This window comes from Oreochromis aureus, linkage group 7 (assembly GCF_013358895.1).
Source record: "Oreochromis aureus strain Israel breed Guangdong linkage group 7, ZZ_aureus, whole genome shotgun sequence".
NCBI lineage: Eukaryota > Metazoa > Chordata > Actinopteri > Cichliformes > Cichlidae > Oreochromis > Oreochromis aureus.
Window position 1 is genome coordinate 48,672,661 of NC_052948.1, and position 271,283 is coordinate 48,943,943.

The 271,283-nt window shown below is 41.0% G+C and overlaps 13 protein-coding genes and 1 long non-coding RNA gene across 27 annotated transcripts; 9 read left to right on the plus strand and 5 right to left on the minus strand.

The window, feature by feature from the left end:
- Positions 1 to 2,430: 2,430 nt before the first annotated feature.
- ntrk2b (neurotrophic tyrosine kinase, receptor, type 2b) lies at positions 2,431 to 23,516 on the minus strand. 2 transcript variants are annotated; one of them, XM_031754671.2, is made up of 18 exons: positions 23,104 to 23,516; positions 20,118 to 20,192; positions 19,963 to 20,034; positions 19,791 to 19,859; positions 19,557 to 19,708; positions 19,253 to 19,389; positions 17,706 to 17,838; positions 16,947 to 17,255; positions 16,836 to 16,850; positions 16,697 to 16,699; positions 16,547 to 16,581; positions 16,280 to 16,379; positions 13,466 to 13,654; positions 12,828 to 12,958; positions 12,533 to 12,705; positions 9,975 to 10,215; positions 8,045 to 8,203; positions 2,431 to 5,317 (listed from the first exon to the last, which is right to left on the minus strand). In XM_031754671.2, the coding sequence occupies exons 1-18, from the start codon at positions 23,298 to 23,300 to the stop codon at positions 5,132 to 5,134; spliced, it is 2,376 nt and encodes a 791-aa protein (XP_031610531.1). In that variant the 5' UTR covers positions 23,301 to 23,516; the 3' UTR covers positions 2,431 to 5,131. The 2 variants fall into 2 exon arrangements, with proteins under 2 accessions (XP_031610531.1, XP_039470343.1); XM_039614409.1 differs by having other exon boundaries at positions 16,508 to 16,581.
- Positions 23,517 to 26,326: 2,810 nt separating this feature from the next.
- On the plus strand, positions 26,327 to 43,712 carry hnrpkl (heterogeneous nuclear ribonucleoprotein K, like). 4 transcript variants are annotated; one of them, XM_031754533.2, is made up of 16 exons: positions 26,327 to 26,456; positions 27,892 to 28,003; positions 28,690 to 28,787; positions 28,875 to 28,931; positions 30,077 to 30,120; positions 31,446 to 31,518; positions 34,338 to 34,451; positions 34,968 to 35,096; positions 35,216 to 35,520; positions 36,144 to 36,197; positions 36,377 to 36,413; positions 38,409 to 38,424; positions 40,833 to 40,865; positions 41,001 to 41,068; positions 41,153 to 41,322; positions 42,008 to 43,712. In XM_031754533.2, the coding sequence occupies exons 2-16, from the start codon at positions 27,943 to 27,945 to the stop codon at positions 42,036 to 42,038; spliced, it is 1,290 nt and encodes a 429-aa protein (XP_031610393.1). In that variant the 5' UTR covers positions 26,327 to 26,456; positions 27,892 to 27,942; the 3' UTR covers positions 42,039 to 43,712. The 4 variants fall into 4 exon arrangements, with proteins under 4 accessions (XP_031610393.1, XP_039471027.1, XP_031610394.1 ...); XM_039615093.1 differs by having other exon boundaries at positions 27,895 to 28,003; XM_031754534.2 differs by lacking the exon at positions 40,833 to 40,865.
- A 234-nt stretch (positions 43,713 to 43,946) lies between these two features.
- On the plus strand, positions 43,947 to 60,650 carry LOC116331721 (guanine nucleotide-binding protein G(q) subunit alpha-like). The gene is made up of 8 exons (XM_031754492.2): positions 43,947 to 44,238; positions 44,457 to 44,610; positions 51,056 to 51,240; positions 55,217 to 55,371; positions 55,691 to 55,819; positions 57,678 to 57,807; positions 58,329 to 58,482; positions 58,723 to 60,650. Exons 2-8 carry the CDS (start codon positions 44,475 to 44,477, stop codon positions 58,911 to 58,913), a joined length of 1,080 nt encoding a protein of 359 aa, XP_031610352.1. The 5' UTR covers positions 43,947 to 44,238; positions 44,457 to 44,474; the 3' UTR covers positions 58,914 to 60,650.
- A 3,943-nt stretch (positions 60,651 to 64,593) lies between these two features.
- On the plus strand, positions 64,594 to 71,968 carry LOC116331760 (guanine nucleotide-binding protein subunit alpha-14-like). Its single transcript, XM_031754545.2, has 7 exons — positions 64,594 to 65,038; positions 67,402 to 67,586; positions 68,955 to 69,109; positions 69,277 to 69,405; positions 69,919 to 70,048; positions 70,148 to 70,301; positions 71,095 to 71,968. Exons 1-7 carry the CDS (start codon positions 64,909 to 64,911, stop codon positions 71,283 to 71,285), a joined length of 1,074 nt encoding a protein of 357 aa, XP_031610405.1. The 5' UTR covers positions 64,594 to 64,908; the 3' UTR covers positions 71,286 to 71,968.
- Positions 71,969 to 72,104: 136 nt separating this feature from the next.
- Positions 72,105 to 89,042, plus strand: prune2 (prune homolog 2 with BCH domain). Of its 5 annotated transcripts, XM_039614258.1 has the most exons (12): positions 72,195 to 72,808; positions 73,177 to 73,275; positions 76,019 to 76,085; positions 76,168 to 76,368; positions 76,668 to 76,844; positions 79,277 to 79,379; positions 86,490 to 86,621; positions 86,779 to 86,865; positions 87,170 to 87,268; positions 87,378 to 87,416; positions 87,886 to 87,936; positions 88,060 to 89,042. In XM_039614258.1, exons 3-12 carry the CDS (start codon positions 76,031 to 76,033, stop codon positions 88,091 to 88,093), a joined length of 978 nt encoding a protein of 325 aa, XP_039470192.1. In that variant the 5' UTR covers positions 72,195 to 72,808; positions 73,177 to 73,275; positions 76,019 to 76,030; the 3' UTR covers positions 88,094 to 89,042. The 5 variants fall into 5 exon arrangements, with proteins under 5 accessions (XP_039470189.1, XP_039470193.1, XP_039470192.1 ...); XM_039614255.1 differs by lacking the exons at positions 72,195 to 72,808; positions 73,177 to 73,275 and adding an exon at positions 72,105 to 72,181; XM_039614259.1 differs by lacking the exons at positions 72,195 to 72,808; positions 73,177 to 73,275 and adding an exon at positions 72,105 to 72,181 and having other exon boundaries at positions 88,063 to 89,042.
- Positions 89,043 to 89,121: 79 nt separating this feature from the next.
- Positions 89,122 to 124,674, minus strand: pcsk5a (proprotein convertase subtilisin/kexin type 5a). Its single transcript, XM_039615854.1, has 37 exons — positions 124,296 to 124,674; positions 123,165 to 123,269; positions 121,072 to 121,242; positions 120,766 to 120,906; positions 120,412 to 120,479; positions 120,077 to 120,165; positions 119,784 to 119,956; positions 119,420 to 119,626; positions 116,354 to 116,454; positions 116,145 to 116,248; positions 115,662 to 115,782; positions 115,228 to 115,416; positions 112,910 to 113,046; positions 112,662 to 112,784; positions 112,340 to 112,442; positions 110,806 to 110,996; positions 110,518 to 110,602; positions 110,041 to 110,144; positions 109,776 to 109,914; positions 109,420 to 109,535; positions 109,069 to 109,171; positions 108,019 to 108,155; positions 107,352 to 107,552; positions 107,191 to 107,259; positions 106,988 to 107,030; positions 106,680 to 106,822; positions 105,218 to 105,418; positions 103,352 to 103,432; positions 103,046 to 103,244; positions 102,435 to 102,649; positions 99,440 to 99,682; positions 96,983 to 97,219; positions 96,667 to 96,844; positions 95,907 to 96,124; positions 93,136 to 93,236; positions 92,548 to 92,746; positions 89,122 to 90,148 (listed from the first exon to the last, which is right to left on the minus strand). Exons 1-37 carry the CDS (start codon positions 124,443 to 124,445, stop codon positions 89,676 to 89,678), a joined length of 5,658 nt encoding a protein of 1,885 aa, XP_039471788.1. The 5' UTR covers positions 124,446 to 124,674; the 3' UTR covers positions 89,122 to 89,675.
- A 3,536-nt stretch (positions 124,675 to 128,210) lies between these two features.
- On the minus strand, positions 128,211 to 129,238 carry LOC120441300. Its single transcript, XR_005613969.1, has 3 exons — positions 128,791 to 129,238; positions 128,529 to 128,718; positions 128,211 to 128,449 (listed from the first exon to the last, which is right to left on the minus strand). It is a non-coding gene; the product is annotated as an uncharacterized LOC120441300 (long non-coding RNA).
- An 11,429-nt stretch (positions 129,239 to 140,667) lies between these two features.
- On the minus strand, positions 140,668 to 181,790 carry LOC120441280 (mucin-5AC). 2 transcript variants are annotated; one of them, XM_039615692.1, is made up of 4 exons: positions 181,190 to 181,790; positions 170,664 to 174,449; positions 166,793 to 166,864; positions 140,668 to 141,704 (listed from the first exon to the last, which is right to left on the minus strand). In XM_039615692.1, the coding sequence occupies exons 2-4, from the start codon at positions 173,621 to 173,623 to the stop codon at positions 141,515 to 141,517; spliced, it is 3,222 nt and encodes a 1,073-aa protein (XP_039471626.1). In that variant the 5' UTR covers positions 173,624 to 174,449; positions 181,190 to 181,790; the 3' UTR covers positions 140,668 to 141,514. The 2 variants fall into 2 exon arrangements, with proteins under 2 accessions (XP_039471626.1, XP_039471625.1); XM_039615691.1 differs by having other exon boundaries at positions 166,793 to 166,867.
- Positions 181,791 to 189,801: 8,011 nt separating this feature from the next.
- zgc:73226 (uncharacterized protein LOC402792 homolog) lies at positions 189,802 to 196,392 on the plus strand. Its single transcript, XM_031754602.2, has 6 exons — positions 189,802 to 190,030; positions 192,991 to 193,141; positions 193,406 to 193,487; positions 193,639 to 193,712; positions 194,359 to 194,505; positions 195,627 to 196,392. The coding sequence occupies exons 1-6, from the start codon at positions 189,988 to 189,990 to the stop codon at positions 195,673 to 195,675; spliced, it is 546 nt and encodes a 181-aa protein (XP_031610462.1). The 5' UTR covers positions 189,802 to 189,987; the 3' UTR covers positions 195,676 to 196,392.
- An 11,178-nt stretch (positions 196,393 to 207,570) lies between these two features.
- On the plus strand, positions 207,571 to 224,844 carry thbs4b (thrombospondin 4b). The gene is made up of 22 exons (XM_031754576.2): positions 207,571 to 207,893; positions 211,685 to 211,882; positions 212,259 to 212,518; positions 212,636 to 212,738; positions 212,871 to 212,953; positions 213,071 to 213,122; positions 213,519 to 213,670; positions 215,021 to 215,158; positions 216,360 to 216,437; positions 216,532 to 216,684; positions 216,761 to 216,865; positions 216,955 to 217,062; positions 217,911 to 218,070; positions 218,966 to 219,084; positions 219,546 to 219,598; positions 219,691 to 219,884; positions 221,817 to 221,995; positions 222,608 to 222,656; positions 222,758 to 222,954; positions 223,065 to 223,237; positions 223,418 to 223,557; positions 223,884 to 224,844. The coding sequence occupies exons 1-22, from the start codon at positions 207,815 to 207,817 to the stop codon at positions 223,940 to 223,942; spliced, it is 2,832 nt and encodes a 943-aa protein (XP_031610436.2). The 5' UTR covers positions 207,571 to 207,814; the 3' UTR covers positions 223,943 to 224,844.
- Positions 224,845 to 239,322: 14,478 nt separating this feature from the next.
- Positions 239,323 to 243,125, plus strand: zgc:122979 (uncharacterized protein LOC641576 homolog). The gene is made up of 4 exons (XM_031754583.2): positions 239,323 to 239,580; positions 240,172 to 240,430; positions 240,776 to 241,308; positions 242,218 to 243,125. Exons 1-4 carry the CDS (start codon positions 239,473 to 239,475, stop codon positions 242,449 to 242,451), a joined length of 1,134 nt encoding a protein of 377 aa, XP_031610443.1. The 5' UTR covers positions 239,323 to 239,472; the 3' UTR covers positions 242,452 to 243,125.
- Positions 243,126 to 243,335: 210 nt separating this feature from the next.
- Positions 243,336 to 247,261, plus strand: hwa (huluwa). The gene is made up of 3 exons (XM_031754694.2): positions 243,336 to 244,230; positions 244,933 to 245,128; positions 246,669 to 247,261. Exons 1-3 carry the CDS (start codon positions 243,649 to 243,651, stop codon positions 246,833 to 246,835), a joined length of 945 nt encoding a protein of 314 aa, XP_031610554.1. The 5' UTR covers positions 243,336 to 243,648; the 3' UTR covers positions 246,836 to 247,261.
- An 810-nt stretch (positions 247,262 to 248,071) lies between these two features.
- Positions 248,072 to 253,438, minus strand: atp5fa1 (ATP synthase F1 subunit alpha). Of its 2 annotated transcripts, none has more exons than XM_031754523.2 (11): positions 253,299 to 253,438; positions 252,108 to 252,186; positions 251,304 to 251,473; positions 250,745 to 250,918; positions 250,253 to 250,419; positions 249,394 to 249,694; positions 249,075 to 249,299; positions 248,890 to 248,997; positions 248,651 to 248,795; positions 248,382 to 248,532; positions 248,072 to 248,295 (listed from the first exon to the last, which is right to left on the minus strand). In XM_031754523.2, exons 1-11 carry the CDS (start codon positions 253,356 to 253,358, stop codon positions 248,217 to 248,219), a joined length of 1,659 nt encoding a protein of 552 aa, XP_031610383.1. In that variant the 5' UTR covers positions 253,359 to 253,438; the 3' UTR covers positions 248,072 to 248,216. The 2 variants fall into 2 exon arrangements, with proteins under 2 accessions (XP_031610383.1, XP_031610384.1); XM_031754524.2 differs by having other exon boundaries at positions 251,304 to 251,477; positions 252,111 to 252,186; positions 253,299 to 253,345.
- A 251-nt stretch (positions 253,439 to 253,689) lies between these two features.
- On the plus strand, positions 253,690 to 267,058 carry c7h18orf25 (chromosome 7 C18orf25 homolog). Of its 4 annotated transcripts, none has more exons than XM_031754595.2 (5): positions 253,690 to 254,117; positions 254,938 to 255,843; positions 262,485 to 262,655; positions 263,093 to 263,204; positions 263,326 to 267,058. In XM_031754595.2, the coding sequence occupies exons 2-5, from the start codon at positions 255,003 to 255,005 to the stop codon at positions 263,513 to 263,515; spliced, it is 1,314 nt and encodes a 437-aa protein (XP_031610455.1). In that variant the 5' UTR covers positions 253,690 to 254,117; positions 254,938 to 255,002; the 3' UTR covers positions 263,516 to 267,058. The 4 variants fall into 4 exon arrangements, with proteins under 4 accessions (XP_031610455.1, XP_031610454.1, XP_031610458.1 ...); XM_031754594.2 differs by having other exon boundaries at positions 253,691 to 254,117; positions 254,935 to 255,843; XM_031754598.2 differs by lacking the exon at positions 262,485 to 262,655 and having other exon boundaries at positions 253,694 to 254,117; positions 254,935 to 255,843.
- Positions 267,059 to 271,283: the final 4,225 nt, after the last annotated feature.

A 271,283-nucleotide genomic window follows, 5' to 3' on the forward strand; every position in this document is an offset into this window, starting at 1 on the left:
CTAAAGTCCCGGGATGGGAACGTTAGCAGCTCTCCAGTCACTTTTTACTAATGAGATACCCGTCTGATTGAGCTTTAATAAATCCTAAATAACCACTTATTTAACCCTAAAATTAGTCTGGATGTATCTGCCAACTGTAAGTGCATAATGTGTATAACGCCGTTGTAATGAAATTAATAGTTTTTGATTAGGAAAAGTTCTATTTGACTAAAATTATGTGTATTGACTGTGCAAGTTTTCTAAAAAGGGGCTACCATTAATATACAATACAAAAATGTGGTATGAAAGCTAAAGCAGAGCTTGTCCATAATTCATTAAGCTATAAAAAGTTTTAATCAGCTGATTAGCACTTCGCTTAATTCTGTTAATCAGGTGATTGAGGAATTTTATATATAGTCTTCCTTGAAGAGGGTGTCATTGGATTTGATGGATGTAGGGACCTAAAGGTGTGGACCACATCCACAGTGTTCCAAGGTAGGCTTCTAACACAACCACATGACATTATAAAAAAAAACAGTGCTGTTCTTGTGCATGTGTGTGAGGCCCTTCACGGCCAGCTGTCCTCGTCACTCCTCGGCAGTTATTGTTAGAAACAAATGGTGCCCATGGGATACTTTTCACGACACATGTTGCACTGCTGCTTCTTTTTAAAGTATCACGCCACCAAAAGCGACAGGTTAAATGTCACACTTCGGGAGGCAGTGTTAGGTTTATCCTGATGGGTCAGCGATTAGGGAAGATACCTGGAATATTAAGTAGTGACTGACTGGGGAGGTGCCTTGAAGGGCATGATGAATCTCTTTGAAGTCGGCTCTTTAGTTGGATGTTCTGCCAAACGGTGCTGTGGGAGTTACATAAGTACGGCCTGAGTCCAAAGAAGCCTCCACTCACCTACAAAAATACAGACGTCTAAACCAATCTAAACAGCTTTGCACACTCTTTAGTCTCTCAGTCAGGTGGTGACAGAGTTCCTACGTCTGCTGTGCACTTATTTGCTGCTTTTCCTTCATTCTGCATCCCAAACTAACTATGGGGTTTAGGTCATATGATGCAGATCTCCATCACTCCACTTCTTGATCAAAGATCCCTGGCAGAGCTTGGAGGTTTGCAGTTTTTCTCCAATGCTCTGGCACATTACTTGCAACATTTTTTGAAGTTATTACCACCGGAGATGCATTTCCCAAAACGGCTTATGCATGCAGCAAAAGGCTGTAACTTGCTCACAGCCTTTAATTCATGTTTCAAAAGGAATGAATGAATCTTTTAGAATAAAAATATGGAGTTCCCGTTTCGTTGCGTAAACAAAGGTGGTCAAAAAAGAGAAAGATTTTCAATTTTTTTTACTTTTCAGCGCTCACTGACTGTTATTTTCTGATGATAACCTCTGTTTTGTTATTGTGCATCAGAGTGTACATCAGCATCTTCTGTGGTCATAAAGGGATGGACGTGGTCAGCAACAGGTAGGCTGTGACATTTAAACAATGCTCAGTTGGTACTAAGGGTCCCAAAGTCTCCCAAGAAAATATTACACCACTGCCACCAACTGTCAAATATTGATACAAGTCAACATAAAACCAAGCTTTCATTTTGTTTACACCGGCTTCTGGCCCTACCACCCAAATGTTACAGCAGAAATCGAGACTCATCAGACCAACGTTTTTCTCTTATTGTCCAATTTTGGTGAGTCTGTCTTAATTTAAACTTGTTTTCCTGTTGATAGGTGACAGGAGTAGCACTCGGTGTGATCTTCTGTTGCTGTAGTCCATCACCTTCAAGGGTTGACGTGTTGTGTGTTCACAGATGCTCTTCTGCAAACCTTGGTTATAACAAGTGCTCATTTGTGTTACTTCTGCCTTCCTATCAGCTCAAAGCATTCACCTCAGACCTCTGACATCAGCAAGTTATTTTTCTCCCTGCTGCTCACTACACATTTTCTGTGTAAACCATAGAAATGTTTGTGTGGAAAAACCAAGCAGATCAGCAGTTTCTGAACCATGCCAACCGCACCACCTTCAGCTGTATTTCTTACTCTTTCTGATGCTCATTTTGAACTTTCATTCATTCAACAATTCATTTCCACTATGTTTACATACCTAAATATGTTGAGTTGCTGCCTTGTGATTGGGTGATTAGATATTTGAGTTAAACAGATATACATAACAAGGTTGCCAGTAAATATGAGTATCCACTAACAACAGTATATTTCTGACAGAATACAAAGAAAAGCAGATGAGTAACTGTTCTCACTTCTAATCACTGAAAGATAAGCTAGCTGGGTGCTGACAGATGTCTCATAAGTAGCACACAGATGTGATCTTGTTTTCCCAAAATGTGTATTAATGTGTAACTGTGTACATCCATAGTGCCTTAAAAACATTTCCAGACTTTATAACCCTGAAGGGCAGAGACTGTACTGTAAGACATACCACCTTTATTAAATGCACAGTATCACAAGGAACATTTCCATTAATTGTGGATAAGCTACTCACATGATGCACAAAGCATTGGATTGATTCATAGAACTGTCTGATTAAAGCAGGATTAAATCTGCTAGGAGAATACACACGCACACACACACACACACACTCAGATCCATACAAGCTTAGATGCATACACACACGCACACCCACACAGGCATACATCCTCTAGCAATCTGATGCATGTGCAAATACGCACACACACACACACAAATACATATACACTCTCTTAAGTTCACACAGTAAGTAAAATTTTGTTATCTGCACAGGAATGAAAACTGTCATTTTTTTTCTTCTTTTACTGTATATTTACAAAAAAATCATTAACACCCCCCTCGATATAGATTACATTCAAAAAAGGTCCCCACCCTTCTAGATTACATTCAAAATAATATACTATTCATGATGCAAAGTCACAGTTATTCATCTGAAAGAGGATCAAAATAGGCTACAGTCAGTCAGAGGGAGAGTGGTGGGGTTAGCCAGGAGGTAACTCTGACCTCCTCGCCACTGGCCACACATCTGCTGGGACACCTGTCGGGCCAGGAGAGTTCCTGATGTTTAGAGTCTGTGGTCGCTCCTGCGAGACAGGCAGCGTCTCAGACAGCCTCTGTGTGAGCTCCCCATCACAGTGGAGAGGAAACAGGAGATCATCTTCCTTCTTTTTTTTTTTCTTCTTCTTCAGAGAAAAACTTTTTTTTCAATTTCTTTTTTCAATTAAAGTCCTCTGTAGATCAAAAATTGCCAAAAAAGAAAACACAAAACAAAAAAAAAAAAGGAAAAAAAAGGAGAAGATTGTATTCTCACCGGTATTATGAACAAGCACAAAGAAATTATACAATGTAGCACAAATCAAATTGTATTTACATATAGTATGTATTGCCAGTGGCCCATAACACGTTGTCTTCAATAGCTGTCACACAGTTTTGACATGATACCTGCTTAAAACGGATTATACTATTAAACATAGCCTACTATTCATATAGACAAATATCAGAACTGTACAGAATGGAGAGCTGCTTATGTACAGCGGACAGGTGACTTATTATTGAAGAACGCTGTGAGAAAAAACATAGGGACACACACACACACACACACAAACTGGGGTTTTTCTGTGCAATCATGGATTTTCTTTTCTTTCTCCTACAGCTGACAGCTGAGACTGAGGAGGGAGCTCAGTGCTAAGGTTGTGCATTGGAGTGTTTAAGTAATGCTACAAATTGCACTTAACAAAAAGAACTTATTGTCTCACTGCCTTTATACCTCTGCATGAAAGATTCCTGCTGATTTTTTGTTGATTTTTTTTTAGGTTTTTTGCAAATATTAGGATGAAACTTGCACTGGACACTTGCACCATGGTTGCTCTTTTAGCCTCTTTTTTAATATCAGGACAACAAAACAACTGAATATAATACAAGAGTGCAATCTGAAACCATTTGCTGCCTGTACAAATCACCACCGTCCTGGATGAAGAGCTGTCAGCCAGTCACCACATGGCTGGCTGGGGCCATGAGGAGAGATGAAAGCACCCCTGGGACATTTTAAGGGCAATCAGACTCCTAATTAATGCTTTTACTGCAGTCTCATAGCCGACTACATGGAATTGAAAATGACGATCTTCAAAGTGCACTCTTAATCCATACAAAGCCCCGGTACATAACCTAAATAAAAAAAAGAGCACCCCTGACATCTGAAAACCTCCCATGATGGAAACCAAACCACGTCACGCACCAGAGATTTCAGAAATGGCATTGCTGGTTGACGAAAAAAACAACCTACGCCGCCGGGTCCCCCATCCTCTGTGATTTAGGTAAATGAATGAACGAAAAGGAATATTTGGCAAACAGAGCTTCACCCTTTAAAATGTCCCACTGAACACTGATGGCCTTCTTTCAAGAGGAAAAGGTATTTACAGAAAAGACGTGAAGTCGGGAAGCGCCTCAGAGGACCAGGATTGAAATCCGTGAGCCATGGATTTCAGTCAGCTTGCAAATTCTCGACATATTAAAATAGTCTGTGGCGTACGACACATTTAGCTTCAGCTGTGAACTAACAGGTTATTTTGTGTTATAGCGGAATAGGTGAGACACTGCTGAGAGAAGAAAATGATCTATCTACAGGCATGTATCCATAAACTGTCCATCACAAAGAGACACGTTGCACGTCCCTTTGTTCATTTCCAGCTTATGGAATACAAGAGGGAAGTGATTTGATGCGGTGAGTGCAGACAGGGTGAGCTGTCTATTGGTCTCTTTTTATGCCTTTTACATACACTACGCCACATGTTTTGGAGCACTAATAATACGGGATCCTCTCTGCATTTTGGTTTCCACTTTGTGAAGCATGCCTCAACAACATCTGCAAATTTAAAAGAAAAGCAAAAAACAGCTAAAAAAAAACAAAACAAAGAAAAAAACAACAACCCAAAAATCACTCAAAAACCGTAAGGCTTTTTTCTCCGTGTGATGAAGACGCGGACAGGAGCATTTACAGTTACATTTACAGCCGGGGTTTCTGTACAAAGATGCGCTCGCGCAGCCTCCGCTTCCTCCTCCCCTTCCCCCCAGTTCCCGTCGTGTGCAAACACACAAACACTTGTCCACATTATGAAGCACACATGCACACGCAGTACATCACACGGACGCAGTGGCGCGTCAGCCCAGTATGTCCAGGTATACGGGCGAGGCTTTGGCCAGGCTCTGGAGCGTGCTGTGGATCTCCTTGATGTTCAGCCTCATGTAGGGCTCCCTCTGCCAGCAGCCCAGCATCAGGTCGTATACCTCCTTAGGACAGGTGCGGGGCCGCTGCAGCACTCGGCCCTGAGTGATGCACTCGATCACCTGGGGGAAAACATTGGTTGGTTTGTCAAAAAGAAGCTGATTTATCTACTGTCACATAATAATGTGGTTTGATAGCAAAAAATCTCTGCAGCTGGGAAGCGTGCAGGAACTAAATTGCACGTCCAGTTTATTAAAGGACGGCCTCGACATTTGGATAGCACAGAGTGCATACAGAGGTTTAAGCCCTAAGCTCACCCTTTCCAGGAACATTTTCAAAAAGATTTAGGTTTAAAAAAAGAATGCTGTTCATGAGCAAATAGTCTTTGTAATTCCAAAGACTTACATTTTAGGAGAGCTCCCACAATATGTGCCGGAAAAGGAAGATGCTTTTACATTTTCTCATTCAGTGTAGTGTATGTCATCTCAAGGGCAGGCCATTCATCAAGATTTTTCTTTGGTTTTATTTCTTAACACATGATATTAATTTCCCCCATCTGAAAGGAAACTATTCTGTTTACCGGAATAGCGCACAGTATCTTAAGCATCTTTGTTCTGCACTTCCATGAAGTTCTGAGGATTTTAAAACCAAAATGTTCAACAGTAAAGGGTTGCCAACCTTCAGTAAGATTTCATTAGTCATTTCCTATTATGCAGCTAGCTGTGCCGTGTCATATTCTGATACAAATGTTAGCTGTTATGGGGTTCTGACTTCAAAAAGGGTTCATGTCAACTGAGACATGGGACACCACAGTGCTGCACTGAAGTCTGGAGTCTGTCGTCATTTCCCCCAGTTTGGAGTTTCTCGTAATTTTTTAAAAGGTGTTGTGAGCAGTGTGTTCTTAAGAAATCTGAGGAAATTGGACAGTTGGAGGGCAGAAGATAAAGTGTCACTCCTAATAAACTATCTACAGCAGATAACAAGTATCTCAAAGTCGTGTCCTTGAAAAATAGGAAAAGAAAATCTAGTGAACACCTGGAAAGAGTTTGATTGTCAGCATCTTCATTTTTCAGCATGCTATTGATCCCCAAAACACTACCAATGCAGTAAAAGCATACTTGGATAGAAAAGCACACAATGGAGCACTATCAGTCATGGATTGGCCTCCACAGTGCTGGACCTCAACGTTATTTAAGCAGTGTGGGGTCAGCTTGACAGAGAACAGAACAAAAGGTAGCCAACATCCAAAGAAGAGCTCTGAATTTTGAATTTGGTTCTCACATGACATGCTTTGATACAACTCCTCTAGAAGCAGGACTGTTTTCAGTCATACTGTCATCAGTGTTATTCATCATGACCTGTAAACTGTGTTAAAGCAAGGTTATATCAGTTAAGGGTTATCAAAGTGTGCCCCAAGGGCCACTGTGGCCCTCAGCAATGTTTTTAGCAATGTGCAGCCCGACTGAATAAAGTAAAAGAAACTGTGCTGTATATTTCAATCAAACACAGTTCAAATCATGCTAAATTACAGCTGTGCAGAGTTGTTATTTGCGCCTCACTGATGATTCAAAATAAACCACCATCGCTTAAACGCACTTATATCAATCTGTCTCTTTGTCCCAATATTTTGACTTTTGTTCTGGACTCCATATTTATTTCTTTTAAAGTATAAGATAATTTATGTTCTAGTTCCCGAGTATGTTATTTTCTAGTGCCTCTGAGTTTTAAAATCTAGTTTTAGGATGTTAATTACCCTTTTGTGTCCAGTCTGTGTCTCTTGTCTCGTTGTTTGTTTACCTTCGCTCTCCCCAGTCACGTCCTCATGTCTTTTTGGTCTCTCTGTGTTCCGTCTTCATGGCTGTCTGTGTTCCCTGTCTTGTCTAGTTAATACATTTGTTGTCCTGGTCCCTCTGTTTTTCCCCTTTCTGTTCTCGTGTCCATCTCTCTGTGTTTTTTGTCCTTTTGTCTCGCACGTCTGTCATGTCTCCTTGTCTGTTTATCCCAGTGTCAAGTCTCAGTGTATGTGTTACTTCCTGTTTTATTTTGAATCCACTGTCTCATGTGCCTGATGTTAAATTTTGCTACCTTTGTCTTGTTTATTTTGATTATGTTAAACTGTGTTCTATCTACTCCCTCTACTCTACTTCCTTTAATCACCCTCCTGTGTATATATTGTCTACCCTCTCCCTCTGTTCTTCATCGTGTCCTCTCTCATGGTGTTTGCAGCCTCTGTCTGTGTGTTCCTGGTCAGCTTAGTTTTTGTATATGGCCTCTGTTTTTCGTTGCCTTTTTTACCAGCAATAAAGCTGTGATATTGAGTTTTATATCTGTCTGCTGAGTCCTGCATTCTGGTTCCACACCCTGCCTGCCAGCAGCAAAACCAAGCAAACTCCAGACAGACCATTTAGTCCACCAGAGGGATGATGGGAATTAAGGTGCACGACTACAGTCTACATTCATTAAATTACTAGACCATAATGTCAGTCTGGGCTTCTAAGACGTGTGGGTCAGGAATTTAATGCTTTGCTTGTGGTGCTAAAGACGCTTTCAGTCAGCTTACTGTTTAATAAATAAATTACTAGTTTTGGAATGATTTTGTTTATTGGTCTTCACCACTATACAGGCTCCGCACTGGCACTCTGCCATCAAAACTTATGAGAAGCATGCTATGAATGAATTCTTACATTACAAGTATTGAAATAATAGATTAAGTAGGCATTGTGCTAGAATAGGAATAAAAAATATGCTGACACTAAGATTTATTCACAGTCTCTGACTTTTTCTGCCGCAGTGCTTATATGGAGGCCAATGTATGTGAAGTGTAGGGTTAGGTTGAAACGCTGTCTGACCTCATTGTTAGAGAGCTGGTACCATGGCTGCTTGCCGTAGGTGAAGATCTCCCACAGCACCACGCCGAGGCTCCACACGTCACTCTCTGTGGTGAACCGCCGGTACATGATGCTCTCCGGGGGCATCCAGCGGATGGGCAGCATCGTATGACCGCCCACCTGCAGAAAGAACGACACAACAGCATTCATGAGAAACCAACACTGCAAGATCTGCTAAAGAGTTCAAAGCTGCTGAATATACTGACTTTATTGTTGTTTACTGTTGTTATTATAATGGGGGACTGTCAATAGATGTCAGTGATCGTGAAAAAAATACATCGTTGTAGACTTTGTAGTCTTGCTATGGTACAATAGTTTGTTGTAATCCATTTATAATACATTATCATGTTTAATAGAAACACCAAGCTGCAACCAATCAGTCTGCAAGAACAGCCCTGCAATAAATGCTAAATTCAGGAAGGTTAAAATGTTCACAATATATATGCAAATCATAAAAAGTGCTTAATAACACTGATGTCTGATAGCTTAAAAAGACAACACTGGTCTTAAACCCCTTTAAAGCCTGAACCATGAAACCAGAACATGTTTAATGTTTATTGAACCTTCTAACAACTTTATTAGAAAATGAATTAAATACTAATCTACATATATGAGTTTAATTTTTAATCATCACACTGATGATATACAAGTCTGAAAAGCTCCCCAAAACTCATGCATCACATATGATGCACTAGACATCACGGGGTTAAGGTTAATGTGTATGATTTTTTTCTTGTATGCTATTTATGATGATGAAAACAATTCTTTGTGTCAAATTAACAAAGATTATCCAGCAAATCCTAACTGCAATATTAATTTATACAAACCTTAAATAACCCAAAATAAATGTTTGAACCCTAAATTAAATAGCACCACTTTCAAGACATGCCGTTCATTCACCCATTTTCTGGTGCACATCCAGGTCTAGCTTGCTCAAGTGAAAACAAATGGAGAACCACTATATTCATAATTTAGTGTTGCATATAATAAGCTTACTGATTAGCACTAAACACAATAAGTAATAATAATGGTAGTAGTACTAGAAATAATACTAAATTCATAGAAGAAGGAAGGCAGTTCTAAAGGTAAAAGGACGTACTACCCAGTACTAGAAATATGTATTGCTGGGTTAAGTGTCTGGTTACATGTGACAATTTGATGACCTGTTTCTGTTAGCTTATTTGGCTCATTTATAAGGCATTGGGAGATGAATTTGGTCAACCACGCAGACATCCTTTTCCATTGTTTTTAATCTGTTTTAATGCAGTCTGTCAACCACCAATCCAACTATGGGGCACAAATATAAAATTCTAGTAAACTATCAAAGGTTTTACTCATGTCTGTGTCTTCACTCGTGAAAATAATTCGTGTGATTGAAGGTAATACTTGCTCTAAGTGCATGTGTGGACTGACTTCTGACTTCCAAAGTAAGCAAGTGAAACAGGATCCTGGTGCCGTTCGCTTTGCTAATGTGTTTGATAACGGGATTTGGTGGGAACCACTCTTAAAGGTGATCTTATTAGATGCAGGAAAATGCATCTTGGAATTGATTTACAGTAAGAGTCTTCACATTTCTGACTTCACTTTGGGCAGCAGAGGGCACTGTGGGATTCACGCTGGCATGTGAGACACAATGAAGGAATAAAATATATGTATCAACTCAGTGTTACTATTAACATGATCGTTTTGTTTCTTTGACCTGCATTGTTTTTTATACAGATTAGAGAATTTGCATTTAAACTGCAATAAAAAAAAAGAAACAATGATCATCATTCTTGCAGCTGCACAGTTGTTTAAGCCTGGAATTAAATTTGATCAGTTCCATATTTTTTGTGTATAATGAGATGAAGTGAAGTAAGGGAAGAAAGGGGAAAATATCTAAAATACTTACTCTGTAGTAGTCTGAGCTGTAAACATCTCTGGACATGCCAAAGTCTCCTATCTTGACCAGCAGGTTTTCTCCTACCAGGCAGTTCCTTGTTGCCAAGTCTCTGTGGACAAAGTGCTGGGAGGCCAGGTAGACCATGCCAGCAGCAATCTGTTGGGCAATGTGCAGCATCTGGGACTGGGTGAGCTCCACCAGGATGCTGTGTTGACCGTCTGCCATGAGCACTGCATCGGGACCGTGGGACCTGCACCCAGAAACCGTTGCATAGTTTAGAAAATAATGCAGCAGCATGAACCATTCTGTCACTACTGTAATACATGAATGTGATATTAGCAATCAACTAACTAATTAACGAAACATTAACCTGAAATTATTTAACATTTTTCTCACCTAGTAAAAGAATACAAAAAAATTTGTTCTAGCCTCCCAGTCTTGATCATAATGTGATGTTTCTATTAGCTGTATTTTTCTTTGGGTTCTAGACTGTAGACTGCAAATAGCACAAGTAGTGCATTAATCTGATCTTTGAAAATATACTGTAATAGAGAGTCTCAGTATTTTCTTGCATTTTGGGAAAAAAATAATCAAGAAAGTGATTTTTTTTATTGATTACTGATATGGTGATTAGTCTCACACTCGTACTCAGTAAATTCAGTACAATCACACAGAGTGTGTTATAATATTGACCAGACTAGATAATGAAGATGTAAAATTGACTTTAACATGTTGAGCTTTTTTTGTTACATTTGATTTAAAAAAAAAAACATATTTATCAAAGTTAGAAGCTACAAAATAAACATACAGGTAAGAGAGAATTATTTGAAACTGTTACAATAAGCCTAGGCTGCTGATGGCATCCCATGATGCACTATACGCCAATTTGGATTTGACCATTAGTTTTTATCAATCTCTGACTCTCTGTCTGACTTGATGTCATTTTTTATCCTGTCTTCATCCCCTCACCCCCAACCGGTCACAGCAGATGGCTGCCTTTCCCTGAGCCTGGTTCTGGCGGAACCTGTTAAAAGGGAGTTTTTCCTTCCCACTGTCGCCAAGTGCTTCCTCAAAGGGGGTCAATTAATTGTTGGGGATTTTTTCTGTATTATTTTATGGTCTCAGAATTACAATATAAAGTGCCTTGAAGCGACTCCTGTTGTGATTTGGTGCTATATAAATACATTTTAATTGGATTGTTTCTTGTTACAAACTCTTCCCTTCGTTTTCATGTTACTTTATTCCTTTTGATTTCTAGTCACCAATCACTTTATTATTTCCATACAGCATATACAGCCGCTTGTTAATGTAAATACTTAATCAGCCAATCACATGGCAATAACTTTACTTTACATTTAGGCATAGAGATGTAGATGTTATAACCAAAGTACACAGAAGAGCATCTCAATAAGTGTAATTCTGAAGTAGATGGACTGCAGCAGCAGAAGACCACACTGGGTGCCACTCCTGTCAGATAAGAACAGGAAACTAATGCTTCATGTGGGCTCACCCAAAATTGGATAATAGAAAATTGGAAAAGCGTTGCCTGGTCTGATGAATCCAATTCCAAATGGTAGGGTCTGAATTTGGTGTAAACAACATGTAAAGCATGGATTCATCCTGCTTTTATACCAGCAGTTCCAGCCACCGATGGCGATGGAGTGCTGTCGTGAATGTTTTCTAGACACACATGGACTCTTCGGTATCAATTTATTTATAATTTAAATGCCACAGCCTACCTCCATCCCTTTATGACCACAGTGTACCCATCTTCTGTTGGCTGCATTTAGCAGGTTAATGTGCCATATCATAAAGCTCAAATCATCTCAAACTGACTTCTTGTACAGAACAAAGAGTTCATGTAAGCCTACTCAAATGGCCTTCACAGTCACAGTCACTGATTCCATCATGCATCACACAGCAACTGTGTGATGCTATCATGTCAATATGGACAGAAATTCCTGAGAAATGTTTCCAGCACCTTGTTGAACCTGTGCCATGAAGGATTAAGGCAGTTGTGAAGGTAAATGACCTGTTCTTACACAGCACTTTCTACTCTAACTCAGCACTCAAAGCAATTGTTGCTTCAAGCTTCATTCACCCAATCACACACATTCAAACAAGCACCTTGTCTGACATTTTCATACACAAATGCATAGAGGAAAACTCGGGGACCACTATCTTGCCCAAGGAAATTTTCAGATACAGATTGGAGTAGCTGGGGATTAAACCTGTGACTTTCACATTGGTATATACCCGGCTCTACCTCCTCCATAACCAAGGCTGACACTCAACGGTGAGAAACAACAGAAAGGGGATCTAACCCAGTCCTAGCAATGTGCACTTTATTGATTTGCTTTTATTCTTTTTGTTTTATACAACATTTTGGATTTTTTTTTTTTTAGCACACTTGTTATTTTTAGTTATTTCTTTTCACAAAATTTATTTTATGTTGTTATCGCCTGTCAGTCCTTACACAAACCATTTGACATTCACTGATCTGCATCAGAGGTACAACAAGTAACTGATTAGTAACAGATACCAGTAGAAGATCTAAAGAAGCTTACCTGAGGAACTTGTTGAGGTCCCCGTGTTTCATATATTCAAACACCATGATTAGTGGGTCGCTCTCTACGCACACTCCATAGAAGGTGACGATGTGCTCGTGCTGCAGGTTGGTGAGGAGCTCAGCCTCTCTGTAGAAGTCTGCTCTGCCGCTCTCGCTGGCCTCTTTCAGTGTCTGAAACAAGACAGGGACAAAGATGAGAGGCAAACGGTGAGAAGCATTATCTGCAGGAACGTACATCTAATGACTAGGATTTACTGAGTGACTGTCAAGCTCATTGATCATTTGATCTGTACCTTGACTGCCACGTGGATCTTCTCCTGGTCTGGTGTCAGGTTGTAGCATTCAGCGAGAAAGACCTTCCCAAAGGCTCCTTCTCCCAGCTCCCGCTTCAGCACAATGTTGTGTCGCTTGATGTGCTGGACAACTTTAATGCAGAAGAAGTCAAATCACCCTCAAGGTTATGTGCACATTGGGATTTTAAGTGGGCATTTTTGGTGCATACAGAACATTTGTCTTCACTAATCTCACAACAGACAAGCACGTGTCTTCAGATTGCATAATTTATGTGATGACAATTCAAAAACTGAAAGATATTTAAATTAATATGACAGAAAATATATATATTTAGCAAATTGCATAATTTACAAAAGGACTTAAATACTTATCTAAACTATCTGTTTTTACAATTCAATACTTTGTGTAGATTCATAAAGTATAAAATAAAAAACTGCTGAGTTAAGCCCTTTGTCCGAGCTTGTGTTCCTGCACATCTCCTGTGGTCCAACTATCCAGCCGGTCTAAGGAACTGGAGTCACTATCACAGTGCAGCAGGATGCCAAAAATAAATATGGCGCCTAGCAGCGATCCCTGCATGGATTTATCAGAAAAGGCCCAGGTTACCCGGCGTTTGTCGAACGAGGCAGTAACTCACACGTGTTGGATTTCAGCATGCTGCCGGAGTTACGGAAGTACTGGGGGTTCTCGATGACAGGAATCTTTGTCATTCCAATGATCACTGCGTCTGGACCCATCTCTGAGGATGACGGGGTGTTGTTGCCATTGGAGACGTGATGGAGAGGGCTGGCAGAATCATCGTCATTACTGATAACTGAGGAGGAGCCTAGAGAGCCACAGAGGAGGTGGAGAAGGAGGAGAAGAGAAAGACAGCGCAGAGAAGAAGACGAAGAAGTGTGAAGCTGTTAGTCATAAAGGAAGGGGAGTAAAAGCAGAGTGAAAAGAGATTGACAGAGGGACTACAGGTTACATGAAGTATGTCAGATTACAGATTATAGGCAGGTTTACTGAACAATGTAAAAGGATGAGCTCAGGCCAAAGCAGAGCTCACTAATTCCTGTAGTAATTTCCATATTCACACAGTAGGAACAGCACAGGGCCAACACTACTGCTTGCTTTCAAACCCCTGAGATGCCATTTATAAAAGGTACATAATAACTAGAGATATTAGGACATTCTAATGTTTCATTAACATTAAGTGAGAACAAATGCTTAATAACACACTGAATGGTTTCTGTGTATGTGTTATACACTGTTATTGAAGGTTCACGAGCTGTTTATGCATCAGTTATGAATATTAACAAGATGTTGAAATTGCTGAAAAAAGTCATACTAAATAGTTAGAATTTTTTTTAAGTGTTTTAGCTGAGGACAAAGACTGGAAACTGTGGCTGCATGACACCAGATTTTACTGGATAGTTAGCTGCCAGCTGTAACATCATTTTAGTGGTGATAAGCACAAAAAATAATAAACAAGGAAAAGGAAATTCAACAAATGTAAAAGCAAAAAAAACAAAAAAACAAAGTGTACTAGAACAAACACATGAAATCTGATAAATTATTCAAATCTGAAATCTGGTATAGCAAATCTGTTTGATTATGATGAGAGAAAACTGAATACATGAAAGAATATTATCATGAGATGATCAGAGCCAATGGTAGTAAGAAAATGATATAAATAAATACATACATGAAAAAAGAGCTTGCAGTCAGTATATGGAGGGAGCCTGGGAGGGTTAGGATGATTACAGTTAAGACATGCAAGCTTTTTATTGCATGTCTTAACTGGCATTAGGTGACAGAATTGAATTAAAATGTTTTTCTTGCCTGCATAATCGTTTATTTGGTTATGTCATTTGGTCCACAAGTAGTCGGATGATGACACTTTTTAAAATAATCTTGCCTCTGTACAGCACCAAAGTGGAAATCAAATAATTGCTAAGTGATTAAAGTGCAGACTTTCAGCTTTAATTCGATGGGTTTTTAAAAAAAAGCATCGCTTTAACTGTTTAGCTAAAGTCTATTTCAGGAATTACAGAATTACAGATAGTCCTCCCAGTTTCAGTGGCTCAAAAGAAATTGGACAATTGAGTTATAAGCAGTTTCATAGGCATTTGATGTCTGTTCCCTTATTATTATTTTGTGATAAATGAAGGAGATAACACATCTGGAGTGGATGCATTTAGTAGCTGTTCACTAGAACTCTGAATATGAAGTCCCAAGAGATGTCTATTCAAGCGCAAGAGGCTATCATTAGCCATCTCAGCAATCTGGTGCTTCTTAAAAGGAAGGAATTGACTGGCCAGCAACACCAAAAAGCCATGAAGACCACAGAAGATGACTAAAGTGGATTGTTTCAAAGTTATTTCCTTTGTTAAAAAACTCCTTCGCAATATCTAACAAGTCAAAAACACTCTTGGGGAGGTTTGGAAAAAAATTACCATCAAGAGAAGGCTTCATGAATGGAAATGCGATGGTTTCACAACACGGTGCAAACCACTGGTTACATTCAAGAACAGGAAGGGCAAATTAAACTTTGCCAGAAAACATCTAAAATAAAAACTTCTGGAAAAAAAGTTTTGGATACAGAATTATACCAGAATTATGAGTCAAAGCGTACTGCTTTTTCTATCAAACGTAGTACAGATAATGCTATAGCATGGCAAGTATGACCACCAGTACAACTAACTCACTGGTGTTTAGTCATGATGAGACTGCTGATAGAGGCAGCAGGATGAATTGTGATGTTTACAGGGCTGCACTCTCTGCTCAGATTCAGACAAATGCTGCAAAACTGATAAAGTGCAAAGTGCAAATGGATAATGACCTAAAGGATAGCGCGAAAGAAACCTAAGAGTTTCTCAAGGCAAAGAAATCAGATATCCTATAATGGCTGAGTGAGTCATCTGATCTCAACCCAATAGAGCACGCTTTCTAGTTACTGAAGACAAATCTGAACGCAGAGAGACCCTCAAACAAGCAGCAACTGAAAAAAACTACCATTGTCCAAGTAGTTATGGACCTAACTGCATTTCAGAGGAAAGCACGTGATGTTAAAACTTGTGTTCTAGTATCTATTATATGTTTTAAAGGGACCTTTAAGGCATCTTTCTATACACATATATTCGGATAAAAGATGTATTGTGCCACTGACATATTGAAAAGTTGTTTCTGTGTTTTAGCAAATGTCAGGGTGACCAATATGGGGTTTCTTGTATTTCAGGGATAGTTCAACTCCAAGCAGCCTGGAGTGGACTGTCTGCGACCTGGAGCTGAGGATAACGTTTGCGTGATATTTATTTGCAGTGATGGCCAGAGTTTCCAGGATAAACTGCCGGTTGTAGCCTCACTTCTAGCAAACACATGTGATATTGTTTAACTCAGGGTAAGGAAGCACAAATGTATATCTTGAATTATCAGCTTAGTTGTTTTTTTTAGAAAATGTTTGCACCTTTAATGCCAAACTTGGAGTTTCTTCCGTATTTCAGTATGATCACCATCAGAACACAACCGATCAGGGCAACGCCAGCAATTCCCACAACTACATACACCTAGGAAGGAAAAAACTAAGATGGAGTCATGAGGCGATAACAGGAGCTGCTTTTTTAAAAAAAAGAATTGAAATAAACAAGAAAATATATATTGTGTATTTTAAGGGTTTACAACAAGAGGTAGGTACCACTGCTTTAGATGGAGCGGGCTGATTAGGGTCACTTACAGCAACACTGTCATCCGGTGGAGTGTCTGTAGGATCTGAAAAAAAAATGGGTCTGAACATTTTAAACCAATAACACCTAGTGAGGTGAGTGAAAGCATGCCAAAATGCTGACTGTTAGGTTCATGCAAACTTGAGAGTTGAAACACCCACCGTCTGGGCAGAAGACGAAGGCACAGGCAACGGCAGGAAAGAGACGGGGACATTATCAGAGTTCATTTTAAATTTGCACTCAATCATCATCATGCTAACAAGTACAACATTTGTCCGGATAAGCCAAATCAGTACTTACAATACTCGATGTCATCTGTAGAAAGGAAAAGAAATGAAAAAAAAAAAAGCATGTCAGCAGCCAGCAGCTGACTTCAATAAACGGACTCGTGTGAAAAGACAGAATACTGACCCGTATGGTTGATGTTAGGCGGGTGGAGAAACTGGGCAGAGATGTTCTTCTCATCCCTGCCATACTTATTCTCTGCGACCAGCTTGTACTCTCCGTTGTGAATGTGGGTGGGGTTGACCAGCTGCAGGCAGCCGTGTTGCTGGTTCTCTGTGGTCACGTGGATCATGGTGCGGATGTAGTCCTGCTCCTGGAGAGGCTTGTTATTGTGGTACCACCTTAGCTCCGGCTTGGGGTTCCCCGTTACTGTGAAGGGGATGCACCAGTGGTGGTCCCGCTCTGGAGACAGGAGTGTCAGGATGGTGGGGGCAACTGACACAGAGGCAACAGTAGAGGAAGAGTAATCACAAGATGATAGGAAATAAACACAAGGAGGGAAGCCAATAGGTAAAACAACATCTGAGGGATTTTGAGTAAGTGACAAAAAGTATGGGAAGGGAAGGGGGACTGATCACACAACATCTGACCACTGACAAGATGAAAACACGGAGAAAGAGGAGGAGGGTGGAACTAAACAAGCAGAAGTGTATGGCAAGGCATGAGGAGCTTCACAGGAGGAAGAGTTATGGACAGGAAACATGGAGAGTCAATAAGGTTTGCCAAGAGACACTAATGATAACAAAATGAGGAGCCTTCTGCTTCCAGTGGAAAAACAACGTCTCGAAGAAGGCATTTAAAAGTTCATCACATTAAATTACACAAATTAAACTTAGCAACGCAAATATAATTTCTAGAGATGTGCGCCATGGTTAAAGTCCTTACAAAGAATATTGAGCTGAAGGCTGGCCTCGGTCTGACCGACCATGTTCTCGGCACTGCATACGATCGCCCTGCCGTTATCATCAGGAGACAGGCCTGACAGGGTGAGGATGCTCTCTGTATCCACAGATTTAACCTGTAAACACATTATTATTTTTTTCATTATGTTTCCTGTATACAGAAAATTGTCTTGATCTTATGAAACCGACTACTATTAGCTGACTGTACAATACAGGCTCAAACGGCTATGACACACAGACACCAGAGTAGTTAGCAAAGTAGCCAGGGAGTTTTAAAGAGTTACTTAAAAGTTCAAGTACCTAAAAGGAATGAAGACACTTATACTGGCTAAAGATAAACATTTGAAATTCTATAAACAAATGCTGAAAAATATTATGGACCAGTACTTAGCAAACTAAAATCAATGTGAGATGATAATTGAACTAGTAGCTAGAAGTGGCTAACAGCTAGCTAAAAGAAGCACAGAGAACATATGAACGGCAAAGAAAGTAAAAGCAGCTGATACACATTTTAAATAGCACAAGGTAGAAAAGCAGTGTAAAGGAGCTAAAAGTGGCTAATAAATTCAAATAAAAAAGACAACTTTTCTAATTGTTATTAGAAAAAGCTGACATAAGAATAGCAAAACAATTAGCTAAAAGCATCAGCTAAAATAGTTACAAGTACTCAGTACAGACTTAACCAGAAACAAGCCAGTTCAACAGTATTAATGTCCAATTTTATATATTTAAAATTATTAATTCAAAGCTTGAAATCTTATGTTGACAACTTCACAACTCAGAATTTATCTAAAGATGCCCTTTAAAGGTCTACAAACACAGTCACAAACTTTTAAGCACTTAAAAGTAAATTTCAGAGTTTGAAACCCCTGAATGCTTGTAAATCACCCAGAATATGTATTTTTTTTCCAACATTAGTGATATGTTTCGCATTGCTTTCAGTAAGCTGTTTCAAATTAGAAACTAGTCTCAGACCAGTCTAGTCCATGTCCTCATAGTCGTTTAAAAATACTAGTTGTTAAAATCGTCCCGTTTGTTGGAAATACTATTCACGAGGATAAAGATAAATTAAATATATACATTTAAAAACAGCAGGTCACTTAAAATTTTCAGTGCCCATGTTTGTAATAATCAAGGAATACGATGTGTTTTGAAACACTGAAGCACTAAAGAACATAAGCTAATTAAGTTTGGCAACAGAGGCTTTTTAGTTAGTTAGAAAGTGGCATTTAATTAACTTGTTTTAATAAATAAATAAATAAAAGAATTTCCCAAATTAGGGACAATTAAATTATTTCTTCTTCTTATCTATATATTTGATTTTCCCATGAAAACAACTAAATTAAATGTGATTATTTTATATTAATAATAATAATAATAATAATAATAATAACAATAACAATTTACATGTTATTTTAAATAACTTTTTAAATGTATAAAATATCAACAACTTAAAGCGCTTCGAGACTTCATAAAGGTGGAGCCATGCCAAAGGTTTAAAAATGAAAACAGAAAGGTAGATCACCTTACCTCTTTGTGGGTCGAGAGCTCTTCAGTGTTCCACACAATCTCGGGAGCAGGGGAGCCTGAGGCAGTGCAAATAGCTTTGACATTACTCCCCTCCATCTGAGTCACATTTCTGGGGGTGACCTCTACCGTGGGAACCACTGTGAGAAAACATGCAAACCATAAAAGTAAAAGGAAACTCGATCAGATTGTTTCCCTTTAAACTTTCTTTCTTTGTTTCAGTCCCTTACTGTGCATCCACTCATTCAAACATTCGATATCAGTCAGTCTACTCAGATTTGCTTATTGTGGGATGGTTTCACTTTACCACAGTCTGGCGGCTGGAAGGTAGCAAAGTCCTGCGCCACTCCTCTGTCATCTGTGCATGTCAGCTCTGGACTGTCTGTTTCTTCCTGGAGTCTTAGCTTGATCCACAAGTTCTCACAAACACAATCCAGAGGATTCCCAAACAGAAGAAGCCTAGAAAGACAATAGAGTACATGAGACACTACATAGAAAAGACGTAGATACACTGATAGGTTTGTGCGTATGCGTCACTTACGGAAATGTAATGTTAAAGTTCTGAAATGTTCTCCATGACAGTGTTGACAAGTTATTGTCTCTGAGATTTCTGAAAGGAGAGGAAAAAAAAACCAAACAGAAAATATTCAACTACGCATTCTTACATGTTTAATAATGAAATAACTGGAGAGGCTGTGTAAAATTCTTCTTACACATATTGAAGTCTTGTATTGTTAAAAAACGCGTCCGGTGATATAGATGTCAGTCTTGTCTTTGTGACCGTTCTGTTGGAAGTTAAATTGTAGTTACTTGAACTTTAACTCCACTTTCAACCATAAAAAAACACAACACTGAATGTTCTACTTACAGGTTTCTTAGGTTTATGTAGTGCCTCAGACTGCTGTCACTCAAGTCAAACAGCCTGTTTTGATTAGCAATGTATCTGTGGAAAAACAAGGTAAAAGGGAAAGCTTGGTATGGTGCAGGTTTTTAGTCAAACTATTCACACAAAAAATGTCAAATATTGAGTCGAAAGTGTGATTTAAACTGGAATTGAGATACAGGTCCTAATAAACTCTCAAAAAACTCAAGTGTTGAATGGGAAATATGTGTATTTTATAAAACTAATAACTTTTTTTGAATAAAACTCATTTTGTTGTTTTGCAAGTCAGCAATGTAAAATTGTACGGCTCCCAAGTTAGGCTAGCTATTTTACTCAAGGAGTCTTGTCTCTAGTGCATTTGTGAGTATAACATTACTACAACAGCATGTACTGACGATGTGAAGTGACATGTTTACCTTGTTTACCAAAAACAATGTTTTTCTTTTGTTTTTTTAAACAACTTTGTGGACTAATAACTGTAATAAACTGTTTTTGTTTTCATAAAACTTAACGTGGGGGATATGGCTGGGTATGCCACCAATAATAATTATAATAATAATAATAATAATAATAATAATAATAATAATAATAATAATTTGTAGGGAAATTAGCTCGATCAGAATGAATGAATTGGAGTTATTAACTCTAACCAGGTAAAACACTGTCCAGGGACAGTCTAACAGCTTAATCTGGGTCCTGAGCCACGATCAGACTGGGTGTGTCAGTATTTGGCTGGAGGTTGATAAGCAGGAGACCTTACAGCTGCTGATATATAAGGAAACTCAAAGTTGCAGACAGAACGATGGTGCCTTTATATGTGAAGTTTTGGAATCAAATTCAAAGTTGCAACTGAGCAATCGCAGATGTGTCTACGTGCACAATGAAAAGTTATTTTTATTTATGCTGAAGCATGTAATTGTATTTTGGAGTAAGGAGGTTTCTGTTTGGAAAGGAGGCATGTCTGTGAGATAGTTAGTGCCGAGAAAGAGAAACACTATTATGTTTCTTTGCTCTGCAGCGAGATTTAACTAAGTTTTGTGATTTGAGGAAAGTTTTTTTTAAAGGTTTGTGTTTTTTCCTTTGTCTAGTCCTTTGCGAATGTAAAGCTTCATCACATGCCCATGCTGTTAAATTAATTATCATGCCAGAAGATGGCTTTTTCCCAGCGTTTGGGAGGTTTAGTTATCCGGACAGTGCCTATGCTGAGAGGTTTCAGTTTAGGTGAGAAGGTGCTTTCAGACATTGATATCCTTAGGAGTGGGATTTTTTTCCATATCTAAATTTTTGGTAATTTTTCTTTTTTTTTTTTTAACTAAGGTCCATGTTGGGAACTGTAGGTCCCCGTGGTGAAACCGTGAACTTGGCACAGATGAAGCTTTACCCATCTCACTGTTCCTAAATCTGCTTCTGGTAAGAGGCACTACTACGGTCCACCTCTTGTCTCTCTATGGTGATAAAATGCCTACTTTCATGTCTTCTGCGTTTTGTGCTCTGCTTCAACAGCGTAATTTGGGGAGACTGAGAAAGTGGTGGTATTTTTGTTTTATAGATTTTCTTCAGGACGCTGCTTGTGAATTCCTACACAGCACTAACGCGAGATTTAAAATATCTAACAAATGAGACTTTTGGAGAACACAGTCAAAACTTGAAATAGCTTTTCTGAATTTGTAGCAAGTAACTACATATTTTATAGAGTTTTTAAGGGCTTGATTGTAGAATGAAAAACATTTATGAATTATTTTGAGGTGGAATGATTGTCCTGTTTTAACTGGTATTTCATTAAAGCTTCAAATGATCTGAAAAAACAAATAAACAACATCAACAACTTGTGAGTGTTGCTAACTACTGATGGGTTTGAGACTGACTGCTCCTCATGTAGATGTTTACGTCCTGAAGATTGGAGGATGCCCTAAAACTACAAAATGAATCTAAAGAGCCAGTGCTGCCTTTGAAGTGACGCCTTATAGTATCACTAACAGGAATTTTTAAATTCATGGTTGATTTTCAGAAGGTGCCCGGCCTGATGTCCTTCACTGATGTTGTACACACTGCCTTTAAAAAATCTGGAACAACTGCATTATTTACAAAGTGAAGAACATTAAAAAAAAAAAAAAAAAATTTAGGCACCTGAAAGACTTTTATTTTTATTTGCAAAGTAAAAATAAACACGTTGACCCCAAGTAAACTACAATCACGGTGAGCTAATGTGACGCCTATTCAGCCTGCCTGCCTCCGAAAACTCACTCAGTCTCCCCTTTGCTCCGCTGGGTGCCATGCAGTGGTGCACTTGTGCGGGGTTGTAGCAGGTAAGCTTCAACACAGACCTACACACTGACGCAGATGAGGCTCTACACAACTGTGGGTAGCCTATTGGCAGCTGTATACAACTGATGCGATCTCATGTGTAATGTGCCAACAACATGAAGTATTCAGGCTGCTTCACACCGCCGCCCAAAAACCGAGTGAGCACCTCGGAGGCTCCGTTAGGCCTGAAAATTTACTCCATCACTACCATTGGAGCTGTTTTGTAAAGGAAAACACCGACTAATCCAAATAAGCCTGACGCACAACCTCGCCACCATAACGCGCTCGCGCACGCGAGCAACTGCCTCTGTCTCACACACACACATGCGCGCGCGTAAAAGCACACGCACGCACACATATACGAGGCTACATGATCTGACATTGGTTATAAGAATAAAATAAATTCTGTGTCGGGAAAAGCGCTAAACATGGATCTCTACTGATGTTTAATCCACAAGGAGATTCCAGACCTCCATTAATAAGGCTGCTGATCTTATTCTCACCCTTATTGTTATTATAATTATTGTTATTATTATTAATATTATTATTAAAATACCAGCCCCAACTATTTGATATTCCAGCGACCTACAGATTCCAGGGGAGCTCTTTACGCATTGCTTCCTAATGAGTTAATAAGCTGTCGGTGCGATCGTTTTCATACACTTACATCTCAGTGATGTTTTCCATGTCATCTAACGTGAGGACAGGGAAATCCTCGATCCCTGGTGCAGAATCAATACAAACAATTCTTGAGATGCTGCAAGTGCAGGATGCGGGGCAAGCATCGCTAAATCTCCACAGCCCCATCAAAACCAAAAACAATCCGACACGAGCCATGCCATATTCCCCCGCGCTGGAGTCCATCGCAGGTCCAATGGTATCCCACGAATCCCCCAAACAGAATCAGCTCAAATTGAATTATTAAGATTTCCTCCCTCGCCGCCTTTTTTTCGGCCAAGTTAATCCTTTCGACTCCGCAGGGAGAGAAAAAAAAGACTACGCTGTCGGCGAGGAATGCGCAGAGCTCACGGTTTAATATCAAGATGCCATGGACTGGCCTTCTCGTCTCCGCAGAGCTGGTATCACACTACTGCATATCGATGCCGTGAAGCAAGGTGTCAAGTGGTCCGTCCTGGTGCTGCTGCCGCTGCTGCCTCACTCCCCTATCGGGGGCCACAGGACTGCTCGCCACTGCCTTGTAAAACAAATATGAAGTGTTCCAGATGTTTAGAGATCAATAGGCAGGGCCCCCACGAGCGGTTTGTCGTGTGTGTATGTATGTGTGTGTGTGTATGTGTGTGTGGTGATGTGGGGGGGTGGGGGGTGGGGGAGACTGCACAGTGGAGTAAGGATGCGTGGTGATGCTGCGTGTGTAGGGAGGAAGGCTACCTGCATCCGTCTATCGATTATCGCCGAGGACGAGCGCATCTCACCCTGCCATCACTGGGACGGGACATATAGGAGTGGGGGGTGGGAAACGTGATTGCGATTGTGCCCTGAAAATGTTATTTTTGTCATTTTTTAAAAAATAGGATCGTGAGGAATTCGTATTTAAATGGTGCAACAAACACCTGAAACGTCAGCTTCTGCTCATTTCGAGTCAAGTGCCCAACTGTGGGGCAAATCACCCCGTCTGCGATGGCCACAACAACAATATGGATGTAAACTCTTGTGTTGTGGTTACTCTGAAGCCATGCATTGGATGAAAGCTTTTTTTTTTTCACACCAACACTGTTGTAGGCTACGGTTGGCCATTAGGCCTGGTGTGACGTAAGGTTGACGCACAAGACGGGGTGCATCTATGAAAAATAATTACCTATACTATGTCCGCAAGCTTCAAATAGGTCTCACTCCAATCACTGATCAGTGCACGATATAGGCGTCTAGAACTCCATCTATTTATTTCTTGCCCAGTAAACTTTGTTTGGCAATAAATAAACTAAATAACAATAATAGTAGTAATAATAATAATAATAATGATACAACAAACTTTCAGCAGACTGTTGCATGTTTTAGTAGGAGTTTAAGACATTTTGTGGGTGGGTGTTAAAGTATTTGTCAATAGGCATTTCAGGGCTGCAAATATGTTGCTCTGACGCTGATGCACGAATGTGTGATCATTTTTCTTTATAGATTAATTATAACATATTGCTTTTCCCCCGTTGTCCCAAAGTGCGCCAGTTCCTTGCCAGATGTGGTCTCTGTTCAATAGTTATTTATTTATTGTTTGGTTTTTCGGTCATTGCTGTGCAGTGCCAAAACATCAAGCTGGTCATATGTTTTCAAAATGAACAAATAGATCCTGTTTACCACCGGATTCCTGTATTTCCACTCACGACGAGGAGGCAGCCAGGACACATGATCTGTGACACAGCCTGGATGGTTAGTGTCGCTATGGTGACTTGCTCTTTACAAATAGCGCGGACAATGTCAAGTGTCGCTATGGTTGCAGATGAAAATATGTACGCAGGCTTTTTTTTTTAAGAGAAACATCAAGAACTGAATTATATCTGTCTCCATGGCAACCTCAGAGTATAGGAGAGAGAAGAGAGAGCTCTTTATTTTGCAATAGATCCTTGCATATATATCTGAAGAAGCATAACAACACTTTGAGAAAAGGTGTGGGGGGTGATTGATGGAGGAAATATGGGCATGATTCAGGGCTTCTGATTTGCAATACATGGGAAGCCAGCTGGTGGCTCTGGATTAATAATATCTGATCGTGATCTTGTCGGGGGGGTGGATCACTTTAACATGCAACAGAATACAGATTGTGGAATGTGCCATTTCTTTTATTATTATATCAGTTTCCCCAACTCTGCTTGTTGGTGTTCTTAGCTGGAAGTATCCCTTCTGGAATATGAGCGTGAACAAGCAGAGAAGGAGAAGCTCATCCGCAAACGAGTCCTTGTTCATATGGTGTCAGTTCTGAAATATCCAAGTCCACGATAAGAGCAAGTCACTTTGAACCAATAATTAGAATCAATCTCCAACCCATCTTTCATTCACGTCATGTACATAATCACTAGTCAAAACCACTTAAAAAGTTTGCCCTAAAATATGATACCAAAAAACCCCCAATCCAAAACCAAAAACTTGTTCCTCTTGGAGTTTTTACTGCTACCCCCAGCTTTGCCGTTGAAAAATGTTCCCATAGGTTTAAATTCAGGAACCTCTGAGTGACATGTGTCACTCTCTCTCTCTAATAGTGCCTCTGTTCGAAGCCTGTTGCACTAATGCAGCTGTGGCACTGCTGATATAAATCCTGGAATATCCACTTGCTCTCAGTATATAGGCCTCACTCGCACAATCGTTTGATTTCAAACACAACAAATGGGATTTCTTTCAGGTGGCTTCTTACATCTTCCACCAGAAAATGCTAACAAATATTTTTACAGTCCATAATACTCCCTCTCACTTATGTTTCTTTGCCAGCATTCTAACGTGTAATTACATCTTCTAAATTCAAGGTGTAGTTTAACATGCAGCATAAATGTAGATACAGCAGAGCAAAGGAAATGCAAAACAAATGTTTTTTAAGGAGTGGTTACTAACATGATGTTTTCAAATTTCTTTCTTTTTTTTTTTTTTTTTTGAATTAACCACACAACATATGCTGTTTGTCCGACCTTTTTAAAGAATGGTTAAGCTACTCACACTGTTTAAAATAAATATGTAAATGTTTAATCGCACTAAATTTCCACCTTTCCAATCTTGTTTCTTATTAAAGTTCATATGAAGCAAGTTTAATTAGCCAGGCAGTCTGAATTCAGGACCAGAAATTCCCAAAATATTTAGAGGAGGGTGTCTGATACATTGTCCCATTACGGGTACAAAGTTTCCTTTCGGCGAATCTAACGTGCCTTAGCCCCGCCCGCCGGTGGTGTTGACTTGGAGCCACCGGGAGAGGGTCGACGAATCGAGCTCATCCACAGCGTGTGTTTCCGTGCTGAAAACGTTTCAAGGCGAGGCGACCGCTGAACGCCGAGGACCGCAGTGAACGTAGTTTTTTAGCCCCAGGTTTGTTTTTCTGTTTGTTGTACATTTCATAGATCGGCTTGTAACGTGGCGTCATTCGACCTGTTCGCAAGCTGTCGGCGATTAAACAAGACTTGACGGCTGACATTAGCAGGATATCCGCGTAGCTCTGCTTTTATTTGCGGTTTTGTACAGTCGCAACGTGGACAGTGGAGCTGATAGGCACGCCTCGTAAAACACACCAACTGGCTAGCTTTGCAGCGCTGTTAGCTTGGGAGCGCAATGTCAGTACCGTTAACAGATAGCTAACTTATTCGCAGGCATCAGGTGATAAACACATTTTCCTTCGGGAGCAGTTTCCCTGATGTCCAGTCCCCTCGGGTAGCTGTTTTGAATTTTATTTTTTATGAAAACAAAGGGGAGAAAAAAAGACTCGATATTAGCCATTTGTTGGACCTTTCTCAAACGGCTAATGTGCTCTGGATGACATTAGCGCACATACGTGTTTGTGTTTTCTGGACTCCCCTCTTTAACCGTTAGGTGTCTGTGGCGGCTCTTGGTGGTTAAAACGGGTGCTGTTAATTCCTGAGCTATGTGGGCGTTGACTGGCACTCCTTTTAAGTTTAGCAAGGCCTCCGTTGATGCCTGCGGAGGTCCAGACAGCATGTACAGTACTTGGCTAGCAACAGTAGGCAGCGCATGTAGGTGGGCTGCGTTTGTACAGTACAGTGCATGCAGGCCAGCAACACTCAGGAGCTACGACACTTTAACATGTCCCATCCTAGATTATTATCTCTGTGATGAAGTAGTGCGGGATGCTGCCTGAGCAAATACATTTCGTGTGCTGCACGTAGCTTAGTCATGTCTTGTTGCAGACAACTATTAAGAATAAATTCCCCCAATTCTTTGGTGGCAGCATCTATTTTGCGAGGATTTTTTGCGTCATCTCATCTTTTGATTGTGGTGGTATAATTCCACAGCTCAGTTTGTAGGCACACTGGGCTGTGGGTACATTCAGTGGTCACTTTATATTGCAGGCTACACAGTTAATTAATCGTATCTGTAATTGGCTAATTCACGTACTTAGAAAAATGCATGCTATAGTTGTAGTGGCTGACTGATACTTTTTAAGCAATAACTAGTTATGTTTACATATAGATCAGCTGTGATGCTCCTTTGCTGCATGTGAATAGAATAGAATAGAATGCCTTTTATTGTCACTATACAGTTGTACAATGAGATACAGATGCCATAGACAGCAGTGATTATAGTAAAAAAAAAATCAGTCAGGATCATCAGTATAGTCTTTAAAACAACAACAAAAAAATTGATGCAGACAACAAATTCAGATTTAGCTGTGATAGGTCAATGTCTGCTGATAATATTGGCCAACTCCTTCAGATTATTTGATCAGGTGTGTCCCTGCATGTACTGTATGCCGTTTGACCGATTGTATCATTTGATCCCCTCCGTTTAGCAGATCCAGGGAGAGGAACCTGTTTGTTTTTCCCGCTGCAGGTGAAAGACAATGGAGGTGAAAGGCAAACAGCAGGACGAAGACATCTCATTCAGCAACACTGACACTAATGGTAAGGTCCCACACAGGTTTTTATTGATGAGTTAAGCAATTCATTAGAGTAATGTAAAGATGTAAATGAGGTCCTGATTTTAAAAATAAGCTAAGCCTGTCTGTCATGTCATCCGGCATGAAGTACAGTCTGCAGATACAAATGGTAATTAGTTTGTTTAAGGAAAGGAAAGGGAAAAAAAACTGGCTTATGCTTCATAGCATGTGCACATGTCAGATGGTTGAGGGATTCTCCTGTCCAGCATACTGCTGTTCTGTGGGCCCTGAGCAGATCTGTCCCATGTTTTAATCCAGGAAGGGTACACGGTGGTGCTGGACTTCTTCCAGGATACAGTTGGCCGCTAAATGAAACCTGTTCTTTTGGTGGAACATGGCGTAGACCTAGCTCCTGACGTGCAGTTATATTTTTATCACTTTTTCTAAGCTTTCAGTGGCTTTAGTCGGTAATGTTAATTTGGTTCTTTCCCCCCAATTTTTTTCCCTAACGGTAAGGCAACTCAGTCCTAAATTGTTTGTGTTGTTTGGTGTTATAGAATACTCTGGTAACAACGTCTTTGAAGAACGACAACAGTGTGTTTTTTATGTTTATATATATATATATATTATTACAATTACCCAGAACTTGTTTGAGTACTGCGTTCAGAGTTACTGCCAGTCTCCGTTTGACCAAATCACCTGTCTCTTTAGGTAAGCGCCCAGCTGAGGACATGGATGAGGAGCAGGCCTTCAAACGTTCACGCAACACAGATGAGATGGTGGAGCTGCGAGTGCTGCTTCAGAGCAAAGTAAAAAGACTCAGTTCACACATCAGCTGTTGGGACTGCATTGCTGTTTTCTTCACCTTTTCATCAAACCTTTTTTTTTCTTCACAGAATGCCGGTGCTGTTATTGGAAAGGGTGGCAAGAACATAAAAGCCCTGCGCACAGATGTGAGTACACAGATAAAAATCTGCAAATATGTCTGCGATTGAGGCAACAGTTTTGTCAGCTAATGCCTGCCCCCTCTTTTGCAGAACCTGCATAGCTCTTTTCTTTTAAATTTATCTGCCTTGTTGACTGCCACTGGCCTGCTCACCAACGCCTTGCGCCAATGTTTAGCTATTGTGTCCCATCACTTGTGTTGTCCTTATATCTGGGATTCAGTCTAATGAAGTTCTATGATTACATTTGTGCTCTTTAAACATGAAGATGATGAAGGATTGAAGGTTTTCCTGACACAAGAGGAGGAATAATTTGTTAAAAAAAAAAAAACCCTAAAAAACCCAAAGTGTCAAAACAAATTACCAAATGATTTCTGCATTCCTGCAGAATTGGATTTCCACAGAATTAATCCCAGATTTTTTGGCGGCATGCTTTTAGTATTGTATCCAGAATTGACATGCACTGTTACTATGATGAAACCACCTTGGCTCGTGTGGACAGACCAGGAAGGTCCTGTTAGACAGCTGTGTTTTGGGGGGGGTTTTTGTTAGGTTTTTTTTTGTCCCCCCACCCCCTTTTTTTTCCCCAGCCCTGTTTTTGTGAGTTTCAACCTAATTACATTTCCCCAAACAGTGTTGAAGCTATGTTTGACCTTGAAGTGACAACAGGTGCCTGAAAGCCTTGACTGGAAAGTCTTTTCAGGGACATAAATCTGTCTAGTGCTCCAAACTGCTTATTAAACATATCTTTGTCCAGGTCACACTTCCTGTTCTTCTTCACTCACCACAGTTTCACTTTTGGGACAACGTGTAGCGTGTATTCAATTAAAAATGTATTCCTTCTCCCCCTCTTCCCTTCTCCTTTTATTTATTTTTTTGTCTTTACTTTTGGCCACCTTCCTCCGTTGCCCATGTACTGGATCGACATGCCCCTCCTGCGTTGCCCACCTTGACGTTGGCCCAACCTCCGCCCGCCCCCGAACGCCCGCCCGCCCACCTGACACTCCCGGTTGGCCCTGCCCATAAACTGTGCCCCTCCTTAATCGGGCACCTAACTTGACATCTTGTGATTGAATGCCCCCGCCCAATGCCAACCTCCTCCACCACAACCACCACCACAACCACCACCACCACCACCTCCTCGGCCCATGCAGTACAATGCCAGTGTATCAGTCCCAGACAGCAGTGGCCCAGAGCGGTATGTCCCACCAGTTATTGCCTCACTGCCTGATTAGAACAGTGAAACACATGTCTTTGATAATCTGCCTTCTGTTTGACTTTTAACATTTTGATATACATGACAGTATACTCCCCTCCCCCTCCCCCAAACACCCCACCCCCCCTCCACTTGTAAGAGACGTGTTTGTTCCTTTTTTTCCTCCTTTTTTTCCTGTCCATTTTCAGCCTCTCCATTGAGTTGGACTTTTTGTCATTACAGTTTATTGTCCATGCAGAGAATCACTGACAGCCCACTACCAAGTAGTTGGTGTTTTACATAGTTAGCAACACAGTGGTCAGATGCTGTTTATTTATGTTTTTTTTTTTTTTTTAATTTCCTTGTTGTGATGTTTAATTTTACCATAAATCTTGTGGAAACCAGACATCTTTATCTCACTCTGTCCTCCTCCTCTGTGGCTCACCTGGCCCTCTCGCTTCCCACCCCCACTCTCAGCATCACTGTCCATGAGAGAGCGCACTGGCTCTTGTCCGGAGGCTCCGTCTTCGTGTCTGTCACTCATTAATGTTGTTTCTTTTTATTTCATGGTGCTGCATCCCCTTGTGTTAAATTCCTCTCAGGCCACATCAGATCAGCGCTGCCTGCCCAAACCTTTCATAACCCTCCCACCCCCGTTCCTGTTCCTGTTCTGTGCCACAGAGTAGTTGGCAACCACTCACATTTCTTTTCCCAGTCTAAACCCCTCTGCTCTGTTGCTGTTCTCTACTACCCACCTCGTCTCCTCCTCACCTCAGCCCCAAGCCCCTCTCCTCCCCACCTGTTCCCCACCCTCTTTCCTAACCCCTGGTCACAAAGAGAAGGTGTGCTGGTGGCGCAGTTGTCATGACAAGATAATGTGTTAAGTTATTACCTTCCTTTTCCCCAACTTGGTGGTGGGATGGTTATAGAAGATCTCTCTCTCTTTTTACACCCCTCTCTCCCAACTCTGTGTGGCCGCAATCACATTAATTTGAGCCGCTCTGAAACCGCCCATCCTCCCCAAGCTTGTCTTTAAAAATAATATTATAATCAGTGCATGTCAGCTGCTTATTTAGTCAGTGTAGTGTTGGGGAAAAGTTATGAAGAATTATTATTATTATTATTTATTTTTTTTGTGTAGCATTTAGCAGTCTTAATTTTTCCTTTTTTAGTTTTTAAACCTTTCGTGTGTTCATAAATGTTTGCTGGACTGCTTCTTCTTTATTTGTTTATTTATTTATTTTTTTTATCAGGTTTTGCTTTCTGTCCTTCTCTTTTGTCCTTCTTGTAACGCCTTGCTTCCTTTTGGCTAAAATGGTTCCTGACAGGATCCTGAGTGTGAATGCCAGTATCGACACTATTGGAGAGATTCTGTTGAAAATCATACCGACTCTTGAAGAGGTGAGCTGTCATAATAATTGTGCGTATAAACAAAGAGCAGACCAGAAAAGTCGATGGTATCTGTTTATGAAATATGTTTATATGTTGCAAAAAAGAAAAATCACAACTGAATCTGACTGGAAGATCTCTATTTCTTTTATTACTGACCTTTCGTGCTTTAAGTTAATATAACACAGAGCTGGTACATTGTATCCAGCTGCACTCAGCATGCATTGATAAAATGATAATAATAATAGTAAGCTACTTTTAGCTGCTTCCATATTCACAAGGGGTCGCCACAGCAGGTAGCTCCTGATATTTAATTTTTGCAGCCCTAAAGGGATTTGTGTCCTACACGCAGCCATATGTCCCACCGGTGATGCTGTGCAATAGTAGCAGTTATGTGCTTACACAACAAAATTTTCATTAGCTTTACTGAGACTCACTGGGTCTTTGTCATAACCACTTCCTGCTTGTCATTCCAGTCATTTGACCATGCTTAATTAGTTTATTGCTAGACTACTCACAGATATAATGGTTCTAGTTTCTTTTTTGTTGAATTATGCTTATTAATGATCTTAGTCTGTGTCACTGTAGTTTTTTGTCTTTGGTAAATGTTATCATGATTTATTGAGAGTTCCTCTTGCCCTGTCTTTAAGTCTTTATGTGAGCTGTGAGCTGCTTTAAATCTTCTCTAAATATCTTCTCTAAAAGCAGTTGGTAACAGTTATTATCATACTTGTTAATACTGACGGGGAGAGAATTTACAAAACCAAACTGGATTGATTCAAATGACTGTTTATGCATAAGTAACAGATAGTCGGTTTAAAATGAAACAATCACGATGCAGTTGAAGTGCACGCTTATATTTCTTTATAAATTAAGCAGGTTAAAAAGTCTTGAGGTGATCTCATTTGAAAGCTTTGTGAGCCTAAAGCAGACGGTCAAAGGAGAAGTTAATACAAATACAGGCCACGGGTTTGCTTTGCCCAAACAAAGCAAATACATCAGAAAAACAGGAAGATTAGGGGTAGACTGATTGTTTGTGTCCATTCTAATGAATGTACCAAAACTGATGAAAGGCATATTCAGTTTCAGAACAATACTATATTTCTCTGAAAGTCTACAGAGCAATACTAAGATTCAGCGAAATGCAACAAAGTTGACAAGACAGTACGTTGCAGTACAAGTGGACAATGACCCAAAGCTTAATGTATGAGCACTCTGAACAGTTTGAAGATCAGGAAGAAGAATCTGCTGCAGTGTCTAAAACGCTCACCTGATTTCACCGACTGAGCTGCTGTAAAGGCAAACATCACAAACGAGGCATCGTTCTAGCCAGTCGTTGCTTTCAAATCATTTTTGACAATAAAAAAAATTATCATTATATTTGGGATTATAAAATGCTGTGCGTAGAAGTGGTTGCTATTGCTTAACAGATAATTAACCCCTTAAAATAATTTTCTTTGACTCCTTAAGTTATTTTTGTTAAAAAAGCTGAAAGTCTCCACTAGAGCAGGGCGATGTGACCAAAAATATTTATCACGATATACATTTGAAAATTTGCGATAACGATATAACTGACGATATAATTGACACTAGACAAAATACTTTACAACTCCACAACTTTATTAGTGCAAAAAATCAATCATCAATGTATTTTCACTTAAACAAGCAGCTGTTTTTTATGTACATTAAAGTTATATAAAAATTTAACAGTGCAAATGCAAATTCCTTGCTGACAGTTTAACCAAAAGGCATTTCCAGTGGAAATTGACCGACATATCCTCAGCATAACCATGTATAATATCCACAAAACTTAAATAGGTTATACGCACACAATACGGTAATATTATGTTGAAGCACAGTACGTATCACTCCGCGAGGCTCCTGCCTTAACCGTAATGCTCCGACAATCCATCAAGCGGTGCGAGTTCGTAGCTTAGCAAAGTCGTACTGAAACATCTGACAGATTTTCGAGCGCCGTGTACCACATTAAATCATTTCGAGGTCAGTAAACACAACCAGAATTCATACATAAGGCACACGGGATTATAAGGGGCACTGTCGATTTTCAGAAAAATCAAAGGATTGATTTTAAGTGTGCCGTATTTTTCAAACAACACGGTAATAACGACGGCCCGCTAGCATGCGCTACCAAAAATAGTGCTTTGTTGTGTATCTGACGGACGAAAGCTAAACCAGTTCCACACCACTGAAGTTGCAGCATTTTTACAAACCAGTTCTGGTTCATCCGTTTCATTTAACGATCCACTTTAGCTCTTCTCATTCTGCGTCGCCGCCATGTGCGTATGTAAACATAGGCGCTGCGCATGCGCGTTTTACCCATATTCTATCGCGATATTTCATTTTTCTATCATTGCCCAAAATTACACCGGTATTACCGTGAACGGTATGATATAGCCCAGCCCTAGTCTCCACTGCAACTGTATGTGCCATTTCAGACTGATGTGGTAGCATAGAGGGACAAAAACGATGAAAAAGATATGAATGTACACTGCACTGATGTGAATTTTGAAATTCATTAAACATATTAATCATTGGTTTGTTCAGTAATGTTCCACAATGAAATGGAAATTTAACATCACATTTTCTAATCTTGAAATGACTTGCCAAATGCCAGATTGTGACCCATGCAGATGTGTGCATGGATCATTTAAAGCTGCTAGTAACTGTATGTTTAGCAGTTATTAGCAGGTTTAGCAGTTTTTTTGCCACATTGGCAGCATATAAGTTACTGCTCAAAGAGTTTAATAATAAACTATAGGCAGATATTCTGACCCTGCTGACATTGTTGATCTTGTGCTGTGTTTCTTTAGTACCAACATTACAGTGGGATTGATTTTGACTGTGAGCTTCGGCTGCTGATCCATCAGAGCTTGGCAGGGGGCATCATCGGAGTGAAAGGTGCCAAGATAAAGGAGCTAAGAGAGGTAAGAGAGTCCAGATTAGCAGGATCCTCACCATGATGCTCTGCCTCAAAAGTTGGACTGTAGAATAATTATTAAGGTTGTAATTGTTAATGCATATTGTATCTGAAATATATTAGGATTTATTAGGACTTATTTGTGCCACCTTATTGTGTTATCTGTATTTCCCAAATGTTCTATAACTTGTTTATACTTTGAGTATTACAGATATAATCTATTTGCAGCTGTAATCAGATAATGTGGAATATGTGATCAAAATTTGGCTCTTAAAAATAATCATACCTCAATTAAATTCACCTGATCTGCCCATCGAGATCATCATCTTGCATATGTCCGAACAGCTGTCAGTGTACACGTTTTGATTGAGATGGGCAATTATCTGAGCCCAGATACGCAGCTCATATGTGTATTTAAGGACCAGTTTTGCTAGTGTCATAGACCAGCTTTAATGGCAAATTGGTCACAGATGAAATTGATAGACTGGAAAAAAGACTAACACTTTTTGCTCTTGTGCATCAGAACACCCAGACCACCATCAAGTTGTTCCAGGAGTGCTGTCCACACTCGACAGACAGAGTCGTCTTAGTTGGAGGAAAGCCAGAGCGCGTCGTTGAATGTATAAAAGTTATATTGGAGCTGGTGTCAGAGGTGCGATTACATCATTGAGATCTGTTAAAGGGGTTAACATGCTTTATAATTATGCGGTTCATGTCTCACAGTAAGAATAATAAATTATCCATCTAATTTTCTTTTCCTTCCCCTTGCAGGCACCAATCAAAGGTCGCGCCCAGCCTTATGACCCTAACTTCTATGATGAGACGTACGACTACGGTGGCTTTACTATGTTATTTGAAGAGAGGGGCAGACGACCCATTGGTGGCTTCCCCATTCGTGTTCGTGGCGGTTTTGAGCGCATGCCTCCCGTTCGTGGCAGCAGGCCCATGCCTCCCTCCAGAAGGGATTATGATGACATGAGTCCCAGACGAGGGCCTCCGCCACCACTGAGCAGAGGACGAGGGGGAAGTCGTGCTCGTAATCTGCCTCTGCCCCCGCCACCACCACCAAGAGGAGGGTAATTGCAGTGCTTTCACATCTGAACTGTTTTTATACTTTATATAAAAGATGGGGATAGATAATGCCCATTACCCATTGGTGTTTTAACTCCCATTTTAAAGCCTCTGGTTGGCCGTTGCCATATGGTTAGCATAACCAAGCCAAAAATGAATGTATTTGGACTAGAGGTAGGTGTGCTAAATTGTCAGGTAGGGCTATTGTTGATAGGTTGCATCCATCCATCTGGGAGCACATACATAAAACTTAAAAACTATAAAAACTGGAGCACTCACTTCTTGCACTACTTGCACAGCAGCCCATATTATGTCAGTGCTGCAAATGGCTCCAACACCACAAATGCAGCCAAAGTTCAGTCCAAATTCAAATTAGCAGAGGTGATGAGCCTAGTCAGCATTCACCCACCCTAAGTGTTATTAAAATGAATCCACAGTCATGAAGGTGAAAATTAGCTATAGGCATTTTTTTGTACTCTTTGTAAAACGATCTTATTTCTTCATTAAAGTTTGGATCAAAAAAGCATTATTAGATTTCTGTTAATTTATGCGTATTATGTGTATGTTTGTGTATAGGCATATATATTGTTTCCCCAACCTCTTTTTCCTTGTCTGTTATTATCCACAGAGGTGACAGGTTTTCGCATGGCAGCTATCATGGTAGCATGGATGACAGACCAAGGTGAGTAGGATTGTCAATACAAAATAATTTGTCTTAAAAGCAGAAGACACTGAAAGTTCATCAGGAGGTGAAGCCATAGTTCAGACCTGATCAGAGGTCATCAGTGGAGTCTGCTTGCCCTGTCACACGTGTCCCCTATGTTGGAGGAACTATGTTAACATTTACCTTTTTGTCTGTAGTGACAGAAGAGGCAGAGGAGACCGTTATGACAGCATGGTGAGTGTGTTTACTAATGCTTCTGTAATGCTAATTCGTATGTGTCGCTTCCTGCTTCTGTGTAGTTTGTGTTTGTGAATCCTGCTTTAGATCATATGATTGGAATTTCTTTTTCTCACTTTCGTACAAGCGCAGTGGCTTCAACACCAAGCTGCTTTTTTTTTCTCCCCCCACTATGTATGCACACTGATGTAGGCCTGTTGTTGCCAGGCAACTGTTGTCTCCGTGGTTACCACAGAGCAGCTGAGTACGTAGTCCGGAGATCCGCCAGGCTAGCAAATGAGCAGAAGCCAAAGCGAGTCCTGAACCGTTTCCCTATAGGTTTAAAGCTGCAAAAAAATGTTTTAATAGTAATACAGAAGCATTAATTTCATCACATAGGCATCAAGAGATGTCAGTTAATCATTTAAAGTGATTTTAAAGTGTCTAAGAAAAGAGCAAAAACTGACGTTTATCATGTAAAGTATAATATAATTTATTTTTCTTTGCGAAACACAAGAATTTCAGGAGTGAAAGCATCAACTGATTATTTTTTTTCATCAAAGCTTATCACTGCTCTACTCATCTGAATTAACAAGTAAACATCGTCACATATAAATTAAATGCAATCGGTGTAATAGATGTGGGACTTGCAGCCAATTTGCTACTTGACAGATCTTACCCATGGCTAAGCTTTTAAGGTGCACTTTAATACAAAGAAAGAGGTTTACAGTAAAAGAACTACAGACAAATGCTGGAAAAAGTAATCAAAACTACAGTGACAGCTTCCAGTTGACATTGAAGTGTTCAGATGTTCAAAAGGCTTTCCCCCCCCCTTTTTTCCCCCTTTTTTTAGGGCTGTATGCAAGCAGATAGTTTGTGTACTTAAATAGGCTTTACTGGAACTTACTGGAGAGGCAGCTGATTATCCCTCACAGTGCATCACTGTATATGAACTATATTTACATTTTCCTTTAAAAGGATCGGTACAACTAATTTTGAATGTTAATGGTAATGCTCATTTCTTTGGAAGAAGTAAATGGAGGATGAAATAATTATTGCCCCAACTATATATTCACAGATGTGCTCCCACCTTAAATTGAATTGGTTTCCTTGTTTCTGAGCCATTTAAATGGTTTATTTAAAATAAATAAATTAATACAGAAAAGGACTAAATTGTCTACAGGGAAGTTGTAGCGTGATCAGCAATGCAACGTTTGTGTTTAGCAGCACAAGTCACTGACAACTTCCAGTCGAGTCACTGCACAAACCAGCAGAACAGAATCCTGGAAAGTGTAAATGTGTTTTGGGGCACGTATAGAGTCTACGAGGACTCATACAGGCTGATTAAAATAGAAGCATATCTGTTCTATCAGACGTGTGTGAGCTGAGCAGCTGAAACGCCTCCTGTGTAAGAGGCAGCATAGTCAAAATTGAGTTTTTCTTGAACTTCCCCATAAAAGCTGTAGCTGTTCTTGGCAGTATTGTGAACTCAAACTGATGATGCTTTATGTGCTTCAAATATATGAACAAATGAAACTCTCTGTGGTGATCTAGGAAGGTAAAGCTGAGTGGGTTTTTTTGTTTGTTTGTTTTTTTATTGACGACTTTAAAGGTCTTCAACATGTGCCTTTCTGTTGGTCAACTTTATTCAAATGAATAATTTCAGAAAGACAAATCATCACATGAAGGGTCCCAGAGTTATTTCACACTCAGATCAAATTTCTAGCCAACAACATGGTGTTCTTATAAAGTTCAGTGTGATTTTTTTTTTTTTTTTTTTTTTTTTAAAGCTTTGAAATGGATGTGCTTAATACTGTGGGATGAGTACTCCCCTCCACCTTGGTGAACATCAGATTGTTCTTAGTCTGCATGAGTGTACACGAGTTGTTTGTAGTTTAATGTAGAATGGATAGTGAGCACTTAGTTTACTCCAGGTTCTGAAAGCTTCGTCTGTACTGTGACATTCAAACTTGTATCATATTTTTTTTCCCATCAATTGATCCTGAAATGCAGAGTGGAGGTGGATATGGTGAGTGTTTTTCTTTATTAATCTCCTGGAAAAATTCAAGTTCAGCAAAGGAAAATCAGGGCTTCTTGGACTTTATTCTCATAATTTCATCTTTTATTTTTGAGAGGTTTTATAGGAACACCACAATGCTCCTAGGCATGGGGCAACTACACCGATCAGGCATAACATTATGACCACCCGCCACCTTTTGCTGTCAAAACATCTCTGACCCGTCAAGGCATGGACTCCACTAAACCCATGTGCTGTGGTATCTGGCACCAAGATGTCAGCAAAAGATCCTTTAGGTCCTGTAAGTTGTGGGGTGTGGCCTTCATGGATCGGGCCTGTTTGTCCAACACATCCCACAGATGCTCAAGTGGGTTGAGATGTGGGTAATTGGGAGGAAACAATGCTGAGGTAGGTGATACGTGTCAAAGTGACATTGGTTAGACCAGGTCACCTTCTTCCATTGCTCCGTTCACCCTGACTGGTCTGTGGCTATGCAGCCCCATATGCAACAAACTGCATGCACTGTGTATTCTGACACCTTTCTATCAGAACCAGCATTGACCTTGTTGTCAATTTGAGCTACAGTAGCTCGTCTGTTAAATCAGACTACACGTGTCAGCCTTCGCTCCTCACGTGCATCAGTGAGCCTTGGCCTCCCATGACCCTGTCACTGGTTCACTGCTGTTCCTTCCTTGGACCACTTTTGGCAGATACTGACTAGTGCTGGGCGATATGGAAAAAATATTTATCACGATATGAATTATTTTATATCACGATAACGATATATATCATGATATACCACCTGACCTGTGGTCATCTGGAAAGTATGCAGTCTTTAAACAGCGAGTGGAGAGGGTGCAGTCTTTGCTTTGAGTTACTGTAAAGCATGTCGCAAATCCGGGTGCACGTAAAGCAGCACCATGTTGCAAAACAACAAGACGGAGTTTCTTTGTGAAAAATGTCATTTTTTTATACTTTATTTTCTCTTGCATAAAGTTAAGAGTATGTATAGTGAGAAGACAACACTAATATATTTGCACAGGCTATTTAACCCTTTAAGACCTACCATAGAACCAAGTCTGCCAGAGCTTATCTTTTTTTATTTTTAGTTTCTTTTAGTTTTATTTTTGAGATACACAAATTTTTATATACTACAGGAAAAATGAAAATAAATAAATGCAAATTTGCAAAAAAACAGCATGTGCATCAAAATAAACTATTTCCAACAGTGTAATTTGACTTCTAAGCATCCCAGAAACGATACAGAAAAGCATAAAGTCAAACGTGACTTTTACAAACACCAATATAAGCTTTGAAGCTTAAAAAACTACATTTTCCGCAAAAATGACGTCACTTCCGGTTTCGGACATGTAATGGCGGACATGCGGTAGTTCGCTGGCTTATATTCCAAGTAGGAAGTGTTATGAACAGCTGATCGGATTGGCAAAGCCTGTTTCTGGAATATTGTTTTTGTTGCTGGAAGTGCTTTTTATGCAATTTTTGCAAAGCTATATGTGGAAGAAAACCGTGACCTAGGGCAAGCTAATGGAATAAGATGTAAGTACAACTCCTACGGTTTCATATGCAAAAAAAAACATTATTGCGCTACCTTACGTGGTTACAGTTCTACAGGGATTTAAAAATAGTTAGGGAAAACGGAGTTTGCCTGCTCCGACCGGTTTTAAAGGGTTAATGATATATTTTATGTAATAATTTGTAAAATTCGGGTTAGAAACGATAGAGACGATAGAAGACAAATGGCACGATAGACACTTTTCTATCGTCCACACGATATATATCGTCATATCGCCCAGCACTAATACTGACCGCTGCAGACCGGGAACACCCCACAAGAGCTGCAGTTTTGGAGATGCTCTGACCCAGTTGTCTTGCATTCACAGTTTAGCATTTGTAAAACTTGCTCAAATCCTCGTACTTGTCCATGACTTTTATCTCATCAACTTTGAGGATAAAATCTTCACTTACTCCCTAAGAGATCCCATCCACTAACAGGTGCCATGGTGAAAAGATGATCAGTGTTATGTACGCCACCCCAGTGGCCATAATGTTATGCCTGATCAGTGAGTATAGACTAGGTCACAGGTTTTCTAACACACTGCTATTATCAGTTCAGCTTTGACTTAATGTGTTTAACAGTTAAGTTCATTATTTATTGAATGTACTACTATGTAAGGAAAAGATGAAACCATGCAATGCTTACCAGTTTAAAAACAGTGAGTTTCATTTAAATGATTCATTTATTTTTACTGAAAAATGAATCCGTTGATTAAATAATTGAACTGCAGCTCAAGTCTCGAACACTCTGGCTACATTCTTTACTATCACTTTTCTCTTTTCTTTGTTCTGGGGTGCGTTTTCATTTTTTTCCTTTCTTTGTTTTCTTTCTGATGTTTTCAAAGACAACAGTTCTTCCTGGGATCACTTTCAGTCTGGTGAGTTGGGATCGATCGTTACTGTCCCAGCGTTTTGTTTCCTAACCTATAGGGATTGCTGCATCTTCTGGCATGCTTTAGTTAAAGATGGATTTTTCCCTCTTCCACCTTATATGTGGTTTTAACTCCTCCTAGGTGGCAGAGGCTCGTACAGTGATATCGGAGGTCCAGTCATCACAACACAAGTCACCATCCCAAAAGATGTAAGCTAAAGTGAGCAATGACAAGAAAAGAGATGCCACTCCTTCATGTGTGTTTTTTAACTCTCCTTTACGGTTGTTGTGCAGCTAGCAGGCTCCATCATCGGTAAAGGCGGTCAGAGGATCAAGCAGATCCGCCACGAGTCTGGGGCATCCATCAAGATTGATGAACCACTAGAGGGCTCTGAGGACCGCATCATCACCATCACAGGGACACAGGACCAGATCCAGAATGCCCAGTACTTGCTGCAGAACAGGCACGCACTCCTCTGATTTTCCCCAAGACAGTATCCACACCACAGAGCAGTGAGGCCTTTCTGTGCTGGCCTGTGTGCTCATGCTCACCCACATCCAAATGGAAATAATTTTATTTATTTATTTTTTTACTTTTAATCTGTTAACTTTGACTCACAGTTTGTCCAGGAAAATCTGAAATGAAAGCTAGTAAGATCACTAGATTAAGCAGTTTATTAACGGAAATTGTGCAACTGTTTTGGGTAATTGATGATGAAATAATTTTGCAGTGTAATTTCGATGGAAACTGGCTTTGGGTGGGGGGAAGCTTTAAAGACGACCTTGGATCTGGACTATTTTACACTATTTTGTAACTTTTTACAGTCAGCGTTAAGATCGTCTGGCAGATTAATCAACGATGAAAATAGTGTTTGATCTTGTGGAGCTTTTCATTTTACTGTGCTCCCTCTCACCACTAAATGGCTAAGCTGGTCTCAGCAGTTGGTCGGGTCGCTTCTTGCAGACAGAATTTATTTCCAGCCTTGACCTTGTGTTACTTTTTTTTTAACTTACAAATGTGCTTCATGTGGAAAATGCTTAACAATTTTTCCACATCTGGATTTACAACTTCTTAACCCGTGCCATGTTTCTGTTAACATAAATATTCCTAATGTTTCGTCCTTACCTTTTATCTGTCTCTTATTTCAGCGTGAGGCAGTACTCAGGTCGGTTCTTCTAGGAAGAAAAGAGAAGAAGCAGAAGAGTGAAGCCATGCTGCCATACTGTTTGTTCCTGCTATTCAGAGCCTACATTCCTCTGCTTTGGGTAGACATGCCCCTTCCACACACACACACACACACACACACACACACACACACACACACACACACACACACACACCGCCTAGCTGTGTTGCAGTTTTTATTTTGACAAATCTTAAGCTGTCAAACAGCAGTCAACAAGTTTTTCTGTGCTAGTGTGATTACTTTTAAGAGATTCTTGTGCCGTCACTGGAGTAAACCCATCTGTGTGATGACTTTCGGTGTTGTGAGAGCCAACCTCTGGCCCTTATTTCTTTGATTTCAGTACAGCATGCAGAATGTAATGGTTTTGTTTGAATCATTATGTTTGTTTGATTGATTTTTTTTTTTAATCTTTCCCTTAAAGTTTTAAGCACACTTTCCAAATGAAGATGCATGGTGTTGGAATGGTTCAAAGCCTTTTGAATAAACTTGTTTTTACACGACCTCCAACACCTTTTTTCTCACTGTTAAATGACGTAATGAAGTGCTTTCTTTCTTTTTCTTTTTTGAATGATGGGGTTCAGTGAGATTGTTTGGGAAATGAATTTATTTATGTCTATTACGCTAAACTAGAAAGCAGAGAAGAATTGAGATGCCAGCCTCATGTCTGGAGGGTCAGTATGAAGCTAGCACCACAGCCTGTTGGCTTACTCTAGCACAAAAGTGAATGCATGCAGCAGAAATTCCACCCATCAGTCCACAGATGAACATGCTGTATGTTGTTGTTTATTTTGTACAGAAAGAAGCTAAAATGTACTTTTGGCCTTCCTCTCAGCACAAATAATATCTGCTTGTAACCCATCGGTGCCTATTTCAGAAACCTTTCAGTTTATAATTCTCTCATAAAACAGTTTTTGTTTGTTTGTTTGTTTTAAATGGATCAAACAGAAGATTTGTGAAAATTATGAACTTTTGAGGTGTTTGTACTGTGGGTGTACTTTCTTAACCGTGATGGTGCTAGCTTCATATTTTAACAGGCATCACAGGCAGGAAATGAATAAACCCATTTCTCCAAATATCTTTTTTTTTTTTTTTTTTTTTTTTTTTTTTTTTGTTTGTTGCTTTAAGTCGGGATACTTGTGCCAGTGCGGTATGCATAAAGAAAGTTTTAAGATTTTTTTTTTTTGTGTGTGTGTGTGTAATTGTCTTTCTTTGAAAGGCAAAAAGCTGTATAAAGTGTGTATATATTTACATAAAAAAGCAGTAATTTTATGAGTGTTTAGAACGGCCCAGATTACTTAATACTTTCTTGCAAGAAGATGGGGCCAAAAAACAACAAGAACAACAAAAAAAGACAGATTTGGTAATCTTTAGTTGTCTTTCCATTATTTCTTTTCTACCACTCACAGGGATGGACTCGCTGAAATCTTCCAACCTTAAGAGCTGATCAGTTGGATCCATTTTATTCTTGCATTTTTTTTCTTTTTAAATTATTTTAATTTTTGGAGAAGGATTTTTAGAGTTCTGTGAATTGATCTCTTAAGATACTTTTTTTTTTTTCTCTTTTCTTTGCAGTTTGATGTCAAGAGATTTGTGAGTCCACGAGTGGTGATTTTTCTGTGTAGTACTTGCAGGTGTTTAGTAAATAAAGTCTGTGTCACAGCCCACAAGTGTGTGTCTATTTGTTTTTATTTCAGCGGAGCTATACTGCGCTGCTGTCTTTGTAGTACATGTAATTGGTTTACGGACATGGTGAAGTGTGTCAGCCAGTTGCTCTATCACATGCATCCGTAGTTTGCTGGTTAACACCGGAAATCTGCTCCTATAATGTAATAGTGAAAGCCCACACGGCTTCCCATCACAGCACAGCCCTCTGTCACATGGCGCACTGTTGGTTTTCACTGTGGATAGAGTTGGTGGGGGGGTGGGAGACGGGATAAAGGAGTCTGCAGGCAGAGGAGGATAACGCGATAGAAGGTTGCAGGATCTTATTTACCGAGTAGATCTTTTTAACCACTTTAAAAAAAAAAAAAAAAAAAATTGATATCATCTTTGTGTCATTTTGTTGCGCTTTGAAGTCAAAACTCCGCCATATTCAGTCCACCACGCCCGGAGCGTCAGCTATCACAGTCGCCGTTACAGTCTGCTCAACTTATTGCACAAAGTTAATTTCCCCTTTTACTGGAGAGGAAGAAGGTAACAGCCTCGAGAACAGCTGCTTTACTTCCTTAAATTTGCTAAAGCTTCTGTTTCCAGCTCCGGGAGGGGGGGAGGAGTAGTTGCTGGAGCTTGTAGTAAAGAGTTACCGTGGGCTATAATCACTGTGTGTTGTGACCCGAGGATACACTGAGGAAGGGAAGGGGGGAGTGCTCGCTATATGAACAAACAGTATGTATGTGTGTTTACCTTGGAAGGTGAAGTTGTAACCAGGAATGATTTTGAGCTCCGTGGGGGCATGCTGCCTCAGCCCGGAGGCCAAAGAGGCTCGGAGGATCAACGATGAGATTGAGAGGCAGCTCCGCCGGGACAAGAGGGAATCCCGACGGGAATATAAGCTCCTTTTGCTGGGTAAGAGACGGATCAAACGGTCTCTGTGACACCTCTATGAGAGGTCAGAGGTGGAACAAGTTTTCAGGTCTTCCACTTAAGAAGCAGCATCCCAAAAAACGTTAGGTGGCCTCCTCAAGAGGGTCTTTGCATCTCGTCTGTTATATCAAATTGATTATTAAATTTGATGCATCAAATGTTTTAACGATTTAAAAAAAAATCTTGCATAAATATAGCAGCCTTATATGTTGATTATTTGTATTTACGGTTTTGACATATGAGGCAGCAAGTGCAGCTCTTATATTCATGCAGTGCAGTGGAGAAAAAAGAAAGCTGTGTCTCAGAAGACTACTTGAATAAACGCAGCCTACTTAGCATCTGTCTGCTCTTTGAATCGGGCCCCTCAAAACATAGATGTAAACATGATTCAGTGCACTTGAGTGTGTTATGATGCCTTTGTGGCTGAGCGGAAGCAGATTATAAACAGTGGAGTAAGAGGTGTACAGTGCAAGCATGTAAAAAATATATATATTCAAAAAGTAATCTTGAGTTAAGGTAAAGAATTGACTGCACTGCGTGTTACAATGTTAGACTTATATGTATATATATATATATATATATATATATATATATATATATATATATATATATATATATATATATTTAGACTTTCTCACTATTATTTATTTATTTAAAATAATTTACAGGTGCTTTATTGATCCTGAAGGAATGTAGACATTCAAGCCTGTAAAATATAAGATATATATAAAAATACATTGTAAACAGAAAAAACCCCAAAGTAAAATAAAAAAGCACGGAGGTGACATGAATAGTTCTATATACCACACAATTTACATGTTCAAAAGTTTACATGCACGTCATTTACTAGTGAACACTGTTCCTGTCATAGGGCGTGTGCATAGTTTGCTGTGTGAGGTGAGTTACAGTGTAAAGACAATGCAAAATGTGGTTACAGTACGGGCAACCATGCAAAACGTACTCACAGTGAGAGAGTTTTAACTACTTTTAGCTACTACTGTGTCTTAAATGAGAAAAAAAAGGGATTAACTACACAGATTTGTAGGATTGAAATATGTGTACCAAATGAAGTGTATATACTTCATTTGGCCATATGTTGATAAGACATCAACATATGGCCTGACTGTAGTAGTTTTTCATGGACCAAAGTCTATGTACATTAGTGGTTTGTGGTGACATTGATCAGTGGTTGCTGTACGTGTCTCATGAGACGATAACATTCTTGTATTTAAAAAAAAGAACTGGTATTACAACAAAACTCATCACAGTTTAATCTTTATTTGGCATCTTACGTAGAACTTCAAGGAGAGCAGCGAGACACGAGAAAACAGTTGACTGTTAACAGAGCCAACTGCCTCCAGTTCTTCAGAACTGCCCGTCAACAGATCTGTGCAGTGTATCTGATAACAGCATTTTTCTTCTACACAACAGTAAGCAGTCCTCTGGTATGCATTGCTGGTTCAGACAGGCATAGATGACACAAAGAAGCTCGAATACTCACTCATTAGGTTTTTTTCCTTTTAAGAAATAATATGCGACTAGCCTTGGGTCAGCTACTTTTGTAGCATTTTTGTGGTAAGCCACGAGCATGTTAGACTGTAGCTTCCTGACCCTAGTTTGCATTTATAATCTCTGCATGATTTGGAGAGTTTATGAGGTATAAAGATATGACAAATCTACATGTGTTAGTAACATTATTACTAACAGTTATACCTGGAAGTGTGATGAGTCCTCCCTCATCAACCTCACTTTAGTTGATGGTATACATTTTTTTTCAACTTCCTTTAGAATTGGCCCCATAAAATCCAGTATGGCCTGGGCTCCACTGTGACTTGTGATGACTTCTGGTTTTGGCCTAGCAAACCAACCCAGTGTGTCTCTTTGTGTTTTGGTAATTTTATGCACAAAACATGATATGAGAAAACACTGCCATCATTTAATCTGTACAGAAAAGAAATACTAGTTGCAGTCCTCATCTGTATACTACAAGGCACTGGGTACTTCATTAGTTACTCCTTGCTACTACTGGGTTGGACTCCTTTCTACTTTCAGAGCTGCTTTAATTCGTTGTGTCACAGATTCATTGAGGTGCTGGAAAAATTCAACATTTAACAGCAGAGATTTGTTCCGTATTGACGTGTCAGCATCACACAGCTGCTGAAGATTTGTTGGCTGCGCGTCCCAAATGCAAATCCTCCTGTTTCACCATATCCCAAAGGGCCGTGTTGGATTGACATCTGGTGACTGTGAGGTGTCATGTTCAGGAAACCAGAGCTTTGTGACACAGTGTGTTACTGTGCTGGAAGCAGGCATCAGAAGATGGTTACACTGTGGTCATGAAAGGATGGACATGGTCAGCAACAATATGGCTTCATGTTGTGTCCACCTACTAGGGGTGCAACGGATCACGGTTTATCCGAAATCCGAACCGATCCCACTCCACGGTTCGGTACGCACGTGATCCGAAGATTCGAAAAAGAAAAAAAAGTATGTGTATGGTGCGCGTCGTCAGTCTGTCAAGCGGTAGCGCTAGCGGTCCAAGTAGCGGAGCAGAGGAGTTTGCGGCATTTAAGCAGCCCTTTGCTGCCCAGTCCGACCGGGCTAAAGCTAAAAGCTAATGGGGTGTTTAGCTGCAGACGGGAGGCCGTCGTCTGTTGTGCAAAACAAGGTTTAAACTGTGATGAACGTGCTTGAGCCACGCTATGATATCTCGTTGCGCGTCCACTTCAGTGACAAGATCCTTCCAAGCATGTATAAGCAGGAGAAGTTTAAAGTTATGGCTGAACTGTCCCAGGCATCTTCTGTTGCTCCAACTACAAATGGGTGGAGCTCCAGGGCAACGGAAAGCCACGTGACCGTGACCGCCCGTTATATCACAGCGGAGAGGTAGATACAAAGCCCTGCACTGCCCTATAGATTACATTAGATTAGAAGAAACTTTATTTATTTCTCGGGTGGGTTCCTCCGGGAAATTCAGTTTCCAGTAGCACAGCACCCACAGAAGTTGCAGAATGTGAGCAGAAATATACAATGTTTACACATTTATAAATACAGAGTATACAAAAGGGATAAATAGAATAAATAGGAATAAGGATACAAGGGAACGGCACATTTCAAGTATTGTGAGTCTATTGCACCGTTGGATATTAACAAAAACTATTGCACAGTGAAAAGGCACTACAGCTTACTTGTTCCCCCCTCCTCTGTCCCCGTTTCCCCTCCAGCGAGGAGTTAAACAGTTTGATGGCGTGTGGGACAAAGGACTTGACTTTGGGAGAAGCAACCTGTCACTGAACAGACTGCTCTGGTTGTTTATGGCCATGTGCAGATGATGCAGAGGCTGCCCAGCATGGTCCATAATGTCCATATTGCACCTTAATTTGTTTTTATATAAGTGCGTGGAATGAGTCTTCAGTTGAATGTTTTTTAATAGGCAAAAAATACTTAAATAAGTAAACGGCGAGTAGAATTTTTGTCTTTTTTTTTCTATTTTTGCTGATCCGAAAATTGATCCGATCCGTGACTTTAAAACCGTGATCCGATCCGAACCGTGAGATTTTTGATCCGTTGCACCCCTACCACCTACCATCCGAATGTTGCGGCAGGAATTGAGACTCGTAAATGTGGGAAACATTTTTCTGATTTTCTGTCTAATTTTGGTAAGTTCGTGGAAATGATATCCTCGGTTGCCTGTTCTTAGCTGACCGGAGCGGTTCTGGGTGTGGTCTTTGTGCGCTCTTCTGCGTGCCAAGTGGTTCTTCGACTTGCCTTTGTAACAGCTCGAAGCGGTGTGGCCATTTTTCTCTGGCGTCTGACGTCATCAAAATATTTTCTTCCAGACGACTGCCGCACACTGGATATTTTCTCTTGTTTGGGCCATCCTCTGTAAACCTTTGAGATGGCAGTGTGGGAAAATCCCAGCAGATCAACAGTTTCTGAAATACTTAGCCCGTTTGTCACCAACAACCACGCTACATTCAAAGTCACTTCAATAACCCTTCTTCCCCAGTCGGCTGCTCAGTTTAAACTTAACTATTTTCTCTTGACTATGTTCTAAATGCTGTTCCTGCAACATGATTGGCTCATCAGATGTTTGCATAAATAAGTAGTTGAACAGGTGTACCTAATAAGGTGCCACATTTAATTTGACTATTTGGCAAAGGATGCGTCATCAGTGATTAAGTTGAAGGTCTAAAGCAGTCAAGCATGTGTAATCTGTTTTTAAAAAGCAGCTGAGTCATGTTGAACGTGTCACCCACCTTTTAGCTTCAGTAGACAGCACTCTGTATTTCTGCCCACGACCAGTTTCAGCCTGAGATTAGAACAGTGCACATCGCTTTAAGTACTCTCTAATAACATTTTAAAAGAAATACTGTTGCTTTCATTTGTGCACGGGGTTGTCTCACTGGGGCCAAAGAGCGCTGTCATTTCTGCATTGTCAGCTACACGGGGAAATGTCGCAACTTCTAATAAATCTACCAGCCACCCATGAGATGACAAAACGTAACATTTGACGCAAGTTATGTCCAAGTTTACATAAGAGGACATCGGGTTAATATATTACATGATCATAACTAAATAAATAAATGAAGCAATAAAATCAATCCTCTGTATACCATCTGTTTAGTGATAACCTGACCATAGTTTATTTCTCTGAGCTATAAAACCCCATCCAATGTTGCTAAACAGGACAGTCTGCATTCGTGCTGCTGGTGAGACCTCAGGCATAGTTGCTCCTTAAGCTAAATGCTAACATCAGCATGCTTTGATGCTCACAGCTATAAAGTTTGCAGTCCATTAGGTGATGTAATGATTATTATGCTGACTGCGTTAGCATGCTAACACTAAACTCAGAATACTGGGGAATGAACACCTGATGTTAGGACCTTAAAGAAAAGACTGAAAGTGTTGATATTTTGATCTGGTGTCAAAAAGTCAAGAGCTTATCAGTGTGACGCAAAGTGAGCCAGGAAGGAATTTCAATGTCAACAGACAGATAGAGTGGGGGTTTTACAGTAAAAACCAGCTGATCGCTTACACACCGCACGAATATATATAAAATATGTGATCCTCGACTGTTTCAGTTGAACGTTTTACAGAAACAATATAATTGTGAAATGGATGGATGTGTCAACAGGATCAGCAGGAAAATGTAAAACAAGTTCTGACGTACCTGTATTAGTTAAATATTTCTGTCATTATTTTTTTATGACAAATGTTATTTTATCTATATATATATTTGTTTTATAGCCTTAAATCGATCAATAAATTATACATTATTATTTTACATTAAGCCAAAGGTCAGTGCATGAATTATAATTACAAGTAATGTACTCATTAATAACTGAACATTTTTTTTAATTATTTCCTTTCAGAGTTTTTGTGATTTCTAATTTGTTTTTCATTTTAATTCATTTTGACTTTTTGTTTTCAATCCAGTTTAGTTTCACTTACTTTCTACTGTTTCAAACGGTTTAGTTTCAGTTTAGTTTTTGTTAGTTTCAGTGTTAGATTTAGGCTTTTTAATTATTATTGTATGGAGGGCATATGTCAGAGGCATGATTTAGGAAAACTAAATAAAAACACAGAATATTTTGAAAGCAGTTGACTCACAATCTTGTGGACATCCAGAGTCTCAATAAGCACGTACATCGATGCCTCATCAGCCAAGCTGAAATAGCACAGACACTATACTTTTTACTAAATCTTATTTTATATAGTTTACATTTTTGCACAAGTCTAGTTTTAATTTAACTAAAATGTTTTCTTCAAATCTGCTTTAGTTTTTAGTTTTAGTTAACTATAATCACCTGGATCCTATAATATACTTAAAAAGGGAATTCTGTATAATGAATAGTTATAGTTGAGGCACTTTTAGTTTAGTAGGACTTTAATTAAAAGCATTTTCCTTATATATGTTTAAAGATGTTTTTATTTAAGTAAATAATCTAGATGCTTCTTCTACCACTATAAAAACAAGTTAGACCAGAAATCTCAAACTTTAAGTTTTTTCTACCTGCTGTTGTGGTAAATAACATAATTGTGTCTCTTTGTGCTTAAATTGTAAGAAATAAAAAAAGTAAAACTACAGGAAATGCTCAGGTAGCTTATTGATCGTCCTGTAATTATAAAAAATCTTTTTGTAAAAACAGAAACAACAACAAAAAAAACAAAACAAAAAATGTCTGCAATAGATTTTTTCTGTAATAAATATTTCATATATATATATATATATATATATTTTTAAAAATCTGATTTTCCATGTGTTCTTATTGGATCAAGAATCACTTGAGGGGATGAAAATGACCCTTGGATTTACACAGTATCTGGATGTGATAAGGTATAGAGGGGAGGACAGGTGCATTGTATTGATGGTATTTTGATGGGAATAAAGAATAAAACTACATTTATGTCTCCTGTTGGCTAGGAACTGGTGAAAGTGGCAAGAGCACGTTCATTAAACAGATGAGGATCATCCATGGCCGTGGATACTCTGATGAAGACAAGAGAGGCTTCAAACAGCTGGTGTACCAGAACATCTTCACAGCCATGCAGGCCATGATCCAGGCCATGAACACACTGCAGATCCCCTACAAGAATGAGCACAACAAGGTAGGCCTGTGTCCTTTCTTCGCTGCTTTGCTCAGACAAATTGAGAAAGCGGTTTTTATCAGACACAGTCCCACAGAAGCATGCGGAAGGTTTACTGACAGAGCCTGCAGTGTGTATTACTGTGTATTTAGGGTGAAGCACTTCTGGTAATTTGCAACAGTGTTTAGTTTTGCAATCCTGCTGCCAGAGAGTTTTGTCTACTTACGGAGTGAGCTGTCGTTTTGAAGTATACAGAGTGTCACACTGCAAGCATGTAAAAACTGGTAGTCCTGAGCCAAAAACAAGTAAGAGATCAGGAATTCCCCATTATTCATACAGGAATCTGTTCCTGTCTTACAAACACCAGGTGCGTATTAATCACAAAAACTTGCTAGCTCACACACAGAGACTACATTAGGTAAAGCTCCAGGTTAGGATGCAATCCAGGAGAGCCTATGTCAGTGATCATCTGAGTCAGCATGTGCGTTATATTTTTTCTTTCCTGTAGTGTTGGTGGTGTTCTGTAAAAGCTCACAGGATGGCACTGTTTGTATGCAGTGAGTTTGCATAAATCAGCAGTGAAACACAGAGAGACTGCAGGTCAGTGAGGTCAAGACATCAGTCGCTGTGTCTGCAATAAGTGCGTGCATTTATCAAATCAACTACACTGTTCACAAACTATGCCGAACACAAAAAAGTGCATTGGACTCCTGTCTGGAAACCAAATTTATCGCTCATTATTGAATAAACTATTGACTGTCTGTTTGAATAATTTAGCGAGCGGTGATATCAGGCACTCAGTATATCAGTTCACTAAACCTCTTCCCTGAATGGTGAAATGGTAGCTTAGAATCTATAGTAATGCACAGAAGGCCCATCCAAAGATTTGAGTCCTTGTATAACCTCTCTGAAACAAAAAGAAAACAAACCAAAAACAAAACCAAAAGAACAATGGAACGAGTTGGATTAAATTTATATGCTCACATAAAAGCCTGCCTCGGTAACTAGCTTTTTGCTTGCTTTCACCTGAAGGAGAACATCTTAACTTAGTGAAGCTTGCTCCCACTGTTTGGTTCACTAAACGCACAGGTTAGACTTTTATTGTGAAAGCATTTTCTCATATAAAGTCCAAAGTGATAGTGTCAGCTTACTTTTTATGTAAGAGGTTTACACAAAAAGTCACACCTCCTTGTGTTTACTGTGGTCACTAGCACGGTGTAATGGTTGCTTGTGGCTGTTATGGATGACACTGACTTGTCTGCAAACACTTGCTAACACAAACCGCAAAGCCGTTTTCCTTTAAACTAAAGGTTTTGCAATACAGTAGAAAGTAGCTTGTTTCAAAAGACACAGCTTTATTTTGTGGGTGCCAATCTGCCAGTGAGCAAAGCAACCGCAGGAATGATTTCTCTGTGACCTGTTTCAGCCAATGAAAAACAAGCAACCAGTGCCAACCAATGGCGTAATGCACTTTCTTACTGATCGGCGGTCAGCATGGCGTCACTGACTGTTCTTTAGGTTTATGTGGAGCTTAAGCAGTTTCACAGTAAATGCCAGTGACCTCCATCGACTACTTGTAACCAGTCTAGGAATACTCATTTTTTGCTGGCAATCAGTAAGGTGGACACAAGGCAGTTGCCAACTTCTCTCTAGAGTCATATGACTGCCTTAATGATACTTTCATAACTGCAGTTAGCTAGCTCTATACTGGAATATACTGTAAGAAGAATACTCAGTGGTATTTCTATGGTGTTTTTGAGTCTTAAATAAGAAACTGAGTAACTCTATAAAAAATGAAGTAGACACTGGAAGTGATTATTTGAGGCATAAAACAGTGGCAGCTGTTGAGTGATGGAGGCGAGTAAGTTACATTGTATTAGTGGTGTGGAATTAAAAGCAGGAACAATCTTTTAGTAAAATGCTAAGATTTTTTGATAGCTGTCAGTTGGTCAGTGACTCCAGGGGGAAGAAAATGTAAAAAAAAAGAAAAACAGGACCATCAAAGAGAAGAATGAGAGTGTATTTTGAAGCAGGAGCATTTTAATTAGCATGAAAAAACAAAAAGTCAAACAAACTGGAAAATCCCTTCCAAAAACTTCTGCGTTATGAAAAATATATGACTCAACAAACAGATATCTGTTCTTGAGTGTTACCTTGAAGTGTAATCAGCCGGTTCGATTCATATATTTCATAACACTGGAATTTCATTAATGATGGGTTTTGATTCTCATGTTTACCAGTGTAGGAAAAAAACGACAGATCATCAAACACAGCTGCCCGTAAGCAAAAATGTCTGAAAGAGCACCTTGTATAGTAAGGCTTCGAGGCAGATTTCAAGAGATGCAGTCACTGAGGGTAAACTAAACAGGATATACAAGTTCACCCATCAGTAATCATTAGGACTCCAGGTTGAGGATAAGTGTCTTATAGTTAAATGGGAGGATGGAGTGTATGCATTGTGGGAAATGTTTATGTGTAATCTGAAACAAATTAGGACGGTAAGAGCAATTAGAGATTAAGAATTCTGAGAAGACATGAGTCATTCAGTTTCAAACCCAGGAATCAGCATGATATAAAAGCATTCGACAAAAGTGCTAAGTTTGAATGATGACATGACTTTAGTTTTAGTAACATAGCTGGTAGTCCCACACTATCTTTTGCACCATTTAGTTTGTTGTATAATTAACTTAACTGTGTATTTAGCCAGTTATAAATGAAATGGAAGCTACAACTAATTTAGCTTTAGCATCATTGTAGCCGGGCCATGTGATCTTGAAGCCAGCTCTCATTAGCCGATTGCTGAACTGCTGCCCTTCTGTGCTTCCTGTTGGAAAAATCTGATATGGGGGCATGCAAATTCAGCCGCTTTAGCCTTCCCGTGGCTAGTACTGCCTCTGCAAGCTGCTTTGCAACCCAGCTCCTTTCACGTTGTGTCTGATTTCTTCAGTGTCGTTTTCACTTATGGCTGCCGTATAACATACTCGTACCGCTGCTCTCCCACAACAATGCCATGCAAACCAATGCACGAAATTCCCGCAGATGGGGTTAACACGCTCGACTGCTAGGTTGAGAATCACGATTTATAAACAACAGCTGTTGATAACATACTCAGGAAAAACCACTACACAGATACCTTTAAATCAGATTTATTGTTTTATGTTTGGAAGCTCAGAGATAGGACTTATTGGTTTTTAAAGACCCCCTGTGACAGTAGTTTAAACAGGGCCTAATTTCATCATGTCTGTTGCAGACTATCAAAAAGTTCTCTTTTACAGTGGGGGAAATAATTATTTGACTGCCTGCTGAATTTGAAAGTTTGCTCACATCACCAGGCATGTACACACCTCAGGGGGGAGTTTGGCCCACTCCTCTTTGCCGAAACTCTCTAAACCCTTTAGGTTTCTTATTTTTATTCTTGGCTCTTTGATTTTGCCCAAAGTCGTAAAATGGAGGGAACTGATTCTCTGGAAAGTTGTGCTTTATACACATAACGAGTTCAAAAAGGACGATCCGCAATCGATTGATTGACCGTACGTGGCACACATTCCTGCTGCGTTGTAGGGGATCAAATACTTATTTCACTCAATGACAAGAAAATCAACGTATAGCTTTTATGTAATATGGTTTGGTTGATATTCTGCCTCTATTAAAATTAAATTACCATAAAAATATAAACCGTTCGTTTCTTTCGAACAATGATTTCCCCTACTGTATCGAAATGATGTGCTTATATGTTGAACAGTTAGTTTCAGTAAATGATTGGTAGCATGAATCAGAATCTTAATTCCATCTTGTTTGGTATTTGAAAAAAACACATAGCTGTTATCTTGGTAAACCGGATGACATCACTCCTTCCTTCCAGCACTCGGACTGATTCGTCACCTATAATGCTGCGGTGACAGTTGCGCAAGAGATGCTTCCTATAAATAACACGATATTAAAATAATTATTCTTTCTGAAGTTGTTGTTAATTTCAATGTGTTATTGTGATGCTCAGGCCAACGCCACAACTGTCAATAAGGTTGATGTGGAAAAGGTGGTAACATTAACCAACCCATACATTGATGCCTTGAAGAGCTTGTGGAGCGACCCGGGAATTCAGGAATGTTACAATCGGAAGCGGGAATACCAGCTCTCAGACTCAGCCAAATAGTGAGTGTACACAGAAGAATAACTCCTCAGACACTGTCTAATAATTTCCTGTGTTTCATCTGCCAGCCGTCTTTTTAATGCACCAAGGACACAAAGGCTTAGTAGTTTTTCCATTTAAGGTTGTTAAAAAAGAAACACATTTAAATTCTAAATAATTCATTACAGCTACGTGGCTGAAACAGATACAGCCATGACTTAAATAATTCAAAATAAATGTCTTCCTTCTCTCCCTCTCTGTTCTGCTTCTTCATCAGTCTTTCTGTCAGCAGCTTTCATTTTCATTTCTTAACGCTGCATTATCCTCCTCCTGTGCTATTAGCTATCTGGATGACTTGGATCGAATCTCCGATACTGGGTATCTGCCAACTCAGCAAGATGTGCTGAGGGTGAGGGTGCCCACAACCGGTATCATAGAGTACCCTTTTGACCTGGAGGGCGTGGTGTTCAGGTGAGTGTTTTTTTTCCTTTCTTTTGTTGGTGTCACCCACAAATACTATTAAAATAATGCAACATTCCTTACAAGCAGGTAACATAATTCGAGGTATTATGTTACCTTATGTTACACTATATTCCAGTGTTTTCTAATTTCTGCTACATAACTTTGCACTTTTGCTGTAACAAAACAAATTTCCCACCTGTGGGACTAATAAAGGCCATCTTATCTTATAGGGATTGATACATATATATCTTATATATATATAAAGATCCAGTAACCTGTTTTAAAATCTTCTACCCTTCTACCTCCCTAGTACAATGTCTATTGTGTGTATACATCATTATGGTGCATTCACTGCTAGCGAATGGCCATCCTGCTTTTTTTTTTCTTTTTAATTGTAACCTCATTGGTAACCAGATACCTGCAAAAACAATGACACTGTCCCTGATGATACCTAGTGTTATCAGGTAACATGTTAAAGCAGGATGTTTCTCCTCACATTAGTAACACTTTCACCCCTTGGACTCCAGTTATCATTGCGTCCCTAAATATAATTTGTTCATCAAGTCTGCCATCCTGGGCGGCTACGCAAGAGCAGACAGATCACACAGAGCAGTTCTGCATGAAGAGTGCCCCCAGTGTCCTTATTTCATAGTAAAAGTCTGTTAAATTGATTTCATAGTTATATAGCAAACAAGTAAGTGAATTTCCCTAAAAGAAAATGTTTGTTAATTAGAAAAATAAATATAATTTTAATGCTGAAAATAGTGACGTTTAACTGTGTCGATAATTAGTCAAACTTTGTGAGAAGCCCAGTCCAACTTCAAAATGATCTCTCAAAGCCACCTACTGTGTGTTAGGTAACTGGACACTGAGATGTTAATTTTCAGGAAGCCCATTAAAATGTAACGCACATTAGGCTACGTTCACACTGCAGGCGAAAGCGCATCAAATCCGATTTTTTCGCCCCTATGCGACCCGTATCCGATCTTGGTATGACAGTGTGAACGGCACAAATCCGATATTTTCAAATCCGATCTGGGTCACTTTCGTATGTGGTACTGAATCCGATACATATCCGATGTTTTAGAAAGCGACTGCTGTGTGAACGGTCAAGTCGCATTAAATCCGTCTTTTACGTCACTGACACAAGACAGACGCCAATTATCGGCGCCGGAGAAGCGCCCGAGAAGACATCGCGAACGGTTTCTTGCCATCCGGTGAAACTGTTAGGAAGACCACGTTGGAGAAATGTGAACATTTTATTTTTACTGTATTTTCTGCAGATTCTGACAGAAATCTGCAACTATCCTTTGAAGCACCGCTCCTCTAAAACAGCAAAAAGGATCATTATTAGGTTATTTGCATTATTATGTAAATAGCAAAATAACTTAAAGCAAAAATTTGGAAACATAAAGTCCGAAGTCTTTATATTAAGGGCAATCAGTCAAACAATATTGTTTGCTCTGGGTCTAAACAGAGCGCGTTCTGTGTGACATCTTCTTTTGCGCATGCGGGCCGCTTTGAGCGTTCACACTAGAGCGTGTTTGCTGTCGCATTTTATTTGTAGTGTGAACAAGCAGACAAAAAAATCGGATTTGATAAAAAAATCGGAATTGAGCATTAAGACCTGCAGTGTGAACGTAGAGTTCACACTAGAATTAGAAAGAAACGTCCTGTTTGAACTGACCAGTCTGGCCACTGATTATATTAGCTGTTGTTTGATTGGTTCCCTCCAAACTCTGCTTTTACCACATTAATATAACAGTTTATGTACTTTACATTGCTGTCTGCGGTCCTGTTGTCATTTTTAAGAAACATCATTCATGTTACGTTAATATTTTTCACCGGTTCAAACCTGCGACTGTAGGATGGTGGATGTGGGTGGCCAGCGTTCAGAGAGGAGGAAATGGATCCACTGTTTTGAAAATGTCACTTCCATCATGTTCCTGGTGGCACTTAGCGAGTATGATCAGGTCCTCGCTGAGTCTTCCAATGAGGTAAAAATCAGACTTAAAAATAATAATCTGATGTGTATATATATATATATATATATATATGTGTTTCTTACATGGGAAAAGAAAGGAGCTTACTTTGGGATGAAAAAAATCAACTCACTGGGTAGGACACAAAGGGACTTTGTTTCCTTTGTTTAAGGCCAAACCTGTTAGGTGGAAATGATGACCTAGATTTCTGCAGAGTCCAGCTCCTCTCTCTCTCTCTCTCTCACTCTCTCTCTTTGTCTGTCTGTTTCTCTCTCTCTCACTTTCTGGCCACATTGATAAACCTCATCTCAGCCCTTTTTTGTGGCAGTGCTCATAGTTCAACTGCAGGGGGAGCTCTAAAGTCACTTTAGTCCAACAAAGGGCACCTTTTAGTGAGGCCTGTTCACTTGATGAGATTACAGCCAATTGAATTTGCTCACACAGACAATCACTGGTGAAGTACTGCTGTTCTTCAGCAGTGATTCACGTCTGTTGTGCTTGCTCCCGTTCATTCTTTCTTTATTTATATTTCACAGAACCGAATGGAAGAAAGCATGGCCTTGTTCAAGACAATCATAAGCTACAAGTGGTTCGAAGAATCCTCGATCATCTTGTTCCTCAACAAGATAGATTTACTCGAGGAAAAAATCATGTATTCACATTTGGTTGACTACTTCCCGGAGTATGACGGTAAGGGGAACTAGCGCACTCACTGCAAAGAACATTTGAATAGAACATGATAATATGAGCATCTTGGTCCATTCATTTATGCTGATTCACCGTGTCTGTCAAATAGCACAGTCTTTCTCTTACAATCACCAACAACACACTCACTCCTTTTTACAGTGCATGCAAATGCATGAATCTAACTTACAATTTTTCACTTTTACACAACTACTAAAATATTCCTGTGCTGTTTCCTTCTTCTAGGTCCTCCACAGGACGTCAACGCAGGAAAAGCATTCATATTAGACATGTTTGTCAGTCTTAACCCAGATGAGAAAAAAATCATCTACTCCCATTTCACGTGCGCCACAGACACAGACAACGTCCGGTTTGTCTTCTGCGCGGTGAAGGACCACATCTTGCAGGGCCACCTGGATGCCTACAACTTGGTCTAAAAGTGTGACGGTCTTTTTCTTCTTCTTCTTCTTTTTGCTGTAATTCAATCGGCTCTGTACAGCTGGCAGCCAGGAGAGCTCCTCTGTGGTTCTGTTTGCTTCACGCTGCTGTTGAACTCTTAAATCCCAAAACAGGAAACGGAGAAGTAACGCGGCTTGTCGTCAAATGGCTCCACTACTTATGTATTTCAAATTTTCTAGTTACACTCTTATTATGAAGTGTGACGTGACAATTAAAGCGCTGCCTTAGCAAGGAGTCTATTATAGTATGCACTGAATTTTATGGAGTGCTTTGTGTAGCAGTGTAAAATATTTCAGCGGCCTCAAGAGCCTCAGAGGACTTGTAATGTACTGGGTCTCTGCTTCAGGGAATCTGTGGAAGTGAATGCAGACTAACTGCAATGCAGCACCTCACATCACTAATCCAAGGTTGTCATGGTTTGTTTTTCAAGCTAAAAAGTGTTCGAAGCATCTGAATGCAGAGGTTGTGTCTTGACTTAAAGGGAAGGAGTCGTAATCAACACTAATGACACACTGACCTTATTATGACTGTTACTTGCACATTGTATATTTTGTAGCAGTGGTTGTGTCTTACTTGCTCCAGTTTTCAAATTTCAATTCACTCAATGCGCCTCACATTTGTACGGTGTCCCAGAGAGGTCAAACGCAACTTCAGAAGTGCGCTGCGACTTAAAAACACCAACAAACAGATACTTTCTCCAAATGCATACAAAACACATTGGAAATGAAAAAAGCAAAGCAAAACACAGAAGCCGAATAAAACACAGTGGAAGTTAAATCAAAGCAAAAAAACAAGTGTTTTTGGGGGAGACATTAATTCGACGGACCAGCTGCGAAACACTGCACTGAGACACGCTTAAAAGGAGCATACGACTCATCCATGTTGTGAGGGAGAAAAACATGCAATGTTTTCATATGATTCGTGTAATACTGCAGATAGATGTTTGCTATTAGCCATTTAGAACTAGATCGTTGCCACTTCTTCAGGTGTTTGGTCACATACCTCACCAATAACACTCTGTTTTGGGGGTTTTTTTAGTGTTTGTGAGTGTTTTTCTACTACCATTGTGTTTTATTTCAGTTCTGTTGTGCTTTGTGTGCTTCTTCAACATTGGTTTGCTGGTATTGCTGGTATTTCTTTTGGTTGCAGTTCCTTTGACCTCTCAGGGCCACCGTACAATTGTCTCCATTGCCCCTATTAAGCCACTTTTTTTGACCACGGCATACTTTTTGTTTTATAATTCTAAACATTTCAAAGGGATATTCACATTTATTTCTTGTGTCAGTTGTACGCTTGAATAGCGCGTTTCTTCAGTTCAAAGACTGTTTCATTGGATTTTTAAGTATATTTTTTGCTTTTGCTCAAAAGGCTTTACAACTTCCCCTTTTATTTATCTAAAGGCATAGTGTACATATTGCATGGTTGGGTAATCTCCCACTGTGGTTATTTTTCTGTCTTTTTACTCACATCACGGTCAGTGTTGAAACTGCTAAAGGGTGAACTTTTAAATGTTAAATCATCTCTGACACTTTAGAGATGGTCTATTCGCAGGCATGAAGAAAAAGCTCATGAGAGTGTATCCATAGCACTATTGTTCACAGAACCCTCTTCACAGGCTAATGTGTACCATTTTATTTATTGGTATATTTCACTATGACTGTAATATGTGAATGCAATCTTTTTAAATGCGATTGGATAAATAATCAATCTGTTCATTTCAGGTTTTCAGTGTTTGTCTGTGTTTGCAAATCAGCTCCGGCACACTGATGGTTTGCCATTCAAGTGTTTGTCTTCTTGGCTGCTTGAAGAGCTCATCTGGAGCAGTCTAAGTCCTAAAATCCTCCTCTGTGATACATCCATCTGGCTGGAAGCTACAGTATTAGGTCCATATTTTTAGTCTTGTATGCAGGGATATAGAGTGTGGCAAAGAACCATTATTTTTGGAGGACACTGAAAGTAATGTGGCAGTTGTACGTGACACAAGGATAGATTAAAAGTGGAGGTGGCTGCTGGGCACCGAATCCTTAGTGGTCTGTTCTACATGCAGTCAATTCAACCCCACATCGACCCTGAATTAAAAACCGTTATCCTACATTTCACCTAAAAACATCATCCAGTCAAAATAATGAGCCCAAGGGCTGTAGCTAAGTAAAGATTTGAAAGATTTCCAAGTAAAAATCTCCACATTTAAAAATGTGAATGATTCACAGCTGATTTCCACTAATTTAACTTTTTTGTTTACCTGTTTTAACATTAATAATAAATAAGTCACAGCATCATTAAGCCAATCATGGCTGTGTGACCTTAATAAAAGACATACATGTAGAGTTAGGTGTCCATTGTATATTATGCTGAGGTAGAAATTGACAGTTGTATTTATTTATTTATTATCGCCAGGCAATATTTCAACCACCACTTTAGATTTGAAACCAAACAGTGAAGATGTGACTGGGGCGCAGACTTCCAGCTATAATTTAAGGGGCTTATCTGTTTAGGAATTAAAGCCATTTTTACACTGTTTCCCCATTTTCAGAGGGTCAAAAGGATTTAGCCAATTGGCTGATAATATATTTAATAATATAGAGCTTTTCTACTCTAGTTGAGCATTCAAAGCACTTGTCATTCACCCATTCATGCAAGCAAGTGCTTTCTATCTAACATTCATATACCGAAGGATACTTTGGCGTGCAGAAAGGAGCAGCCAGGCCTCATATCAGCAACTGATTACTCCCTGAGCCACAGTCACCCCAAATATAATATATTTTTTCAAATATTATATTATTCTATAACGAGATAACATCTACAGCTTCATAATCGTGGAGGCCTGTGTCCTTGCTATTTCATGACAAATTAAGCAGATGAAATATCAAGAGCTGATTTCCTTTGTTGGGCTTGCAATATGGGATTCAGAGAGATGTCAAAAGATTTGTTAGGGTGGAAGTAAAAAAAAAAAAACAACGACAAAATGGCAAAATCTATGGCCAAATCCACAATCAACTACATAAAATGAAGGAATGCACTGGCTCAGCAACACCAAAAAGTTGGAAGATGATGGAAGACCACTGAAGCGCATAATAACAGCATTATTTCCATAGTTATGGAAAAAACAACTTCATAATATCTAGCCAAGGTAAGAGAAGGAGGTAGGTGTATCGTTGGTAAATAGACTGGTACTTACATAGCACCCTTCCACTCAAGTTGAGCACTGAGTGCACTTTTTACTGTAAATGTCATTCACCTAGTTATTTATACAGTGCTTTTATCTATGCCTGAGCACTTTGTCTAACATTTGAAAACTCACTAACACTCTGTATGCAACTCGGGGTTCAGTATCTTGCCAAGCATGCTTCACCATACAGACTAGAGAAGCCAGGGATTCAGCCACTGAACTTCCAGTTCATAGGTCACCCCTGTTGTCAGCAACCGAAAGATGCCTTCATGAATGTAAATGAACAGGGTTTACGAGACGGTGCAGATTACCCTTTTACACTGAGTAAAAGGAAAAGCCAGATTAGACTTCAGCAGAAAACGTTTAAAAGAGCCTTCACAGTGCAAATGGATAATGAGCGAAAAGGAACCCATGAGTTTCTCAAGGTAAAGAAATGGGATAATTTTATGAATCATTACAGCACCAAGAGAGAAGTTCGTTCATTTATTTATTTATTTAAGGCCAAATAGAGAAATAAAGAGAAGGCCATTGTAGAAAGGCACTACTTTAGTGTATCCTCCACCAATGCTGAGCTCAGATTAATGTGAACATTTTGACCTGTTCTTCTTGGCTCATGCTCCGCAGCAAGTTTCATGAAATTCTGCCTTTTGTAAATGAATCAAATTGCATTAAGCCTCAACATGAAGCACTAGTTCTCAGAAGTAAACTATTCATTAATAATAGTTTCATTATTTATCATGTTGAATAAAGTAATGCCAATCCCCAAACTTTAAATATTTTATTATGAAATAAAATCACTCACTCCAAATATCCTACAACCATGTGTTGTGGATAGTCCCTGCAGAAGCTAAGCCTACACTTTAACCCACTGAGGTGTTGGTTGACGGGGGTGATGCGATGCCACGGTTATGAATGAAATCTGTTACAGTCCAATAACTCCAGCCGTACTTATCTTGTCCATTTAACATATTTATTCTTCCAACTTCAGTTGTATTTGTTATTCCACAGTTCTCTTTATCCAGCCGGTCACAAATTGTTTGCGCCTCCCGAACAACAACACCTGGTGCTGATTACGTGTGTCTACCTTAAATACATTCACATAAACACACCATACCGTAAAGCACAAAAGGTGACCCCTAGCGGCACACATAAGGTAACAACTCAAAAAAATGGCTCCTACAGGCCCTTTTTCATATCGCAGTCATGTTTTAGGAGGAAAGCCAAAAAAAAAAAGAAGAAAAAAAAAGATAAAAGGTCTGATTGTCTGATTCCACTTTGGGAAAGTCCTGCTATTGTATGTGCAGGTTCACTGCCTTGTGTTTACTCATTGTCTTACGCAGACCTGTGCTTTTTTCAGTCTCATCCATGGAAAAAAAAAGTCTTTTTCACATTTTTATCTCATTGTGGTCACTGTATGCTGCGAGGTCCAAGTGAAGCCCACGCCAGCCATAAGGCACTGAGCTTACACATGTATTTGTTTTGTGACCTGGCCCTTAAAGGTCGAGGGCCTCGCTCCTGTCACCCAGTGGCCCCTGGCTGGTGAACCCTTTGACTTGGTCAGTAAGCAAGTTTGGTGATCTCATTGAAAGCACAGCATGAATCAGCCTCAACACCGTTAAACCTACAGTATCATATTTGATACATACAGTATTTTGGGAGTTTTTGAGACTTATCATCATTTCATCAAAATGCACAATATATTTATAAGCAATTAAAAAATATAGAACTAATCTTTTATAGTTATGAACTGTTTTTTAAACAAATTTGTCAGATGGCTCAATGTGGCTCAAAAAACTAGAATCATTTCATTTCATCGGGTTAAAAATGATAAACACAATACATTTATAACATGCAATTCAGAATAAAAATATAGTAACTGTACTAAGTTCTTTTATAGTTATGAATACAGTTACTTTTTTTAAACAACTTTTGTTTGGTCAGGATTGTTTGGGTTTGTTTGACAGCTACGTTCTGTTGTTCCAATGTGGCTCAAAAACTACAGGAATTTGTAGCCTCATGGGCAAGTCCGTGTGCAGCGAGAATTTCATATTTCGAGGGAGGGAGAGAAAGGAAAAGGCTTTAACTGGAAGCATGTTATAATAACCACAGCAACCAAGAAGAGTGCCTGAGGAGCCCAGCTTGTTATAAGACTCAAACACAGTTCTGTTTTAACGCCTCTCTGTCTGTGTTGACCCAGACAACAAAGTAAAGCATCGAACCCGAAAGTCCCTTTTTACGTTTCCTGCGGACCTTCAGTAACAGTAATAAATCACAGCAATAGGACATTCATGTAGTTGTAAACAGCATGATGATCTTGTTGGATTGAGTAATGCGTACAGAATACATTTTCATGTATTCAGTATTTTAGTGGAATACATTTTAAAAGTAACCTTCCCAACACTGGAGACTGGCATCACAAAGTTGACCCCGTTATTTTTTCCTTTCTCACTCTGGCACAAAGTTGCCGTATTTTCCTCTCTTGCCTCCCAGTTGGACTTTCCAACTTTTCAGCGGGCTCCTGAGAGTATGGACGTGTACTGTAAGTAGGTGCACAGGGGCAGAGTGGATAAACTTGCCTTTCAGTCAGTGCCCGCCTCTCCTGCACGGCAGGAATGTGAAATGCACCTGAACTGGATCCCCCAGCAGGAAGAATGACAGCAGAAAGTCGTCAGTTCACCTGTTCCGAGACGTAACTTTCCTTGGCAAGCCTGACAAGAACAAGAAAGAAAGAAAGAAAGAAAGAAAAATCAGTATAATTTCACAAAGTCGCTGTCTGTAGCTGAACCGGGAGCAGCAGGTAAACTATGATAACAATGGGTGAGTGCTGCCTGTCTCCAGAGGAAGAGGAGAAACTGAGGATACACAAAGAAATAGAGAGACAGCTTCGACGGGACAAGTTAGCGTCTAAACGGGAGCTGAAGCTGCTGCTTTTAGGTGAGAGCTCAGTGTTTAACTAACACACGTCCACGCAGTGGAACCTCTTGGAACATAATGAACAGATACGCCTTCAATAACAAAGAAACTTTAAATAAGTTTAGTTAGTTTGATTGTGTTTTTTTTTTACGGTGTACACTTGTTAGATTTGTGGCTAACTGGAATTGGGGCTGCTGATCATAGCAGTGAACGTTTAAGTTATATTTCTGAGGCTTATGCGATTTAACAGCTCAACAGAAACAACCTTTAGCGTCAAAGGAATTCCCTGTGATGATTCATTCATCCACCCAGAAACTCTCATACAACCTGCTGAGATTACGCAAGGACATTGTGTGCTATATAAAACAATAATAACGTTCACATTCCAGTTTAACTGTTTATATCTGTATAGAAGGGAGTGAAATGCTGAATTAGACTAACCAGAACCGGTTTTTCTTAATGTGGAGTGTAACTATATGTATCTCGTTTTTCCTTCTTTTTAAAAAAACACTTTTAAGGTCTCTCTTGAAACTAGAGATCTCGAGCTCAATGAGACCTGTTTAAATAAAGAATTTCATAATAATAATAATGTACAGGAAAATAGCCTTCCATTTACAGCTCCACAGTGAGTAGAGTTTGGTTTCTGCTCATGTTCTGGCGTGGATATCCTCAGATGTAGTTTGAAACTGTGAATTTTGTGTGTAGGATCGTTTCAAAGCCTTATTTGATTCGCATCATGTGATGGGCAAGTATTTGAACTGTAAACTATCTTAGTTTATCGTAGTAGGCTACTATGTTAGCATGTGATAGCATTAAAACAAAGTCCTTAGGCTGAGAATAATACAGCCTATAATAGAGAATAAAATGTTATCTGATGACGATCCTCTATATTTACAGTATCTGTATTTATAAAGCACTTTTCAAAATAAAGTTTCAAAGTGCTGAATAAAACCAACAAATAAAAAATAGAAGTTAAAAATAAATACAGTGGAAATGAAAACGATTTAAAATGATCTGAATATGATTATAAAATAATTATATAAATTATATTACATGTCTGTCAAAGCACTTCCCTGAAAACATCAGAAACAAAATGACCAAAGTCACAGAATTCCTCCACTATGGAGCAGGAATGTTTGGATCATATTCCATGTCATTCCATCTGATTATTGTGAAAATCACCACAAAAACCAAAAGCTTGGCTTGTAGTGTAGTTTTGCCCTCGTAAATCGACGGGAAACTGACAGCTGAGGTATGGAATTAGCTGAATCATCTGCAAATACCAAAATGATCTGGATCAATAGATAACAAGGCTTTGGTATGTGTTTTACGCTGTGCTGTCACCTCAGCCCAGTTACAGCTTACTCCTTGCATTCTTCACATAGTAATGTTCTGATGAATCTCTCAGATAGCCTCAATCATTTGCGGTCTCCTCTTAAAAATGAAACCATACTGTTGCTTCATTAGTACAAAGTATTCAGGTTTCATATTTTCACAGCCACGGTGATCTCATTAAATGACATGTGGTCTGTTTTCTCCAGAACCAAAATGGCCAAGCAGGCCACTTTTTAAAGCTTGACTGTTGATTATGTTGGAAACAATACATTAGACATTAGGGACTTGTTTAAAGGTCAGCGCTACTTTAAACTTCAACTTGAGTTGTTTGGAGAACAATATCCCCCTGTAAAGGTCAGACTAATGGTTAACATTTCTAGGCGTTTTGGGCCCTAAGCTGACACCCTTATCAAGAGTAATTTACAACTAGAATGCAGGAAGCAGATCACTGTTTCAGTCAAGGACACATCCACTGTTCATAGGCACGTTGAGTTGCAGGAATCTGGCACAAACTTTCTCAGTCCCAAAATAGTATTCAGCACATTGTTATGTGCAGAATAAAAAGTAAGTGCATATTTAATTCATAATGTTTATAGCCTTTTTGTTTTCTTTTCAATTTAGTTTTTTAAAATTCTCCATCTGGTGCCATGCTTTTTTGTAGTGCAAAAGCACTGAGATGAAAATAAAACCGAGCATATGGCCATAATGTTCAACTCCTATATGCTGTGCTAAATCAGAGTTATCATATTGGTGATGGGGGGATACAAATGAATGAAGAAACGCACAATACACCCAAACACAGACACCCTGGTTTGATTTTTTTTTTTTAAGGTATTCTAACCTGGAAACCTCACCTTCTGGAAATATTATAACGCTTCAGAGATTGCAATTTTTTGTTGTTGTTTTGTTGCCAAAATCCTGTTGAGCTGCAGCTGATTGATGTTGAGATGATTTTTTTTTGAGCGCATGCCACAGATGTCCTATTTCTGGCATTGCTTTGATCTTATTCCATTTTTCATCCTTCGGTTTCATTCATCTCGTTTGCCTAGGGACTGGTGAAAGTGGGAAGAGTACTTTCATCAAACAGATGAGGATCATCCATGGCAAAGGATACAATGACACTGACAGGAAAGGCTTCACTCGTGTGGTGTATCAGAACATCATAGCGGGCATCCAGACGATGATCAAGGCCATGGAGACTCTTCACATTGACTACGTTGATGATCAGAACATTGTGAGAAACCATGCATTTAAAATTTTATGTGGCGTTTGAGAAAGCTCACCGTACCAGTAACATTGAGTGAAACAAATTAGAAATAATACTAGCATTGTAACATGCAGGCTATATAAATAGGCAGTTTTCCACTGCAGGAACTTGTGAGTTGCTTTTGGGGCCTGCGCCTTTGTGTGTGCATTCTGACCACAGGACGAACCTCCTGTAAGGCCTCATTCGGGGTTGTAAGCGGCCACTCTAGGATAGGTCCTTCAAAGTGGTCCAAAAGAATTTCTGATTGTGTTATTTTTGAAAAACTAAATGTCACTATAAGTGATTTAAAATCCACACAGCAAACAGCAGTGCACCAGCTATGTCACTGTTGACTTTGTTTTAGTCTCATAAATCCACAGTTATATTACGTTATTAGTTTGAGTGCTTCCCCCACCTCAAGAACTGTGCTAATTATTTTAGGGATTGTAACATCTAGCCCTATTGAGCAATCTGTTACATTGGCTTTTGGAGCCCTAGTTTCAGACATTGAAATCAAACCTTATATGACTTCATGTGTTCATTGGATCCTACACTGCAGTGGAAACATAATGACTAAATGGACTGATCTGGGGGGTTGTTTCTGTAAATGTGCCCGATTTGCCGCAGTGGACAGACAACAAATTCTGACCAGCTGAGCTATTTTCGATATTAAATTGTGTTTGTTCAGTGGCACATCACAACACGTGGGAGTTTTTTGGGGAGGGCGAGGGGAGGGTCTTCTGTTAAACCTCAAGAATCAGACTCAGGGTGGGTGGCCATCTGGTGTGAAAAAAAACAAAACAAGATATGAGCAATGAAGAACAAAAACACTCAGTGACTGTGTGGCCCATAATAGAAACATCTGGAGGACCAGATACCAGTAAATATATGGATCCAAAAAGGGGGGAAAAGGAGAGAATAAGACAGGAGAGGTGCTCAGTATACCATATACATTTGAAACCTGGAGCTATAAAGGCATAACTAAGGGATATTAAGATGGTGCAATCTTTTATCCTGCAAAATAATTGGAAAAATGTTAAGGGGTCACAGAAGTTATTACAGTTTAAACTTTAGGGGACATGAAAGTGTGCACCAAATTTAATTTAACAAAAGCTAATTCAAGCTTGTTACTTTTTAGTATTCAAAAACTTCTACAGACAATTAATCTTTCTACATCATGTCATTGCAGTAGATCTGGTTCTTCTTGAGAACTATGGTAAAAAAAGGAAACATTGCGCAAAAAACGATCTCTTGCAAATCACAAAACCCATCTAGTGGGATTTCTTTTACAGTGGTCATTGTATTGAACGTGTACTGAAGAAGTAAAATGACCTGTGGAATGTATCTGTCTGTCAGGGGTATGCAGAGAAGCTGAGCCAAGTGGACTTGACCTATTTGTCAAGTTTGGAGTCCTGGCAAGTGGACGCCATTAAGAGAGTGTGGAATGATCACGGTGTTCAAAGATGCTATGAGCGCAGAAGGGAATTCCAGATATCAGACTCTGCGAAATAGTAAGACTTTTATATTTCACATCTTTATCTTGCATTAATTTTCTCAGTTTATTATATTCCTGTAATAGCGTGGATTCATTCTGCTAAAATAAATGCATGTAAAAAGCATAGATTTCTGTTTAATATTTCAGAATATTAACCTTAATGTGTTGTTGTAAACATTTCAGTTACCTCACTGACTTGGACAGAATCACAGCCCCGTCGTACATCCCCACCCTGCAGGACATCTTGAGGGTCAGGGTGCCCACCACAGGCATCATAGAGTATCCCTTTGAATTTTCCAAAAACATCTTCAGGTTTGATATCATACTTTATTAACACATCATCTAGACAGATATAAAGCCCTGTGAAAAAGAAAGTTCTTGCATGAATCACAGTCCAGTGAAAAACTGAGCCTTCTTAATGTGTATGGAAACAGTTACGGTGTACTCACAGTCCACACACACACATTATTACTGCGGTGACAAAACAGACTAATTACTGAAGTGACTAAAGATAGTTAATTTGAACTAAGTGGGCGGTAATAAGTTTGCCTTCAAGTCGTGTTTAGAATAAGCTGCAGACAACAAAAGAGCTGCATTCACAGCTTCTGCAGGTCCCAGTGCACATGTGAAATTCAATCATCTGTGTCGCTATGTGGAACTGCTGACTGTTGAAACCTGTATTGGCTAAAGACCATTTATATAGAGAGTGAACTTAGCAGTGTCAGTCCCCTTAGAAAACTCTCTGCGAGAAAGTAGAGAAATGTAGTTCCTTCTTCAGTCTTCAGTAATGAATGAACCTTTAGTGCTTTCATTGTCTTTCTGTAGGATGGTTGATGTTGGTGGGCAGCGTTGTGAGAGGAAGAAATGGATCCACTGTTTTGAGAATGTCACCTCTATCATATTCCTTGCAGCCCTCAACGAGTACGATCAGGTCCTCTACGAGAGTGAAAACGATGTACGGTCATTATAGACACCTTGTTTGATCCTTTCTTTAATTCTTGTCCAACCTTGTCCAAATACAGTTCATCGTCTAAGCCTGTCACCCCTCTTTCAGAATCGACTCTGCGAGAGCCTCGCCTTGTTTAGGACCATCACCTCGTGGCAGTGGTTTCAAGAGTCCTCCATCATCCTCTTTCTGAACAAAACAGACCTGCTAGAGGAGAAAATCCAGCATTCGCATTTAGCTACCTACTTTCCAGAATACACAGGTAAAGCATGCCCCCAGTTTGCTCTGCATTTCTTCAGAACAACCATAACTGTGTTCAAAACTATATTTGAGTTTAACTGGCATGAAGTGAATCAGCCATGAATCATATCATTTACAAGTGTTTTAAGGCCAACTTTCACTTGCTCGTGCCATTAGATGCTTTACTGCATCTGTAAGGTGTACACGATTGTAAACTGAATATCCTGTCGTGTCTCCCACCCCTCAGCCACAATCGGTAACACAACCAGGCTCAGGGACAAGAAGATAGCTGACCCTTCCTGAGCCTGGTTCTGCCAGAGGTTTCTTCCTGTTAAAAGGGAGTTTTTCCTTCCCACTTTCACCAAGTGCTTACTCATAGGGGGTTTTCTGATTGCTGAGGTTTTCTCTATATTATTGTAGGGTCTTTACCTTACAATATCAAGTGATTGAGGCGACTTTTATTCTGATTTATTTGTATAAAGTAAAATTGCATTCAATATTTATGTATTTAAACTGTTAGACTACAGAAACAATGACAAGCTGTGTTAAACACCCTGTCAAATATTTGATAATTAAATACATTAAAGATTTGTGAAGATGACAAGTGATCGATTTCTGAAAGTCCACAATAGAGCACTATGGGTATTGTGACTGATGTTAAAGATAAGCACAATTACTAAGAATGAGTTAGTTCTTAAGTCTCAACTAAGACAAACTAAGTATAAAACTGTATTAAACAGTAACTGTGAAAGAGTGAGCAAGTCCGTGTTTTTCTCAGGAGACTTTTCTTATTTTGACCACTTTCTCCCACGCAGGGCCTCGACAGGATGCTGAAACAGCTAAGAAGTTCATCTTAAATATGTATGTGGAGCAGCATGTTGGTCGTCATAAAGCCCTTTACACGCACTACACCTGCGCTACAGACACGGAGAACATCAGGATTGTCTTCAAATCAGTCAAAGACACACTCCTCCAAGAAAACCTGGAACAGTTCAACCTCGAATGACAGAGGCTATTGGACCAAGTGATGGCTTCACTGTGGAGAGCAAGAACACTGGTCGTAATCATGTTGTAACACTTTTAAAAAGACAAAAAAAAAAAAAAAAATCTTTAATGTGCTGTCAGCTGCTTGTTCAAAAACATCAAAGAGAGGCATTTAGGCAGCAGTGTCAGGTAAGGTGCATTTATTTCATGACTATAACAGGGAGCAATTGTCGTTCTTTGCGACACCACTTTATTATAACTGGTAAAGTAAGCCCATTTCCTTCTGCTATAGGAGAGAAATGTTATCTTGAATTGTTACACAGGGTTCCTTTTATTCTGTTACTCTTTGATGGAGAATCAGCACATGGCATCAGATTAGTTTTACAAAGTCTGGCAGGAATGTGGCCCATCCTGCCTTACAGCTCCTCAGAGCTGTAAGGCAGGATGAGCCACATTGTAGCTCCTCACTGTGGGGGGAAACTAAATGGCTTTAATTTGTTTTTTCATCATTGTATTTGGATACTTTTAACAAACGCTTTGCCTCTAAAATGATTTTTCCCCCAGCTAATTTCCACAAAATATAGATGTTAAAACCACAATCATGTAATATGTATTTCTATAAACTGATTCATGCTGCTCCCCCATTTTTGTCACTTTACAGAGAACTTTATTTTGACAAAAGTAATTAAAAATATATATAAAGAACAAAGTGTCTGTTCAGAAATCTATGACTGATCTCGCCGTATAGGACAGCAGCTGCTGGCAGTGATTAACTAAAGGCAGTTTTCCCAGACACCTTCACGTCAGGCGTGGTTACACTGAGTGTGATCATAACCTTTGTACCAAACAATGGTCAACAATGAGGTCTGACAGGCTGATCTCCGTCTTCCTGTCCTAATTACTTGGGATTAAACTTTGGTAAGTGAAACAGGCTTTCAACGGGGTTTAGAGAAATGCGTGTTTGGGCATGGATATGTAGGAACCGGTTGATTTTACCTGTGTTGTGTTTTAAGGGTTGAACGGTTCATAGCTAACGTAGAAGGAAACATTAGAAGTAGCCTAAAAATCAGTGGATTGTCAAGCATCAGCTGTTTGCTTCTGGTTAGACAATATTTTCAAGCATGTGGTGAAGCTTCTGAATATTATCTGCACACAGAGATGGCAACGACAGCTCCTTTTGTCACCCTGAGGGCAAACGGCTCTCTGGGGCTCACAAATCAACTGTCAGACATTAAAAGCAGTCCCGCACATGTCGTGGTTAGTAGTAGTTCAGCAACCTCAGAGCGCACCCCCTTCATAATGACAGGCAAATACACTCCTCCTATATGTCTGTATAAGCTGGTGTGCAAAGAGCTGTTGCAGCAGGTGATCGCCCTTATTTGGTAGTGGCCCAGATCATGTGACCACAAAATGGTGGAAGCTGTGAGCTGTTTGTAAGCTGAGCATCTCCATCGAGAGGCTGGAAGCAGGAAGCAGGCAGGGAACTTGGAAGTACATTCATGCTCTGAGACGCAGGAGGACAGAGATTCCCGAGCCCCAGAAGCGGTGAGTAGATGGCTTTTATTTGGGGGAGGGGGGTGATAAAAAGAAGAGAAAGAAGGGATATGCTCTATTTTTTTTTTCACAGCCAGCAGACAGGAAGCGAGGGAGAGGGAGGGGCTGCTGGCATCAGCACTGTGGTCCTACGATGTGCTGGGGAAGTGGATCTTAAGCAAATCAGCATCCTCAGCGGAAGATATATGATGCTGGGTTTTGTTATTCTGCATTATAGGGCTGTGTATCAATGTGTATTTATTTCCTTGTGGGCACAGATACAGTGAATCATCAGCATGGCACTCATCTCCACTGTACAGGAACAAACCATTCATTTTTCTGTTGCAGCTGCTAATGCAATCGTATTTTTCTTGCTCCAGATAAAATCCTGCCGAGGAAGAACAAGGACTTTCCCTTTTCATGCGAAAGAGCGCACGTGACTCTCGGTGAATTTGCATCCGTGCCCAATCTGTGCTCAGGCAAGCGTGCCGTCGTTTGATTTGAATGAGCACTAGGAGGAGGAAAAAAAGGAGAGGAATGAAGTTGTGATGTAACGAGCGTCGCCGTTTCCTCGACTCCACCTTCCACTTGTCACCCTGCCTCCCTCCACTTTAATCACAGAGGGAGAAGACCTTTAACCTCAGGATGCCCCCACCCCATCCCTTGCCCCACTTTCTCCCTCTCCCGTCTTACCACTCCTCTTAAACCCCCCTCTCCATTCCCTTATAGCTTTGGAGAACTATTGATCAGAAAAGTGTAATCAATACACTTTTTTAGATATGAGGGTGTTAGTACACTTATGGATGTGCTTGGATTGTTTTTTTTTTCTTACGCTCGCACTGATATTGATAAAGCCAAACTGTAATTTTTCACTCTATAAAACAGAGATAAGATTTTTTGTTGTGTCCTCTGGCTGACAAACATAGATAAAGACATGATATTGATCAAGAATGTTGTTGGTTAAATTTTATCACTCAAATCAAATTGGATTTTCTGCTCTGCAGCCCTATATTGAAAAGTGCTTGGGGATTTCTGAGATGTAACTGGAATGCTTCCATTAAAATGGATCATATTTTAGTTTTTGTCAATCCACAGAGAGCGGTTAGCTCAGTAGAGAATTATAAGATTATGTCTATTAAACACAAGATTTCTTATGGAGTGCAACAATCAGATTCATATGTAAAAACATATATATATTCATATTTACTATTTAATGAGTAATACTGGACTATACGTAATCTCTATTATAATGAAAACATTTTATTAAGATGCCTCTTGAGGAGACGTGGGGGAGTATTATCAGCAAAAACTAACTTTGCTGGCTCAGAATGAGCCCTTCTGGGGTTCAGTCCAAGTACAGTAAAGGCACTGAGTCTGCATTATAATATTTGGCAGAAATGAGTGTATTTTCCTGTTATATCTGACTATCCCACCCCCTCAGCACCCCCAAAATACTTTTATTCTTTAGTAAATTTACCGCAATTAACTTGAAAAAATGCTTAATTTGGATCTGGATAAAATCCGCATGAGAGGCTGCCAGAAATCCTCTTTTTAGGAAAAACGCTTGCAAAATAGTTTGATCTGATTAAACATCAAAAGTAAGTGCGCTATTGCAATTTATATTGAATTATAGAAGAATTATAATATTAGAATTGTATTATTGATGCGTTAATGTGTGCAGCATCTTTGGCTGAATGCTGGACTTCTGATGCTTCAAAGAAACTTTATTAAAGATGTAGTTCACTCAAATTTTCAGCGAAGACATGGTAAGAGCTAGGAAGACAAAACAAAATATTGACACCCTAAACTTGATAAACTGCACAACATCGAATTTGAGCTTTATCTCACATATCTGGTGGATGTCTCATTTTGCATCTAAACTTCTATATAACACATCAAAACGAGGCTACAGATCTTTTCACTGATTCACTACATTAGATTGATAGCTTATAGCTACACTTATCAAACGACATTATGGTTAGACATAACTTATTACATGAAAAGAAATAGGGTCAAACCTTGTGTCACTGTCAGCCAGGTGCTTATTAACACAGGTAACGCTCATTGTCTCTCTGCTTAAACCACACTTCAACTCTGTCGTTAATCATGCCTTCTTAGTGAACCGCTTTCCTGTTTTATCGTTCTTTCAAAATAAAAGCATAGGCTTAAAAACAAAACTACCAGGTTAACCAACAGATTGAACTTAAAAAATATTTATGAAACAAATATATGTAAAAATACTGCTCAAATATGTCCGATCATCTAAAGGTGATTTGTAATATGTAAGTAGCACTTTGCTGTTGTTACTGCTGGTACTAATTGTTGATCCAATGTGAACAATTTTATCAGTTTAAATAATCCATTGCATTTTACCATATCCACTCTCTGGTAACATTAGTGGTTAAACATTGCTAGCACCAGGTTGGATTCTTTTTGCCTTCAGAACTGCCGAAATCCTTCGCTGATTCGAAAAAGTGATTTTACTACATGTTGAAATGACAGCATCACAAAGTTGTTGCAGATTTGTTAGCTGCGCGTCCATGCTGTGAATCCCCTGTTCCACCAAATCTCAAAGGTGCTCTATTGGATAGAGATCTGCTGACTGTGGAGGCCATTTGAGTACAGCGAATTCACAGTTATGTTCAGGAAATGAGTTTGAGATTATTATAATTTTGTGAGATTGTATGTCATCCTGCTGGTACCATCATCAGAAGACGAGCACACCATGTCACTTAAATAATTTTTCTTGCCTATTCTGATGCTTGGTTTGAACTAAAGCAGGTCATCTTGACCATGTCTACATGCCTAAATGGACTGAGTTGCTGCTATGTGATTGGCTGATTAGATATTTATGTAAATAGGCATTTGACCACTCACAAAGTGGTCACTGAGTGTATTTTGCATATGTTATGCAACCAAAGCTGTCAATGTGGTGTAAAATTAAGTTTAAAGAAAAAGTAAAAAATTTCACCCTGAACTTTAGTGGATTAGACGTATAACAGAGCATGAAATGAAAAAACTCAACTTTCCACTCACTGGTAGCTTTTAAATTTGCCATTTATCTCAGCATTACCAAGACTCTAACAACCAGTCTATCTAACTCAGTCATTACATAAAGAGGTATCACAGGCAGGAGATAGCACACACAATAGTCTGGGTGCTCTCCAGGTGTGTTTTTCTATCATAAGAGTCCATTTAATAACTGTAATTACCTTCTCGCAGGTCCTCCTGGGGATGGACCTGGCATCAGAGAGTAAAATGAACTCTGAGGGGGGTGATGGCAGACCAGGTGAGCGCGAATCAACAAATACCCTTAATAGCTAAAAGAACACTGTGGCATTGCATAACTGTTTCTGTTTTTCTTTTCTTAGTCCCTCCTACCTCTCTACCTCTGCAAGGAGGAGGCTCACAGAGAAAAAAACTATCTGCGCCTCGTATCAGCCTGTCACTGGACCAGAGCGAGGATGACTTCGGGGAGACGCCAGATGATCTAGACATTAATGTCGACGACCTCGACACTCCAGATGAGGGGGATTACCTCGACTACACAGACCATGAAATGGACTGGGAAGGTGGGTGACTCTGAATGCTAGAACGCTAACACTGTGAGTTTGATGACCTGAAAGATCGCAATGAAGGCGCGACACGCAGAATTACAAAGTGATACAAGCATTTTATTCTCCTCCTTCTGGACAATCAGAGCAAGACTTTTATTTTGTAACACTAACAGCTAATGTTAATGTGCTTAATTACTTTACCGAGAATTTAATTGACGTGTTAAAGTGGAAAACCACAGTTACTGATCTATTGATCCTTTTAAAATTAGTCTACAAATTACCCACAATGCATCATTTGGTCTTTTTCTTATCAGATCCCAATGCTGCCAACAGGAGTGCTACCAGTGAAGTCTACAATACAATCCCAACATACAGTGCTGAGGAGGAACGCCAAGATGGAAAACTGTGGAGGACTGTCATCATTGGGGAGCAGGAACACCGTATCAACATGAAACTCATTGAGCCCTACATGAAAGTCATCTCTCATGGAGGTGACTCAAGTTTTGTCTCACAGTCTGAGCAGATCCTCCTCCTTAGCTCAGGCTGCTGGGGTCATTTGAGCCCTGCAGACACTACTCTCAACTCATTTCACTTTTTAAAATCAATTTACAAGTGTAGTTTTTCTTTTTTGGTGCAAAGTAGTTACCACATTTAGAGTAAAGTATAGTAAAGGTGTTACCATTAGGGTTCATCAAATGGTGCACACTCCCCCAACCCCCAACCACTAGAACTGAATACCAGTCCAAGCCAATCAGGTAAAAGCCATTGCTTTTTATAGCGAAGATTGAAATACAAGCTGAATCTGCATACAAAGCAGGTACAAAGTGTCCCCAGTCACTTTGTACCTGAAAGGTTTGTTGTCACTTGACGCTCTTGGCACCTTTTTGCGTAAGCAGACCTCTTGTGTCTTGTATCATCCCATCATATGTTAGTCAACAGTTATCTTTGCTCCCATTGGTTGTCACTTCAGACACTCGCCTCATTGTCGAGATTAGTTAAATTCTGTACTATCTGCCTTTCCCTCTGGGTGTTTTGCTTGCAGATTTCATTTACATGCCATGGTTTCTTCTCATCCATTATGGCGCTTTAGTTAATGTAACATAAGAAGAGGAAGACAAAATCCACATTCAGTGGTCAGTGTTCAAAATTCATCTCATCGGCATCTTGCTAACATGTGACACTTGAACAGAATTCAGTTTGATTCAATTCAGTGTATTTATTTATTCATATAGCATACAGTCAGAACAGTCACCTTAAGGCACTTAAGGCACAGAGAAAACCCCAACAATCAAACGATCCCCTGTGCACAAACTCTTGGTGATATTGGGAAGGAAAATCTCCCTTTTAACAGGAAGAAACTTCTGGCAGAACAAGATTTAGGTAAGGGCAGCCATCTAATGTGATCGGTTAGGAGTGAGGGGAGGGAGACAGAGCAGAGGACAGTAGAAGAGACCCAAAGGTTGATAATAACTAATGATTAAATGCAAAGTTGGATCTAAAAAAAAAAACCTATAGACTTAAAAGAGTCCCTGTGAGTACTCTTGCTGCAGCATTTTTGATCAACTAATTGAACTAGTTTTTCAGTATCAGTCTGAGACAGGATTTAAGGAACTTGGAAAGATGTTGCACAAATGCACAACAGTCCTACATATTTATATAATATGCAAATTGAAGAACATTCTAATAAAAAATGACTCCAGGACTCCTCATGGTGTTAGAAGAAAGAAAAGAAAGAATTAGATTGAGGAACCTTAGTTTCATGAATCCTAGAGGTAACTATGTGAAGAGTATGGCTTTTTAAGATGAATAGCCCTCTTGAGGGCCATTGTGAATAGATGAGATGAACAAAAATAATGGGAAAGTGTGACCACAAGCCTCCCGCCACACAGAAAAACAGAAATAAATCAACAAATTTATAATCATCTAACACACAGTATTTTTCAATTTTAAGTATGCTTTGCTTTTGGATTACAGAAAAAAGTCAGGTTAAAAAAGTATTTATATTAGGTTTACTGCATTACAACCTTGTCATGTTAATGAGCTGCCAGTTCTCATCTAACTAGACCATGGAAGGACGTAGCATTTTGGAAATACCTCATCCCATCTTGGCAGTAGACCAAGTACAAATGAGGAAATGCAGGCTGTAGATGAAGACAACTGATGACCTTTCTAGCACGAATTTTTAAGTCATGTTTCCCTGTGTCACCTGCATGTTACAGTAACGTGATTCATGTGGGCAAAGTGGCCATTTGACTGCTGTGCTCCAGATCGACTCACTATGAGCATACAGGCATGATAAATCAAAGTAACAACTGCTCTTTCAGTGGGCATAAGGGGTCAGTGAATGGTTCAAAAATAAAAATGATGTGAACTGTGCTGTGCTGTGCAATCGTATACTTGTACACAAACCGTGTGTGAGTGTAATGTATGAAAACTGCAGGGGGACCTGGATCTTAAATTGAGACCAGTCACTAAGTCACACATTATTGGTTTCACAGGCAGGGGCCCCATGTCTATCGCTTCCCCCTCTGTGGTGCCTTTCATAGCCACGAGCTCTGGTTAGTCTGTGGGTGGATTGACCATGAGGGTGGAAATATGCAGGCCATGCATATCCCACTGTGCTCTACGTTGCAGGTTTAGTGAAACGCAGCTGTCTCATGGAAACAGAGATGTCTGTCACTGAAAATTCAATCTCACCAGCTCTGTCATTTTGATAAAAGACCTGCTGTCTGAGTGACACCAAATCTGGTAATGAATGGCTTTGTGAATAGACGGAAATTACATTAATCAGAAAAGTAGTGAGAGGAAACAGGGCAGAGAGACAGATGGACAAAAGATAAATAGAACAAAAAATAAAAGAGCAATCAAGTTCTCGCCAAAGGAACTCTTACTACTTTTATTTTTGTGTGTGCTTTTTATCAAGGCTACTATGGCAACGGAGTGAACGCCATCATCGTGTTTGCTGCTTGTTTTCTGCCAGACAGCGACCGAGAGGACTACCATGAAATAATGGAGAACCTCTTCCTGTGAGTATCAAAAAGCGGTGACTAACACGCACTTTAAACGACTCTTTGTTTTTTCCAGTGTTTTGCTTTGGCCCGTATATTTCAGCCACATCATTCGGTGCATATCTTGTTTATGTAGTAGTGTTATTCATTTGCCTTTTCATTTTTGCAAGCAATGATCTGCCATCGGATCATGACTGAGCTATACATATATATGTATAAAAACATAAAAATATAAACATATTAGTTTATGGGTAAAACTTAAAAAATGTGGGAATAAACTACCATCCTTGATGTCACCAAGATGTATAAGGCTGTACCACAGAGGCTGTATATTAACATTGGGCATAGCCACTATGATATCACTCATTGGTTTGTTATTCATTTAAACATTTAGGTCTTTGCTATCGCATTACCATATTTGGGTGTAAGTTTGCTATTATGCTTGATTAGCAAACTGGATCTATTGATTTTATTTGCGCATCCCAAATATACTGATTTCTTTTAATTAGTACAAAGTAACGGTTTACCAATTCCCTGACACTGGAGTTCAGGACTTCTTGTTTACTTTTTACCTACAAAACAAGCCATATTTTTTCAGTTACTTTTATTAAAAATGTTTCCAAAGGCACTAATCAATCATTAGTTGATAAATGAAGCCAGGATTGTGTTAATTTGTGGTGTAAATTAGTTTTACTTTGGGAGAGCAAGGATATTAACTTGCTTTTGGAGTCAGCCAGCTGGCATTGGCAACAACATGAGCAAAAAAACTGCAATTAAAAAAATTTGTTTAATGTACAGGGTGGGCCATTTATATGAATACACCGTAATAACATGGGAATGGTTGGTGATATTAAAGTCCTGTTTGTGGCACATTAGTATATGTGAGGGGGCAAACTCCTCAAGATGGGTGGTGACCATGGCGGCCATTTATAAGTCGGCCATCTTGGATACAACTTTTGTTTTTTCAATAGGAAGAGGGCCATGTGACACATCAAACTTATTGGTAATGTCACAAGAAAAACAATGGTGTGCTTGGTTTCAACGTAACTTTATTCTTTCATGAGTTATTTACAAGTTTCTGACCACTTATAAAATGCGTTCAATGTGCTGCCCATTGTGTTGGATTGTCAATGCAACCCTCTTCTCCCACTCTTCACACACTGATAGCAACACCGCAGGAGAAATGCCAGCACAGGCATCCAGTATCCGTAGTTTCAGGTGCTGCACATCTCGTATCTTCACACTATAGACAATTGCCTTCAGATGACCCCAAAGATAAAAGTCTAAGGGGTCAGATCGGAGACCCTTGGGGCCATTCAACTGGCCCACGACGACTAATCCACTTTCCAGGAAACTGTTCATCTAGGAATGCTCGGACCTGGCACCCATAATGTGGTGGTGCACCATCTTGCTGGAAAAACTCAGGAACGTGCCAGCTTCAGTGCATAAAGAGGGAAACACATCATCATGTAGCAATTTCAAATATCCAGTGGCCTTGAGGTTTCCATTGATGAAGAATGGACCCACTATCGTTGTACCCCATATACCACACCAAACCATCACTTTTGTTGTTCCAACAGTCTTGGAGGGATCCATCCAATGTGGGTTAGTGTCAGACCAATAGTGGTGGTTTTGTTTGTTAACTTCACCATTCACATAAAAGTTTGCCTCATCACTGAACAAAATCTTCTGCGTGAACTGAGGGTCCTGTTCCAATTTTTGTTTTGCCCATTCTGCAAATTCTGTGCGCCGATCTGGGTCATCCTCATTGAGATGCTGCAGTAGCTGGAGTTTGTAAGGGTGCCATTTGTGAGTAGCTAATATCCGCCGAACGGATGTTCGACTAATGCCACTCTCCAGTGACATGTGGCGAGTGCTACGCTGTGGGCTCTTGCTGAATGAAGCTAGGACAGCCACTGATGTTTCTAGTGACAGTTTTCTTGCGTCCACATTTTGGCAAATCCAACACTGAACCAGTTTCACGAAACTTAGCAAGCAGTTTGCTAACTGTAGCATGGGAGATGGGTGGTCTCATAGCATGTCTTGCATTGAAATCTGCTGCAATGACCCGGTTACTGCGTTCACCAGATATCAACACAATTTTGATCCGCTCCTCACGTGTTAACCTCTTCGACATGTCAATGGCTGTGAGCAAAGAGAAACTTGTAAATAACTCATGAAAGAATAAAGTTACGTTGAAACCAAGCACACCATTGTTTTTCTTGTGACATTACCAATGAGTTTGATGTGTCACATGGCCCTCTTCCTATTGAAAAAACAAAAGTTGTATCCAAAATGGCCGACTTCTAAATGGCCACCATGGTCACCACCCATCTTGAGGAGTTTGCCCCTTCACATATACTAATGTGCCACAAACAGGACTTTAATATCACCAACCATTCCCATTTTATTACGGTGTATCCATATAAATGGCCCACCCTGTATTTTTCACCTTAAGTGGGGTTTTAGATTGTCACTAATATCAACATACTTGCAGTGATAATTTTAACATCCTGAAGGTCAGATAACGCTACAGTCACACTCAGGAAAAAGTGGTTTGACACTTAAAATTAAAGCGAATGTTTGCAGTGATCTTATGATGTAATTGCATTTGAACTCTCCAGCCACTTGTCGTCACTTGCCATCTTCAAAGTGATGTATCAAGATGGCAATAAAACAGCAATAAGAGGGAATCAGTTTGCTATCAAGTAAACAGGGTCAAGTTGGGAATTACATGAACCTTAAAACTTCATTAGAACTGAAGAAGCCTCTTGGATGAGACGTAAAACGTCTTCCTGCCGAAACCTCCTTGATTTGATGCAGAAGTTCCTAAATTCCTTCACAAATTGCTGCAGGAAGATGATTTAACTGCAAAATGAGAGGTGCTTGGCAAACCTTCCTTTTATACAAGAATATAATCAGCATAAAACTAGTTGGCAACCAGATAAAAAACAATTTGCAAACCTTGGTCTATCTCCCTAAGAGTGATTGCAGTCATTCTAAGTCAGAGCTTTTTTTTGAAGACAGATTGCCTCCTACCAGGTGACCTGTGCAATTGCCTTGCAATTTAATCTCGCCCTGAGATTAAAGGCATTGGTCGTCTCTATTTGCAGAAAAAAACTGAATGTAATCACTGCGCAACCACTGAATTTTCTGAGTTGCAATGAGGTTGCTATCCTTTTTTTATTCTATTGTGACTGAACTATTGCTCACATTAGATTCTTTTTGCACAATGAATCTCAATGGAAAATTATCCAGTATTTCTCAAACAACTATAAAATGTGTAAAAACCACAAGTATTGTGGCTATACAAAAAGTCAAACGATCACACAGCCTTGTCCATATTAAAGTACTAATATGTACTAATTTGTGCAGTTGGCATTCAGATACAGGAGTGGCACTGGACTAAGAGTCGAAATCACGGATTGTTCCTTACAGTCTAATACTGCATGTGTAAATACGTTTGGATAGACTGACTCAGCACTCAGTACAGGCATCAGTGGCAACATTTACAGTACACATTTTGTAAACAAGTTCTTGTAGATTTTAGTGTTATGTTACAAGCATAGACCTGCGCCTTTTCTAACAGTCAGCAGAGGGGGGCACTCTGATTGCAACAAGAAGTCCAACTGAACAGAATGCTATTAGAAAATGAACCTTCTTCTCATGTGATCATTCATTTATGACCTCAGTTCTAATGTAATATGGTTGAATTAATAGTTTGGAGTCTTCTTTATTATAGAAGGATGTTAACTGTACTATTAATTTTATAGTAAAATGTGCAATAAAGCACTTAGGGATGGTCTACTGTCTTATCGAGAAATCAATAAAAACGCATGAGTGTGCAGAGCTTTCAGCTTCTCTGTCACAAGCCGGTTTCCAAAAAACAGTAGGATAACAACCTATTACTGACCTCGAGGCTTCAAGACGGGGTCCACAAAAATGGATGATGTATTTAAAGTCCAAAAAATTGCAAAACATTAAATGCATCACAGTGGAACAGGATCATTAAACTCTTGTCTTGCTTGGATGATGAACTGAGAGTTAATTTGAAGGATTCTTGTGATTGACAGGCAATGGAACAGCTGTAACATGTAACGTCCAACCCACAGTAGTCATAGTGTCACGCCAGCCTGTGGGAAACACACAGCTGCGTTTGTGCTCTTCCAGTCAAGAGTGGTTCATGGCAATGGAGCATCGAAATGCACATGGCAAAAGCAAACTGAAACAAAAGCAATGTGTGTGTGCATGTAATTATCAAATTAAGGACGCTGTTGCTGTTTCAATCAGCCATGACACTCCTGCACAAACACAACTTTCTAAATGAAGTGATTAAAATTCAGTGTGAGTCTAGCTTGTTTGCTAGGACCTCCCGTGTCGATATCTCCACTGTTGTGTCTCGTGCTTGGACAGTGTGCTTGGGATCCCACAGGCTGTTCTGTGGAAGATATTGAGTGAGCTGGCATATCCGAGAGTTTTGGAAAGAACTGAAAGGAGGTAAACCGTACTGTCTGCAGTTTCTGATGCCAGATGGCTTGAGGTCTGAATCTGCGCGAGGAGGAGTAACTGTAGCTGGGTGCTGAACGGTATTCAGTTTGATGTCAGTGGGAGATGATCAGAATATTCAGGAAACAGAGTGGATCAGCAGTGCTGGTCTGTAAGCAAGCTGGGGAATGACATTTGATCAGGAGGAGAGGAGAGCCAGTGAAGTTAGAGGAGTTATTGAGGAAACTAGCTGAGGAGATTGTCAAGTTATTTTCAAAGGAGGCGACAAAGTTCCCTGCTGACTGCGAAGACAGAGAGGAGGTGGTGGAGGGACTGCGGAAAAAAACGAGAAAGCGATAACAGTTTCTTATGGTTTGAATTAGAGAATTGGATTTTGGGAAAAGTAGAAGTCTGATCGAGCTTGTGAGATTGATGCAAAGAAGGAAAGAGGAAGCAACATTTTTGCCAATTTCTCGTCGCTGACTTCAGAGGGGAGAAATGTTTAAAACGCTGTTAGTTAGGTTTTTCAAATTGAGGGTAAGACTTGTGTCCTATTTCCTCATATCTTTTGCATTGAGCTTTCAAATAAAAGTTGCTCCTGTATTTCACCATTTTAACACACATAATGCTAGACTTTCAAACTCAGCTTGCTTTTGATATTTTGAAGTTTTTGATTGAATTACAGTTTAGCCCAGGTGAGTTTCTGCAAGGCATGATGCTGTTTCACATTAATGTCATTACAGTTCTGTTTGTCTAAGTCAGCCATTCCCAAAGTCAAGAGTGCTGAGATCCCCTGAAAAACCAAAATCTCATGAGGACAAGAGAAAGAGAAACTTCAATATAGAGTCAGAGTAATGAGTAATATCACAAGCTAACCTAAAATAAATACATTTATAGCTAAATATGCAGCTTAACATACTTTTGAGTAATCTCAATTTGAATTTCTGTTATTATTGTGTCTCATCTGCAAGACCTTCGCAGCAGCGCACCAGGGGGCCCCAGCTTACACTTTGGGACTCACTGATCTGCATTTTGTTGAGAGTGTTAAAATTCTTAAACTGTCAGGGGCACCAACCACGAAGTAACCTGTGGGGGGCAACAATGACACCAGTGTCAAGGTGTAAAAATGGTAGTTTCTGCATTGGCAGGCTGAAAAAGCAAGTCCATGCTAACTTCAGGGATGTAACCAACATGTTTAATGCCAGGTACAAAACACAGTTTTGCTTCTCATAGCAAATTCCCCCTTGGTCGATGATTTTCAGAACTCATTTGTTTGGTCTTTGTGTAGACTTAAATTTTGAGGCGTGTATCCCAACATGCACTTTATTTCCAGTAATTGAAATTAACCTCTTGATAAAGTGTTGATGCCTGATGGCTAATATTGCTTGGGGTACAGTCCCTCAAAAAAACTGTGCTGCTCTTTTAGTCTGTAAAGGCTTGCAACTAATGAAGTTTGTTAGCATTAGCTGAAAGCTTAGCGCTTCTCGCTCTCATCCAACTTAAAGCTTCAAAAACCAACATGGCTCAAAACACACTCAGTATACCCTTCCTTGTTATGCAGTCTACACAGCCTGCATTTAGTATTTCTAGCTAAATGGCAAGTAGGCTAAACTACAACATGGCGAACATGTTAAATATTACTAGTACATGCTCCGGTATTGTTTGGTCTGTGATTTTAGCCTGTTGTTAGGTGGTTGGTAGGCGACAACATGACTTATATCCTCCTGAGAACCTAGGAAAAAAGAATCTTCCAATTGAACTTTTTTTGTGATTTCCTGCCTCCTGCCTTTACGGTTCTACAGGAGTCCACCCAAACACATGAGATATCAGTGGAAAGCCCAGGATGTCCTCTATTTAGTACATCGGGACTTAGTAAGGTAGCTCAAATAGGTCAAAAGATATAGACCAAAAACAAATGTTCGTTACAGAGGACATGAATGAATTGGTTGATTTTCAGGAGGATATCCTTCTATATTCAATTCCACTTGATACATTAGATGTTATTGTCATTAAGATAATACTGATAATACTATAGATGCATAAATGCTACAAATGGGTCATTGTTTGGTGGGTTCTCAGCAATATTGATAATGATATTATAATATGCCATATATATATATAAGAGCCTTTAGGGGTCTTAGATGTACCTGTATGCCAAGCTTGGTTGCTCTACTCCTCATGGTGTGGGCGGGGTTTGAGGATTGACAAAAATAGAGTTTTCGTCTTACAGTAAGATTTGTAAGTACATAAAATGTATCTATATACTGTAGCACCTTTCTAAATAAGGATCGCAAAGTGCTTCATAATAGCAGTCAATTCAAATATTAACACAGTAATAATATCTACTAGTCAAAACCAAGCCTATACAAATACGTCTTGAGCTGCTGTTTAAAAGTGTGCGCAGGTTGGCATGCTGGTGCTTAGCTGAAAGCACTGTTCGTTAGGGAGTGTAGAAATCAGCAATGGGTCCAAATACAACGTTTTACTCTTTTCTATAACCCTATATGGTATTCCAGAAACAAAAATGGTATGAACCCTTGGCTTAAAGTCAGAATACAGGTCATGGTTATGTAAGCAGAACTTACAGGAAGGGTGAGGCTTCAGAAAATTAATTTGTGTGTGTTCATGTGTGCGTGTTTCCAGTTATGTGATCAGCACACTGGAGCTGATGGTGGCAGAGGACTACATGATTGTATACCTGAATGGAGCCACACCCCACAGAAGAATGCCTGGACTTGGTTGGCTAAAGAAGTGCTATCAGATGATTGACAGAAGGTCTGTCCTGTTCAGTGGGATCACTGCTATGCGATACGACATTGGTTTTGTGAGAGAAGCACTGAATGACTAAGAACATTTGCAGGTTTGCAGAATGAAAGTGAAAACTGACGCACCAACATTTGCATAATACTTTGGCATGTGATGTTGTCCTCAGGCTCAGGAAGAACTTGAAATCCTTCATTATTCTCCATCCATCGTGGTTTATCAGGACCATTCTAGCTATTACCAAACCATTCATCAGGTAAAGAATACTTCACTTTTAACTGGCACGCTATCAGTATTTGTTGTGGTCTGGTGGTTGGTCCACTGTCTTGTTCTAAAGATTGCTGCTGGATCTTGACATGTATGAAGAAGGAAAACAATTAAGGCTGCTTAAAATTAACACATTGAGAATTAGCTGCTAACGTGACTCCAGACCTTTTAATGTAGTGTAACGGAGTAATGCACGTTTATTGCTTTTATCGTGTTTCTGTGATGTAGATCTTTAATTGTGTGTGCGCCTATGCAAAAATGCTCATTTTGTGCACATGCTTGTGATGCCTCAGCACCAAGTTCAGCAGTAAGATAAAGTATGTAAACAGTCTGGACGAGCTGCAGGAACTCATCCCGATGGACTGCATCCAGATCCCAGAGTGCATCATTAGGTGAGTCCCTTTAAACCTTTAAACACAACACTGCCTCCACCTCCTCTGAGCCCGGATGGTCTTTTAAATAAGTCTATTTTCATCTTGTCATTTAAACTCTAACCTCTAGACTCGACAAGCAGCTGAAGGAAGCGGCAGAGAACTCGAGGTAAGCATCGACCCTCCTGCCTGTCATTACTTACTCTGTTTTTTTCCTTCTCTCTCGATCTCTCTCTTTTTTTCCCATCCGCAGTTGAAGCGCTCTCTTATCAGGCAACTCACTTTTTAGATCACAGGGATTCTTCTGCTGGATCAGGGCCCAATTGGATTTGGCTATAGTTGCAATTACAGGAGAGAGACGAGAAAGAATTTGCTAAAGAGGCTAAATGCATTGCTTTCATCTCATTTATCATTACAGCAAAAATAAATGAGCCAGTCCTTATAGCACAGTGATCTATTGCACTGATAATAAATGTAGAAAAGAAGCAGTAGAATTCCCACACTAATCACCGGCTGACTAACTGTGCTCTGAAGCGTAAGTTGCATGCACCTGCAAATTCAGCGCATGCTCGTGTATTACAACAGTAAATTCTGCTTTAACAACCTTTCAATCCCCGCCCTCCCCCGGCCCGATCAAGAGTGAACAGTTTTCTGCAGGGATCCGAGCCAACTGCAGCAAGCAGAACAGAGTAAGTCCTCGAAGATGTTTAAGTTCACACATAGAAGACAAACGGCCTTGTGTCAGCAGTCTGTCACCACTACATAAACACACCCATCTCTAATGTCTCTGCTTTGTACTTTCATCTTCCCAGCAGACCAGACGCAGCTGGTGCCAGCGGCTCTTAAATCCAAACATCCTGAATAGATGGGTCACCTCGATGCTCAGAAGTCACTGTTGTATTGAATGGGCGAATCTGGAAATTGTGTAGCTACTGTGTGTGCGTGTGTCAGTGTTTTGTCAATTACACACTGGAGTTTAATACGAGAATACAACTTACAATAGCACCTGATCACGATAAGATCTTTAACGACTGCTGTAGCACCTGCTGTACCTTACACCTGCAGTCCTGACATACATGTAGTCTTAAGTGTGATTTTTTGTTTTGGGAGCATCAGCAGACTAGTGCCATCGCTCACTTTAGGGTAGGGACACTAGACAGCGCACTGCGCAAATCCATTTGTAGAGTCTATGATGTTGTAGTTGTGTGCATGAGAAGCAGTGAAGCAATAATATCACCCTTTACTGGTTACTCAGTCTCAGTATTTCTGATAAAGAGACGACTTGTGTGTACGCAGTAAAAGCGCAGGGTGCCTTGTGCCATGGAAGATGACCAACTGGCTTTTGACCAATCCAAACCTCTTTCTGGAAAATTAAGCATAAAACTAGATATTTTACATTTATAGAGTTAATCTAAACCTAAGAAGGAATAACTTAATTATTATATGAAGCTGTCAGTGCTATGTGACAGCATGTCTTTTTAGTCGTGTGTGCGTGCGTGTGTGTGCGCGCGCATGCGTCTTTCTGTCTATACACCTCGAAACTCATCCTCAGTTTCTGCTTGACGACCAGGAAGAATCTCGGGTGAGAGTAGCGATGGGATCTTTGATAAGCACATCTTTATCTGTGTGTGTCCACACGCATGCGTGTGTGTGTGCGTATCTGTGCATCAGTGCATGTCCCCCTCATTAGATAACCGATGGTCCTCTTGCACGTAAGTCTTTAATGGTGTACTGAGGGGGTGCAAAGAAATTGTTGATCACTGGCTAGTAATTCAATAAAAATAAATCGATTCAAGTCTGAATGTATTTAATCATTTCTTTGTTGGCTGGAATTTGCTGCCAAATTACAAATCAGCCACTTTCAACCTGGTGAAGTCACGAGTTGCTCTTTTTTCCTAATGGATTTGTTTGCAAAACTTTATTTGAACAGAATAACCAGGATAACACATACTCAAATTAAATATCAACAACAATAAGCACATGGGAAAAAGAGAAAAACAAAAATAAACAGGGTGATTAATCACATTTTAAACCCCAATCCAACACAATTACACATGGTAATATGATTAATGAAACCATCACAACAAGTAAACTGCCACGATGAAATGTTAAAGATACGCAGAAATGATCGTGCTACAAACAGAGTGTAGCGAATAAAGTTTAATTTTGTTAATTTTATTTTTAAAAAAAGGAAGTTTGGGAGTGTTAAATACCTTTTACTGTTTTTAAACACATTTCACATTGTGTGAATGCAGTTCTAAAAACAGAGCTCATTATGAACACATCTCATGTTTCATTTGGTCAGGCTCATTCAGTAAAGGATAAATGACTCTGTCCCTTGGGGGAAGCGGGAGACAAACAGCACTGGGGAAGAAACGAAGAAGGAAAGAATTGCAAAAGAAATATTATGAGATGGAAAGCATCACGTTCACCGGAACGTGTAGCTTTCATCGTCGTACTCCAGCTCGTCCTCGTTGTCCTCTCCCAGCTGTCCGTATCGGAACTTCCTGTACACTGTGCCGTCCTGGCCCATGTAAACAATGTCCTCATCTTCATCATCGTCGTCATCATTGTCATCATCCTTGTTCCCTGAGCGACGTTCACTGAGGTCGACCAGCTGGGACTCCTGAAATCGGCCGCCAGAGGAGCCGGCTCTGCCGCCGTAAGAAGAAGCAGAGCTGTAGCCGCCTCCGTATCCCCCACCGGAGCCCAGCTTTTCATAGCCGCGGGGAGGGATGTCTGAGCGCACGTTTTTCGAGCGGGAATGTCTGATGAGGATGACGACGGCGACCAGAACCACCACCAGCAGGACGCAGGCTATAATGAAGACTGTCAGGTTACCTCTGGCATCCTCTCCCTCCTCATTCCTGAATGCCAAGTTGGTGCTGAGAATGCACTCACCTGGAAAGAAAGCAGAAGCTTAGACACTAATGCAAAAAGTAACTGTGGTGCCTGAACAGGCGCTTTAATGATAATAAAACTGAAAGGGCAGTCAACAGATTTTGTGCAGGAAGTGAAATTTCCTTGGAATGAAAAGTACCATGAATGTCTTTAGTGGCTTTTCAAAATCTGAAACAAAATGTGAAGTATGAAAGCTTTTGAAGGTGCTCCTGGTTTCCAAAAGTTAAAAAATGTGATATTCACTATGAACTTTTCTACAGTTTGAATCAAAGTGAAGCTCTGTTGGTTGACAACACTGGTGGAAAAAGGTTAACAAGCCCATCAGAAAATACCCTTCTCTGTAAAGAAAAGCCAAGGGAGAAGCTTGTATTTGTAAAACTTGGTTTCATGGGAAGAAAAAACAATACTAGAGGGGAAAAAAATGCAGTTTTAAGTGAGTTAAATAATATTTTAGGCCACATTTGGAGTAAATTATGCCCCACTCTTTTGCTTATAACTGCAGCAACAAAGGATTGAATTTACTACCAATCTGTCTCACTCAGAGTCTTGGCTACATTCATATTTGGAGCTACCTGCCATGCCAGAATTACAGAAAATATAATGTTACTGAAATAACTTCATAAGACTCATAGTCATAGCTGGTCTACTAAATTATCAGCAGAAAATACTGTTTCTGTTTCAGCAGGGTTAAAGGTAATGGTTCAATTAAATGCAGGTTTTACAGTTAAATTCACAATTTGTTAGATTTGTTAGGACAATTTCTGTAGTTTTGCCTTTGTAATATTAAAAATGAGGCCCATAGAGATGACAGTGCAAGTGAACAAGGTCATAATTAAGATGAAAAACACACATAAAAAACTACAAGTAGGCAAATCAACAATAGGCTGCAATCTTAAAAAGCAGAAAAGGATCGGCCAGCTCAGCAACACCAAATAGCCTGAAATTTCACAGACGACAACTAAAGAGATGGTGACAGAATTATTTCCAAGAAAATCATGTTCACAACATCTAAGCTAATCAAGAACACTCTGGGAGGTAGGCATAACAGAGGTTTTACAACAAGGTGGAATCAACTGGTTACACTCAAGAACAAAAAGGCCAGTTTAGACATCTAAAAGAGGCAACAAAATCTGGAGAAGGAGAGAAACAGCTTATGATCCAAAGCATATGACATTACATGTCAACGGAAAAATTATGGCATGGGCATGTTTGGCTGCCAGTGGGAACGGGCCACTAGTGTTTATAAGTGATCAGGCAATCAGGATGAATTGTGAAGTGTACAGAGCTGTAGTCTCTGATTCAGGCAAGTGCTACAAAACTGATCGGGCAGTGCTTCTCAGCGCAACTAGATAATGAACCAAAGCATATTGCAAAAGCAACCCAAGAGTTTCTCAAAGCAACAAAATGGGATATTCTTCAATGAGCAAAACACTGATCTGATCTCAGTCCAAGCTTTTCAGTTATTAAACACACAACTGAAGGCAGAGAGACACACAATTAAGAAGCAAATGCAGTGAAGGTCTGGTAGAGCATTTCAAGGGAGGAAATGCAGTATTTGGTGACGTCCACAGGTTCTAGACTTCAGGTAGCCAGCAACTATGAAGGATTTCCATCCAAGTATTAAAAATAAAATGTAAAATGTAAAATTATATTCTCTCATTTAAGTAATTTTGAACCTCTTAAAATCTGAACACAAAGACTTTGTACAAAAATTACACAGTTAGTGCAAACTTTTTCTTTTTAACCTTGAATTAAAGCTAAAAAAGCAGCTGAAAGTCTGAACTCTGACCACACTGAGCTTTTTTTGTGAAATTACAAATAAATGTGTCTTTTATTGACCTAATAGGAATATAAGCAGAGGAAAAAACAACTCTACAACCAACAGCTCCTCTTACTTCCCAACTAAATAAAATAGCAACTCAGTTGCATTATGGGAAAGGTGTCCAACCTTTAACTGATCATTTCAAACCTGAGGATCTGAGGTTGTTATTTTAGGATCTCTCTTTTCTTGGGGGACATTTTTTAGACCGAGACATCAATCAACTGCTGTAATTTCAAAAAAATAATTAAAAGATTGATCACTAATGAAAAATATAATTAACCACAACCTTTACTCGACAAGTGATGTGATAAGTTTAATCTAAAGATCATCCCTCCCTACCTGTAAGACTTTATTAGTTTAACTCTTTCCCTCAAGATGACCCCCAAATATATATCAATAATGACCATTAGAATAGTAGAATAGGGTTTTTCCTCAGTAGGCTGTGTAGGAAGAGATCATCCTCACTAACTTGCAAGGGAGGAAAGAGTTACGGAAGAAACTTACAACCTGGAAACAATAATAACTCTCAAGATTCTCTGCCACGTCTTTTCAGCATTAAGATAGAAGTTCAGCTTACCCCGTGTCTCTGTGCAGTTACAACAGTCTTGCTGCTGTGTTTTGGTGTCTTCCTCCTCATCTTCGTGGTGGCAACAAAGTAGACAGCGCCCTCCAGCCTCTAAAATAGCCTGAGCAGGACACACGGTGCAGTTGGACGGACCGGGTCCCCGACACTCCAGACAGGAACTATCGCAGTCTTCACACGAGTGGCTTGAACCCTGATGAAGGACAGGGGTGACTCAGAGCTACAGCATTTTTGCATCATAACTACTGATTCTTTGCTTCCAAAAGTTTTTTTTAAAATGCTGAATAAAAGTGCAACCAGCCTCTCAGCACAGTCAATTAACATTCATCTACCTGTCCAACAATTTCAATCAGCAGCCTCACAGCACGAGCTGTGAGGTTTATTTAGAAATTGTGACACAGTAATAATTTTCGCTGTGATGTTTGAGATTTCTCCTGGTGCAGTAATAAACCAGTCTGAATTACATTATGTGATACCTGGGGCCAAAACATTCAAAGTAATTATTTTGCTGAACGACATGTACTCGTATTTTTTAATTTTTTAATGAAAAGTTAATATTTGTGAAATTAAAAATGCTGGTACCTTTATTATGGGATGCTGGCCTTTATCGCATATGGACTCACACCTGCCATATGACAGCAGGTAACCAGGGTAGCATGAGTCACAGGACTCGGGAAGTTTTCCTGTAGGTACATGACAATGTAAAGGGTTAGTCTGATGGTTTTCTGTGTTTTTATTACTGTCAAAAAATCCTTAAAATGCTGTAAATGCTGTGTCAAAATGCAAACTTTTAATATCACCAGCCACCTTCTTTAATTTCACTTAAAGACAAACAGTTCAAATGTTTGCATTATTCTTTTAAAGACAATTTAATCAAGGTATTTAAGGTTGAAGCAGCAGAAACTGCACTCACAGTGGTGTAAAAAGGGTTTGCCCCCTTCCCCCAGGAAGGGGAAAGAAAATCCAGACCCAACCAAACAAGGAGTTCAATTTCAATTTCTCTAGCCACACCCAGGCCTGATTACTGCCACACCTGTTTTCATCAAGAAATCACTAAAATAGGACCTGCCTGACAAAGTGGAGTAGATCAAAAGATTCTCAAAAGCCAGACATCATGCTGCGATCCAAGGGGGATGATGTTTGGCTGGCCCACCAAAATCACTCCAAGAGCACAGCAACAAGTCATTCAAGAGGTCACAAAAGATCCCAGAACAACATCTACAGAACTGCAGGCCTCACATGACTAAGATCAGGGTTCATGGCTCCATCATTAGAAAGAGACTGGGCAAAAATGGCTTGCACTGCACAGTTCATAGACAAAAACCACTACTGAGCAAAAGGAATATAAGGGATTGTCTCTGTTGTGCCAGAAAACATCTTGATGATCCCCAAGACTTTTGGGAAAATACTCTGTGGACCGACAAGATAAAAGTTGAACTTTTTGGAAGGTGTGTGTCCCATTCAAGTGGGGACTTGCTATGGCATGACTTTAAAAAACCCTGCTCGAAAACCCTCCAGTGTGGCTGAATTACGACAATTCTGCAAAGATGAGTGCACAAAAATGCCCACACATTGCTGTAAAAGACTCAGTTATTGCAAACGCTTGATTGTAGTTGTTGCTGCTAAGGGTGGCGCAACCAGTTATTAGGAGTTATTAGGTTTAAGGTTAGTCACTTTTCTCACAGGTCTATGTAGGTTTGGAATGTTTCCCTTAATAATAAACACCTTATTTGTTAACTGCATTTTGTGTGTCTTTGTCTAATATTTAAATTTTTTTGATCTTAACAAACATTTTAAAAAAAATCAGGAAGGGGGCAGACACTTTTTCACACCACTGTAACTGAATGGCTGCTGATGGCTGGCTTCTTCAAAAATGAGAGAGATTCTCATGGACGCTCCTGTTAAGAAGCCCTTTTAGTACTTTACAGTGTTAAAAAGGATGTTTACAAATTGGTACAAAAATGTTTTTGGCCTCTGTCTTTCACAGCTGTGAGGTGTGTGAGCAGAGTGTGATTTGCATGGTGGGAGTATAAAAAAAATATAAAAATTCCTCCCCCCCTTCTGATTTTAGTGCTGCATCTTGAAACTGCCTACAGCGCAAAAAACAATCAAATCAGAAACTGACTTTCACTCTCAGCAGTCGTGTTCCTGTGACAGAAAAGATGACACAGCGTAGGGGGAACGATTGGAGCCATTTCTGAGCCAAGCAACTTTTCAGTAAGCTGCCAAGCACTGAGTGAAAACTACCATTAACAAAATAAAAAAGAAATGATTCGGAGTGTCATGTTTTACAGGAGACTCACCCCCCCAAAGAAAAAAAACCCCTACTACAGCTTCTTATTGAAAATGCTACACTGCAGCTATGCACCAAGGCTGGATGATTCATTCATTGAATCATTCACAGTTAAAACTTTGGTCCATGACGTTGTGAGAATTTTTCACCCTCAAACTCACGAGGGTTAATTATGGCACTTTAAACTGTTTATAACAGGGATGTCAAAATAGTTTTTCATTGTCGGCCACATACAGCCCACTCTGATGTTAAGGAGACTGGACCAGTGAAGCTCTCCTTTCTGTCAGTGTAAAGAAAAAGTATATATTTAATCCCTGAGAGAGCATCATTTAAACTGTGTAGTCATTTAATTGTAATCAAAGCTGCTAAGCCTATGACAATACAGTTAAAAGTCCAAAATTTATACCTTCCGTTACATTTTCCAAAGCCAGTCAGTGGCTGGATTAGAGTCTTTGCCTGGCTGATTCTGCCACCTGGGCCTTATTTTTGACACACGTACACTAACTGCAGTAGTAAATAATTCATAGTTTAACAGGCTTCATAGTATATATGGCAACACTGGTTTCTTTACATCTTTTTACTTTATTTTTTCACATCTCACTCATTAAAAGTGATATATGATATCTAACATTTTTAGACCGCTAATTACTCCTCACCTTTGCTTATTGAAGTAGAGCTCTCAACTTTTTTTTTCCTGGGGCTGGTGTCCTCTGTTGCATTTTAATGAAATTAAGTGACAAATACCATCACTTCCTGTGTAGTTAATTGTACTATTAACAGGAAGTCTGTACTTTAGTTGTGGTGAAGGAAATTCTAACATTTTATTTGTAGTCAGATTAAAAAGCAGGTGTCTGTGTCTGTGGTGGCTTTACATCTTTAATGTACAGTCTGTGATCTACAGTACTATACATCTGTCTGTAACATTTTTAATGTTACTGTCTTCAGAGCTCAAGGTCTCCAATGATTATACAGCTATAGACATGGAGAAAAAAATAGTATAATCAAAATATTATAATGTGTGTGAGTATGCAATACATGAAGCTTTTCCTGACTCTTGTACCTGAGCAGGTTCTGCAGCTGGCGTGGCAGTGCTCGCAGGTCCTGTGCACAGTGTCGTGGTAGTATCCTTGAGGGCATGAGGGGAGACAACGGCCTTCTTTCCGCAAGTAAATGAGGCCCGGAGCGCAGCTCAGGCAGCCGTTCTCCTCATCGCTAATACACTCACCACAACTGGGGTCACACTTTTCACACATTCTTGAGGCAGTGTTTCCATAGTGACTAGCAGATGGACAGATGGTCAAAAGTTATCACAGACTGCATTCAATTAAAAGAAATGAGATTAGAGCTTTGTTATTCCTCAAAGGAAATATCTTTACTCAGATTCACATTTAGCCATAGACATCTATAAATACTAACGTAATGGAGAAGAAAAAGAAAACAAATATTACTCTTGTATTGCTAGGCAATGCTGCTTTGTCTGTATGCTGGTCTGTACAGTCTTTATAACCTGTTTGTGTTTTCTGAGTGAGTATTTAGCTGCATATCAGTTTAACGGTACATTAATTTGACTCCTAATCACCGCCTACCCCCTCAAAAATAAAGTATTATTAGCCTTTTATAGGCTATTTAAATGTCTGACCAAATTAGCTTGTACCTCCATATTGCACCCTGTCCATGTAATTAAAGAGCAACGGTTCAGTGTCTATAACCTATTTGTGCGAATATGCTGATCTTTTTGTTAACGGCTACACTGTCTAACCGCATTTAATGTGATAATATGATGGATGAGCAGCAGAAGGACGGGGGGCAGGTTAAACTACCTGTGCTGGCAGGTCTCCACGCATTCTTTGCCCTCTCGAAATAGGTGGGCTTTGCATGTGAGGCACTCGTGGTTGTGCTTTCCAACACAGGACTGACAGGAAGCGTGGCAGGGTTCGCATTTCTGCCCAGACTGCTGCTCGTAGTAGCCTGTTGGGCATTGATCCACACAGGTGCCATCTGTACCAACAAACACACATGATCACGGGGGCTAAGCAAACATCACAGATGCCTGACAAGCTTTCCAGGACACACAGCCTTGAGAGAAGTCCCTAGCTCTACCGAAAAAAGACGGAAAAAAAAAAGAACTTGACTCACTGAGCAGGAGATGTCTTGGGTTGCAGCTCAGGCAGTGGGTTTTGCCAGGACCTGAACATCTGTAGCAGTATTTGTGACACGGATGGCATTCCCCGTGCTGGTCTATGTACTGGTGAGGCGAGCACTTATTGGCTGATGGAACGCACTGGCTGTTGCCATCCAGCATCTGACCCTCTCTACAGCTGGTGCAGGAGCTAGCATGAGGTCCAAAGCACGTGAGACATGACGCATCGCAGTCTGGAAACAGAATTAGGAAGTAATTCAGTAGGATAGTATCAACGTTTCATCTCGACTTGATATCTATATAATATTTAATATAGTTTAAAAAAAAAAAACATGCCTGGACTAAGTGCCAAAATACGTTTTACGAGTAAAAGTCCTGCAGTGACAATGTTATATAATGTTTTACTTAAGCGTGTCTTTCCAGACTGAGACAAATCTGAAAAGGTTCCCCACCTCAGAATCAGATTATTTTTTTGTACAATAACCTTATTTTAACCTTATTTAAAATTATATCACACATACATTAGGCCATGTATAGTGCTATATACATATATACACATACACACATATATATATACATATACACACACACATATATACACACACACACACACACACACACACACACACACACACACACACACACACACACATATACATATTATATATATATATACATATACACACACACACATATATATACACATATATATACACACACACACACACATATACATATTATATATATGTACATATATATACATATACACAATACTGTAAATATTTTCTAAAATACAAGACCTTAGGAACTGAGGCTGGGACGGAATATGTGGATTTTTATGTCTTTTTTTCAATATTTCTGAGACCTCATAACATCTTAAGCACAAGAGACAGCAATATGAAATTTTGTAATTTCCTTATTACTATGTTGTTCTATTAGGTTGTTTTAATACCTCTCTAAGAAGCCTTGAGTTGATTAAAAAAGTCTACACTGAGAGTGCTAACAGGAACTAGAATATTTCTTTCATATTAAACACCTCAAATTTTCCCAGCGGAGCACTTTGCTCTCAAAGTGCAGTCTTACTTGGGGTCATGGAGTCTCAAAAAAAACAAGAGCCATCAGCTCTCAAACCCTTCTGCAAATCACCAAATCACAACAGCAATCACCTCCAAGAGCTTTATGTTATAAGGTAAAGACCTTATAATAACAGAGAGAAAACCCCAACAATCAGATGACCTCCTATGAACAAGGACTTAGTGGTGACAGTGGGAAAGATAAACTCCCTTTTAACAGGAAGAAACCTCAGAACCAGGCTTAGGGAGGGGCAGCCATCTGCAGAGGCAGAAGAAGCTTGAAGCTTGGGTTTGGGAGACAAATACGCTCTCTCTCTTTTTAAATTATGACTAAAACGTTGCTTTTTCGGTTATTTATCTTTTGATAAAGCTTATAGTTATAGATCAGATTACCCTGAACCATCCTTGAGTCTTCTCTCCTCATCTATTTGCATGCCACTGTTCTTTGTTTTTATCTCTTGTGAAGTTCTGCTTCAGTCTGTTTGTTGTTTATCATCTCTCTGTGCTTTTCTCTCCTCTCTTCCCTTTCCCCTTACCCCCCCCTCCAGCCGGTCACAGCAGATGGCCACCCTCCCACCCTGAGCCTGGTTCTGCTGGAGGTTTCTTCCCTTTAAAGGGACTTTTTTTTGGTTTTGTTTTTCACCCGTCTGCCACCAATTGCTTGCTGAAGGGGGGATTATTGGATCATTGGGTTTCTATCTATAACGTTGTTATCTCTATACTTAAAATACAGAGTGCCTTCAGATGACTAATGTCATTTAAGCTGATCTGGTGCTCTGTACATTTAATTAAATTGAATGGTTTCCACTGATTTGCTTCTCAAGCTACAGGATGACCCTTGAAAACATTTTCTGCAACAAAATTAAACTCTGTCCATTTCACTACACAGCAGACATAGGTACATGCAAGTGGATGCATTTCCGTTGGCAGCTACTTTAAGTAGCAACAAAAGAGGGCATCGCCTACAACATTTTTGCACTTCTGTGTTTTTGAATAGCAAAATCAGAGCGGTGTGTCTTTCTCGAGGGAACTGTCTTTGGCATCTCTCTGCTGTTTTCAAGGTTTGACAGCTGCCTGTTAACCATCTCAGAAGCGCTGCTATTTCAGTCGGGAAACACGCTCAGGCATAGTAGAGAATATAATTGAGAAAATGTATGAAGGGCGCTCTACAGGACAGAAAACACAGCATCAACTTCAGGAGCGATGGGGCTGTCTTTGTCATGCTGTGAACGACTGACAATCACAGTGTATAAGAAGAAATAAATACATAAAGGGGCACGACTTTATGCTGCTGAGGGGAGTCGATCAAATCAAATCAGTCCTGCTCACAAAAAACAAGACAGATGATTTGTGTTTTCTGCTGTGTGATAAATGTCGTACCTTTACAGTCTCCTGTTATACCATCCAAATAGGTATGGGAGGGACACGCTCCAAGACATGCCCCGTTGTGCAGGGTGGCCTCTGCGTCTGTGCAGGCGTCACAGTCGTTGCTGTTTGGACCGTCGCACAAAGCGCAGTCCGGGTGGCACTGCAAACACCTGCCTTGCTCTTTGTCCTCAAAGAACCTCTCCGGACAGTCTAGCACACACAGGCCCTCGTGGAGAAAGTGATACTCCTCACAGCCTGTGCCAAGAACACCTCATAAATGCAGGAAGGATTTACTCTATGTATAAGAATCAGAGCCCTGTCGTCAGTGCTGGATGTACTTCAAGTTAAAATTTAACAGATTTTTTTTCCAACGTGAAGACAAGCAAATCGGCAACTGTTATTCATCAGACAAAGATCAGTGTTATCAGCCATGGTTTTGGCTTCTTTGGCTTATTTGTTGAAGTTTGGTCCATATTCAACTGATTCTCCCGTTTCTAAGTGTTCATGTTTTGCCCGTGTTTCCTTATCTTTGTCTAGTTTAGCTTTGTTTATGTGCGTTTTGTGTATCAAGGCTCAGGTTGGTTACACCTGTGTTCATTATTTGTACCTATTCTCTGGGTATTTATAGCCCCGCCTCTCCCTCGGTCTCATCAGTCTGTTGGCTGCTTCTATTTTTGCACATGAGGCGTGGCACAGCTGGAATACACAAACCAGGGTCTGATGAGGACACTGCACCCACTAGTCCTTTGTGTTCACAACTCGTTTTAGCCTTTCAGGGTGATCAAATGTGCGATCCAATGTCTGCCCTTCAACATTTGAGTGTTTTATGATAAAATAATTTTAAAAAGGTACATCTTGTGACATTGTGCTGTGCTGTAAATTCCATTTAAAGTAGAACTGTGTTGTCATGAACCCTGTTCATTAAGCAGGAGGCTTTAACAAAACAATAGAAAGATGATGCAGCTGTGTCACGTGTCAAGATTAATTGATCACTTTAAAATGATGGCTCTGACGCAAGGATGTCTCTCCTCGTGTCTCTTCCTCTCCTCCCAAATCTCTGTGAGGAGCACGAGGAGAGGAGGTGAGGAAACTGATAAACAAGAAGAAGGCATCCACAAACACACAGAGCCTAAACCTTGTACACGTTGGCCTTAGAAAATTTGTTTGAAAGGGTTCAAGTAAGCTTATTGTGTGCTTGAATTATTATTTTTATATTTATTTCTGACACGAGTTTAACACATCTGGGAGCAAGTCTAATTCTATCAGCCTTATTCTGTCAGGGTTGCCGTTGATGGGGTTACAGCTTTTAAGTGACACAGTCGGCATTGTTTGCCACCTTTCTTTCCTGGCATTTAATTGGCATTATAGAGCGAGATTCCTGCCTCGCTTACTGACAGCAGCACACGAAAAAGACACACATTCATAGAGCTCTTAAAAAAAGAGAGAGAGAAAAAAAATCAAACATACCGTACAGTGCTATTCCTCACTCACATACTGCTGCTTTGGCTGCAGCCAGTGTGTGGCTTTTAATTTAGGTCTTTTGCTTACTGCCAACAGACTTTGTCAGTGGTTTGCGACTGGTCGTGCTAGCGACACTGCCTTCTTCATGTGCACGAGCTGTGCATGAGCTCACAGCTAGACTGGTGCAATGGCTGAGCTGGATTGCTGGTGTTAGGGTAAGTGAAACTCTGAGTTTGCTAATTTTTTTGATACAAACCATTATTCATTTGGAGTCATATTTCTGATCATCAGCTGATTAAAAGTGCAATGTACCCACATTTTTACCTCTGTTTTTGGTCTCCACCATCTACTGAGTTCAGTTCTGAACAGATAACTAAGCTACTTTGTTATTTAGTCAACTTTGGGGTGACTTGGTGAAATCGAAACAGCTGAACAACAGCTATAAAACTCTATAAAGTTGCATTTGAAAAAAAGACAATGTTGATGTATTTAATGAAGGAATTGAATTAAGTAATGATTGTTTGTTTGAGAGGTGACACAAAAACTACCTTCTATCTTCTATAAAATCAAAGGTTTTGGCAGTTGGTCTGGAGCATTCAGATGTGTGTTAACACATGACAAGCAGGAAAGTCTACAGCAACAAAAATGACCTTAGAGAAGCAATTGTTGCTGCCCATCATTCAGGGAAGGGTTGTAAAGCCCTTTCCAAATAACTTCAAGTGCATCACTCTGCAGCGAGAAGGATCATTCACAAATGGAAAAAAAAAAAAACATTCAACACAGTTGCCAATCCTCCCAGGAGTGGATGCTGCAGCAAATTCACCCCAAGGTCAGACTGTGCAACACTCAGACAAAATACAAAAAAACTTGATAGGCCATGCAACAGGACAATGATCCCAAGCACAGCGGCACATCTACAAAAAATGACTGAAAAGGATGAGAATATAAAGCACCTTGAGCTATATAAGTAAAACTGAATTGGATCCCGGCGTTGCAATAGTTCAGCCAAAAACCACATCTCAACTGAAATTGTGAGACAGAAACATAAACAAACCGTAATAAATGAAAGCAACAATGTAATGTAAATCTCTCCACAACAATGTGAGAGACTGATACAGTTATACGGAAAATTATTTACTGTTTATTATGAAGTTTTTAAAAATTATGCCCCGATAAATAAAACATTAAAACTTAAAGGTGGTGCACTTTCTTTTTCATGTGATTGTACAACTCAACCTGGGGGAAACATGACGATGTGTTTGAAATTGTACTGCTGTCCAATAGTTATTTTAAGTATTTAACTAAAAATCCGAAATGGCAACCCCACAGTAATGCTTTAGGAAAAAATAAATGCTTATAGTTATAAAGAATATGCTGTACAGGAAGCATGCATACTGCTTGCTGTGTTGTAATGCTGCTGGTAATCATATGGAGTCAGTCATGCATGCAGACTAAAGAATACTAAAAGCACAGAAAGAGCTAAAAGTGGAAGACTGAAAAAGCTCTTACAGCTGAATTTGTCATAGTTTGCATTGCATTTCTGTACCTGTGCAAACGCCGAGTGGGTCGCACTCCTGGCAGGCTGAGGGGCAGGGTTGGCATTCTCTTTCCTGGACAGTGTGTGCTGGAGGACACTTGTCTACACATTGGTGCTTGTGTAGGAGAAGAGGTTCTTCACAGCTGAGGCAGTGGGTAGCATTCCTCGCACAGGATGCACAGCCAGGTGCACAGCTATGACAAACCTGGCCTGCAGGAAAGCCCCTATTGGAAGCAACAAAGAGCTTGATGGACAGGTAGAAAACGCAGGGCAGCACACTTAAAATATACTTTCCTTTAGGTTTGTATTTATTCTGTTATTCTTTGTTCTTGCTGCAAACCATGTATGAATAACATATACTGGTAAAGGAGGCCACTTAGCAAATAGTAAAAAAAGGTCACATGGTCAGAAAGTTTAAATGAAGCTCGATAGCTTGGAGCTTCAGCAAGATCAATATATGCTTCTGGCTTTAAGGACATAAAAAAATTAATAGAACATCAAGTATGAAATGTCAAAATCACAGGCATCTTCTGACATTTATTTTTGGCTCGCCAGAAGACGTGCCTCAAACATCTTGTGTGACATTTAGAAGATAGCAGCAATAGGATCGACCTCCTGACCTCACACACTCTTGAACACACTGCCCATCCTGCAGGAACAACTGAGCTTTGCGAGCGCTCTGGCAGCGGATGCAGTGCTGAGCGTCCACACACTGCAAACAACCTGCAGGGCACGCCTCGCACACACCGCTCAGCTGACTGGCAGCGAAGCCCCCCGGACACTTTAACACACATGTTTGCTGCGTGGTCAAAAATCGCCCTGAAGGACAGATGACAAAAGATGAACGTCATCATTGTTAGCTCAGAGCTCAGACAGCAAGCTGCTGAGGTCTGAAACAGCATACAAACACTAAACCAGTGACAAACCTTTTGCACATTTTGTACACTGGTTCTTCTCCGGTCCAGAGCAGGACTCACAGGAAGGGTGGCAGTCCTCGCACTCCCCATCTGGAGGGCGACAACACTACGATCATCATAAAGTGTCATGTAACAACACAACACATAACAGACGCAAACTGACCCAGAACCAGGTGTATTTTGCTATTGTGACTGATAAACTTCATTCATGTACTGAAAGCATTTGTTAAAAAAATTACGTTTTAATCATTTGAAACCTCAGAGAATCGTTGCCAATCTTCTTATACCGGACACTTTATTATTTATTAGGGACACTCGCTAGTACTGGGCTGGACACTTGACCAGCAACAATGCTCAAGCAGGCTATAGCATTTCTCAGTAATGAAGGTGAACTCAGTCTGGGACCAACAAGCATGACACATTCAAAGTGACTTAAATCAGCTTTCTTCCCCATTCTGTGGGGAAGATGTGGTACGGTGTGTGGGATGGAGAGATTTCGCAGGTCTTTCCTCCCCACTGCTGTCAGACTCCACAATAAAGACTTTAACTGATCAAACACACACATCCACAAATGTGCAATAACACTAATGTGCAATAATCTTTTCTGGCATCGTTGTATTTTTACTCAATTGTATATAGCATTTGTACTCTATTTTTATCTCATTGTATATTTTATTCTATTTTTATTCTACTGTATATAGTATTTTATTTTATTCTATTCTGTACAGTTGTGTACTGTATTTATTCTTATTTTATTTTATTCTAATTTTTGCTTCATAACTCTTGCGCTGTCCACTTCCTGCTGTGACAAAACAAATTTCCCACGTGTGGGACTAATAAAGGTTATCTTATCTTATCTTATCTGATGCTCAGTTTGACATTAAGCAGGTCATCTTGACCGTCTATATATGCCTAAATCCACCGAGTTGCAGATTTGATATCTGCTTTAATAAGCAGTTACAGATATCTAAACATGCACATATGTGTACAGCTACCAGTCTTGAGGCTGGTGAGGCTAACACTGTCCAAACTCTTAAAACATCTACAAAGAAGTTTTTATTCAATTCAACTGATTTTTTTGTAATGTCTGAACACTAAAAATGTCAAAATATTACTATTTACTGTCAGTGACTTCTACGATTCTCCTCACCACATTTGACGGAAACTTTTGTACCTTTTGACAGAGACAGCAAATCTGTGTTCTGTGGTCAGTTTGTATGTTTAGTAATCTTTCATAGCTTCTACTTTTGACTGAAATGGCTCGATCACGACATGAATACTGAAACACGCTGAGGTGATAACAGTGAGGTTTGTTTGCAAAACATGCAGCTACAGTTCACACAAAGTGGGAAAAAACTAATTCCAACATAATCATGGGAAAACAGATTCAACAGATGATACATTACTCATCTGTCTAACTTATCTAAGCTATGGAAGACTTGTACCTAAAACAAGTACTCATTTGAAACTTAAATTGACCTTTGTCACTGCTCAGATTTAAAGTTTCAGAATAACTTTATTCCCCGTGCTCGTTTTCAATCTTTGTATTAACCTATGCACTTTTCTCAGAGTTATTTAAGTTTCTAATAATTAAGATGTCTTGCCTCAAACTAATTACCATACATTGTTTAAGGTCTGTCAAACTAATTTGCGTAGGGAACAAAATGTTCAACGCACACAATCAATTATTTCTAATTCTGTGTCTGGCTGACATGCATTCTGTTTTGGGTACTTAAGTTGGCACAGAGTTCAGGGACAGTGGCACACAGACCAATTACCCTCCAAGATTTCTTTTCTGCTCCTGTGAAAGTGCCTAAATCCCCGATTCATTATGGGCAGACAGATGGATTAGTGGAATACAAGTATTAGTCTCACCGCTGAGAAAGGTCTTAATGGGACAGACCTCATGGTCAGACACACACTCTCCGTTTTCTAGCGCCTTTCCCTCCTCACACGACAGACAGTCCTCGTCCTCGGGGCCGCTACATGTCACACAGTCCGAGTGACACTCCTCGCAGTTATTGGAGTCTTCATCGCCGTAGAAACCATCCGGACATTCTGAAACGCACTTCCCCTCTGAGGAAAAAAAAACGTAGCCTCTGATAAGTGCTTCATGTGATCCAGGTGGGCAGGCTCCACTTTACATTAAAGCAGCCTTCACCAGTTTCACACATCAGTTTAAAACGTTTAGAATTACTAAAATACTAAATTACCCAAACACAGTATTACTGTCTATTAATATATGAAAAAATAAGTCATGTGCATTGGTTTTTAATGATTGCTCTAATAAATGACTAACCATACTAACCATCTGTGAGTGTTTTTTCTAAGTACGAGAGAGAAAATATATTTTTACTGAAGACTGGGAGGACTGGGAGGACTGGTGAGGTCCAACTGGTCCTGGATTTTGCATGTTGTCTCAAAGCTTTTCTTTCTTTTCTAGCTTCCAAAAAAATCTGGCCATAGGTGAGAATGGTTGTGTGTGTTTCTTTGTCAGCCCTGCAACAGATTGGTGACTTGTCCAGGGTGCACCCTGATCCTTGCCCTATGTCAGCTGGGATAGTCACCCTCCATCACACCCTTCATGGGCCTGAGCTGGATAAGTGGAAGAAAATGGATCTTCTTCATCTTCCAGCTGCTCCCTTTAGGAGTCACAGCAGATCATCTGCCTCCATGTTACACTCTCTCTGTCAGACCAACCATCTGCATATCCTCCATCACTACATCTATGAAATGGATGGATATGCCATTTTTATAAAATAATATTTCAGTTTTTGTTTGCTTGTGCACTAACTGACCTATTCAGTTACTTGCCTATTGTATTTTCTATCTACATCTGCATTTATTTTCAGTTATAATGTATTTAATGGCACGCATCACAAAAATCCATCTGCTCTCATGCTCTTAAAAAATGATTTCATATGTCATTGCAAATAAAATGATGGCAGGGCCTCTATCCATGCTGATAACTTATAGCACTTCAATAACAACGATGTAAATAATCCTTTATAAACTTCAAAAATATTTATCCCCAAAATGCTGATGTAAGTAATTTCATTACATGAAGATTTTCCATATAATTCTGTTACATACTTACAATGTAAAAATGTTAAATTTAATGGAATCTGGTCTAATGAAATGTAAATGTAAATTGATTTGTATGCATTCAGTTTATACTGAGCATATTTTCCTGTATGATTAATTATTTGAATGAATAATGAATTTGATTTTATAGATTTTAGTTGCATTTTGTGCAAAATGATTGTTTCAGTGTGTATATGGGCGGAAAATATTCTTTGAGTGTAGCTTCACGTCTTACCCGACGGGGGCAAATTACCTAATAAGAAGAGGTCGCTCTCACACCAGTAGCACTCGTGTTCATCGCAGCTCACGCAGTTGTCGTCACACGGAACGCAGGTCATTTCTTCTTCTACGCTGTACGTCTTAGCCGGGCAGTTTTTGTAGCAGCCATCCTGGAAACTGACGACAAAAAGCAGCGGTTGATGTTTCCATCACACACAAGCATGAGCTCTACTCTCACTGCAAGCGGAGGTCTTTTGCATTAGCTCAGAGATTAAATGAAAGAGAAAAGTGAGCCCAGAGTGGCGAGATCACACACGGCGAGAGCGAAGCACACAGCCTTACTTGTAAAAGCCCTCAATGCAGGACAGACAATGCCTGGGGTTATCTGTCGAAAGCAGACCAAAAAAAAAAAAATTCAGCTGCCTTTTTTTTTAAGAGGACCTACAGGGGCGGGGACACCTTCAACGTGGTCTGGGAGGAAAATTTGTTCTACTGTGGGCGGCATTCATTTGGGAAAACTTTACGGCTACTGGGTCGTGACTTACACAGGACACACTTCTTGCAGCCTTCCTCGCAGGTCATGCAGTCGTCATAATCTGGGTCTTCCACCTCACCTGAGAAAGGAGATAGAGGGCGGCGGGTGAGAGCACGAGGTCAGTGTGGACAGGTGTGAAACAACGCTACATCAACGTGCTACCTTGCTTACCTTCCCCACACTCCAGCTTAACACAGCGTCCATCAGAGACATAGTAGGAGGAGTTACACTTCAGGCAGTGGTTGGGGCCTGTGCAGAGTCGGCAGTGGGCTACACAGGGCTCGCAGGTCCTCTGCTTGGTGTGGTAGAAAGCCTCAGGACAGGCGTCCAGACACACGCCTTTATAGAGGTAACGCTCCACCTTAAACTTATCTGGAGAATAAACAGCAATTTCACTAGAAAACCACGTCTGTAGTTAGGTTTGAGGCCATTTCTTTAAGAGAATGGTGAATGAACTAAGCGTTAATCTGTGGCTGGGGTTTGGGGAAGGCCTCAGTGAGGACTGCCTGCGGCTCACGGGGCCTCCACATGGATTCATGAAGAGTGTGAGAAACAATAAAGACAGAGTCAGGGAGGGTGGGGCATGAAAATGAGGACGAACCCGTTTGTACACCTGTACATGGTGTGCACCACGCCTCTCATTTTATCACAGCTGGGATAGGCTCCAGCCTAAATGTCAAAGTTTTAGTGTAGCCCTTGGGGAATTTGTAGCTTTATTTTTACTAAATATCATTTTTCCTTCCTTTTCTTCTTTTTAATGTCTCAGCCAGGTTTCCATTCACATACTGCACACACCACGTCACACTTACCGAGCGCGACCTACTCATTTCGTACTCACCGGTGTCACAGCTCGTGCAGTTGGCAGGCCCCGCGTCCACACACGCGGCGCAGGTGTGGTCGCACAGGTGACACCGGCCACCCGACTGGTACTTCCCACTGGCGCATCCCACCACACAGCGGCCCTCATCCAGAGCCCTGTAGCAGGCAACATCAACATCACAAAATCAACACATATGAATTATAAGTATGTAAATGAGCTGAACTCATTTAAATCCCAGCGTGTACCATATGGCGCATTTACACAGATGTAGCTGGATGTGCCGACAAAGGGAGGAGGAGAAGAAAGGGTGGGAATGTTGGCTGAAATGTGGGTAATGTGGGAGTCTTTTTTTTTTACATTTTATCCATGAGGAGTATCAGGGAGACATCTGGTCAGCAGGATGACAACAATAGCCATGAGCTGTATGCTTCATTCATGACAAGAAGTGGAGTCCTGTCACAGATGCTATCTCCCTCACAGAGCTCTCTCCAATCATGGAGTCAGAACTTGGATTACAGGAACAGAAAGGGCGATAGGATGATGCTTATCATCCTAATTAAATGTTTAGGTACAGTTTCCTTGAGGCAACTTGTAAAAAACTAACAGACCATAAATGGCACATTTTGTGCTTTATTTATATTTTGCTCCAAGTGGGCAGCTTGGGTGGAGTACATCTGTAGTTTGTGAGGGCTGCCTGAACCCAGAGTTAGTCAGTTTGCAGTGGCACATGACAAAGAAAAGCAGCAGATAATCCTCTCAGGTCGAAGCTTTGAAACAGACATTCTTTTTTGTGCTATTTTTACGTAAAATAAAAGAAATAATTATTTATCCAGAGGTTTGATGGGTATATATATATTTTTAAATCACCTTGTCGTAATTGTTTCAGCTGTATACCAAGGCTTATTTCATCATATTACATAGAAAGGATCAATGTCTTACTAGCTTGCAAAAAATAGCAATAACAATTCATCTGGGAAATATTATTTCAGGCTCACACACAGCAAAATATCTCGTATTATAGAGAAACAGTGGCATGCACTCAATCTAAAACAGTCAAGTCCAGCTCACTGTGAAGAAATACAGCTGATGCAGTCTTCACTTTGCGGCCCTGTGCACTTCAGGCACGTTGCGTGGCACGCGTGGCACTCCCCGTTACTGTCCTGGTACTCTCCTGTTAGACAGAGAGCAGGAGAAGCACACTGACTCAGAAATGAATAACCATCTGAGGTGCAGAGGTGGCTTTCACGTGCCACAGCTGAATGACTTCTGGTTAAAAAAAAATCTGAATGACTCAGAGATGAGAATGCATATTTCATGCTAAACTGACACATATTAATGGATTTTGCTTCTGCGTTAAATATCATTTAAATTTATGAACCAAACGTGTCAAGAATAAAACGTGGATGACGGCCGACCGACCGTCCGTGCACTCGGTGTTAACAACACACGCTCCCCTCTGCAGGCTGTGACCGCTGGAACAGCTGCTGCAGTTCCATCGGCTCGGCCCCACACAGGTGAGACAGCTGGCGTCACACCTGAAGAGAGGAGCACAGAGAGTGAACAAGTGAACCCTTCACACAAAAATCCTGACCACACACACTCAAAACACACACACAGAAAAAATAACTAAACCCCACTCCATACAGGCGCACAGCAACAACAAACACGAGTGCCAAAACAAGCACAAACACACATGGAAGCCAACCACCAGAATAAGGCCTGCCACCAGCAGATAAACAAACCTCCCACACCTGAACACACACCAGTGAGCTCACCTCCTACATATCCTGTGCCCATCAGCTATCTCTGGGTTTGGTTCTGTGGCGTAGAAGCCAGCACTGCAGGAGGACACGCACCTCCACTCCTCCATCAAGTAGCCTTCTGCACAAGTGTTGCACGCCTCAACACCTGCACCTGGTGCAGCATGAGGCAGACACACACACACTTAACTGGATTACTGGATAAAGGACATAAAGGAGCAATGCAAACGGCAGCAGTAAAAACCAAAACCAAAATGTGACTTTTGACCCCCGCTCTCACCTGCACAGGTAGCGCAGGCCTGGTGACAAGGCCTGCACGCGACTTCCTGCGGGTCGTGGTAGAATCCGGCCGCGCAGCTTCGCTGGCACCGGTTCCCCTGTAGACTAGAGAGGATGGAGCGAGCATGTGGCACCGTGACACACACAGTCAATCATGTGACACCAAAACGGATGAGTCACTGCTTTCATCCCACAGCAACACCACCACAAACACTCAGTGAACTGAGTCAGTGAACGCTTTATTCCGGAAACTTCGAACTCTTTGTCTGAGATGTTTTGTCCTTTCACGTAGCGATACAGCAAAGTGTCGATTAAGACAAACTTGTCTTTCTCGAAATGTTATGATTCTGCTGAGGGTTTGTGTGTGTGTGTGTTTGCTCGCGTGTGTGGGGAGAATCAGTATTCTCAGAGGCTTAGGGGAGAAGGAGTGGTGTTTACCGAGCAGTTAATTCGAGCATCATCAGAGAGTTTGTTTCACCTTGTGTGTGGTTTGCATTCTGTGCAGATGCTGTAGGAGGTGCACTTCAAGCAGTTTTCGCTGCACTTTCTGCACATGTTTGCATCTGTGGGGAAATCAAACAATACGCATGGAGTATACACATCAGAGCCATTAATCAATCTTGCTCACATACCTTCAACTGCAGTTACGTCAACTGACTATTCATTAGTGCAGCTGCATTCAAACCGCTCCTCTGTAACCCAGTCAAGGATTTTTCCTTCTGTCGCATTAATTTAATCACAAAAAATGTCACAAAACAGAACCAACCGTGGTCGAGGTAGAAGTTTTCCCCACAGATCGCTGTGCAGGTATTGGTCCCCTCAGTCAGGTGATGGCCAGGCTGACAGGAAGTGCACTGGTCATTTCGACTTCCAGTGCAGCTCTCACAGGAGGCGTAACACCTCTTACAACGCCGACGGTCACCCCAGAATCCCCTGGGACATCCTGATACACACAACCTATCAGACAGCCATGAACCAGAGGACACAGAGGATGAGAGGTGTTGCTATGGAAAAAATTACATTGTGGGTCAATTTTTGCTACCATAAAGATGAGGACACTCAAATAAAAAAACTATTTTTCACCCTCAATAAGCATGAAGCAGTAAATTTGACTGAAATGAAACTGAAATATGTATGAAATGTGCCTTCTATAAACTGAATGTATACAAATGGAGTTATCTTAATTTGACCAGATTCCATTTTGAGTCATTGTCATGTTAAAAACAAAGCAATGATCCAGACCCAGTTTTGCTGCTGACTACTTGAGGTTTTCTTTCAAGATGTTTAAACATCCTTCTCTCTTTTTGATTTCTTCCACCTTGATGAGATTCCCAGTTCCAGACACACGGAAGCATCCCCACAGCTTAATACTCCCACCGCCGTGTTTTAACTGTCGGGATGGTATTCTTTGGGTTGTTTGCCTCTCTTGTCTTTCTTCAAACATAAGCAACATCTATGTGGCCAAAGAGCTCAAGTGTCAACTTATCTGACCAAAGGATGCCCTTCCAGTATGCATAGTCTTTCTCCAGGTTGTCCTTAGCATACTTCAGTCTCGAAGGTTTCTCTACTGCAGCAGTGAAGTTATTCTTGGTCTGCAACCTCATGGCCGATTCCTGTGCCTAGTTCTAGTGATTATTTCTTTTGAGATTATAGTTTCCAATTCTGCTATTAGTTATTCATTAGTGTCTTTGCAGTTATTCTGAAGGCTTTAAACATCTCTCACTAGTTTTCTCTTTCTTTCCAGGATCTTTGAAATATTTTGTTTCCTACATCTGCCAGATGTGTGGCTCTCTTTGAATGTCTTGATGATGCTTCTCACTCCACTCACTCCTTGACACTCTAGAAACACTGTGATAACTTTGTATATCCACCTCCTGCTTTGTGAGGATCAGCGATTCTTTTTCTCAAAACTAAACAGATTTCATTTGTTTTTGTCACGCTGCTTTCTCAAGTTACAGCTTTAACCATTGCTGAAGTTTTTATATTGTGTGTAAATTGAAAGATAACCCCCCGTTTCAACTTGATTTTACAAATTCTGAGCACTATAAAGTTAAACCACATCATTGCACAGCAGTGGTTTGTGCTAATAATAAGCAAGTAGAAAGAATTTATGCTTTTAAAGAAAACCAGTATGTTTAGAAAATGCTCTGTTTAAAAAAAACTGAGAAAATTTTGACAAAAACTTTCATACGGGGGAGGGGCTAATAATAATTTGGTCCTCACGTGTAAATTATAAGCATATTGTGTGAGCCACATACTGTGGATCTGCCAATAGCTCTGTGCTGTGTAGTCATGCTAACCTTGTGTTGTTCTTGAACTTGAGAAAAAAGTGCAAGCATGTGACACACTGCTGCGGGCCTGGCCCCTCACAGCCGTCATCACTGCATTCTGGGTCGCAGGGTCCTGCAAGGGTGAACACTCGCAAAGTCACAGCAGCATCACGTCACATCACAAGAGAGAAGTTATTCAGACCGCTGATTTTATTCTGTATTTATGTAAGAGCCTGCCACATTAAGCATACACCGTAAATCTGCATTCCAGTTCGTTAAGCTGCTGACTGAGAGGCCGGAGACAGAACAAGGGAAAGCTTAGTACTATCAAGATGCAGGGTGTATGACTCACCGTTGTATTCTTCGCTGAGATCGCTATCCGTCGGAATCTCAGCTGATCTGGCTCGCTCGCGGTGCGCAGGATACGGGCGCTCCGCTGTGCCATAAATCACCAGGGACCACTTCTCCAGCACCCCTGTGAAACAGCAGAGAGATAAGAGGCTTTGTCCCGCGAGGCCCAGCGCTGTATTTTAACTGCAGCGAGCCGAGGTTCAGTGCATGTTTCATAATATTGAGACGTTACAAAGAGGAAAAGCAGACCTAGTTTGGAGCCGTCTCTCTTCTGAGAGGGAGTATCCTGGATTTTCAAAGTCCATTCCCCCGCTGCCTGCTCCCCCCAGCAGTGAGCTGTCATGAATTCCCAGTTCTGAAATCCCTCGGTGGAGTTGTCAAGAGGCCTAAACGAAAACATTACATAATCGTGCTCATGCTGCTGCTTCGTCTACTACTCGTTATATGATGATTTAAGGGATGTGTTTGCTAAAGACACAAAAGCAAAATGACCTTGATTTTTTTCAGCTTTATCAGAATCAAAGATAAGAAACGTGGGTCACTTCAGGAGGGCAAACCGGGTACGTGACAAATCCCTTTGTGTTCTTATTCATGGCTCATAAATACATTACAGCTTCAGCTTTTTGTACATTCGTATGAAAAAGCAAGCTCGTCCCCTAGAAAATGTTATAGAGTAAAATAGAAGCGATAAACATACAGTCCTATATGAAAGGGCAAATATGAAAGATGCAGTCCTGTTTTCTAGTCATTTTCATATTTTAAAAAAATCAGTCAATCAATCACATGGAAAAAAATCTAATCGTCACGGTCCGTTTTGTCCTCCTGTGCTGACCTGTAATCTATCTTTTCTGCTTCCTGTGTGTTTTTTTTAATCTCTCCTCCCTCTCTCTCTGTGTATGAGTGTGGCCTTGCCTGAAAAAGACTTTCAGAGCATATGTTGCTCTAAAAACCTGTATATACCTCTCAGCACTGATGCTACCTATCCAGATGTGCAACCTGCCAATTCCATAGGCGCTGATGCTCATCCCCTAACCATCAGAGATGCAGGCTTTTGAACTGAGCGCTGATAACAAGCCGGACGGTCTCTCGCCTCTTTAGTCCAGGGGACGCCATGTTCATGTTTTTCAAAAGGAATTTCAATTCATCTGACCACAGAGCAGTTTTCCACTTTGCCTCAGTCCATTTTAAATGAGCTTTGGCTCAGAGAAGACGGGCAGCATTTCTGGATCATCTTCACATATGGCTTCTTTAACGGGCATTTGTGGATGGCACAGCAAACTGTGTTCACAGACATCAATTTCTCCAAGTCTTCCTGAGCCCATGCAGACATTTCCATGACAGAATGATGCCTGTTTTTAATGCCGTGCAGGCATCCAATATGGATTTTGGTCCTTCTCCAGATCCCTGGGAACTTTTGATGATGTCTTCATAATTTTATGTTGAAAATGTTATGTTTATTATCCAATTGTTCCACAATTTGCCTACTAAACCACTCATCTTTACTTCTGAGAGACTGCCTCTGCCACTCTAAAATGACCTTTTTATACTCAATCATGTTACTGACCATTTAACCTAATTAGCTGTTTTTAGTACAACTTGCTGTTACTTCATCTGCATTAGAGATTTCTTCTTAAACCTTAATAGATACCAATGGTCTGGTATACGCCAAGCTCTAAAACTGTTCTTTAACACTTGGAGGAAAAAAACCGTTGAAGCCTATCCCAGCTACCATAGGGCGGGAGGCAGGGTACACCCTGGACAGGTCGCCAGTCTGTCGCAGGGCTAACACATAGAGACAGACAACCATTCACACTCACATTCAATTTAGAATGACCCTTTAACTTAACCCCACTAACTGAGTGTCTAAAACATGGCTACTGTGATCATTAAATGCCATCTTATATGCTGATTGGTCGATATCAGCCAATACCTTGATGCCGCACTAATTATTACCTTTTAGAAAACAAAGATCAAAAGCGTCATGAAAGTAGAACTTATGGCAGAGCTGTGAGCGTTTAAAAATCATCCCTTTTTTTGTATTTTTTTAACTGGTCGGTGAAGACTTATAGCTTAACACCTCTAGTGGTTGCACAGCAACTGGCTAAATATGCCAGTCTCCTTACCATCCAGTCACAAACTCTCTCTGTCTGTTGTTTGGTGCTTCACAGGCGGTGTACTTCAGTTTTTTTGTTTTTTTTAACCTTTTCACTGAAAACAACAGCCCACTCCTGCTTGTAACTTTGCTGGTGAGAGCAGTTAATAGGAAACCAAAACAGTAAGGTTGCAAGTGGAAACCAAAAGGATGAGCTCAAAGACATCAAAATGATCAAGGGGCTGTAGATACAGGGAAGTGACCACTCAAGTACTGATTACAGCAGCTTTAAATAGTATCTCAGCAAAGGTGAAGTTGATACTTTTAACAGGCATGTTTTACATTTCGGTGTTATGTATTTCAAAAAGTACCGTTATTCCCTTAATTTAACAAATGTGTCAAACTCAAACATTTGGCTATTGTTGGATTTGATGTTTATCAGTTACTATCTGCAGAAACCATTGCTCTCAGTTACCTGTTTGCCAGCAGCTGCGACGTGGTGCCCGAAGGTGACGTGAGGGTGATGGAGAGATCACCACGGCGACCGTGGCTTATGGTAACCCGGACCACGACGTGCTCCACATAAGCGACGTGCTGCAGGGCCTTGCCGGAGCAGCCTGTAGCCTCATGCACAGATGTTAGCGCCGAGCCCAGATAAATAAGTCTGTCATGAGAGAAAAGAGAAAAAAGAGACGCAGGGAGTAGTGGAGATAAAAGAACAGACGGAAAACAAGAAGCGCAAGAGAAAGTTACGAGGAGAGCCGCGGTAAGGAAAATGACACCCATTAAAGTACGACCGCAAATCAGTGTGAGAGAAATCAATTCGAGAAGAGAGACAGAAATAGATAACGTGCGATAAAAGGGGAGGAATCAAGGGAAGCCCTGAGTCAAAGCAGAGATCTCTGATACCTGCTCAGCTGGATGGCAGCCTCCTCCGCACATTCATGCTGTGAGGGGACTTGTTTCCAGCGCTCTGCCTCCTTCACCATGCTCTCAGCATCCAGAAGGCCAAAGCCGTACAGGTGGCTCACTAACAGACACCAGCACATCCCCAAACACACACACTGCACATTAGCCGGGGCATAGAGAAGGCACTGTAGCTTATAAATGACTTCACACACTCCTGAGACTTTGTAGGCGTTTATCGCTCTTCTGCTCACAGTACCTCATTAGTTTGTATGCTCGCTGCTTTATAGTTCCCCAAAAAAGAGCTGAGAGGAACATTTACTAAAATATGCTTATCAAGCTTAACTTATTGTTAGCCATGACTTTATTATAAGTTTTGGGAAAATGTCAGGGGATTCTTTTTTTATTTATTTTTTATTTTTGGCTGGCAAATATTAAAATAAACAATGTGGAATTAGAAAATTAGCAGAGATCCGATGGGAGTACCTTTGTATCCGGCTCCATTTACACGCCAGTCAGGAGCACTGAGGTGATGAGCTTTTGATGTTCGGACAATAATGTGCTGCAAATCCCTCCAGGTTAGCGAGGGGCTGAACGTTCAAGAGAAGGAAACCACATGTTCTTGTCACCCGATTGCACAAATTGATCTGAACGTGAGCTGCATGTATGGATGCTGTTATTAGAGGGCTGCTTACTTGGCTTCCAAGGTGAGAGCAATGACACCGGCAGCTACAGAGGCGGCGAGGGAAGTCCCTGACTGGGCCGTGCTACAGCTCTGCTGTGGACCCACGGCCACCTGTGGAGAAAAACCACATATATTTATATATTTATTTTTTTAATATTCACCCACTATTCACATGTTTTTGCACAGAACTGCTCTTTTTTGAGGACTCTGCTTGACTGTATGTGTATTTTTGTGCATCAAATCATTTTGGCAAAGCATTCAAACCACTTGCAAAAATTAACTAGGAGGATTTATGTGATCAATATTTAGGATTTAGGTTATGGATTTGCTATTAATTAGATAATTAATCCTGTCTGGTTTCTTACTCTGCTTACTTCTAGAAGGGAGAGAGCGAGTCATCTAGACACAAAATTTCTTTAAAGAGCTTAACTTGGTTTTCCCGTTCATAATTTTGATCCCTGTTGTTATGGAATTGTATCCGTACCCATATTTGTTTTTTAGAAGAATACCATTAAGGTACTGTGCAAAAGTCTTCAGTCACCCTTCATTTCTTTATATTTTCTTGGGAAAATGGGAAATAGTGATTTATTGAAACATGTGCAAAACATACAAGCCTGAACTGTCCACTTGGACAGTTTCCTCAACTTTTTTAAGGACATGCTGCAAACCATGCTGTCATATGACATGTTTTCCTATAATAGCGCTCTGAGAATCACTTCACTGGTGCATATATTCATATCTTTTATTATATTTTTATTTGAAACTCTATTATCTTTGGATTTTTTGTACTCAACTAAAGAAATGGCAACAAATTATGTGCTTAAAGACGTAAGCTTAAATTTGGTTTTTGCTAAGTTGCCTGTTATATAAAGACTACTTGAAAAATATTCAAAAATTCAAAAAAAAATTGTGCTCCTTGGAAATGAATAGCAGCTCAGGACTTACACAGTGCTGTATATTGTAGAATATGGGACTGGTTAACCAGCAACTGGAGCACACTCACCTTTTCCAAAGACCAGTTAGGTAACTTTTGTCATAAACTAGCTTAATTTTTAAGTTTGCACACACAAGATCACTCACAGAGACAAATGCAACAATATAACAAAATTGCCAGAGTGACAAAAATGAATCAAGATAATGTATTTTGTAGAAAAAAAATAGAAATACTGGCAAACATAGTACACATTTTCTTAATGTTTTGTGTGTCGGTTGAGAAAACAAAAATGGAAAACATGTAAGCCTGAGGCCAGAGAAGCAGCTCTCAGTCAAATTACTCTAATCAGCTACCCAACTCTGTTTACCCACAGTGTCTGAAAATCACATGACATGATAGAAGTATTTGGCACTTTCTACACTTAGACAGTGATTTCATTCTAATTTTATTCCATTTTAATGCCTTCTGGATTTTCCTTTACCACCTTTACGTGCAAAATCTGTATGTTTTCCTAATAATTTTCACCTACTCTGATTTGTGATAGTATAGAGTAACTACTATCCTTTGTCCCTGGTGATGTGCCATAAACAGGGGGGGGGGGGGACCCTTCCAGTAAGACAGACAAAACAAAAGAGTGAAATCTGGTATTTCACAAAACATATTTCACACAACATTAGGAAATTTTCCTCGGGCCGTTCTAGTATGTTAATATTATACTGCTGACTGAGTTCTGACGACATACACCGCAGTTCTTGTAATGGCTTTTAATTAATGAAAATTAAAGCTCTAAGAATATCCTAAATGTGCTGAAATAAACATGAAAACAAAATCATTTGTTGCTGCGGGTTTGAACGAGCTGCTCCTTCCTGTGACTTCACAAGTTCAGTTTTGTTCTGCAGAGACAAAAGTTCACAGAGCCTCCGTCTTAGGCATATTTAGTTGATTGACAGGTGTCTCAGACTATCACACTCAGCAGACGTTGCATGCTCACCCTCCCCCCCAACAAAACTGCCCAAAGCCAATGTTTAATATCCCAAATGTGTATTTTCTGGCTTTGAGCAGCTGGCAAGATGCCGGTGAATGTTAAATCTAACTACAGACTCTAAGACATCCAGTGTCATCATTAGAAATAGTGCAAAAATGACTTTTAAATTAGCAGTTAATATAATTTTATTATCTAAATAACTTCATGCCCTCATGCAGTGCAAACATGAATGTCATAACACGACAAATGCCTCGTAATCTGCCTTGCATCGCTTCACTTCTTCCTTTTATTGTAAAAAAATAATTGCTTTTGGACATTTATGTTTAAAATATTAAATATTTAAAGAAATTATGTAACTTGCTACAGATAGTAGACCATTGTTTTTCTTGTTTTCTTTCTTGTCTGTAAAAAATATGTTATGCATATGTTGCATGATTTAATAGCTTGTAGATCACAAGTTATCAAGTTGTCTCCACAACACTGTGAGACACGTTACCAGTAGCTCATGTTTCTGTGAAGGAATTCTGGCCCACAACATTGTTTCATTTCATTTTTGAGGCATTTGTTCATGCACAGCTCTTTTGAAGTCCCACCACAGCTTATCAATCCGGTTAAGGTCTGGACTTCGACTGGGCCACTGCAACACCGCCATTCTTTTCTCTCTGAGCCTTTCTATTGTAGATTTGCTGCTGTGCTTAGGATCATTGTCCTGACCCAGGAGGCCAACAGACTGGACTCTAGAATACTTCGTAATAAAGGAGAGTTCACGGTTGGCTCAAGGACAGCAAGGTGCCCAGAGGTCTTGTGGTTCAGTGAGTTGCAACTTTTGCAAACTTCAGCCTCAGATTCCACAGTGCAAGTCCCACAACCTGAAATGTAGATTTGTTTTCTATCACTATTAAACTACTAATAGTTAACAGAAATGTTGCCATTCGCAAGATAGTTTTGAGATTCAGCAACTTGTGTTTGTGTCTATATAAAGTCTTTTTACAATGTTGCTTTGGATTGAGGCGAGAAAATGTTTTTCCAGCATTTGGGTAAAGCTATCTTCAACAGACTGATGGTAGGAGAGCGTGGCTGCTCACTACGGTGGAAGAAAAGAAGCTATTTTGTGAATCATGCGCATCTTAATTAAGTTCTCTGTTAGCAACACTCACCATCTCCTCTCTTTCCCATCCGCCGTACGCCGTTGCCAGAGTGGAGGGGCACGGCTCCAGGTAATCTGGCTGGCTTCCACGCTGAGTGCTGCTGCTGATAGAGACAGTGTAGATACTGTTGCTGTAGCCGTCGCAGGAGCAGTAGTCACCTCTTTCCCCTCCATTTCCTGACGGCCAAACAAAGATGGAGCCCCTCCCTTGCCGGCCCTGAGATTAATTGGGTAAAGCAGACAGAGGCGATTAATTTATTTATGATATTTACATATTGATGTTGAGGGAAAAAACAGAACAGCCCTTGCAGTAAATATACAGCTGCAGGTGGGACACAGACATAAACAAACACAGCCACACTTTTTTTCCTCACTGTTTGAACGCCGTTCTGTAAAACAAGACGAGTCAGAGGTCCAGGTCCATCTAAAGTGGCCCCGTCATCTTTTGGGCCCCAGCCGGCTAAGTAAACATCAATATACCGTGGACTGTAGCTCAGCGACTGGGCCTCCACGATGTCTGTTACATCTCCATCCAGCATTCGGATGCCTGAGGGAAAAGGATAGCACCAAAGCCATGATAAAGTTTGAATCCCCTACTGTATCTACAAAACTTTGCCTTTCAAGAAGTCCTTCGGCGTGCGAGTTTCATGGCGTCACACGGACTCACCGCCTATGCGTGCGTGGAAAGAAACTCCGACCGTGCACCGAGAGCTATTTGCAGCCGCAGCAACCACCCCTGCGCACTGAGTCCCATGGCTTCGAAGAAAGGAGGAGAACATCAGAACACGAGGTTAAATGCATATGCATGAGGAGAAGACGGGCTATTTCCGTTACATCAAGCTATGCGAAGACAGAATTTAGACTGGGGACTTTGCATATCCATACATGCATGCAATTACGGGAAAACGGAAAGGAAAAGCATGCATTAATTAGAGTTCTGGATTATGACGGGGAAGCTGCAAAGCAGGTTCAAAGAAAATTCCAGAGATACAAAGTACTCACTAGTTAACAGCACTGTTAGAAGAACGATCTTGGTCTTGTCCGTTCACATCAAAGCTGGCAAAAGGATCCTAAATCAGATAGATACTAAGTAGCGGCACATAACACCATGCCAGCAGCTATCTGACTGTATTTCATCAGACAAATCACAAAGAGCATTATTCACCAGCCCACTCAACAGCTAAGTGGATCAGACGTTTAATGTCCTTTCCAATACTCTTAGCTGGCCTTTCCAAACCTTTGGCCCAAAAACCCTGCTTGCAATATCTGCCTGAGCTCTTACACTAAGAGCTCTGCCAAACTGCTTATGATTAATGTCCCCTTCCCAAGAAGAGTGTCCCATCCCAGAGCACTTACATAATTTGGCTTCAGATCCGGATGCTCTCTCTCGATGCCATCATCTAGGACAGACACCACCACACCCTTCCCAGTGTACCCTCTCCTCCAGGCCGCTGCAATGTTCATGTGAGACTGGCAGGCTTTGGAGCCACTGCACTGCTGTGGAGCGAAATAGTGGGACATTCAGCTTCACCCTCAGGAGTAAAGAATAAATGTGGGTCTATTTTAGGCTCTGTCTGTCTGTCTGGGTTTGTGTGTGTTTGTGTGTCTGTGTTTCAGACTTGAGCATGGCAAAGGAAAAAAAAACAAAACAATCTGACTCACAATATACCACAGGCGGTTCCACACTGGGTTGCTGAAGTCCTGCGTGTGGTTGCTGGACTGATGGTGCGTAGCAGGGAGGAGCTTTCTCCTCATGGGGATGGGAGAGATATGACCGGCTCTGGAGATCCTCTTCACTCTTCTCTGGAGCACCTGCTGCTGGAGCCATTCCACCTTAAATGGAACATTTGTCCAGATGTTTGTCTACTTTTAGACATTCCACTGGAACGTTTGGATCCACTGTGAAATATTTCAGCAGCTATAACGCATTTACTGCGCTGGCAAAAAACAATTATGTTCTCAAGAGGAGGGGCCCTGACACTGTACCTCTGGTTGATACTCTGATGACTTACCACAGACAAAGGGCACGAATGTAATCAGTGCAAGCTAATGACTTGCACCCTCTTCGTTCAACAGCAACAAACAAAAACGCAATCCCAAATTGCTGCAACACATGGCTGTCTCACAGAAATATAAAGACATCCTGATCATTCTGTAGATTGCTCATATAACACTGTTTTAAGGTCAAAATGGTAACTTTGATCAGTGAAGTATCACAAAATATGGACACTAAACTTTTCCGCTAGTGCCTTTATGAGGCTAATATCTGCTCTTAGTTGTTAAAAGGTTTTAAATTTGGTGCAAATTCAGAATTATTTATTTGAAAAAATGCACTTCCCCATTAAGTTTTTAATTGTTTTTATTCCTGCAAAACTAATCACATTTCTTGGTTCTGTTAATGGTTGTTAGCGTCTCTGAGTTCATTTATCAAATACATGCTAATGTGCTCATCTGCAATAGCAAACATGACCAATGTTAAAACTCCTGAACAGCTCCATGTTACAGCTGCCATTATAGTCCTGTCAGTGCATTGACGTTAGAATTCAGTTTAAAAAATATTACTGTGCTTAGTAAAGCTGCAAACATGGCTCCACCAAAGAAGTAGTTTCCTGTTCCTGAAGCCGTTATAGGGCACTTATTGAAATTCCTGAAAATTCACAATAATAGTGTTAGTGTTGGACACTTTTTTTTTTTAACTTCTGTGACTTTTTCTCAGGAATTTTCTCTGTTATGTAGCAAATCATGTTACGGTTAAAGGCTGAATTTAGCTTTACTTTTGTTGGCCAGCAGGGGGAGCCTCCTCTGTTTTGCAATAGTCCAGTTGTATAGAAGTCAACATAAAAATTACCCTATGTCTCATACACTCTTGCAGTTGAGTTTCTGTGTTGTGCTTTTTGTTTTTTGAAGTTTCACTGAATACAATATGATGTTCCCTTGTATATTGTGATCTCCATTGGAATCAAAACAGATAACAAACACAGAAGGTTATGATTGTGGGCCTTTCCTCAGCATGCCACGTTGATATAGGAGAAGTGAGTGGTCCCTTGAATTCTTAGTCAGATTCATCCTCCATTTAAAAAAAACTCAGCTCGAGGCTTCACTAAGGACTTGACTGGCTAATGGGCTATGTCATAGTAGCAACATCCATCTTCAATATACAGTCCATGGGTCATACAATCTGAATTATATTATGTTAGTGTGTTGTGATTTCAGACACTACTCAATTATACATGAACAAAAATGTTGGTACAAAGTGACATTAATGCAAAAAAGTCTGACGTACGCTAAATGCTGGGAAAAAGATAAATCCCTAGCTGTTTACTAAATGTAAAATCAAAAGCTCCTTGGATGGTTCCCTTTCCCTAGTTGGAAAAAAGTCCTCCTGGCTAACACTGACACTACTATCGACTATGTTCTTTAACTTCTGAAGGTGGAAGACAAAGAAAGTGGGATTTTGTGTGTAACCAGATAACACTGGGAGTTGCTTAGAACCTGTACTATATGTACTATATGCCCAAGCTGCTTATTGATACTATAAGAATTTGATGCAACCCTGAACACCTTGTTGATCTTTAAGGACTTCTAGCATCTTTAGGTGCTGTTAGTGTTCGTGCACACAAAGCTGTAATGTGAGGGGAGGGACCAGGACAATGAACATGTGTCCCTATGTGTATGTGGAGTGTACGGAGGGGACATGATGCTGGTGATTAATAATCCAGTAGCCTCCCAGTCCTACTCATATCTCATTACTATACCTTGGTCTCCTTGGCGACGCGATCAGTCACTTCTTTGTTGCCTACTTTGGACTGATTCGCCGTCTTGTGATGGCGAAAACTGTAATGCCGCTTCAGGTCTCCAATCTGGTGAAAACACACATCAAATCCTCAAAATGATTTTGTTTTCAGGTGGAGGCGTGCTGCTCGTTCTGCTCTGCTACTGTGCAAAGCAGCTTTTTAATTATTAAACTGCTCATGGTGTCTTTTATTAACACGGCTACCTTATACCTCTGATAGTTTTACAGCCGAGGGCAACCTGAGCCAAAAGGTTTCAGCCACACTGCTGCTCATCTGTGTACTCGTGTAGTTGCACATACCATGTCACTTTGTGCATTCTATAATGTATGTCAGCTAATATTTTTATACAAGCGCAGACCACTGAGTAATGACTAGTTAATAAAACACATGACAGCTCACACTATTGCACTATTATGCCCTTAAATATTTAATTAATATCTTTTCAGTGAAATAATTACTTTTTGATTTTCAACCTCAGCAATATAAGATTACTGTATAGCAGTCTTTTTAGTTTGAATGGGTCTCTCTGGTTCCTATCACCTGCTGTGAAAACTGAGCATCTATCCCATGTGCAATAAAGTACAGCATGCTATTTCTTTGATGTTTAACTGTTACTTTATGAAACAAGTCTAAAATAAGTGCAAAAGGAGTGCAACTAATGCAGCAGTGGCTCATAGAGAAGCAACTTTGGATTATGGTTGCTGGTTAAGTTCCCAGCACTAGCACTGCCTGTAGTGTGTCTTTGAGTGTGTGTGTGCTCACTGCTCATTTCTGGGCTAAATGCAGAGGTCAAATTCTTGTTGAAAAACATGCTGGTGGTCATGATTTATTTATTTATTTATGAATGTATCTGTTCATTTGCTGCTTCTTTAAATCTTGAGCAGTTTCTACCTGGACGGCTGACCATAAAGTACAGACAGACATCAACAGCTTTTGATGCAATCCTAAAAAAATATTAGTAAACTAAAGCCATAAGAGTCTCCACAGTTAGATTTGTCCAATATTTTCAGTTTTCCAATAAATGACACTGCGCCAAATGCAAGTCTGGTAATTGTGTAAATAACTGCCCTCTTCATGTTTGAGGGCACTCACCTGTCCCATGTTGGTAAATCCATATTTCTCTGCTATCCTGTTCACAGATTCGAGGTCCCCTCTTATTTTTATCGCCCAGTCGTTTGTATAAATCGTTGCGTGGCAAAGCTGGAGGAGAGTTCCCATCCACAGCGCGATAAAACGCGCCATTGCTGCTTATTTCTCTCGGTAAATAGCCGGTGCCCAGGTGTTTCACGAGCTGTCCCCGCACTCTGTTCTGCTGCAGATGCTTCTCATTGCGGGAAATCCGCTGTCTCAAAGACGCAGGATGCACCCGATGTTCTGCCGGCTGAAGTTGTGAAGACTTGACTCCTTCACTGACTACAAGCTTCTATCAAATTACTTCAATATGGAGGCCGGGGATCAGCTACAGTCTGTCCTTTATTGGGATCTGATCTGTGGGTTACACTTTACTTATATAGATCTTTTCTTTACTTTACTCTTTGCAAATACTGTAAAATGAATGAGCTGCCTGTATTTAAAAAAATTTTTTTTTAGAAAGCTCAAGGAATCAGACATGTGATAAATATTAGAGGGAAAACACCCCGTTGGCATAAGTTTTACCTGTACTTTCATTTTTTATTTATTTATTTATTTATTTTTTTAGATGTTTTCCTACTGATAAAGACTTCCCCTATTCATACTCATAAAGCAATAGATAGAACCACATAGAAACAACAACATCAACATTTCCACTTTATAATTGCAGGACCATCTGGGCAATGAACAATGAACTACTGGAAGTTTTTTCTGTAATTTTACACATTTATGCCTTACAATTTAAGCCCGGAGACTCCTTACAGGTGGCCAGTGATGTAAAATGACATCCTCCCTGCTCTAGGTCGTATATTTAAGTTGAATTCTTTTGTGACTCACCTGTTTGGATGATTGAGTTAGAGATATCAAGGCAGGTATCAAGGCATAGGCAGCTCTAGCCAGCAGGTGCTGCTAGGCCTCAACTCCATTAATCCGAGCAACTGAAGTGGACCTCTCTGCTGTGTTTGTGCCATTGTGAGACTTTTTACTGAATTATCTTACTAATATTATAAATTGTTGTTGATTATTTGTTTATATTTTATTAGCCAAATTATTAGGTCTGTGTGTTGCATGCATACAATTTGTGGAGATAGCTTGCTAACCAAGCTAATTAGCATTACCTGAAGAATTAGCATTAACAACAGCCAACATGTTAGTGTTGAGGGTGCAAAACAAAAAGTCCAAAACTAATAGGTGATGTCAGAGTGGCTATGTACATATTGTATACTGTCTATGGCTGAGAAACAAAAGATGCATGCTGAAGAATAGGAAGGATGGGCTTTATACAGGAAGTACTGGAGCAGGCGTCTCCATCTACCTGCTGCAGCATAGAAATACAAGGATTAGAAGGGCATGCAGACTAACACAATATACAGAATATAATATATAAGTTATTTATTCAACCTAAAATTCAGTATAAGTTTACCACTCGTGTGTTCTAAATATTTAATACAGAAAAGCAGTCAGCAAGGAAAAAAAAACATTCCAGCTACCACCAATAACAAACTTCCAGTCCATCGACCCAGCCAACCACTTTGTTTATGGTGGCTGGTGCTTATCCCAGCCTTCAATGGGCGAGAGGTCATCAAAAGTGGCTGAGGGCTGGCTTTAGCTCAGGAGACCAAGTCATCTACTAATTGGAAGGCTGGTCGTTTGATCTCTGGCTGCTCCTTTGGCAAGATACTAACCTCAAGTTACTCTCCGATGCATCCATCAGAGAGTGAATGTGTGTGAACGTTAGTTAGAAAGCATTTCACCATAGAAGCAGTGGCTGTACGAATGGGGGAGTGAGGCATGTTGTATAAAGTTCTTAGTGGTCAGGTAGATTAGATTAGATTCGATTAGATGAAACTTTATTAATCCCTCGGGTGGGTTCCTCCGGGAAATTCAGTTTCCAGTAGCAAAGCACCGAAAGAAGTTGCATGTTACAGATACAATAAGGGGAATTAGAGTAAGGATATAAGCATAAATACACCATATATACACATATACACATATATAGATACAGAATATACAATATGGATAAATAGGATTGCTCATTTGAGTGAGTATATTTCACAGTGATTATTGCACAGTCGAATATAAGAAAAAAACAACACAACAACAACAACAACAAAAACAAATATTGCACAGTGTAAAAAAAGCACCTACAGCTCAGTTGTTCCCGCCCTCCCTTGTCCCTCTGTTTCCCCTCCCTCTCCCCTCCAGTGAGGAGTTAAACAGTCTGATGGCCTGTGGGACAAAGGAGTTTTTAAGTCTGTTGGTTTTTGACTTTGGGAGAAGCAACCTGTCACTGAATAGGCTCCTCTGATTGTTTACGACCGTGTGCAGAGGATGCCCAGCATTGTTCATAATGTCCATCAGTTTCTTTAATGTCCTCTTCTCTGCCACTGTCACCAGAGTGTCCAGCTTCATGCCGACCACAGAGCCCGCCTTCCTGATTAGTTTCTCCAGCCTGGATGAGTCCTTCTTTGCTGTGCTGCTCCCCCAGCACACCACGCCATAGAAAAGTACTCCAGCAACCACCGACTGGTAAAACATCCTCAGGAGCTTCCTGCAGATGTTGAAAGACCTCAGCCTCCTGAGGAAGTACAGTCGGCTTTGGCCTTTTTTATACAGGTGCTGCGTGTTGCATGTCCAGTCCAGTTTGTTGTCCACCCACAGCCCGAGGTACTTGTATGTGTTGACCACCTCCACCTCCTCTCCCTCTATTTGAACTGGCAGTGGACCTGGTCTGGACCTCCCGAAGTCCACAACCAGTTCCTTGGTCTTTGAGGAGTTGAGTTGCAGGTGGTTTGTGTGACTCCATGTGACAAAGTTCCTCACCAGGCTCCTGTACTCCTCTTCCTGGTCATCCCAGATACGCCCCATGATGGTGGTGTCATCCGCAAACTTCTGAATATGGCATAATTCAGAGTTATAGCAAAAGTCAGAGGTGTACAGGGTGAAGAGAAGAGGGGACAGCACAGTTCCCTGTGGTGCTCCTGTGCTGCTGACCACAGTGTCAGACGTGATGTCCTTCAGCCTGACGTACTGTGGTCTGTCGGTGAGGTAGTCGGAGATCCAAGCAACCAGGCAGGGGTCCACCTGGATCCTGTTTAGTTTCTCCTGGAGCAGACAGGGCTGGATTGTATTGAAGGCACTGGAAAAGTCAAGAAACAGGATCCTGACCGTGCCTTTTCCCTTGTCCAGGTGTGAGTGGGCTCTGTGTAGGAGGTACAGGATGGCATCCTCCACTCCGACATTCGCCTTGTAGGCGAACTGTAGTGGGTCCTGGGCATGTTGTACCTGTGGTCGGAGGAGGTTGAGGAAGAGCCGCTCTAGAGTCTTCATAAGATGTGACGTCAGTGCCACCGGTCGGAAGTCATTCAGCTCATTGGGCCGGTTCTTTTTGGGGACCGGGACAATGCAGGATGTCTTCCAGAGGGCGGGCACTCTCCCCAGTCGCAGACTGAGATTGAAGACTCGTTGTAGCGGCTCCCCAAGTTCAGCAGCACACACCTTTAGCATCCTAGGACACACCTTGTCTGGGCCTGCTGCCTTCCTGGGGCGAAGCTTCCTCAGTTGTCTCCTGACCTGTCCAACTGTGACACTGGGAGATGATTGGAAGGGGGGGAGGGAGGCTGTCGTGCTGTTTAGAGAGGGGTTGGAGAAGGAGGAGGGGGATGTCATAGTGTCAAGGAGGGGGGAAAGCGAGGGAGGTAGGAGAGTAGGGAGAGGGCTCTGTAGTAAAGGTGAGGGTGAGGGTGGGGGGGTTGTGTGCCGGTCGAACCTGTTGAAGAAGTAGTTGAGTTCGTTTGCCTTCTCCACAGTCCCCCCCACTGTGCTGTTCTTGATGTTGTGGCCTGTGATGGTTTTCTGTCATAGCTCAGAGGCCCATGACGTGGAATGGACTCAGGCGCAGAACCAAAGACCGGAAGCTCAAAGTGATTTGCGAAAACAAAAACTTTTATTCACACGTGTCTCTAACATAAATATTCAAGACAGAAAACAAGGTTAAACTTAGTGCAAAAGCGTGGTGTCTGTGAGGTGCGGGGCTAGGGCGAGCATGGAACAGACAGGTCACTAAACTGCTGAAACTGGAGTGGGGCTGGTGGAAGCTATGGCAGACCAGGGCACTGAAACGTAGGAGAGGAAAATCAGAACAGTCCAAGGAGTTGTGAGTGTTTCTCCATTTGACAAGCTGGGATGGCTTACGTGTTCGCAGGCGGGGATTAACTGAAGGTGGAGGCGAGGCGAGGTCCAGGCGAGCGCTGAGTCCAATACTGGTATGCAGGGAGGCAGGCAGGTGTGAGTGGCAGTTTGACTGAAAAGGATTAAGCAGCAGCTGACCGGAATCCAGGAATGAGGCTATGGCAGGTTTTGGGATGATGAGTCCAGGTACCGACTAGGAGACAGGAAGAGAGGGGTAAGTAATGCACACTGAAAAATACACAGGAACATAAGGCTGTGAACTAACTGGGGTTAGCAGACGATCTGGCGAAGACTCATAGTGTGCGCTGCTCCTAAATACTGCCAGAATAATTGCCTGCAGCTGAGGAACGGAGAGGGGCAGGAAGGGCTCCACCCAAAGGAGGAGAGCTGATGCTGAGGAAAGTTACTCAGGCCCGCCCAGACCATGACATTTTCACACCATTCCAGACCTCCCTCATATTGTTCCTCTCCAACTTCTGCTCCACCTTCCTCCTGTAGGCATCCTTTGCTTCCTTCAAGCAGCGTTTCACCTCCCGCTGTGCTGCTTTCATGTCCTCCTTCACTTTGCTCCTGAAGGCCTTCTTCTTCATGTTGAGGACAGCTTTGACTTCCTGTGTTACCCACGGTTTGTTATTAGGATAACACCGTACCGTCTTAGCAGGGCCGACTGTGTCCACACAAAAGTTGAGGTAGTCCGTCAGACAGTGTGTCGCCCCCTCTATGTCCTCACCATATGGGCTCAGAAGCACATCCCAGTCTGTGGTGTCATAGCAGTCCCTCAGAGCATCCTCCTTTTCTGGGGTCCATCTCCTAATGGAGCGTGTTGTGACAGGCTGCCTTTGGACGAGGGGTGTGTATTGTGGCTGTAGGTAAACCAGGTTGTGGTCTGACTTCCCTAGTGGGAGGAGGGGGGTGGCTCACATTAGCATACAGTAGGTCAGTTGTCAATTGAGTAGAAAAGCCCTATATAAGATCCAGTCCACTTACCATCATTTACCAGTCTGTTACAGGGTTAGCGGACAAAACCAGACAACCACAACCCTATAGCTTACAAACCGACCACCCTGATCGTGACTAGTCCTTCCAAAAAATATGTTGGTAGGTATTTTGTTTACGGGTTGATATTTGGTTGAACAGCAGAGGGCTCCCTTATATTTTCTTCCCATGGACGCCATGCTCAGTGAAAGGTACATCATGATAGGTTACATACGTTAGCCAGCTTGAGAGGAGTAGCCATAGATATAAGCTGTTTTCATTTATCAGCAGTTTGTTGTGGGCTGATCATCTAAACCACACATGGGCAAATTATGGCCTGAGGACAGGAACCACCCAGCCAACTATCTCAATCCGGCCCACAAAACAAAACAGCCCCCCTCAAAAAAATCAATAAGAAAGAGCAGCATACAGAAGAATATTGAAACGAATAACTGCAACAAGTCTGCTCTGCTGTTTAACTCTATTCCAGTCCAATGTGTTTCAACAGTGACCTATACAGTGGTGAATGTGAGACATCTGAAATAATGTAGGCTAAATGTTCTTAAAGCATTTAGGTGATATTTTTTTGGAATCATGGTTTGAGTCATTTTCCACCATGTAGTCCTTTTCTTGCTTTATCAAAGTCAGTGTGGCACATTACACCTACTGGAACTGATGGCCATGGAAACCCATGCAGTGAAGCTCCCAGTGCACACTGTTTATGCTGATGTTAATGCCAGAGGAGGTTGGGAATGCTACAGTTGCATGGCTAGCTGCTTAACCCTCTCGAGGCAGGCGTTGCCGATTTGCAACAGTTAAAAACTAACAACCTGATTACCCCACATACATATTTTATGAGTTTTTTTTTACTCAGAAGTACCACTGCAGGACTTGGTTGTGCATTAGCAACCCTCCACCTCCACTTCAGCGGATCGTTGCACCATCGGTTGACGTCAGACTCGACCGATGCGATCATTTTCCCATTCATGCTGAGAAACGTGGACCGTGCAGACTGTGCAAGAATGGCTACACGCAAATGGCCTGCCTGAAGTGCAAAGTACTTCTGTGCTTTACGAAAGACAAAAACTGTTTCTTGGAGTACCACACCACAAAGTGACATGCCAACATGGCCTACTCAATGAGGATTTGAGATTTTGGATTTGGATCCCATATTGTTTTTGTTGTTGTTCTGTTACTGAAAAGCACTTTGTTACATTGTTTTGAAAAGTTGTATACAAATAAAGTTAATGTTCATATCATATTCAGTCTTCAGTGTCAATTTACCACACCGGGCCAATGTTGTAAATCCGCAACATCCCAGAACTCCTTGCATGTGAAGGTCTCACTAAAAAAAAAAGTCAGGATTCTATTGTACTACCCCATATGATAATTTTCCCCAAATATCAGATTTTTCCTGTAACTAAAACTTAATTTGAGCCTGAGAGGGTTAATTGTGGCAGCTGACATCAAAGATCAAGTCCAAGCAGAAGCTTTTTCTCACCACCATACATAACATATTTTTTAACTTGTTTAGTATTGAGATTAAAGTGAAGAAGAATATGGAGAAGGAGATGAATTAACTGAAACAATCTTTGTGATCTGCAAAGTTGGATAGCTCAGTTGCCTTAGTTACATTGCAGCATACTTCAGAGAAAACAAATCCTCTCATCCAAAGCCAAAGTAAGCGATTATTCCATGTTTTATACTTCTATGATACTTTATTACATGAAAAAAATGCAAATGGCAGGGGATGATAGGAACCAGAGGATGATTAACAGAATATGCGACACAGCGTGTCTGAGTGTGTTCCTGTTAGTCGCATCATTATGCTTTATTTTAGAAGAGACGGCGCCTTTTCTTGACTTACATCAGACAAAAAGCTGCTAAAAACAGCCGTCCTGCCATTCTTTTGTTTCCCACAGTCCCGCTGTTCATTTCTAACTACATAGCGTAAGTCAAATGTGCACAACACTGCTTTGTTTTACTCATGAAAACACACCATGCTTAGTGTGCTCGACAGGCAAAGATTGGACGATCGCGTGCTTCATTTTCCACTTCACGCTATGTATTTCATACTGTGATTTTATTTTGCCTGAATGGGCTCGAGGCCAATATGCAGAGATGTTTCTATAACATCCACCGACACTCATAGTAATTCCAACTAATGCCTCGGCATCAGTCATATAATTATGTCACTAGAGACCTAGTATATGTGCAGCAGGTAGATGAGGTCCATAACAGGATGTATGCAGGATATTGTTGGAGGATGACTTACTAATTAAGAAGACGTGTAGGCCTCAGCCTTTAGTTGCTGTTTTGATGCCATGGGAAATAAAGGCAGCACAACAGCTGATCATTTCTGAAAAGGGAGCAGCTGTTCCCTTCTGCCATACTGCACTTTGTATTCATACATACTTATATACATCTCCCATTTAAAAACCTTTATCATCCAGAGACTTTGGCGACATTTACTTGTTCTGGTTTTTCTTTGAGGAATGAAAGGAAGGTCTCACAAAAAAAAAAAATCTTGTTAGATAAAGAAAAATATTGTCTGGAGCAGCCGTTTTCTTTTTGTATGTGTGCCGTGTAACCTGAAGGTCTGAGTAATTCTCGGACAATGTCTCTGCTGCCTGCAAAATAACAACCTTAGGGAGAAAAAAAATAATAGTTAGAATGATAGATTTGATGTGCAATCAGACAAAAATTTGGAAATTACAAAATTATAATGTAATTTCATCATGGCATCTCGATTCATGATGCTTTCAAAGTAAGAAAAAAAGAGAGAGAAAGAAATGGCACAGCTTCAAAAGACCTTCTCGGAGCTTCTTCCTCGCGTACCTACCTGTCAGAATATTTTGGTGGTTAAAGTCTCGCCCGATGCCTGTTCAGACCTTGAGCGGTAAATTACAGAGAGCAGGTCCATGATGCAACGTGGACTCACAGTCTTTATCATCTGCTGCACAATGAAATGGAAAACAAAACTAGCTGAGCAAAACAAAGGGAAAGCACCTCTTGGCAAAGTAGTCACAAGACTTTGAAGTTATCTAACATGTCTTCAGAGAGACTGACTTTGATGTTCAGAAAAGTCTTCTCAAACAGTGACATATTCCCCTGAAAATAATTGTCAAACGTGTTCCTGAGCACACTGACTGCCCTGCAGGCAGCACAGGCGTGAACTCTTCTTCTTTGTTCAACTGTTCTTGCTGTTTTGTATGCTCTGTTGTGTGGCATCATGGGTTTTGCTGCATGACATGCCATTTTGAAGATGGGAGTGTTTGCCGCTAATAGTGTGGATGTAACAGCTTTGCTATTTGCGTTAGTCTCGCAATGACAACTCTCACAGGGAACAAGCACATCAGTAACATCGAGAGGACAAGTTTTGTGGCGTTAGCCTCCAAGAGGATGCGTGTGACTTGAAATGGAAGAATGCAAATGCAAAAGTCCAAAATCCAAATTTTTAATAGCAAGAAAGGTGATCGAGAGAAGCAAACAGATCCAGCGAGGGAGGAAGCAAAAGCAGAAATCAAACGAGAGAGACTAAAAAAAGGAAGAAAAAAAAGATGATAACTCAAAGAGCAGACAACAGGCATGCACAAGGAAAAAATAGACAGGAACTGCTCAAGGAAATGGTCGAATAGCTGGACAACAATGGCTTCAAAGACAGTCTGACAAGTAGGGGGAGGCTGCGCACAGTAGCTATAAGGAAGAGCTTAGAAAAGGAGCTGGTGAAGAGGTGGTGAATGGAACTTGTGTGGAAAAGAAACAAAGTAAAACTACCAAGACTGCATGAGAGCCAATGGAAAAAAATGCAAAACAGGAAATCAGCTGAGTGATCAACATGAGAAAAATCCTTTTCTCTGGCATTGTGTTTGGTGTATATGTTTGTATGGTTTAATGAAACCATTACATAAATCATAAATCTACATTGTTGATGTCTTATGTTCAAAGATTGAAATGGGCAGACAGTTTTCATCACGATTTTTCGTCAACAATTCTGATTGTTTTTATTCTCGACTTTAAACCAACCTTCTAGAAATTCTTCATGCGGTTATACATTAATGTTGCATTTTATTCAAATTAATATTAGGTTGGTGATGCACTCAAAGCCTCAACATTTCATTACACTTTTACTCCTAAAGACTTGTAAGAGAGGTCAAAAAGCACAAGGGGTCACTCTGACGAGGAGTCTCTCAGAGGCCAATTATTGCACCAGAGCCGTTCAGTGAAACAGCCAGACGTGGAGGAATGTAATGATTCAGCATCTGGTACCTTCAAAGCTACTCACTTCTATACTGGGGAGAAGACCTTGCATAGTTTCACATTCTCTGTCTCACCGGGCTCGCCACATATGTAACATCTTGGATCCAGACAGTGAGGAATGCGGAATACACAGAAACGGATACACTTTGTGAAATGTGAACCCTGTTGTCAGGAAGGCTTCCAGATTGACAGTGGCTTGACACGTGTTAACTTGTTCTCCTGCACTCTATTCTCCTCAATAAACGTCTCTGTGAAAGACATCCCCGTCTCTTGTATGTCCTTCCTGCACAAGCAAATGTCTCACATTATAAAGAAGCGTGATTGGAAATAGTTTAAAAAATTCTCCCTTCAAACCTCACAGAAATGCTTTGCTACAATGGACTTCTCTAGCCAAATGCCTAAGGGGCTCTAAAATAAGGCTAATCAATGGCAGTGGGAGCCTTTAAAAAGATAGGAAAAGCACTTCTAGCCTGCAATTTCCACTGTCCAAAATGTCATGTAAGAAATAGCACTTAAGGGGGAACTGTCGAAGACAGCCTTCAACCTTTTTGCAGGATACCCCTGCACATTTAAAAAAATATTTATTTATTTATTTTTTGCCACGGCGTGTGGGCAGAGTGACTCCTTTTAGATGTGGAGAAAGCTTCTTCACACAAGACTGGTTATTGGCTTGAACATGAAGTGTCACGTACGCGAATATAAAATAAAAAAGGCAAGCAAATCTCAAATGACCCCACACCGTGGCATCTCAAAGAGACAGAAAAACAAGTTTCGGCACTAAACACCTGATATTAGTTTTACTACAACTACTAAAACCCCAGCACGGAGGCTCCACAGTGAATTGGTTTACATGTTTTCCTATCAAATGAATGATTGCCAGTTCGATTCCAGCAGGAGGCACAAATCATTTGGGGATTGTGTCTGGTGTACAAAAAAAACTGTCAAAAGAGATGTGGAGCTTCTTGCTGTGGCACCCCATTGTGATTAAGGAAGCAGCTGAAAGTAGAATTCCAGTGTGTTTGATTTGTGGCATAAATATGCTCAGTCTTAAGGGAGGGGGTTCAAAAATGCAAAGAGCTTTAAATAAGAAGAAATACTTTAGTTTGTTTTTGCCTGATTAAAAATGCACTTTTAACACACGTGCAGTGAGCTAAACTGTATTGTGGCAACACAAACTATAGAGAAAGTCATTAGAAGTGAAAGGAATTAAAACTATTTTAATGAGAACAGCTCCTACGTAGGTGTTCCTCCAAAGCTAATATTGTATACTATTGGGAAGTTGGTCTGGCTCTTCTGAACCTCCTCCAGCATGAATTCAGTCAGGGCCCCCTTGTCACATATCATCCCACTCTTTCTTAAGATCTCTGCTGTGTGTGCCTTCTCTGAGGTTTTCCTCTGAATGGAAGATGTCCAGAACGCAGCCAAATAGATTATTAACGAATTCAGCCGGTTGGAATTTTCCATCCTTTTTTGTTTTCCTGTTACCTCAGCATGTGCCGAGGACACCCAATCACATTTCTCTCCACAGCTGGAAAAACCCTTCGTGTCACAGAACCACTATGAGTCCTTTCTCAGCCCCAGCCACGGTGTGTTTACGTTACATTGCCCCCACCCTGCCTTTTTTTTTTGTATCAGCACCAGCAGTGGCAGGGGAGAATTTAGCTCATATTTTATTAAACCAATCTGCAGCCATCGCAGTTGACTCAGAAACTTGGCAGGTCGTCTTGAAATGGGTACTTTTTAATTCATTATTTACCATTTCCAACTGACGCATGCGCTCATAAATATAACTGTGTGTTTGTGCGTAGTGCCTCTAAAATCTACAGAGATAAGCCAGAGGATGTGCCCAGGCATTGTGTCAGTCGGTGTGTGTGTGTGTGTGTGTTTTAATTTGGATCCCCAGGTCCGCATTCAATCCATATTTTTCTTTTATTTGGTCACTAATGAGGCTTCTTTCTCAGTTCAAAGAAAAGAAAGTACTTTCAAGTATCATTGCAACTCTGGGGCTTGTTTATCAGCATCATTATTAAGTCATTGAGAGAAGACAGTTTATGTTGCATCATTTATTGCATTAGCCTCCAAACAATATTATTTCGCTGCTGGACCGGCGGACAGGTTATGGCTGCTGCACCTCTTGACTTCTCACTCTGAGTGACTGTGAAATGACCTCTTTAGTTGTAATGTGGCAAACTGAAACATAATACCTCAATAGCAGCCGAAGCTCAATGACTCATGCAGTAATAGCTTTACCGCTTCCTCTCAGCGTGTAGGGCCGGTTGTTTTCACATGCCCATTATGCATGCTTGTTGATGCCTCCAGACATGCTTTTTTTTAACCCCCCCCCCTTCTTCATTTTCAGCCTCCTTGATGTTGCACTGAATTGCGTGAGCCAACTTTGACCCTTGATGTTTCTTTGAAGAGGCCGTTGAAATAAGCTTGTTCTCTCGCATTTCTCTGCAGACAAGCCTGGACCAGAGGCGCTTTATCTTATATGTCAGTGTGACACACCGGCAGCCAGGGTAGCTTTCCATGTGTAGCTTTTGTGTGTGCCAGCATTCTTGAATAACACTGCAGCAGTGCTGACAAAATAGTTACCGACCTCACCTCAGAATCCTTACACACACACACACACACTCACACACACTTCCTTTCTCTTTATAGATTCAAAGCCAGTCTTCTCTGGCTCCTTTGTTCCCCACTCCAGGCTGGGCTCAGATCCTCTCTGCTCTCTGTAAGCCCGCTCCGCTCTGTCATCAGGATTACAGGCTGTGCTGTAGCAGATTAATGACTGACAACGCTACACTCCTCTCAGCATTGCACGGCACACACAGAGCTACCAGGACGGAGCGTGTGCCCGGTTGTGAGGGAGAGAGGAACAACTGCGGGGGAGATAATGCATTGTGTTGGTCTGAGAACAATATGTTAGCTGTGAGATTGGATGTGAGTGCTTGTGTGTGTGTGTGTAGTCGCGAGAATGTGTGCAGTTGCGTATGCGGCCGAGTTTGTGTTTGTGAATTTGTTGCTTATATGCATGCTCACGTGCAGAGCGAGCTTTTCGACTTCTACACGGCAGTGCAGTCATGTCAGGGAACATTGGGGGGTAGTGATGTGCGATACTGCAGATTTTGGTGTTGATCCAATAAGTATATACAGGGCCAGTACTGGCGATACCAGTACCAATACTTTTAACTTAATAAGCTTATGCGCAGAGCAGTGTGTCACGACTTATGAGATGAATCATCATCAGTTTGTAAACTCTGAACACACTTTAATGACCACTAAACTACTGATGTAACATTTTAAATGGTATTAATACAATGTCTGGCATCTGTTCTTCACAGTAAAGGAAGAATTCCAATGAACAGGGAAACATATGACAAAAAAAAACACCCAAAACAAAAAATAAAAATCCTTGAAACTCTGATTTTTTCTTTCCACCAACTTAGCTGACACAACAAAACACACCTTTCAGCTTTTCAGGTATTTTGAAACTGTATCTTTTGGAGATCTGCAAATGTGGCTGTCTCTGAAGCACTTCTGGTTAAAATGTTTTATATAAATAAAACATTATTTAGGCATTTTTCATAGTGCATGTTTTAAGTATATTTTTTTCTATCGCATTAGTGTCGATCCAATACCAATACCAGCACTGGCATTGTTACTATTGATTTGGATCACTCTGCCCACCTCTACTGTGAGTTTAAAACTGCTTAAAACAGTGTGTGTCTGCGCTTATCTGTGCATATGTACATATATACTCTTGTCTCGAGCGAGTGGGGGGGAGGATGTAGCAGATACATGTCCAGTACATAAAGAGCTGTGGACTTCCTGAAATATCCCCAAACATCTTTCCCCTCCAACAACTCTCCCCTGCAGAAACAAAGCACAGTCTGTGTCTAACTGCTTTGTTTGAGGCAAAGTGGAAACTGCCAGTTGTTGTGCAAATCCAAACAAGCAGGCAAACAAAACCGAGAGCTAACGCTATAACCGAAGTTTGGAATAAATTAGGCCAGGATCTCATACCACCTCAGAGCCTCGCAGAAGCAGCTTATGTGTGTCATGAATTACTAAGTAGTAATATTTGGGGCTTCTCACAGCCATCAAACAGCTGAGGCTTAATTTCCCGAGACTTGCCCTGGAGTGTCCACAAAAGTGGGCTGTCGGAGCTGCCGTCTGAGGACTGAAGACTCATCTTTGCCCGCATTCTCTTTTTGATGTCTTAGAAATGTTCCTAGAAGTCAACAGTGATTGTTTCTTAGAAGTGATAAATGCCTAATAATAATCAGCGATACCCATGCTCCATTTTTAAATGACTTCATTCATTTTCTCTGCTCGGCTAACACATTTCAAAGAGTAACTATTACAATTTCATCGAAATTATTTGAAAACTGGGGGTAACTAAATTAGTGAGATGTTGCATGTAAAAGATACAATACATTTCTAAAGCACAACAGATAGTTGTTAAGTTAATGTTGGTCTTGTTAAGTGGGAGGTATCAATGTGCATCATATGTAATCACTCAAAAGCGATCTAATGAACATCAAACAATAACTGACTTAGCTAATATTAACACCCTCTAAATCATCATGGTTACCTTTTATGAGGATTATTATTCTCTCTGTTTCTACTTTCTGTTCTAATTATGTTTGTTATTGTTATTATTCTGTGTGTGTGTGTGTGTGTGTGTGTGTGTGTGTGTGTGTGTGTGTGTGTGTGTGTGTGTGTGTGTGTGTGTGTGTGTGTGTGTGTGTGTGTGTGTGTGTGTGTGTGTGTGTGTGTGTGTAGTCATTTATTTGTCTGGACATATATTTATTTATATTTCCTCTCAAAAATATGATTTTCTAGACTGAACAGAGCCTCACACATCCACATATAGCACTTTCATGCAGCTACACAGCACATCCGTATATTTGCAACATACACACACACAAACACACATTTTCATATCTTAGTGAGGACATATAATCATAACTCAATCGTAACCCTGACACTAGAACCAAATATGTATTTTTTCTCCTCTTATTCCTCTTTTTATCATAATTATTATTTATTTATTGTTGGGTTTTTGTTGTTGGCAGTGCTTTGTCTCCACACACCATCCTGTTGTAAGTTTGTTGTTTTACAATAAAATGTAAAAAATAATAATAAAATAAATATGGGGCTCATGTTGTTGCCTTGATTTCACTACATTTCTTTAGTGGGTTTATTAGTTTTAAACTTACATCCCCAAATAGTATCCAAAGGTATCTGGTATTTATAGAAAATTTTAAAAATAAATATAGATTTTTATTTTTATGTATTTATTTGCACCATTATTCATATTAGAACTCCTCAGGCTCTGGGGACTTAACCTCAAGAGGAATTCTACATCAGTAAGGAAAGCCAAACTGCAGTTCCTCTAACGGCCACTTGAGGCCAGCTTCAAAGCAAGTCCATCCCCATTAAAATGCCCACCTTCATGACAACCCCTGACGCAGCACATACCATGCAAAAACATTTATTTGGTCTCTGGAGCTTACTTTCTCCTCTTTAGACAAATGTACCGGCCATGATTTCTTTTATTTTTTACCTCCATTTAAATTATGTTATGGCTTAAAGCTATGCATTATTAGGGGAGTGGCGCCTTGGTGTGACAGACTGGTGCGAATGCAGTATTCTAAGGGGATTGTGTCAATGCTGCCACTTTTTTTGACTCACTAAACTGGACCTCTCCACTGTCCACGTGTTTTTTTGTGCCTTTTGGAGCTACATTTGTTTGAGAGTCAATATGGATCCATGTTAAATTTGCAATAACAAAAGTCCATAAACTTTGTGATGGATTTTTTTCCCTTTCATGGAGTAAAATTCCGTTTTTATTTTAGTTACAGCACATGTTAGCACTGATCGGGTAATTCTGTGTCTGAGTGATGCATCTTGCTGATAAGGCACCGCTCATTCAAATATAAACTGCTGAAAAAATTGAAGGAACACATCAGATCTCAATGGGGGGAAAAATCATGCTTGATATTTACACAAATATGGACTGGGTAATGTGTTTGGAATGAAAGGATGCCAGATGGAATTGATTTGGTGGAAGTGGTGGACCTGCTAATTTTGGTATTCTATGGCAAATGCCAATCGGGCTCCATTGTACTGGGCAGCTAACACAGAGGACAACAGTCTGTTTCTGTTTGTTTGGTCAGAGACATTCACACCTGTAGCCTGCTGGAGGTCATTTTGTATCTCTGCCATTGCTCATCCTCTCCCTCTCCAGTCTGCTAATGGGTTAAGGCCATATAGTAACAGCCTGTCTCCTGGAATCTCCAGAAATCCATGCTCTTGAGACTGTGCTGAGAGACACAGCAAACGTTCTGGCAATGTTACGTGTTGGATTATGTGATCGTACTTCACCCTCTGTCCAGGTATAGCCTCATGCTACCAGTAGTGGCACTGACTCGCCAAATGCAAAACTGAAACTGACCAACTACCCCTTCTGCTACTTAACTGATGAGATCAATATCCCAGTAATTTATCTGACTTGATGCTTTACTCTCACTAAAAAGTGTTCTTTCACTTTTTGGGCAGTGCAGTTGCTTCAGACTCCAAAAAGATAGCAACAACCATAAACTGTAATCTCTGTAGAGTATCATTTTGAAACTTCAAACATACGGAGGATGTCACAGTGACTATCATTTATACACAGTCTATGACTCAACTCCCAAACCGGACACTGCTACTTACGCTAAAGTGAAAACCATACACGAAGCAGCACCAACACCAGATACAACAGTGCCATGTTTCCATGCTCACATTCTTACACCATTATTTATTAATTAATTACATCAGTCACAATAATTCCACTGTGCACTGTGATGGGCAAAAAGCACACTGAAGTCTGAATAACAAGAGATACCAATGAGCTGTGGTAAAATACTTTTATTTAGCAGTAATCCATATCTGAAATATAGCATCCAAGCAAAACAGCTCTGACATATACAGAACTCAACTCACCATTCTCTCAAGTCATATATGCCGTTATTTATGTAAATATGTCGATTTATTTGCTCTTCTGTGTGTTGGCGTGTGTGCTGTATGTGCATGTAGACACATGAAATGTTTTTTTTAATTTTCATCAATTACATTATAATAAAACTTTTAAATACAGGTCATAATAATTCTCTCTCTCTCTCTTTTTTTTAAATGTCTCTGGATATAAAAGCTGGTGTTCTGACCCTCATTAGTCCAGTAATGAAGATAAGTCCTATTTCTCTTTATCTCTTTGCCCATAAAACTCTGTTCATTACATCATTTATAAATATGCTCCATGGTATCTGCTATACTGCCGCTCGTGCTGTGCCCCTTAGCCGCTATATATTCTTTTTATATCTCCTAATTGCTTCCTAACCGTGAGTCATATTGTGGACTGAACTTTTACTTTTATTTGACTTCAGCACTTTTTACTTCCCTGCACCGGTGTCAGACCTGTGAGCGTTGAAGAGGCATTTTAAGAGCAGTAACAACATGTGCCTCCCAGTCAAACCATTATTTTAGACTCCAGCAGAAACAGCTTAAATTGTAACCTTTGTAGCTCTTTCTCCACCCACAGTTGTACGTTTGCATTTTAATCCACTCGTTCATTTAACATTTGTTCCTTTAAACAAATCTCTGCAGGTAATCTTTTCTTTCTTTTCTTTCTTTTTTTCTTTGTTTTTGTTTTTTTTAAAGACCATTACTCAGTGCATTATAGTATAAAAATGTCTCCATCCTCTCGGTGTTCAGAGGAACCAGAAGCACTTCTTCCGGTTCTTCTTGGTGGTGGCAGGGGGTCGCACTGGTTGTGGGGAGTCCTGTTGGTGAGGTGCCGTGGGCTGGGGTGTGGGTGTCTGTGGCGAGCCTTCTGGAGGGTCGCCCACCTTCCACGTGCGTACAACCTGCCCTTCCTGCAGGCGAAAGTCATGCTCTACACTGGAGATAGAAAGGGAAACAGAGGCAGCTCAGAAAAGTGTCCGTAATTCACATTTAGACCTGCAATAACTGATTTGATGGCCATGTGGGGGCAGCAAAACCAACCAGTGAATGCAACATATGACCTCTAAAGTTGGCTGCACGACCTTGATGGCAGTTATTTGGAAACAAGACAACGAGCTGAAACTCACTTGCTGAGGTTTCATAAAGCAGAGAGGAGCTTCCCCCCCCCCATGGGCTCGTCCAAATGTTTTGTGCTAAATTACACAACTGGTACTTAAACCTGCTTTAAACAGCGTGTTTTACCGGAAAGAACGCGTACGACAAAGCATCAAACTGAAGCAAGAAGGAGATAATGAGACCCACATCTACAACTTCCTCGCAGACAATAATGAATCTGTTGACAAAGTGAATTAAGCGCTAAAATGCTGAGGATGGCAGAAATGTCGCAGCACCAGCACTGATCCCCAGGACTGCAGTTGACACGCGCTCCAAAGGAAAAGTCAGCAAAGGTGCATTGTCAGTCACATTCAGGTCACATGACAGCGCAGCTCAGGGGCTTGACCGCGGGAATGAGACGTGAACTCTGATGCACCTCTGCAGAACTATAAAGGTAAAGGTAAGCAATAATAAATGAATGCATGCGCAATAAAGGAATAAGGACAATATTTGCTTACTGAATTACTTTTGTCAGCAGTTACATGTTGGGTAAGCATTTCCCCAATGAACTGATTCTTTCCCCCCTCTCTCTTCTCTTCTCTTTTCTTTTTTTTCCCCATTTTACTTTGCTGCTATTCTTGCTTATTATGCAGTGGCCTAGTTAGATGGTGTTTCTCATCACAGCACAGATGCTGGAAATAAAGAGGACTCCCTCATACATGTGGATACGATGAGAGAAGTGCTGCAGAGGAAGTGAGGAGCACTGAGCTCAGCAGCAGCAGCAGCAGAGGCAGGAACAGCACCAGCAAGGTCTGGAGTTTCCAGGCAAGAACAAAGAGGGCTATTGCATTCATATCCATCTGGCTTTGTAACTCCCACTACCTCAGTCACTCAACCACTCCACTCTGTATGCCCACTGGTATTCTAATGCACAGACACAAAAAAGGAAACAAAACAAAACAAAAAACCCCCAAAATACGAATGAAACATCAAACTCCAGACAGGAGCACAGCGCAGGTAACGGGTGTGAGTGTGTAAAAAGAGCAGTGAAGAGGATTTCTTCCCTCGTCGATATTTACAGCAGGTAAAAAAAAAAAAGTCACTTCAACTAAACCCCTTTGTGACAGCTGGGACTGCTTCACAGCTGGAAACAAACCTCCAGAGCTGTGTAAAATGAGCCACTAGTCAGTAGAAAAGTACGAGATGGAGACTACGTCTCTATCTGTCTCTCCCAGCTTTTATTGCCCTAAAATGAACAGAGTAAATAAAGTGCACCATCTTTGCAGTCTCCCTGTTTGTACCAACATACAGCTCGGCTCCCCTATAGAGCTCCCCGGTGGCTCTTGTCTTGCTTCTGCTGTGTTCCCTTCTTGTTTAAATGAATAGCCTCGCTCCACAGTTCTGCGTGATCAAGGCGCATCGGCGCTGTAGGGAACTGTCCACCCTCAACCTTAATTACTGTATCTGCACACTGAGCCCACAAACTGTGGCAGGCAGGAAGCTGTGAACCTAACAGCTCCTTCCCGCTGCTCCTCTTCTGTCCTCCGCTCACGTCTTTGCAAATTTTTAGCTGGAGGCTGCGCCCCGCCACACCTCCAGCCCGTGGGCAAATTAGGTGTGTTTTACACACCGTACGATGACGGCCACGCTTTTGAAGCAGAGCGGTAGACTGTGCCACAGTGAGCAGAGCTGAGCGTGTTTTTATAGTCGTGGAACTGCAAGAGATAATGTGCGTGCGCAGCCACACTTGAATTTAAAGGGTCAGGAATGATGGCGATGATCAGATGGCGATGATCTGATCAGCTTTATGGTGGTAATCACCCACATCTGAGCTCGCCACAATCTCTGGACATTTACAAAAAGATGAGAGAAGAAGCAGATTTATATATGGATGGAGTCATTTTACAAGGCATATAAAAGTAGTACATAGCACTGTTTGGTATAATTGTATTACATAGATACACATAAAAAGTGTGTTATTCAGTAATGAATAAAGGAAAGTCTTCTTTAATATACATATACTCGAGTTAAGTAAAGAGCGGTTTTTGTTCTTTGGGCTCTGTTCTCTGCACATTCCCTCTGAAATACAATAATACAACATCATAAGTGCCGTGTTTCAGCTTTAATTTGTGAAGGTTCACATCAGACAGTCTTTGTTCCGGGCTCTTTCTTTCTTTTTCCATCCTGACCTTTTTGTTGACCAGAGGTGTGCATGTTTGTTGTGAAACCTCTTAGACTGTCTTCTTTTGATCATTTCCAGATAATGCTTGACTCACTGTGCAGTCATAAAGGGCTTGTTCTTTGCCGTGCTAATGATTCTTTGTTTTTGCTTTTTGTGTTTTTTTTTTTGATGTTTTAAAGTTTTTATTTTTACTTGCATGGTCAGTTGAGTACTTCTTATACAATAACAATTCATAGCCTTGCCTCTAACTTTGTCTCCAAACCGCTCAACCTGAGCTGTCCCTCTGATGTACTCATTTCTAATTCTGTCCCTCTTGGTCATTCCCAACAAAAAATCTTAACATCTTGAGCTCTGGCACCTCAAGCTCTGCCTTCTGTCTCTTTTGTCAGGGCCAACATCTCCAAACCATATATCATAGCAGCTCTCACTATGTGAGATCTACAGTGCAGGGAATTTTTGTGTGTTTTCTTTATTCTTTTATCACTTTGGCATTGTGATAGGAATCATTATCATACTGAAAGTTGAAGATGTTGCTAATCAGACACTTGCATGATGCATGATGTAATGCATGTTGGATCAAAAACCATATTGCATTAATAATTCCATAAATTTTGACAGGATCCCCAATGCAACTAGCTGAATTGGAAGCCCAAACCATTACATAGCCTCCACTGTGTTTTGCAGATAGCAATAGAAACTCACTGTTATACCTTTCTGTACATGTTGATTAGATTCATCTAGATCTGATTCATGACTCTGAGACCCATTGCCACTTTTTTTCAGCCCAGTTCTTGTGTGATTTGACATACCTCAGCCTTTCCCCTTCCTTAAGAATGGCTTCCTGAAAGCCACCTTACTGCTGAAACAATTTCTGCTGAGGCTTCAGCAGAGGATCAACTAAAGGGCCCGATGCATCTCTTCAGGTCAGGTCTTTGCTGGATTTTTTTCCCAATTTCTTAAAGACATGGCTTCTTTTGCCGTCCACTTCAGGGCAAAGTTTAAGGACAAACTGGACCCTATGCCACGTTTTTGGATGATAGCTCTTTGGGAATTTACCTGTGCCTAAAGATACCATTTTAAAATATGTTCTTTGCCTGTTATGTGGAGACACAACACTGGTTCATCCGTTGAACACCATGCCCTGGTACCTTTTTATGAGTATAAATACATAGGTCAGTGTTAAGCGGCTTAACAAAACAAAACAAAACAAAAAAAACATTCCTCTGAAAATGGTCGGGTACTAGGACAGGACTGGAAAGGAATGAAAAAGCAGCCAGTGTAAAAAACAAACAAACTTTGAAAGACCTTTAGAAAACCTGCAGAATTGCCACACAATATGTATATATATATATTCTATATTGGCCATACACTCTAAAAAGTAATTCAGAGGCTTAGTAAATATCACTATAAATATAAGTTAGATGAGCCTGATCAAATCTATGAATATCCTTTTAGTAATTATTTGAGTTTGATAAGTTGAAATAAATGTCTAAAATGTTAACGTATGTGTTTGTGTTAAATTAAGGTATTCATTTACATTTATCTCAGACAAAAAAATTCAGTATGTGGTTCACAGAATACCTTCTTTGCATGTACTTAATATTTTTGTTTAAAATTGAATCAAAATATTTGAGAAATCGGTATCTATACTCATCAGTATCTTGTACTAAAATCATTAATTATTCAAATCAATATTATTTATTGCCAGCAACTACAACTGAAAAGTGTAAGTAAAACATGATAACGTAGAGTAATTAAGTACCATGAGCCTTTTTCATTGTTTTGTTAATTTTGTTTTTTAAATACTCTGAGTTTTTGTGTTTGCTCTCCTGGTTTACCATTTATCCTTCAAGTATGTAAGGCTTTGAGCTAAAAGGGAAAAGGCTCTTGTCTTTTTGGTGCTTGTTTATTTCGAGTTATTGCCATGTTTATGAAAATTAAATTTTCGTTTGGAAAAATGTTTAACATGTGGTCATTTTTCCTACATGTATTATGAAACACACAACTACATATTAGTTTGGTTTTTTAGACTTAGACTACAAGTGAAATACAATAACATTCATATTTGAATGTTAGGGGGCGATTGTGGCTCAAGAGTTGGCAGTTTGTCTTGTAATCGGAAGGTTGCTGGTTCAAGCCCCGGCGCCGACAGTCACTGTTGCCTACTGGTTGCCTACTGCTTACTGGTGGTGGTCAGAGGGCCCGGTGGCGCCAGTGTCCAGCAGCCTCGCCTCTGTCAGTGCGCCCCAGGGAAGCTGTGGCTACAATGTAGCTTGCCATCACTAGTGTGTGAATGGGTGGATGACTGAATGTAGTGTAAAGCACTTTGGTGTCCATAGGGACTAAGTAAAGCGCTATACAAATACAGGCCATTTACCATATTTAATATTAAGTACAATTTTGATTACGTTCAGTTTACAATATTAAGTAAATCGAACAAAATTTTGGATTAACTGATCATCTATAATTCAGTTACATTGACCAAGCATGTCAGTGTTATTTACTCAGTTTTTTCATGTTTGTGTAACAACTACAATTATTCATTTCAGCTTAATATGTTTAAGCTTTAGTTATTCAATTGATCAAGTATATTGAACAGATTTGACTGGTTTCCAATCTACTCAATATTTTTAAGTGTAAAAGTGTTGCCTCAAAAATTTTAAGTAAATGTCAGTTTTAGTTTTTAGAAGTGTAGGTGTGAATGTGAGTGTGAGGGTTTTTTTGTCTCTATGTCTTAGCACCTGTGACAGACTGATAACCTAGAGGTGTACCCAACCACTCATCTTTTGGCAGCTGGGTTAGACTCCTGCATTCATGGAAACCCTGAACTGGATATGGAGTTAAGTCATTGTCTAAGGAGCAGCTAAAGAAAAAGAAGTCCAGACGCTTTTCTAAGTTTCCTTGAAGACATTTCACCTCTCATCTGAGAAGCTTCTTCAGTTCTAAGAGCAATTGGTTGAGAGACAACCCATTGTGAAACTTAGCTCCACCCTATCATGTGATTTACTAAGGTCAAATGGCCCAGGATGTGAGTGGGCGTTAAGGCGTCTGGGAAGGGATCTCGAAAGTCATTAAGTCATTATATTTCCAAGTGATGGCCCACCTGCTGTTCAATCATTTTGTTTACGAGCCTATGAAAAGAAGATTGGCTTAAAAGGAGATGAGCTAAAAGGAGGAATTGATGAATAAAGTCTGAACTGTCTGAATGCAAAGCTACTCCAGCAGCGCTGCATGAGTGACAGTAATGACATTTATTAGTGACCGAAACAACAGACATCAGAGTTTCTGTGTCAACATCAAAGCCCATCGAAAGTCAACTAAGATCACATGAAAAACTTGATATTTCACATTGTTAAAGTGTAAGTATACCGTTCAATCCCACTGAGTGACCTTACTTTGCACATGTTAGTCCAATCCTAAGAGATTTATTGTAGAAACTGCCTTTTATAATCATTCAGTTTGGGAGACGGTGACCTTGCCAAAGAGCACTACCACAGCGCATCTCTACAGGGGATTGAATCAGCAGATTTGTAGTTAACACGAAACAGAATTCAAGGTTGTTTCCATCAACTACTTGAAAAATTAGCAGCAAATCAAGTAGAATGATTGAAATGTTCTTTTATTAACACTGTCAGACTATCAGTCCGATGAAATTCCAGTCGAAAAAGAAGACAATACTTGGCTGCGTGTATGACACTTTCTGTAAATGAGTGCGTTACGGAGTCAGGTTGAATATGATTTAAAAAAAACTGACAAGGTAAAAATAATATTTTATAACCACATTTTAAAAATATATATATAAGCATAGAGATTGGACACTGCTTCATCTCTTTTTCATCCTTCCATCTATAAAACATTCATTCAAGTGCACCAGCAGGAGATCAGCATTCCTCCTCTATCTCTCCTCTGTGGTTTTGCTGAGTAGTGGTGGAGAGACACTGGGCAGAAATATAGCAGTGTAAAGGCAATCAACTCGAAATATCTTTGCAATTTTCTCTCCTATGTACTGAATATCCCTCAAGAAAAAAAAGAAGAAGAAGCCCCGAACATTTCCTTACGACAGGGTTTGATGAGCAGGCAGTCTCTGTGTGAGAGCCAAGTGTTGAGCCACCACACCCACAGATGCAAAACAAAAGATAAACGTATATGCACACACACATATACACTCTTACAAAACCTTGATACGCACAGATCATCTTTAATATTAGTACTCAGGAGAACAGGCTGCACCACGAGGTAATATTGTTCTGAGATGGCCTCATCCTCTGCTTTGCTGTCACAGAGTGTCCCAAACTGTGGTCCTTTACTTTTAAAGGCCCCTCTTTTCCTTTTGCATTAACATTCAGATTGAACTGACTTAGAAATGGGATATAAACAGACACAGAGTGTTAGGAGTGTCCAAGGCAGTTGTTTGAATCTAGCATTTCATTCTCCCTTAAGGTGGTAATTTAACCAGCCTGGTGTGATTTGTTGAGCACGTCTATTTCAGTAAACCATGAACTACGATGAGGGATCTTGAATTCAATCTTCCCCAGACACTGACCTATGTACTGCTTGTGGATGTATGTACGTTTACAATATTGTGTTAATATAGGAACTAGAGGTGTATTAAAATGGGAACATACAGCACTGAGCAATACTGTACAAGTCATTCAAGATCTTTGAGTCAAATGAACGACAAGCACAAGTATCTAGGATCATCACCTAGAAATACTGCATAGAAAGTGCAATTGAATTTTGCAAAGCTGTAATAAGTAAGTAAGTAAAGAAGTAATAATTACGATATGATGATACCAAGTTTTCTAGCAGATGATCTAAGTTTACTGGCGATGGGGCCGATGTAGTCACCGACCTCCTGTCACTAGATCCTAACTGAGGTGGATGAAATTTGAGTACAGCCAATTAGCAATGGCAGAGAAGCATTTATTGAAGCAGGAGAGGCTGTTGATGTTGTTGGGCTAAACAGAAAAGCATAACTGTGGACACTGCATAGAAATACTAGGCATGGAAATAGTAGGCGACTCCTTCAAATCTATTTCATAGGTGGCCCAAGGGTAACATATGTAAATACAACAGAATTGAACTCTGGTGAGGACAGCAGATGAGGATGACAGATGTGTCCCACAAGTATGATGAAGACTATTTGAGACCACTCAGTAGGACGTCAGTAGTGAAGTTTACTTAAATAGTACTTTAGAATATAAAATAAGATGCAACAAATAAAAGTGTAAAAATATGCCTAACAAGCTCTGATCAGCTGACCTTTCAGAACTCATGGCTACATACAGATGTAGCAGTTCACCAGGATATGAGGGCATCTGACCAGTGTTCTAGGAGTATAGGAGTTTCCATGCTCAAATGTCCTCTTGGTACTGGATTTCTTCCACTAATATATTAATATTATAATATTTTTGTCCTTTCCAGGATAAACCATGCCTCTGGCCCCTTAACAGGCAGGATAATTACAGCCCAGTTGTGAGCAAGGGTGTGGCGATAACTCATGTTTAAAAACAAAAGCTTGATTAGTTATCATCACAGATGCTCATCACCTCCACGCATTTGGATTTTGAGTCTAATTTGCCAGAAAGAAAACAGACATAAACAAATACAACATAACAGCATTGTTTCTATTGTTTTCATATTCTCTAGAGATATTACAGTGGAGTATTTTGACCAAGATCATCGTGATGTGAAAATCTGATATCGCAGTCTGTGCACAGGCAGACAGACAAACACATAAACACCTGCCAAAATACTGCAAACCATTTCTCACCACAGCAGGTGTCTCCGTGACCACATGACCCCCCCCAACCACCACCACAGAGAGAGAGGGAGAGAGAGGGAGAGAGAGGGAGAGAGAGAGAGAGAGAGAGAGAGAGAGAGAGAGAGAGAGAGAGAGAGAGAGAGAGAGAGAGAGAGAGAAAGAAGCCGGTTTGTAAGCTGAAAACAATACACAACTACATGAACGCAGCTGGTGATAGCACCAGGACTCTACAGTCACGCTATCCACAACGAAAGGCCGCACTATCTTTTGGACAACAGAAAATTTGAGCCAAATGCTATGATCAGCTTGCTATAATGATAACAATGACCCTGTTTTAAATTTGGATGTGGCCATGCTAAAATCTTTTTAGTAGCACTGAACACAAATTAGAGATGAAGCTGATGGATACTGAATTGTAATGTAGGAGGAAAGGTTAGTTTATGCGCACGATAGCATCATTTTTATTGTATTTATGGATTGTTTTTAAATGCTACTGTTTCTGTGAAGACCTTTGTATTTTGAGTTTAGAAAGCTATTATAGAAAAAAAACAAAGTAAATAAAGTTTATTAATCTGAAGTCTTACTTTTGAAATAACTTTTTTTTTGTAGGGGGCGTTCAAGAGACAGTAGGTGTACAGTGGTCCCTCACTATAACGCGGTTCACCTTTCGTGGCCTCGCTGTTTCGCGGCTTTTTTTGGTGCAATATTGCATGCTTTTTTTTCTTTCTTTTTTTTTTGAAACAGCGCATTGTGTTCCGCATTCTGATTGGCTGTAGACCATTGTCAATCAATCTTGTGCCATGTCTCCTGTACAGTACAGAATGCATTCAGCTTGTCAAATTTATCTAAATCTTCGATCGCTAGCAGTGTGACTCTGAAGTGCTGTACTGTATGTTTGTAAGTTTTCTCCAACAAACACAAAAATGTCGAAACGTTTTGCACCGTCAAAGGCAACCAGGGGTGCCTTAGGTGTCATTCTATAATACTGGACTCATTTTTCTACGAAAATTTGAACTTTTAGAGTGTTTAAACCATCGAGAAAAGTGTGGAAATGTCCAAGCCTGTCGGGGAAAAGTGTATAAAGTGTGTAGTGAGGGGTTTTACAGCCATAAAACATCTATAATAACTGTAAAAAATAAAGTCCGCTACTTCGCGGATTTCACCTATCGCGGGTTATTTTTAGAACGTAACTACCGCGATGAACGAGGGACCGCTGTAGATTTTTATTCATCTCGATGGGGTTTTAATTGTACTGAAATACCTTTGTTGTAAGTAATAATGACATTATGCACCATGATGCGCATTTGTCATTTTGATTTTACACATTAATTCAGCGACAGCCAAAAGACAGACATCAGGCAGGATTCACATGGATGTTTTCCCAGCAAACATGGGTAAAATCCCAATCATGTCCTTCATCAAAACTGGACACAAAGCAATAAAAAAACTGCACTATAGATGGACAGGTGTAGGGAAAATACAAGTTGTGTCAGACTGTCTCTTATAAAGTGAGAAATATAGATCAGATTATTGCAAAATAAAGGAAGTAGTGCATTAGTACTCTTTAAACAACAAATCCGGTTGCCGACTGCTTGTGAAGGCGACGTCTTGGCTAGCTAGCTGTGTGTTTGTTCCTATAGAACAAGCTGATTATTCACTGCAATGATCGACTTCTTTGACATTTTGATGCTGAACTACGAAGGCAACCACATCACTCTCTTAGGATATTTGCATAACACTGATTTGGTGATGCTTTAGTTGAATTACTAAACTTCTCTTGACTTGTAGTGCAGTGTGTTGTAGTGTAACTTTGGTTCCCACCAAGAAAGTATATCATGTTGTAATCAGTATCATTTTTTAAAAATTATTATTATGGTTTATTAGTAGTATCATTAGTATTATTGACGAGTTAGCCTACATTAGTAGACTAATTGCACTGTAATGTTCAAAACTGGCTGTGAGAAAAGTACTATAGTTCCAAAAAACTATCATTAAATTTATGCTTTATTTGTCTATAATTGGTACACACAGTAATTTGAACCATGTATCTGCATTCACACCTTTCTCACAAGTGCTCATTTGGTAAGTAGCAGTTAATTGAGTATGATGACATTAATATGAATTGAACATAATACATATACAGGCATTGGTTTGGCTTAGAGAGTGTGGCATTTCAATCCATAGCTCCTCTAAAGTTACCCTCTGCATCTCAAGATATGTAATAGGAAGAATTAAAGAAATGTCTGGCATTTGAAAACGACATCTTCAAATAAGTATCTTGGGATGGCGGGCTTTGAAACTAAATAAGAGCTTCACATAATTAAGTAATGATCATGAGAAATTGTTTTACATCTAAAGATAATGAGACAATTAAGATGAGAGCTCAAGCATGACAAGCAGTCAGCCAGGTTACAACCAAGTTTTGTTGTTGTCGTCAGATTCACTTTATTGACAGCTGGATGAAACATGTTTCCTCTGAAGGCCTGAACTGGGGTCGATCCCAGTGTAATCACAAAGCTATCCGAGGAGTTTTTGTATTGGACAGAAACACAGTGACACCAGTAAGTTCCAGACCTTAATTTATCAAACTCAAAGAGGTCTGGAAGAAATCTAATTAAAAATCTGAAGATACAGCAGGCTTCACTAACAAGATAGCCGACTCGGGCAAGAACCAGCTGAGACGGATGCCTACAGCAGACTGAGACTGGCTCACTGAAAGGAGACTGTGTGACTGAACAAGAAATGAAAGACACTGGATACATGAATAATACCTCAGGGACACATCATCACAGATTTATGCTGTCCGTGATAGGGTTTGACTCTATAATTATGCCAATCATAGGATGCTAAATGTCTAAATGCACGGCATCAGCACTGAGATCACTTTACAGCAAAAAATGTCTTTGCAAATGACAGAACAATATGATGTATTGAAGCTATTTGTATTTGGATATGAATGTGACTTTTTTCAAGGTCGGCACATTTGGCTGCATAACTAAGTGCTGAAGTTCTTGGCAGCAATTCAGAATAAACAAAGGCAAACCTGTTGTGGATGTTTTAACCTTGTGCAACTTTAACATAATTCTCTATCCTCTCTATAGCTTTTCTTTCACAACTCAAATAATGAATACCCAATATTTACATTTTTATAGCAATTACCCACACAGATTTGACTAATGTGACCTTATTAGAGACCGCTGGCACTTTCAAAAGTGCTTTGTTTTTCAAAAATCAACACACAGCCAATCCCAGTGAGAAAAAGGGGACCCATCTCACCTTGTTTGTATTTCGCTTCATGTGCATGAATAAGTAACATAAACTGTTGTTTATTAAAAAGACCAGATAAAGAATCTAAAATGTTTAAGTTGTTGGGCTTTTTTGTAAATCCACTTCATCTGCATGGTGTTTTAAATAAAGACCAAGTCAGGTTAAGAGTGATTGGTCAGGAAGCATAAGCTAGGGATGAAGAAATGAAAGCAGATGCTGCCCAGGAGCTTACAGAGTTAGCCTCTATCAGCTTAAGACTTGACCCGCTACTGTAGTCTAAGTCTTAGTGCTTTGTTTACTCTGTAGAGCTCATTGTACCATGGGATGATGGTGTACAAAGTGTATAAATGAGACAAAGCTTTACATACACTAAACCAGCAGCCAAGAGTGAGGCTGGCTGTCCTTTGCATTCATGGTCTGCTCTGTGGGAAAAGAGCTGCTTGCTGTGAATTCACATTCATTACTGAATTACTTTGGGAGGTCACTGTGCATGCATGCTGCTATCACCTAACTGCCTCTGTCAGGAGTTGTTTTGAGCAACCCGATTATTAAATGTAGCATAACAGAGGAGGTGAACTGTAAACCTTTGGCAACACAGCCACCTTACAGGCAAAATGAAATGACACCAGAATTTGCTCTTTATAGAAAATTAAATTAAGTTATGCTAACTGATCCATCATCCCTATAGATGTTATAACGTAGCTATGGCTATGTTACCCAATGGTTTGTGAAGGCCTGTTTTCAAGGTTTGAGATGTGTGTTTTCGACATCAACACTGGTGTTTTGAAACCAATTAATTATTGGCTAACAAAATTGAATTAATGTTTTATTCACTATGATGTGAAACTGACTGACCAAACTCATGAGGAAGGTCTTTACAGAGGTCAGGGCAGAAGATCTTTCAGCACAGATTTTATAAATCTTAGTCATACCATGCTTCGTTGTATGTATGCACACATTCATTGACTAATGACTTGTCTGTAACAATCACACCCATTTGTCTCATCTCAGTTCTTGAGGTTACAAAGCTACACTTCAGAAACCAATGAGTGATGTCACAGCAGCTGTATCAATCTTTTATGCTTTCTATTCTTCCATTGAAGTTGTGCTAGCAGCCTATTCAATTCATTTTGGTTCTGAGCAGGTATAATTATACTAAGCAATTTTACTGAAAAGTCATGTTTACAAATGACCCTGATAACAACAGAGAGACAAAAATAATAAACGTATAAGAAAAACAAAAGTAATAAGCCATGTAAAACTGAGGGTAATTGTGCAGGGTTAGTTAACAAGTGATCTTATTGTCATTAGGGCAAGCAAGTCAAGCACTGCTTGCCCACTGAACTCTAAAAACACACAAAGTGAAAACAATCTCTTTCCTTTCATTTCGCCCAGTGTCTTGTCTCAGTTTGCATCTGTCCTTTAAATTACTGCCATCTTATGGCTGCAGTTGGCTATTGTCTTTAGAAGTTAGCTTGACTTTGAGTTATTGGAATCTATAGTTTCTGTCATTTTCATGGGCGTATCTGTGTCCCATTAACACAGACTTGTGTTTTGTAAGCTGAGAGACAAATGGCATTACCTGTCATGCATATTGTGGATAAACCTCTGTTCTCTGCTCTTTTAATACACACAGACAGTTGACCAGCATATTAAAAAAGCTACTTCTGTCTCTGCTTTCACTGCTCTGAGATTAGTTATGATCTGTGTGTTATTATACACATGTGAAGATATGTGTGGAATGATAGTTAGCAAAAAACGAAGTAACCAAGCAAATTAATCTGTGATTAAGCATCTTAACAAGCAAGATTTCTCACGCTGATCACCTTGACCACAATGTGTGACATAGCTGACTGTTATTAGTAGACTGTTATCATTAGATTCAAATGATGTAGAAGGGACACATAGAGTTTGATAAAAAGTTGAACAGGTGCAGGCTTCTTACATGTATGAGATATCACTTGATTCACCAAAGGTACCAAATTTAACTGGCTGTTTTGCTACTGTGTCAACACACCAGTTACATTGCCACCTTAAGTTTTCATTTATATTTTTAACCCCCCATAGATATTGACAGTCAGCAATGTCACATACACTATATGGACAAAAGGATTGGACCACATCTCTTAATCTTTGAACTCAGGTGTTTTCAGTCCCACTACCAAAATTAAGCACCTAGCCATGCAGCTTCTTATGGCTAGGTGCTTGAGCAGTGTAAAAGTCACCATATGCCACTGAATATAAGGAAAGAAAGACTGAGTACAGCACTTTTCAAGTGTATTATTCCTTAAAAGCTGGAAGAAACAAAAAAAACCCTGAATTCCATCACAGACATCAGAATAAATGGATACTGGGAGTGGGGGGGCTTTAATGGTAAATCTTTCACATGTCTGCACTTTGCCTATACAGCACCGTTTCTGGACCACTGAGCAGGAAAGCTGGATGGTTAACCACCCCTGTTGAGTCATGAACTGCTGAACATGTCATTTCAATTCAGTTGAGCTGTAATTCTGAGTATAAGCACAGCTTCAGTGTGTAAGAGTGGTTAAACACAAATCAGTGTAGATTTGTGTTGATATGAGCTGAGTGCTGGTATTGAGAAAATTGGACCAAAATTTACTGCTCAGCTTCTCTGAGCTGTTGTGGGCCAAATTTAGTGCAGCATATGTGATGAGGCGTGCTTACCCAGTCTGTCCTAACACTCCAGCCAGGATTTTTCTTCAGCACCCGCCTACAATCAATACTTATCCAGAACTCAGCAATGTTGCATATAAAAGAACTGCAAAGTTCTCTCGTTGCTCCAAAGGTTTGTCCATAATTTACTTGGACATTACCACAGCACAGCAACTGTACAGTAAGTCAGCTGAGGGGGAATTCAAAGGCATAAAGTGATGGCTGGTTGCACACAGTGCCAGTTTGTCTTCAGCACCGCTGAGGTATTGAGTGATAGCTGCTGGAGCGGAAGGCTCTGATGGATGAATGGTGATTGAGGAGATCTGAAAGATAGAGGTGTGATGGCATGGTGGCAGCTTGCTACTTGTAAAAAAAACAACAACTAGCAGTTAGGATCAATCCATCTTTATATCTGTCATGGCCATTCATAAACACATACTATTTTAGTAGCTTGCTCTGCATAAAGGGGTGTGGTTTTGTTGCATCAACAATTCAAGGTATTGAAAGATTGCGGCTGAGATGAGCTGGAAGATATGTGCGCAGATGCGGCTAATATGGATTATTAGCAATGTTTACTTCCCTTTTAGACAAAGAGGATTTTTATTTTGGAAAAAACAAAAATCTCAACCATATTTGACATGCATAATGAAGTTTTATTTCTTTTAAAAGATAAAAAAAGTATCAGATATTAGATTTGATGAGTATTTTAAAACATTCCTGTTTTAAATACACTGAATTAGTCCTTTCATAGTGAAGACTGTGAAAAAAGGTAGTAGGTAGATCCTTTTTTTCAGAAACAGACTAAACCCAACCAAAAACTCAGGGTGTGTGTTTTATGACCAATTCAGTTATTTTAAGGTTGGACGCAATTCTGATAGATTGTGATATTTAAGGTCAGGGTTATGTTATACTATATGTTGGGGAAGTTGGTTGGGTAAGCCAACACTGGATTTTATCATGGAAGATAATGTTTTGTTTCCTGCTCCAAATACAAGATTTTTTTATACTGTTACTGTTATATAACTTTAGCATGTTTAACTTTGCAACCATGATGCTAGAAGTCATTTATTTATAAGAAAACCTTCACTTGGTTCTAAATCCAGTCTTCACTAAATAGTGAAGATTTGTGAAAAGCAACCTTAGTGGACATTCAGGTTGGAAGGCTCCAACCCCAACAACGTGTTTTGTAGACACGCTGGTCCACTGTGTCCCTTTCAGGCTTTGCCTCTCCAAAATGTAAAGTTACAAAAGTTGCTTTAAGTTGCAGTAAGCTGCATTAATAGCAGAAGGAGATTTTTTATTTCAAGTCAATCGATTCTGATGATTAAGGACCCTGGAATATACTTAATACGTGTTTTGCTCACTACCGACTTTGTGGCTTTAAATATATCATCTCCCTCTGCTGGTAATGCAGGGAGATTACCAGCAAGAGATTTACCCTGCTGGCATTGCACCAATTGCATGCACTAATGCAACTTCTGCATGTGTATCCATTTCATGTTTTAGAGAGGCAAAGTGTGAAATGAACCAGCGTGTCTATTACACGTTTTGTCGTGATACTGGGTTGAAGGATTGTTGCACTAACAGAATTGGCTGGTAGAATATGCCAGTTGATTTTGCATGAAGTAAGGCTGATCAAAATGGTGAAGCTGTAGTGTTACTTTAATAAAAATCGGCTCTATAGCATTTTTTTTTCATCTTGTCTTCCAGAGTGGATGTTTAGGAGAGGTATAAACATATTTGTCTGTAATGAGAATGGAGATCACGATCTACTGATGTTTAATTTCTATCATCCCCCAGAGTTTATGTTGGAAGTGAAACACCAACCAAAGGGATTTCATACAAATTGCCAACTCAAAAACAACACTATAATGGGCCTATAAAGCATTATACACTGATTTATTATCCTAAATCAAGCAGACAGTTACCACTTATATCACCCAAAATAAAGTGGTCCCCATGAATACTATTAGAGCAGTGGAAAAAATAATTCCAGAGTTGGCGTTTAGCATTTAATATCGCATCTATTGATCATCTCTGATAATGACAGAGGCACAGTGCCAAAGCAGGGAGAAGATTGAGAGTGGGCGCTAGTGGATGAGCTTTAGGGATCTAATTTAGCTGTGGGTGAGATTCTAGCCTGATTATTATTTATATGACACATCATCCACATTAGGCAGAGCTTCCCTGTTCCACATGCCACTCTTGATCTTCCTCTCTCCTCCCTGTTTCAAAGACATGGCACAATGGTGATGGGCACCATCTGGCACTCACTGTTGGCACAAGTTCGGTATGTGATTATTGCCAAACAGCATGAACAAGGGTTCTCGCTCTCCTGCTTTTCTTGGTGTGTCTCTCACTCTTCTGTTTCACACCCAGGTTTATATTTGTCATTTCCACACACAAACAAACTCATGAGTGGATGGATACACATTTGTAAGGACATAAAACAATTTTATGGTTTCACATCTCCTCTGAATGGTCTGGGACAAACATGTTTTCAATGTATGCACTATGAACACGTCACATACCACGGTGCCTTTTCTGACCTAGCTGTAGTGCTGTCAGCAGTTCAAGATAAAAAATAAGTATGTAGAGCCAATAATGCTCTTCATATCTATTTTCTTGTTTTCTCACTGTGAAAATCTCGTACTCCAGCTGGCTGAACATTTTGACTGTGTAGATTCATATGAATGAGATTGATGCCTACAGTGTGTTTTCTCCCTCTCCCCCGCGAGATGCCTGTTGATCCACGGCTCAGCCCTGAAGTAAAGATGGATTACTGCAGAAGAACTGCCTGCCTTGCCCTTTACACATTTCACACACACCACTTCTCCATTATCAGGCTCATCCACGGGGGGAAGAGGTGTGCATGTGCACACACATGCCCCTACATCAACACAGGTCTTAAAGCTCTGATGGGGTTGTTAGCAAAAGGTCACTGTCAAGACTCTGACAAATCTTTCTTTAGAGAGGCAAAAACCTCTCATATCCAGTTACATTCGCAGTACACCAGGTATCAGATTTTTGTTGTCTTTCTATCACTTTCCATTTACATGTCTCTCTCTGTTTCTCTCTCTAGTTTCTCCCCCCATTTGCTTAGGTTGTAGAGTAAAGAATTCATGCTTGTATGTTTGGATCAATTTCCCATGGAGTGCCCATAATCTGGATGTAAAAGATATCCATAAAAGCAAATCCAAGCTCAGTGATAGGCAGTTTAGATCTGGATATATCTGGATACTGGATATTGACAGCTTTAGCCTCAGGATTCAGTTAAAATCGTTTTGACTGGTAACTAAATTATTTTTGAATATATCATGTCTAAGAGCTATTCTGTTTATTTTTGTATTTGCAATAAAAAGTTTGAATGCCATATCAGGTCTAAGCAGAAACATGGTTAGTGAGAGAAAATGTGTCTGATTGATCCTCCTACTTTACTTGCTATTGTTTCCATACAACACAGATATGGTAACAGACGAGTGAAAGTAGAGTCAGCGGCAGTTTGTGTAGCATAAAAGTCTCACATCAGATTCTCAAGTTAACTACAATGATCATGCGTAAATAATCAGAATAAAAAGCTGCTGGCCTTCCGGCTCGCCCAACTCCAGCCTTTTTTTTTAAAAGGACATGGACATATCCATAAAACTGGCAAATGCTAGATTCCAGAGGAATTGCATTAAAGCAGAGTTAAGCCTGCTTCCAGAGACAATAGCCAACTGTGGCCACAAGATGGCAGTAATTTAAAAGATGGTGGAAAACACGCAATGAGAGAAACAGAACACCGTTTGACATGCAAGGCTTGCATGGATAGTGTTTCATAATTTTCACTGGTTCCGATAAATCCTGTTTTCTAAGACATAACTGGGCAATATTCACACTCACTGGTTCAGAAGCTGTTTACTACTTGTCTATGTCTATCAGCTAAATGGTCTTTTACACGCAAAATTACACTGAATGTGATTCCTCTTCTTGAAATAATGAAAGGTAGAATAACATCTGATGCTGCAAAATTAGTTGGTAATAAAGGAAATTTTATTTAGTGTGATGGAAGTGACACATATAGGGTCAAAGGATGTCACTGACTCACATATGATGGGATATAAAATATATTAGAGGGTGAGCTACGCAAGTGGAATCTGAAATATCAACTAGTGCCCAGGGGGTGACAAGCAAATTGCTAGATAAGTGGATGGACCTTAATTACATCTGCCTGCTGTTTGGTGATGAATAAGCAGGTGTTCACTGGGTCGTAGAGCTTTTTTTCTGAAAAATGAAAAAAAAAAGGTGTGTGCTGCAGTTGTAGACAATGCTTTGACATTACACCAGAATGTTAAAATTGTGGGCCATAAAACAAAATAAACAGTAAAGAAGAATAAACAAGCAGAAACCTGCTACGAGGCTTTACAGTTTTTTACATTTAGGACAGTATTGTAGAGCCTACTATCACAGGCATGTTAGCATCAGCAGAGGAAGCTCAGTCTCAGTGGAGGGTTCTTTACACCGTCTTTGAGGTCACAAATCACAGTACTAGTACTGCATTGCTCTCGAAACTGTCACTGCTGCCTCACAGATGATGTGGAGGAACCCCTCAAAATAAGGACCATTCACTTAAATGATTGCAGACTCGGTCTTGCAATGTAGAAGCAAATCAGATTAATGGTGGAACAGATGGAGTTTGCTTGATTTGTGAGACTGACGCTGTATGTGACAGTCAAGTCTGGACGACGTCTGCTCACTCTCTTTTACACAAACACACTCAGGTCCCTCTGTCAATAATTTATACTTTGTATGGTTTATGTTTCATAAAACGTAAAAGTAGGTTTTGTGTTTCATCTTCCTCCCCGCTTTGCTTCATTGCTTCTTCAAATACAGATGCACTCTTCTCCTCCTCCTCTTTCTTCACTTCTGTATTTTTCCCCCCTGAGAATTCATTTTATATTCTATTCAGTCAGGTCTTCTCACTCCCTGTTATGATAATGGAAGAGAATTGTCAATGTTTAATGAAAGGCTGGAGGCTACATACAGGTTCAGACATATCCTTGTGTACGTGAACATAAGAAGTTCATCTATAATTAGTTCACACATCACTGTGTTTCAAGGAGAGCTCTGTTAAATATGTGTACATCGGGGTGCAGATTTTTTCGGACAAGTGTCCACGGATTTGCATACCGCATGTATAGTGCAATTGTTGATTTGCCTCAGTAAAGTGTGCATAGAAACCTGTTGGGGTCATGGTTCATTTATCTATTGAAGGGAATCCAGTGCTGTAAGTAGCAATTGTTCCCACTAAACACCTCTCTGACGTTCCTCTCATCCTTCCTTCCTGCTGCTGCTATGCCCAATCCAGAGTTGCCAGTTTGCACCACTTCACCTCATCCCCATTTAGGTGTGAAATGTATTTATATTCAAGGCAGAGGGGGAAAAAAACGGAGAAGTGGGGGCAGAGCAGAGGAAGTGACACAACCAATCTGCGGGAAAAGGCGCCTCTTTCTGATGCCTGTAAAATAGCATATTCCTCTGGATAAAAGCAGGACAATGGGAAGCTGTCGGTAGCTATGGGCCACAGTTAGGAACATGTGGAGAATATTTGAATTGGACTGCTACGCCCTTCTGGGCCAGATGAGAAGGTGATTCAAAGGCGGTGGAAAGAAACGTGAAGCCGAGCTGTGAAGTGGCACTCTGGCGATAGGGAAGGAGACAGAAGCATATTACAGAGGCCAAGAGTAGTATGAATGAGTGCTCTATGCAACACAGCCCACAACTCTTAACACTCTCTTGAGTTACTGCAAAGACAATATGAATTTTCTTACTAGGTTCTTCACTTTAGTGTACTTCTCTTTATTCCCTTGTTCAGGCCTGCACAGCTTGACAGAATCACAAAAAAGCCACATGCTGTTTATATATTTTTTTAAACCCAATCAATTTGTTCTCTCAATCAATTAATTCTGTCTGAAACTCAGCTTGCAATGTGCTGCATGTTTAATCATGCAAGGCATGCAGAGCTGCTCCATCACAGAAATCCACTGGACAAGCGTCTCTGGCAATCATCTTCCACCCATATCGAGCCAACAAAGAGATGACTCCGAGTCTCCCCCGGCACTATTATTACTTTTTAAAATCTTTTAAAGCCGTTGTGATGAATTCTTGATGTGGATTAATATTTCACTGCACACAAGAGTTAGGCATTTGTGCAGGGGAAAAAAGAAGAAGAAGTAAAAGAAGAAGGAATGGGACACTTGCCAAAATTTAAAAAAAAAAGGAGAAATTGAGATGCATCAAGAGTCATCCACAATTCATCTCCCACGCCCAGTCTCCAGACTCTCTTATTCTCAGCCGGCTCTCTCTGGGGTCTATCACAATCGAGGGACAGCGTGCGAATATCTGTCGTGCAATGTTGTGCCAGTGGAGCTGTGCGTCAGGAAGCGCTGATTCACGGTCAGTGTGTGGTGGGATTGGGGAGCGAAGAACTCTTACTGTAGGCGCTATCACAAAATGTTCATCTCAAATCATCCCGATGGATCAGTCTACAGCCCGATTCTTACGAGACAAGCAAAAGAAATCCTCTGTCACCACTGCGCCTGGGCATGCATATGCATATCACTGATGTGAACAGCGACTCATTGACAAATGTTTAAAGAGTCTGACTAGGCTGTAAATGAGAGCAATGGAGAGAAAACAATATGAGCGTGGAACGAGGCCACAGCACAAGACTGGCAACAAACACGAGTGACATCTCCGTGGATAAAAGTCAGCGGAAAGGAAAGCGAGAAAGGCACAAATGCTTCCTCAGCACTCCTTTTTTCCTCAATTATCTGGTGTTCACTGAAGGCGACGACGGCTTTGTTTTAAAGAAAGGGGAAAAAAAGAACAAACTTTAGTAGACTCATAGTTCAGATGAAAACATATCGTCCACGGAGTCATTAATCCATCTCAGAGTCGCGGCCCATCAAGCTCCTCCAGCGAAACGCGTGATCGAGCAATAGACAGAGCAGTTGCAGAGATAAAGCAGCAGAGTACAGATCTGATTAGGCTGCTGTCTCCGTACACTCCACGGGGATTAAGCACAACAGCTCCTTGTTAGACCTCCCTACTTCATTTCATACAGCACATTCGCCATTAGCAAAAAGAATAACAGGGAGAGAAGGGGAAAAAAAAAATCACAAACGCACTCACTAATTAACACTCCTGCGTGGCCACACAATCGAATTCACATTTTAATATGCAGTTAATGTGCCACTGGTGCTGGATAAATAGCATCAGATACATCATGCATTATTCGTCCTGTAAAATGAGACCTTAAAAAAAAAAGGCAGAACAAATGAAGTGCTTGTTTATGAACCATGTTTGGGTACAAAATGCTCAGAGTGTTACTCTCTGTAGCCACTAGTATCTACATTTGCATGCTTAAAGTGTCATTAGCATTTTTTATATAAGCTCTGCCCCGAAAGATGTCCTGAGAAACTAGAGAACAAAGCCCTGTGCGCAAACACACAAAGGCATGCTCAAATACACATGTATCATAACAACTTTGTGCTTAACATATTCATGATGTTGTTAGGTGTTTGTTTTGTTTTTTTTTAAAGAGATGCTTATCATATCCAGCTTGGTGCCTGCATTAAAGTGAGGGTTAGATTTTGTCCTTTGTTTTTCCAAATTTTACAATCCCACTCTCACACATATCATTACGTAACATAACTTTTTCCTAGACAATAAGTTGGGTGTTTTGGGGTTTTTTTGTTCTTTGTTATTTCTGATTGATTACGCCTCAAACTGCCCTTTGGTAACCAGTAATTAAATTTAAAAATGTCATTGTCCTGGTCACAAAAGCAAAGTCTGAAAAGAATAATATGGATTTTCTCGACCTTTGAGGCAATCAGGAGAAAAAACACTTACTACACAGGATCAAAAGCGTAATTGCTGTGTTTGAAAACTGCAGACTCTCTACTAGAATGTATCGTTGCATTAACTCTTTCCACCTGCAAGCTGTAAGCCAAACACTGATGATTATTGTTAATGGGATATCAGGATCACTCAGGACAAATAAAGAACTGTATCTTTCAACTCAGTTTTGCTCAGCGAGCGCCAGGTATACGATTTAACTCAAAACCTTTCCTTAAAACTGCAATGGAAGAAAAATCAGATTAAATGTAGATGAAATCTATGTGCATTAACACAAAAAAATACTATGGTTTCAGCTTGTGTCCCTACCAGAAACAGCTGTGTGATACAGCCAAAAAAACTAAAAACAGCACAGAGTGCAGTGAATCAAAAATGCAGAAAATTCCTCTTTTCTGCCGCTGCCCTGCCAGTGCTGGCACCAGCTCTGCCTCTCTGCCTTTTAATAATCTAGTCGCATTTTAGCAGGTTTGAAACCTGAACATTACACTGCATTATGCAGTGGAGGCTGGGGGTCATTACTGGAGGAAGAAAATCATCAGGGGAAAAATCTGGATTTGTGTAGTTTCTTGCCTTAGACCCTTGCAGAGCCACTGAGGTCAGTAGTTTGAACTTTGGACCCAAACGTGTGGCCTGTCCATCCAGCCATCCATCCGTCCATCCATCCATCCATCCATCCATCCATCCATCCATCCATCCATCCATCCATCCATCCATCCATCCATCCATCCATCCATCCATCCATCCATCCATCCATCCATCCAGCCAACCATCCATCCATCCATCCATCCATCCATCCAGCCATCATCCATCCATCCATCCAGCCAACCATCCATCCCAAACCACCTCAGCTGGCTCCTTTTTGATGTGGCAAGCATGCAGCCACTTTTATCAAAGGCTAAGCACCAGCACCACATGCCTGAGGAACATGTACGAGCTGCCGGCCAACAAACCAAAACAATGGTTTGATTTGAACGGTATTGACTTGTGAGCTTATTGCGACCCTTTTTATACAAGTACTTATCTGATCCGTGAAAATAAATACTCTTTATTTCGCTTTGAAAATATATTTCGCTATGAAATGAATCTCGGTCACGTTACTCGTCTAAAATTTGTTGTGGCTGACTTGTCAATGACAAATAGTCTTGCACAAAAATTCTGAAATGGAATTTATTTTTCTGAATAAACTCCCGTCTCAGCTTTTCAACTAGATTGACAGAGTGCGGCGTGCTGAGCTGGGCTTTTCTTCGAAGACTAAGATTCCAAGAAGCTTCTTAATTGATGAAATCTGCCTTGTCAGATTTCAGGGCTTTTCCATCACTCACTTTTTCAGGCTACGCTTTATCTTCACCTTCTTCTTTATTGCTGCCAAGTTCTCTTTTTCTAAACTCGGCTCTACTTGAGCCGCGGAGAAAAGAGAATCTCCTCCCCCCTTTCAAGGCAGGAAAATCCTCTTGTCACACATGAGAGAAACATGTCGACTCGCAGATTGACTGATAAGTCCTCATCTGACCATAAAACCGAGGCTTGCGATGTCATCGGCAGGTCGCAGTATTAAGTCAAATATTTCAGAACTGCAACCCGAGAGAAAAAAAAAAACTGTGAAGAACATCCCAGAGTGATAACTTTAGAATCTCTCTTCTTCTTCTTTTTTGCTTTAACATTAGGAAGTGTCGCTGCTTCAGACATTCCCGAGGAGTAATGTGGCAATATTTCAAGATGAACCCCAGTTTAGGTTCCAACTCAATCACTTTTCTTATGGGCCTCTTCTCCCTCTTTTCTTCTTTCATTTTTAAATCTCAGATCTTTTCTCTTAGATCTCTCTGTTTTTTCTTTTCTTTTTTGCTTTCTCGTCCTCAAGTGTTGCCCCCACTGTCTTTTCCATGTGTTTTGACGGAGGGGCTCTCCACACACAGTATAAATAAATTACTGAACACAATCAGATTAGGATAATAGTTTGATTGAATCATTTATGTGGTTTACAGTAACTAGCTTCAGTTATAATGCCATTTGCTTGATAATGGAGTTAAGGTCGAGGATACGTCGCAGCTACAGGAAACACCTTATTAGTGGTGCAAAAATAATAAATAACAAACGAGCGAGTGGGCACGGAATCGAATCACTGGAAGTAATCAGTCTGAGGTGAACGCATGTCACTTTTCACGGCTCCAGACCACAATTAAAAAGACTGATGATGAATCTTGTCTCCTTAATTGAGTTATCCGTTCACAGATTTATGAAATAATTTCCTAGCCCCCTTCCGAGGTGTTTAAATGAAAGTTTTAATAATCAGAGTACTGCTTTAATCCCGCTATAATCAAATTACATCCAAGCATGCAAGCACTCTTGTCACCCCTCAAATCAAATCAAATCAAATCACCTTTATTGTCACATCACATGTGCAGGTACACTGGTACAGTACATGCGAGTGAAATTCTTGTGTGCAAGCTTCACAAGCAACAGAGTTGTGTTCCTCCTATCCTATCACGGGTTTCATTTCTCCTCTTGTCTCCTCTCTGAAGGACCCCCTCCCCTCCCCCACAGTTTTTGACATGTACAAGCAGGAGACATGGATTTCAATTTTGTCACAATCCCCACTTTTCTTTTTTTCACCCTCTCACAAAGTGTGAAATCCTGTTTGTTAATTGACTGATTTTAATTCAAATCTCAGAGCAGAATGATTCTGGAGTCACTCTATGTGTGTGTGAGTGTCTGAGTGTCTAAAAGAGAGATGATGAGAGTTGAAAAATGAGAGGAGCAAAACGGGAAGTGGGAGAAAAAAAGAGTTTGAACACGGGTGCATGACTTAAGTCTGTGTTTCTTGTTTAGCCTATTAAATTAGAGGAGGAGCAGGAGAATGATTGCGATTAATGCAGCTCTTGTAAATGCGTTCAGTGATCAAAACCGGCAGCGGTGTCTATGCAATGAGTGGCCATACTCGGAGTGCTTTATATCCGGCCGTGCTGTCACACAGAGCAGAATGGCAATCCTACCAAGCCATAAAACTGAACTTCCAAAATCTGACGTGACTCAAAGTGACAGCGTGATGCACATAACTGTGCACCGACACAAGCTCTGTGCGCTCGGTGCTCACGTGTGATGCAAGCAATAAACAGTCAGATTTCACACATGCGTACATCCACGTACCTGTAGATGATGCACGCGCAGTCCCTGCAGGTCCCACAGTTCTCAATGTCCTGTCCGGTTCTGTAGGAATGTCTTCTGTTGAGAAGCACAGAGATGACATATCAGGGGAAAAAAATAAAAGAGGAATGCTTTTGTGTTTGTGTGTTTGTGCGAGCCCACAAAGACATATTGAGGTTATCGTTTTTCCCTCGCTGAGTCAAATTTTTGGCACACGAAGTCCTGAATATAAACCAATCTCCTCCCTGAAATCACCCCTGATCATTTTTTAATGAACGATACCCCTTCTAACGGGCTCGGTCGGTTACGTAAACCATGAGTCACTATATCACTCCAGGCATAAAATAATGCTTATGAGGTAGAAGTCAAGTCTGCGTGCACAAGGCCGAGACTGAATTTAAATACTGGAACATGCGAGATGTGTCACTTTATGAGACAGTAGGCTGTTCGGTCACATGTTCAGATGTCTTCAAAGGGCTGGCATTAGTGTTAACACTGTGATTTGGATTACGCTGCTCAGACGTCAGTCAAGTCTTTCCATGGATTCACAGACACGCATCCATTCCTGTGTATCCATGATTTTTTTTTTCCGCGTCCCCCCCGCAAACATGTACTATTTTGGAATGATAAGGCAGAAGAAATTACTAAGCAGCTTACAATGTAGGAAGCAGATTAATTAAAGACTTGATGAGAATGGCAAACGGGTTTACACTAAAGAGGCATGGAGCATCTGAAACCACTTGATGACAATCTCTCCTGCCTGCTGCATACATGCATGAGGAACAAGCCGTTGCGGAATAGGTGCGCCGAAACTCCCATAAGCCTCCCCGTGGTCTGACATGAGATCAGTTCCTCAGCATATTGAGAGCTGACACTTGCCTGACTGACATGAGACGTCGTAAAAATAACTACAGATGCTCCCATGCTTTCTTGTCTGCTGTGCTCAATCTGGTGTTGCGTTTTCCTCTTTCTGTCGCTCAACCTGCTGTTTTAGCTTTTGCCTTTTTCACTCTAACCAAATTTATATTGTGTTCTGTCCACAGAGCTTTGTATTGACACTGTGTGCAGTAGGGGGATTGGCTATAAATAGAGGAGCTTCATCACAGCAAAGCTTAGGCACAACAACCATCTATCTGTAATATTCAGAGCACACGATGCTGGAAAGTTATTACTGCTGGGCTGTGGATATTCCCTTTTTGGTGAAGAATAATCTGCCTACAACAACCCACTTGTCTGCTCCGTTCCATGAGAGAAGAGACAGTCTATTAGTGCAAAGCACTGTTATGTCTGGCTTTGATATCTATCCATCTATCCATCTTTCTAAATTTAATAAAGGCTGAGCGATTGACTGTTAAAAATTAACAGATGGCTTCTCACACTGTGCTTGGAAATGTGCTGCAAGGCTCTGGTAGCCTTGGGTTTACAGTTCCACTAGCCCAAGGGTTGCAGTCATTTCACATTTACAGCTTCAGTTGTGGGATAGCTCCTCTTTTAGCCCAGGGCTTTCACACTACTTTTAAAACCAAACAAGCCCTTTTGAGGCTCTTGATTTAACCCCAGGCAGCAGCACCTTTCACACTACTGTTAACACTACCTTTGGAAACCACCTTGGGCATGTGGTGCCAAAGAACAATAGTGTGATCCGGGGCCATCTTCCCTAGTGTGTGAAATTTCTAGAATTAAATTCCAGACTGTGTGATTTTTTAAAAAGGCCAACAGCCAAAGCAAGCTCAGGAAATGAGCTAGCTTAGACCAAAGGCCATGACTCATGAGTCTAAGCTAGCCTTTGCAAAATCCCACATTTAGGTTAGCCCAGGGCTAACCAGAAGCCTTCAAGCACTTGTTCTGAAGGCAGCAGCAGTAAGAATGTTATTATGTCAGTTGCAATTGACAAAAGGGTGACAATCATTAAAAACATTGCTGATTACAAAGGTCTGGAGTCAGTATGCAGGAATTAGCTTTCACTTGAGAACTTTTCTGTTCTTCTGCACTACAGAAAGAACATTGCTAAGTCTTTATACCATTTGCAAATATTTGGGCACATTTAGGCAAATGACTAAGCATAATGGTCTACAGTTCATTTGTTGTTAAAATAGATAATGTCTCTACTTGTGGAACAGTCCATCAAACCATCAAAATGTGCTGACCCTGCTGTCATGTAAGATCTGCGCATGCATGTGTATTGCATAGTTTTTAGAGTACGGTTGTTCCCAGTTTCTTTGGCTCAATTGTTCAATAACAATCAAAACTGTCAAAAACAATATCTGAAAACCTTCAGCTTTAAATGTATGCACATCAAAGAGAGTTATCGTCTGTCATTTAGCATTTGCTAATTTTCTTTTAGGACATATAAGCAAAAAAACTAACAACCTTGGCATGTCTTTGTAATTAAAAGAGGACTTGTTTATGTTGTTCAAATAGTTTTGCACTTTATTATGTATGTCATTAAATGAAGAATAGTCAACCAGAAAACCAAAATCTGGTGATCCAGGTGTATGTACATATTTTATAGAGCTTGAGTGCAACAGAGTTACAACAGTTTGTTAACACTGAAAAACTACCTCATTTTATAGGGTAGGCAGCCTGCCATGAATATAAGAAGATGCGGGAGAGTGCAGAGGACGGATGCAGCATACAGTGGTTCTTTCTCTATTACACTGAAAGCGAGCACATTAGGTGTGAGGTGGCTGAGAATCTGTGGCCAACAGAGTAACAGGATGTCCAGTGATTCCAGCTCTGTTTATTGATGTAGAATACTAGAAAACCGTGTCTTGTTTCCACGCTATGTGCTGATGATAATCTATGTGGTGGTGGTGGGGTGGTTGGTGGGGGGGTGGGGCGTCTTTGCAATTATGTTTACATTTTACGGTCTGTTTACTGTAATTTACTATGTTGTATGATAATTGCAGGAAATTTTTATACATCACATTACATGCTAATGTATGTGTACTTTTGCTCTACAAAGTATGCAATAAACACTGCATGATAAATCATCTGAATTCACTTTGATACACAACAGCACTCAGTTATCGTCAGGAAAATAAGCCGAGTGCAATATAGTTATTCATTGTCAATAGAAACATGTAGAACAGAACTTTTTAGGGATATTGGAAGATGAGTAATTCACTTGTAGAGTTATTTCAACCAAATACAGAAACATTCTAATGACTCTGGTTTGCACGGTGTCAAATGAGCTTGTCATTTTTTGGCAGGAGTAACTTATTCATTGAGACAAAAGCCTATTCTGAAAGGTTAGGGTCAAGTTACAGTCTTTTGCAGGCTGATTATAGTGTTTTTTCTATGTTTGAGAGAAACTGTAAAATGTCAATTATCAGTTGTTATTGTGACAAAAAATACAGCCAGTAGATCATCAACAAATATGCTTAGTAGTACATTATTGCTTTATAAATCAGATGAACCCAGGTGCACATGAGACTTGTGCTTTCTCTTTGTTTTCTATTACTGTTGATACGAAGTTTATTGGTCACTTGTTGTTTGGTTATGTTATAGTAATGCCCCAAAGGTACCAAAGTCTCAAGTGAAGCACTTAAAGATCATAGTTTCACTTTAAACATACTTGTTCATAATAATCACAATTTAGAAGTCTCAATTTTCTGTCTTACCAGGGTGAAACATACACTGGAGAGTTTATATGTGTTATTCACATGGCTACCATAAACTAAATCACTTTCTGTCAACCAGTGATCAGAAAGAATGATACTGAAACTCCTGGCTTACTAGTGGGTACAGCAGGGCACGCGTGGTCTGTGGGTGATTACAACTGATAACAGTCATTTAATGGTCTGATAACATTCAAAGCAGGTTCACTTTTTCATTATGTAAATTGTCTCACTGAAATTAAATATAGCCTCACCCATCTCTCTCAGCTTCCTTCTTCTCAAGGTCTTGAATGACATCCAGCAGGACCTTAATGGTGTTCTGGCTGGTCTCCAGGACCCCCTCCAGGCTTTGAAGTTGAGTCTGCAAGCTACGAATATCATGCAGGGGGCCATTGGGACTCAAGAGCTTTTCTGTGACCCTGGATGGGTCCAATTTACACCTGGCCCCAGACACCAACCCTCCCAGAATTTCCTGGACCTGTCTCAGAGTATCAGCCTGGGTGGCAGTCAGGGGCCCAGCTGTAGGCCGCCCCCCAGAAGCAGAGCAGCCCCTGGATCCAGAGCATCCCTGCTGATTTGGAGGGAGAGCGTGTTGGCTGTTGGGGGTGTTCGGCCTGACGTTGGCTCCTGAGCAGAGCATTTTGTGTAGCGCCCCAAGCTGAGCCTGGGCTGAGCTAAGACAGCTGGGCTTAAAACAGGCCTTGGCAGGAGAGGAGGAGGAGGAGGAGGACTGCTTCTCTCCCTTCATCACAGCAACTGGCGGAGTTTGAGCTCTGTGCTTCAGAGAGCTGGCTCTCTCACAGAGCTTTGGTGAGTCTTTTATATCCTCCTTTTTTTCCTTCTCTCTATCTTTATCTTTGTTGCTGACCTTGCTGTCTGCCCTGAGCATGGGTGTTCGGACTGCAGGACCTGGCGGATCATTTCCCTTTTTTCGTGGTGTGTATGGTGGAGGCGGTGGAGGAGGAGGTGGAAGTCGAATGCCCCTCTTATCCTGAGCATTGTACGGGGTCTGAGAAGGGGGGGTGTATGGTGGTGCAGCACGAAATGTGGAAGAGTACAGAGGAATGGCTTTAGTTGGTGTTGCACATTGTTGAACATTTGCAAGAGTGGACGCATAGGTTTTCACAAGCGGAGGTGGGGAAGTGCAAGATTTCAGTTTTGGGACGGGGGAGGAATAAGGGGTTATGCCTGTGCAAGCAGAAGAGGTATTTTGCAAAGTTTGACATGGGATGTTGCAATGAGAGACAGTTTGAATGACTGTGGCATAAGAAGGTGCAGTTGGATTCAAGTGAGGTGCATGGGGACCAACTGCATGTGTAGTTGTGTAATATGATATGGATGTGCAAGATATGGCAGTTTGAGTAACAAATGTACAGGGAGTTACATTTGATGAAGATGTAGTATTTGATGCTGCTGATGGTGGTTGATGTATTACATTTGGGGCAGGGGTTGGATGTTTGGTGAGATCAGCAGGAGTTATAATGGGTGTTATAGTTGGGGTAGGGGTGGAGCGGGTTAACTGAGGGGATGACACCATGTTTGACGTAAGGGGGGTGCAGTTTTGGGTGGGGCATGGCGATGCAGCTGAAGAAGCACTGGAGCAGACCACGGCTGTGCTGGGTGTTGTTGGTGGGGACACAACAGTGTAATAGGGGACCGGGAGTTGGGTAACAGTAGGTACAGAAGTGGAGCAAGGAATGGAAAGTGCTTTGGGAGGAGGTGGGGTTGTGGAAGCTAACTTGGCTGGAGAAGTACAAGGTAGCTTTGTGCAGTGCTCAGGGGTTTGTATTGGTGCACTTGTAGGTGGGGGAGATGTACAATAAGGCACAGTAGTTGTTTGGGTAGTAGGAGGGTCTGGAGTCACTGTTGGGGATATAGGCTTGCACGGAGTTTGCACTGAGCTGGGTGATGGTATTAAAGGTGGGGAAGCAAACGGGCTTTTAGTTTGTGTCTGTGTAGTGGAAAGTTTACAATCAGGAGAAGAGTGACTGGGAGAGCTTGTTTGTATTTGAGCGGTACACTGTTCAGCATTCAGAGGTAGGGTTGGATTGGTACTGGTGGTCTGAATTTGGGTTGTGCGTTGTTCCTCACTTGAAGGTGGAGAATGGTGATTTTCAGTTTGACTCTGGGCGGTGCAGTACTTTGAACTTAAAGGAGGGGATGGGCTCTCAGTCTGAACTTGAGTGGTACAGAGTTTGGCATTTGAAGGGGGTGGGGATGGACTGGGACTTTCAGTCTGTGTGGGAGTGGTGCAGTAGTGCACTTCCTTTCCGGGATCACTCGTTGTCCTGTTTAGACGCTTTCTCCTCCTGACCGCTGAGGGAGTACTGCTTCCCTGACGTTTGGGTCCATCTCGGCAGGATACAGAGGAACAGTGGTATGGCTCAGCATTTTGAAGGACTGAAGGAGGGCAGCTGTGCCTTGAGGTTTTTACAGCAGACTTCATTTCTGTCCTTGATACTTTAGACCTTCGTTCCACCACAGTTCGCTCCCCTGGGCCAGGAGGGCCGTTCTGATCTTTGGACGCAGGTAACAACACATGGTTGTGAGTAAGGAACTCGTCTTGAGAGTCATGTTCGTCATCCCCATCCACCCCAACTGAGTCCCCAAGGCTGTGGCTACGAGTGTGGGAGGAAGAGAGAGATTGGGGCTTTTTCAGGCATGGGGAGGTCTGAATGGCTGTGCTGGTGCTTGTACTGGGCCTGCGTGTCATTGGCAAGGTTAGAGAGTTAGCCTGTGGTGGTGCCCAGGTTCGACGTGTAGGACCAGGTGTCAATGGATGAGGAGGCGCTCGAGCTAAAAAGGCAGCCACCACCTCTATAGTGCTCGCCATGTCACCACGCACAGCCCCAACCACAGAGGTTTGGCCAGGTAGATCCTTGGTCTGTGGCCTATCCCTGTCAGTCCATGGCAGGGGGGACCTGCTGCTGTGTTTGCGAAGAGGATGTGGACTGTCACAGTCTTTGGCAGGCTTCTGATGGCTATTGTTTTCCCCTGTTCCACTGTTGCCACTGCTGCTGCTACCATCTTCCAGGTCTTTGAAGCGGACCTGGTGGGTGCGGTTGCGGCGCCGCTTGAGGCGACTTTCAATATCGGGGGAGTCTCGATTGAGAAGCACAGAGCGCACGGTCATTGTCCCAGGTAACTTGTCTGCCAAGCTGCTCTTGCCATTGGTCTGGCCTGTGAGCAAGTGGTCAGGCTCTTTGCTCACCATTTCTCCAGCCTCTCTCGCTCCCACAACATCCACACACTGTGAAGGCAGGTTGCTGTTGTGGAGAATCTCTTGTGTTAGTGTGTCAACAAGGAAAGCGATCTCTCCATTACTATATATTCAGTGTAACAGTGAGAGATCTATACGATTGACTGACTACGTTTCACTTTCATCCCAGAAAATACTGTAGATGTAGCAGTCTCTATACAGTATTGCATTTAGCTGCTCAGCTCATCTGTACACCAAGGACTTCCTTTGCAAATAAGATTGTCCTCAAGAAAAGATCGATTACCATTTTCCCAATTCAAGGTATAGTATAGATATCTGTGAGAAAACTTGTCTTAAACTTCCCTTTAAAATCTTATATAAAAATAAATATATGCAGCATCAAATATTCTTTAAAATGTCCATGCTGTTTCATGTCTTCTGAAGTTGTACACTTATTTTTTGCCTCTTATTCACATTTCTCTTTAACATTCCAGCAAGAAGAACTCTTGCAGAGGCCAGGGAGGTTACCTGCAGATAAGTGGAGAGGAAGGGAATGCAGCCTATCCTTTGTCTGTCCATCACATTGGCTGGTCTACTTGGCAGCCTCTCCTTCTCCACCTGCTTTGTCCCCTGGGCCCTCAGGAGATTGGATGGCCAAAGTACGGGATTGGCTTGACTGCGTTCCCATAATGATCTGGTCTTTTTTAACTTTTTTTTTTGGTCTCTTCTGCTTCCTTTTTAAATTTTTTTTTATCTCTTTCTTTTTCTCTCTCTGCTTCTTTCTTTTCTCAGCTCTTCTCTCCGTGACTCATTCTCTCATGGTCGAAGGCAGCATGAGTTCCTAAAGAGAGGAGAAAGATAAAGAGAGAGACGAATAAGAGACTGTAATTGTTTCCATATTATTGTGCTTCAGTTTCCATCGAAACACAATGTGCTCGTTCCTCCGGATAATGAAGAAGATGTAAGATAGGCAGCTATTTTGAAATGCATGAGAGCGGGGGTCAACACAGAATGGGAAAAGGAGACATGAATTCAGAAAAAGTGCTGAAAGGATGGAGGTTGGAAAAGAGAGAGAAAAACAGGTTCGGTGTATCATCAGCAGTGTAGAAATATAAGCTGAAAACAAGTGAAAAGAGATTGTAATTAAGGCCTATTCACACTGGCCAAGGGGGGTGTATAATGTTTTATTCCTTTTTTATGCTCTTTCCTCTCAGTATTGTTAAAAGTAGCCGTGTTTTAGTGGCAGCAATAATTTTTGCATTGAGTATCACTCCTGCTCATGGGCACACAGTATGACTGTTGTCATATTCCTTGGATTTCTCTTTTTCCTCCATGTTTTACAGTCTGTTGCCCTGTTATCAGTTCTTGATGATCTGCCATGGTGACATCCTCTCTGATTCATCTGGTCATTTTGTGACAGTCTGTCCGCCATGCTGCAGTTAGTAGTATGTTCTCGTCACCCCGATTCCGTGCTCTGTTTTTGACGATCTATGGCCTTGATACATGCAGTATATATCACTTCATTTCCTGTCTGCGAAACAGGCAGCCGGCCGTGATGCTGTCATTTGCCTTACACGATCTATGGATCTGTTCCTCGTTATCTCCTCGTGATAGCCTCTGACACTGACAGGCTCGGGCTAATTCTGTTGTGCGAGTGTGACTGGCTGTTACTCTGTTCCCCTCACCCCACCCACCCTCCCATCTTCTGTGGGAGGGGTAATTAGTGACTCCTTCACAGCTCCCAGGTTATTTAGGGAGAGAGATACCCGAGGGGCTGCCACTTTTATTTACATCCACTGTTTTCCTCGCTTTCCTCTCTTTTCTTTCCACTGAAGAGGAGGATCTTTGTCACAACTGTCCCCCCTCCCCCCTCCCGTCAACCCCTTTAAAAACATGGTTATTTGGATTAATTATGATTAAAGTCACAGCAGATAGAGCCTTGAGGGGAAATATCAACCATGCGCACTGTGATATATTAATGGATTTAGAAACAAACCGCGGGATTCCTTCTCATTTTACTTTCTTATCGCCGCCATGTATACAGATGAGCCGCTTAACTATGAATCATCCGGAAAAAGCAAATGACTCTGAGTTGAGGTACACATTTTTTCAGATGCGGGCGTGGGTGACGGTGCACTACGGAGGCTCATAAACACAAGCTATGGTTCATCTATAGCATAGAAGCTTCTGTTCATTTGACCTTGATGGTGATTTCTCCTTTCCTCACTTCTCCCTGGATAAATTTGTGGTTCTACCCTTCCTGTGTTTTTCATTAATATCCAATTTCACTCTGGTCGTTGGTCTACCCATTTCTTGCACGAAGCAGCCTTTCAACCTTCACCCTGACAGATTTCCCTCTACGTATCATAGGGCCATTACCCTTACTCATTTTAGACGTGTCACCCTGGGCACACCTTTCTTTCATCTTTCTCCCATCTGGCCCTTCTTTTTTTTTTACCTACTCTCAGCTCTATCTTTCTATCTTTATTTCCCAGTCTACCGAATGCTTTGCAGCAATCTCTTCTGCTGCCTCTTTTTGTCTAGTGCTTTCCACAGTTCATCCCCCTCACTCTGCAAACTACCCTCGGATCAAAATTTACGCTGACAGTTTAATGAATCCAGGCCCCCTCTTAATGCTGCATGGGCTTACCGCTAGGGCTGAGGGCAGCCCTTTTGCACATGTGACATTTCCATGTTGAGCTTTATTGGCAGACAAGAGATAAATCACCAGGGAAGAGGTGGAAGGTGTGCAGTGGCATAATGCTAGCAAGGGTCATAACTCTTAGCAGTTATTGTTTAGGATGTACTATAGTCTCTTTGCTATCTGCTTACGTCTCCAAGAAGGTTTTGCTGTTTATATTACCTCCTATTCTTTTTCCCGTGTGTGTGTGTGTGTGTGTGTGTGTGTGTGTGTGCATCATGAAAATGCTAAGGTCACATCTGATCATCCCGTGCTAAGCTGTTGTGACTCTTAGAAACGCATCTGAACATTCAAAATAGAAGAAGTCAAGACTGGTTCCACAGATATAATAACATTCTGACGATTTCAAGGATACTGAGAACTGTATCCATGCCAGTAGCACACTTTTGGGTCTAAGTGTGCAGAGGGGATGGGAGGTGTCATGGATTGGATTGTTATGTAAAGACATGTCAGATCAGATTGTCTAGGCACGCTTAAAATTTGTCAGAGAGGACTGCGATGAAGAGGAGGCAGAAAGAGGAAGAGGAAGGAGAGGAGGTAGACATGCTGGGATATATTTAGAGATGCTATGAGACACATAGCAAAGTAAGAGGAGTAGGAATCGGAATAAGTAGGAGGGAGGAAGAGGCGGAGGGAGACAGACAGGCGGGGGGGCAAAAGCAGGAGGAAGCAACCCCTGGCAGCAGAGGAAATGTCATGGTTAGGGTTCAGTGAAGTGGTAAATCAGGAGCATCAGCGTGTCAGGGCATTTAAGGGAGAAGTGGAGAGGAAATAAGAAAACCTATATGATCAGCTATCGGTCCTGTAAGCACACGGAGGTTAAGAGTTACACCTGTGCTTTGTCACAGAAATTTACACCACGGTCGGCTCAGAGAAGAGATGCAAAATGCATAAGCCGTTTTGGTGTTTGTGTTCTTGTCCAAAGAGATTTCCAATTCAAGAGCAGCTCCTTCGGAGTTGCCTGCAGATGACTACTTTGTTAGGTAAGCACTGAGTGTAGTACAGCTCAGCAATCTCGCAAACAAAGGGATGTTCAGTTTTATCTAATACAATAAAACCAGCAAGTGCGTTTACAAATGCAAAAAAAAGACTTGTGCATGCATGCGCAAATCAACAGCGTAGAATTATATATAGGTTTAACATATTATTATTATTAGAAGCAAGGGAGTATGTGAAGTAAAGCAAGTAAAAGTATTGTCCTCGGTGCTGGTACTTAAAGCAGAAAACGGTACTACTGCTGTAGCTACCTCTCACCGCTGAAAGTCTTGAGCCTGATCATGCTTAACAGCAAATTAAATTAAACAAACACAAATTAAATTATGATTCTTAATTCATTAGATATCCAACGCAACACAGTGAACACAGCCATTGTCATTCCTGTCAGACACTTATGTAATAGGGTCTAAATGTAAATGCCGGTTTGTTTGATTATGACTATGTAGGCTACTGGCATTCCAGTTTGGCCAGCTTCAATCTTGGCAAGCTGTGTTTCAGCAAGCTCTAGCTGCAAAGGAAGTTTTATATAATCAAGCTGTATAAAATAAAGCTATTGCCCAAGTGGTAACCACCGTGGCTGAGAATGAAGTTTTAGCCTCTGGATGTTAACCGCCACGCATTAATAAGATGGTCTTGCGCAGTTTACTGGTGTTGATGGCTCCATGTGTCTTGTTCTACGAATCTCTAACGAAACTCTATCATATCACATTATTTCTAATGACCTGCAGGGGGAGACTCCTCCAGCTGCAATCTGATTTATGAACTCAGCAGACACTTTCCTAAATAGTTTACAGTTTAAATGACTAGTGTAAAAGCTTTCTTAATATAGTAAGGTGCTCATTTGATAAACTACGGTGAAATTTAAAGTTAAATGAGAAAGCAGACCCTGTTATATCATCTATTTACCATATGATCACTACCATATGAGCTAATGGTGCTTTGCGGTTTGCTGGTCCGATTTGACCTCCTACTCACGATATCCAACCCCAAAACCTGGATTGACCATGGTTAAAATGTCAAATTTTAAGTTTCAAAATGTTAGTACGAAAACCTGGTCACTAGCATTTCAGTCCAACAAACACACCCTTCTTTTTCCTCCAGTTTATTCTAATTGTGAGCATTCTTTACTGTACTGAAGAAGGCTTAAACTAAGCAACTCCACCAAGGAGGTTTTGTGCTTGGTTTGGTTTGTTTTTCAGAATGATCAGTCTAAAAAGAGTTATGGACAGATTTGCACAAACAATTATTTATCTCTGGGCAAAAAGTTCCCTCTATATCGTCACAAAAAATATTAGACTGATGGAAGAGAAAATGGGTAATGCTGTCTTGATCTTCGAGACAATACTTAAAAACTAGCCTAGATGGAGCTAGCCTTCTGGATGCAGAGACTGGAGATTTTCCACTTCATCAGGAGTATGCAGTCTTTGATCGTTCTTGTTACAAAGTGTTTAATGAAAGTCACAAATCAGATGAAACGTACTGTAGTTATTTTCATATAGATTTCTATACAATCTCACTGCTTTTTGTAACCAGAGGAGTCTCCCCCTGCTGGTCATTATAAAAAATTAAAGCCACTTTTTGCATTGCCTTTGCTTTTCAGACCCAAAGGCCAAGCTGTGCTTACTACATGCTTCTGCTGTTCCCAAGCGACAAGAAAACAATCATTATTCACCTCACACTGTTTGGCATAACCATGAGATTCTGGCCTGATAATACCACCACACACACACACCTCATGTCTTAATTTGGAAAAGCAGGTTTGTTTTGAAGCACTAAGTCTTTGAATTTGTGTCAGAAATGGAAAAATTTTGACTTATAGTGCAGAACACTCTTAATATAGTGTATTATATAAATTGGATTTAATGACAGATCTGTACCACGGTGATTTTAAGTGCTTTACTGTGATGCTCTGCACAGCTCAGGTGGCAAATACTTTTGCTTCTCCTGCCGCTATCATGACTTTAAAAAGTCATTCAAACATGCATGATATGTTATCTCGCAAAGTTTCTCACCAGCTTCTTACTAAAGAGGACACTCTACTTGTTCCAGCTTTCTTCAAGGATGGCTGGATTACCTCTATCTTTCCGAGCGCGAGTGCCAGAAATGATTTGTTCCATCTGTCCTCTTTTAACCAAAATCCTCTGCCTAATATGAAATCCCTATATGTAGGCCAGTGGATGGTGATAAGCATACTTAGCCAACTGTGAGCAAATTTGAGAATGTTTGGGTGTCTGTGAAAGAAAGCCAGAGTAAACATTGTTCTTCCTTGTGCTCATTCTGCAAGCCCAATTGTCTTGCTTCACTGGCTGCTTCAGTTTGTTTCTCCTACTGTTCACGTCTCCTCGCCACTCAGTGCCACAGATTTCCAAGGTTCCCAAGGTCTCTGTGGGAATTCAGCAACACCACATAACTCGTGGTCAGACGGACATGTCCAGTGCACAGCAGCATGCTACACGTATGCAGCACAGTCCACTCCCCTCGGGGGGTTACTCTCTGCCAGGCTGCAACGTCGCTGTCCAAACTAATGTCCCAAGAGTACATCATAGTGTGTTACCTATGAAGCCAGCATGCTGTCAGTCCAGTGGAAACACCTGGCCAGCAGATAGGCATATTCTCCAAGTGCGTAAATGAAATTAAGAATAAAAGAAAAGGACACGTTAACTTCTGCTGGGCAAAGACAGAAAATGAAGTGGCGCAGATAGATGACAGATTCTCTTTTTTTTAAAAGCAATGTGCTAAAAGAAAAAAAAAGTGCTAGACGGAAGAGCCGAGAGACGGCAATATCTGACCTCTTTAAAGATGAGAGATGAGATGAAAGAGAGCGATACGGTGGTGCAGCGCAGAAGGAGGGAGAGAACAAGGGGGGAAGACTTGCGCGACAACAGTCAGGATTAACAGCACAGCGTTTCTTCACACAGGAAAAAGCGAGCGCACGAATCTGCACCTGCGCGTGGCGCGTGCACGTGTGTGTGCACGTGGAGGTGTGTGTGTGTGCGCCCGCGCGAAAGAGTACGTGTGCGGCTGGGATTGTTTCATGCGCACCAGTAACAAGATTGCTTCACTGATGGATGCAAACACATGTGCAAACTATGAGAAACAATTACTCTCACATGTGTGAGAAGATTACTGAAGCATGTTAATATGATTGAAATGCATTAATAATTTCACACTTTTCCTGGGAGGACTCTGCAGAATGAAATGCTCATGTTGCCAGAGCAGCACACACACACACACATAAATAAACACACACACAGATCCATACAAATGGAATTCCCTCTTTCAGTGCTTCCTCTTTAAACTTTCTGTGTATAGCTCCAAACACTCACACATGCACACACACAAACACACACACACAGTCCTGCTCATGACAAATGTGCAATGAAAGCACGCTGCTGGAATCTGCAACGCCACACCACCGACAAACCAATCTGAGCTTCTCACTCTGTAAAGCTTCTCATAAAGCTGCCCAATATCAGAAAATGACTCCCACACCTGCAGTAAAGCAAAAATCCAGAAATCACTAGATTTCTCACACACACACACACACACACAAATCAACACTGGCACACCCCCACTGCTGAATATGTGCACACACACACACATCTGCCGAGTATGTAAACAAAATGTATGCAGGCACGTGTGTGCACGCATGCGAGGACCATTCAGTGGGCTGTTGGGAGCCAAAACAAAACAATAAGTCAAATATGTCCTCGCTGCCAGCGTCCACTGCACGCAATCAACACAGACACTTGTACGCTGCTTTTTAAATCTCGCCTCATCTCTGATTTGCCTCACTCTCCATCTCTATGGTGATGCTGCGAGAAGGCTGCTGATGAGATTGCTGTACTATCTTCCATCAGGACACAGAACTGAGTCACACATACCTCATCTCTCTCTCTCTCTCTTCCTGCTTTCCTTCTGTGTTGTCTTCCCACAAGTGCTCGCTCCCTCTTCCCAAGCTATTCCTTCACGTCGCTTCCTCCCATTCTTCCATCCCTCTGGCATTCATGTTTGCTTTTTTTTTTTAAATTCCCACCTCTCTGTCACTGCTGCTCAGTGAGCTTCGCACCGTTCCCCTTCCTCTGTGCAGAGTCCATCTGCTCCTCTCTTGTCTCCCTTTCCTCTCCAGCTCACCTCTTTCTCTCTCTCTCTCTCTCTCTCTCTCTCCTCCTCCTCCTCCTCTCTGGTTGTGTCTTCCTCTATTTCACCCTCCTCTTTTCTCGTAGATTCATGCCTTTCACGTGGGAACCCTTTTATCCATCCCTCACGGCTCTCAGCTCCGCTGTGCCTACCTAGTTGTCTGAGCGTTTGTTCTGTGAGTGGAAGTGAAAGGACAGGAGGGGGAGTAAGAAGGCAAGAGTGAGCAAACAGGCAGTTATCGTCTCAGATGCTCCTCTCAGTTCTCCCCGTCCTGCTCCTTTTTTGCTCTCTCGCCTTTTCTCTCTGCATCTCTTCATCATGACCTCCTCTCCGTGTCGCCATGCAAGCCCCCTGTCTCCTTGTAAGCAAAAGGAGGGAGGGGAGCGAAGAGAGGCTGGGGGAGAAGGAGTGTGGGATGGAGAGTAGGAGGTAGGGGGAGGTGGAGCTAGTGAGTCGGTCTAATTAAAAAGCAGAGTATGTACAGCTGCAGAGAGCGAAGAGGGAGACAGCGAGAGGGGGAGAGGGGAGGAGAGAGGGAAGGAAAGTGATCTAGGGGGCGGATCTAAGGGACATGGAGGAAAGAAGCGAAAGAAGCAAAAGAAGCAGTCAGCGGGGGGTAGAAATGAAGAGCATGGGGTTGTTTAAGGGGGCGGTGGTACGTAGCGGCTAGTAGTGTGAGGTGGAGGAAAGGAACGAGCTGACAGGACACCAAGGTCAGCTGGAGAGGAACGCAGAAAGGTCAGGCATGGAGAGGGGGAGGAAGGAGGGGGAGAGAAGCAGGGAGAAGGCGATAGGAACAGACAGGTAGAATTATTCTAGATATCTCCCATATGAGCGGGGGCAGCAGAGCAGGGGGGAACCGTGACCAGCAGGATAATAGAGACACATGGACAATGGCCCTCAAAGGCAGAGGAAGCTCCGTAGTCAATGAAGGTTAAACTGCTCCCGTGGTTTCAGGCCTCTGGATTAACATGCATAAGTGCCGTGCATGCAAATTAAAAAGGAAAAAACACCGACCTGTATTACATCAATCGCAGATTTTTTCTTTTCACCTCATCTACTTTCCTGTCTAAAGTTCCAAGCTCACTTTTTGTTTTTTCGGTGGGGCGAGGGGGGGAGGCTGACCAACTGATGTACATCGAAACTATCATCGCTATACTGGCTGTTATTACCTGAGGCTAGGCAGCAGAAACCACTGTACTCTGCAGAGATAGAGAGATAAAGCCTACACCTAAATGCCTTCAGGGCTAAGACACTTCATCCCATTTTATCAGCTCTGATCACTTATCTTGTCCCATCTCCTCCGTCTCGATCACACTTACATTAACATCCCAGCAAATCTCGTTGGGGTTTTTTTTCTTCTAATGTCTAAGATGTTCTGTTTTTTGTTTTTCTAGAACTGTATGGATTTAAAGTGCAATCACATGCATAAAATGCATAATGACTCCCAGTGATTTTAGAGCAAGTGCAGCTGAATGGACAGGCACTCCCCTGCAACATACATACAGAACAGGATATAATATACTATAATACATGGATACATGCGAATATTAAGGCTTGCTGCTACAAGCACTACTACAGATACTGCATTTAACCTCCTGGCAGACAGACTAATATATAAAAAGTATATATAGCAAAACACTGCTTTTTTTTTTTTTTTTTTGCTTTCCCTGGAAATTGCCACTCAACATCTGCATCCCAGTACTTAAGCAGAGTGACACAGTGTTTGAAAGGATCACCCAGGGTCGCACGCTGGATTGAGAGCTTCAATTTGCACGACCGAAGCCACTTTGACGCCTTCGAGAGTTAAAAGAGCTCGTAATGTTAGAATCAATGTCCGCGGCTGTCAGCGTGGTGGAACGGCAGATGGAGCAGTCGAGGATGATGACAGGAGGACAGACTCAGTGAGGCATCTAAACAGACAGAGCAGGCTGCTGATTAAAGCGAGGACCTTGAGTTTACAGACAACAAAGAGCTTCTGCTGGTGGAGCTTCAGGTGGTGTTTAGTGTACTGTCCATTAAATTTTGATGACGTTTGAGGCTCTCTACAGTCTCACACGCTTCACTGTGGATTATGAGTTGCGTGAGGGTCAAGCCATTTTTAGGAGATCTTAAAAGCAGTTCTTTATAGCTTCAGAGACTTTCAGATATGGAGGCTGTGCGCACACTGCTTTATGAAGAGCCAGATTTTTGTTGGTGCTAGTCCACAACTTCAAATTCCACTCTGGTGGTCCTTTGACTTTTTCCATCTAGTGCTAATATGAAGCAAAATTTCACTTTATTCTAATACTTTGCTTTGTGACCAAGCACAGCCGCACAAAGCTACAAAGCTACATTTTAATCTAAAGTTTATATTCTGCACAGAGCTGTCATTTTAAACCCTTTGCTTGGCTTTCTCTGGCTTTGTGCTGCCCACGGTTACCATGCACTTGGGTGAGACGGGCGATTGTAATTATTATTTATCAAACTAATCCAACGGAGGCCTGCTTGTACTCAGTCAGATCTTGTTTTCAGAGAGCACCTACAGAGGCACCAAAAGAACACCACTAGTTTCCCGTGGCACTCATTAATCAGCCTTTGTGTCTCTGCAGACAAAAAAAAAGACTTTTAAGCAGATCCTATAATGTACACTCAGATCAAGTCATCAATCATAGCCTAATACAAGGTTTGAGGCAAGGGGGCATGTCTAATGGTGATATCTAACTGTAGCCATTACCTGAAAAGGTTTTATTATTTTTGCTATCTCAGTTTCAAACATGATGGATGAACGAGGTGGCGAGTCATTTGCCGGACCTGAGTACAGCTGGCATCTCCCTCTTTGATCTGAGCCGAGCCCAGGACAATGTCAGAGATCTTTAGTTGCTTTGATGGATGAGGAGAACTTTTCCCGCTTTGTTTCTGGGCTGAATAACGACTTTCCGTGTCTGTCCCCTCGTCTCGAAACAAGGCTGGAGGTCAGAAGAGAAAATGCTGCTTGGAAACATAATAAATGGGTGAGAAGATGGACTGTGAAAGTAGAGAGGTTTCTGGCTACTGCTGTTGCCCTAATAAAACATTGCATCATCCCTAATGCTGGGGCCTCACGTCCACCCTCAAATAATAAGTCTTGGAAAGTGATTTACAAAACAGTTTAGAGGCTCTAAACCAGTTTTACTTGGATCAATGAAATGCTACGCAGCATGTGGCGGCTCTAGCTTTAATAGAGGTAAATAAAATTACCTCGGGACGTGGTTCTTTTTAAGGCCTCTTTCCACCAGGTGGGGATGTTGTTCATAAAGTGTTGGGCAGTGTTGCGTCACAATACACTTTTCCAAATGATTCAGGAAAGAAAAGCAAATCTATTTCACCAAAATGCTCTTTTAACTCATTGGACACTCAAGGGCTTTATGTTTGCTAAATTAGAAACTACTAGCAACTATCAGAATAAATGTGATGATCATGATTATTTTTCCCTTTTCTTGCACGACTGTGTGCATCCTCCTGTGATGAATGAAATCCAGCAGAGCCTCTGTACCGCCAAGCGTCTTAAAGAAATGTCGCAGAAACAGATGAATCACTGGCCATGGGGTTTATTTGATGCAGAGCAGAAAACAGAAAAATCTGACACACGTTCCTGATTTAATCCATTCAAACTTTTTTCCCCTTTCGCTCTTTCCCTTATGTTCCAGGTACATGTAGCTGATAAAATGATGATGCAGCAACCATGAACGCCCTGATCTGCTTTGGTCCGTTTCATTTGATGTTTTTAAGGCGCACATCAAAGACGACTCTCCAGGATGTGCAGCTTGCCAAAGATTAAAAAGGGAGGACGTTAGAAGTGTTTTTTTAGAGTTGAGCAATGACCTTATCTTAGAGACCTATGAAGCTGTGATTTTATTATAGAAAAAAAATGCAATAATTATAACAGATGTGCCAGTATGTAAAAATATTTTAGTTTGGTTATAGATAATATCAAACAGCAGACATTCTGCATGAGCCTCCTTAGGCTGAAATGTGAAAGCTGTAACACAAATCAAAGATTAACTACACTCATATTTTAAAAGTGTGTGCGTGTTCTATTACTTTCATGTCCTCTATCATTAGTTAGAAACAAAGGCAGATCTTATTGTTTCCCAGCATTCTCTCTGTTGCATTTAGCCTGCAGTATTATTTTGGGCTTGTGGAAATAACAGGTGGGCACTTTATGGGCTTGCTGTTGTTGTAGCTTGGAGATTATAAAAGTGGACTAGTTGTCTGAAAGATGCTGGTTTGATGGCAGATGCTGTCATGTCCTCCTCCTCGTGTTTTTCGCACACAATCCAGACAAAAAAAAATAAGCATAATCCATAAAACCTAAGACCACTGACTTGTATCGTTCCAGACTCAAACCAAAACAGGTTTGTGTGTCATTTTTCACAAGCAGTGGGGGCATATTTAGACTGTTTGCGCATTGTGAGTTCATTCAGTGCAGTGGAGGGGACTGCCTGCTTCAGAGTAGTCTGACTAAATAGCCAAGATACACTTTTGGGTTGTAAAGCCTATGTTGCTATGACGGCTCTGGGATTTAGAGGAGACAAAGAGTCATTTAATGCTTTATTGTATACTACAGTTCTGTAAAAAGTAAGTATACCACATGATTCAGCAGCTTGTAGACAAACCCTTAGCAAGTTCAACTTGAAGCAATTGTTTTCTGTATGACTTTGTTAGTCTGTCACATCATTGTGGAGGAATTTCAGCTGCAGTGCTTTCTTTGCTTCTGTTCATTGAATTTTGTAGGGCATTCCTTTATGCACAGCTCTCTTAAGGTCCCACCACAGCATTTCAGTCAGAAAGAGGTCTGGACTTTGATTCTGTTCTTTTTCAGACATTCTTTGACTCTTGAATACTTTGTTGAGAAACAATCCCCAATCATCATTTCTCCACCACTGTGCTTGACATGTATTATGACGTGTTTGTGCTAAAATGCTGTGTCTGGTTTGGCACTGTGCATTATGGCTAAACATCTCCAGTTTGGTCTCATCTGTCCAAAGGACATTTTTCCAGAAGTCTTGTGGTTTGTTCAGATGCAGCTTTTCAAATCTGAGCTGTGCCGCCATGTTTTTTTTTAAAAGAGGTTTTCTCCTGATAACCCCTCCAAACAAGCCGTACTTGTTCAGTCTTTTTCTAACTGGGGCCTGTAGAGTTTGAGATGTAGCTCTTGGGTTTTTTGTAGAGTCTCTGAGCATTTCAGTCTAACCTTGGGATGAATTTGCTGCGATGTGCACTCCGGGGAAGACTGTGGCATTTTGTCAACACACACCTGAACACTACAGAGTGGCAAACTGCCAAAGCGTCTGTTTTTATAGAGGTCCTCACACATGATGATGCTCAGTTAAGCAACTGCATTTGATTTGCAGCACGCTCTTAATTCCTGTGGTAGCAGTAAAAATGTATGTAGTTTTTTATGGTAATGAACAGAATCGCATGATTGCATATGGTAATTTAACACTGTTTAGGCCTTTTGGTTGAATTATTTTAAGTTGCTAAAGATCTAAAGTATCTGTAGTAACCACAGAGGTAAACTAATCAGAAGCTGACTTCAGCTGCACACACTGGGCAAATTAGTTTATAGAAAACTACAATGAAAAGTCAGAGGAGCAAATAACTACAACTCAGACACCATCACATCTATCACACATTTCAAAGCCCTGAGGTCTTCCCTACCACTAACTGTGGGTGCAAGAAAAAAACAAACAAACAAATGGATAAAACATATCAGTACCCTGGATTATTTTAATAGAAAGGAAGATATTATGAAAAAAATAAAAGAGAGAATAAATAAGAAGGATAGTGTCTCCTTAAAATGAAATGACCTATAACCTATAACCCATTGTAAACTCAAAGAGCGCTGTGAAAATTAAGGATGTCCACTCACTCTTCATGCTGTTTGTCATTCACATCTGCCAAACAGCAAGAAAGCTCCTGGTTCAAACCCTGGCTGGGGCCTTTGTACAGTTTCTACACACAGTAATTGTTGATTCTATATTGAGTGTGGATGCAATGTAAATAAAGTGCTTACAGCACATAGAAGAAAGCATTGTGACTTGTAGTCTAAACCACTTAGAGTGGTCAGTAAGAATATAAAAGCACTATATAAATTCCAGTCCATTTCCTACAATGCAGTACACTCTCATTAAAAATCTGCATTATTATAATGGCTGAGTAAGCAGATTTTTTTAAACCAACAGCAGCACTTAATGCAAGATACTGAAAGATATACAAAATGCCTACAAATGATGCAAATCAGTACGCGTGGGAAGGAAGAAAGGAAAAGCCTTTTGCCTGTCTGTGCCAGTTGGCCCATTGTCCTATAATCCATCCATGAATCCACCAAATAAACTGCTCTCGTGCAGAATTAAGGTGATATAAATAGAAAACTCCAGAGGAATGTAAGAGCCTGTTCCCAGAACCAAGAAAATTATACTTAATCATCTTTTACAAAGTAAAACAATAATTAAAAGTATTTGCTTTGAAAGAGTCTCAAAGCATGACACGCTGACATGAAGAACAGGCCTACAATTCAGCTTACTGAAATGAGGTGCTGTGCAAAAGTTTAGACGTTTATCCATCACAGTAGCTAAAGTGTCCCATAAATGAGTGCAAATATACAGACAGAGACTGAATTTAAGCCACAAGAAGAGCAAGGAGTTTTGCAACAGATGGCATCATCCCCACGGAGTCCGTTTTGGGCATCGTGGAGTCACTGTGGGCTTACATGAAGAGGCAGAAGTAATCCACAGAAGAACCGTGGCATCCAAGATGCTGTCAAGTACTGTCTAACTCTAAATTCACTGCTAATGGAGACATTGCTAGTTAACTTTGTCTAATAATAAAAAAAAATGATCATCTGAAAAGTGTAATTGCAACAAATATACATGAAGAAAACATGAAGGGGTAACACTTTTTCACTGTATTTCTGTATCTAAGTGTTGATAAAAAATCTCCTACAAAGTACTTTTAGAAAATGTAATGTATTACTTTCAGTATTTAGTCCCTCTAGAAAGTAATTTGCTGCATTAATCTTAAAAATTTACAACAAAGCCAACATGGGTAGAACTTCCACTTATAACGATACTAGACTGTTGACCTCTGCCCATTTACAATCAAGTGTTGGCTGGTTGATTGGCATCGCCATCAGTTTAAGTATTTATTCAAGCACTTTGAGTCCAGAGGTCAATCACTACTTGCTTTGTGTTAACATAACAGACTGTGGTCCTGGGTATTCAGCTCATTGTGGCCCATTGAGTTGATACAATGTTGCATCCACGTCCATCTGTCCACAGTTCACAAGACTGGCTCTCCTCCTACAGTATTGATCAGAGTTTAGTGAATCTTGCACACAGTGATCACCCAGTGGGTCTTTACCATTACCCAAACTGTGCTCAAGGCCAATGTCATATTTGTTGTTTTAAAGTCATTAACACGTAAAATGAGCCAGTTGAGGTGGTTCGGGCATCTGACAAGGATGCCCCCTGGGCGCCTCCTGGGTGAGGTGTTCCGGGCATGTCCCACCGGGAGGAGGCCCCGGGGCAGACCCAGGACGCGCTGGAGAGATTATATCTCTCGGCTGGCCTGGGAACGCCTTGGTGTTCCCCCGGATGAGCTGGAGGAGGTGGCTGGGGAGAGGGAGGTCTGGGCTTCTCTGCTTAGGCTGCTGCCCCCGCGACCCGACTTCGGATAAAGCGGATGAGGATGGATGGATGGATGGATGTTTTACTTTTGTTCATTCTCCCTGTAAATAATTGTTAGTGCTGTACGATATTGCAAATGTTGGTATCGATCAGATACCAATAAATACACGGCAAGAATTGCTGATAACAATAGCCATGTCAATGCTAACAATAGGGCAACTTATGCAGAGCAGAATAATGGGGCACAACTTATGAGAAGATTATTATTATTTTATATATTAGGACTGTGGGTCAACTTCTGTTGTTTAGATACTTCTGTTGGCAATACATCAAATAGATGTACACAAAAAGTTTCAGACATTTTTTATAGTGCATGTTTGAGGTATATTTTTTTCATTTCCCCAAAAAAGAATTAATTTAATCCAATTCAGTGGGCTACATACTGAACATAGAGGATAGAAACAAAGTATCAATTTTATCTTGTAGTATCGATCCAGTACCCACACCAGCGTTGGTATAGATACTAATTACCTAGTAACTGCTCCTAACAGATCATTAATGGTGTGTGCAGTTTGAATAGGTGCTCAGGACTATCTATCCATCTATGTGTGATGTTAAGCTGCACAGTCAGTCTGTTTGTTTACCTCTTCCTTCTTGACACGTGGGAGAGCGGAGAGGGAGGGGGTGCGCGCGGGGAAGGGAGGGCACGGGGAACGGATTAGCGCTGCGTCGGTGCCCGGTGTCATTTTTAGACTACACAACAACACAACAACGCAGAGTGGCTGAGGGGTAACGTGTACAGGGTAGAGACCGGTTTTGCACCTGCTTGTCCTCCTGGGTCAGTGTCAGCATCTCTCCGAGCTCTTTCTCCAGCCTCTCCCCAGCGTTCAAACATGTCTCTGTCCGGCTCGCAGACGCCAGAGGACGGACTCTACGGTGAGTGATGGTGGCACATGGACCAGGCCGTTGTTTCTTTGTTACGTCATCACTGTTAACTGTTTGCCTTTTAATAGCGTATCTGTAGCCGATTTTTTGCATACCTTAAACAGGCTGTAAATTAATTTTGCGTGCGCACGGGTCGATTTATATTCCAATTTCACGATGCAAATGTCAACAATGTGTGGGCAAAACATTTCAGGCAATGAGCACATTCATTCCCTCAGTGTGTTTGAATGAAGAGCTAGCCAGCCGTGGCTGCTTATCAATGGAGACAAGATACTAACAGCCTGTCAGACTCAGAGAGCAGGTGTGAGAGGAGGCCACAGACGGAAACAAGGCACAGGCAGTTTTATAGTTGTCATTGTCGTTGCTACTGTCATTGTGTAAATGGATTCCCTGACTCACCTGTTTGTATCTCTGTAAGCCAATTAAGCTGCGGAGATTTTCTGATACTTATAGCTCCACTTAGCTGGGTGCACATTGCTTGGAACAGAGGATGCTGGGTAAAACATGTGGATCACTGTAATTGGGAGCTGTACAGTGAGTGACGTATGGAAATCACTGATGTGCAGGTTGGACCAAGCGGTTGTTTACTAAATAAATAAAGATCAGTTTAACAAATATTTGATTTCAGGGAAAAACTGAAATCCATCGCTGATATGTCATCTGATAGTTTCCTGTTTAGCAAGAAACTATCAGATGGTAATTTCAAAATCTAATAGTCCGATATATCCACCAGCATTTTTTTTACCTTCACACACACAAAACATAAACAGATTTCCCTCGCATTTGTTGCTAACAGGGAAGGTGTATCTGTCCTCTCCAAAGTGGGGTGGCAGGAGGTAGAGCGGGTTGTCTACCAATTGGAAGGTTGGTGGTTCGATCCCTGACTACTCGAGCCCGCATGTTGATGAGTTGTCCACAATGAAGCCATTGGACTGTGAGTGTGTCAATTTTAAACAAGGTGCTTAGATATGTAAAAGTACTTGTATGAATTTGTGTGTGATTGGTTGTAGTAAAAAAGCATTTTGAGTACTCGATTAGGGTAGAAAAGTGTTATATAAGTACCAGTCCATGTCTTCCCATTTTATTAATAGTTAGCTAGCTAGGTATTGATCTTCTTTTTCCCACTTTATTTCAGGGTCTACATGACTGTTACTATCACAGCATTTTTAAATGTAAAAAGAATCACAATTATTGTCTGTATCAATACATTAAAAAATATAAATGCGACAATATGTTCATATTTTATTTATCTTTTTTAAATTTTTACATCCACATTAATAGGATGCAGCTGCTTTAATGGTAACTTTTTATTCAATTCTAGAAAGACAAACAAAATTTGAATCTCCCGTGCTGTCCAAAAATAATCTGATTGCCCTGCAGCCACTCTTTCAAACTGCACCTCACACCCTAATTTTTGTTTCTTTTTCTTGGCCCTAAAATGGAAACAGTCATTCTCATCCTAGCAGAGCACAAATTAATCTGTTGTGCTGCAGTTCATTGAGTCTTTTCACATCCTGGCTCCACATTACATAAAGCTGATTTGACAGCGGCACAGATGAATGTGTACAGGACTGCGCCATAGAAACTGATTTAGTGCTGCAGAGTGGCATCACATAGATAAGGCAGCCAACAAGGCAGCTGTTACGTCATAACTCCCCTCTGTAGGAAAATAACTAGGGCAATGGCACAGTTTCCTCTGCCCTCCCTTCCCCCCATCCCTTGCTTCCACCGCCTTCAGCACTGTGCCCGCTCATGCCTCCACCCCCTCTTGTTACAAAGTGTCATAAACCAGGTAAAGTGACGATCAGAGAGGTCAGATGAGGAAGGATACTTTGGTAGGTAGATGAGGGGAGCTGTTTTGTAAATGCTGCCTCTGTCCGAGAGATGCGGGGCAGCATGACAAGGGAGAAACAGCTAGAGGAAGGGAGAGGGTGAATGGCTAATCTCTCACAGAAATAAGTTCTTGCGTAAGCAAGCATGCTGTCAGGCTGAGTTAGCCCTGCCCCACTGTTTAGCTGTGGGAGCGCGCACACCGTACAACACGCCAGCATGCATGTGTGTATATGTGTGTGCATGTGTAAATCCCTTTCTGCTCCTGTGCCCGATCACCAAACCCCGCCCCCGTGTCCGTTCATTCATATGCAGTTTATTTTTTCAGCACTCTGTCTCGCTCTCACTGTTTATATACGCCATATGATAATATGTGTGTTTTTTGGATGGGGCTCAGCGTGTGTCCATCCAACCGCGAGCTCTGTGATTCTGAGGTCATCGGGTGTCATGTCAGGACATCCGTGGGGCAGCTTCTAAATCTCCACATGTCAGTGGACAACAACACACACCTGTCCATTCACTGCCCACTCGGCGCTAAAGAGATTAGAGTTCTAGGAAGGACCTAAAAACGTGCATCAGTAATGCAGTGTGAAATTTGCTCTGACAATGCTTCGGAACCAGGTTAGGATCAGTTACTTGGGTAACGGGCAGTAAAAATAATTTGAATATGTCATTATGACAGTAAAACTGAAGTAATCTGCATAATATAGTTGGGTAATCAAATGACTTAAGTCATGTTAATGGAAAGTATAAATAAAAGAAAGGTAACTGCATCATTTCATATAACATTAAAAATTGGTTTTTCACATGTAAAACTGCACAACACAGTTACTTTGGACCTTTCTGGGATCACACAGACTTCAGAATGAAATATGTACAGTTGTAATTATAGTAAGATTATAAACAAGACAGCAAAATGCCCATAAATGTTAAAAGCTCCATAAAATTAAGGCGTCAGTTTTCAAAGGGCTTCTGTTTGTTTACTTTCCACATCATGACTCCTTCTAGGCTTATTAGAAATCTAGTATAGGCGTACTGAGAAGCATTGTTTTTTTCCCCCTTCTTACCGACACCTGAACGTCAGCACAAACTCTCAGCTTGCCCTCCTCTTTCCTCGTCAGGCTCCTGGGTCGAGCTGGAGGAGCTGATTGCAGCCGTGAGCCACAGAGAGAGCCTGACAGGGCCGCAGGACAGCGTTTCCACCGCCCTGCAGGGGGAGCTGGAGAGGATCCTCCTGGAGGCACAGCTAGAGTGCGAGCGGAGTAGAGACAGGTAATGATGCAGTTTGTTAGCACGAACTTGTTTTGTTTGGGGAGTTTGGGGCGGGCGAGCTGCACAGTGAGGTGTAGAAGTGATTTGCACAGTAATGAGGTTTGTTTTGTGCTCAGAGGAACTTTGCTTGTTTTCCACAGCGTGTTTACTTTTTCTGTTCTTGTTTGTTGGGCTGTAAAATTATCACGCTGCAGCTCGATTGTTTCTCCAGACCGCACCCACCTCGTACAAGTTCACTTGTTTTTTGTTTTTTTTAATCCACAGTCCTCCACAGGCAGCGACTCCACAGTCCACCGGCTCACCAAGATCCACCAGCGAGCACGACAGTGACTGTGTCACTATACAGGTGCTGGTTTTCATTTTAACACAGAGACATGGTTAATATTTATCAGATAAAGACATCAAAAAAATATATGAAATAAAATAAAACAATTTTTTCTAGAAGTCACGTCATTTTTTTCAATTATTCAACATGATCTGATTCTTGTTGCGTTCAGGAGGAAGGCGAGCGACGGGTGGACACTGACTGGGTGTGGGATTGGTCCAGTAGACCTGAAAACATGCCACCGAAGTAAGCCCAGCTCCTTTGAATGTTACTGTTATTTATTCCTGCTGTGATGATTTACTCCAGGAGGCAAGTAGCTTAGTTTGGCTTAAAGACTGACAGCAGGTGACTCGAGGCCCGCGCCTCCAGAGGTACATAATTAAAAGATTCTTTCTAGTTTAAAAAAATAATACATTTTATAAAAAATGAATTGTAACACGAACCAGCCAAGATTCATGATGTCAACCTGGCAGCATGCCCTCTAAATATGCATACAAGTATAAGAAGCAGTATAGTAAACAAAAATAAGCTTTTTTTGTTTGTTTTGGTTTGTTTGTGTGTTTATAAAAAGCCTGTTTTACTCACAAAACATTTCAATAGCACATTGTTTTGTTTTTTTTGTTTTTTTAATTCAGTTGGATTATACCTTTGAAGCACATGAATCGCTTTCATTTTTATTTATGCTGCCGCACTTGACATTTAATCTCCTGCAATAAAATAAGCCTGTTTGACAGGTAGCAGTTCTCAGGCTCTCGGTTTCTTTCTTGTATTCTCAGGCTTCTCTCTTGTGCTCTCATTATCTCTGTTTATTTTTATTTTTTTTCCCCTCGCCTTTCAATCTCCGTGCTCCCGCATCTCTTATCTCCGACGCCTCTCTCTTCCTTCTCTGCAGAGAGTTTGTGTTTCAGCACCCGAAGCAGCAGAGCTCCCTCAGTGTCAGAAAGACAGAGGTGATGAAGAGAGGCATCTTCTCCTCCGATGTTCTCCTCATTCTTGTTCCCTCGCTGCTGGCTTCACACCTTCTCACGCTTGGAGTCGGGTGAGATTCATTCACATAAACTTGACATTCTTGGTAATACTTGGGGAAAAAATAACTGGATGCTTCTCATGCTGGCAGAGTTTGGAAAGTGTGCAAATTAAGAAAGTGATCCAAGAGTTGACCCCTGTGTGCCCACCTAAGTGGTTTTGAAATGAGGTTGCTGATGTGCAGCTGAAGCTGAAGATGTAAGAAAAACTAGCTTGAGGCTTAGCTGCAAGTTAACGGTAGGGAGGGTCTACCTTTTCACTGACAAGTCGCTACCTTATGATAATGCAGTGTCCTTAGTTTCTTATAGCCTTCACTCATTTTACATTCATTACATCTGGTGTCAAAAAACGAAGATGGCGACAGCTAGTATGCTAAAATCAAAATGAGAAAAAAAACCACAGAATGCATAAACTATGAAAATCTCAAACTTGAAAGGTCTACAAGCACTAATTATGGCTGTTAAGATTTGAAGTAAGGCTTCAGTCACGCAGGCATAGAGCCCCGTCAGCAACCCCCTGCCAACCTCTGTTCGGGAGGGTAAAATATGTATACTACAGCTGGTTGGTTTGTGGGTTACTAGGTAAATTTAGTCACAAAGAGGATGCTGCACCAAAACCTCTCTGTGATTGCTTTGGTTGCTAGCAGATTACTGTGGTCTCCTGTAGTTTGCATGGAAGATGCTGATTTGTCTGCACACACTGAAACAATGTGACGCAAACTGGAAACAAATAACTTTCAAAGAACCATTTTTCTCTTTTGCTGAAACCAAAATGTTTCAAAAGGCACATTTTTTTTATTTTAAAGGTCTCTGTCCCTTTCTGTCACAGTTTTTGCAGTTCCACTGTTGCTGATTGGTTAGTTAGCAAATGTTTGCAGACAAGTCGGCATCTTACATGCAAAATACAATATGTTAGCAACCAAAGCAATCACAGGGAGGTTTTCTCTTTGCAACCAAATTTACCTAGCAGTATTCTGCAATTTCCCCCAATCACTTTCCAACATGTTGGGGAATACATATTTTATCCTCATGATCAGCAGTTGCGAAGTGCTTGCTAACCAGTCTCTCCGCCTCTGTGACTGGGGTCCAAGGGCAAAGGATCAATCATTAATTCCTGTTCTTTTTTCCTTTTTAGGATCTACATAGGAAAGCGATTGGCTGCATCCACCACCAGTACGCTGTGACAGCAACTATACGCCAGTGCCCCTATTTGCTAACAGTCTGGCCAATAAGGTCAAAGTCCACCCCCTCTAATGCACTAATTTGCCTCCTTCCTTTGTCATGGGGCTAAAATAGGACCTTGCCTGTCTGTACCTGTCTCTCTATCTATCCAGCAGTACTTTGTCTTTTCTGTCAGCCTCTTTGTTGTCTGTGCATTTCATAGGGCCCTGGGAGCAGATGGCTGCCGACCAGTGAGTCAGACTGAGGTCACTTTTACTTTCCCGCAAAGTAACACTGATCTCAACCAGCTAATCGGGAGTGTAATCAGGGGGGGGGGGTAGTTTTCCTGACACAAAAGAGGAGAGGAAAAGAGAATTCTACTCAGCTAGAATAATAAATCCCTTTGATGGGAGGAGATGAAAACGGTTTGTTGGGAACTGTGTGTTCCGACAAAATGAGAAGGATAATGTGCGATACCCATTCACCCAACCTTTGAAAAAGTAAAATGTCTGTCATTTGTCAGAAGTAATGATCCTCTGTAAGACTGAGCTGCTTAAAGCGGTTCTTTTTTGGTTTTTTTTGGTCTGCCCTGATGGTGAATCTAATGTAGGGACTTCTAGTTGGCTGAGTGAATGTAGGAGAGGCTCTGGTTGTGCTTTTTGTCCCGTAAACCCATTAAATATTTGACCTCCGACAAAGGCAATCACGATCCCATTAAACTTCACTCCTCCAAACCTTAATGTGTCTCTCGGGTCTTTTATTCCTCTCCTCCGTGCTCACCCTGACAGCATGTATTGTACACATAATCGTCTTTTTTTAATACATGTGGGGAAAGTGAAGAATTTTCAGCCAGCAAAGCACAGAGATGTGCTGAAGTAAGCGTTGGCCACTGTATGTGTACGTTTCTACGCTTTGGTAGTCTGGAGATTATTTGCAGGCATGCAGAGACAACAGCAGCAACAACAACAACAACAGAAAAAAGACTTTTAAAACCTACTGTGATGTTAACAACCTGCAAATGAACCGCAGCATCTGTTTAAAATTGATTCCTGTTTCCATATGAGGTAAATCACTGCTAATGACTTTGTTTGTTTGTCCTGATGAGCTCTTTGGTGTGTATGTCACCGGTGCTCCTTAAGCACATTGTTCCCCAGTGAGCACTCTTTCTCTTGTCTAACCGAAAGCTTCCAGAAGCCTTATGACATCTGCCTTTGTCATTCTTACCTCACATAAGTCACCCTCTTCCCTATTTTTTTTTAATAAGTTGCTGCTTTGACCCGTCTAGGATTTGACATTTTATTGCCTTCCCATAAACTAAAAAGCCGTTTCCTCTTAACATGTCGTGAAAATAGCTGGCTTGGATTTTGAATGGCGGGGTGGGGCTGGGACTGAGAAGCCACCGGGGTTTTGCACGGTTGCCTTGGACATAAACGTGCCCCATTTGTTGTCTGTCCAGCATGACCAAGCCCAATGACTTTATCAGCCATTAGCGGAGCGTTTGATGCGAGGGGTCCTGCTGAGCTAATGAGCACAGCAAGCGACTTCTAGACACACCAAGCTGACGATGCATCAACAGGCCCGCTTTGGCAGAGCACAAGAGCACCTGGTTTCCATTCACAGACCCCAACACATAACACGCCCAAGCAATCTATGGGTAGTTACTGGTGCATGTTTTGGCACCAGTTTTACTCAACAGCGCAAAAGGAAACACTTAGTTCATGAACGAGGTGGATGCACGTGCTCGGGAAATGCCCATTCATCATCTTTGACATAAATGAATTTGTCACAAAACATAGTAATTCAAGTGTGTTGGGGCTTGTATAAATAGAAAAGCAAGCTGAATTTTTTGTTCTATCCATCATGGTAAATGAATATAGCTGTACTTAATACATTAGCAGCAAGTAATAATATTTACTGTGAAAAGAGCTCATTTCACAACAGCAAATTATAATTTGGGCTGAAATTATTCATGCAAAAAAACATTACAATAGAGCTTGCAAAGGCTCCCAGTGGTTGAAGGCTATTTATTGCTTACTGCCACGTGCATTGTGAATGTAACCAAATTACCGCTCAAGCAACAACCTCAAAAGGTAAGTCAGATGTGCACCAAAACTGTTCAGTCTGTAGAGCTGATACTTTCATTCATGACAACTGTAGAAGGGTCCAATTGTTCCTATTACAATTCTCTAAATTGTATTAAGGTCTAAATTTAGCATTATTAGGGGCGTGGTCACTATGCTGCCATAGCTGTGTCACCATCTGAGGTCTAAATGATCATAGGTGCTAACCCTAAAGGCCTTTACACACCAGACACATAAAATTGGCTAATATTACTTGGGTCAAAAATATTTTTTAACCTATTCTAATTGCAGCTTTTAGCAGTGACCACGTAATTTCATCTGACGAATTTGTTTGTTTTTTTTTTTAACCAAGCTCAAGTTTTCCTATCTTTTGGATCCAAATAACCAGATCTAAGAGCCCAATCACTGGATTTGGCAACAAGTGAAATACTAGTGGAACTGGTACAATACCTCAGACAAACAGCTAGATGCTGCTCCGGGTCAATTGACTCTCTGAAATGATTTCACTGCTTCCTCAGATGTGGTCCCAACTCTGCTAACAAGAACTCAAACTGCCCCCACTGACATCCGAAAATATATATAAAGCGTCCGTGATACAGTTCCGACTGCTGGATCACACAATCAGATTCTCCCTGCTGAGGTCTTCTTCTGAAGATTGGATGAATCCAGAATCTCTGTTTCTTCCTGTTCTTCCATCACGGTGCCTTCTTTATCTCTGCTACCCATAAGATCAGTAAAATCTTAAACAGATAACACAGTTTGGTGTATTTTATTGGTAGGTTTCTGTTTTGGGGGGGTCTTTTTTGAGACAGGACGCTGGAGAGAAGATGGGGAAAACACATGGCAGATTCTCTCCAATAACCTCCTGGCCTGTGAGCTCAGAAACCAAGAGGTCTATATTTTAATCTGAAATTAAAGCAAACAAAATGCAGTAGAGTAAAAAGGCGAAATACTTTAACACAAAGTAACACAAAATACATCCATGTCTGCACAAAATCTTATTATGTGTATATGTCAGTATGAACCTATGTGGGTGACTGACCAAGAGCATGTCCCTCAGGGTGGGAGAGATTTAGATAATGCTTCGAAACTATTGGCTCCTTTGCAACCCACATAATTGTTTCTTGCCTTGTCAGATGACATCAAACGATACAAAACTCTGTGAAAAGAAGAAAATCAGAGAAGTGGCAGACCTGAACTGTTCTTTGGACTGTTAATTTAGTCCTGTGGATTGTCCCTGGTTCAACCCCCTAAGCCGTTTATCTTGTGCTTTGGACAAACAAGCAGCCACAGGTGGCACTGGCTGTTGTAAATCACCGTGTTCCCACACAGCTTCATCCTGTTTTGGTGTGATCCTCCATGGCTTCTTTATAGGAGAGGACTGCATTAAGATCTGTCAGCCCTGTAATATCCTCCTTCAAGATGGTAACAATTACAACTACTATCAAAAAAGTAAAATAAAAATCACCATTTCCCCCCACATCGTTTCCTTAAAGATATTAATAGACAATGAGATTTATGTTGAATAAGGTGATAGATATGACTTTGAGCTTTTGGTGTTACGAAAGAAAATCCAAATCCTGTTCTTGAAGTGAGAGGAGACTGAGGCCCAGACAGAATGTGGGAGAAATCTGTTCATTTCCTGGACCACACTTCAGAGATCAGACATCTGTCTTTCTGGGAAATCCATTATATCCCCGCTCCTATACAGCTAGACAGGAAATAGAGAGTCCAGTTTCGAAGAGTTTGGACACAACAAAAGAATCCAGTTGAACTGGCACGGCGTCTGCGCCTTAACTTTAAAACAAGGTCACTAATTTGAGCCTCCATCTCAAGTAACATCGCTTTACCACATGTGGCCCACTTCCCCCTCGTGCGCCACTCATAATGAGGGACAGTAGGTTATAATTCCACAAAACACAATGACGTAGTCAAATAGCAGACACATAACCGCACACAGCTCACCGGACCCGCGAACACTCCCACACAGGAATGAAAAACCTTTTTCTCTGTTTGCATTGTGTGGGCTTAAATAGTTACACTCATGTGGAATAAACACATTCATCTCCAATATTTGATATTTGCTTCACTGAGTGTTTGTAGGGGGGGGGTCGCTGCGTCTCTCTTCAGATGTAATTTGGCATTCAGTAGGCACGATGAATGCATTGACGTTTTTGTTTTGGGTTTTATGCATTTTTCCATTCTTCCTGTCACTCTTGAGCAAATAGAAGCAATTTGTCTAATAAGCCTGAAATGTGACAAGCGTTCGAGGTGGAACAGGATGAGTGAAAGAAGCTCTTTTGTGTGCGAGAAGAATTTGTTTTCTTTCTACCTGTCATGTGCCCAAACACACGTGTTCGCCTTGTGCTCGTATCTGCTGGGCCAGATTGCACACCAGGAAGAGGCAGTAATTGCTTCCATGTGCTGGCTTCCCTCTCCACCTCATGTGTGCGCCCTTCTTTCCCCCGTGCAGCGCTCAATCAAACCAGGTGAGCGCGGCCCGGGTGTGGACGTGAACTGAACCCAGTGTGCTCGCCACTCGAGTGCTTTTTTTCTTTCCCACAGCAAGATGGACCTTTCTAGCCCAGACACGCTTGGTCTCCGTGCACCAGATGTGTGAAGGATTAGATGAGAGCACCCGGAATAAGACTAAGTGAAGCACAATGTGTCACTGTTCATGCTGTGTAAACAAACCAACTCAATTTTTAAGTGTACACGTGCGTTGTCCTGACATGCCAAGAGAACCGTCCTGTTCGTGTTTTGCTATGAAGAACTGCTGAGTTGAGTAGAAGATTAGGATAGGTGGATTAAGATGTGTGCCTCCAGTATAAGCTTCCTCAGAACAGCTTGCTGGATGATCAAATATCTTTAAAAATTCCCTTTCCCATAAATCTTGCTGACATCAAATGGGTCTGTGTTGACTGTTAGCCTTTAATTTGCTGAGATTCACCAGCTGTTCGGAGGTGAAAATGGAACCTTCTCCTGACAGCAATCCTCCACCAGTGATTGCCTTGCAGGACAAACTCTCCAAAAACATGTTCTTATCTTGATATTTAAAGCATAATCCTCTGCACGAGAGCTACAGCTTGATTCAGATTTTGGATTTAAAGGAGAAGAATTCTTTGGTTGTCTGTCCTGCTAGTGTTGTTTCTACCTCACCCTCGGCCCATGTGTTGCTGCTGTATTGCTCTAGTGCAGGACTCAGTTTGTCTGGACATGCAGTTCTCATATTTCGGCTAAAACAACTCATTTACTGCAATCTCAGATTTTAAGTTAAGTATGTGAAGTTACGTTGGACACTAGTGACTGGTGTCTGTTGTCCTGCTGTCTATATTGTGAACAAAGCAAATATTGTTAAAGGCAGAGTGTCTTTTTTTATGTGTTTGGCAATGGTTGGCTTTGCTCTGACTTTGTAAAATAGCAGACAAAACACACACACACATATTCGGTTCATCGAGTGCATCCTTACACACAAAGCTGAGGAACATTAGTGACAACTTAAGCTTTGGAAAATAATACTGAATGCAAAATAAATAAGGCTTTACTTCACACAGAGTGCCCCTGTCTGAGATCACACACTCAAAAAAAAGAAAAAGAAAAAAAATTCTGGCTCCTTTTAGATGGTAAATATTTAATCGTCCTTATTTCTTGTGTTAAGTCTACACATATTAATCAGTGTACTGCCCCAGTCTATAACAAGTTCACTTTACTCAGTCAAATGTACTAAGATAAAGATTTGTAAAGCCAAATAGGGCTCTGCTGGTTTCATTTACACAAAAGCAGCATTTTTTCACTCTGGAGGATCTGACAAGTGCTCTTTACTGAAAGCTTTTCAAATGTTTCTGAATTTGGTAAGTAAGCATAAGTTCATTGCCATGTCTCTTTGGATCTTTTCATTTCATTTCATTTTTTCATGTGTTACAATTGCAAAACTATTCATTCTAGCAGCAAGCTGCATGTTTTAAAAGTTTCTCTTTAGCTAGCTAAGGGTAGATGCAGAGTGGGCTAAAATACTGTTTCCATTACAAGCTTAAGTATTATTTGTAATTTTTTAAGGTAGTAAATTAGGCACAAAACTGTTAGCAGAACATTGTTTTTGAATATGGACACATGAAAGTGAGGGGGTACTGTGTGTAATGGCAGTGATGCTAAAATGACTTGTTGCACCAGTAAGAAGAGGGTAGCTTTATCTCCCATGTAGTGGAACAAATACATAATTTATACATAATTTAATAATTGACAGCCACTGATGTAACTGTAAAGTGCACTCATAGGACACTTTATTAGTTATACCTTGCTAATATGGGGTCCGACCCCGTTTGCCTTCAGAACTGCCTTAAATCTTCCTGGCACAGAGAAGGTGCTGGAAACAGTTGCACACCTATTATGCCACTCACCCGTTCCACCACATCCCAAAGAAATAATTTCTACTTTGTGACATGGCTGGTTGTCCTGCTGGAAGGAGCCATCAGAAGACGAATGCACTGATGACACGGTCAACAACAATATTCAGGTAGGCTGTGGTGTTTAAATAATAGGTGGTACTAACAGGCCCCCACATCATTACACCACCAACAGCAATCTGAAGTTATTGGCCAACATTTTAAAATTCTTCTCTTGTTCAGTTTTGGTGAGCCTGTGCAAATTTCAGCCTCGGTTTCTTGATTTAGCTGACAGGAATGTCACCTGGTGTAATTTTCTGCCTCTGTAGCCCATCTGCTTCAAGGTTTATTGTGTTCTGCCTTCAGAGATGCTTTTCTGTATACCTTAACAGTAAGAAGTATAAATTTGAGTTGCCTTCCTATCATCTCGTCCTCTGACCTCTGTCATCAAAAAGTCATTTTCTCCCAAGTTAAGTGGAGACTCCACTCACTGGATATTTTCTCTTTCTCTGACCATTCTCTGTGAACTCATGAGATGGTTGTGTGGATCCACAGTGTCTGAAATATTTAGAATAGTCCTTCTGGCAATTAATGCATACCAAGTAAGAAAACTTGCCTATTAATCTTTAATCCATTTGCATTTCCTAATTTTTATTTAGTATTACTGTACTAATATAAAGTACAGGGGACTAAAAACGTTTCTTTCATTCATTCGGTGATTTGTTGGGTAATTTGAACAATTTTCTTTTCAGTGTTGGTTCACTTGGTGTTCAAAAGACTAAAACACTTTAAGTGTATTAAAAATTGGAATAGAAAGGATTTCATTAGCAATAAAATAGCGCCTAAGGTTTCGGTTAACAATAGTCAGTCTTGTAGTGAGGTTATGGGGTTATGTCAGCTAAGCTAACTCTGCTTAGCTAGCTAAAATGAGACTTTATGTATAGATAGATAAACAGGTAAATACCATTGATAATACCATACATGTGTTTTGTAGTCCCAGTATTTTCACAAAACACTCCTTTGCTTTTGCATTAGATGGCACCACTCAGTCTGTAATGAGCTACTCCAAATGGGCACACTTTGAAAAGTGTGCCCTCGTCCAATCGATGTAAAACTTGGTAGCACAGGACAAAAAGTTAGAGGCTCATCAAAGTCTGTAAAATTCCTCCTCTGGCGAACATAAATGTCTGTACCAGTTTTCATGGCAGTCCATCCGGTACTCAGTGAGATGTCTGAACCGAGGCAATGCTTTTTAAAGTTGTGCTGCTAGCATGGCTAAAAATAAAAACAGTCAAAAACTGTCAGAAAAACAGGAAAAGGTTGCATCGGGGTTGTTTGTGTGAAAAACAGAAAGAAAGGAAAATGCACTGCCTAGCTGGCTGGGTGTCGAGAAACTAAAGCAGTGATTTACAGCAGTCTCCATCTACAGAGTGAGGTGTGTAGGTAGGTAGGTGTAGGCGAAACATCCACTCAGTTGGAGTGAATGAGTCTGAACGCATCCAGCTGGTGCGAGTGACTGAAAGAGCAGCTGTATAGTCTGAAATGATCCGAGAATGAACTCACAGTTTACACATGGCAAAACCATCAACCATAACTTCTAACGCTGACTTTGCGGGGGCTTTCATTAATACCCTTGCATAATACTGAGTAATCTAGCGAGGCACTGGAGCCACATTGTTGTTTTAAAAACGGTATGTTCCCTCACTGCACGGAGAATATCTTTGTGCACCTTTCATCAATCTTCTATCATAATAGCTATGTTTTTCCAACAAGGGCAGGTTCATGTTACAGTGTCCGTAACTGATGCTGCCTTGAGCGATTTTACAGGGACATGAAGTTGAGCAATTTGGTCAGGTAAATAAAAGTAAAGAGGAAAAATACAGCAACAGTTTAATCGGTATTCTGTTATTTCTAAGTTTTAGACAAGTCCAACTTCAGCTCGAATACCTCAAGGCCAGGTACTAATTGGATCTACAACAGTAATAAGCTTTGCCTCATTTCTACACATTTTTTTGTCCCATATTACCTCTACAACATTTGATGTATAATTTGTATTCATGCCCTCTGCGTTGTGTTAGACGATTCCAGGAAACTCGGCGGCGTTATCCACCATGACACACCAATTTGGCTCAAGAATTTGCAGACTAAATATGCTGCAGGATGTGGGTCCATTTATTAGGCCTCTGCCTTGAGTTCAGAGCTACAGTCTGCCTAACACCAAAAATTCAGGCAATTTAATGCTGTAATTTCGGGTTTGGAGTGAGTCCTCTCCACCAGACTGGAGTGAGGTTTCGATAGAAGCGGCCGATTTAATGAGGTGTTGGCTCAGACCCCTGTGACTTGCTGACTGGCTGCTGTTACATAACTTCATCAGGTAAGACAGTGCAGTGCTTGTAAGGCTCTGCATCCTACAGCGTAATGAGCCCTTAACCACTCAGCGCAGTAGCAAGGAGACTTATGGTCACCTCCAGCTGTGTCTGTAAAAGTCTGTCCGTTCTTCAGACCTCCTGATGTAAGTCGTTTTATGAAAGAGCTTCTTGTGAGGATGTGTGTAATTATTATTTTCTTTAATAGTGTAGTTTCCCTGACATAAAAAAACCACTTCCCCCAAAGTCCGTACCTGTAAATCATTTCAGTTATGCCAGAAAATGTCACATTGACCAGATAAACTTAGTAAATGTACAGGATTTTCTTGTGTGTGCTGTGTGAATAATATGATTCAGAACTGCAGTGAAAAGTTACAAACACACACACACACACACACACACACACAAACTCCTGCACAATCCAAACGGCTTGATCTCACACCAGAGGAAGGAAAACAGCAATTACGTCTCCTGTTTACAAAAATAATGCTATAGACACAATGGGGGAACCAGTGGTTGGATACTGCGACACGACCAATATTATTCGGATTATTCGGATACACGATGGCTTTGAAATGGTTCCTTCGAAAACAGGGACCAGGTGTGTGACCTTTAGCAGTCAGCTGCCATGTTCAAAGCGACTTTTGTGTGTCCGGATGTCAACAAAACAAAGTCAGCCTGCTGTCAGCCTACAAATGAATGGGGTTAAGGTGGCAATGTTTGTGATAATACAGCGATTAACCGTGAAATCAGTGAAAAATCACAAATCTGTTGCCATGTACATATACAGAAATTCACCTTAAATAGAAATGTGAAATAAGTGTATTTTTCTACATCTTCCACAAAAGGAGCGATGTAGTTGCTCCAGAACAACAGTTCAACTACAGAAAAACATATAACACTACATCAGAATACAACCAGCTGGCAACCAGTTGTTCAGTTCTGCTATTGCAAAGAGTTACATTGCAGACAAGCTCCAAACTGACTCAGATCAATTGCAACGTGTTGGCAATCTCTCCGAGAATGACTGCATTAAGTCAGCGTCAGACTGCCATTGTTTGGAGACAGGTTACCTCCCACCAGGTGATCTGTACAACCAGCACATGAATAAAAGTATCTGCCCGAAGTTTGAGGCTGTTGAATACCTCTCGCTGCAGATATTTGCAATCAGTCATCAAGATCGAAAAAAATCAATGTAGTTGATTCATTTCAACTTTATTTTATTTATATAGCACCAAATACAACAACAATTATGTCAAGGTGCTTTATATTGTAATATAAAAACCCTGCAGTCACACAGATGACCCCCTAGGAGCAACACTTGGTGACAGTGGGAAGGAAAAACTACCTTTTAACAGGAAGAAACCTGTGACAGAACCAGGCTCAGGAAGGGGCAGGCATCCAGTTTTTACTCTAGTGTGACAGAACAACAAACCAGTTCATTATGAGTTAAGAAAAATGTTGAGTTTAATAATAATAATAAAAAAAAGGATCTTAATAAAAAACATAAAAGGTGAATCTGATTAAAATTAATTCTGATCATAAAATATCTGCAGGCTATGCAAGTTCCTTCATTTTTCCTCCTTGGCCTACAATAAAACATCTTCTTTTGCTTTGCTATTAATGCCTCACCTGACTCCTATTATGTACATGTAATCACTCTTGTTTCTGACCTTTTAAAAATGTGAATTGTCAGACCTCCTCTGAGCGAGGGAACAGCTCTCAGTGTCGTTTTATGTTCCGTAAAGCCGTAACTTCAAGTCGGCTACGTGGTACTTATTGGTAACACAGTACGTTTTGTTGTTTTTGGAGTTACAGCAGTGTTGTAATCTTTAGTGTCTGTTACACGCCATGTAAGTTGAGTTATGAGTGTGGGTATGAGGGTCTCAGGATTTGGTTGTATCGATATCACAAATAAAAATAGTCAGGCGATGGTGTCAGACACATTTGGGCTTTAGTTTTATCTCTGAGCCAACTGCAGCGCTCACTGTCTGACCTCATCAACCGCACCATGATGTGAGTCAGTCCAGGGCCTCCAGCAAACTGATGTGGTCTGTTGGGCTCCTGGCTTGGGCTGCCGACCACGCATGGAGGTCTGTGGGGCTTTCTGTCATCTAGAACGCCTGTAAAGCATCATTCTAAAAACCAATCAGAGGGCAGATAAAACTCTGAGCGCCCTGCTGCTGACTGAATGGAATCTGTAACAGTTCACAAGCAGGAAAAAAACCCAAAAAACAGTGCGGCTGTATTCTGGCTAACCACAAGGAGCACCTGTATTGGCGTATGGAAACTGTGACTCATTTGGTGCTGTTTGTTGCTATAGGTACTCGTGTTTATGCTTTTAAGTGGGAGCACCATCTTGTAGCCACTAAGACTTGAAAGAGTACAACAACATTAATACAGGTTCTGTGGTAACATGGAATTAGGCTGGAGGAACTGACTTAAAAACATAAAATGGAAGAGGGAAGGAAAGAGGGAAAAACAAACAAAGCATCAGTCTGACCTGAGCTTCCTCACCTCTACCAACTGTGGCCGGTCACGCGGTGCCAGACATGCTGACGACCCGGAGGCCATGTGAGCCAGCAGCCTGTCTGAAGCTCTACTGGCTGCTTAACGCAGCTTGTTAAGGCACAAGCAACAGAGCGCTTGTTTCCTGACCTTGCCAAGGGATGGAAGTGGCAACAAGGGGCAGATGGGAAAGGTGTTACATCTGATCCCTGCAAGGAAAGTAAAAAAAATATATATGTCTTTTATTTTTTTCAGGCAGAGGGTTAATAAATACTAGAAGTCTGTTTGCTGGAAGTGGGAAACACATTTTCAGAAATTCACTTCACCCCAAGCTTGAACTCAAGAGTCTAAAAATATTCTGACTTCGGTCTGGTTTGAAACGTGTTTTTGGTGGCCAAACGTGGGTTCCTAGACTCTAAAGGGAGCAAACCGTGTACAGCAGATTTGTGAAAGCGCCTGTGGGAATTGGTAGCAGCCAGCAGGAGCCAATGCAAAGAGTTTTCCCAGGTCACTCCTTCTCTGCATGGGGCCGCCTGAGGAAGGTTTTAAAAGCAGGTTCTGGCCCTGTTGCTCCTCCCTCAATAAGACTCCTACAATCCCTTCTTCACACTCTCTCTCTCTCACACACACACACACACACACACCCACACCTAAAAGCAGTCAGCACCCTCTATTAGGCTTAACATGACAGTTTTGCCTCGTTTTTGATTCAGAAAGGAAGACAAGTACACAGACACGCCTCAACGGGGGAAACTGCTGGTGTTTCAGACACAGATAAGTAGCTACAAAGAAAACTGCAGATCTGGGACCAGTTGGAAGGACAAAATGAGCGTGTGGACGGCCCTCATACTGGCCTTGCAGCTGCTATTAAAAATGTGCTTACACGTGGAAGCACAGGCTTTGGGTGAGTGTCTTTTTTTTCTTTTTTTGTGTTTTAAGTCGCTTTTCATGTCAGTTATTTAAATGTCACTGCATTTTTTTTAATTTGGATTATTTGGTTGCTGCTTGGGATGACAAAAAATCAAGAAGTGGAAAAACATCTTTTTTTTTTAGGTTTACACAAACACACATAAGGAATGATGTCTTTGAGGTTTCTTTTATTTCTTTTTTATTTCTGACACCCTGCCTGCAATGTAATCTTCCATTTTCATTAGCTGTCAAAAAAGATTTAATGGCTCCACCACTCAGTATTTTAACACACTTATGTATGAGTTTTAATGCATTATGGATGAAGCAGACACTGTGAAAGAGAATATGATATGCAGGCCCAAACACAAAAAGATCAGACAATGTGTGTGATACTCACTGAGGTGCGAATAAAATGCTAAATATCTCCGTCAGCTGTAGAAGATATGGGGCAGTCAAATGCTTTTATTTGGGCTGGGGGCGTGTGTTTCTGACAGGAAGCAGGCAAAGATAAGAAAAAAAATAATAAAAGTAGACAAAAGTTTGAGTATTAAATCCCACCGTCTTTCCGCTGAAGTAAAGACATCCTGATTTTGATATCCATCTAGCCGGATCTGCTTGATTACTTCGGCTCGGGAGATTCAGCTTTCTGGCTCGTTTTAATTTAAAAGTCCCAGCTGGGTCACACACATGGGAATAATCAGAGATGATCTGGGCGCAGTATTGAAGTTCAAGACTCTCTTCTCTCTCACACTGTCTGACACGCGCTTGCAGTCACACACGCTCGCGCCCGCATTTATTCAAGGTCACACACAAACGCGGGGCTGCAGACGACGCATAGAAATGTTGGGGTTTAGAGTTTATCGCCCTTCTTGCAAACCCCACCAGGTGATTGATGGCGTACCTTTCAAATGCCCATTAATCCCTGGAGTCTTTTGGCAAATAGGCGCCTGATGGTATGTATAAAACAAGTCCAGATTAATGGAGTTCGTCATCTATCATTTCTCAGGCTCATTGTCTGCGTGACCACAAAACAAGGAGTGAGATCCATTTAAACCAGCCAAGTCTGATTTTAGGTGCTCAAAAAATTACATTCCGTAAGCGTTATCTATGTTATTGATTAATATTAACATCTCAAGGATGGCTTCACTGAGAGCTGATATTACTGAAGTTTAAAGCGGACTCTCTCTCCTTGGGGCATCCTTCAGGCCAAGCTGTATCAAACTTTAAAACGAGGTAAAAGGGGGGAATATCCAGCTCTGCTTGTCTTTGCAGAGCTTATGGTGAGTCTTAACTCACTGTTTAACTCAGCTGACAAGTTCAGTTCAATTCAGTTTTTACTTATATAGCACTGAATCACAACAACAGTCACCTCAAGGTGCATTATATTGTAAAAAAAAAAAAAAAAACCCTGACATTAATAGAGAGAAAACAATCAAATGACCCTCTACATGCAAGTAACTGGCGACAGTGGAAAGGAGAAACTCCCTTTTAACAGGAAGAAACCTGCGGCACAAACCAATAAGGAGTCCACCACAACTAGTTGGGGTTGAGAGGAGGGGGACAGGACAAAAGACACACTATAGAAGAGAGGAGGGATTAATAATAACAGGTGGCAGAAAGTCAAAGCCAGCAACTTTTTTCCGTTCATTTTTCTTCCGCTTACAAATCAAATGTCAGCGTGGATCTAAGAACAAAGCTGAAAGTAAACGTAACCTAAATCAGCGATAATGACAATAACAAATAGAGTTTCTGTGTTTACATGAAAATATCTTTCTGTAAATGTACACACAGCTAGCTGATTCATTGATTCACGTAGGCTGCGTGACAGAATATATTTCATCCAGTTTATTTAGTTTCACTTTTTAAGAATAGACACAGTGTTAGCGCAGAATCATGATGGTCTCCTGGAGAAATACACATTACAGAAACTGCTCTGTGTTTACAGTCGGGGGAAAAAGCTTTTGGACATTGCTCAATTTGCGCTTTGTTCTTGTTAGAAGCTGCGACATCAGTGCAGTGGATTTCTGGGTTTATGACAACTCCCCGTGTCACCACAGACCATGTGATCTGCTGCTAACATTATCGCACTGTAATGTTAAAGAGTATTAACAAGTATATCCCATTTACTAAGCACGTTTCAATTAAAAACACATACAGCAATGCAAAAATAGCAAGAGAAATACTGAAAGCACGTTCTTACTTAGTTTATACTTAGTTTAGTTTTTACTCAAGTTTATTCAAGACTTAATGGAAACCACAAGGAAAGCTAGTGTTAGAAGTAAAGTAAGAGTGCACGTGTAGTTACATTTGTAAACACACATCTTAAAAGTGACAATATGTCATGTGATGTTTAAAAAATGTCTAAAGATGCACATAAAAGCCTAATATTGTTTGAATATCATGGTTTTGGTCCTAGGTAGCTAGATGACCCTTGGCTAAGTGTGACTTTGCTTCTTCTGTTCTATACACTACGATGTTGTTGACGTAATTCCTTCATCGCTGTTATGGCTGGCCTTTAAATGCGATGCGATAAATTTAAGCTCGCCACACATAAATGCTCGAGTGCGAAGCATGTGCTGAAATGCTAAAACAAGGAATGCCAGCCATTTGCACTCTTTACAGTAATCGCACCGTGAAAGATTTATATGCTGGTGTTAAGGAAAGGTCAAGACACTGTTTTCCTTTATGGCTTTCAGCTGAACTAGTTTTATGAAGCTTGAAATCCGAGGTTAATCGGGGGGTGAAGTGAGGCACTTTCTCCGGGTCTCTTGTGTAAGACAGCCCTGACCCTGCGAAGCCCTCTGTCCAGAAGACTTATGAAAAGCAGGACTGTGCGCTTCGTGTGTGGATGCTTTTGTAGTGTTATACATTAAAGACACAATGCACACATCGAGCTTCCTTTGTTCTCTTTTCATTTTTTTTAAATATACTAAAAAGTTCTTATCTCGATAAAAGCCAAACACAAAGGATTCGAAAAGCTTTACGTTTTTAGTGGAAGTAGTGTTGACAGCACGATGCAAGCAGGCATTTCGGTGGCTTAGTCCCACTTATCTGCGCACGTATTTAAAGGCTCTGTGTTGTGTCTGACAAAACACAAGGGACTCCAGGCAGAGGAGAGAGATAAAAGAAAGAGCGAGAGATCTCATCTGGGGCAATCTTGGCTGACAACAGTCGGCGGAAGCATTTGGGAGCAATTTCTGCTCCCTCACGACAGAGGGCCGTGCGCACCGCTTCAGTGGTACTTGTGTATTCACGATGGTGCAGATGCGGGACTAGAGATTCAATGCACATCCTCTTGTGGTTTGCCCAGCTCCCAAGCCACTTTATTAAAAGGAGACTCTGACCATGAGCACCAGTGTTCTGCTCCTCTCTGGCTTTTTACTTTTAAATTGCCTGTCAGTCGAGTCAGAACGTCTAAATTTCGCTGTGCTTTTGTCTGCAAGCGGAAGCTCCATCTCATTTTATAATTCAAACAGTTTTAAAACAGAACTAAGAGAAGATCATAAAAACAGCACGCATCTAAAGTCACTGTATGCTGTTTACTTACAAATCCGCCTCCTTTTGATTTGCCTGAGCCGACCCAGCCTGCCAAGTTTGCGCTGACTGATTGACGCAGCGTCTTGCGAGAGCATCTAATGCTGGGTCAACATCATCATCTTCTTCTTGTCGACTCGGAATGTGTTTACTCTCGGATCAGAGCGCCGCTGCGGGTTGTAAATATTCATGTCTCATCATCCATTACTCATGTGCTTTCCCGTTTCCCTGCCTTCCTATCTGTCTCAACAGTCTACGATCTGCTCACCTCACCCGACTGCCTGCCAGACCTGCTGCAGGGGGGCCTGACCGGGCAAGGGGTGAACGAGGCTTTCATCCTAACCTCCTTCAAGTTGCAGCCCAAGACCGGAACCACTGTGTTTGGCCTGTACAACCCCAGGGACAACAGCAAGTACTTTGAGTTCACAGTGATGGGGAAGCTCAACCGAGGTAGGAGGACATCAAAGAGGCGCTGGTTGTTTAAAGCTACGCCAATCAATGTCTTCATATTAAAAATGGATTAAACGTGATAAGGGTTAAAGACTCTGCAGACAGACCTGAAATCCAGCAGACAGTGTTTGCCTCCACATCATGAACTGTACTGAGTTTGTGCCCCAAGCTATTTTGGTTGTGGCCAAATAGCTACACAAGTAATGACGTTGCTGTTGCTATGTGCTAAGACGCAATCCAAGCACAGATAGAGAAACAAATAGCAAACAATATCAATGCTTAACATCGCATAAACCCTTTACAGCAACACAGTCAATTTTCCTCTATTCATTACCTCTTCTTCTTTCTTCCTCTTCCATGCCGTGTCCTCTTAAAGCCGTGTTACGCTACTTGAGGAGTGACAAGAGGATGGCCTCTGTCACGTTCAACAACCTGGTGCTGGCAGATGGCCAGCAACACCGACTGCTGTTCCACCTCAGAGGGCTGCAGCAGCAGCAGCAGCAGGGGCCAGGCGGGATGGAGCTGCATCTGGACTGCAGGCTGGTGGAGACAGTCAGGGATCTCCCCGCTGCCTTCCAGGGTTTGCCAGCAGGCTATGGCACAGTGGAGCTAAAGACCATGCAAGCCAGAGAGCAGGTGAGCCATCGCTTACAATATTTCCACACAATAATGAATGCCCTTCTGTCACGATAATGACTCTGTAGGTTTCCAGATGGCTTAGCTGTGCACTTTCACTTGATTGATTTTAAACAGGAGAGCTTAGATGAACTAAAGCTGGTGGTTGGGGACTCATTTGAAAACGTTGCGTCGCTACAAGACTGCCACTTCCAGCAAAGAGACTCAGTTCAGACTCTGGGTAAGGTTCTTTCTGTGGAAATGTCAGTGAAAACACTCTCAGCGATAGGAAATGTTGAGTCAAAGGGGGTCAGACTCTGAGAAGCCCTTAGCTCTGTTTCAGCTGAATAAAATAACAGTCCTTCTCCCTCAGGGGTCAACACAAAGCAGCTGTCCAATCAAATGCTGGAGTTAACGAAGGTGATAAATGAGCTGAAAGACGTCCTCATTCAGCAGGTAACCACCTCTTAGCAGTCCCTCTGAGGCCACTTAATCTCTGCTCCGTCAACCCTGACCTCGCTGACAGCTCGCCTGCCTGAATATAAACTTTTGTTCATTTTTGACCCGTTCCAGGTTAAAGAAACATCCTTTCTCAGGAATACCATCTCAGAGTGTCAGGCCTGTGGTAAGATAATGTCTATAGTAGCTGTCAGTCATTGTAGAGAGGAAAATTAAGGACCAGTTTCCAATCGTTTAATTTACCACAGCTGTTTTTTGATAATGTCATGTTTTGTGTCACAATGCAAATAATAATGGCAAAAATGTGCACATTTTAATTTAATGGAATACTTTTTTCTGCTTTGTTTCTATATTGACTCCTCAGACTCAAAACTCTCTCAAGAAATTAGTTATCCTATTAGCAGATTGCACATGATAATGGTGTCAGTACATCGTTATCGGTATCCATGCCTACCAATGTAACATGCCAGTAAAATATGATATTATTTCTTAACACTTATGGATAGTTTTATGGATAGAATAACAGATGGTTAAAAAAATCTCTCTTTTCTCCTATTTAAAGGTCTAGGTGGCACAGAGGTGGTGAAGCAAAGGTGTGCACCAGGTGTCTGTTTCCGTGACGACATGTGTACAGAAACAGCAGAAGGTGTTGAATGTGGACCATGTCCTGATGGATACACTGGAGATGGTTTTAACTGTGATGATGTGGACGAGGTAAAGCTCAATATCGCTGTGTGTGTGTGTGTGTGTGTGTGTGTGTGTGTGTGTGTGTGTGTGTGTGTGTGTGTGTGTGTGTGTGTGTGTGTGTGTGTGTGTGTGTGTGTGTCTTGCCACGCTTCTGCCCTCATGACAATCAATATAAATTTACGACCTGTGGTGTAAGGGCAAACTGTCGACATCCTTTCGAGTATTTTATGGCTGCTACTTGGGCTGCTGGTTTATGAGATTATAGCTAGGGTAAAGACAGATAAATGTTTTGAGTGTATGTATTTGGCATAGTAGCAAGTTCATATTAGTGGTTTTGGATGACGATGAGAAACAGTGTGAATTAACAGGCCGCGATTAAGGAGTACACTCAAATAAACCCTGATGTCACTGAATAATGGTGGCTCCAGAATTGATCCATAAATGACTTTTTTGACAATCTGTTTATAGGTGAAAGAAATGTAACTCACTGTATTTTTTCTAATGTATATCCCATATATGATGTATATCATAATATGCTGATCAGTCAGTCAGATAATGATTAGAGGCGATGTAATGACAGGCTGTGTAAAGTGGAGGTTTTGCTACCTTTGAGTCATCGACTGATATCGGGCTCCTTTCATAACCTTCTCCTGAATAAATAGACGTGGACATCAGCTGAGATCAACAGTGAACTAACAGCTTCCGCTCACGACAAAAGAAAGTTGTTTGCCCTGCAGCGGCCACTGTAGCTAGGATTATGCACTATTGAACTGGAAGGTGTAAGAAAACACAATTCATTCAACTGCAATCTACTGACATCTATTGGTGACATTTTACACACTGTAACTTTACCAAAGATCAAGTCTGGGTTCTTAACCAGAAGCTTACCATAACACATCCATACAGATGCCTCAGAGCTGTACTCCAGTCCGTTATTGTGTCTACAAAGAGGAAGTTTGTCATTTTTCCCACCTTCAAAAGGTATTTGAATGAGTTTACAGCGATTTTTTTCACCATTTTTAGCATATACAGACTGAATGGCAGTGGGTCCATCAAACTGGAACATGAGAAGCAAAGATATTTCACACAGGCTAATGTTTTATAATTTAGACTATGACCAAAAAAAGCAGGTAAAGATAGAACTTTTACTACAAGATGGCGAACCTTATAAGGATGGCAATACAAGATTGTGTGTTTGTGCGTGAGTGTTTGCCTGTCTGTCTTTTCGTGTTTGCACTGACCTCTTTTCTGACTGGGCCCTTCAGCATTCTCTTTCTTGCATGAGCAATGTCATCAGACCTAAAAGCTTTTGGGGAGAAGCCCTTTGAGAATCACATACATTTTGCAGCTTCAACAGAGTTCATGTCCTTTCTGCAGTGTCAGTTTAACCCCTGCTTTCCTGGAGTGCGCTGCGTCAACACTGCCCCAGGCTTCCGCTGTGACGCCTGTCCGCTGGGCTACACCGGCCTGCCAGTGGAGGGTGTGGGCATAGTGTACGCTCAGACCAATAAACAGGTAAGAGAGTGGATGCATCATGAAGGAAACACAATATTTTACCAGTGTATATCAAAAAAGACACACAAAAATGGACTTAAATGTAGACTGAATCCAACTGCAGATTGCAATATGTTGTTGTTCTTACCATGAAATGACTCATTTAAGCATTTAAACAATAAAGGAGGGTTCTCACTTCAAAAGAGCAAAGAGCAAAAAAGTTCAATCAATAAATGTGCCGACACAAGTGACTTTTACTTTAGGTGTTTAAAACAGTTTGCACAAACCTATGGAGGTTTTCACTGGAGTCCAGTCAGCCAGTAGATCAGGTCTGTCAAGCTCATTAGACATCTTGTGCCGCATAGAACCCACTTTGACCTCAAGAGGGCCGGACCATTTAATCCCTGAGACATCTTAATAGAAGAAAAAGGGCAATTTCAGTGGTAAATCTCAGTTTTTCTACCTGACAAAGAAATGCAGCTGTAGTGAATGAAAGAAATCTATTGGCACAAGTAATTGTTTATTAATTACTTAATTACTTTAGTGTAGTGTAAATGGCCACGGGCAGGGTCTTTATCAGTAGGAAAAATTGCATTACTTTTACAAATGAGTTAAAACTCCAGAGTTATACCCAACTTCACTTTTTTCCAACACCATACAGTGGGTCAGTTTGTCTTCTTTGGGCCAATTTTGGCCCCCGTGCCTTATGTTTGACAAACTTGGTCGAGAGCAATGAAGACACCAAATTTAAAACATGAAGAAAACATAACTTTTCCACCTCGTTGGACTGCTTTCATTATCCTTATCATGTCACACAGGATTAGCCACACTAAATGTTTATCTTGATGCACCAGATCCTGATTGGCGGGAACAGATGGATATCGTTTTTTTAATTTGCTGATTTACGTTCTACTTCCATGCTTATTTATTGCTCTAAATTTGTAAATATGACCTGCAGTCTGCAGCGTATTATTTACTCTTATATTGCATTTTAGATTCCTACAAAATAAACACCTAAAATGCCCGGTGTGCATAAATTACTCCCACTCTAATTTGTGCTCTAATACTGTAAGTGTTATAAAGCACAGCTTCAGGTGTTTCGGGGCTTTAGAGGATTTATATGGCATCCTTTGTTTTGTTTTGGGGGGTATTTTCTACACTTATTTTTGGAGCAATTAAATCTGAACAAGTTGTTACAGTCTGCTCATTTTTTACAATCCAGGTCTGTGATGACATCGATGAATGCAAAGGACCCGACAATGGAGGCTGTACTGCAAACTCGATCTGCCACAACTCTGTGGTAAGAACACCGTTGACGTATTGTATGACTATTACTACAGGTCTTTATTGCTACTCAAAGATGCTCATGTGCAGTTGTCATAATTCCCGCACAGGGCTCCTATCACTGTGGTAGCTGTAAGTCAGGATTCACAGGAGATCAGGTGAAGGGCTGTAAGCCGGAGATCAGCTGTGGCAACAGCCTGACCAACCCCTGTGATGTCAATGCTCAGTGTATCGTAGAAAGAGACGGATCCATCTCTTGTCAGGTAATATTCTTCATCACTCAAATGCTCATGTGCAGTATATGAATGAGTTTGTAAGACGCTTCATTTGTCTTGTCAGTGTGGAATTGGCTGGGCTGGAAATGGATACCTGTGTGGAAAGGATACGGACATTGATGGATATCCAGATGAGAAACTCAAATGCAAAGATCCAAACTGCAGAAAGGTAACCATGGTGCAGGTTGTCAAGATATGCAGCTTTGCTGTGGCAGGTATATCTTTATTTAATCATCAGACTGTCACATGTCTTTGCAGGATAACTGTGTCTTTGTTCCTAACTCTGGTCAAGAGGATGCCGACAGAGATGGTTATGGAGATGCCTGTGATGAAGATGCAGATGGCGATGGTATTCCAAACGAACAGGTCGGTGGCTATCTCGCAACAAATGCCTGTAAAAACATATTACACCTAAAGATTCTAATTTTTGTTTGTCTTGCTAATTTTCCTAGATTGATTAAGCCTGTAAAAGTACTAATACCTCTTATGTGTATGTGCACTAAAATGACAGCTGCTCCTGGCAGACGGTTATTTTACGACTGTAAACTGGGCAAAGGGGCTAGCCCTAGCTCTGTCCAAAGATTACAAAATCCACTTACTGTTGTTTTCCAAATTCACTGATTAACATTTCATATCCACAGACACCACATTTATGCACAGAAATGTGGATGTAGCAACTTTGAGGTCACCCACTGGCTACCTTTAAAAGCCACAAGTTTGGCGTGGATACAACCATTTGCAGACATCAGGGTAATCGCTTGCTACTTAGATTAGCAAGATGCATTGGGATGCTAATGCTGGCTTACAAAAAAGACTTAAAGCAAATTAAACTGCCTGGAGAAACTGAACAGCCGATATTTAGAGTGTATTTAATTACCATCAAACAAAGCCAAAAACTGTTTTGTTTTTAGTTCACTGCCAGGTGGTTGCAAGGCAACATGATGATTTTATCTGATATCCCTAACAGTACGAATCGGGGCCTAAGATGTACCTACGTGCTAAGTTTGGCTACTCCTAATCATGTAGGCAGTGCGGGCAGCCAAAGAAACAAACAAAAGATCTCGTGTTTTATAATAAGATGCACAGTGATATCAATCTCATAAAAATCGAAAAAGTTTAAGCCCTGAAGCATACAGAGGCTTACGCTTTACCCACTATATGACCCACTCACATGACTCATAAATGAATACGTGCACACGCTCTTTCTTCCTCAGGACAACTGCAGGTTAAAACCCAATGTAGACCAGAGGAACAGCGACAAGGACAGCCACGGCGACGCCTGTGATAACTGCCGCCTGGTTGAGAACCCCGACCAGAGGGACACTGACGGTGATGGCAAAGGGGACGCCTGTGATGACGACATGGATGGAGATGGTGAGGAGAGAAATGACATCACTGATGCTGACGCTTTTGTTATATAATCAACATCACTGGAGGCTTTTGCTGTTATGATTTCTTACCCTGCACTCCCTTTTATGATTCCACCGCTGTGGTCTCGTAGTAAATTACTCACACCGATGCATGCAACTTTTACAGTTAGTTACAGATCTCTCTGAATCTTGTTGTTTAAATGCATCACTGTGTAGTGGGATAGATTTTGTATGCCAGCTCAGGCTGGATAAACAACACCGTAAAGAAAAAAAAAAATAATGAAAGCCGATAGCAGGCTGAGCCCAAAGCAAGTACAACCTTTGATCACTCAGCAGCGTGATTATACCTCAAAAAGCCCCCACAGGACAAGAAGATAGTTCTTCCTTCCACTGCTGCTGCTTGACCTTTATGCATTAGTAGTGCTGCTACTGCCTCCCTGTGATGAAGTAAAATACCATCTGAATGCAGATTCTCCAGAACAACATAGAAAATGCAACAGTGCACCCTAGTGGTGATATTAGAAAGATCAGCTTGTAAAATCATTTCTTTAGTGAGACAGCAGCATAAATCTGTTGCTCAAGTTTCATGATGAAGATGACTCTGTCAGTAATACGGTTTGCTTTCCACAGGTATGCTGCTGTGATTATATTACAAATAATACAGCTGATTATTCCCTAGAAAATAGCGACCCAAACTCATATCTGTCTTTCAACGCAAGATATTCAGTCCACTGTAGCAGAAAGCAAACAAATGCACATCTTTACAGCAGACAGGCAGGATTTACAGTCTTTGTTGACTTAACTGACTGCTCATCAATTTCTTTGCACATTTATATATTTTATAAACCCACTTGGTGGTAGTTTGAGTGTTAAATGACTGTCACCCGATCGATGTGCAGGTCTGAAGAATTTCCTGGATAACTGCCAGCGTGTCCAGAACAGAGACCAGCTGGACCGGGATGGAGACGGGGTGGGAGACGCTTGTGACAGCTGCCCCGACATCCCCAACCCAAATCAGGTCAGTCATACAGATGGATGTATGGCGGTCATGTAAATTAACTAAATACACTGACATAAGGATAGTTTATTTGATTTTGCTCGTAGTATTTAGTGTTTGATCCACTAGATTTATCTAACCACTATAGTTATGAGCGAGATATGAGATTTCAGATTCAACGGCTTATGAAATACAAAAGAAATACAAAAATATATACTATTAACACACTGTTGGAGTGCTTCAAACATTCTGTGCTCCATTAAAAGGATTAAAAGGAAAAAATGATCTAATGATCAGAGAAAAGTCAGATAAATGCAGTTTGTTCTATAGTTTGTAGTTCTAATATGTCATTCAAAAGTTCCATATTACTGCTGAACGAAGCTGTTTGCACTGTGCATTTACCTTTACAAAAATAAAATTTTAACTGCAGGATTAATGTCGTATTTTCACACTTGTCTCGTTGCTGTCTGCTCTCTCTTCAGTCTGATGTTGATAATGACTTGGTTGGGGATTCCTGTGACACAAACCAAGACAGGTAATAACACTATCTCTATATCTACAGTACCAGTACAGCTTTTATTCATTAATTTTAATTTAACTCATGTCACTTCGTTGCTTCCTGTGTAGTGATGGCGATGGTCACCAGGATACCAAGGATAACTGCCCACTCGTGATCAATAGCTCTCAACTGGACACTGACAAAGACGGGCTGGGTGACGAATGCGATGACGATGATGACAACGACGGGATACCGGATGTTTTACCACCGGGTCCAGACAACTGCCGGCTGGTACCAAATCCTGATCAGATTGATGATAACAGTGAGTTTCAGATTGTCTCCTAATAATTAAAAAAAACCCAGTTTGTAGGGATGTTCAGATGTTTTTGTTGACACGTTTGGCCTAAACTCATTCGCCAATTTTATGACTCACTGTGACATTACTTGTGTGAAAATGGATTCTGAAACTAATGGGAGTGGAGTGTCAATTCAAATAAAGAGGGGCAAGGCCATTTTTTCCCGGCAGTCAGAGTTCAGCGAGGCCGAGCTGACAGACCATTACTTACATTATTACAGCACACAACTTTTTCGTGTGTAGCCAGTTGTGGTAGTAGCACAGTTTTAATAGCCTAACAAAACTCAAAAGTCAGATATTTGCTTTTATTTAATAATCAGTGCCCTTTTAAATGTCATGTGTCCAAACCTGTACTGTTAGACAAATGTATTTTTGCCAGCTAATATGTGGCATCTAGACCTATGAATTAAGAAATGGTATTGCTCCCTTTGATTCAGATTCGTTTTTCTTTTGAAGTTTATCATACAGAGGGTTTTGTTTTTTGTAATTGCCATCCAGGGCTGTTGCTGTCCCCTGTTGAGCAGAGGCCAGAAAGCACATAGCCTGTGTCGTGATTAGGCTTTCTTTAGTTTGTGTGTCATCTGGTGGTTAGTTGCTGTTTGCTCCACACAACAAAGTGATTCATTCTTTCTGCCCTCACAGATTTTGGTTCCCCCTCGCTGTCATTCAGGGGCCTTTGATGTGTGGCATTCTCAGAATTCCCACCAACTGCATAAAAGCAAAGTGGTTCCCTTTGACATTGTTATCTTTTTTTCTAGATTTCTACTAAATCGTGCACTCTATGAGCCTGTACAAACTACTGTTACTGAAAGGTAGCAGTCCATTCATAACATTATGTGTGGTTCTATATTACAGAATAATGTATGGTTATCACAAAATCCCACTGGCATACATGGACGGCTTATCTTTGTGTCTCAGCACAGCATTTAGGAAGAATCAGACAGATTCAGAGCTGATTTTGACTTATTAAAGAAACCATATCAATATAAAAAACCATATCATCTGTCATACTGGAGGGTGTGGACTGCAGTGAGCTTCACTAAAAGTTTTAATAATTCAGCAATTTTTATAAAACTGTGTGATGACATTTAGTGCATCGATTCATCCATTTTCATGTGCTTATCTGGGACTGGGTCGCAGGGGAAACAGCCTATTCAGAGAAAGCCAGACCTCCCTCTCATCAGCCACCTCCTGCAGCTTATCCAGGGGCACACTGAGGTGTTCCCAGGCCAGCCAAATAATATGGCTGGCCTCTCCAGCGTGTCCCCGTGATCTTTCACGGGGCCTCCTCCCTGGTGGTGCCCAAGAGGCATCCTTGTCAGATACCAAAACCACCTCAAATGGGTCCTTTCAATGCTTAGTAGTGGCTCCACTCTGAGCCCTTGCTTGAATGAATGAATGAATGAACTAGCCCCATCTCAGGTGCCCTTCAGAGAAGGCTCGTTCTTGTCAGTCATTATCCATTCAGATTCAGGAAAGGAGAAAAGTTAATGGACCAAGTTACCCTACTCGGGGCAGGGTTACCGTGGCCCCACCCTGGACCCAGGCCTGTGGAGGGAGCTTGAAGGAGAGTGGCTGGTGGCTGGCCCTTAACTCACATGGATTAGGCATAGGCCTGCCCTCCTGGATGCCCACCACCCACAGGAGTCACTAAAGGGGTCGGGTGAAACACATCGAGCAGTGGTGAAGGGCAGAGGCCCTGGCGGTCTATCCCCGGCTATCAAAGCTGGCTATTGTGTAGTGACAAAGTACAGTACTTGAGATCATTTATCCAATGAGGTTGTACAGCTTCTGAGATATTTTGATCAAACACTATTGTGTTTCCAAAGTAAATTAAAGAGTTGAAACTACTCATTCACCAAATTTTTAACTATACTTTTTAACTCTGTTGCTCTTCAGATGACGGTGTTGGAGATATTTGTGAGTCTGACTTTGACCAGGACAAAGTGATAGACAGGATTGATAATTGTCCTGAAAATGCCGAGATTACCTTGACTGACTTCAGGGCCTATCAGACTGTTGTGCTGGACCCCGAGGGCGATGCCCAGATTGATCCCAACTGGGTTGTTTTGAACCAGGTATGGACATTATTATCACTGATCATTCAAATGTATCCATCATAGTCAGATATTTTTATATACACATGCTTGACTTTACTTGACTTTTGTGATTTCCCCAAGTGTTTTGTTGTCCAGCTTTGCTGTTTTGGTTCACTCTTACCACTCTCCTTGAATAGATTTCAGGGCCAGCAGGCAGCCTTTTATTGCCAAAAAAACTCTAAAAACCCACGCTACACTACATGTTTAGACACACTTAGTCAGTAGCTGATGAACGTGGTGGTGCATTTAGCAGCTAATGTTCAGCAGATGTTGCCCTCGGGAGCTGGAAGAACAGAAAAATTGTGCTGAAAGCAGGGTGCTGATCTGTATTCAGTTTGTGGCCAGAAACTGAAAAAAAAAAAAAATCAGAGCTGCTAAATGTGTATATAAGGCACTTGCCAAATCAACTTGAAAGGTCGTGTTGTTCACAGTGTGTTAAAAAAAATGAGTCACGGCAGCTTTAATTCATGCCCTAAAAAAAAAGTAAGTGTGCAAGCACATTTTAATAAACCTGAAATGCAAATAGAAGCTTTTGAAATTAAAAGTTTCACGATGCATCATTTATCATTAATAACATCTCTTCCTTATCAGGGAATGGAAATCGTTCAGACCATGAATAGTGATCCTGGACTTGCTGTCGGTAAGGTGTATTTACCTTTTTTACCTGAATATCACTTTTAGTGTCGTGTGCAAGAAACTACTCGTCGTATCTAATGCGCTAATTATTCTTTCTGATGTCAGGTTACACAGCTTTCAGCGGCGTGGACTTTGAGGGGACTTTTCACGTGAATACGGTCACTGATGATGACTATGCCGGCTTCATCTTTGGTTACCAGGACTCATCCTCCTTCTACGTGGTGATGTGGAAGCAGACTGAACAGACCTACTGGCAGGCAACCCCCTTCAGAGCTGTGGCCGAGCCCGGCATACAGCTGAAGGTGAGACGACGAGTCATCTCACTTTAGTTTTAATCACCTGACCTGTTTTACACATTCTTGTTTTCCTTCTGCTTCTACGATCGCCTTACTTGTCTCTGCTTCTGTGTCAGGCTGTGAAGTCTAGATCAGGCCCCGGCGAGCATTTGAGAAACTCGCTGTGGCACACGGGAGACACCACCGACCAGGTGCGCCTGCTGTGGAAGGACCCGAGAAATGTGGGCTGGAAGGATAAGGTGTCCTATCGCTGGTACCTGCAGCACCGCCCACAGGTTGGATACATCAGGTATTATAAAATTCTTACGGCTTCCTAAATTTTCTTGCCAAGAGCAAGATGAGAGGGTCAGCATTGTGTGTAGGTGCAAACTGTATGTTCAGCCATTGGAAAGCCAGACTGGCTGTTTCTTAGTCTTAATAGTTGTAATTTAATAACTAAGGAAAAAAACCCTTGTTGTGCTTTGTGCAGAGCCCGCTTTTACGAAGGAACTGAGCTGGTCGCAGACTCCGGCGTGACCATCGACACGACCATGAGAGGAGGACGACTTGGTGTGTTCTGTTTCTCGCAAGAAAACATCATCTGGTCCAATCTGAAATACCGCTGCAATGGTAAGGAAATTAAACGTTGCAACATAATTTAAAAATGGGATGACAATGCTAGAAAACTGTCAGTAGCTTCATCCTAATTTGGTGTTTAGTGCAGGTAATTAGCAGAAAACTATGCTAATATGCCGATCAACATTTTACCAAAGGGCATTCTCAGCCTCACGGAGTGTGCAGCATCTTCCTGCGTGACCTCTGAGACTAGCTGTCTGCGACAGCTTCATATTCCATCTTGTTACATAAAGACTGCAGCTGTGAAGAGAATTAGTTTGACCTCACTGCATATGAGATTTTAAGCTTGTCTCATAACGCCTAACTTGTCACTTCCGCAGACACCATCCCGGAGGATTTCCAGGAGTTCAGCACTCAGCACGGCGTCGACTCGCTCTAAAGCCAACGCGAAAAAAATACCACTGCAGAGCTACGAGGAATGCATCAGTGTGTATGTGCGAGTGTGCGCACGTTTGTGTGTGCGTGTGTGGATGCCTGTGTCTGTGTTTTGATGTTTACAGCTTTTGTGCATACATGGCCACAATCTTTGTACTGTGTGTGTATTTTCTCATGCTGTCTCATTTCTCTTAAATGTCTCTCTCTCCCTCTCTTTTTTTGTTTGATGGTCATTTTCTCAAAGACACGAGCTGAGCTTTTAGGTTTAATGGATTTTATCAAATACAATGCAATATGACATGACACAAGGACAACAGAAACAGAAAAACGGGTGCTTAAAGTGGAAGAAAACAAGCTCGGGGAACAACAGTAGAAGCTAATTGAAACTCAAAGCAAACCCAGGAGGATTCATTAACACACATTAGCCACCTTCGTTTATGTTTCATTATGTGACTGTGATGTAAAATTTCCCCCCTTAGAAATCCTGCATATTTGATTTTTACCCTTTTGTATCTCTCTGTCAAGATTTTAAAAAAATATAATCCTTTTCACAGTTTCCTCATGCAAAAAGTTACAAACTAACATGATGAAGAGTCTCTGATGTAGATGACATTTGATGCATTTGATCTGCTGCACAGTTATTTTAGTTATTTTACCCAAACTTCATTTTTTGTGTCCATATTCAGAAAATTCAAGTCTCTTTTATTTTGTCTTCTACCCTATACTCCTCTTCCTCTTAGTGCCTTACTCATGGTTAAATCATCTTGTAAGCTGAATCCTTACCAAAGAATGTAGCATAAGACACCATAACGCTGCATACAGTTTTATTAGTTTTGTTTCTCCTATACTTGGAGTTGTTCTTTTATTATGTTTTTTTCATAATAAATTCTACATTTTCCCAGGAAATAAAGTGTGATGTCATCATATAATAATTTTTACTACTACGCAGAAGTCATATTTGAATGCTTTTTGGATATACAGCGCTTAACAGATTTCTTAGACCACCTGTCATAAAAACCAAACTAAAAAACACGTGTTTACATTTATTGGCATATAACAAATTAAATTGACCTTTTTATACCCAAATTTTAGCTGGTACATTTTATTGTCAGAAATGGAAGTAAATAACTGTCAAAAAAAAAAAAAAAAAAAAAAAGCTTTGCTGGGTTTTTTCACCTTTTCTTGTTTTTCAGTCAATTTGAAAATTCATAGATAATAACACCAATTGTATGTTAGCATTAAAAATATAATTTCATTATTTGGATTAACCGTTAAAGAAATATAAAAATAATTTTGGTAATTTCCAGTATAGGACAGCTCTGACATAAACCTTAGGTGGGTCATTGTGTTTGTGGGCTCATTGCGGCTTTTTTCTTTAAGTTTTGTTTTTTATAGCAGCTACCAGAAAACGGGCTGACCATGTTTCTGGTCTCGCTCACTCTAGGTCAGTTTAGTTTTACATGGTTTTCTTTCTATTATAGTCATGAACCTTTCCAAAATAAAGAGCTTTAAAATACATAAAAATATGTATTAGTTTAAAAAAATGTTTTTTCATTATAGTGTGTAGAAGTATTTTCTATGTAGCCCACTGATTACTTTGAGATATAGATATGTTGTATACATATAAAGGACATTTTGCTGTTATTTGGTTTTGTTATTTTATAAGTTGTACTAGTCTGGTTTGTTTGACTGGGTTCAAGAATCATACAGAATTTTTAACATTTTATATTTTTTAAAAATCATGCATTTGTGCATTCATTACTTTTCAAGGATGGGCAATTAATTATCCTAAGGGGCTACATGTGAAACTGGGACTGTTATGGAGGGCCACACCAATAAGCTTAATTCACTTCTGTTCAATAACAATGTTATCTCTTTATTAGCTTATTGACTCCATGACAGTCTTAGATCCTCATGTGACCCCTTAGGAAAAATGAATTGCCCACCATTTACGCTGAAAGTGCTATTTTATTTTGATCAAAGGGTCCTAAAATGCCACTGTAGATCACTCTGATGGAACATTTGTTAATTAAAAAATCAGGCAGACCACACGATGCCTCTGAATCTCACCAGTGGGAACTTTGCATTCACCTGGAGGTAGAGCTGTTTTATGGTGAGCTGAGACCAGAGTTTGAATGAGTTTTTGAAAATTTGATTTGGAAAAAATATGCAAATTCAGATAAGGTGCCACACTTTTCATCGTGACAGGAATTTAAAATGCTGGAAATGGTGTTCAAGAGCAGCAATTGTGACCACCGCTTTTAAGACGCAGCAGCAATCTGCAAAACGGTGTGTGTGTGTGTGTGTGTGTGTGTGTGTGGAAACTCAAACAGTGAAAACAACACAAAGTAATAATGAAAAATCAGCAATCTACCAACAGCACAGTGTTTTTGAAGATAATAGCCTTGTTGTCTGAAATACCTACAGACACATTCTTTGTTTGATGGCAGTTACTGAGAAAAGTTATTGATCATTTTCCTTCTGATCGCCTGGCTTTTTTGTTTGCAGTTTGAAAACTTACTGTGGAATCGTGTTGAGTAGTTTCCATATTTGTTGCCTGTTTGAAAATTGCTATTGTAGCAAGGAGGAAAAGAGGTTACCAGCAGAGCTGAGGAGATCAAGGGGTTGAGTGCAAGCTGCACAGCATAAACACACCCGGGCTTTCATTGCTGAGAATTGTGACCGAAGATGTTGACGATGGAACAGTGGGAAGCTCTTTGGAAAATCGGCTTTGATCACTCCTTCAAAATGAATAAATAAGGCAGGTGGGGGAGAGGAAACTCCATGGCAAAGTGGCAGCCAGGTTTCGATTTCAGCTCGCACGTCTCTGCCGGAGTTGTTTCCACCTCAGGGGGCATGAGAGAATCATTCACTGATTTATATGGTGCACGGGGAGATGTTGACTTGTCTGTAATTTGTGATCAAGCAGAGAGCGGATGACAGAACCTGATAACATCAATGTCTGTGCTGTGCCACACAACAACTATTTAATGAACATACAGACAGAGGGGGGGTTCTTTGTAACTTAATTTTGTAACACAACAAACAAAAAGCTGATGCTGGTAACAAACCAAGAGTCTTTAACCGTGCTGGCAGCTCTGTGAGGCTGCACAGTGGTGCTTTGAACTAGTGTTGCTGTCACCTTGAGATGTCACCATCAGCTGAACATTAAAACTCCGGGGATCACTGAAGATGTTGGAAGACATTGGCCGCAAATCGTTACCGTCCATATGAGATGTAGACGCTGTGTTTCGTTGGATATAAGAGTATTTCTTCCTGATGAGGGGATCACCAACGTCTGATCGCTCATCCTCTGTGCACCGTAGATCTGGTGGTATTCACTGAAGGTACGAGCTCTGAATATCAATACTGTCACTGAGGCAGTTGCTTTTAGCAGCGGAGCTCCCCTCTCTGGAGAACTGCTGTCAGCTCACCTTAAAGTTCTTTCATGTTAAAATTCTGCAAACTTGCCATTAAAACCACAGAATATGGTCTGATGTTATCATAATCTCAAAGACTGAGGTGCTGCTGAGTTAGTAACCCTGTCGAGTTTAAACAGTATATTGAGCAATGGCTATGAATGTTAAATAAAAGATTAATGTAGGCACTGATGTTGAAGTGAAACCCTGCTTTCAAGCTTTGAATGTGCTGCATGTATGCATACTGTGTATATAACAAAGAGCATCCATACTGTATGAGTGGATCACACAGGCAAAAATTTGTCTGATAATTGCATCACAAAATGTGTAAAACACTTTTTAGAGCATTTTTACTCATTCAAGTTTGCTGACTTGAAAGGAGGTGATGCAGTGCAGACAGCTAGTGGCCACTTATCTGTAAAGGTGGCCTTGCACTTTATGGTGAAAACATCATTAAAGTTTAATGGGTGAGTTTGAAAAAAAAGTTGTCACAAAGGGCTAAAACAACTATAGAAAGAAATGTTGTTGTTTGTAAAGAGCTATTATTTCTGCTGTAATATTTCAAACTGTGGTTTTTGGCAGTTCCTGCATCAGATTCATTTTTCAGCACCAATACAGACTTGTCTTGCTTGGTAAAGACAAATCTATGAACTGGCCTTAATAAAATGAATATCACTAACAGGGACTGCTTATGTTTACTTCTAGACAGATGTTGTCATCAGGAAAACTCATTTAAAGATGCTCAACCTCATTGTGGTCCAAGCAGCACAGCGGTGTGGTGGTTAGCAATGTTGATGATATTAAAACCACTGGCCAGCTAGGGTCTTTCTGTGTGGAGTGGTTGTGTGGATTCACTCCAGGGACTCCTGGCTTCCTCCCACAATCCAAAAACATGCATTGGTTAGGTTAACTGGCACTTCTATTCAGTATTAGCCCTGCAATAGATTGGTGACCTGTCCAGTGTGCACTCTGCCTGCACTGGATGAAGATGGATGGACAGAACACGGTGGTCATAGAGGAAAGGTCAGGGAAACACTGTCAGAGGTCTCTTCCTGTTAATAGGGAGTTCTTCCTTCCCACAGTCACCAAGCGGGGCATTGAGGCTTTCTCTCTAATACTGCAGGGTGGGTACCTTTCAATACAAAGACAACCTTTGTTGTCAACTGGCGCTATATAACCAAAACTTGGTTGAACTCCATGCTTTATCTTCTTTTGACGATGTCTCTGCAAACTCTTATGCAATTCAACCTGTAGCTGCCATAACCTGTAGTGTGTACTTAATCCAGTTAATGATCTGCCATTTCTTTTGCGACAGCAAGCATGCATTAAACAAAAACAGCAACCCCCCCCCAAAAGTCCAGCTGGTTCCTTTTGCTTCCATCCTAATGGGCTTTTTACAGGGAACATGTAATGTTATACTAATAGAAGTATGGATATGCAACAGATTTAAGCAAGGAGTCAATTTTGAGTGTGAATAATCATGACTGATGGTGACTCATAGTACTACTAATAAAACTGAAGCCAGTTTATCACAGTTTATCATCTATCACAGGATGGGCTATAATAATCCAAGTGCTAGACCGCATCCTTTAAAGGGTAGCCCAAGACACATTTGTCATCAGCCCTCTCAGTTGGCTCCTAACTGTGGTTGACCTCATCCTACAGAACACTGGAGGGCTCTGAATGGTCTTCTAGGTGTTCTAGTTCCCACTGGGTCTGGCTTCTTTGCTGGGACTAAAGAGACCCAATGGCATCTCCTTATCTGTTGTAATCCTTCTTTGACTTCATTGTGAAAATAGGGAGAAAAAAGGAACACCTTTTCCTCCAAACACAAAGTCATTATCACTGTCTTTTCCCCTTATACTCCCTGGGCCTACACTTCCGTTGACTTTTACATGTGTACTTTACACAGTTTCTCATTTAGCTGCATCTCACTCATTTTGGCTATATTTGTCACATTCAGCTCAGGGAGGCCACGTCAGTGGGATTATATGCCTACAATGGAACATAATGATGGGCATGTTCTCTGCCTAAAGAAAATGGCACTGGTGGCTTTTCATGTCAAATGTTTTTATGTCCATGTTGCAGTAAGTGTTCTCCTCCAGAAATTAATTTGCTGCATCCTGTAAATGGGAAAGGCGCATTGTCAAATGTTAAAGCCCAGTATAATACTCCGGTGTAATATGTTTCTCCTTTTTTTTCTGAGTGTCTAAATTACGATGGTTTAAACGCATCTACCATAAAGCACCCTCAAAAAACCCTCAAGGGAAAAAGGGGTCAATTACATGGTTGTTATTTTCAGCTAAGTACAGCAGCGTTCAGCAGCGTGCTGCATCATTTAGTTTCACTGTCAGCTGTAAATGTGGCTCTTTGGATTATACGATTGCTAGCAGGAAGAGGTGTGGAAGCCACGAACACTACCTTTAGCTTACGCTGTGACACTGAGACACATACTGATGAGCGAGTGAACATGACTTTACATTTTACCATTTAAAGAACTTTAATTGTGGCAATAAATCATAGTATGTTGCAGTGTTTTCAGGACACAGCCATAACTCTACAGTGGCAGCAATAACATGATGATTAGTAAGTCTCAGTCCTTAATCTCAATTTACTGCAGACTGAAAAATATCAAAGTACTCGAGCCTTACTGTTTTTCTAAAGTTGTAATAGAGTGATTTAGAGGTTTTGGACACCCTGTTTTTTAATTTTAGAGCAGCTTTGCCCATCAATTTTCCAGTGCAAATGAAAGCTCCTGCTGGCTGAATTTTTCAGCTTGTTAATTGGATGGTTAAAAATAATGGTCTCTGATGTGTTTGGTGAGCGCCTGACTTTTGCATAGAACTATCACGCTGTTGCCTTTCTGTTTGTCCTTTTTAAAAGATGTGAAAGCACAATATCCAGCAGGGAATCTGCTCATCTGGCTCTCTTTGATTGGACATTTGCCCCATAAATAATAACAAATATAATGTCACCCTGTAGCGATTCCAAGTTTCCTCTTAATTCATTTCCTGCCTCGGTTCGGAGCCCAGTAGTTGTCAGTGCTTTGCCCTCAGTTGCTAACAAATGAGATCCTTCCATCTAATTTTGTGGATGTGGTTGCACATTGCAGCTACATGAGCTACTCACACAGATAACCTTACAGAGTGCATAAGATATGCAAAAAAAAGTTCAAATCTGCTTTTTGAATGACTCCACTGAAAGCCTCACTGTTTCTTTCTTAGGTGTATGTTTCTGGTCCACTAGCTATGAATATCTAAACAGTGGTTATTTTTTGACATTTTTCTATCAGCGCCGTTAAAAAAACAGCGCTAACTGTTTAAAATGTAAATAAACGGAGGCTGTCATTTTGCAGCTATTCTTGTCAGTGCCAGCTGGTGCTGGCCAGGTGTACGGCTGTGACAGTCCTTGGACAGGAGGTCTCATCCTTCTGTCCCTGCTGCTCTGCTTACCAGCTATTTGTTTTCATGCCACGTTTGGGCTCTGCTGCTGGCATGTTTGCTGCTGAAAGTCTCAAAACAATTTGCATAGAAATATGCATAATGTCTGAGCCTCGAGAATGAGCTCTGGCTTCTTTAAATGGCACCGTGGAATGTTTTCTTAAATAATGCACACGTTCAGTTTTCAGATTCATGCAGTTGCTTGTTATTTGTGTAATACTTCACACAGATGGGGGGATTAAAGTGTTTTTCACTGATGTGTGGTGGATGGCTTGCTCTGGCCTGCTCCTCACAGGGATATTCACACAAGGCTGTGGGGATGTAATAGTGCACTATCCTCCAGTGCCATTGGAGGTGTCTTCTTCTGGTTCTGCTGTTTGGTAAAACTCATAAACTTTTCTGCACATATACACACAGATGATAGCAGCAACCTCAAATCTGATGTCTGCAGTAACTCAGAAACTTTCCTCCCAAGTCTGCAAACATCATTTCCACGTGCACATCATGTGTCACGCTCTCCTCTCCTATGGCACCCCCTTTCAGCTTGCATTACCAGCCTGCACGTGGCCTTTCTGCCTGTCGACTCTCATTTCTCTCCTCATTTCCGCTGAGATTCCACCAATCTGCAGACTGCCTCTGTCTGTGGTCTTCTACCCCGAGGTAAATCGCTGCTACCAGAGACAATTAAAGGCCTCGAAGAAAGCTCAGCACAGTCAGCAGAAGAGCGGCCAAGAGGAGGCCCCGCTGAAGGAGAGGGAAGGACCAAGTGCCTATCTGGCTGCAGAGAAGAAGAATTTGTCCTTAACATTTACCTTTGTGAACATTTATAATGTAGGAATGGAACGGTGATGGAAATGCTGCCCCCCCCCCCTTACATAACAAAATTTGTTATATAATTTGGCATTGTGTATGGTGACAAATGATGAATTTCTAAACAGCAAATATTTTCTTCTTCAGTATTTATTCTGCCCTGAAGAGGGCAGTACATTCCAATAAAAGGGTGTAACAACAGTGGATGTAAATCTAATCATACTGAGAGAACAGGCTGAGCATATCTTCGTGTGTGTGTGTGTGTGTGTGTGTGTGTGTGTGTGTGTGTGTGTGTGTGTGTGTGTGTGTGTGTGTGTGTGTGTGTGTGTGTGTGTTGGTGTTTTAGCTGTAGCATATTTTATTAAAAGCTTCACTTTGCAAACCACAACATTTTAGTGGTGCTGATTAGTTATGACTGCAGAGCAAAAAAATTAGTGGGGGGGGGGGCAGTCTTTCCTCGACAGTTAAAATGCAGAAGTGTTTTCAGCTGTGCAAAAAATGAGCTGCAGGGGAGATTTCATAAAGTCCCCTCCCCATAGCAGAGAAAGAAAAATAAAAACACCTCCCTCACTGCCAGGCATAATCCATCACCGCCTTCTCTACTCCACAATCTGTCTTAATGTTTTCTCTTATCATTTCCTCCCCATCTCTCTGATAAATTCTACAAGCTGCTTTCTTACTTCTTCCCTTTCTGCCCTTTTCTCTCTTTTTGCTCATCTCTGTTCAGCCATCATCTGTCCTCATCTAGCTTTCTGTCCTCCACCAAAATGATTTTTCTATCTGGGTCACGGTCTGTATCTTTGTGTGCATTTCTGCCTGTATCTTTCTGTGTCCTTATTGCCATCTGCCTGTCTCTATCTGCTGCACTTGAAGGCGGATGGCTATAGTCTAGCCAGTACGACACATACGAGCCAGTCACACACCCAGACATGTGTGGGAGCTGCAGTTGGGGGGGGTAGGTGCGAGACAGGAGAAGGCGACAGAGTCGAAAATGAGAACGTCTCATTACTTTGCCTGGTGATAAAATATGGCTTGTTATGACTGTCTTTTTTTAAACTTAATATCTTATATGCATTCCCTAATTCTGCCCTCATTTGAACACAATACTCAAAAAGATCTCTGCTTAAACTGTTGGTGCATTACGTTACATAAGGAAACTTTCCCCAGCGGCCTGTAAGTACACCAGACCTCAGACAATATATTTTTTTCGGTGGCCTTTTCGAGCAATGTCGATTCATCCGGTGACATTTGAAGGACAGGGTGGCGGTGTCATGATGCGAGATGAGGTTGGCGCCGCTTCCTCCCGTGTGCTCTCAGCAGTATGATTCACCTTCCCGCATCCCCTGCAGGCAGCACCCACTACTCCCACAAAAATGAGACAGGGCTGAAGCCTCAGCAAACAGTCGCCTGTATGAGTGCTGTAAAAAAAAGAAAAAAAGAAAGAAATGAGTGAAAATAAAAAGTATTTGGCCGCATCTCTCCCTACCAGCTGTCTACTATGCTGTCAGATAAGAATAGCATGTCTGGTACAGAAATGTAGGCCAAAGTCTTCCATAACTGTAGTTACATTATCCACTTGTACTTGTTTGGTACAAATAGTGATGGTATCAGTTAAATATGCTGCATTTTTCCTGTTCTTTTAAGGGTGTTTTATTGAGCAGTGTTGTAGTTTCTTGATCTGCACGGCCTCGTTATATAATTATTAGCCTCTGGGGTAAATGAGCTTGCATTCTTTAAATACAGGAAAAGCTGTACAACTTTGAAAAGAAAACTGCAGAAAATGCAGTTAAAGGTAAAAAATCATGCACTCCTTCAGATTCTCCAGAGCTATCCAACGGACCGGACTGGAGCATCTGCTGGCCTGATTCTGGCCCCCGGTGCTTATGTTCATCACCCCCAGTCTAAACCACTGGGCACACTTTTCATGGAGAAGATGCAACAGCATGTAAGCCACAGCTGTTAAATACATCAAGAAGTACAACTAGAATATTACTCTTACGTGAGCAGGGCTCTAATAACATAGGCATTAAGTACAAGCCAATTGAATGAATAGAAGGGACACAACAGGAGGCTGAGCACACAACACTGGGGGGGCAATGTTAAGTGCTAGAGTGGAGGTGGTGTGACCAATATCAGTTGTTTGGTTGCCTACCCATCAGTTTGGGGGGTGGGAGGGGTGGGGGCTCAGTGTCTGCTTTTGTATTATGTATTGTATTTTTGTATTATGCTTTTGGAGGACAGAGTGTTTCTGCCTTAAAGATGGTTTCTTAAGTAGTAGTGATTTACACCCACATCCCTCCTGTTCCTTTGCTCATTAGTGTCTAATCAGGCAAATCACATGGATTTGGGCTAGTCTGAACATTTTAGAAATTGCTAATCTCTTGTGATTTTTCCCTAAAAATTGTGCCTATCGTTCACAAAGAATGGTCCAAAAAAAAGAAAAAATATTGTGCATCAGTTCTCTGGGTGAAAATGTCTCCTTGATGCCAGAAATCAGAGAAGGGTGGGCAAGACTGCTTCAGACTGACAGCATAGTAGACAGCTTGTAGAGAGAGAAGCAGCCAAGATCAATAGGAAGGCAACAATATGTTTAATAAGCGCTTGTGGTTCAGGTGACGGCAATGTAGTCGTGTGGAGGATTGTTATGACCCAAGTCATCATTGTGTGTACTCTGTCCGCTCCTCCACACCTGGGGGTGGCGTTGTTCATTGTTTCTGTTGTGTTTTGATTATGTAAGCTCCAGGCGACAGCTGACCATTGGTTGGAGACTGAATGGTACTCGCTGTAAATTGGTACCTGTCAGCACTGGCTGGGCACTGCCTACTTCCTGTTTCCAACAAGGCTGGGCTGTGTGTATAATTGCATAGTGTTGTGTGACCAAGAGTTCTGTGTCTAGAACAGCTAGATCTTTTTATGTACACATAAATGTTGTAAATATCCTTCTTTAAAATAATACACTTGGTAGTTGTAGGGGTGGGAAGCCTTTTTCTTTTAATAGATTTTATCTTGTTTAGGTTAGGGAGGCAGGTAGGAGGCCTGTAAGTACGTTAGTTGTGTTCCCTTTACCTAATGTTTGTTGGTTTTTCTGGATGTGCCCACCCTGACATTTTCTACCGCTAAAGAAAAAAATAAACTATTCTGTTTGGGCCTGCAGACCTTGCTGTAGTACGGATCCTTCCTTGGAAAGAGGGAGCATAACAGGGACATTTTCTTGACTCACTGTGGGCACCAGATGACAATTTTTCAAACTTCACAGCCTGCATGAGTATTGTTGCTGATCATGTCCATCCCTTTATAACCTCAGTACAATACACCCATCTTCAGATGGATGCTTCTGGCAGAATAACACACCTAGTCATAAACTGGATTCTTGAACAGAATGAGTGCACTGTATTCAAATTGCCTCCACCATCACCAGATCTCAATCTAACAGAGCACCTTTGGAGAATTTTGGAACATTTGCATCATCGACAAATCTGCAGAAAATGCGTGATGTTATAATGTTGAAGAATGTTTCTGGCATATTGTTGAATTGGCCTCAAATAATTAAAATGGTGTACCTAATGAGGTTTGCAGTGAGCTTATGCAAGCTCATGAAGTAGTAGTAACTGATAGTATGAAATAGGTAGTTTAACCACTGCTTTAGTGTATTCAGACATGTTACATATAATTTTAAGTTAAATCCATGCATTTGATTCCAAACAATAAAAAGCAGTACAGTATGTACTACTGCAGGGGGGGAGAAAAACAGCAGCCTGGACAAAGAAAGATGAGAGTGAACACTCAGTACAGCTACTACAGAACATGAGAACAACACCACAAAGAACACCAGGCTCCATGTAAGCTGTCCGCCTTCTCACCACCTAACAATAACAGTGTTACTGCTGCTTGGTTCTTTAATTAGCATTATTTTCTCCGAGACTGACAGGCACCTTTGAATGTGTCTCTGTGAGAGAGACACAGAGTGTGAATGTGCGAAAAACAGGACCAAACACACTGACTGTTCCCGTGGGCAGGAGTTATGAATGCTGGCTGTTCTGATTCACTCTCTCCTGCTCAGTCTGTGAATAGTATGGATGAGCTGCTATCTGTTGCATGACGCTCCTGGCTCAACATGTTCGAACCAAATTTGTCTGCTGCTTCCTGTGAGACGGAGGGAGAATCCTGAGGAAATTCCATCCTCCATTGGGTGCAGGAAGCATCACGGAGGAGGAAGCACTGCCATGTATGTACGCTCCCTGTGACACCAACTCCATATCCATGACTGCAGTCTGCTCTGTGTGTGTCGTAATCTCATAGTATGTGTAGTACGATCCCAAAATAGAAACGCTAATTTGTTTTTTCTTCAATGGGAGTAAAAAAAAAATTAAAAAAAACCTAAAAACAGATGACTTGCTGAATTTCATCAAAAGAGTGGCCTCTGTGTAGTAATCAGCACATGTCATCATGTGAATCATTCATCCAGGACCAGTAGGAGAGGGGCAGTCACTTCCTACCACAGACTTATGCTTAATGTAGTCATTACAACCAAAAAATGACTTCTAGGTGCTCAGTGGCACATAGATACACAGAGGAAATGCCAGTATGTCAGCCATAATGTCAGTTTTCAAAAGCAGCAGATTTGCATACCTCTGATTCTGGATCATGCCAGCACCATTGTCTAGTTTAGTATCCACGTTATGCCACGATGTAACACATATTCATCACAGCCTACTATTATTACTATTCTCTTAGGAGAAAATATTAAAAAGTTAGCAAAAATTATAATCAGTGGCACTAGGAATAAGTTCAAATATGAGAACATGACCCGTTTGTCGCCCTGCGACAGACTGGCGACCTGTCCAGGGCGTACCCTGCCTCTCGCCCTATGACAGCTGGGATAGGCTCCAGCGCCCCCCGCGACCCTGAAAAGGATAAGTGGAAGTGAATGGATGGATGGATGGACCCGTTTGTCTGTTTGTTGGCAGTTATTAAATCCTCGTCTTATGCTATCATCAGTATACATCCTTTTAGAAAGCCACATCCTTCACTCAGACTAACTCAGATAACATGCTTTAAAGATACAAGACAAGAACTGAGGATTTGTGACTGTCAATCCAAACTGTCTCGAGTGTGTTACATGAGCCCAGAGTGCCAAGTTGGACAGTTTCTCGGGGGAGGGGGGTGATACTGAACACTGAGTTAAAACCAACAAACAGGATTCTGGTGTAAGTGTTGTTTTCACTGTGTGTGAAGACTGATTGGGGGATGTGGAGGGGGGGGGCTGCTGTGGAGATGGCACACTTTGTGTTTTTATAGTTTGGGGGGTTTTTTGTTTTAGTTTTTTTGGCTGTGAATGCAAACTGGTGAGGGTCCAGGCTGGCTTGAGATGGAGTCTTTGATGTACTTGAGAACCAGCCTGTCGACACATTTCACCATGGAGTGTGCGCCGCGGGCCAGCAGCCCTTTAGACTCTGCAGGCTTTCAGAGATGATTGGTGGCTTATTTGAAGCAAGTGGGAACACATTTAAGTGACAGCGATGTGTTGAAAATTTATGTAACACCAACAGCCAGCCAGGTTCAGGTAATATCTTAAATTTTCACAAGATATTAAAACACTTACCGGCCACAAGGGTTTTTTTTCTTTTTTAACACGTTCAGTTACATAACACTAAGCTGTCTTTTTCTTCTACAGCTGTTTGCTGCTAGCTGCCAAGTGCTTTACTTGCATAGGTTTGCATTTATTGACTACAGAATTATACACAACTGCACCCACTGTACGATCTCATCCGTTCAGAAAAGGCTACTAAAAACATCACAAGAGGGGAAAATGGCATTGAAAGGAGGACAAATTGAAATCAATGGGAAAATCCAGCGACAGCAAAGATGGTGGTTGAAGTTAATTCCAGGGGGAGAAAAGGCTTTCAAAACCTTATTTTAATTTGAGTTATCTTAGACAATCACAATCACTGCTTAGATAAGTGCTTGGTGGTGGACCTTTTAATCAATCTCCATTAGCAGCTCTTTACAGTACAGAAAATCAGCTCTGGCTCTTGGTCACATGAACGTCGAAATGTGGTTTTCTTCTGAATTATGGTCAATATATAAAATATGAGGAGTTTGGGATGTGACAGAGTGGAATCCAGAGCAACACAATAACTCCAACTCACTGTGATACTGCCTCAAAAAATGATGATTATGCATTCCTTCCTCTGCTGTTATACTACATAAGCTTTATATCTAAGTCAGGTTTTAGACACTTGGAATTTATACTACCTTTTTCCTGCCACCCCACAGTATTATAACAGGGTTTTTAGTAACTGTCTGATGAGAGATTTGAATTACATAACATAACAGACGTCTGATTAAAACTACAGTGTGAAGCAGCAGTCTAGTTGGTACCCCTGTCATGTTAAACAGTGGTTTTGTCACTCCTTCTTATTTTCTTATTCATCTCACAAGCCCTCACATTTCTCTTGAAAGGATAAAAGACTAAAATACCAAACTCTGTGTGAACCATCATCTCCAACCAACTACAGTTGTTCAGATGATCACTGATCCCTACATATACACACACTATACCCATCCATGCATTCCTCCTCTTCCTCTTATCTAAGCCTATCCCAGCTGCCATAGGGTGGAAGGCAGGGTACACCATGGACATGTAATCAATCTCTTGCAGGGCTAACACAGAGAGACAACAAGCATTCGCACTCACATTCACTGCTATGGCCAATTTAGAAGTACCAGTTAACCTACCCCCTCAAGCTGCATGTCTTTGGACAGTGGGAGGAAGCCTGATGGTCTCAACAAAATCCAAATAGTAAAAGTGGAATTTTTACAGACATCATGTGTCTGAAAACTGTTCATAACAAGGCGCTCCTTGAGGTGGTGCCATATTAGTTTCCTTTCAATAGCCGGGACCACATCCTTATTATCCTCATTTAGATTTGACAGTCGTGGATAGAGAATCATGTACTGTTACCTACATAACAAAATAGTCACAATACATTTTAACTGGAATACATTACCCCTGCAACTGAATGAGCATTACCTTACAGTATAAGGTGCACTGCGATGGCTCATAATGTGAATTTAAAAGAAATTATTTATAAATATGATGTATACATTTAATTATTTTGAATCGGTCTGAATCAAACTGGTTGTGAAGGACACGCCCTTTTACCTGAGGGCATCTTGCCTTATATGGGTATTACGGCATTATTAATATGTACTTCAGAAATGGCTATTCCTAAATGATTCTGCATACCCACCAGCATAAAGAAGATATAGTCATGTTTGTTCCTCCCATCCACTGAAAAAATGTCTTTAATCTGTAAAAAGAAAGACAAGGCGTGAGCTCAAATGCAAAAATGGCACTCGAGGACAGGGGCTCCATCACCCAGCAGGATATGTTCTGTCTGGAGTTTGTCTGGGCAGACAGCACTTATGAGTTCTTTTTCATAACTGTGCCTGTTCTGTCTGTGGAAGGAGAAAAAAAAGAGGACTCGGTGTACCGAGTCGTGACTGCTCAAATCTGCCTTAAAGAACTCCGGAAACAAGTCTCCAGATGGAAAAGGGAGGCTGCAACATCCGCGTGATCATCGCCCGAGCGCCAATGGCTCTTCACCGAGAGCGCTGAGGACACCGGCATCCCCTGCCGCGCGTGAGGAAATGGGCGGGTCCGGGGAAAGCTCAGTCACACCGCGTGGGCGGATGGAGCGGCTAGTGGGAAAGGAGGGGGGAGCCGCCGCTCTGGTATTTAACGGAGAGCCGAAGAGAGCTCAGACAGCACGGAAAGCGAGATCGGAGCAAGCGAGCAGAGCGATTTCAGCACCAGCACCGAGGACAGCGACACACGTAGCACCACAGCAAAGTTTCCCATCATGGTTCTCATCTGGACCCAGTTCGGTGTGAAGCACAAAAATGGCAATGTCAAGTGCAAAGTGCGAGTCATGCACAGGGGGGACAGCTCCGGCTCGTCGTCCTCAGCGGTAAGTTTGGCATTTTTCGCGGGGAAGTTTTTGGGGCTGTTTGTCTTTAGCATGTTTGAAGTGTGTAAAGCTGCACGGTGCTGACAGTTCGTATGAATGACACCGTATAATTAAACAGTGTGTATGGAACCGGCACATTACTGTTGTGCCGGATTCATTCACATATAAGAATGTAAGAATTGCCGGCTCGCTTTCAGCCAATCGCTGCAGAGTATCTCAGTCGCTGAGGTGGGGTGGGGAAGAGTCTTTTGCCTCTTATATGACTTTCCCCCATCACGTTGTGCTGTGCATGAGCCTATGAAATTCATGGATATGTGACCGCACATGCAGCAGCACGGAGATAAGGGTGTTTTCCCATTGAGACTGTTAGAGGTGGGGGGATTTTCTGCATATTAATAGATATTCTGCAGCAGTTTTTTGGAAGATATCTTGTGCATCAGCTACTCTGTTTAACATTCTAGGTGATAGAGGTTTGAATTTGCATGCTTATTCGCCACTGCTTGGCAACACTTGGGATACAAGTTTGGCACAAGCTGATGTTTAAAAGGTGAAGAAATGTTCTTAATGTGGCGTTTTTGTGTGTTTTCGCAGGAAAGCACCAGGTCAGAGCAGGATGTTCCCTGTCTGCCCATCAAACCCGCAGGCAAAGACTTCTATAAAGTCCTGGGTGTCTCCCCCGAATCCAATGAAGACGAGATCAAGAAAGCCTACAGGAAAATGGCCCTCAAGTTCCACCCAGACAAGAACAGCGATGCTGATGCAGAGGACAGGTTCAAAGAGATCGCAGAGGCCTACGAGATCCTGACTGACCCCAAAAAGAGAAGCATATACGACCAGTTTGGAGAAGAAGGTGAGGAAGGGCAGGGATCTGAAACTGTGATTGCTATCATTTTAAATAGCTTCACTAGTAACTGCCATCTGAGTGATTAGTGTAGCGTGGGTGATTAGATTAACTATTCATGTCATCATCAAATGCTAAATATTGATGTGCGATGACTCCCACTCCTATTAAACAAGCTCAACATGTGAAATGCGACAGCTGTGAGGCTGATTAGCTATTCAGGGAGAAACAGAAGAGTTTTCTTGGTCTCTACATCATTTTAGAGAAGGTGGCATGAAGAGAACTTAGGGAACATCAAATTAGGAAATGTTCTGCAGCAGTTTAACTTGAACCTGTTTTCTTTCCCCTTTTCAGGCCTTAAAAACGGAGGCAACATTTTCCGCAGCAATTTCCAGGGCGACCCCCACTCCACCTTCTCCTCCTTCTTCAATGGCTCTGACCACTTCGACATCTTCTTCGGCAATGAAGAGGGTGACGACGACCTCTTCAACCCCTTCAGACGGTTCACCTTCAGCCACGTGAGCGGGTCTGCGGGCCCCGAGGGCGGCCTGCGGAAAGGCCCGAGGCGCTTGCAGGGTGAAGTAGTGGTGCACGACCTGCTGGTGACCCTGGAGGAGGTGATGCAGGGCTGCACCAAGCATGTGAAGATTACCCGCAGCCGCCTCAACCCCGATGGCCGCACCTTGCGAACAGAAGAGAAGGTGCTGAATGTGGTGGTAAAGAAAGGCTGGAAATCGGGAACCAAGATCACCTTCCCCAGGGAGGGAGACGAGACCCCCAACAGCGCCCCCGCAGACATCACCTTCATTCTCAGGGACCAGGAGCATCCTCAGTACAAGAGAGAGGGCTCCAACCTCGTCTACACGGCCAAGATCACCCTTAAAGAGGTGAGTTTGGTGCATCGCCATCAGATACATTATGAAACATATGAGTGGCCTATACTCAGATACAACCACTTACACCTACTCAGATAAAGGCTAAGATCTATGCACCACTTCTTGTCCTTTATATAACCATTGAGTAATGTTCTTTCTTAAATGCCAGAGAAAATCGATTCCTGAAAAAAACAGCAGTAACACATAAGATTGAAGGTCCAATCTCTGCCAAATGCAGGGAGGGAGGACAATATCTTTGATTGCAGTCTGAGGACAGAACAGAGTGTTCTGTTATGGGCATCTGAACCCCTCAGCTTACAGCGAGCTGACAGACCCCCACAAACACAGAAACAGCAGTAAGCCTGCCAACGCCTCCGTTTACCTCATCAGCCCCTGCAGAGTGAGAGAGCAAGCAGGAGCTAAATTTAGCTCCCAGTACTGACTGCCCCCACGAATTGCACTTCACCCTCCCTCGCAACTACTATGCTGGCTGCAGACTTCTCTGCTTGTATAAGGCAGGCGCCTTTTTTTTTTTTTTGGCTCACTCTGTCTCTGGCTCTCGCTTCCACCAGCCCACACACAGATTAGCAGGGTAGCAGTCACAGAGAATGACATTTCAAAGAGCTCCTCCATCTTCCTATGGCTCACTTCAGTCACTAAAACACTTAACGCCCACACTGAGCCAGTAAACGGAGCAGCGATTATAACATCTGTAACACCGGTCTGTTGCATAACGCAGAAAATAACACAGAGAATTGTTTTAGAAAGACAGACACCCCACATTTATCTCTTATGCAACTTGACACTTTTAGAGAAACTGGATTCCACTCATAATTAGGCCACTCGAAAAATAATTGTGAAACAGGTTAACAGCTTCATGGGTCTGCAGGGCTAACTCTCTCTTTCTTCTCTTGTCTCCAGGCTCTCTGCGGCTGCACAGTAAACGTTCCAACGCTTGACAACCGGATGATGCCTCTACCTTGCAGCGATGTCATCAAACCCGGTGCCGTCCGCCGGCTGAGGGGCGAAGGCCTTCCCCTGCCCAAAAGCCCATCCCAGAGAGGCGACTTGGTGGTTGAGTTCCAGGTGGCCTTCCCAGACAGAATCCCACCACAGTCCCGAGAGATCATCAAGCACAGCCTGGCCCAGTGCTAGCCGGGTAACTGTTACCAGTTCACAAACACAGCCTTGCCCGAGGTGCTATCACAACCAAATCACAACCTCTTATTGTGTTTGGAAGCGGCAAGCGGCGCTTAAGCGAGTTGTAGATCACGTGCAACTTTTTGCGAGGAGATGACTTTCTGCGGGCGCTCGGCACGATGCACACCAACTTAGCGATGCTGTGCGAGCAGTGAGTTGAGAGCTGATTAATGGGGGTCTTTGGTATCTGAGGGCATCCATTGACTCGATAGCCTTTCTCTTGAATGAGTTATCTGTACTGTTATACTTGCAAACCTTTCGCAGGATATCAGTGTGCTATTCAAGTCTGTATAGACTTCCTTAAACCTCAATGGTAGAAACATGTAAGGGAAATAACACAACTTTAGTATTATTATTATTATTACTTCTACTACTGTCATCATTATAGTTATATGGTGTTCATATGACTGATCTTTTGCATTGATTTATTACAATAGCAAACATACTTGTCTACAAAGATCTACTTTGTGTACAAAATGCTGAAACACTGTCTCTAAAAGAGATTCATCTGTCAAATGTTCTATTGAATGATTTGAAATGTCTGTATATAATCTGCGATGAGCCACCTGCTGATGTATTATTATTATTATTACTTGATATAGAGATGTTTGAAAGCATGAAAAATAAAGAAAAAGAACAATTTGACTTCTGTTTCCGCCTCACTATTGGATAAAAGCATGTTATTTTCAAATCCTAAACTTACATAAGTGAACTCTCAGACATTTGAAGTCCACTAAATCACACTTCAGACCAGATTTGAAGTTGCTCAGCGATATAGGAGTCATCTGCTGCCATCTAGCGGCCAGTCCTAACATCATCCTGCACACAATAAGGCACACCTGTTGGTCTGTAATTTATGTGGCGGCCAACTGAGCGCTGCACAGTCGTGTCAAATAAAGCCAGTGCTCTGATAGCAGTGAGAGCGCATGCCTACAGTGATGGAGACAAGAATGATTAAGGACAACACTCATATTTGGAGGCTGCATACATTTGAGATGCAGGATGGCATCAGATAGAAAATACTGGCAAACAAAAAAAGACAGTCCACATTGATTTAAGAGATCGAGCCACCTGTGCAAAGAGAGACGACCTGTAATCTGAGCTGAAATCTGAGGTTTTCCCAAATTCAGCCTCCATGTGTTTAGGAATGAAATGTCGCAAGTAAGTGAAACCACAGCATCCAGTCTGACTGAAGGGAACCCTGTGACGAGTTTGACCTTAGTCGTTCTCTTGCTCGTTCCCTGCGTGGTCGTTCTGCTTCTGCTGAACTGCCTCTTGCTGGGTTACAAGTTACTGATCCTGTCAAAGAAGAAAATCAGGCTGCGGCCAGAACGCACGGAGGAGATGCTTTTGCGGTCTCCTCAGAGAGTCAGACTGTCCGATGTGGCGTTTCCTTTGCGCCAAGACGGGCGGAGAGCGTATTTGTCGCTATCAGAGCCCGTGCTCCCTCATCCCGTTACTTCTTCCAGGGCTTCTTCCAGGGAAAGGATCGGGCTGGATCACAGGATCCGACTTCTGAGGCCAGATGGCGCTACCGGTTCAGGGTCTCAGAGAGCGCCGAGCACCATCCGGGCAATCTCTCCAGAAGATTGTTTCACCCCGAGACTAAACCTTGCCTCCAGCTCACGGACCTACAGCTTCAGCAAAACAGGCTGGCGCAAGAGTGCACAGGTTTTACCGCACGATTCAGGGACTGAAACCAGAGTGAACCTTGTCCCTCCAAACACTCCTATGGTGAGTTATTGTTTTGTTTTTTTTCCCCAAAAAATATTTAGACAAATTATTAAACATTCAGTGGCAAATACTTCCAACTGCACAACTGGCTTAATTAGCCCAATTTAGGGCCCCGTTAACCCCTTTGTTACCGCTCATTGTGTGCACAGGTTTCCTGTGTGTGGTAGCTGAATTAAGTACAAATGCAAAGAGAAGTTCAAGGCCTCAATAGAAGCAGCAAAACCATCCCATTAGTAACTGCTTTTGTGTTGCATGCTCTGATGTTACCAAATAAACTATCTTTAAAAAAAAAAATATACCAAATGAAGTTGTTACACAAGGAATCTCTGAAGGTTGTCTGGAGTCCAAATCCCTGGGCAGCACTGGTTTGGTGGTAATCCATCTGCTACATAGTTTGTCTGCACGTTCCAGATCTTGTAGGGTTATTTTAGATGTTGCAAAATATATTTGTAAGTATTTCAGCACATAGAAGAAATAAGTCTAATTTTATCTTGAATGAAGTATGATGGGATCCATTGCATGTGATGCAGTTTATCACTGGAAGTTGGTAATCCTTGAAAGAGAGGCGTGTGTGTGTGTGTGTGTGTGTGTGTGTGTGTGTGTGTGTGTGTGTGTGTGTGTGTGTGTGTGTGTGTGTGTCTGCAGAGATGCAGCAGATCGTGTTCTTATGAACTGCTTTTTGTATCCCTTTGTTTTCTGCAGGAGACAGAATTTGTGGGTCTCATTCGGAGGAGCAGTACTTATGAGATGCTGCCAGATGTGGACCCAGGTGTTGCAGGGTGCAGGGTTGACAAGGTAGACATGGAGTGCGAGTACACCAACCTGCATTCAGAGGCGTCCTGTCTGAACGCGTCTGCAGCGGGTCCTGGACTGGATAGCGATTTTGGAGCAAGTGCAGGTACTTCCCCTTATAGTGATCACCACTACAACAACTTCACTGTATACAAATGTATTTAATAACTGATGTTGATCCATACATGAAATGGGGCTGAAAGAAAATGTTGACATGTTAAATTTTGATTGTAGCCTAGAAATGATCAGGAAACTGATCCATGATTTTTATGTGTACACTCACTAGCAAATTTGTCAGGTACATCTGTTCAGCTGCTCAGGAATACAAATACTAGCCAATGACATAGCAGCAACTCTTTGCATTTCGGCATGCAGACATGGCCAAGACGGCCTGCTGAAGTTCAAACTAAGCATTTGATTGGGGAAGAAAGGTGATTTAATTGGCTTTGAACATTGTGAGGTTGTTGGTGCCAGGATGTTTTAGAAGCTGCTGATCTTCTGTGATTTTTCTATTTTTTTATTTTTTCCCCACACAAACATCTTGAGCATTTACAGAGGATGGTCTGAAAAAGAGAAAACATTCAGTCAGGGGCAGCTCTCTGAGTGAAACTGGCTTATTAATGCTGGAGGTCAGAGGAGAATGGGTAGAGTGCAGTAAGTCAAATAACCACTTGATACAAATAAGAAATGCAGAAGAGCATCTCTAATCAAACCTTTAAGCAGATGGTCTACAGCAGCAGAAGACTACACTGGGTGCCACTCTTTAGGAGTGGCAACTAAGGAAAACTGAGGCCACAGTTCTCAGAGATTCTCCAAAATCAGACAAAGGAAGAGCGGAAAAATGTTGCCTGGTCGATTTCTGCTGTGGCATTCAGATGGTAGAGTAAGAATGTGGTGCATAAACCCTGATTTAGCATTGTAGGCTGATGGTAAAATGGTGTGAGGGATACTGGCAAACTTTTAAATGCCACAGACTGTCTGAGTGTTATTGCTGACTGTGTCCATCCCTTTATGGACAAAGTGTGCCCATCTTCTACTGACTATTTCCAGCAGAATAACGTACCATATCACAAAGCTCAAATCATCTGAAACTGGTTTTGTGAGCATGGCGATGAGTTCACTGTAATCACCTGAAGTCTACATGCACTAAATCCAAATCAATAGCACCTTAGGCATGAAATCTGCAGCAACCGTATGACACTATTATGCCAATAATGATCAAAATTTCTGAGGAATCTTTCCAGCACTCTGTTGAATCTATGCCGTGAAGAATTAAGGCAGTTATGAAGACAAAAGGTAGTCCTATCCAGAACTAGTTAGATATACCTAATGACGTGTATAAGAGTGAATAATTGCTTTAATAATTGCAGAAATATGTAAACCAATGATTACGATCAGTAATATCTACACTAAATTCTTGGAAAGATTAGAAAGTTTTCTTCTTGTTGATCTTTTACTATGAAGAATGTCTGCATAGAATTTGACCGCAGAAGAAGAAAAGATATCGAAGTGTAATTCATGCACATAAAAATCCAAAGTTTGTGTGATATGAATTCTCCAGTTTGCAATTACTGAAAACAGACTCTGCAGCAAAGTACAACCTTTGATCCAATAAACATCTAAAGTGGAAATGCAATTCCTTTCAGGGGTCTCCCTGCGGATTCTGTCTGCAGACAGTGACGGCCTGTCCAATGGAGTGCTGGCTTCAGCTCTGGAGTGGGATTATTATGACCCCTGCTATGTCAAACAGAATAATATACCCAAACATAAACATCACAGACCTGCGATCCACATGAAACAGTACTGGGTGTAATTTGTACTTTTAATGTTTATTAATGTGCATCATGTATTTATTCCATCAAGTGTTTTTTAGAATTTCTTTGTCTCATTATTGAACACTATTACTTTACACAAACTGACATAATTTTTGATGTTGTAAAACTCACCCTTCCACAGAACCTGTTCAGACTATGTTCTTCTTCACTTTGACTTCAGTTACTATCAAATGTTATCAGTGCACTGATGACACGCTTCACTGATGTTAGTTAATTCATCTCACACTTTCATATGTACTGGCCCGTTTGGCTGGTTCTAAGTATCACAAACATTTTCATAACAATCAGTTTCACAGTTGATTTGAAATTCTTTGATTCACTTTGATCTGTAGACTATGTAAAATATAATAAAGTACCTATTGATGAAATTGTTAATCTTTATAATAAAAACAACTTCATGTTTACATACTTTTTGATTCGGCATGTTCCAGTTGCCTCTCCTGACCAGCAGAGGGCGCTCCTGGTGATATGGTTTGTGATGGGATTGTGCTTCTAATTTTTAAAAATGTCTAAAAAAGGCAGACGAGTCTTTGCAGTAGATTAGTAACACAGAATAAAAGGACACTGGCTTTAACAGTATTCATAAACAGTGCAGCGATGTGGTTCAAGTATACCTGCAGTTTTCAGAATACAGGCTGTATGTATTAATGCATCTTGCTCAGTCACAGAAAATTTAAACGGTTCCTTTCTGTTTAAGGTCTTCAAGCCTTGATCTTAAAAGAAGCTTCAACTACAGCACATGCGATGAACCTTTAGAAAACTTTACAAGCTTGCTCATGAGCTCTAGATGTTTATCCTCTAATACAACTGATCTAGGATCTAGGCTGGGATATGGTTACAACGACAAGATGATCATCCCCATCAACCATTTACTTCCAGTTTCTAGGAAGTTTGTCTTAAACAGTGTTTGGAAACTTTAAAAAAAACTGAGCTCAAATAATGAGCCTGACCTGACAAAAAGCTGAATTATGCATTTCTTGGCACTGAAATAAAGTTTGAGTGTATGAGCATATGAATACAAATGAGAACTATTTGCATTGCTGGTCTTTTGAAATTTGAGGGATATACAACTGCAGCAGTTCTTTTTCTGTCACAGTTTTAAATAAATGCTTTAGCTCAATGCTTACATGTAAATGATTAAAGAATACGGCAACTGGGAAAATACAAAAACTCCACATAACAGCAGTACTGTAAAAACAAAAAAGGAGTCAGAGTTAGGTGGAATACTTTATTCTCTGTTCAGAGAAATCTGTACATTTAAAGATCAAGTGCCCTTTGAGGTTTTTTTTTAAGTTCATAGAAAGTATAACTGACACTGAACTATGCAAACATGAAAACAACCAGACCAAAAAGACCACTTTACTCGAAGCTGGAGAGGAAATTCAACACAATTTGTTTGAGCTTGGCATCGGATGCCTCAGAGATTTTGCCATCAGCCCTGCAATGAAGAACAGATTAAGATGTATTGTAACCAATGCATTAAAAATAAAGAATCTGCTATTGCTTTAGAAATGTTAAACTCACTTAATATTTGCCAGCAGGTCCTGGTGCTGGCTCAGTATGTGCTGCAGGAACGCCTTCTCAAACTTGGTGATCTTGCTTGGCTCCATTTTGTCCAAGTGTCCCCTCACACCAGCATAAATGACTGCTACCTGTTCTTCAATAGCCATTGGAGCTGAAAGATGGAAGTTCGTGGGCACAGTAAGTAAGACAACTGCAGAATGGATAAATTCTATTTTTGTTTTTGTTTTTAAATGGATGCTTCATTTTCTATACAAACAGCAAATACTCACAGTACTGTCCCTGCTTAAGCAGCTCAGTCAGACGGACGCCACGGTTCAGCAGCTGCTGAGTGGCAGCATCCAGATCAGAACCAAACTGAGCGAAGGCAGCCACCTCACGGTACTGGGCCAGCTCCAGCTTCATGGTACCAGCCACCTGATGATGGACAGGAAAAAGGAAGTTAATGTGAAAGACTCCCAGCACAAAAATCAGTTGAGAGACTAGAACTAGGCAAGACTGAAAGACCAACCTGTTTCATGGCCCTGGTCTGGGCAGCAGATCCGACACGTGACACAGAAAGACCGACATTGATAGCTGGACGAATACCCTTGTAAAACAGCTCAGTCTCCAAGAAGATCTGTGGGATAAAACATATTTAATGGTGGCTGAGGATCCAAATTAGAATGAGGGAAGGCAACTTACTCACACACTGACCTGTCCATCTGTGATAGAGATGACATTAGTTGGAATGTAGGCTGACACGTCACCAGCCTGTGTCTCAATAACAGGAAGGGCTGTGAGGGAGCCACCGCCGAAGTTGTCGTTCATCTTAGCAGCTCTCTCCAGCAGACGGGAATGCAGGTAGAAAACGTCTCCTGGGTAAGCCTCACGCCCGGGGGGACGACGGAGCAGCAGGGACATCTGACGGTAAGCGACAGCCTGCAGGAAGGCAAGAACCAGACCCCGATTTTAAACACAGTTTTTTACGCTTGTGTTAAAAAACGCTCTGTAGCATGAGACCAAATAAACTCACCTGCTTGGAAAGATCGTCATAGATGATCAGGGCGTGCTTTCCATTGTCTCTGAAGTACTCTCCCATGGAGCAGCCAGAGTAGGGAGCCAAGTACTGCAGTGGAGCAGCATCAGAAGCTGTAGCAGACACCACTATGGTGTACTTCATGGCATCGGCATCAGTGAGCCTCTTCACCAGCTGAGCCACCGTGGACCTCTTCTGGCCAATAGCAACATAAATGCAATAGAGCTTCTTCTTCTCATCAGTCCCATCGTTGAAGCGCTTCTGGTTGATGATTGTGTCAATGGCAATGGCAGTTTTTCTGCAAGACAAATGTGGATACACAAACCACCAGTTCACATTTTTGTGCTTAGAACAGTTTTAGAAGGTCTAACAGTCTAAAAGAAAAATATATACACATTTATTATAAAGAGTGTATTTCTTCACTTTCTAATCCATTATTCATAAACACAATAGAAATCCTAGCTTCCAGCATACAAAAATGACACCTTGTTCACAGTGATGTAAGCTTATGTAGATATATGGAATTATTTTGCACGTTTGGTTTCCCATCTGACAAAAACAATCAGATGCTTCATGAGACAGATCATATCTGCAACGAAACATGAAACAAAGCTGGTAGAACTTAGCCTAATTTGAACTAATGAGTTTAAAATGTCATTCATGAAGTAACAAAAAAAACCTGTCTGTGAAAAAAAATGATGGTTAAGTGCTAAAAAACACAACAACTTATAATAATAGGGTATTTGTGACCCCTTCTTTGGAAGCATCACTTCCACTACTGTAGAAGCACTTAAAAGGCACTGGAAATAACATCAAATACTCTGTCGTATTCAGCTATTCACTTTGAGCCTCTTACCCAGTCTGCCTGTCTCCAATGATGAGCTCACGCTGTCCACGACCTATGGGGACCAAACTGTCCACAGCTTTGATGCCGGTCTGCATGGGCTCCCTCACAGAGATACGGGGGATGATACCAGGAGCTTTCAGTCCCACACGCCTGCGAACCTTGGAGCCCAGGGGGCCCTGTGGAGAAAATGATGTATAAAACCATCAAGTGTACCATCAATCAACTCCACAAAAGCCAAAGGCTAGCAAAATTGGGTGAACAAAAATCTCTTTACACATATTGAAATTTAATTGAAAGTTAATGAACCAACTCCTCAGTTTACTAATAGATTATTAAACAGCAGTTTCAATCATTTATCAAACATACCTAATGCTCTACATTTAAGCATGTGATCATAAACTATAATATTTGAAGTTTCAAGTGCTGTTTGCCTAGAATAAGCAATGACGCAATTAATTTAGAATCTGGAAAAAAAGACTCTCTCAGTTTTCTGACAGGTACCTTTCCATCGATGGCATTTCCAAGAGCGTCCACAACGCGGCCCAGGAGCTCCTCGCCTACAGGCACATCAACGATAGCGCCCGTTCTTTTGACGATGTCGCCCTCTTTGATCAGCTTGTCATTACCAAACACCACGACACCAACGTTGTCAGGCTCCAAGTTCAGAGACATACCCTGGGTAGGAGAACAAAAAACCATTATTACCTTTGTTTGCATTAATTTACCATGCAAAGTACTTCAACAACCACTGTGTATAATAATCCATTTTAAAGGACAGTATGCGGGTTAAGACTAATCAAAACCACATCTTTAACTCCATTTTCTGCCAACAGATCTACTTATTTTCAGAGGTTATTATTTTCAGGAACAACACATTAACCTGGGATTTAAACTTGAGGCAGTGTGCTTACCCAGTGGCTTACAGACATTCTTTGCTGCTAAAGTAAAAATCTATCATTCTCCAAACACCTTTGACTTAAAATGATCTAGAAACTGTTTAAATATTTTTATTCACCCATGGTATTTAAACAAGGTCATTATGTAAGACTTAGATAGTCACCTTAAGACCAGAGGAGAACTCCACCATCTCCTCAGCCTGCACGTTCCTAAGACCGTACACTCTGGCAATACCATCACCAATAGACAGTACGCGACCAGTCTCCTCCAAATCAGAACTGGTATCAGCTCCCATGATCTTCTCCTCCAGAATTGATGAGACCTCAGCAGTACCTGTAATGTATGATAAGTGTTTACAATTCAGGGTTAATAAAGTTCTATGAAACTAATTAACATATATATTGTGAGATCTTTACATAGTGGTTCTTCCTCAAACATTGCTGGGGAGAAATGTTCCAAAATAATTTCATTTCTTGGACTCTAGACTAGAGCTGCCACGATTAGTCGACTAGTCACGATTACGTCGACTATCAAAATCGTCGACGACTGATTTAATAGTCGACGCGTCGTTTGAAGCTTTGTAAGATCACAAAAGACGCAGGAATAAGTAGTAGGATTTAAAAGTGTAATAACGGACTGAAACAGAAGATGGCAGCAGTGCATGTAAAGGATGCCAGCTGCCGTTAAACCCCGAAGAAGAAGAAGCTGTGTCCCAGAATTCATAGTGCGGCCCAGCGCAGTTGTCAACAATGGCGGCAGCTAGTTAGTTTTAATATTACTCTTATTATTCTTTCTGGGTCACAAAATAAACGTTTAACATATTTTCAAGCTGTAAGTTTTACGTCCAATCGATGCATGATCTGATTAGTCGACTAATCGCAAAAATAATCGGTGACTAGTCGACTATCAAAATAATCGTTTGTGGCAGCCCTACTCTAGACTGAAGCAGACTTCCTAAAACACTGACCTGTTTTTTTCTGCAGCCATGGGCTAGAGGTGTGTAGATTCTTGGCTCCTACACAAGCCGCAGCAACATTCTTTGATACCTTTATCACATCAAGAAAGAGCGAAAGAATCAGTTTTATCAAGGCCGGAAAAACAGCAGTTTTCAATCATTAATCATTTAAAAACAGTCTAACCAAATATAAACTGGCAGCTTATTAGGCAAACTAAAATTAAAGCAGTCATGATGTCAATCATGGAATAAATCGTCCCAAATGAACATTATAAAAAAATAATAATGAAACCCCCGTCTTTCATTATTAATTAGATTGTATGATAATTTTTGAGATTTGTTGTGCTGTTAATTTTAAAATGTCTAATGTTTTGTCTATAAAAAGTAGATGATAAACTTAATAAAATCCCCAGCTGCTAGGGAACCTTTCTACCAACCGTCAACTCAACACCAGTTATTGTGAAAATGCCGAAAACACAGCAAAAAATAAGTGAACAAAGTAAAGATTACAGACTGCACTTGTTTTAGGTGTCACTGCCACTGGATTTAAATCACCTACAGCCCCCTGAGTCACAGAGGTGACAGGCAGAAATAAAAAAAAAAAAAAAAGCTACATACAGAATACACATGAACTACTGCACCATGCATTACAGTGTAATTTAATCACAGCAGCTATATTAAAATTTTCATTTTCACAACAAGACTTGGAATTGGTCTGTATATAAAAGGTTTCAGGTCACAGAGTCATAGGACAATCTCAACCGATGATTGGTACAGATCGAGTCTATAATATCCATCCAGAACAGTGAAATGTCTACCATAATGTTGCTTTATGTACTGAAAGAACTGTGCGAAGCTAGCTTGGTAAATACATTTTGCCTAAAGCTGTCATGCAGAAGGGGCCAAACCTGACCTTCAACACCAAGTTACAGCTTTGTCATTTCCACTGACACTCGCCAAGCAGTGCAACACGTGGATCAGCGTTTGCTTTTTTTTTTCATTTATCGACTCCTCAAGTTGGGTTTTGCTGTCTGTCAACTACAAACATGTTAGCAACAGTGACTGGCACTGTGAAGGGCCCAGTGCCCTCCGATGCAAAGACGTGCGCGCGCACAACAGCCGCCATGGTTTTGTGCGAATAAATTCTTGTTTTTCCTCAAAGAAGTGAACAAAAACGTCACATATATAAGTAGAGGTGCTTACCAATCCAGCCCTGCGGGGCAGGTTGCGGGCGAGAGCCGCTGCAACGCGAACCGACAGCATGTTGGTGTCCTACGAGGTCTGTCTTGCTCCTGGAGAGGAGAGAGAAGGATGGCGGACACGGCAGCGAACTGTAGAGAGGTCACCGCGACCCGGAAGTACTTCAAAATAAACCACTCTCCAGACTTTTTTTTAGCTTTTATTTTTTTATTTTATTTCGTTGTATTTCTTCGGGTTCCCTTTAAAAAGTGTGTCGGCAGCTGCATAGATCACAGTAAAATAAAATCATTTGGATATTGACTGTACTTCAGTTTAATTTTTATTTTTTTTTAAAGATGGCTCATGTGGCTCCTCCACAGATTATTAACCTAAGGAATAATGCGGATATAGGGAAAGAGCGAGAGAGAGAGAAAGAGAGCGAGGGGTGGGGGTGACAGAGGATGGTGCTCGGAATAGTGTAAGATGGAGGCAGATGATCCGCTGTGGCGACCCCCTTTGAGAGAAGAAGCCCATAGAAGAAGAAGTACTGATTTCCGAACAATAGGGGGCGCTCGTCTAAGTAGCGCATACCGGAAGTGGCGCACGTAGCTTTGTGAGCGATGGAGACATTTTAAAAAAACATACAGCTAACTGCTAACTGCTAAACAGGGCTCGCGGAGCTGCGAGTCTTCTGCGTCAAAACACATTCAAATTCTTCCAAGTTGTAAATAAGTCAAGTGCATTCAGCGGTGCACAGTTTACATATCACGTATCAGAGAGGTTGCACGTTACTGAAGATGTCGAGTGTGACACTTGGAAAAGAAGAATATAAGTAACTCTGCGGTAAGTTGTAACTAGCCGAGTGCTATTTAAAAGGCTAAGTTGGTTATCGCTTTTGACTGATAGCTGCTGACATTATCCTGCTTGTTACAGCTCTAGCTGGATTCGTAGCGCTTCCATTTTTAGGCTAATGGGAGGCAGCTATCTTGCAACGTGAATATTTTTTCCACGTCTGCCTCTCTCCAAGTTTGGGAAGCTTAAGGTTATGACCGAGGTTAGCTTCACTGTGCAGCTAAAAGGATGTGCTAGTTCCAGCTAGCCCTTGACACAACTAACTGAAGTAATTTATCCGGGAACAAATAAACATCCTGTAGTTTACACGGGTACTTTAATGGGTTTAAACCTTTGTTTAAAAGTGCCGTTTTCGCTGTCTGTGAAACCTAAAACTAAATCAGATGCTTAGCACCAACTAGCAATACCGTTAAAAAGATATTCTGGCCAAATATTGTCCCTCATTTAATGTGTCTGTGTGTTGTTTTATACTTTGAGCAGTAATTGGATTAGAAAGGAAGAAGTATTAAACTATAATATTCCACTTTTATTTATTTTAGTATAGGGTATAGCTTTGATTTACGATTATAGTAATAATTGTTAATTATTCAATGTCCTAAATATTTCCAAATAAATGTTGTAGTAAAGAATTTATATGTCATGCAAGATATTCATTTTAATTTGTGGTGTTTTTTTCATTTAATTCTTTTCTTTAAAAGAATTTAAAAAAAAATTGTTAGTCTTTCAAGTTTGTGCTGTTAATAAAAATCTTGTATACATTTTTATTTAGATTGTTTAACTAAAGTTTCTGATGCTTCATTTCCTCCAGCAGGTGAGGTCCTGTCCAGGGACATTGGTCCATGCTTGTTGGACCTTTGGCCGCTGGGCTCAATTAGCATGAAGATGGCTGACTCAGAAAAGACAGAAGAATTTGTAGATGCTGAGTGCCCCTCAGAGTGCCTTGATGAAGCTCAATCAGCCACAGCTTCTGTTCAAGCAGAGCAGGATGAGCATCTGAAAACAGAAACCACTACCAGTACCAGTTCACCCCCAAGGGAAAAGGAGGCTGACAGCCCCTTGCATACAGAGGGTGAGCAGAGTCTCCTGTCCATGCCATGCTTGATGAAGGAGCTTCGCAGAGACTCACCAGAGTCTCAGCATGCCTCAACAGGAAGTGACAAACCCGTGTCTCGTCATATCTACGAGAGTGACTCCTCGAACCCCTGCATGCTCTCGCCTTCATCCAGTGGCCACCTGGCTGACTCTGATACACTCTCCTCAGGGGAAGAAGGTGCTGCTCCTCCCATAGGAGAAAAGGAAGAGGGCAGCATGGAAGCTACAGGTGATCCTGGGCAGGCAGGAGGAATGCAAGCATCTGCCACAGTTGCCGGGGGGAGGAAGTCTCGACGGTCACGTTCAGAGAGTGAGGTGCCTCCAAATACGATGGCTGCAAAGAAGAACCGCTGCCAGCCCACCGTGATAGCAGCCGCAGGAGGCCAGGAAAAACAAACCAATGGCAAGTTTTCAAAAGTGAAAGGTCACCGCAGTCAGAAACACAAGGAGCGCATGCGCCTGCTGAGGCAAAAACGAGAGGCAGCAGCACGGAAGAAGTACAACCTGCTGCAGGACAGCAGTACGAGTGACAGCGAGCTCACTTGTGACTCCAGCACCAGCTCCTCCGAGGATGAGGATGATGACACCTCAGGGGGTAGCAAGACAATCAAGACAGATATTCCAGGTAATAACCGATGTTTACAACGCATGCTTAAGAGCTCAGTACTACTACCATCACTGTCCACTAGCAGCCACTTAGTATTTCATGTAAATCTCTGACTCACATTGCAGACTAGTACTGATTTACAACATAAGAAAGTATTGACTACTGATCAGTTAGACATAACAGAGTCTGCCTGCATGAGTAAAAAAAAATTGTCAACCAAATCATTAAACTGATTCAAGAACTGTACGAATCCTTCCTAACATCAAATCAATAACAGGGCTGCTTTGTTTGTTTTGTCATTTTCTTTCCTTAGTTATTTTCCCATCCATGTCTATATTCATTCAAGTTGTCTTTAGATGTATACAGTATATGTTTAGAGGACCAGCACCTAGTCATAATACAGCATTACCCCTTTCAGACATATGCTGTTTTTAGTCAGACAGACATCATCTTAGAATGCATTGGCTGGACAATCATCCTGTTCACTTTTGTCTAGAAGTCTCAACAGAGCGTCACTCTTACAGGCTGAAGCTGCTGTAGGTTCAACCTGCATTTGGATATCACCTTCAGTATTACACAAGTCTAAAATATATGCAGTTGCATTAATGAAATTGCAACTTTGCACGTCTCTGTTAGCATTTGTCTTGGTAAGACATCCATCATGAAGAATTTTCATTTTTTCCAACCCAGAATAAAGCTCACTCGCTCTCTCACAGCCTATATGCTGTATTTGGGAGCCACTACAGCAAACACTCACACATACAGAACCTGGTCCTTGTGATGATGAAAGAGGAAACCAAGTCTTCAAAAAATGAGATTACACTTCTTCAGAGTTGAAAGTATCCTTGTCACTTTGTTTGGCACTTTATAAACCAACAGTGTATATAAAATTGTATTTAAAGCTTAAAGTAAACTAAAGATCATTTAAAAAATGGTCTCAATATAGTTTCATCACCTGATTATTCTTCTTTGGTTCTTTGGTGGTAGGTCAAAACGTCTTTGGAAGCCCTCTTTCTTTTTTTTTTAATTGGCTGGAGAAATCCTGCAAATAAGACGCACATAGCATGGGTCTCCCCATCACTGTTATATCAATGAAGCTTTAAACAACTAAGCAACATTAATAATATAATTAACAATTTCGACTCTGGCTAAAAGCCACAGACCGAGCAGCAGGTATATTCTTGCCTCAACGTCCACCTTTGTTGTAGCGTTCATGTCACATATTAATCGCGTCGTTCACACACACACATTAAGAGGTACTACATTGTAATGGAAAACCAGTCGATCAGAGTCGAGTCCTGGCAAGTCGATCTGAGTACGTATTGATGGAAAAGGGTCTTATGAATGACAACCAACACTAGAACAGAATGGTAAAGCAAGCAATCTGACATATCCCATGTCTGAAAGAGACTTAAACATTGTCATGAAACTCTTTCTTGCTGATGACTTGATACGGGAGTCTAATCAACATTGTCCAGTTCAGAGTGGTTAAAAAGAGTTGAGTTAATGTAACCTTCACTGTGAGTTCTGCAGTTCAACAAGTCAGCCATTAATATACACAGCCTTTGCTCTAAATAGACATACTATGATCTCGCTGAGTTGCAAGACTCTGCAGCCACTACTGGTGTCAGTAAGCTCTAGAAATACTGGCTTATACATGAGTAAAGACATAAAATCCGATGTCTAATGTTCTGTTTCATTAGATTGCCTAACCTCGTAAGTAATTAGTCTGTTCTGTTAGAGTGAGTTTACCAAGTATTTCATTCACATGAAAACTGTTGGGCATTTAGTATTGCATTTCCTGCATTTCTGTCCTTACTAAATATGCTTTAATGTTTCAGTATTCTTTTTGTCCTGACCCATCACACACTTCACTCCTCCTACAGTGAATCATGTTAGAAATGTAGTTGGGTGTTTTCCTATACTCTAAATGATTTTGTAACACCTTAGATGAGCCCATGAGTTCTTGTGTCATCCAGTTGAAAGTCTAAATGCATACAAATATATACAAATCTAATTGAGAATGGCTTTTTGCTAAACTGTGGGCCAGAGGTGTCTACCTGGAATAAACACTCATTGGCAAACGCTGATTGTAACGCCTGCATGCACGTTAGACCCCGTGAGTTTGCTTACGTGTTGTAGAAATCTCTTGGGTGAGTTGAATTCTCCAGAAGTAGGTCCTATCAGGCTGGTGTTTAAAGGTCTGCCAATGGAAGAGAAGCACTCGGTTTACTGTTGGATGATCTTTTGATCGTGATTGTGTTCTTTAGTATGTAACTTGTTGTATTTTATTATCATTTTTACATTAAAATCAAATTTTAGTTTCTTGTGTTTCATAGATGATCCTTAATAAATTGTTTTTGTTTATATGTAGCAGCATTAGTAAAGGTACTTTGGCTTATATAAAGTCTATCTCTTAGTTATGTCTGCTGCTTTTGCAGCGCAGATTTGAAGTTATTTTGCTTTGGGTGGTTGCATTTACTTTAAAATCTTACACGTTTTCCAAATCACTCGATCAGTCACCCCAGACCACCAATTATCTTCCTTCAGGGATCTGTAGGACATGAAATGTTTTCAGCCATTTTTACATCCCGCACACAGATTTGAGTGCTACAACTGCATGATGTAGTCCATCAGCATGAAAAGAGTCGATCTGCACGTTACCTGAAACAAACTGTCATTTTCTCTGTAATGCAAAAGTCCACCTCCGAAGCATGAAAGTGCTACTGTATTTTCTTATGGCTTGGCCTCAATGTCTTTAAAGCTGGCTTCAGACGTGCTTCGGAGAGATCCAGAGTGGGATCCCAGATTCATGGGTTACTGGACAGCGGCTCGTGGGACAGGAACGGCATCGGCAGCGTTCTGGAGGAGGCCATGACGCGCTTTGCTGTGATGCAGCGTCAGACTGAGGAGCGCTTCCGCGTCTGGATGGAAAAGCTTGCACACCTCGACTCGGACAACGATTCTTCCAAGCGCTCGAGTGACGGCCCAGAAGGGCAGCAGCAGCCCTCACAGGGGGCACGACCTTCCCCCCCAAGCTCGTTTTTGCCATCTTCAGAGTCTGCAGAGACTATGGCTGCCTACATGTTGGCACGAGAGAACAACAGTCTCACCCACACCCCTATAAACAACAACAACAACATCCACCCTGAAGTTGTCACTCAGAATGGAAATCTAGGTGTTCCAGACCCTGGTCTCTTGAATGTTTAGATTTCACTTCTGCTTCACCCCTCGCAGTTTCTTACTTTGATCTCGGCAAGTGTAGAGTTAGTTAATGCAGAAAGCAATGGGGTATACCCGTTCAAGGATGTGAGGGCACTAAACAGAAACGCCACCAGCAGCAGCAGCTGGGCCTGAACTGGTCATTTGAACTTGACTCTGTGCAGACCAGGGGCCCGTGCTATGAAGCAGGTTTAACATGTCTTCTTTATATGGCTTTATTAAGCCTAGCAAAAACAGTCACAAGGAGTCTGGTTATCGGTTGGGTTTTTTTGTTTGTTTGTTTGTTTGTTTGTTCTTAATTAAACCCAGCTATGAGCATTTTCGCATAACATGCGTGGTGGTGGCACCAGATGACCAACTGCAAAGACTATGGGACTATAGCCACTTAAAGTCAGAACAAACAGTAATCCTGATATGAAGAAAATTAAAGCCAGGAGGAAAAATTGGCATAAAGTTGCATTTTGTGTGAATGTGCAATTTACTAAAAGGCCCATTAGTGATGATGGTCCATCACTGACAAAAAAGAAAATATGACTAGAATTACAATGATGTATTTCTTCCAATTCATGTGTTGCCTGTGGTTGTTTATTTAGATAATTTTAGCTCTGTTGTTTCAGCTACAACCCAGGTAATGTTAAATGGAGTGACATCAGATAAAATATTTTTTTTAATTCTTGCAAATTTTATAAGGTCAAAAGCACTGGAATTTAATCAGTTAAAGAGTCTTGATTTAGCATTATATTGCTATAAAAAGACATATGGAAAGAAGAAATGGGCTCAAATGCTCACAGGCATAAGTGATATAAAACCCACTCAGTACATGTGCTGTAAAGCCCAAAGGATCTTCACAAAAGACAACCAATTGGTCAGTAGTTGGTGCTTTATATAGGTTCGTCTGTTATGTTGAACATGACCTACTCAGGAGGTCGTGTATTTTGGTGTGGTCTAATGTGGCAATGTACCCGCAGAAAGAACTGAATTTGGAAGCGGGGGAACCCTGAAAACCTGAAGTTATTCCACTAGCTTGGAATCCTGCTTTGTAGCACGGGGCTGAGGCTCAGCATGTGTGCTGGCACTGAATCACTGTGAGATTTGACACTGAGAAAAATTCAACTCACCTATTTGATTTCTGCAGCATCTGTGACACGGAAACATGGCTTCTCAATAGACTGAGTCAGGGCTCTTATTGTATTGCTTTGCTTTCTTTCTTTCATTTTTTTTCAGCACCAGCTGAATACCCTCTTTGACACAGAGTAACTGTTTTATTTCTTTCATTCAGCATATGAACTATAATGATGGGTAGCCATCATTGCAGTGTTAAGTGGGGTGCTGCTGTGTAATAGCATGTGCCTTGTCATTCCGAACTCATCCTGGGAATGATGGGTAAAGCATTATAGTGCTGTTTCCTTAAGAATCAGGTTTACCACTGCATACCCCCCGTTTGTCTTGAACTGTTGGCACTTTGCTTGTAAACGGTTCAGGAGAATCTTGTGACAACCTTTATTTTGGTGGCATAGCTTTACTAACAGAACATTTAAACATAGATATGCCTATAAATATAAACACAATATACTAACACACACAATTTCTTGCTTTTTAAAAAATCTATATTAAGGATTAGACGTGTTTACATTTTTAAATAAAGGCCTTTCTGTTACATTTGCTGCTGGCGCTGCATTTGCGCAGTAACATGAAACGAGTGATTGAGGAATTTGAAAAAGAAAACTCCTCGTGGTTATTTTAGTAGCTTAGGTGTAGATTTTGAACATCATATAAGGCATGGGTTCTTTTGTTGTGGCTATTGGCTGCATTGGCATATTATAGTAATGGGTATTTGTCTACTTCAATTTTTGTTTGCACCGGTCTGCCAGTTTATCCAGTGTCCCCACCTGGCACTGCGTATTCGCATCTTGACTTTAAACTGAAAACCCAGGCATCAAACGTGCAGATATAGAGCAGTAATACAGCTGCAGTATGGTGCATGGCAATGTTTACGGATTTTTTTCTAATTAAAAAAGAAAAAAAGTCGGATCTATGTGATCAAGTGGCCTTCTGGTTCACATCCTGTGGTCTTTGAAAGGGGGGAGGAAACAATCCTCCTTGAACCCCCCTCCCCCCCACACTGTTTTCACTGATGTAGATGACCATTTGGGTCTTATTTCTAAACACTGCTAACAACCATCACAGAGACTGATGAAGGAATCTTTGGCCTGATCATATTTAAAGTTAAGATGTTAAAAAGTGTTCTCTATATGTGTATATGTAGCCCTATGACTGTCATTTTTACAGAGCCTAAAGCTAAGCGACGTGTTTCCCCCACCTGTTTGCATGCGAGTATATTAGTATATAGAATGTGCAAGGCCAAATTAGTTTACATCAGCAGCACGTGTGCAAGCTATAGCTTTTCCTTATGCTGATAAATGGTGACTGATGGGACATTTTATCTCTATATTTTTTTCCCTTTTGATTGTTTTCCCTTGACCTAACGGTTTCATATTGTGTGAATATTGCTTGTTTTGTAATGCATAATTCCTTTTCCATTACGGATTTAAATAGATCCAGCGTCAGCTCTCCTGTACTCCTTAAAACTAGAATGACTTTTAAATCAACAGTTTTGTCAGCACAGTAACGAGAGCCTGTGCATGAAATCAAAATGTGCATTAAAAACAACAGCAAGGACAGTCCATTGTTTACCAAAGACACTAACCTGGTCTACATTAGTGCTTTTCTATCTCTAATACATGGCCTTTATATTGGCAAGTGCTTGGTTTCTTTGGTAACCCTAGTATCTACCTATATCAGCTATTCATAGGCAGTGTTCTCTCACAGTACCTGCTGTCCATACAAAACCCCTCTCACACACCCACAGATGTCTGGATAGCAGAGTGTGTGTCTGTCTGTGTCTGTCTCTCTCTCCCTCTCTCTCTCTCTTAGGGACTCCTTTTTACAGGGTAGAACGAAGATATGTGCTCCCGCTCTTCCAGTTACACTCCTGTTGTTTGGCTTTGTTTTGTTTTGTTTTTTTGATTATCCCCACTACATTTCATTCACTGAGTAAGATTATTTTGAAATGTGTTTTGTAACGACTGTACTCGAGTGTAGTTTTTATGTGAATGGCTGTTATTTTAAAAAGCAATAAATGGAAAGAACAAAAGGTTTGTTGATGTGCTTCAAATACAACCATCATTTATAAGAGTGCCATTTGCATGGCTTTAAAAACCCATAATGTTGTATAATGCATTATTGTTTTATTTTAGAGTTAATGTAGACCTTTACTTCAGGGGAAATGGGGGACCAGTGGGGGTTTTCTTGTGTCTATTGTAGATGCTAAGACTTAGCGGGTCTGTGGAAGCAGTGTCCAGTCTCTCATTCAAACAGAAGTCGCACTATTCCCAGGCATGATTTGAATAATGAAGTGTTTTCTTTGTTCTCTGCAGACGGGCCTCCAGTAGTGGGTCACTATGATATTTCAGACACTGATTCTAACCACGAGAGTATGAATGTGGAGGCAGTCCGGCCCACGGTGATAAAGCATGAGCTAAAAACACACAGAGGCCAGGATATGGCAGCTCACTCTGGGTGTATAAGAGCTCTGAGCTCTACCTCAGGTCAGTTACAAACCCGGTATAATAAATTCCAATCCTCTCAGTGAAGGCAGGACATTTTAAAGGCATGGGTTGTCATCAGTAAGCTGAAATGTGCCGTGTGGCAGGAAGCGGTCTTATTAATCTCAGCAAGACACTTTTGAAGCACTCTTTATCCCACACACCGCCAGCTGGCATTTGATGTTACTAAAAGTCTTGACCTTTTTGCAGCCGACAGAACATGAATATAAAGGCAGCCATCTAATGTGTCACTCCATGCTGTCCAGTCAGTTTTACAAACACCACTGTCAGCTTCATCTCTGTTTTGTGTTGGGGTTTTGTCTTTTTTGTGTGTCTGTGTCAAAGCAGCTGCTGTCTTCATGTGTCAGCGAGGTCTGAAGCGCTCTACTGCTTCGGCCCTCCTCACAAAGCATGACTGTGTTCCTCTACATTTGTTTCAGGCCACATGGAGGCAGAGCTGTCGCACAAGGAGAGCTCTCAGCACAAGGGCCAGATTAACATTGTTTCCTCTGACAGTGAGGTGGAAATAGTCGGAGTGCAAGAAAAAGCACGGTAAAGACTTTCAGTGGGGAAACTAACTGTAAAATTCTACTGTTACTGCCCACCCCTCCACTGAATTCAACTTTTTACTTTTTATTTTTTACTTTTTTTTTTCTTTCCTTTTCAAATCTAGATGCGCCCATCCTTGCGGGGGGGTCATAAAGAGTTTGTCCTCCTGGAAAGAAAACTCAGGGGAGCAGTTAAACAGCACAAATCAATCACAGCTCTGGACTACTGTTTCCCCTCAGCCCAACTGGGTGTCCCCTCCTGAAGTGGTGGACCTCACGCTGGACGAGGACGCCGGACACAAATACCTACTTTAAAAAAAAAAACACCAACAAAAAAAAAAACCCCAACGTATACACTGAAGACTTTTTTTCCCTACACATCTCTTCCTCCAACTGCTCCTCATCCATCTTGCCTCTCCTCCACGTTAAAGCTAAACTGAATCCTTTCTAGAGTTGTGGCCTCGCCTGTAACCGCTTGTGGACTCTTCCTGCTCCAGAGCACTCTTTTGTTTTTAACTTTACTGTTGAACAATCATGTATCAAAGCCATTCAACTGGTGTGATTCCCTGACCTTGGCTTGTCAGCTATGAATTTTAGCTGCATCTAAATGGCACAGCACCTCAAGTGAAGGTGGAAATGTACAAGAACGATTTACCTGGTAATGATAGCAATATCTTCCCTTCATTTAATACCTCAGTTACCCTTCAAACCCAGATATAGGCAGTGTGTCATGTGCTTGCAAGCCGTATAGTGAACATTTCAAGTTGCTGCTTTAGAGCAGGTCAGTATCACGACATGGCTGTGAACCTGCTTCACTACAGACTTTGAATGGAATGTTTTCAGAATTGATTCGGCTTTTTTTTCTTTTTTCTTTTTTTTAAATCTGCAGCCACCTGAGGTCAGAAAAGAATGGCAGCTTGTACACTTTCTGTTGTACAGTAGACCATAGATAAATGACAAAGTTTACTTTGTACCTGTCAAGGGTAACTTTCTATTTTTTTTCCCCTCATTTTCAAAGGTCTTGCCACTGGACTTGCATTTAGATCCGTCTGCCTTTGTAGATTGTTTTACTATACGGTGTACAACCCATGCTCTGATGCTGTCAGTGAGTGCTTTGGTTCATTTGAAAAGAAGTATCGGATATTTAGGGAAACTTTCACTATTTTTAGAGAGTTAGATGAGAAGACTGGTAACAGAAATCTATTTAAAAAATAAAGCAGTTTAGGGCTAGGTGGATGTGGTTCTTGAGGTAGAGTGGTAAATGGACTGTATTTATCGCTCTTTTACCTTCACCCACATTCATACAAGCACTTTCTTTTCTGTCCATGCCTAAGCACTCGCACATGCATGCATTAATGGGAACTCGGGGTTCAATATCTTGTCCAAGGATCCTTCGACATGAAGAAGAGCCAGCGATTGGATCACTGACCGTCCAATCAGTAGAGGACCTTTAATCTTCAGAGCCACACAGAGAGTGAGGCATCCCATAATTGGAGAGTGGGGTTTTTGGATTTCCTAGCTCCATCTATCCACATGTCAAAAGGGTCATAATTTTGAACTCCAGAATCTTCCCATTAATGTGTAATCTGCATCTGACTGTGTGATAGTGCTGGATGAATGTTTGTGTGAATGGGTGTTTTAGGTGGGTGACAAAAAATAAAAACTAAAACTGCAGTCCATTTATATTCGCTCGACAGAAATCAGGGAAACACTCTCTCCAAGAGCCACATAGTAGTTCCTTTGCATTTACTAATTAACACATGGTATATCAGTATGACTAGTAAAAAAAACTTTTTTAAAATGCTGTTACATGCTGTAGTGTGAAACCCAGGACACTGCGTACAAATTGGTTTTTGACTGACGAGTCATTAACAGTTATCCTCCTTTTATACTCCTTATGTAAACCATAAATTACAAAATGAGCTTCATGTTTCATTCTGTATGACCTGAAACTAGTGATGGAGCCCATGAAGTCATCAGGGAAGTGTTTAGTGAGGTTACAGAGCAAGCAGGTTGACGGCTGTTTTCCGATAGGCTCACGCACAACCAGAAGTCTTTTTGCAGCCAGAGGAGTCACCTGCTGTTGGCTGTTAAAAAGAATAGAGATTGACAGACCATGTGACTTTCGCAGGTTTAAGACACTTGGGAGTTGGTTTCTCCACCTTTAGTATGGTCAGAAATAAATAGGTCAAGTAGATGGACACAAGCGTGCTTGCAGTTTCCGCTGTCTCTATTCTTTCTACTAAGCTAACTGGCCTCTAGCTTCACACAGTCAGGTTATCGATCTTCTCATCTAATGTTTACTCATCACCAGAATGCCAATAAACATTTCTGAAGAAGTCACTTGATTTAACATTTCAGTTTTTGTTTGTTGCCACTATATTACAGAAACAAAACTTTATTTTTGGTTGGGGCTGTCTTGTTTTTTGGGCCCTCCACAAGAATCCAAGTTTGTCATGTGACACCTGGGGAAAATTAATTGCACACCTGTGATTTGAAGTCTGGGAAGAAAATAAGCAAAAAAAAAAAGACCAAGCTACAAAACACTATGACAGTGCTGTTTTTGTTTTTGAAGATGCATTGGAAGCCACACTTTTGTTACAGTGTCCGAGTGTCCAAGGGCAACTTTAATTATCAGTGAATGTATGTCCTTGCCGTGCTGGCTGGTTGTACTTATTGTTTGCATGCTTATCTTGAATGGATGCAAACTCCTTTAAAACTCTGGGGACCCCTTTATAATAACTGAGGAAATGTATCTTCCAATGAATACTGCAAAGCAAGATGGCCTGAATGCCTTGAAATGTGCACTATTTTCTTTTAGAAAGGTTTAAAGCTTATTCTTTTACCTTACAAAGCAGTGGATTTTGCTATCGCAACAATAAATATTTTAATAATAGATGTGAATTTCACAAACACACATATATCTATACATATATATCTATAGAAAAAGAGTAAAAGTGATGTTGAGTTTATGCCCCATGTGTGAGTTATGGGGCATTTATAGATGAGATGATTACTGTATAAACTGTTTTCTGTTTTTCTTTTTGTTTTTCAACCCTGATTCTCAGGGCCTGCTTGCTCTCTTTCCTGCTGTCTTCTTTTGTCCTCATGCAGTACTGCAGCCACGCTGGCTAAAAAAAAAATGTAATCAACAACTTAACAGGCTATTTTAACACATTTCTTGTAGTTGCATATTTAATAACATATACTTTCCTAAGTGACGCTTGATAATTATAGATTTATTTTAACTTCTGCTGGTCACAGAAAGGGAAAATTTGAATTATCTAAACCAAAGTCTATATGGAGCTTATGTTCTCAGTTTATTTCCCAATTTATTCTTAGAAATTTGCTATGTGAATCTGAATCTCTTCATTTGGAAGTCAGTGAATTTGCTGTGAAAAGATCGAATATAGTTACAAATTGAATATATTGTTGAATATATATTTTGTTTTACTTGGCCAGTTTTTTCTGTTATAAACAGCTACCACTGTAAGAACTCTGTACCAGAACACTTCAGCTTGCAAAAACCATTTTGCTGTTTTTCTGTGGGACTATTATGAAACGCTAGTGAGGCATCACTTGTGTCTTTAGTGATATAAGTGTGGTAGAAACCAGGGCAGTGATGCTGGTTGCACATAGCATGTTTGGTGGCATCTTTCATCCTCAGCTCCGATGTTATCGTCATTACCGTTATTTCAGCCTCGCTCTTCTGTTTTTGTTCTGTTTTGCTGTCAGTATTTTAACTTAACAGAAGTGTTTATTTTGTTGCTTCTGCAAGTCCCTGACTTCCTTGAAATTATGTCTGTAGAACAAAAAGAAACTATTTTAAAACTAAATAAACGGACCGTTATTTAATGAGCTCTTGTCAAGTCATTTATTTCTGTGTTTTACAAGCATATATTTGCAGTCTTTGCTCGTGTGCTGTGACTGGTGTCAAGATTTTGCTGGGGAAATTGGCAAGAGGGGGATTGAATGAATGCAAAATTGGCTGCCTTTTCTGGCAGACCAAAGTGGTGTAATTAATCTGAGACGAAGATGGTGACATGCTTCAGCCTTTCAGGTATGTTTACAACTTTAGCATAAAGTGCAATTTGAATTTCACTTTTAACAGTTCACCCTCAAAATTTAAATCATGTCATTACAAGACTGATAAATGGATCTGAATTCTTGCTTACTGTGAGTGTTGTTTGAGTATGTTCTTATCTGTAGAGTCCTGTGCACAGGTCTCGAGTCAACCCTCATTCCTTTTACATTTTCATGATGAAATATAACTATAAGGTAAGAGGGAACAATATAAGTGAGTTACTGAAACATGTGCAAACATGAAAAGACAGTATATAAGACAAAAATAGTTTGTACAGTTCTAATAGCTTGAAATTAATATTTGGTATGGCCGCCATTATATTTCAACACAGCCAGGAATACTTCACCAGGCTTCTTGAAGGACATTCAAAGCTCTCTTTGGATGTTGGCTGCCTTTTGTTCTGCTCTCAGTCAAGATGATCCCACACTGCTTCAATAATGTTGAGGTCCAAGCTCTGGGGAGGCCAATCCATGACTCCATCGTGTTTTACAGATGACTGTTGACACTCACTGTTGTACCTCTACCCTGACGTCCTTGGTACATATTCATGATAATAAGACGTGTTGCCACTGGTTTTCAGTCCAGTTCTTGTGTAATTTGGCATACCTCAACATACCTTTCTCTTCCTTAAGAATAACTCCTTGATAGCGACCCCATTAAGACCATTTATGATTCAGTGAACATTAGATAGATGAAGGCCCAGATGAATGTCTCCATCTTACTTCTAAAGGACATGACGTTCAGATGCTGCTCATCTGCTGTAGATTTTTTTTGGGGGGGGGGCCTGCTGCTTCTTCTTTTGTACTCCACTTGTGGAGCTTCCTCAATTTTTTTAGGGAGACACTGCACACCACACCAACATGTGCCAAGTTTTAAGCTAATATCTTTTTGGAAATGGCCTTGTTAGTGCGCATGTCAAGCTGACATTTTTCCTATATGCAAATAAAGAAATGGGAACAAGTTATGTGTTTACAACTTCAAGTTCTTTCTAAGTTGTGTACCACAAAACTGGTTCAACAACAACACTAGTTCAACCTTCGAGTTAAGTATCCTTTATTGTGTTTGAATGATTGATAGGTAAGTGTTAAGTGACTTAACAAACAAACAAAATGGTTAGGTACAAGGCCTGGATTGAAAATGAGTGAAAAAGCAGCCAATGTCCACAAGAAAACTTTAACAGATCTTCAGAAGCCTGGAGAACTATTGCTCAAGATCACTTTTAAAAGAAATTACAAGAGTCTGGTTCCTTGGAAACAAAATATTTAAAGAAATGAGGGTGTCACAAGACTTAGTACTGTATAACTGGCACCATAGGTATAGCACTTAACAAGATGTCTCATTGTTTATTTTATTCTGTGGCCAAGCAGTCTAGACGACTGCTTCACTGTGAACAATGCAGGTTCACCCTCACCCACCAAAGTAGCATGCCAGGTCAGAGGTCACCCTGTGACACCTGCCACTAGGGGGACATATGGAGTTCACATGAAGAAGACAATGAGGGAGTGGAGCAATGCAGTCTGCGGGGCCCTTTAACGAAAAACTAAAGCCCTTTAGCCAGCTCTTCTCACCCTCGGGGCAGAACATCAGCTGTATGCTAATTTTCACAGGGCAGCGGTGGCCTCACAGAGCAGTGAATGTGCTGGCTCACTCTCAAAGCCAGAAATGATTGCGCTTCATCTTGCAGATGTCCTTTTACACTAAACGATGCCACTTAGAATTTTTGTGTTGTACATGTTTTGTTCCAAGTTATCTCCAGTTTCTTCAAAATGGCATTTCAGTTGTTCAATCCTCGCTCTGCCCACCTCCAGAGGGCTTTCTAAAAATAAAGAGTGGAAATAAGTCTCATTTCCGGTGAGGACACATAATTTTTACATCAGGTTCTGCTGAAAGAGAGCTCAGCTGCTGTTTCTGTTAATACGTTAACTATTGCCAGCTATCCTGATAAATGCTTGTGTTCAAATTTACATAAATGTGTGGAATAAAGTGGCAGTTTTGATGTGTGAAATTGATTGCAGCAGTGATAGTAAAGCATCGTGAAAGGCTCTTTGTGTTTCACAGCAGGCTTAAGGCATTAGATGACGGGAACTGGAGGACATATGGGACTAAGAGTTTTGTGACCCCCTCAGCCTCCACAGGCCCATCTGTTCCTTCATCCTTCAGGCTTAACACTACAGGCAGTGAGGTTTTTGGGACACAGGCCCCTTTTTTCACAAGTTCTGCTGTACGACAAATCTGGCCGACATATACTCACGAATATTCAAAGAGTTAAGTATTACTTGAACTGTATCGGATCATCAAGAAGATCATTCAGCAACATTTTCCTGATGATCGTGTCTGATGGGTGCTATTCACTGACAAGGGTCAAGGCAAATGATCTCCCCAAGTCTTTTCCTTTTATCTTTCCTTTTTCAATTCTGTTTATAAGGGAGTTCAGTTGCATATGTGTGGCTTCAGAGCATATGCATAACCATTGGCTGCCTTATAGGTAGGCTTGGGCCCAACCAATCACAGCACTTAAATCCAATCTAAAAAGCAAAAACAGTAAATACCTATTTTTTCACTTTTGTGTAAGACAACCTGTGCTGTTTTCCTTGTCAGGCAGTGAATATTTGTCTGTCACAAATCACCCCTGTTGGCACTTAAACATTAAAGCAAGTTACATCCTTCCTCTCTGCCATACTTGTTTCAGTGTTGACAAAGACTGACATTTTTCATGATTTCACTGAAAGCTGGTCTGATGAAATTGGACAATAAAGTAATTTGTTTGTTTTTGTTTGTTTTTTACTAGAAGTTACCATATTGAAGCTAATGGTGTTTGCAGTTTTAAATTTCCTTAATTTTTCAGCCCTGGAAGTTCTCACTTTTACTAACTTAACTTTGAATGATTCTTTAAATGAACTGACACCTGTTAAGCTTTTTGGGTAATATAGGCAAGAGGCTTTGACAAGGTTGGAAAAGTGCAAGTGAAAAAAACAACTGTGTCTGCCTTATCTATTTTTTGCAAGCTGCCCATTATGAGTCCTGCAATACATGTATGCTGCTGAATCCAGTGTAATTTTCATAATGCTATTTTCTCTTCCCTTTTCAAGCCAACCATAAGATAAGATAAGATAAGATAAGATAAGATAAGATAAGATAAGATAAGATAAGATAAGATAAGATAAGATGACCTTTATTAGTCCCACAGGTGGGAAATTTGTTTTGTTACAGCAAAAGTGCAAAGTTATGTAGCAGAAATTAGAAAACTCTGGAATGCAATAAAATACAATAAAATAAAATAAAATACTATATACAATAGAATAAAATAGAAATACAAATACTATATACAACTGAGTAGGAAAATACAAAAATACAACTTCGTCAGAAGAAGAATTGCACAAGAATTGCACATATAGCAGTCTTATTGCACATGTGTGGGTTTGTGTGTTTGATCAGCTGCAAAAGTCTTTATTGTGGAGTCTGACAGCAGTGGGGAGGAAAGACCTGCGAAATCTCTCTGTCCCACACCGTGGGTGCCGCAGTCTCCCACTGAAGGAGCTGCATACCTGAAGCATCAAGAGTAACGCTACTGAGAAGACCCTTCAGAGTGTTAAATATATTCACATTTGTACTCTCAAATATTATTTTACCCATGGTCCATGTACATATGATTTTCCTTATTATGAGCATCACTGACACCTATCTTGCCATCCTCTTAGATCCTTTAAATAGAAACCTTTTCATACTTTTCAGGGCACATCTCATATAAATCCCTGCATAGTTCAATTCACTATACCCTATCTGCAATACATGAAAGCAACTTTGCACTTAAAAATGTAAATGTACTAAATAAATGATAAATCCACTACATTGCAATGCAATATTTATGCCTTACATGTAATGAAGGTAATGTATATAGCAGAATCATCTCATGCTTCTTCCTTTGGAGTCCTGCATTGAAAATGCCTGATATAAAAGCATAATCGGGACAAGTTGGGGCAACTGCTGATTACTATTTTT

Bases quoted from the DNA above. Each gene is read 5' to 3' on its own strand.
- LOC116331760 (XM_031754545.2), top strand. From the start codon at position 64,909: ATGATAACAATGGGTGAGTGCTGCCTGTCTCCAGAGGAAGAGGAGAAA. The intron at 65,039-67,401 runs GTGAGAGCTCAG...TCGTTTGCCTAG, and splicing joins GCTGAAGCTGCTGCTTTTAG to GGACTGGTGAAAGTGGGAAG. The intron at 69,110-69,276 runs GTAAGACTTTTA...TAAACATTTCAG, and splicing joins ATATCAGACTCTGCGAAATA to TTACCTCACTGACTTGGACA.
- pcsk5a (XM_039615854.1), bottom strand. From the start codon at position 124,445: ATGGCGCGTTTTATCGCGCTGTGGATGGGAACTCTCCTCCAGCTTTGC. The intron at 120,480-120,765 runs GTAAGTGCTCTG...TATCTGATTTAG, and splicing joins CGGATCTGAAGCCAAATTAT to GATCCTTTTGCCAGCTTTGA. The intron at 115,783-116,144 runs GTACTCCCATCG...GGTGTCTGTTAG, and splicing joins AAATGGAGCCGGATACAAAG to TGAGCCACCTGTACGGCTTT.
- LOC120441280 (XM_039615691.1), bottom strand. From the start codon at position 173,623: ATGGTGAGCAAAGAGCCTGACCACTTGCTCACAGGCCAGACCAATGGC. The intron at 166,868-170,663 runs GTGAGGCTATAT...GCTTCTCAACAG, and splicing joins AAGGAAGCTGAGAGAGATGG to AAGACATTCCTACAGAACCG. The intron at 141,705-166,792 runs GTACGTGGATGT...TTCTATCTCCAG, and splicing joins TGCGCGTGCATCATCTACAG to TGTAGAGCATGACTTTCGCC.
- LOC116331721 (XM_031754492.2), top strand. From the start codon at position 44,475: ATGATTTTGAGCTCCGTGGGGGCATGCTGCCTCAGCCCGGAGGCCAAA. The intron at 44,611-51,055 runs GTAAGAGACGGA...CCTGTTGGCTAG, and splicing joins ATATAAGCTCCTTTTGCTGG to GAACTGGTGAAAGTGGCAAG. The intron at 57,808-58,328 runs GTAAAAATCAGA...TATATTTCACAG, and splicing joins TCGCTGAGTCTTCCAATGAG to AACCGAATGGAAGAAAGCAT.
- zgc:122979 (XM_031754583.2), top strand. From the start codon at position 239,473: ATGGTTCTCATCTGGACCCAGTTCGGTGTGAAGCACAAAAATGGCAAT. The intron at 240,431-240,775 runs GTGAGGAAGGGC...TCCCCTTTTCAG, and splicing joins CGACCAGTTTGGAGAAGAAG to GCCTTAAAAACGGAGGCAAC. The intron at 241,309-242,217 runs GTGAGTTTGGTG...TCTTGTCTCCAG, and splicing joins CCAAGATCACCCTTAAAGAG to GCTCTCTGCGGCTGCACAGT.
- atp5fa1 (XM_031754523.2), bottom strand. From the start codon at position 253,358: ATGCTGTCGGTTCGCGTTGCAGCGGCTCTCGCCCGCAACCTGCCCCGC. The intron at 249,695-250,252 runs GTAAGAGGCTCA...TTTGTCTTGCAG, and splicing joins ATTGGAGACAGGCAGACTGG to AAAAACTGCCATTGCCATTG. The intron at 249,300-249,393 runs GTGAGTTTATTT...GCCTTCCTGCAG, and splicing joins ATGACGATCTTTCCAAGCAG to GCTGTCGCTTACCGTCAGAT.
- zgc:73226 (XM_031754602.2), top strand. From the start codon at position 189,988: ATGTCTCTGTCCGGCTCGCAGACGCCAGAGGACGGACTCTACG. The intron at 190,031-192,990 runs GTGAGTGATGGT...TTTCCTCGTCAG, and splicing joins GCCAGAGGACGGACTCTACG to GCTCCTGGGTCGAGCTGGAG. The intron at 193,488-193,638 runs GTGCTGGTTTTC...TGTTGCGTTCAG, and splicing joins GTGACTGTGTCACTATACAG to GAGGAAGGCGAGCGACGGGT.
- prune2 (XM_039614255.1), top strand. From the start codon at position 76,031: ATGGACCTGGCATCAGAGAGTAAAATGAACTCTGAGGGGGGTGATGGC. The intron at 86,622-86,778 runs GTCTGTCCTGTT...TGTTGTCCTCAG, and splicing joins TATCAGATGATTGACAGAAG to GCTCAGGAAGAACTTGAAAT. The intron at 86,866-87,169 runs GTAAAGAATACT...GTGATGCCTCAG, and splicing joins ATTACCAAACCATTCATCAG to CACCAAGTTCAGCAGTAAGA.
- thbs4b (XM_031754576.2), top strand. From the start codon at position 207,815: ATGAGCGTGTGGACGGCCCTCATACTGGCCTTGCAGCTGCTATTAAAA. The intron at 213,123-213,518 runs GTAAGATAATGT...TCCTATTTAAAG, and splicing joins CTCAGAGTGTCAGGCCTGTG to GTCTAGGTGGCACAGAGGTG. The intron at 223,238-223,417 runs GTATTATAAAAT...TGCTTTGTGCAG, and splicing joins CCACAGGTTGGATACATCAG to AGCCCGCTTTTACGAAGGAA.
- c7h18orf25 (XM_031754595.2), top strand. From the start codon at position 255,003: ATGAAGATGGCTGACTCAGAAAAGACAGAAGAATTTGTAGATGCTGAG. The intron at 255,844-262,484 runs GTAATAACCGAT...TGTTCTCTGCAG, and splicing joins AATCAAGACAGATATTCCAG to ACGGGCCTCCAGTAGTGGGT. The intron at 263,205-263,325 runs GTAAAGACTTTC...TTTCAAATCTAG, and splicing joins GGAGTGCAAGAAAAAGCACG to ATGCGCCCATCCTTGCGGGG.
- hwa (XM_031754694.2), top strand. From the start codon at position 243,649: ATGTCGCAAGTAAGTGAAACCACAGCATCCAGTCTGACTGAAGGGAAC. The intron at 244,231-244,932 runs GTGAGTTATTGT...TGTTTTCTGCAG, and splicing joins TCCCTCCAAACACTCCTATG to GAGACAGAATTTGTGGGTCT. The intron at 245,129-246,668 runs GTACTTCCCCTT...AATTCCTTTCAG, and splicing joins CGATTTTGGAGCAAGTGCAG to GGGTCTCCCTGCGGATTCTG.
- hnrpkl (XM_031754533.2), top strand. From the start codon at position 27,943: ATGGAGGTGAAAGGCAAACAGCAGGACGAAGACATCTCATTCAGCAAC. The intron at 28,932-30,076 runs GTGAGTACACAG...CGGCCCATGCAG, and splicing joins TAAAAGCCCTGCGCACAGAT to TACAATGCCAGTGTATCAGT. The intron at 40,866-41,000 runs GTGAGTTGGGAT...AACTCCTCCTAG, and splicing joins CTGGGATCACTTTCAGTCTG to GTGGCAGAGGCTCGTACAGT.
- ntrk2b (XM_039614409.1), bottom strand. From the start codon at position 23,300: ATGGACTCCAGCGCGGGGGAATATGGCATGGCTCGTGTCGGATTGTTT. The intron at 19,390-19,556 runs GTAAAGTGAAAC...GTTTTCTCACAG, and splicing joins CTTCCAGCCGCCAGACTGTG to TGGTTCCCACGGTAGAGGTC. The intron at 13,655-16,279 runs GTGCAAACATTT...GTGGCTCTCTAG, and splicing joins CTCCAAGTTTGGCATTAAAG to GCTCCTCCTCAGTTATCAGT.